This window comes from Lissotriton vulgaris, chromosome 6, assembly GCF_964263255.1.
Source record: "Lissotriton vulgaris chromosome 6, aLisVul1.2, whole genome shotgun sequence".
NCBI classification, from domain to species: Eukaryota; Metazoa; Chordata; class Amphibia; order Caudata; family Salamandridae; genus Lissotriton; species Lissotriton vulgaris.
Window position 1 is genome coordinate 667,660,531 of NC_141694.1, and position 288,358 is coordinate 667,948,888.

The window sequence follows — 288,358 nt, forward strand, 5'->3', positions numbered from 1 at the left end:
TCCGGCTATGCATTCAGAAGAGCAGTAAATAAATCAATTATATTGAAAAGCTGGATGAATGATAAAGAAAAGGGGGGTTTCACAGTAGGCAGTGCCGCAGGTCTCCATGCTGCACTACCCTACGGTAAAAGAACAGGGCAGGAATGCGCCCTATCTATGAGATAAAGCGCATTCCTGTCCTTTTCCCCAGCAGCTGCACATTATGGGCTGTTGTATACCAACGCAGGCACATTTGCACCATGGTGCAACGGTGCCTGCGTTGAGGGAATGATTGTTTTTCTGCAGGAAGGGAAACCTTCCTGCAAAAAAAAATCACAAGAGGCTTTTTCATTTTTGTATGTGAGCTGCCGCATGCACCACACATAGAAAATGGAAAAATGAGGAGAAGTAAAAACAATTCCACTCGTTGTGCCCCCCCTTATGCCTCCCATGGGAAGGCGTTGGTTTTTAGCTCTGCCTCAGATATACGATTTCTTGTAAATCAGGGGCAGTGTCAAAATGCCATTGATGTAGCTGGGAATGCCCCCAGCATTACCCATTGCATGCCCCTTTAAGGCCGTAAGCTGCTTTTAAGGGGACAATATTTACGAGGCAGCATCAAGCCAAAAAAAGTGGCTTAGTGCTCCCTTGTAAATATGGATTAGGCCTCTGCGCCACGAAACGTCACGAAAAGTGATGTTCCGACCGCGCAAGGTGCCCTACCAGTCTCATGGGTGGTTGTTACTAAAATCATAGGATGCCCAAAGAGTCTCATCTCCTGGCGCCACTTACTCAATGAAGATTAAACAGAGATTATTGACATTAGGATTTTTTGATATTCCAGCCTTGGACTTTCTTCCAAAGTGGAGGGACGATGGCCAAAGAGAAGACCATCAATGCCACCTATATCATCAGGCAAGTGAAACCCTGCAGCATGTCATCTGTATGTGCCCTGCTCTGGTCCCACAGTGAAGAAGCATGTTGGAAAAGGAACTTGAATGCACTAGGGCTCACATCCTGTAGATCAGCTTTAATTGATTCATTAGATCCAAGGAATACAGTGCTTAACATTCAATTGGTACAGTTCTTGGACATTTTTAAATCACTAGCCAAGGCAGACCCATAGATTCAGGTGGGGGTCAAGACAGATGACGGTGAAGGCATGTATTAAGAACTTTGAATTTTATTTACACCATGGTGGGTTGCTAGTGATCATGCAACCTTGTTGTTTCATATTCCGTCAGTTTGGGTTCTAGCCCAACACTACCCCGAAATGTTCTTATGATCAAATATTAGCATTTTTCCTTGTGGCACGAATGTGCACACTGGATAGGCCTCCCCAGCTTTACATATCAAATTTTAGCATTTTCCTGCACGTTAGTGTATTTTTGCTCATTTTACAGGTCCCTTCCAGTTCTGTGGTCACTGATTAAATAAGAAAGACGATCTGCACTTTACAAACTATTTGCCCATGCTGGTGACATTAGAACAAGCCAATTGCTCGTTCTGCTTACTGCTTAATTTTGCACATTGAACAGGCCCTATCCATTTTTGTATTAGTGCAGGCTGTTATGGGATACCAGATAAAACTAGAGCTACTTGGTTTGCCTCTAATGTACTTATGATCAAATGTTATCGTTTTTGTACACTTGTATAATTTTGCACACTGCATGGGCCTCAGCCAGTTTTACATGTCAAATATTAGTATTTTTGTGAAATTTTGCAAATTTGTATAGGCCTCTGCCATTCCTGTATTAGTGGCCACTGGCAAAATTAGAAAGAAGATCCGCACGGTTGCACTTTACATACTATTGTGCACATGATGGCAACATTACAACCTGCCAAAATGCTATGCTGCATAAGTTTGCACATTGTTTAGGCTTCTGACATTTCAGTATTAGTGCCAGCAATCAAGGAATGCTAGATGAAACTAGAGACATTTAGCTTGCCCTCTGATCAAATAAGGAAAATGACCCCGCACGGTTGCACTTTACGCACTATCTTCCACATGCTAGCAACATTAGAATTCAGCCAAATTGATTCTGTATGTACTTATTGCATATGATTGATTATCCTTCCTGCAACGGTTAGCTTATGTATTGTGTTTCAAATTGTAATTTTTAATGATTTTTATGGTTTATATTGGCTAATAAACAAATTCTACTACTGAGGTAGTAGAAACAGGTAATTACTATGCAACCTTCAGACTGCAGATCAGGCATATTAACCAGGTGTTCAAGGAATATGTGCTTCTCTCGTTGGCATCCACAGAGCAAAGTAGATGTCTGAATCTCAGGTCCTCTGTAAATGGTACATCCGAAATATCATGTGAGATACATGTGGTGTCTTCAATAAATAAAGTATCAGGAAGACAACAAGTTGATGTAAGCACGATGGATTTATTTTCACCTCATCCACGAACCTCCACAGGCTAACTGACCAACATAGAATCTCAACAGGATTCTTAGTTACATTCCTAGAAGAAAGGCAGGTAACATTCTGCATAGTTAATACAGAGATAAAGCTAGAAGACATACAAGAACCAATATCACACATCTTCCTCTGCAACAAAAATAATAACAGAAAGAAGCAATAAAAAAACCAATAAAATTAAGAAGCAATGATTATGAGTAAAGGTCAACTACACAAATGACTAAAAGAAAATTATAATGACTACAAGAAAATTATAACTGATCACTTATACATAGTCTTTCATATACACTGAAAGTCTGCATACTCTTTGACTTCTCTTCCTGATCACATTTGGAGTATGAGAGAAATTAGAGGTGGAAGGTAAAGCATTATACAATTTGTCTTCAGAAATATCATTCTCACGAATAACAGGCTCATCATTTTTCACTAAGACAACTCGACTTTTGGTCCAAATTCTCCCATCACTAGTTTTAATGGCATTTTTGAAAACTTTGCCCACAGGTCTAACATTGGTATATTTTGACCAAGGTCTAGTTCCAACAGGAGCTCTGATCTTCACAAGATCACCTTCTTTCACCTCAGGAAATTGAGAATGTTTCTTTTCATCAAAATACAACTTCCTATCAACTTGTTTGGCAATTTCTCTTTTTCTCCAGTCTCCTATCCTATTGTCCACAAAACCTTTGTTGAGATTCATCCAACCAGGGTACATAACAGAATTGGGAATTCTACCCTTGAACAGTTCAAAAGGAGATTTTCCAGTTGTTAAATGCGGAGATAAGTGATAAGCATCAATTCTATCCTGTAGAGTTTCTTTCCAACTTAACCCATTAACTCTTGCAAGTTGAATGCTTTCCTTTGAGGTCTTGTTTACTCTCTCAATAGCTCCATTGGTTTGCGGGTGATATATGGAACATCTCTTGTGAACTATACCTCTGCTAGACAGAAAACATTTAAAGTCATTTGAACAGAATTGAGGACCATTACCTGAAAGAATGCTGTTAGGAAAACTCTCCCTTTTAAAAATGTCATCTAAAAACCTAGGGGCATATTATCAAGGGGGTTTATCTCCGCTTTTTTGGCTTTAAAAGCCAAGAAAGCGGAGATAAAATTATCTCTCTATTACCTAGCTGCCGCTAACACCAGTTAGCGACAGCTAGTAGGAGATAGCGACCATCTTGGGCCCCACTTTGCATGTCAGTGATATTTATCACTAATGAGATGCAAAGTGGGCGTGCCAAGATGTTAGCGACTGAAAACAGTCGCTAACATCGCTATCTCCTATTACCAACTTTTGGAGATATTCGCGCTAAGCGGGAATAACTCCAAAAGCTAACACCTGCCCTGAGCAGTTCTTAGCCATGTTATCCAATGGGAGGTGGATAACATGGCTAAGAGCATTAGCTCGCTAATGCATGAATATCGCTGACTTTTCAGCGATATTCATGCTTTGCGACGATTTTTACCGCATTTGCGTTAAACCTTGGTAATACCAAGGTTTATTTGCGGTAAAAATCGCCGCAGCGCTGCGGTAAATTTTTGTCTCTAACCAAGCAATAGCGATAATTATCGCTATTGCTTGGTAATATGCCCCCTAATGACACAACCTGTGGAAATCTCTCTAACAGCACCAACTTCAATCCACCTATAATATAAGTCCAGAACAACAATGAGATATGGAGTATCACTAACTCCATGTTAGGGACCAACTATGCCAACTGCAATTTCATCCCAAGGATGAATGGGAAGATTTCTGCACACCATAGGAGATTGTCTAGTTTTCAAAATGTTATCGCTTGCATTACACTCCACACACTCACAAACCATTCTCTCAAATTCCAGATCCATAGCTGGCCACCAGAATTGTTGTCTTAACAATTCTTTTGTTTTCACAATACCTAAATAGCCACTATGCGCAAAATCAAGCAATCTTTTTCTTACACCCTCAGGTGGAACTAATTTGGTACCTCTGGTCAGCAGACCATCTACAACAGAAAGCTCATCACCAAAAAGAGATCAAGGTTTGCTTAATCTCACTTTCTTCTTCAACATTTGTATCACATTTTTGATCTCACTATCTTTCTCTATTTCACTCTTCCAATCAATCTCACCTACAGCTCCCTGTGTAACTTCACACACATTAATCACTTCATCATCTTGACTCACTTCATCTTCAGTACCTTCATCAACGTTTACAAATCTTTTTGCAATTTAAGAAATCGCAAAATTGCGATTACTTAAATTGTGATTGCATTTAAGGAATCTCAAACTGAGATTCCTTAAATGCAATGCATCAAACTAAAAAAATTAGCGATTTCGCTAATAGCGGGAGCAAATTACCATGAAGTTGACCTTCATGGTAATTTGCAAAAACTTTGAAAAATGCCCTAAAGGGCATTTTTCAAAGTTCCATTTTACAAACACACATGCCCTTGGGTCATGTGTGTGTGCAAGATGTACTTATAGGCAGATTTCAGGGGTGCAACAGGGTGTCCTTTTGACACCCTGGCACCCTTGAAATTGCATTCTCAATTTGCGATTCTCTAATTGAGAATCGCAAATTGAGAATGTCTTCCCATTCATTCCTATGGGCCTCGAGGCCCATAGGAATGAATGAGGAGGTATTCCTTAATTGCGATTCGCAATTTGCAAGTCGCAATTAAGGAATTTTAAGAAATCTCTTTTTTTTTAGCGATTTCTTCACGCATAGTCTTTTGCAATTCCTTATTAGCGAATCTTTATTTTTTGCTAATAAGGAATCGCAAATGGCATTGTTGATGCATGTGGGCCTAAATGCCTGGAGAGAGGAAACATTACTAAGTTCAGCTTTTAAGGACATAAACTCTTCTCTACACTCAACCGACCACTGAAATGTATAATTCTTGATTGTAAGTTTGCTCAAATGATATGTTTTCTTTGCATAATCAGGTATGAATTTACTATAAAATTCAACCATCCCAAGAAATGAGAGAAGCTCATCTTTCTTGAGAGGTTCAGCAATGTTGACTATAATATCAACTAGTTCTTTTTTAGGAAAAACTCCTTGTCCTGCAATCTTGTGACCAAGATAATTTACCTCTTCTACGAAAAATTTACATTTATCTTTTTTTAAAGACAAACCTGACTCTCGTAGACGTTTTAAGACAGCACTAACTCGTACATTATGTTCCTTCATTGTGTTTCCAAAAATTAGTAAATCATCCTGGTAAAATTTGACACCACCCAGACCTTTCAGAACTCTTGACATTATACGCTGAAACACAGAAGCAGCTGAAATGAGGCCAAAAGGCATCCTGCAAAACGTATTTGTACCCATGGGAGTGATAAAGGCTGTCAACTCCTGAGAAGATTCATCCAGTTCAACCTGATGATAGGCTGACGCCAAATCAAGGGTGGTAAAATACTTAGCGCCACCCAAAGTACTGATTATCTCATCGATATTGGGTAAAAGAAACTTATCTACGATTACCTCTTTATTTAAGGAGCGTAAATCAATACACAAGCGTATATTTCCATTTGCCTTCTTAGCCACCACGATGGGGGCCAACCATTCAGTGGCTTCTACAGGTACAATGACCCCCAAGTCAATCAGTTTGTCGATTTCTTTTTGTACATTCTCTTGCTCATTTATTGGAATCCTATTGACTTTAGCTACTACAGAAATAGCACCCTCCTTTAATTTAATATGATGTTTATAACCTTTTAGACAGCCTATACTGTCTCTAAAAACATCTTTGTATTGTTCATCAAACATGGAAGCCAGATCATTAACTTCCTGGACTTCAACCTGTGGGTTAGCATTGGGGTTAAGTCGTACCCCAAGCAAACGTTGATGTGCCCAACCAAGAAGGGCATCTCCATGCTTGGCCAAATATAGTTTCCCTGTAATTAGCTTGCCACCAAGTTTATTAGTAGCCATAAAACATCCCAACATTTTAATAGGAGTGCCACCATACCCCAAAGGAGATACTTCACATTTCACAAGTTTTACTTTATCAAACAAGTGTTGTTTAAAAATGTCTTCACCCAACATAGTTAAATGTGAACAAGAATCAAACTTAAAATGAAGTGAGACTCCCTCCACATCCAACAAATGTGAAGGATGTTCAACTTTTCCTTTGTTGACCTGAAATTTACCTACTTTCACTTCCGGCTGTTTTTTGTTAGTTCTATATTCAGTTCTATTAACTTTACTTTTGCAATATTTAGCAAAATATCCTTTACATCCACAAGTGTTACACACTACCCGTAGAGCAGGACAGAATGAAGAATTAGCCAAGTGACCAAAACGACCACATCTGAAACAGGTTGCCCTACCCCCACTTGGAAATTTTTCATATTACTAGATACAAAATAAAATTTCTTTTTCTCTGTTGGATTTTTCTTTTCCACTTGACATACTACTTCTTCAGTTTTTGTTTCAACAGCAACTACCTTATTCTTTTCACCACTAAGTTCATCTACACACTTCATCATATGTTTGACTTGTTTTGCAATGGTGATAACCTCATCTAAGGGAGGTTAATCTTTTAACCAAAGTTTTTTTCTGATGTTATCATGTGCACACTTCAAAACAAATTGATCTCCTATTCTTTCTTCTAAAGCAGGACCAAACTTGCACGAAGATGCAAGTTTTCTCAAAGCAGAAAGAAAATCTTCCACTGACTCATCTTTTTTCTGTGCTCTCAGACCAAAATGATACCTTTCCATTATAGTAATAAGAAATGGAAGATAGTGATGATCTAACTGAAGAACACATATCTCATATTCATTGAGATTCCTTTGTTCAGCTGCACTCAATTCTGGAAGATGTTCTAAAACTTCTTGACCTTCTCCTCCAAGACAATGTAGAGAATGTTTTCGTTCAGCACTTAGATTAGTACCACAAACCCTAGCATAATTTACAAATATCTTCTTCCATTTTTGCCATTTTACATTCGGTTCACCTGGACTCGTTAAAAAAAATGGTGGTTGAGTTACATTTTGCATATTAACTATTTTCTGTGTTACAAACTAATCTGAACTACACTCCCAAACCTAAAAACTGTAAAACTAGTAATAACTTTATAAACACTTCTTCACCATTACTCAGTAAAAAGATGTGCCAGTCATCAATTTTATGTTGGCAAATGACTCTAAAAATATTGTTAAATGACTTTAACAAAGGCACACAAAATATTGTTAAATAGATGAGCCAGGCATCGATTTTGTGCTGGCAAATGACTTACAAATGTCCAGCTTTTTGTGCTGACAAACAATTCTAAAATTTGTTGTGCACTGTTCCCCACAGAAGATGTACCAATCACAAATTTACCACTGACTGATAACTTAGAAAAAAAATGTTTTTATAACTGGTAATATGAGTGTGCCCGTCACTGTCACTGTGTGATTGCTGGCAAATGTCTTCCGTAAAAATAACTTCTCTGCAAATATTAGCGTAATGTATACATCTCAACACACAAAACAATTTGAGTGTGCTAGTCACTGAGTAATTGCTGGCCAATGTCTTCCGTAAGAGTCGCTTCAAAGTAGATATTTGCACAATGAAGACACTTCGTGAAAACCAGAATCCGAGTAACTTTGCCTGAAGTGTAATAGAAATGTTCCTGGGAATGCAGGTAAATCCACAGACTTAAGACTCACTGCGTCCAAGCTGATCCCTGTTGACACTGAAGGAATCAAGGAAAACCAAAGGGGATGATGGTCGGAGCGTTGACAATACAAACACTCACCCCCAGTCAACTGATCTTGGTTTAATTCATCACCGTTCTTTAACTCACTCTGCCACCCCAGTTCAGACATGGCCATATGCAAATCAGTCCGACCCTGTGCCTCATGGGAACAGTCCAGACCGAACTGCCAAGCCATGTCTTCCCTGGACCGGAATCAAGCTTCCCAGGACCTGTTTCTGGCATTACAGCCGTCTTCAGCCGGGCATGCTTTAATCCAGTGGCAAAGTGAGCAAGGGACTCACGTCTGAGCATACCCTGCCAACTTAGGGCGAACAAAGAAAAACCAAAGGGGATGATGGACGGAGCGTTGACAATACAAACACTCACCCCCAGTCAACTGATCTGGGTTTAATCCATCACCGTTCTTTAGCTCACTCCGCCACCCCAGTGAGTGTTTGTATTGTCAACGCTCCGTCCATCATTCCCTTTGGCTTTTCTTTGACACTGAAGGAATCGTCAGACAGAATAAATAAGCTTGCTCACACAAAGTCCCTCAGGCTAATGGAAATAAATGAAAGGACTCCCAAAGTACCAAGATGGAGTCACGTCGTGACGTGTCCTAAGCTTATTGGACACAGTCCTTGCCTCTTTTTGAAACCAGGACCCAATGACGTAGATGCCTTCCACGCATTGCGTTACTCATGCAAATTCGAGAAAGAAGCGTTCCCAAGGAGACTAACGCAAGACTGTCACCAGTGCGTGATGAGGTGATACACTTGAAACGCTGCTTTGACCCGCAAGGAAGTTCCAAAATGGTTGACAGCCAACACCGTAAACAATGCTTGGAATGCACTGTGAGCTCCCACAGCGCTTGCAATTCCTCCCTCCTTCCTCCTCACCGTGAATTCTTGTCACTTTCTTTTTTTTCTTCTTACTCGGAGGTGTCATTCACTGCCGCTGGAGAAATCGAGAATTTCTCTTTACTTTTCTTTAACTGCCGCAGGGAAGGAATGCTTTAAATTCAATTCAAACGAAGTAAATCTTCATATTTTACTTCAGTGTTGAGGTGAAATCCTCTTCTTATCCCACCCTTGTCGCCATAATAATGTGGTGTCTTCAATAAATAAAGTATCAGGAAAACAACAAGTTGATGTAAGCACGATGAATTTATTTTCACCTCATCCACGAACCGCCACAGGCTAACTGACCAACATAGGATTCTTAGTTAACATTCCTAGAAGAAAGGCAGGTAACATTCTGCATAGTTAATACATAGATAAAGCTAGAAGAAATACAAGAACCAATATCACACATCTTCCTCTGCAACAAAAATAATAACAGAAAGAAGCAATAACAAAACAATAAAATAACGAAGTAATGATTATGAGTAAAGGTCAACTACACAAATGACTAAAAGAAAATTATAATGACTAGAAGAAAATTATAACTGATCACTTATACAAAACGATGGATTTAGGCCCAGATCTCTGTAATGGGGTGAATGTATGACATTGTTCTGCATTCTGTCCATCGACTGTTGTTTTTGCATTTGTCACCCCGTGTGGGACAGGTATGCTCAGACGTGAGTCCCGTGCTCTCCACTAAGTATGGGCGAATTTTGCGGAACCGCGGTCCGCGAATTCGCGCGAAATAGCAAAAAAAGTCAGCGAATTCTTGGATTTTCCTGCAAAATCGTGGATTTTTTTGCGATTTCCATCTACTCAACTGGAGTACTTTCTACTGGCTAATCAGTAAGTGCCACCTCGCTGGGTAACTATATAGTGCTTTTCCTACACTGCAGCTGCGTAAAGGGCCAGAAGATTTGTCTCCACTGACCATGTGTGTCTGTAACTTTGCCACACTGCCAAAGGGTGCCGAAGTCCCTTGAGTGAGCTGTCCATCATAGTTGGGAAAGGGCGGGAAGACGTTTGATACCACTAGTGTGTGGTGCGGGGCTTCAATTCGTGTCAACATGCCTCTTGTGTATAAAGGGTCAGAGAGCAAGCAGGGCAGCAGGTGAGGAGAAAGTAGCCTCCTGGTCACAGGAACTACAAGGGGGTTGCGCTCGAGAAACTCATGGATTCAGAGACCTCCCTCGAGTATTACAGCTAATTTTCGATGGCAGATATGGGTTAAAGCACACTTGCCCAGCCTCGACCGTGCTCACTTATGTTTTGGGTTGATTAAAATGTTACTGAATTTGAGCTTCAACTCGGGCACCTGCTTTATTTATATCTGTAAGTGCTTCCTGTTGTGGTTTAATTTTTGTGACAGGAGCCTCGTGCCAGAATGAATCCTGCCCTGCATAATTATCCACGAAGATGCCACCGTTTTGTGCAATACCTATACTCAACTGGAGTACTTTCTACTGGTCAATCCAGTAAGTGCTACCTCGTTGGGTAAATGATAGTGCTTTTCCTACACTGCAGCTGCGTAGTGCCAGAAGATTTGTCTCCACTGACCATGTGTGCCTGTCACTTTGCCACAGCTCCAAAAGATGCCGCGGTCCCTTGAGTGAGCTGTCCACCATAGTTGGGAAAGGGCGGGAAGACATTTGATACCGCTAGTGTGTGGTGCGGGGCTTCTATGCGTGTCAACATGCCTCTTGTGTATAAAGGGTCAAAGAGCGAGCAGGGCAGCAGGTGAGGAGAAAGTAGCCTCCTGGTCACAGGAACTACACGGGGGTTGCGCTTGAGAAACTCATGGATTCAGAGACCTCCCTCGAGTATTACAGCTAATTTTCGACGGCAAATATGGGTTAAAGCACACTTGCCCAGCCTCGACCGTGCTCACTTATGTTTTGGGCTGATTAAAATGTTACTGAATTTGAGCTTCAACTCAGGCACCTGCTTTATTTATATCTGTAAGTGCTTCCTGTTGAGGTTTAATTTTTGTGACAGGAGCCTCGTGCCAGAATGAATCCTACCCTGCATAGTTATCCACAAAGATGCCATCGTTTTGTGCAATACCTCTACTCAACTGGAGTACTTTCTGCTGGCTAATCCAGTAAGTGCTACCTCGTTGGGTAAATGATAGTGCTTTTCCTGCACTGCAGCTGCATAGGGCCAGAAGATTTGTCTCCACTGACCATGTGTGCCTGTAACTTTTCCACAGTGCCAAAAGGCGCCGAGGTCCCTTGAGGATGTGGGGCTTCTATGCGTGTCAACATGCCTCTTGTGTATTAAGGGTCAGAGAGCGAGCAGGGCAGCAGGTGAGGAGAAAGCAGCCTCCTGGTCACAGGAACAGGGATTGCGCTGGAGAAACTCAGGGATGCAAAGACCTCCCTCGGGTATTACAGCTAATTTTCGATGGCAGATATGGGGTTAAAGCACACCTGCCAAGCCTCAACCGTGCTCACTAATGTTTTGGGCTGATTAAAACGTTACTGAATTTGAGCTTCAACTCGGGCACATGCTTTATTTATATCAGTAAGTGCTTCCTGTTGAGGTTTAATTTTTGTGACAGGAGCCTCGTGCCAGAATGAATCCTGCCCTGCATAGCTATCCACGTAGATGCCACCGTTTTGAAGCAATACCTCTACTCAACTGGTGTACTTTCTACTGGCTAATCCAGTAAGTGCTACCTCGTTGGGTAAATGATAGTGCTTTTCCTACACTGCAGCTGCGTAGGGCCAGAAGATTTGTCTCTACTGACCATCTGTGCCTGTAAATTTGCCACAGCACCAAAAGGCGCCGAGGTCCCTTGAGTGAGCTGTCCATCATAGTTTGGAAAGGGCGGGAAGACATTTGATACCGCTAGTGTGTGGTGCGGGGCTTCTATGTGTGTTCACATGACTCTTGTGTATAAAGGGTCAGAGAGTGAGCAGGGCAGCAGGTGAGAAGAAAGCAGCCTCCTGGTCACAGGAACGGGGATTACGCTGGAGAAACTCAGTGATGCAAAGACCTCCCTCGGGTATTACAGCTAATTTTCGATTACCGATATGGTATTAAAGCACATTTGCCCAGCCTCGACCGTGCTCACTGACGTTTTGGGCTGATTAAAACGTTACTGAATTTGAGCTTCAACTCTGGCACCTGCTTTTTATTTTTATCTGTAAGTGCTTCCTGTTAAGGTTTAATTTTTGGCCCACAGGAAGCACTTACAGAGTTAAGGCAGGTGCCCGAGTTGAAGATAACTTTGTAACCATTTTAGAATGGTGCCAGCAAGCACTCTGGTTACAAAGTTAGCTTCAACTCGAGCACCAGCCTTAACTGTGCTTCCTGTGGGCCAAAAAAAAAATCCGCCGCTCGTGAATTCGCGAATTTTTCGGCAATTTCGCGAGATTCGCAGATCACGAAATTGCTGAAAATTCGCAAATTTCGCGAGCGGAGCAGATTTTGCGCCCATACTTACTCTCCATGCGACTGGGGTCAAGCTATCCTGGCAGATGATGGCTGATAGCCAGAAACCAGTCCTAGGATGCTTGATTCCGGTCCAGGGAAGACATGGCTTGGCAGTTCAGGCTGGACTGTTCCCATGAGGCACAGGGTCAAGGCTGATTTGCATATGGCCATGTCTGAACTGGGGTGGCGTGGTGAGCAAAAAAACAATGGATTTAGGCCCAGATCTCTGTACTGGGGTGAATGTTTGACATTGTTCTGTATTCTGTCCATCAACTGTTGTTTTTGCATTTGTCACCCCGAGTGGGACGGGTTTGCTCAGACATGAGTCCCGTGCTCTCCACACCACTGGAGTCAAGCTATACTGGCTGATGACAGCTGATAGCCAGAAACCGGTCCTAGGATGCTTGATTCCGGTCCAGGGAAGACATGGCTTGGCAGTTCAGGCTGGACTGTTCCCACGAGGAACAGCTTCCTGTTTCTCTTAGGAAATTAGACAATCTGTTGTCCTTTGGAAAGGGTCTGAAGACCTGGCTTTTTGATCTTTAGTCTGTCTGTGTTTCCAGTCTCCTCTACAGATCTATACAGCGCCGGGCACTCTGCCCGAGTAGCCGTGCCCTATATAAAACACCCCTATAACATAACATAACATAACATAACATAACATAACATAACAGGGTCAAGGCTGATTTGCATATGGCCATGTCTGAACTGGGGTGGCTTGGTGAGCAAAAAAAAACGATGGATTTAAGCCCAGATCTCTGTACTGGGGTGAATGTATGAAATTGTTCTGCATTCTGTACATCAACTGTTGTTTTTGCAACATAGAATCTCAACAGGATTCTTAGTTAACATTCCTAGAAGAATGGCAGGTAACATGCATAGTTAATAGATAGATAAAGCTAGAAGAAATACAAGAACCAATATCACAATACACAAGAACCAAACACTTTATTTGAATCCTGTGATACCTACAAACTGTGACAACAGTGACCTTTGTGGATATCTCCGCACTAATATGGAACAATAGGTGCAAAAAGTTCCATTCATCACTGGCCGTTATCCATGGTAATTTCTGGCATACTTAATCTTGGCCAAGCCATGTGCAAAAGCATGGCTAATCATTTTCCGTTTATCAATTACCCCTTACACTGAATATCCTATGATGGCTCATGCAAGTTTGGATGTAGATCATGTGTACAAGGTTATTTAGGTAAATGGGTTCTAAAGTCCATGCATGACAAGGTTTACATATAACAGTTCGAGAACCAGTCCTGGATGGAAAAAGCTATGCTCATGTTTCCTGTTTTTGTGCAGTTACATTGGTCGCTTGTAGGAATGTTCCCGAGCTATATGTTGATAGATGAATGAGTGATGTGGACTGAGTGAGACAGGCCTCTGAATTCTGTTCAGAATTGAGATTCTTGGATCTCCCATAGGGAAAACATTTTTCTTTACTTGATGGAATGTCTCTTCAACTAAGCAAATCAAATCAATTTTAATTTAAATTAGTGTTTATAAGATGAGTACAACATTCTCCCCTACATATTTGTTCTTGTATGCCTTAGCGCTGTATGTTATAGGGAAGTGTATCAGCCTAGCAAGAAGTGGTGCAGATGGAAAATGAAATTGTTTGTTGGTGAGAGTCAACTTCAAGAGTTATTGAATGGGTTGTTCAGGGAGAGACATTGCAAGCAGAATTGTTGGCCAGGATTCAATTGATGAGTTTGTTTATGAGCACAGTGACAGCATGCCCCTAGGCTACTCTGATAAGAGCTAACGTAGAAAAGATAGACATAAGTTGAGGAGCAATATCGAGTAGGATTTGGAATGTGTAGCCTTTGTGTTTAGTTTAATTTTAGTCTTTATATAAATAACTATCCAATGACCCATACATTATTATATTTTAGATCATGAATGATGAAAGTGTATGTAAACTATCCGACTGTAGTACACTCATAAGTGTTTTCATTTCCATATTCTAATGAATAGGTTGTAATATACAGAATTACACCACCAACATAATGTCGTTCTACAGACCTGGGAGTACTGTAATATGACATTATGCAGGTGGTGTTCAAAATATGGTTAATTTACCCACAGCCAAATATTCCAGCTCCAGAGATCATTCCTGTGTCTCTATTGTGTATCTGACACCATTTTCATCCTGTGTTTCTCTGCATGTCACATATGCAATAAGTGATGTCACTGCACCTAGGTGCCAGTGATCATATTGGACTTGTAGATCCGAGGGTGCACATGCAGGCACAATCATCAATTGATATTCTCTGCATTACAGGTGTGCATGGGTTGGAAAAACAGATTTTGCTAATTTGGAGTCCCAATAGGGCAGACAAGGGTGTTATAAGTACAAAATACTTTTGACACTATATGCACAGTGTATGTCTCCATAAATGACATCTTGTGACAGTTGGGCAGGGTGTTTGTAAGTAACACTTGAACGAGTGTCTGCCTCTGAAACAATGCTAGATATCCAAACAGAAGAGAGGGTCATAGTACGTGCTGAGAATCTGTGGCCTTCCTGAAGGTCTTCAACATCCATTTACCTTGCGTTGTCAGCTGTTGGCCTGTCCACACTGGTGTTGTGCTTACAGAAAACAGTTACATCAACAGTAATTCATCATTTATTATGTGAAAACCTGTAGAATTACTCAGGCTGCCACTTATGGATTTTGCTCATGCCTATGGACATGGACTGCTAATCAGATTCAGACAATAAGGGGCCGATTATGATGGCGGACGGACCTGAGTCCGTCCGCCACCATAGAGTAGGAGGGAACCTCCGCATGGCCTGCGGAGTTCCCTCCTGTGCAATTAGGATGTGACCGCCACCCTGGCGGTCACATCCTCTATGTTTACCATTGCGGCGGGTGCGGCTTCAAGCTGCATCCGCCGCAATGGTAAAAATGCATACTTTGCATTTGTATGCAGAAAGCGGCAGGCATCATGCGGTGCCTGCCGATTTCTGCATACAAATGCAGGGGGGTACCATAGATACACCCCATGTGCACCCCACCCCCCTTCACCCAGGGGGCCCGCAAGGGTCCCCCGCAGTGAAGTTACACATGCTTTTCCACGGCGGAAAACCCGCAGCGGAAAAGCATTTTTGACAGCCCATCCTAATATGGCTGACGGTGTCTGAGAGACATCGTCACCATATTAGAGCTTTTCCGCCGCGGTTGTAAGCCAACCGCGGCGGAAAAGCTGCGGACGGAAACCAGGACCCACCAGCCATCCTAATGTGGCGGTGGGTCTTTGGTGGGTCCGCTGCGGTTTTTCTGCATCCTCCGGGCCGGCGGTGGCTTCCGTCGGCCCCGAGGATGCGGAAAAACCGCAATCCTAATCTGCCCCTTAGTTAGGATTTTAGGGGAGGGCAACCTGAATTGGCATAGAGAGTAATAACTAAGGTCAATGAAGGGATGGGGCTGGAGGTAAATGATAGTTGTAAAGCAGGTCCAGCACTTCATAGGAGACCTGTCAAAGGGGCTCCATATGTCAGTATATTTGACTCAGCTCCAAGGGTGCCTCCTGTTCTGCTTACAACAGGTGGGCATGACAGTTTGGGAAGTCAAGGCAAAAGTTCAACCTTCTCGGGGTTAATGTGTGTCTGGGCTTTCTTGGTTTGACTTGGCTCTGGTCTACTACTCAAACAGAGAAAAAGGTGTCATTGGACGTACAATATACCCTTTCTGCTTTTATATGAAAGGCAATACAATTTTGTAGCTCTGTTCATTGTGCCGGGCAGTACCACGGTTCAAAATGTCTTGATTACTGAGCCTTGAGCCCCACTCTATTTAACGTTTATTTGAGTCCCTTGGCGGAAATAGTAACACCTTTTGGAATCCAGATCATCACCTATGTTGATGATACTCAGTTGTTTGTGTCGCTCAATCAATTGGACAATTCATGCTCAGTTTTGGCTTCATGCCTGGGAAAGGTTTCTAGCTGGATGGATACCTCTTGTTTGAAACCCAATGGAGCGAAGACAGAGCTGATGCTCCTGGGTAATCACACAACATTGAGAATAGACTCTTTCTGGCCTAGCTGTTTGGGCCCACCACCTTCCCCAAAAGATCAAATTAAGAGTCTTGGGGTTTGGTTGGATCACAATCTTGATTTTAAGAAGCAAGCACGCAAGGTGGCAGCTTGCTGTTATGGGATTTTAAGAATGCTAACAAAAGATCCTCCCCTTGCTTCCTTTCTCTGCTAGAAGAGTTCTGGTCCAGGTATTGATTTTGTCATGCCTGGATTAGGCAAATGCTCTATACCTGGGAGCCCCACTTACCACCATCAACAAATTGCAGATCGTGCAAAACTACGCGGCACGTCTGTTTACAAATGCTTCCAGATGCAATTCAGCTAAACCTGCACTCACGTCGCTCAATTGGCTACTGATTCAGGAATAATTTCATTATACACAAAGCCTTCTCAGGCAAAGGCCCACCGATCATTAGATCTACCATTTAGCCCTATTGCTCCCTTAGGTCTGTAAGATCAGATAACAAGCAGCTGGCAGCAGTACCAAAAATAAGGAACACACAAAGCGGAGGGCGCCGCTTTGCGTACAATGCTGCTAAATTATGGAATCGCTTACCCCTCTAGATCCACCTTGAACCGAACTATCTGACCTTTCACAAGCAGCTTAAGACTTTTCTGTTTCCTTAACTCCACTGGAACTCGCCCCGCTTTTTAGCGCTGGGATGCCCCCGGGTAGCCATGCTCTCTAGAAATGTCTTTCATTCATTCATTCATTACACTTAATAGGGTGTCTACGATGCTCTTGGATGTCCAGAAAAAGAGCGGGAATCCCTCCCCCACATTGTGTTGCAGGCTTCATCGTCTGAGCTTGCATCTCACCAGCAGTTGTTGCTGCATGGGGGCCTCTCCATGAGCTCTAGGTGATTTTTTCTTTTCTTTGATAATAGAACACCCTCTCCAGGAGTATTGATCTAACATTGATTAAAGATGAGGGCTTGATGTTGCCTGAGAGATTCCTCATCATGAACACCTTCCCGAAATTATCCCCTGGGTCAAGGTATTCAGCTGAAATGTAAGCACAGCTGTTCCTTTTCTTCTAGCTGTGGTACAGCTGAGAGAAATCCAAGAGGACCCACTCTCCAGCAATGGCTGCTTTCTCCAGAATTGAAAGCTGGTACCGCTCTCACTCATTTCCTCAGCCAGTTAGCAGGGTCATTTGTGGACAGAAAAGAAGGACATCTCCAGTTGGAATACTGTCGAGGTGTTATGGCTGGGCAGGCCGGTGGGGTGGGGCCACTTTTGCTTGTGTAACATATTTAAAAGTTCCCTAAGTGCTCGTAGTACACTGCTGGCTTATGCACAATGTTGTCGTCTTTTATTTAGGGCAACCTGGAACATTGTCCTATTGTTTCGTGCTTTGCCCTTTATTCTTGTTTGTAATATTATCTTGGTGTGTTTGTTGTTAATTGGAAGTATTTGTAAAGTTAGATAGTAATCTCGGTCGGATTTACCACCGTTTTGTGCCATAAATACACATTGAGAAACTAAAACAGTTCACGATGAAAGTGCCCAAAGCGGTTTGGAAAACACACAGTAATAGCACACATGCCTAATTAACAATGCGTAATGGGAACCCTTGGATAATTGAGTGCTTCCATCTCTAAATGCATTTGTTTGCTCTTGCATTTCTTAAATTGTAATTGTCTTGCGTCCATTGCCCATTGTGCAATTTATTGCTTGTATCGTTCTAATTAGATAATTAAAAACACTCTCATGCACACATTTTTATTCTGTATTTAAGTGTACTTTTTGATTTCTTTAAGGGGGTTAATTAGTCCTCACCAGAAACTGCAAAGACAGTTCAGTTTACATTTTTAAAATAAAGAATACCATTTAAAAAGATAAACTGCATGTGAGAGGAATAGATGCTTTCCAATTCAAAAATATAATTTATAATACAATTATTCAAGAAAGTCAAATGAAATCTGCATTTCTATGATGATGTCTAACGAAAAACAACAAAGTGTATGTTGCTCATTTTATTCAACATAAAACATGCTTTTTGATCAGTAGAATTTTCTATAATCCCATATTTATTGTGACAAAACTGCTCGTCATACTGTAGCGTTTGTGAAATGAACATTTACAAAGTAATTACAATATAGAGAATTATTCACTAGAATTTTTCTAAACTGTAACCTAAGATGTGTTGTCTTTCTGTCCCTATTTTGTTATTTTAGGCTAGAGTTTTTCTTGTGTAAATTATGCTTGCTGTTGTAAAAAGAAGTCCTGTAGCCATAGAGCAGATTATAGAAAAGGGTTTATTAAGATTACAGGTAAGCTGTTAAGTAAGTAACTAGCACATAGACCCACCAGGAGCAGCCCCTTGCTGTTCAGCCCATGTCTCAACTTCACCAGACACTCAAGCATTCCATTACATCACCAAGTGATCCAGCATTCCATTACACCACATTCCTACTGGCTGAGCATCAAAGACTTTGAAGACTGAGGAGGATGCATTAAGATAAGACACATCTCCACTCTATATTTATAAACAATAAAAGTTACAATTGAAAATATCATAGGACGTATGATGGTAACAGATGAAACAGTCCTATGACATCGGACACAATAAAAATCACAGCACTTAAAAATCCCAATAAAATATAATCCTTCAAATAAAATCCCAAAGATATAATCCTGTTCAGACTCTGAAGGACAAAGGACAACAGTAAAGTGCAACACCATCACTCACCCCATACAACAATATACCCAGAGGCCATACCTGTGAGGACTGAAACTGCACCTGTACCGGCTATGGCTCTAATGGGAATTTTCACCAGAGTGGGTTTCCCCAAAGAAGTGGTTTCGGACAGGAAGACTAACTTCATGTCTGCTTATAGGCAGTCTATGTGGAAGGAGTGTGGATGACTTATAAGATCTCCACCCCCTAGCCGATGGGCTTGTTGGGAGGTTTAACAAGACCTTGAAGGAAATGTTCAAAGCCCTGCCTGAGGCCTTGGGGCATAAGTAGGATGTCCTCTTGCCATGCCCTCTCTTTGCTTACAAAGAGGTGCCACAGAAGGGGTTTGGCTTTAGCCCCTTTGAGCTTCTGTATGGATACCATGTAAGAGGGCTTCTGAGTTAGGTGAAAGAGAGATGGGAGCAAGCTCCCAGAAAAACTTCCCAGTATGCAGCTAGCTACATGTTTGAGTTCAGAAGCCAAATGGCCAAACTTAGAGGCAGCAAGGAAGTAATTAAAAAGATGGTATGACCAAATAGGTACCCTTGTGGAATTACAAACTGGGCAGAAAATATGGGGGATAAAACTTGAGGAGCCCAGGGCCTTACAAGACCACTGGACAGGGCCCTATGAGATAGGTAAAAGAAAGGTGAGGTCACCTACCTGGTGGACATCAAGACCCCCAGGTACCCTCAGAGATTGCTCCATATCAACCGTCTCAAACCACACTTTGAGGGGTCCGAGCTCAACATGCTCTTGGTGATAGATAGAGGGGAGGAAGAGGAGAGTGAACCTCTTCCTGGCCTCTTAGCCTTCAATGAGAAGGTTGGGTCAGTGGAAGGTATGAACCTTTCCCCTACTCTGAATTCTGAACAGAAGACAGACTGCCACCAATGTTGGGGCAGTGCTCCTTTCTTTTTTCCCACATCCCTGGAACAACCTACCTTTGTACCCAGGTTGTGGACATAGGAGACAGCCTCCCTATCTAGAATAAAACTTACAGGCTGCCTGGCATGGTGAGGGCAAGCATCAAGGATGATGTTTCTAAGATGCTAGAGTTGGAGGTGATTGAACTCTCCTGAAGCCCCTGGTCCAGCCCATGTAGTGCTGGTACCAAAAGCTGCCCCACTGGGCACCACACCAGAAATCAGGTTGTGTGTGGATTACAGGTAGCTCAATTCAGTCACCAAGGCTGATGCTTATCCCATCCCCTGGACTGATGAGCTGATTTATAGGTTAGGGGCTGCCCACTTCCTTTGTATCCTTGATCTTACATGGGGATACTGGCAGATTGCCCTAACTAAAAGAGCCAAGGAGAGGTCAGTCTTCTCCACTCTAGAGGGTCACTATCAGTTTAGAGTAATGCCCTTTAGACTCCTCAAGAATGCTCCTGCAAGTTCCAGAGGCTGGTGAACCAGGTTTTGGCAGGGATGGAGGCCTTAAGTGCTGCTCACTTGGATGACATTGCAGTCTTCAATAGCAGCTGGAAGGCCCACCATTTTCCCCTGCAGAAAGTGCTTCAGGCCTTGCAAAAGGCAGATCTAACTTTCAAGGCTAGTAAATGCAAGATAGGGCAGGGGTCTGTGGTGTACTTAGGACACCGGGTGGGCAGGGATAAGGTGCAATCCCTCCAGGCCAAGATAGAGACTATCATGGCCAGGGAACCCCTAAAAACCTAGACTGAGGTGAGAGCCTTCTAAGGCTTGACAGGGTATTATAGGAGATTTGTCAATGGATATGGCATAGTTGTTGCCATGTTGACAGAGCTGACTTCAAAGAAGCAGCCCAGGGATGTGATTTAGACAGAGGCATGCCCAAAAAGCATTTGACTCTCTAAAGCAGGTCATGTGCACAGCCCCTGTGCTCAAGCCCCCTGACTTTTCGAGAGAATTTATTTTTTAGACAGATGCCACATAGCATGGCAAAGGGGCAGTTTTTTCACAACTTAATGAAGAGGGCCTAGACAAACTTGTAGCCTTCATCTCTAGGAGGTTACTTCCCAGGGAACAGAGGTGGGGTGCTATTGAAAGGGAAAAATTTGCCGTTGTCAGGGCACTGACAAAGTTGCCCCCATACCTGTTTGGGACTCACTTCCTGATTCAGACAGAAGACATGACCCCTCAGGTGACTAATGCAAGTGAGGGGTGAGCATCCTAAATTGTTGAGGTGGTCCATCTCCCCACAGGGAATAGATTTTAGGGTGGAACACAGACCTAGGGTATACCACACCAATACTGATTGTCTTTCCAGGTTCTTCTGCCTTACTGACAGGAACTCCCTCGAGGTTGGTAGCTCTCCCCACTTTCAGCTGGGGGGAGGGGGACATGTGTTAGACCTGACAGCCTTAGGGTGGTCTTCCCCCAAACATTTTGCCTGCTTACCTTCCAATTATTGCTGGATTCTTTTTGATGGGCTAAGGACTCTGAGCACTTTACCCCTGCTAACCAGTGCTAAAGTGCCAGTGCTTCCCCTAAACAGGGGTGGAGTCTTTTTGCTGTGTGTTCACTGTGTTAACTGTTTGAAGTGTTGCACAAATAATTTACACATTGCCTCTTAAACTAGGCCTGCCTGCTCTGTGCCAAGCTACCAGGGGGTGCATACAAGTAAGTTAATTTTTGGTGTGCATCTGACTTACCCTGACTATGATTGTGATTCCTGCTTGGACAGGGTGCATAGATCTGCCAACCAGAAGCCCAATTTCTAACAACTACCATTTCAAGAATGGTGTTGTCATTTATTGGGGCCAAATAAGCCATTTCCAAAAATACCGACCACAGGAACCTGCAGTTCTTTCAGATGACAAGGGCCCTAACTCCTAGACAACTACAATGGCTCCTATTTTTTAACGAGTTTGTTTTTGGAATCACGTACCGACCAGGGGCTTCTCAGCTCAAGGCAGATACACTTCATGCCTTAGGATTCGGGTTAACCCTATATTTGCTTGGCGTGAGTCATGCAATAATATACAGGAAGATACTGTGTATGGGCCTTACACAAGTTTGATTAAGTATAGCATGACCGCTTGTCATAAAAACGTGTTCCCTGTTTGCTGTGTATTCCCTTGGTGCAATAATTGCTGTTGGAAAAATTGTACAGATGGTAACACGGAAACGTATTATACAGAGCTAGTTTTTATATAAAAGGTAAAGTTAGACTAATGGTTGACAATGTTGTATTATTCATTTTAGATTTTATGATATAATATGAAATACATGTTATCTTTATAATTGTTGATTTTACTAAATGCTAAGCAATTAATGCTAATTTATTCAATTTCCTGTGTCTGCTATAATTTAGGGGACTATTAGGTAAAGTAAATTTACTGATTCTAAAATACCGAATTTTACTGATTCGGTATTTTAGAATCGGTAAATGCAATGTAGGAAAAAATCTGGTAAAAATTACCGAATTGGTACGATTCAGTATTTACCAAATCAGTATTTACCGGTTCGGTAATTCCCATTCATTCATATGGGCCTGGAGGCCCATAGGAATGAATGTGAAATACCGATTCGGTAAAATAGGGAAACATTCAAGGGTGGCAGGGTGTCACATTGACACCCGGTTGCACCCCTGAATAGTGCTTGTGTGCACATGTGGCACACATACATGCCCGTCTGCCGGGAAACATCCTTAACACCGATGATTTTATAACAACTTACCTGAACAATGAAGCCGGAACCACGACTTTCAAAAACCACGACTTTCCTTAAGCACGACTTCCCTAAACCACAAGTCTCTCCGCTCCCCTCCGCTCCTGTATAACGTCACTCCTCAGAATTAAGGGAACATTAGGGGGGGGGGTCTCCTCCCCCCAAAAAAAAGATAAATAAAAGAAAAGAGCTAATGGTATGCGTTGTCAAAGCATACTAACATACTACATTTAGATCTGTTTTTTGTTTTTTTTACGAGTGATTCACTCAAGAAGTATTGTAATTACAATAGTGCAATCTAATGGCCAAACACGAGATGTTTCATTTCGTGGTTTAGGAAGTCGTGCTAAAAAAGGTAGTGGTTAAGAATATCTCGTAGTTAGGCTTTCGTGGTTAAGGAAGTCGTGGTTTAGGCAGTAGTTGTTTAGACATACAACCCCATCTGCCACATGGCACTGTTGAAAATGCACAGATTTGCATTTTCAAAGGTATTCGTTATTTACCACCAACTAATAGTTGGTGGTAAATAACGAATCCCTAAAGCACATAAGCACTCTTTAAAGTGCTTCCTACATGCCATTTAGCGATTCGGTAAATACCGAATCGGTAAATAATGATTCGGTAAATACCGAATCGGTACATTTACAGAATTTTGGCTTTACCGACTGGTAATGGGCCACCTACATCTGGTCCATAGTTTCCAATAAACTTGGACATGCAATGATTTATTGGCAACCAGGGTACCTATTCTAGCAAAAGGGAGGAAACCCTAAAAAACATATTATTTTTTAGACATTCTAAATAATTGTAAAGCAGAGAATCCCCTGTAAACCAATCCCCTGTCCTTATGATTTGCAGCAAAACAGTCAGGCAAGTGGATGAGGTTTTGTGGAAACTCATTGGATAGAGATTTCTTCATGTCTTCAGTATCATTCCTAAACGATACAGTCCTTTACTTCTGACTGCCTCAAAAAGTCGATATTAGTGAATGTTATCTTGCCTTAGTGGGGTAATATGAACCTTTATGGTTTTGGTATGCCCCTGAATGACTGTACCTGTTTTAGAACCCAGACCTCAGTACCACTTCGGAGATAGCTTTAAACAGAACTGTTTGTACAGCAAAGAATTATACACTTCAAGAACTTTTGTCGCTAGTCATAGATCATGTCATCAGGGATGTTTGCCATCCGATATAGAAAAAATGGTTGAAAAGAATTACACCTGTCTTGGCATGAAAGCAGAATCTTTTTTAAAGTAGAGCCTTTGCTTGCTTCGGAGAAATTAGAATTACGCGATTGTGTCTATGCATTCAAATTTAGTGATAACTGGACCATTAGTTTGCAAACGTCCTCAATTCTATGTTTGAAGACAGTGTGAGGAGCAAAATGTATAAATAATGGCCCAAGACTGGGCGTGCTTGTGGGCTCAAAAGAGCTGAAATATTCTCTTGAGTCCACTGTTTCCTGAAAATGAGCCATTACTGTATAAACATTATCACTTTTCCAAATTGAAAGTAGAGAGCCATTTCTATTTGCAATTGAGTTGCTCTGAGAGGACCTCTCTTTATATAACAATTGCCTTGCTCATTTGGAGATTGATAGAAAGCTATAAGAACTAATATGCTGCTATTTTCAGCAAGCAGATTCCATACCAGTGAAGGAAGGTGGGGCATCCTTCCCCTCCCCCACTGTTTATCGCTTTGGCGTGTCATTTATCATCTGAAACTGGCTATTATTCCTATGCTTGTCCTGGGTGCCCTTGCATTGGTGGATTTAGTAAAAGGTGGTGAGGATAAGGGTATTGTATCTTCCATGCTTGTTATGGGCCTTTTAAGGGCATTATAGACATTTGTTAACGGTAGGCAGCCTAAATATGCTTTTTGCGTGCTCATATTATTTTTGCACATGCAAAGTCGCAATTAGCCACAGGGCTTTACAGAAAAAAGCATTGAGATTTCCAGTGGGCATTATGAATCATAGTGCAAGTGTAGCAAACTCTTACAAGACACAAGCGAATGAAGGTGGACAAAGGGTGTCTCCCTTCCTCATTAACAAGGGGATACAAGAGTTCTTGGGAGCATTTTTGCTATTGCTGAGTATAGAACGGTGAACTATGGTTGAGGACAAGCATCTAACATTCACTAAGCATAACCTGTCCAAATTTAACATTTTAGGCTCTGCTAGACCAGGGTGCAGACTAAGGGTGGTACAAACAGTAGCTTCCTTTGACCACTTCATACATTTCCCACTGTTGCATTCACAATTTCTGGCATTCTGACTCCGATCCTTTAAGGGACCACAGTCACAATGCAGGCACTCTGAGGTTGTGAATGCTGGGATTGAGTTCCATTGGCCTTTTAATACTTCCATCTAAGCATTTTCTCCTTTACAAGGAGATGCCAGTTGATTCCTGCCTCATTAATATTCAGAAAGCGTGTGGAGAACAACTTTTGCAAAATTATCCTATCTGGTTCGAACTTGGTGACAAACCCTCACACCACAAAGGGATATGGATAGGGGTTTTCTTAGCAAATGACTGCCCATCACCTCCATTCAGTATTGCTGGTCTGACTAAGTGTGTCTGTTGACTTGCCATTCTTCTAATACATGACTGTGGGATATTCACAACTCAATTGTGGAATCATATTCAGCTTTGTTTTTGCTTATTGAGATCAAGCTTGCCACATTGTCCCATTGCCTTTTGATTTTACTGCTGAGCGATGTCTGCTCCATTTTACCAATTGAACGCTCAATTGGGCATCATAAAGAGATTGCTGATATCTTTTTATTTGTCCTCTTCTTTTTTATTCTTATCAACTTCAAGGTTTTAAAATGTTTCCTATACCAAGCAACCAGCTTCATTTACATTTAGTGGCTCACCCCTAGGTAAAATTGAATCAATCCTTTGCTGCATCATGCATTGTTTTCCGAAACATGAATCGAAACAGCTACATTTTCAGCTTGCAATTTGAAAGAATTTTTTAACTTACTATCATTACCAAACCAACTAGTAGAGCTACTACTGTCTTCAAACAATTCCCATTTATATGGGAAAAATTCCTAACATTATTAAGAATTATCGCTAGGCAGTCAATACAATGACATAACTACAGTCTTGCATCTTTGCCAAGCAGGGCTTTGACAGTTTGCTGTAGATATGATAGAATCTCGCCAATGTCCCCAAGGAAGATGTAAACTTACAGATCATTTAGAGATCGGCAGTTATGAGACGTCTGTAGATCATTGGATGTCACTTTACCCCAGCTTGCAGCTCCCTTGCCTCACTCAGGTTGGATGTTCTCTTCTATTTCAGAAAGTGGAATCTTAGCAGGCTCTGACACCTGAAATTATACACCAGACACCGATTTCCCCACAGGACTGTCAGTTCAACAGAAACAGAAGGCCCGCTAGCTGTACAGTAGACTTTCTGAATTTTCTCTTTGTGATCTGCATGCCAGTTCTGGTGGCAGGCTGCTGTCTGAGGAATGAGGAACACATCATCTTTCCAATAAATACAATGTCTTGAGTCTCAGTTTTACTGTTTGTTAGCCCTAACAACACCGTCCATGAGAGGTGTTGTAGTATTTGCCGAAACAAGAACTGAAGTGGTAGCTGAAGATGTGCTACAGTACATCAACAGCACTGAGAGGGTTACAAAGATACTATGGTTGAGTTACAATATTTGGTCAAAGCATCAGGTTGCCAATTGATGCCAATAGAATTCAGGTCAAACACAAGGAGATCATAAACATTTAGCAGCACATTTGCACACAAAAATAGCACTTTAAGATGGAAGCTCCTTTTGCTGCCAATGCCATCAGAAGATCACATAGCAACAGAGAAACAAACGTGAGTACAAAGAATCAGAGCAATTTGACACTTATTGAGATCAGAATGTTTCTGGTAAACTGACCATAGATCTTAGTTGGGTCAGGGTTCAAGTACGCACTTGCAACTTTCAAGTCAGAAACGAAAGGTCAAGAAAGATGCTGTGGGATTTCAGTTTGTTATTTAGGAGGACTTTGCTTGTGGTATTGATGGCACTGCACAAAGCAAGTAAACAAGTATAGTTTGCCCACTGTTTCCAGTGCATCAATAACTTTGGCTTTGTTAATTACCATCATTCATTCGAAAAGAAGGTTGTACAATAGGAAATCAGCGGGCAATTCTAGGAAAGTGAATACCTTATTAAAAATTCAGATGTAGTTAATTAATAAATCATCAATATAAATAGATCTTTTGAGGCATGAACAAAGGAAGTAACCATGACCATCAGTAATAAGCGGTTTCTAACATCATTGCCATTCAGGAACTCATCCAGGTCTAGTGGAGCCCAGCCTCAATCTAAGTACGTCTTTTTTTCCTATTTTTTTGAGCAGAGCAGAGCAGAGGTCAGTGCAAGAAATACAAAAAAGTACCTATATAACAAAAATACGTCACCAGGGATTATTATACACATCATCAGATTAAAACCAGAATGAAATCAAGCAGTCACATAATTCATAAGATTCTGTAACAATCATTAATAAACATTCAAGTGTCAAAAAATGGAACCCCCCTCAAAAAAAAATACAGCTAAAACCAAAGAACAAAGAGCATTCTATTATAGTAACTATTAAACCTTTTAGCAGCTTCAATAATTGACACACAAATAGTGCAGAAAACTGAGTTCTCTCCTCCAATTTAGCCTTTGAATTAAAGTGCTCAAGTGCTAAAGTGCTTAAGTGCTCAAATTTTAAAAGGGCAATCGAGCCGTATCATTTTATGCTAAAATGCTGCTTTTTCTGCAAAAAGTATTCATTCTATACCACAGTGTTCTCAGTATATTCTCATATGAAATGCTATGTGGTAGTGGTGGATGCACTAATAGGAAAATATTTCCAGATATTTTTACATTTTCTCGTAGACCCTACTCTTTTAGCATACGCCTCTTCAAATTTTTTCGTCCGTAGCATTTTATTTACCCATTTAAAATAAGATGGTACCTCCTCTGACCTCCAGTTGTGAAAGATTAGAGAACGGGCGACTAAAGTGCAGATTGCAGTGAAAGTTACTTCTGCACAAGGCAAATCCTTTCTCTTTGTTGAGATACCAAACAGGGCTATTTCGGCTTCGGGTTCGATAACTTTGTTTATGCCCCTGCAGATTGAAGAAAAGATCTTACGCCAAAAATCAAACAGCTTTGGGCATGTATAAAAATGTGCAACCAATCACCCCCCTCGTGCAACTGACATCTAAAGCATTTGTTTTCTACTCCCAAAAAGTGAGGTAAGCCAGCCAACTAGATAGGAATGACATTCTTTCAAAATTGGCAGCTGTGAGAGACCTATGACCCACTTCTGAGATCCGCTCCCACTCCTGCCACGAGAAGCAACAGTTGGTTTTCAGGGATATTTTGGCCAGGATTCCGTCGATTAGTGGAGACGCTTCCCTCTTCTTGAGGAATTTGAACCAATTCCCTAATCCTGTTAATTTTACTTTGTATAGGGCAATAGCCAGGGGCATTTCTCCTGCCGGCACATTATATTTATGTATAAAATTTATGATTTGAAAAAATTCCAAAAACCCCGTTTTTAGTTTATTATCGGACCTGGCCAGAACCTCTTGCCAAATAATGAGCCTCCCTGAAACAAAGAAGGACCCCAAATCCCCAAAGCTTGTCTCCAATAATTTTTGAATTTTACTTGAGTGGATTTGAAGACCGAGGCTCTTCACTCCTCTATTCTCAAATAGCGCAAACCAGCCCCCACTTCCTGTTTAAAAAAAGACTGTAATCTATATGTTATATCTCGAATGGTCTTATATCTAGTCTTCTTTGGTAATTTTTCTGTTTTTAAAAATATCGGAACTTGCGAGCCTGCCTTCAGGACCATTTTTTCATAAAAAAACATGTCAAGCTGCCTATTAGGTGCCAATAAGCGAGCTGCAAGATCCATCATTGCGGCCGTGTAGAATGTTCGTATATTTGGTAAAGCTAGGCCCCCTTGTGTAGTTCCCAGCTGTAGTGTACTTAATTTCACCCTTGCTACTTTCTTATTCCAAACAAAGTCCCTGACCATCGAATCAATCTCCCTAAAATATCGCAAATTGATTTTTAGTGGAACATTTAAAAAACAAAAAACCAACAGAGGAAGGATCGACATTTTAATAAGTTCGACCCTGCCAATCAAAGTTAAGGGCAATAAAGTCCATCTTTCCAGTAAAGTTCTAATTTTATTCCGAGTTGTTAGATAGTTCAAGCTATATGGTTGATCTAATTGATTTGAGACATAAATGCCTAGATATCTGATCGGTTCATTCTTCAATGCATGCGATCTTAAATTTGATGTTAAAAAGTTGCAGTCCAAATTCAGTACTAGCACCTTGGTTTTATTCTGGTTAATCTTGTAACCACCAATTCGTTCAAACTGGTTAAACTCTTGGAGAGCATTATCAAAATTCAATTTATCGGGATGAAGGTATAAAATAATATCATCTGCGAATAGTTCAACTTTTGACATTCCTTCTATAGGTGGCTTAATATTAGGGTTACTGCGTATTCTTATTGCCAAAGGCTCAATAAAAAAAGGTAAGCCAGATAGGGGACATCGAACAGCCTTGCCTGGTGCCACGGTTGATATTAATCGCTCCTATCAAGTTGGCGTTGACTACCACTTTTGCCTATCCATCCTGATATATGTTTTTTAACATGCTTATTATCATTACTGGAAACCCACATTTTAATAAACCAATAAACATGCCTCCCAATTCACCAGGTCAAAAGTTTTTTCTGCGTCAACCATTGAAATTGAAGTAGGAATTTTATTAACCGAAACAAAATCTAACGCCTGAATTAAAAACCCGGTGTTTGATGACATAGACCTTCCTGAAACGAAACCTGACTGGTCATGGTGAATTAACACCTGAGCAATTGGTGTGAACCGCTGGGCCCATATTTTCATAAGAATCTTAAAATGGGCATTAAGAAGACTGAACGGTCTATATGAGTTGACATCCTTCTCATTTTTCCCCTTTTTAACAAAACTAACAATAATGGACTCTTTAAAACTCGAAGGAACCGCTCCTCCCAATCGAACAAAAGTAAATAACTTAACCAAAAAAGGGGTCAGTTCTTTAACAAAAATCTTGTAAAATTCGATTGGGAGCCCATCTGAGCCACACGCGTTTGCCCTAGCAATTAATCTCAGTATATCTGAGACTTCCGAAGCTAAAATTTCGCACTCTAATTGTACCGATGACGGACCAGGTAAAATGGGGAGAGTAACTTCATTAAAATACTTATAGATACAATCTGACCCTACCTTATACGTTGTAGAATATAACTTAGAATAATGGTCCAGAAATACCCGAGCTATGTAATTTTTTTCTCTACGAATATTTTACCTTATAGGATTGATGATCTAAATTATAGTGGCTTTCTCCTGTTTGGTTTTAGTTTGCATCTTTCCCACCATTTGGCTCTCCTTGGTACGTTCTAGAGCTGTTTATTTCTTCAATTACAAAAAATTCTTTTAAGGCAGCCTTTGCCCTTGCTAATTGTAATGTCACATCCTCCCTTCCCAAATTACTATTATTCATTGCATTAGACACTTCTGTTGGAGGTTATTGATCTTGTTCCGCCTTTCTTTCCTCTGAGGCACATGAAGCAAAGCATTTACGACAGAGGTGCTCTACACTTGGAGAACCTTCCCAGCTGCAGACACTGTTAAACAGCAATTACATTCCTACACTGAGGATGAAATACCAGATAACTATACTCCACATGAAGAGATAGAGATTCCTCTCACTTACCTAGATCACATAATTTGGTTAAAAGTCGCCCTCCCACACACACAACAGCAAATGTTACACTCAATTCTCTCAGCAATGAGAGAGCTACATGACAAGTCTTAGCCAGCTGCACACCACATCCTAACGTTGATAACTTACCAGGTTCGGAGGTGCCAAGACAATACAAATATGTATTAACGATATATAGATGTCTTACATAGTTCGTTATGTGAGCAATAAAGCTAAACCTTGCGCAGACTGCTCAAGCTGCCCAACCATAATTGACTACCCCGGCATCAGCCCACAAATGCTAAATGCAGGCATGGGAAAATGTCCCATCAGAGGGGAGGAGATTTGTTCTGAGTTGCACAGAAAACAAGCCAGCTTTAAGTGGTGTTACCCCATATGGTCCCGCAGGAAATAAACAGATTATTAACTATTTGCTTGCCAACAGGGATGGCTCCCCCTGTATAAGACCGCACAACTTGGGATACAGTCTTTGATGCAGTATATACCAAACCGCATGGTATCCCTTCCCTGGCTCTTTTACCTGAAGTGCTGAAACAGCTCCTGAATGAGTACAGGCCGCACCTGCCGTGGAGTTGGGGATGAAACTGATGGGCAATTTTGCCACAGTACCTGCTATTATGTTCAGCAAAATAAAGGAGGAAGCAGCAGCATTGGCTGGCAACCCACACATATGGGATTCGACTCCTGCACAGGAGGAGCACGAATGACCTAACATTATTGAGGAAACCTATGCCACACTAGGTAGAAATAATTTAGGAGCCAATCTTGCTAAACCACAATTGAAGAGTAATTTAGACTATGATAACTCCAAGCCAGCACCCGAATCGTCGGATGATAAACAAAAAAATAAAGACAAGACAAAATGGGAGGACTTAACTTATGGTTACAAGACAAGGTAGGTATTCTCAACACTTAGCCACTGAAAAATTATATTATATTTGAAACAGTGTTAATATTAGACAGACCTGACGATTATTAGGATACTGATACACGTTCATATTGTTCCTTTCAGGGGTCAGTCGATAAACATTCGTTGACAGGAGGTGGGCGGTCATTGGGCAAATTTGATGAGCACATGAAACTGAAGAAGGACTCACAATGCTTATTTGACTACATAATCAAAAAAGGAAGATAAACAGAAACCTTCCATGCCTCAATTCAAACAGAAGAAGGTAGCCAGAAATAAGGTCAGGCATGCCTCAGATATTGAGGACTCTGATTCTGAGTGGGGAATGGGCAGGGACAATGCTAGACAGCACATTAGAAGTCCTATTAGTTTACCAGTACCTGATGGATTTTCTGGTGGGAGTAGCTCTCACTGAGTATATCATGGTGGAAACACCTGATACCAGGGTAAGTGTCCCACGTAGTTTATACGAAATTCTCCTCCAATTGGTCATACATAGAAGCATCAATATTCTCTTTGGGAGGACTTAACTTATTAAATTCTTTTGACTGAAAAGTATTGATCACAAAACTTTTGTAATATAGTGCCCAAATGGGGAATGGTAATTCTATCTGCTTTCTACGACCTTGCTTCAGAATCAGTAAAACATTCATACACCATGGAGTGGGAATTATCACAAGCTCCTGATTTATACCGCCACCATGTGGGGTGAGATGATGGTTCCCCTAATCATGAAATTCCATTGAGGACCATCCCACAACCTCAACCACAATACCCAATTAAACATTACGCTAAAAAAAAAGTTAGGGAAATCCTACACTACCATGAATACCAAGGTGTAATAAAAAGTTTCACCTCATATATGAATAATCCTTTGTTTCCCGTAATGAAACCAGACCATTCATATTGTCCAGTACTAGATTACAGACACTTAAACACAGCTAGATGCACATTTGCAGTGCAGAATGCGCACAGTGCCACACTAATGAATAACATTGTACAGAAGATATACAAAACAACATTTTATATTGTGAATGGATTTTTCTGCTAAAACATAGCACCTGGAAGCAGACATCTGACTGCATTTTCAGCGCTTGGCTCTCAAAGGCAGTTCTGTCAATTACCCCAGGGGTAAAAGAATAGTCCAAGGCTGTTTTCAGCCAGAGTAACAGAGCTACTACAAAATGTTGATGACCAGGCATTGTCCTATGTTGATGACATATATCTGACGGATGATGACCTCATGGAACACTTGACAAGAGTAGATCGTATATTTTTAGGACTCACTTTTGTGGCCTACAAAATCAGTTTTTTAAAAATTAAAAAATTGCCCATCTCATTGTCATTTGTCTGGTATATGAGCTGTCAAGTCAAGGCCAAAGTCTTGCAACACCTCCGCTGAACTAAAGGCTTTGATTCTGACAGTACCAGATACTGATACAGGGTTCCCAACACTTATAGTGTGCAATATTTATTGATTGTAAGATTTATATATAGCGCACAAATGCCTGTGGGCGCTTTAGCGGAGGAAAAAGCAAGAGTTCTAGTTGAGGATGATTTAGGGTAATTTGAAAATAGCCAGGTCTTTATTAGCTTTCTGAATCCGAGCAGAGTTGGGCAACTTTTAATGTTTATCGACAGCGAGTTCCATAGTTTCACTGTGCCCAGGACAAAGCTTCTTTCACCCCAGTTGACTTTTCTGAATTTTGGGTCTGAAGGTGTTTGCTCTGTGCTGAAAGTGGGAGTCTTGGTGGATGGTGCCAGATGAGGTGTTGTTTCATAAATGCTTGTCCATTTCCATGTACCGCTTTGTAAGCCAGACATATGGATTTGAAATCTATTCTTTTCTTCATTGAAAGCCAATGGAGTCTTTTCAAGCCTTCTGAGATGAACTGGAATTTGGGGATGTACAGCAAAGTTCTGGTGGCCACGTTTTGTGCGTGCTGAAGCTTGGCCATATGCTGTTTTTGAAGGCCTAGGTATAGGGCATTTCAGTAGACCAGTCTGGCCATGGCTAGAACTGTCACTAGAGTTTTTACTGCTTCAGGGGGGATGAAGATGCGCATTTTGCGGATTGATTTTAAGGTTAGTAATAACAAAGATACAACTTTGTTGACCTGGTGTTGGAGGGACAGTTTGTCATTGAAGATGATGCCCAAATTCCTTACTTTTTGAACTGGGGTAGGGTGAGCTCCCATACTGGGGGGCCACCAGTTCTGTGACCAAAAAGAGGTATCTGATCCCAGTAGGAGGACTTCTGTTTTGGTTCTGTTAAGCTTTAGACAATTCAGCCCCATGCATTGCTTTATGTGGGACATACATCGTTTAAAGCGATCGGCTGTCTCTTCAGGGCAGCTTTGAAATTGACACCACAATTTGGGTGTCATCCACATAAGATATTAGTGTGAAGCCAAATTGCCTGATGATGTTGGCTAAAGGGGTCACATAAAGGTTGAACAGGGTGGGGCTTAACGATGATCCCTGTGGCACCCCACATGGTAGCATAAACTGCTCTGAGCAGGAGTCACTGACCTGAACGTATTGATATCTGTTGTTCAGATAGGATTTAATCAGCTTTAGAGCAGTGTTCTTGACTCTTGCCTCTTGGATCCTTTTGATTAGAATGTTGTGGTTCACGGTGTCAAAAGCCGCCGATAGATCCAACAGGATCAAGGCGCCTTGGCTCCCGTGTCCAGTATTGCCTGGATTTCCTCTGATGCCATAATCAGGCAGTTTCTGTGCCATGCCCTTGTCGGAAACCATACTGGGAGGGATCCAGTAAGTTTGCCAAGGAGATAAAGATCGTTAGTTGGGAGTTGAGAATTTTTTCCAAAACTTATGCTGGGAAAGGAATCCTTCCTATTGGCCTGTAATTACTATTGTGTCTGGGATCTAAATTGGGTTTTTTTCCATAAAGGAAGAATTGACACCATTTTCCATGCATCTGGATAGACGCCTGATGTGATGCTTTCTTTAAAGAGTGTGCTAAGTTGTTGTTTGCTGATTAGATCCGGCGCCATGTGAAATATCTTGGGTGGACAAAGGTCCGAGGAAGCTCCGGATTTTATTGATTTGATTGTCTGCATAATTTGTTCTACACTGGGTGGGGCAAAGGAGTCTCATACATTGATGGGGATGTGGGGTTTATAGTGGGAGTGACTGCCATGCCGTCATCCAGGTCTGTGAGGGATTAAAAAATGGTAAGCACCTTGTCCTTAAAATATCCGGCGAGTTGGTTGCAGAATGCTGCACTAAAGTCCTTTGTTTTTGGTTCTGGGAGTGTAACTATTTTCTTCAGTGTTGTGAATAGTGCTTTGCTGGAGTTGCCTACCTGCTGGATCTTAGCTGAGAAATATTTTCTTTTCTTGTCCATAATCATCTTTTTATAGGTACTCAATGATTGGGAATATATTTTTTATTGGCTATTGTATATTTACTTCTTCAGCGTCTCTCAGCTTTTCTGCAGATCTGTTTCTGTTTGTGCAGGGTGTCACAGAACCAGGGTTCGGATTTCTTTGTGCGCTTGCTGGTAATGTTTTTTTCCGGTGCTAGTGAGTTCACTGCGGATTTGATCCAGTTGGTGAAACTCCCTGTTGCTAGGTTTGCTTCAGGTTTTAGATCTGGTTTGGAGGATGTTAAAGTGCATTGCATATGGTGGGGGCTGATGTTCCTCCAATTATGTCCTTTGATTATCTTATGGGAAATATGCGGGCTGTGAATGTGATGTGTGGTGGTTGCGGCGAACATGATGCCTCTGTGGTCTAGCCATGGTATTGGCAAAACCTAAAGTATTTTAAGGTGGGGGTTGGATGTGAATAATCCATCCAGAGTGTGACCAGCATCATGTGTGGGATGCATAACTTTCTTTTCCAACGAGGTTTTGGACATCATCTCTATTAGCGATACTGTGTTGCAGTCTATTAAATTTTTGAGGTGATAATTAAAATCACCTAATATACAGTAGTCCTCTAAGTCAGTGCTAGATTCTATTATTGGGCTGATGATTACCTCAAATTTACTTTTGCTTTTTGTGCGGGGCGTTCTGTATAGTATTGTGCAATTGAAGGAGTAAATAGCACTTAAGGTGATACGAAAGGAAAGCAGCTCACAGTCAGAGCTGCTTTCTGCCGGGGAACCCTTTACATCCAGAGAATTCTTAGCTATAATCGCTAAACCTCCTCCCCGTTTGACTTGTCTGTCATTTTTTATAATAGTAAATCCTTGAGGTATAGCTAGGGCCAAGTTTGGATCTGAGGTGCTGTTTGCCCAAGTTTCTGTGACGAACGCCATATCCACTTTGTGTGCAGACAGTAGTTCAGCAAAGTCAATGTTATGTTTTATCAGGGAGCGAGTGTTAATGAGCAGTCCTTGGGGCTGGTGTGTGCCCACATGATACAGTTTTATCCTTGGAACAAGCCTTTGTTTTTGTAAACAGAAACTGTGTTGCAGTGAGGGCATGATTTGGGCTCTTTAGAAGGGTCAAGCTGATGGCAGGGGGGTTTTAGATTGGTTTTATTGAGACTCATAAGAGTAATATGTATTACTGTGCCCTGTCCTATAATGAATATCTACACAATTGAAGCCAGAATAGATTCAGAGATTCAAAGGGTTGCACAATAAAGCACAAAATGCTTTGGGAACAGGTGGCAAAGTGGAATGACTGCTTGCCACAGACTCGTGTAATCCTCACATTGAGTCATCAACGTGCTGGAGTTCAGGTTGCAGGTAATTTCATGGCTGGTCAAGCTGCAAAAGCAACAGTTTTCACTGCTGCACTTACTGCACTTACTTGTTCTAGCATGAGAATACACAGTGACATCATGGTAGCCATCAATGCTGCATGCAACAACACCCACCCGCTGAAAAGCTATCCACTCAAGTACTTCTACAAGTTAGATGCACAAAACATACCATATGCTCACATTGCTGAGGTGGGGATACAGTAAAATCAGACACTGATCGCAGATTGGGATTAATACTAGTTGCACAGGAAGGTTCGGTTTCTGCACATGAGGGGGTAGCTGCCACAATTTAATTATTGCAACAACGCTATTGGTGGCCAGGTCTTTATAAACAGACCAAGGACGTTGTCCTTAAATGCAACTTCTGCCAGCAGATGAAGGGTTCCACTGTAGCACGTCCAACCAAGACACATTAATTGTTTTAAAACAAGCCTCTGGCTTGTGTTCATTTGGGCCATTGTGGACCTCTGTCAACAGATGGGGCTTACAAGTACATCTTCGTAACTTGGATTCCTTCCCTTCGATTCCAGTGGGTATGACCACAGAGGTCGACTGATGTCCAAATTTTTATAAAGGATCTGCTAATCTTTATCAGGACTTACGCAGTTGGCACACTATATTCAGACCAGGGTCTGGAGTTTAGCTCTAGGGCTTACAAAGAAGCCATGAGAGGTTGGAGTGTGACCCTGTATTTCTCATCTCCATACCATCCCCAGGGAAAAGGGGTTCTGGAGAGGAACAAAACGTGACTTAAAGCAGTCTTTAACTGTGAGGGTACTAGGTTCAGGTCACAGTTGGGTCAATCAACTATATGGGGTCCAGAGGGCACTCAAATACCATGCTGAGAAAATCCCTGGGTGGTCGGACTCCCTATAAAATCCATTTTGGGGGTAAAGATGTCAAGTCAAGTCAAGTCAAGTCAAAAAGATTTGTATAGCGCGCTACATACCCATAGGGTCTCAAGGCGCTTGCGGAGGGGTGGGGAATTACTTGTCGAATATCCAAGTTTTAAGTTGCTTTCTGAATGCTAGGTGGTTCTGAGTAAGGCGAAGGTGTGTGGGAAGGGAGTTCCAAGTTTTGGCTGCCAGGTAGGAGAAGGATCTGCCTCCCATGGTGGATTTGTTGATGCGAGGTACAGTGGCAAGAGCTTGGTTGGAGGATCGCAGCTGACGGGAGGGGGTGTAGAAGGACAGTCGTGTGTTGAGGCATTCAGGTCCAAGTTCGTAGAGTGCTTTGTGTGCGTGGGTAAGGAGGCGGAAGGTAATCCTCTTATTTACGGGGAGCCAGTGGAGGGTTTTCAGATGACCAGAGATGTGTTCTTTACGCGGGATGTCGAGTATGAGCCTGGCAGAGGCGTTCTGGATGCGTTGGAGTTTTTTCTGGAGTTTTGCGGTGGTACCGGCGTAGAGGGTGTTTCCGTAGTCCAGGCGGCTAGTGACCAGTGCGTGGGTGACCGTTTTACGAGTTTCGGTGGGGATCCAGCTAAATGTTTTTTTGAGCATGCGAAGAATGTTGAAACAAGATGATGAAACGGCGTTGACTTGTCTGGTCATCGAGAGTGAGGAGTCCAGGATGACGCCCAGGTTCCGTGCGTGGTCTGTCGGGATGGGTGCCTTTCCAAGGGCCTCTGGCCACCAAGAGTCATCCCAGGCGGAGGGGGAGGTGCCTAAGATGAGGACTTCTGTTTTGTCGGAGTTCAGTTTCAGACGGCTGAGCTTCATCCACTCGGCTACTTCTTTCATTCCTTCGTGTAAGTTGGGTTTGGCGGTGTTAGGGTCTTTGGTGAGTGAGAGGATCAGTTGAGTGTCGTCAGCGTAGGAGATGATGTTGAGGTTGTGTTGGCGAACGATGTTCGCAAGGGGGCTCATGTATATGTTGAAGAGGGTGGGGCTGAGAGAAGATCCTTGTGGCACGCCACAAATGACTTCAGTGGCCTCTGACTTGAATGGTGGGAGGCAGACTCTCTGGGTTCTTCCGGTGAGGAACAAAGTGATCCATTCCAGTGCTTTTCCTTGGATTCCGATGTTTCTGAGGCGCTGTAGAAGGGTGCTATGACAGACTGTGTCGAAGGCTGCGGAGAGGTCGAGGAGGATGAGGGCGACTTTGTCTCCGTTGTCCAGTAGAGATCGAATGTTGTCAGTTGCAGCGATGAGAGCGGTCTCAGTGCTGTGTTTGGCTCGGAAACCGGACTGTGAGGAGTCGAGGGATTTGTTGGTTTCGAGGAAGGCGGCGAGTTGATTGTTGACAGCTTTCTCGATGACTTTGGCAGGGAATGGAAGGAGTGAGATAGGGCGGTAGTTTTTGAGTTCGGTGGGGTCAGCTATGGGTTTCTTCAGAAGGGCGCTGAGTTCGGCATGTTTCCAGCTTTCCGGGAAGGTTGCGGAGTTGAGGGAGCAGTTGATGACGTCTCGGAGGTGCGGTGCTATAATGGAGTCTGCTTTGTTAAAGATGTGGTAAGGGCATGGGTCTGTGGGGGATCCTGAGTGGATAGAGTTCATCAGACGGATGGTGTCCTCAGTGGAGATAGGCTTCCAGTCGTTGAGGATGTTCAGGGGGGGTGGGGGTCCTGAAGGGGGTTTGGAGGGTTGGTCTTCGGGTCGGTTGTCGAAGCTGTTGTGGATGTCTGCAATTTTGTTGTGGAAGAATGAGGCTAGGGAGTCGCAGAGGGCTTGAGAGGGGGTGATGTCGTTGGAGTTGGCCGGGGGGTTGGTAAATTCCTTGACGATGTTGAATAATTCCTTGCTGTTGTGGGCGTTGTTGTCTAGTCTGTCCTTGAAAGCGGCTTTTTTGGCGGTCCGGATCAGTTGGTGGTGTATGCGGGTGGCGTTTTTGAAGGCGTCCTTGGTGCTGGTGGTTGGGTCTTTTTTCCAGGCCTTCTCAAGGGAGCGGCAGAGTTTCTTGGATTTCTTAAGATCATCGTTGAACCAGGAGGCCTTCTTGCTGCCTAGTTTGATTTGTCGTTTTTTCAGTGGTGCTAGGATGTCGGCGCTGTTGGATAACCATTGGGTGAGGTTGGTGGCCGCTTGGTCTGGGTTTGAAGAGTGGGCTGGGGGTTTAGAAGAAGCAATGAGGAGATCTGGTCGATGGTGATTTTGTTCCAGTTTCTTTGCAGAGTGGGTTGGGGGTGGTTGTTGGAGGTGGGCTTGTTGTAGGTGAAGTGAACGCAGCTGTGGTCAGTCCAAAGGAGAGCTGTGGTGTGGCTGAAGGAGACATGTTTGCTGGAGGTGAAGATAGGGTCGAGTGTGTGACCTGCGATGTGGGTGGAGGTGGTGACAAGTTGTTTAAGTCCGAGGTTGGCGAGGTTGTCCAACAGGGTGGTGGTGTTGCGGTCGTTGTTCTTTTCCAGGTGAAAGTTGAGGTCGCCCAAAAGGATGTAATCCTCGGAGGGGAGCGCGTGTGGAGTAATGAAGTCCGTGATGTCTTCACTAAACTTTGCGCGGGGTCCTGGTGGCCTGTAAAGGAGGGTGCCTCTGAGTGTGGTTTTGGGGTCGATGTGGATCTGGAAGTGAAGGTGTTCAGAGTTGGCGAGATTGACGTCTGAGCTGGTTGAGATGCGGATGGATTTCTTATGGACGATAGCGATACCTCCTCCTGTGTGGCCGGTACGGTCCTTGCGTATGATCTTATAGTCTTCCGGGATGGCAATGGTGATGTCTGGGGCTGAGGTGGCGTTCATCCATGTTTCTGTCAGGAAGGCGACGTCCGGAGAGATGGTGTCTAGTAGATTCCAGAGGTCAATGGCGTGCCTGTGGACCGATCGGGTGTTGAGCAAGATGCATTGTAGGTGGTTGGGGTCGGATGTCTGTTGTGTGATCGTAGATGGGGAGTTGTTGTTGGTGTCGTTGAATTTGCAGGAGTTGCATGAGAAGGGTCCGTGGGTGTGTCCAGGAGCGGCTTGGACGCAGTTGGGGGAACGGCCGGGGTTAAGGGCTAGGAGGGTGGTGGCATCGTAGGTAATGCGGGGAGGGAGGGTAATACGGGGACCAGGGGGTCTGGCGCTGGGCGCGGTCCAGGCGCGGACGGGCGTAGAAGGGCTTACCTTTGGCGCACCTTCGGCGCAACTGGGGCGCGATCGCTGCGCGTGAACGCTGCGCGTTGGGTCATAGGTCATAAATGGGAAGTGGAAAGGGGAGGGGCGAGGGCGTCTCAGCTGGGAGGCGGGGCGGGCTTACGAGGACAACAACAAGAAACAATCAACAAAATGGCAGCGGAGGGGAGGGCAGAGCACAGCGCCGGGGGTAAACTCGCTCTAATGTTAAGTTTAAAATTAATGCAGTGGAAGCGAGGCGAAGCGCTAGAAAACAATAACAATAGCAAGCAGCACGTGGAAGCGAGGCGAAGCGCTACAATGCAATAATAAATGCAGGCAACACACGATAATGCTATTATAAATGCAGGCAACACACAATACCAGGTCTCTTCAGGGAGACTAGGGGAGCGACCTCTCAGCGAGCAGCAGTGAGGGGATCACAGCGCTTCCAGGTACGGGAGCGCAGTATATACTTAGTGGGAGGGCGTCTCAGCTGGGAGGCGGGGCGGGCTTACGAGGACAACAACAAGAAACAATCAACAAAATGGCAGCGGAGGGGAGGGCAGAGCACAGCGCCGGGGGTAAACTCGCTCTAATGTTAAGTTTAAAATTAATGCAGTGGAAGCGAGGCGAAGCGCTAGAAAACAATAACAATAGCAAGCAGCACGTGGAAGCGAGGCGAAGCGCTACAATGCAATAATAAATGCAGGCAACACACGATAATGCTATTATAAATGCAGGCAACACACGATACCAGGTCTCTCCAGGGAGACTAGGGGAGCGACCTCTCAGCGAGCAGCAGTGAGGGTCCCTGACCTCGACAATCTTAGCACAGTGGAAGCCATTTGACATCAATGAATGTTTGGCTGTTTTTCAGACACTGAACAACTTGCGGGACGAACAAATTCCAAGTAAAATCGCCATCACTGTGGAAGTGAAGGTAGTCCCAATGAGGCTTGGATGGATCCCAAAAGATAGGGATCTGGTCAGGGAAACAATTGTGAACAAGAAAAAGTTTGGACCATCTTACAGAGTGCCTATACCTGTCCTGGCTGTTGAAGGGGTGCAGAGACAGAATATTGAATCAAAAATATCGATTTACACAAATATCGAGTTAAAAATAATAAGGGTCCGAAATGTCGACAGACAAAGTCATGTGGTCAAGAATATTGAATTTAGGTAAGTAATATCGATGTTAAAAATATAAAATGTAGTTTGCAAAAATATAGTTGCTAAAAATATTGATTTTTATTAATCATATGTATTTTAGCATATATTTTATATGTATGTGATGTTTGTTTTTTATATAACATATGTTTGTATTTTTAATATATGTGTTACATTTTTTGTAGTTATAAAAAATAAATCTTTGATTTTTGCGTTTTTACTTAAGTATTGGGTTGCAGGTTTATAGGGGAATAGGGTTGGAAGTATTTTAGTTATATAAAATTAATTGATTATCTTTAGTAGTTATTAATATATTTTATTTGAATTTTGCGTTTTTAGTTCTGTAGCGGGTTGTGGGTTTATATGGGAATAGGGTGGGAAATAATTTAATTATATCACATTTATTGAATATTTCTTATTTATTAATAGTTGTTTAATTGAGATGTTATAGTGTTAAATGGGTAAAGTTATTTATTATTAATTAATTAATAATTGATTGTTATTTAATTTTAAATAGTTAATTGGTAATTAATTATGGCAATGGTGTAATTAATTTTAGGTGTGTGTTGTGGCGTTTATAGGTGTAACGGTTGGGAAGTAATTTGTTTTTTAATAGATTAATTCACAATTAGTTGTTAATTCTTTTTAATTAATAAATCAGTAATTAATATGAATCTGATTGCCTTTGTAAAATATCGGTAGAGAAAGATCACTCACGCGTAGATCGCTCTGACTACTAGAGCGCTCCAGCAACTTCCGGACTTATCTCGGGGTCCTGATCACATGACCGCTAGGAGGAGCTTAGCAAAAGCAACCGGCATCAATTCCAGCCGCAGAGCGATAGCAGGCACTCTACACTAGAGGCCGCCAACCGGACACAACACGCTTTTAACCTGTGCAAACTGCTTTTTAAAATTGTTGTTACCACCTTTTTAAAACTAAACACCAGAAATGTTACTTTTGTTGTTGCTTGTTAATGGGGAATTGAATCTGATTGCCTTTGTAAAATATCGGTAGGGAATGATCACTCACCCGTAGATCTCTCTGACTGCTAGAGCGCTCTAGCAACTTCCGGCCTCATCCCGGGGTCCCGATCACGTGACTGCTAGAAGGGGCTTAGCTAAAACAACCAGCATAAATGCCAGCCGCAGCATGGGAGCGCAGCGGACGCACACAGCAGCTGCGCCGGCGTTAAGCCAAAGGCAAGCCAACCTGCGCCCGTCCGCCCACGTCCGGGCCCAGGGCCCAGTCTTTATGCCCAAACACTAAAATACACCTCCCCTGAGACCAGAATGCTTCACTCAGCCTATTTTAAGCCCTGAGCTAAAACCCTGGCACGCCTGCGTCACCTCAAAATAGCTCAGACATGAAACTTGTTCCCTGAGGTCAGGTCGCCTAGCACCCACTATCCCCAGCAAAGGACCCAGGTCAATACACCTGGGCAAAAAGACATATCAATTCTTTACCTCAATACCCGATCACTAGTTAAGCACCAGTTGGTAATTTTTACCCTCCTTGACTCTGAACGACCAGACATTCTCCTACTCACAGAAACGTGGCTCACGTCAGAATCTTCACCCAACATTTTAGCTGCCTTACCCTGCGATTACTATATCTTTCATACTAACCACCAACCTGGCAAAACAGGTGGCGGAGTAGCAGCCATTATCCACAAAAATATGAGTTTCTTAGCCCTCACCCTACTCAACCTCCCCGTCACTGACAACAAAGTGATAAAACTTGAATCTAACCCAGCCCCGCTCATATGCATATCACTGTACAGGCCACCCCAGCATATGCCACTGTTCCCCCACCTGTTAGCCAATCAAATCGCACCCTTAGTCACCAACCACACCAGAATCCTCCTAATAGGGGACTTCAATTACAGGGCAAACGACCCTCAAGGTGGACCACACTCCACCGAACTGACAGAACTATTAAAAAACATGTACGTCACACAACAAATCTACTCAGCCACCCACTCAAAAGGCCACACACTAGATCAACTCTGGACCACTAACTTAGCTACTTCAGTCCCTGCTATCATGCACTGTGTATGGTCTGATCACCAATTGGTAAAATTCTCCTTAAAACACACCCTCACAGGGAAACTGCCCACCTCAAGGGGAAAGATGGCAAGGAAATGGCTCTCTATTGACAACAAGGACTTCACCACTACCCTAATTAGCACAGCTCCCCACCCCGAAACCGATGTCAACCTGCATGAAGTATCTTTCTGGCGCTGGCTGTTAGAGGCCAGTAACTTTCACGCCCCACTCAAACGAATCAGTATCACTTGCCCGCATGAGGCTCAGAGATGGTTCTCCTCTGACTTAAACTCCCCAAAACACTCCCTCCACCAAATGGAAAGGAAGTGGAGACAGGACTACTCTCAAGAAAGTAAAACCACCTACGCCCGAGACTTGAACAATTACAAAAAGGCCATATCCGCTGCTAAGGTGGCATATTTCTCATCACAAATCCTCAACTCTAACAACCAAACTAAAGAATTATTCACAATAGTTGACGAACTGTCCAACCCTGAGAGAGTCCTAAGTAAACCCAAGCTGTCTCTGGCCCTATGCGACTCTTTGAATAATTTTTTCATTGACAAGATCACTGCCATCAAAGCCATCAATCCCCCAGACCCTCGCAAAATATCACCCCGCCGACACCTAGGAACCCCAACTCTCTGGACTCCTTTCCATAGATTGACATAGAGATATTGAAAAAACTACCAGCTAAAGTAAAATCGGGCTCTCCCTTGGACCACTGCCCCCCTCACGTCTTAAAGAGGCCTTTTTGGCCTTCCCCGACCCAGCCCTTGCCCTATTAAACCATTCCCTGTCCCAGGGCTGACTACCCAATTCCTTCAAAGAGGCCATAGTGGTTCCCCTGTTAAAGAAACCAAGCGCTGTCCCCCAGACGCTGCCAAACTACTGCCCCATTTCTTTGCTCCCCTACATGGCGAAGCTGCTTGAAGCCCATGTGGCAACTTGACTGTCCAATTTCTTGGAACAGACGGCTTCCGGACGGCCCACTCCACTGAAACAGTAAACTTAGCAATGCTCGATTCCCTAAGAGGAAATGCTGACACCGGTGCCCACCAGGCCCTGGTACTGCTTGACCTCTCGGCCGCATTTGACACGGTCGACCATAACATAATAATGGACCGCGTCAGCGAGGCAGGGTTCCTGGGCCCGGCCCTTAGCTGGATAAACTCATTCCTACAAAACCGCACCAAGGCAGTCCGTATCGGCCAATTCACTGCACCCAAGTTAATAACTACTTGTGGGGTCCCACAGGGCTCCTCGCTCTCGCCACATCTTTTCAACCTCTATCTACGCCCACAGATAAGATCTTTAAAAGGCAGGAAGGTGACCTTCAATCATCTAAAACTCAATCCCAGCAAAACAGAACTAATCTTGACAGGCATAGGTTGCAATCAGTGGGGCCCACAATATTAGCCGAGCAACTTGGGACCCCCCTTCACCCTCCACCTCAGTTAAAAGCCTAGGGATCACCATAGGTAACGACTTGTCCCTAAAAACACACGTCGGCACAGTGATATCCGCCTGCTTCCTCCAGCTACGTAAAATCAGGAAAATCAGCAGGCTGTAGTCCCAAGCTGCTCTGGTCCAGGTGGTGATAAGGCTGGTCCTGTCTCGGCTGTACTACGCTAACGCTACTCACCTGAGACTCCCACTCAGCTTCACCAAGCGACTTCAGCTGGTACAGAACTAAGTGGTGTGTCTAATACACAAACAGCCCAGATGGCAACACGCCTCCCCCTACTCAAAAAACTGCACTGGCTTCCTGTCCCCCAGCACTGCATCTTTAAAGTCGGCCTCCTAGTGTTCAAGTCCCTAAATGGGCGCAACCCCAAATTCATTAACAATCTTATCTCCCGCTATACCCCCACTCAGAACCTTCATTCAGCCCAACTTCACCTTTTGACGGTATCCACCAAGTGTTTTGCAAGTTCGCGACTCTAGCTCCACGACTGTGGAACTCCATCCCCTGGAAATTAGACTCAGCACCAACCTGCTCAATTTCAGAAAATCCTTTAAAACCTGGTTATTAACACAGACCTATGAATAATCTGTTCCGGACTCTCAGCGCCATGAAACCAACCGGTGTACGCGCGCTCCAAAAAAACACTGATAAGATAAGATGGTGAATTGGTGAATGGGGGGTCATGGGCTGAGGGTCCTGCAGACTAGAGTGCCAGCAGAGGGTGGTGTTGTGCTTGGTCCGGATGTGGAGATGGTGGTGTCCTCCTCCGGGTCAGAGGAACCAGCAACAGCAGATGGGGACAGCAGCAGCATCTACCAGATGGTACTGCACAGTGGGAAGAGCAAGTTCACTAAGGGATAGTCCCCATACATCCAAGAGCTCAAGCTCACTACCAGGGGGCGAGGAAAGGCAGCACCACCCGGTTGCCACTTCCGATCTAATAGTGGTGACAAGATTCTGTATTCCCCAGTTCCCTTGCGAGTAATGGCGGATCAAGCTGCATACCCAAGGGCCTGGGCTCGAACTGGCCCCATGCTCCTGGCACCCACTGCCACCAAAGGCCAATCTGAGCAACTTCAGCCAGTTAGTGGAGTCCCCCACCAGTCATGGGCAGTGTCCTCGGCAATGAGCATCCTCCGCAGTGCAGGGATTGCTCAGGGCACAGTGTGCAGCACCCACTGGTGCTAGGCCTAGGTCCGACATGACCTCAGGCCGCCTCTGCTCCCCTCCCACCATCTCCTCACCTGGACATCGACACTGGTGCTCTCAATCCATCAGGCTCTCTCCATATCTGTAACTCCAGCAGGAGCCTCAGCCAGGTGGGATTTCACAAGCCTGGGTCATAGCCAAGTCCACTGGGGAACATCCAGATGCAGGTGATGCAAATGGGCCCCCTTAGGCGTGAGGTTGTAGTGCTCCCGCCACATAAGTTTGGCGCAGCTCCGGGGCCTCACCCTTTACAGTGTCCAGGCAGCGCCACATCCTCCGGCCTGTGGTGCAGAGAGGTGCGGCCCACGATTGGCAATCTGCTCCGTGCATCCTGGTGTAGTGGTGGCGTGTGTTCTGCAATGCAAACCTCCATGCATTGGTACTCAGGAGTGCCTCTACCAATCACTGCTCCAAGGGACACTAGTCGATCTTCTCTCACAGGTTAGCATCGTGTCTCCATGCAATCTGCTGACTTCACCACCAGGTAAGAGGGATCTCCGATGCCTCAATGTCTACCACCATGGCCCAAAGGTTTGGTCCCAACGTGGCCTGCCTCCACCGTCAGGCTGCAGCAACTCCATAGCACCTCAGCCTCCCTCTTCGGGTCTTGGAAACTGGCCCAGAGAGGCCTCCAGGACCCGGGTACTGAACACACTTCCAGCCTTCGGCTGCCATGGTGTTGCAAGGGAAGAGTTATGAAAAGTGATGCATCACTGGTTTTCCCCAGCGATACCCCTCTTTACATATATGGAGCCCTGAATCTGCATTTTCTCTCCCCCCCAGACCCTGGCTGGTCATCTAGGCAGTCAGGGTGGGGGGGGTTGTTTACATGTACTGAACTTACCCTGGCTTCTCCATTCTGCATTCCATTGTTTTTATTTTATTTTTATCATTGGTGGTGGACCTATAGGCTATTTTGTCTCTAGATGCAGAAAAGTGACATTGGGATGACAAAAATTTGGTTTTTTGCCTCTAATTGGCATTTCAGCACTTGTCTCTTGCAAGCGGCAACAATTTTATCGCCTTGATGCTAGTGTTAGCGTGAGCAGATCTTATCGCCATGTAGCGAAGTATTTTAAATACGTCTCTACCATGGCGATAGTTTTCGAAATTGCCACTAACTAACATTAGCATTAGATAGCGGCAGTTGTTGTAAATTTACCCCAACATGTATTGCACTAGCCAAGATAAAAGATTTGAACATACCTCAAAATCCCACATTGGCACGTTTTGAAAACTGGCAACGATTTAGACACTACAGTGATGATACATTAGATACTGTGCTGCATAGTGGAACATACAACTCACCTAACCTCAATTGAAAGGGATAGTTAGTTTGCCCACTAGACACGAATGGATGTCAGACACACATCCTCAACAATACTGAAGGTTTTAAAACAAGTAGGCTGATAATATGCTATATGTGCAGCCTGATCACCCGGAGTGGTGACAACTTACAGTTTTGAGAAGTTGTGCCTTGTTTGGCTTAAAACCTCGACAATGTCTCTGGTAAAAAAAACACTTATCCTTTTATCTGATGAACTGGAACTCAGGGGATTTTTATTAGGTGTACGGAAACCCCATCAATAGCGCTTCTTGTATGCCCTATACCTCGAAATTAGGAAGGTGTCTCAACAGGAGGCTGCTGAAAGATTGTGAGAAATTGATACGATGATTTAAAACAAGTTCTTGCAGTGGTTGACAATGGTATGAACACCTTATCATCTAGGATATACTCTTTGCAAAACATAGTGGCCCACATGCATCAATATCGGCTTTTGCGATTTCTAAATTGCGATAAATAGCGATTCGCAATTTAGAAATCGCAAAAGCCTATGCATGATTATTTTTTTCATTTTTTATGCAATTCGGTAGAAATCGCTATTTTTACCGAGTCGCATAAAAAATGCGATTTTCAAATTGCGAATTCGCAATTCCCATTCATTCCTATGGGCCAAAAGGCCCATAGGAATGAATGGGAATTGCGAATTCGCAATTTGAAAATCGCAAATCCTGATTGCATTTCAAGGGTGGTGAGGGGGGTTCAAATGAACCCCCCCTGCACCCATGAAATGTTGTTTTCGCATCATGTTGCACACACACATGTCCTAAGGACATGTGTGTCCGTAACATGAATGTTTAAAAAATGCATTTTCTGCGTTATTTACACTTTTTGCAAATTTACAGAGTAGTTCAACTACTCGGTAAATTTATCCCTCTAATTGCGAATTCGCAATTTAAAAAGTATTCATGCATTGCTTTTAAGAAATCGCAAATTTGCGATTTCTTAAAAGCAATCGCAATTTTAGAAATCGCAAAAATGTTGCGATTTCTAAAATTGCTTGATGCATCCAAAAAAGCATTTTTGGAATCGCAAACGGCCGATTTTAAGGAATCGCACCGTTTGCGACTCCAAAAATACTTGATGCATGTGGGCCAGTATCCTCAGCGATAGACATTGTGCACCAGACATGTCCGTGTCCCGAAATGAGCAGTCACAACTTAGGTCTATTATGGTATTGAGCTGGACCTTACAAACACTACATTCTGGCATGTGCCTTGGAAGCATATCAATATCAGAAGTCTGTTTTCCACATACCATCTTACAGAAGAACAGATACTTATGGCACACAATGATGCTAAATAACATTTGTTACATATAGAGAAGCTAAAGAAGCTATCTTTCACCGTTGCTGAAATTGCTACAGTGGATAGGCTAATCCATAGGTATATTACAATGCCAATCTTGAAAATTCATTTTTAGTACTCTCTACAACATAACCAATTTGGCAGATATGAAGCATTAGAAGAAGGGTCTGTACACAAATCTTAGGAACTTCCTTTTAAGTTTAGGTGTCAACATTTGGGAACTGAGGTATTTTTCAGCGGTTCAAACTGCAAGAGTACTTTAAGTTGATCCTTGGTTTGCAAGGACATTTCATTGCACTGGACTTGTAATACTTCTGTGGCGATCCTGTCCTGCTACTTGATACGTTCCCCGGTGGCCCAATGCATCCAACTTTCATATTACTCTCTAATGGGACATACCTAATGTTGAAGGGTCAAGGTTGCTGTGGAATGAAGCTGGTTGCCTATCTGGTGACGGTTTCTTCCATTGTTACCTGTTGTACACAAGAAATGTTTCCACCTGCTGGTACAGTTAGGGAGGTGATGCCTTCAATTAATCTTACCACCATGCATTTTGACACCCTGGGCAAATTGAAATGCTTACTGTTTCAAAAAGATGTGGTCTGCTAAGAAGATATTTAAAATTCAGGTGGCATGGTCCTCTTCAGAAATACTGGCGCTACTCTGAAGTAACTTCCCATGACATTTTTGGGAGCTGGTGCATCGTATTTTTAACATGTCTAATTCAAATGGATTAGCAAATTTTTTCAAAAGTATAAGCTCTGGGTTGGTTGGCACCTTCCAGACAGTTTTTGGAGTCATTCCATCTTTCATTCACTCCATCCTCTAGAGCATCTTCGGAGGCCTTCCGCTGGTCCTCTTCTTGACTGTTGGGACAGTATTTTAAATATTTTAGCTTCGCAATGGATGTCTCATTTCAAGTTCAAATAAACCTGGCGCTACCTCATGTGCTACCGTGCTGTGAGCAAATGGTACATTGCTTTGGCGCACTCTTGCTTTGAGAACTGAATGCGCATTGGTGCTTATCATTTCGGCCTGTGGGGCTTCACTGTCCACTGTCTGCTGTGCACTGTCATAATCACACTGGTGGATCCCATAAAGCCCCATATGTATAGTTGTCCACTGAGTAGTCCATTGCTTCTGGCCACATTTTATGATCCTCCATGGGAAGTTTCAGCCCCTCATGGATTGGATCTTGGCTCTAATTTGGCAAGACCCCGACTGGCTGTTTTTACCCCCTCCGTGGCTGCTTTGGGTATTGAATTGAAACATGCTTGCTCCATAAACATTTCCCAAGGTGTGCCTCTGGGATCATCCTCTGCAGATGCTGGGAACAGCAACGTTTCATCTACCACTCGCAACACATACACATTTTGCTTTGGCCTGTTTTTAACATCCTCAATGAAATTTTAACTTGACCTTTTTACCCTTTTACATTTTTAAAGTTGGCTTTCTTTGTGCTTTGGCCTTCTAAATCACATGATTGCCCTTTAAACAGTTTTGGCTTCGATTTGGAAGTGTGATTTTTAAGATTTTCTTTGCATATGCGATTGCATTTTTTATCAATAGCGTATTTTCCATTTGGACAACTTCTTAGTCGATTTATGTTCTAGGATTGGGTGTCATGTATTTCAGTTACACCTGGAGGGAAACGCTGCCAATATACATATACACCGGTCTATCCCAAAGTTGCCTTCACTTTTACACAATGACTTCTGACACACATTTGCATCAGACACAGTCTGGATTCATTTCATGAAAACTATACTTGCTTACAGAATCAACTTCACAAGAATATCATGATGTTTTGACACCATGTACAAGATTTATATATATATAGTGCAAATATGCGTGTTGTTTTCTTACATATTGTGATATAGCTATCTATAACACACAAACAATGGCAGTCTGATCAAGATCTTGGCCCAAGATAAGGATGCCTTTTTTATAATTAAACATCCATTTCCGGGTGTTGGCTGAGGAGCATTTTACTGTCATTTGTGAGGTCTCTACTTGCTGGTGCTTCGGCCCATCAACTTGCTGATATCAATGTGAGGAGTGTTCAGCTCAGGACTACAACTGGAACCTATATTCTTTCCCTTCAGGTAACAGGGATGGATCATCCATTACAAGTATTCGTGGCAGAACACATACACATGGCCTGGACACTTAGGTTGGGGGACAAATAGTAGGAGAATGCTAGATTTCTATATAGTTTTATATATGCTTGCATATATATTGTTTCAGAATAATAGTGAAACTTTTTATTGTTTTCACTATCCTAGTACTTCTAATAACTTTCATTAGCTTCTGTCTATTGATCATTGCAGAATATAAATTTCATACAAGAGTCTCGTTGGTTCAGTAAATGTGGAAGGATCTCACTGTGTGTTCCCTGAACATTTCTTTGATAAAAAGAGAGCACGAGTGACTTAGCAAAAGGGTTACCACGATTCCTTGGGGATGAGGGATGTCATATTCAGTGGTTGCCAGACCCATTTGCTACCCACCTAGGGTTGTGGTGGCACTGTGAGCTAGCTGGCCTATAGGAAAGCATATCGTGAGGGGGCGCATGGAATCAGTCCGGTACCATCCCAAAGGTTATGCTGTACACCAACACGCAGTTCCTACTGTCGGGTGGAAACTCCATGACAAAAAAGCTCCTTCCCAGCCAGGGCCCTGATCACCAACCTCTGAAAGGTGGAATGGGCATTCTCAAAGCCAAAAAGGAATTACCTTGAACTGGAAGTGGCCCTCTGGGTTTGAGAATGCAGACCTCTTGTTTGCTCTCTCAGTCAGTGCAATGTGCCAACACCCTGATGTGAGAGCAAAGGTACTAAGGAATTTGGGCCGCCCAGCCTGTCCATGGGCTAATCTGCTCAGTGATGGTGTGAGCGTCAGTCTTGGTTACTGAATTGAGTCCCAAAGAAACATAGAACTCACTATGGGGCGGGCAACTAAATCATAAGCGTTGACACCGTCTCCTATTTGGGGGTCCTCTTTGACTACAGGGCACAAGGGCCCCACAAATAAAGGCATAGAGAAATGCTATGCCAAGAGCTACAATAGCAGTTCTTGACTTTACTAAAAAGCTAGGGGCATAATCAGTCCAAGTCATGGTAAACGTTTACAATGCAAAATGTATTGCCATTGCTGGCTATTGCTCGGACTTTTGGGGATACGAGGGGTCAGTAGACCTCCAAATAGTTGCGAGTATATTTTTGAGAAACCTGAATTATTTCACTCAAGCTGTATCATCCTGCATTGTTCATCAGGAATTAGGGGTAGGATACATATCTGGTTTGGTTGCAGTGGCTCCTTTATGGAACTGGATAAGGATATGGACCAGTAGTACTAACCCAGAAAATAGATAAAGATTGCCTATGTTTAGATAGGGCAAATAGTATCCCTTGGCTCTGCTACATTAGGACGTTAGCAAAGAAATTGGGACACCCGGATATGTTTGAATCCCCAAATGGGCTAGTTAAAGCAGATCTGATATGGCCAAAAAACAATATTTGTCCAATGTGAATGCGGAAAGAGAAGCTCGGAGATTCTTAAACCTAGTGTACAGGCCCATATTCTACTAAAAACATCTTCGCAACTACAGCCTTACCCAACTGTAATTACAATTCCCTATCATTGTTTCCTTCTAACAAGGCTTTGATTAAATCTTTTACATCTTTACTTGCAGAACCTCAAGTGGGGCACAAGGTTGATGAATTGGGCCCTTGTGCCTGTAATAATTTTTCAATCCAAGATACACTACATTTTATGATGTTTTGTGACCATTATTGCTCTCTTCGCCGATGTTTTATATTGCCATTACTAAAAGATAAAGGTTTTTTGCAAGTAAGACCAGGACTAGTTTATCTTCAGATGTTAATAAGTCCCTTGGGCTGTTTTAGTATTGCACATTTTTTTGTTTTGGCCGGCAGAAAGAAGAAGAGACGGGATGTTTAATATGTTGGAAAATTATTTTGTATGTGTTTTTTTATTGTTATTGATATGCTGTGTTACTTTAAGAAATGAGATTTTAAGAATTATTTTTTTTAATGATTTTATATCTACTTTTGATATTCTTTGTATGTACTTTTATGGATTTAATAACTGAATAAAAGATCTTGCTGGTTCACAGACATCTGCTATACCCCCACCTCTTTCTAGCAAGAAATGTGATGAACTTGCCCAGTACTTCACTTCCAAAATTGAAAATATCTACCAAGATATAGCAGCCCATGATAATACTAATATCCTTATTACTTCATCTTCGACTATGCATACTGATGCAATTTCTTGTCCGCCTCCCACTATTTCTTGTCTACCTTCGGCCTCATTGACGACTTGGCCTGATCTCTTACCTGCTACTTTATTAGAGATCCTAAACAACATTAAATCGGGTTCCCCCATGGATCCCCTACCAATTTCGATTTTACGTAAGCTTGAGCTCCCTCAACTTAGTTTGATCTGTACCTTACTCAATTCTTCTCTAAACTCAGCCATGGTTCCCAACTGCTGGAAGCATGCAATGGTTACTCCGCTACTGAAGAAACCTACTGCGGATCCCAATGTTGCTTCAAATTTTCGCCCTATTTCTCTGTTGCCTGCTTTTTCTAAAATTCTTGAAAGACATATTCATTTACATTTATCACGCTTTGTCACCACCAATAATCTTCTTCATCCCTCCCAGTCTGGTTTTCGTCAGGGTTTCTCTACTGAAACCACTCTATTGGGAGTGACTGAGAATCTTCGCCTACTATTAGATCGAGGTGAAACGGCTGCACTGATATTGCTGGATCTCAGTGCAGCCTTTGATACTGTCTCGCACAGTATCCTTCTCAGCAATCTTGCCTCCTTTGGCATTTGTGATAAAGCCTTGCACTGGTTCTTGTCTTTTCTCACTGACCGGACTTTTCAGATCTTTTCCAACACGTCTACATCCAACACTTATCTTTCTCCACATGGTGTGCCCCAGGGCTCTATCCTTAGTCCTCTTCTCTTCAATCTTTATGTTGTTCCTCTGGCCCATATTGCACATTACTTTGGTCTTAATCTTTTTACTTATGCTGACGATTCTCAGATTATGTTTTCCCTATCCCAAGCTGATCCCTCCTCTCCTTCATCTTTGCAAACAGGTCTTAGCGAGATCTCCCGTTGGATGAGCCGCAATTTTCTCAAACTAAATAGCGACAAGACGGAGGTGCTTGTCTTTGGTAACAAGCCTGATCTATGGAGTTCAAGACATTGGCCTTCGACCATGGGCTGCTTACCCATTCCTTCTGAGCGAGCGCGAAATCTTGGGGTCATTATCGATAGGGATCTATCGATGAAAGACCAGGCCAATAAAGTTGCAGCCACCTGTTTTACTATTCTAAGATGGCTGAGAAAAATCTTCTGGATTCTGCATTCCGACACCCAGAGATCTGTCGTGACGGCCCTGGTGACCTCTAGATTGGACTACGGGAACGTGCTCTATCTGGGGGCTACCAGGGCGGTCATGCGCCGTCTCAAACTAGTTCAGAATGCCGCTGCACGGCTTCTCTGTGGTTGTCGGAAATACGATCTCATTACTGAACGTCTTAAGGAACTGCATTGGCTCAACCTCGACAATCGAGTAAAATTTAAGGCATTATGCTTTATGCATAAGATTAAAATTGGAGTCGCCCCCTCTTATCTCCAATCTCTTGTTAAACTTTATTTAACTGCACGTTCTCTCCGTTCCTCTTCTCAACACTTGTTCTGTGTTCCTAAGTTCAGGCTTTCCAGAGTGGGTGGTCGCTCTTTTGCCACCTTGGGACCCAAAATCTGGAATTCCCTTCCACGGGACTTACGTATGGAGCACTGTCATTTCCGCTTCCGTAAAGCCGTAAAGACCTGGCTCTTTGCCCAATAATTTCCCCATCGGACTGTATTCTGCTATGACTGTCATTCAGCGCCGGGAAACCCTTACGGGTAGCTGTCGCGCTTTATAAGATTAATAAATAAATAAATAAATAAATAATAAATAAATAAAGTATTTTGACTGACTGAGTCCCTGGTAGTCCACACAGACCATAAATTCTCAGGTGGCTCCCTGTGGGGCAGTCTTGGGTACCAGCACCACTGGGCTGGACCAGAGACTGCTGGAGCGCTCATTCATGTCTATTCCCAGCATCTTGGAGACCTCCTCCTTGATGCTAGCTCTCACTTTATCTAACAACCTCTAAATGTTCTTAACAGGACATCAGATGACACCTCACAATAGTAATACTGTCTCCTGTTTCTCTCAGGGCCTCCAATATGTGCCCATTAATGGTGACCTAGTGCCTATACTTAGAAATATTGAAAGGCATATGGGCTTTTAGTGCCATTGTTCTATCCCCTAAGTATTCTAAGGTAGCCTCTGTTCTTGTCCCCAAACTGGAAAAACCCTCTCCCCAAGCACTACATTTGCCAACTCGGGTGTCTGCCCACCCATGGGGGCTGTGTCTTCTTGGGACATTTGGAGTCTCCCTTGGAGTGCACATACTGTAGCTCTCAGTACGTACACTGGGGGATGAACCTCCCTGTCTGTTTATTAAAGAACCCTTTCTTATTTGGTTCAGATTGGGACTGGTTACTGTTCCCTTGGGAATTATTTTTTGGGGTCTGTAGAGAACTCCATATTTCTAATAAGTTTTCCTCCCCTCTGTTTCTTCAGTTGGGACCCCTGACCACCTTTATGAATAACCCCCTCCCAGATACCATTTTTGGGCACTCTTGTACTGAACCAGTGGTCCACCTCCTTAGCAAGCTCCTTGGGGTCAGTGACCTTACTATCAACTAGATGCTGGCACAGCTCTGTAAAACCGATATTGAAAATGTGGGATTTACAAGAAGAGATTGAGGCAATAAAAATGCACCTATCACTATAGTGGGTTTAAGGATGGAGAGCAGTGATGCACTAGTCTGAAAAATCAGTCACTTATTCATCCTCACAGGAGAACAACTCAGTGAATTGAGTCAGGAAAAATGACTCAGCATCTAAGTCACTTTTCCTGGTTCAGATATTGAACATGTGAATTCTTACTTTCAGATTTAACAACCCAGTAAAATCTTCAACTTTTTTGCCCCACACCCAACCACAGTGCATTGCTGACATAATCAAGAACACCCACCACAGACTGGATCTGAATCTTTTGGATATCCCCAAATCTAATGCTATACTTCTCTGAGGGTGAGCACAAACTTGGTGACAAGCATGGTTTTCATTGCAATCTTCTTCATCTGGTACCCCACCTCCAGCATAAGCAAGGCATCCCTCCCCATTATAGGCATGTGTTTCCAGAGTGACACTCCCATAACTCTCCTGGAACCCTGTGCACCTTAAGGGCCACCTCCAAGGCAGATAATCACCTTTCTATGTCATCCTCTACCACATGGCTGGGCACCATACCTTTAGGTATGTGAACTTTCTTTTACCCCTCAGATACTGCGGATATGCTTCCACCATTTTTGCTGGACTCCACTTGATTGCCTCTTATGTCCAGATCTTTGAGAATTAACTCAAGCTCCATTTTTCATCCTCCATGGCCAATTTCATCTCTTCCAGGGCTCTCTCAGCCTTCTTTTGCTTGGCCTCCATCTTTAGTTTGGTCATCTGCAGCCTAAACTCCCCTCTGCCTTCATGTCCGTCAGCTACTCCGGGGACTGGACTTGTGAAGAAACACTGCCATTCACTCTGACAGGGAGTTCCAATTCAGGAGACGGGTCTGACCCCTTCCCCTGAGTTCTGCATCTCAGGGCTTGCATCCAAGCACTGCTCATCCATATCATCTTCCTCATATCCACCCTCTATTGTTGTCGGCAACTGGTGAATTTCGTCCCAGACCCTCAGAGCTTTCTGAAGCTCCAAAGTCTTGGTGTATTTCTTGGCTGGCAGTCCTTTGTTCTTGCAGAACTGTTTGCGCTCAACCAAGGTGCAGTTATCCTGGTTGGCCAGTTCAAATTCCATTACTGCAGGTATGGTCACAAACAGTCAGGTAGGATTAAAGCGGATATGAAAAAACTAAGAGTTAATCAAGGAGAATTAAAAACAACTGTATGGCACTACACAAACAGGCCTCTAACTAGTATATAAATGTGGCCCTTAGCTCTTAAGATTACACCACCTGAACTGAATTTTTTTTATCAGAGCCATTTACTGGTAATGTTCCATTGCTTATATGTTTTACTTTTTTTACTAATGTCACAAAGAAATTAAATGAATAAATGGATCTGAACTGTCTTTGTTCTTACTGAGGAGAGATGCACTATATTATGCATCTCAAAAACCGAGAAGAGCAGTGCATTTCTGCTACCAGGAAGAGAATAAGACTACAAACCTAGTGTCAGTCTTTCTTGTGGCCAAAAGTATCCTTGGTCGATGTCAGGGCAACACATGTATACAGCCACACTCTGTCCATATGAGCTGAGGGGCCACACCCACTCACCTTTTACCCATCAAGAAGAGTAGTTGTCAGGCTAAACAAAGGTCAGTCTGACAAACACTTTATTTTCAGGTCAGGCAGCCAGGAGCTACACATGCGCTAAATGTGCAAGCTTCTGGCTGTTTGAGATGAACTTTGCTGGGCCGAGTGTGTCACAGCTCCTGTGAGCGTGACCTCCATAGCTCAGCAAAGGTTTTCAAGGCTCTCCCCCTCATGATGACTCAGACCTGGGCACTTCAGATTTAAGCTGTGAAGTGCCCAGTGCTGAGTGTCAATCAGTGACACCTCATCACAGAGTGGGGTGGGGTCAGCAACCCTCACTGACCCCATCTCACTCTGTGATGAGTAATGACTGCTGCCTCCTTTCATTGGCTGAGCCCGGGTCAGCTAAAGAGAGAAAGCAGCAGTCCTAACCCTCCTGGGATCTACGAGGCAGAGCTGCATGTAAGTGTGATTTTTTTCACTTAATGTTTGGTGAGTGTGTATGTGTTAGATCTGGGGGTCTGTGGTTGGCAGAGGTATGTGCCAATGTCCAAATAGGGACCCTTGCTTCTAGTCAGGGTAAGGGGGATACACTCTTTGGATTACCCTGTCTCACTCCCTTGGTAGCTTGGCACAAGCAGACAGGCTTATCAAAGGCAATGTGTAAAGTATTTGTACCAACACTCACAGTAATAAAGTGAAAACACCACAAATGGACTCCACACCAGTTTAAAAAAATAAAGTATTTTTATCTAAACTACACAAGACCAAAAAGACAAAAATCCAACATACACAGTTTAAGAATATGATTTTAAAAATAGATCCAGAACTTGTACCAAAAAAATCCTGGGAGGCATCACGTTTTGCTGAAAGTACCTGTATCTGTAGTAGGAGTTCCAAAAACAGCTACAGCATCGAAAAACAAAGAGGTGCGGAACTCCACAGACCTTGGGGAGGTGAGGCGGCATTAAGCGGTGTTGAGCGGTGTCAAGTCTGGTCTGTAGGGGTAGGGCATCAAGTCCTTGTGCTGGTTCTGATGCGCAGGTGATGGGCAGAAACGATGTGTATATCTTTGGGATCCTATGACGTCGATGAGCGTCGTCGTCTTCAGTGTCGATGTGATGTCGGTGAGCTTCTTGCTTCACCCTCGACAGTTATCGGTGCCACAATAACCAGACGCCGGCCTCCAGCAAAGACCCGGAGTCGATGGGAGGTGATCACGCCCGGCATCGGCAGGCATCGTAGATCGTCGTAGCTGAGTGCAGAGCAGGGCAGGTGCTGAGTCATTGACTTCACAAGCAGCTCCCGGCCTCGGTGCAAGTCATGGCGTCACTGCGGCGGCGGCAACGGCGGCAAAAGTAAAGTTCTTTGGCTTCTTTTCTGTTGGCCAGCTCCCAAACAACCTCCAGAGGCCCCACAACTAGAGCAAGCACTCTGGGCAGGTCGGAACTCACACAGCAGAGTTCTGGGGAAGCTGGGGGTGAAGTCCTTTTGTGCCTGGGACTTCAAAACAGGAGGCCAGCTCTTCTATCATAATCCATCAATCATAACACTTGTATAGCGCACTACACACCCGGAAGGGTCTCAAGGCGCTTGGGGGAAGGGGTCCGCTACTGCTCGAACAGCCAGGTCTTGAGTTGTCTCCTGAAGGCGAGATGGTCCTGGGTCAGCCAAAGGTGGATGGAGAGGGAGTTCCATGTCTTGGCCGCCAGGTAGGAGAAGGATCTGCCTCCGGCGGTGGCTCTTAGGATGCGTGGTATGGCGGCGAGGGCGAGGCTAGTAGACCGTAGCTGGCGGGTGGGTGTGTAGAAGGTCAGGCAGTCGTTGAGGTACTTGGGGCCCAGGTCGTGGAGAGACTTGTGTGCGTGAGTGAGGAGCCTGAATGTGAACCTCTTGTTGACGGGGAGCCAGTGCAGGTCCCTCAGGTGGCCGGAGATGTGGCTGCATCGGGGGATGTCCAGGATGAGTCGGGCGGAGGCGTTCTGGATGCGTTGGAGTCTTTTCTGTAGCTTGGCTGTGGTTCCAGCGTAGAGGGTGTTTCCGTAGTCCAATCGGCTGGTGACGAGGGCCTGGGTGACCGTCATCCTGGTTTCGGTCGGGATCCATCGGAAGATCTTGCGAAGCATGCGTAGGGTGTGAAAGCATGATGAGGAGACGGCGTTGACTTGTCTGGTCATCGAGAGGGAGGAGTCCAGGATGAAGCCCAGGTTGCGTGCATGGTCTGTTGGCTTGGGAGCGGTGCCCAGGGCTGGGGGCCACCAGGAGTCATCCCAGGTGGAGGGCGATGGTCCCAGGATGAGGACTTCTGTCTTGTCTGAGTTCAGTTTCAGGCGGCTGTTCTTCATCCACTCTGCGACGTCTTTCATCCCTTCGTGTAGGCTGGTTCTGGTGGTGTCGGAGTCTCTGGTGAGGGAGAGGATCAGCTGGGTGTCGTCGGCGTAGGAGATGATGTTGAGGTTGTGTTGGCGTGCGATGGCGGCAAGAGTTCTCATGTAGACGTTGAAGAGGGTGGGGTTGAGTGATGATCCTTGCGGAATGCCGCAGATGACTTCGGTGGCCTCGGATCAAAACGGGGGGAGGCGGACTCTCTGTGTTCTTCCGGCGAGGAACGAGATGATCCACTCCAGTGCCTTCTCTTGGCTGCCGATGTTGCTGAGGCATTGAACTAGGGTGCGGTGGCAGACAGTGTCGAACGCTGCGGAGAGGTCCAAGAGGATGAGTGCCGCTGTTTCCCCGTTGTCGAGCAGGGCTCGGATGTCATCGGTGGCTGCGATGAGGGCGGTCTCGGTGCTGTGGTTAGCTCTGAAACCGGACTGCGAGGGGTCGAGGGATCCGTTCGTCTCGAGGAAGGCGGCAAGCTGTCTGTTGACGATCTTCTCGATGACTTTGGCAGGAAAAGGGAGGAGTGAGATGGGGCGGAGGTTTTTGAGGTCGGTGGGGTCCGCTGTTGGTTTCTTCAGTAGGGCGCTGAGCTCGGCATGCTTCCAGCTCTCCGGGAAGGTGGCAGTGTTGAAGGAGATGTTGATGACGTCTCGGAGTTGGGGTGCGATGGTGGAGTCGGCCTTATTGAAGACGTGGTGGGGGCAGGGGTCAGTCGGAGATCCGGAGTGGATGGTGTTCATCGTGCGGGCTGTGTCTTCGGCGGTCACCGTGGTCCAGGTGCGGAGGGTGGCGGTGGGGGGCGTTGGTTCGACGGTTGGGTGCGTGGATGGTGCGCCGAAACTGTTGTGGATGTCGGCAATCTTGCGGTGGAAGAATGAGGCGAGAGAGTCGCAGAGATCTTGTGAGGTAGTGATGTCGTTGTTGCCGGTGCTGGGGTTGGAGAACTCCTTGACGATGGTGAAGAGTTCCTTGCTGTCGTGGGCATTGTTGTCCAGTCGTTCCTTCAGTGATTTCTTCTTGGTGGTGCGGATGAGCTGGTGGTGCTTGCGGGTGGCGTGTTTGAGGGCGGTCATGTTGTCAGTGGTCTGGTCGAGGAGCCAGGCTTTCTCGAGGGTGCGGCAGGTCTTCTTGGAGTCCTTGAGTTCGTCGGTGAACCAGGAGGCCTTCTTGCTTCTGGGTCTGGTGGGAGGGTTCTTCAGTGGTGCGAGGTCATCGGCGCAGGCGGTCAGCCACTGCGTGAAGTTGCGGGCTGCTTCGTTGGGGTCCATTGTGCTGGCGGGTGGGTTCTGGCTGAGGGAGGTGGTGAGCTGGTCGGCGGTGATCTTGCTCCAGCTTCTGTGAGGAACCTGTTGCGGGTGGTGGTGGGTTGTGGTTCTTCTGAAGCTGAAGTGGACGCAGCTGTGGTCGGTCCAGTGGAGTCCGGTGGAGTGGCTGAAGGTGATGTGCTTGCTGGATGAGAAGACGGGATCAAGCGTGTGGCCGGCGTAGTGGGTGGGGGTGTTTACCAGTTGCTTGAGTCCGAGGTTGGCGAGGTTGTCCAGCAGGGCGGCGGTGTTGCGGTCCTTGTTGTTCTCCAAGTGGAAGTTGAGGTCCCCTAGGAGGATGTAGTCGGCGGAGGGGAGGGCTTGTGGGCTGATGAAGTCCGTGATGTCTTTGCTGAATTGTGTGCGTGGTCCCGGGGGTCTGTAGATGAGGGTGCCTCTGAGGGTCGTCTTTGGGTCAGTGTGAATCTGGAAGTGGAGGTGCTCGGCGGCGGCGAAGGTGTCGTTGGAGTCGGTCGTGATGCGGATGGTGTTCTTGTGGACGATGGCGATGCCTCCTCCGGTCTGGTTGATGCGGTCGCTCCTGATGATCTTGTACCTGTCCGGGATAGCGATGGCGATGTCGGGGGCTGAGGAGGCGTTCATCCAGGTTTCCGTGAGGAAGGGGACATCTGGGGATGTGGTGTCGAGCAGGTTCCAGAGTTCCACAGCGTGTCTGTGAGCGGAGCGGGTGTTGAGCAGGATGCACTTGAGGTTGCTGCTGGTGCTTGGCTTGGCGGGTGCGGTGCAGGTTCAGAGGCAGGTGAACTTGCAGGTTCTGCAGGTGAAGGGCCTGTGAATGCGTTTCGGGGCGGCCCGGCAGCAGGCGGGGTTCCGGCCGGCATTGAGTGCGTTGAGGGCGGTGGCGTCGTAGGTCTGTCGGGTCGTCTTGCATCGGTGGGGGCCAGGGGTCCTGGCACTGGGCACGGTCCAGGCGCGGACGGGCGCAGACGGGCTTGCCTTTGGCGCACTTTCGGCGCACAATCGGCACGCCCGCTGCGCGTGCGTGTGGGCACCATAAGTCAGGAGCCGGGAGGGAGGAGCAGCTGGGTGGCGGGATCGGGGCGGCGAATGGGCAGGAGGGGGGCGGGGCCGCCGGGAGTCAGCGGCGGGAAAATAGCGGTTCTGCAGCAGCTGGGGCGTTCCAGGCAGCAGCGAGGCAGGAGTGGCAAGCAGCAAAAAGAGCGAGGCAGGAGTCGGCAGCGGTGAGTGGGGGCGACCTCACCTGGAAGAAGGCTCAGCGGTCGCTCAGGCCCTTGGAGATCTCTTCAAGCAGGGGACACAGCAACAGCAAAGTCCTCCCCCTCTTCTTGGCAGAATAGCAACAGCAGGTCAGCATTACAAACACACAGCAGGTCAGTCCTTCCTCTTCAGTCTTCCAAATTTTCTCCTTGGCAGAGGTTCCTTCTTGATTCCAGGATGATCCAAAGTTCAGTGGTTTAGGGTCCTGTAGTTATACCCCAAAAAGTTGTAATCCCTTTGTGCAGGAGGGCTCTGAGCCTGGTACAAACCAGTCATGGGTGTCTCCTGCCAGTGAATACCTCCTTCCTTTGAGAAAGAGGGGCAGGGTCATCATCCGCTCAGCAGGAGGTAGAGCCTGCATTGTGGAAGGCAGGCGCAGCCCTATTCAGGCCCAAGGGCTATCCCCTCCCACCACTCAAGATGCAGATGGAGCTTTCATCCTAGTGCTGACTCACCCAGCCTCCTGGAGCCACCCCAACCTTTGTCACTCACAAACCAGACAGTCACTTCCCAAACAGGCAGAGACACACAGAAAGGTCAGACAAGAAAACAGCCACTTTCTAAAAGTGCTGTTTTCAAACACAGGATTTAAAAAACGCCCTTCCTAAAAGTTGGGTTATTAAATTCTGAGTTCAGGGATATCAGACTTTAATTTTCTATCTTTCTCCTATGGGAAGATATGCAGGTAAACATTATACACAGCATTCCCCATTCTAGCCTATGGACATGATAGCCTTTCAATAGTGAAAAATGAAATTAGCAGTATTTCACTATCCGAGCATGTCACCCACACTAGTACATGCTCTACCGTTCACATGCACTGCACCCTGCCCAGGAGGTACCTTGGGCCTTCCATAGGTGTGTCCAATGTGTACAGAAAGGGAAGAGTTAGGCCTCACCAGTGGGGATACTGGTCAGGTCAGCATGGCAGTTTGCAACTGCACACAGGCACTGCGGTGGCCGGTCTGAGACACCATTTTAGGGCTGCTCATGTGGGTGGTACAATAAGTGCTGCAGGCCCACTAAGAGCATTTGAATCACCAGCCCTGGCACACTCAGTGCATTTTACTAGGGACCTACTGATGAAACAAATCTGCCAATCATGGATAACCAATCACAACAGCAATTTATACGGAGAGTATATAAACTTTAGCACTCATTAGCAGTGGTAAAGTGTCCAGAGTCCTATTGCCAACAACCACAGGTCCGGAAAAACAAGGGAGGAAGAAGCGAAAAGTTTGGGGATAACCTGCAAAAAGGGCCATTTCCCAACACAACCCCCTTCCAGCCTAAAGCCAGGGTAGATCAAACGATACCTTGATAGGATTCCATGCTTAGGGCGATAGAACACAGAAACTGGCCAAAACAGCAGGGGACTATTCCTGTTCTACGCTTCCCTTAACCCAGTTGGATCCCTCTATCCTTACTCTCAGGGCCCACTAGGCTAAACCACGGGGACCCTTCTCCTCACCTGGGGACCCCATCTGTGCAGCACCTAACCTTACTTCACTCACAGATGTGTCCACACTGGTAGACAGTACCCACCTGGCCAACACAACGATGTGGGCCAGTCCACCCCCAGGGTGTGACTCCTGTCCCCCTCTCAGGGGCAACCCTGTCCACCAGGACAACCAGCCACAGTGGCCACTGACAACGGTCAGTGATGAGAGCCAAGCCTTATGCCTGTCAGGCCTCTCTAACCTCTGTGGCATCAGAAAGTGGGGGGCAATAGCCCCAGGTGCCTGGCACCTTTCCTCCACTCTCCCATCTGCCAAGTCAGGTAGGGCATCCTGACACTGGCACTCCAGCCCAGGGTCTGTACCCTCAGGCTGACCAGAGGTCACGGGCGAGGCTCTCCTTCCCCTACCCCTTCTTCTGGGGTCCTGCCCTCTCCTCCCAGGTGAGTCCCCTCAGAACACAACTCGCCCACCAGTTCAGGACCTCTCTCCAGCAACTGGTCTCCCAACCTAGGGTCTAAACCCTCAGGTTGCACCGGGTCAGAAGCGAGGACTCCCTCCCTCTGCACCCCCTTCCAGAGTGCTGCACCCTCCCACTTGGAGTGGTACCCCTGGAAGCCAAACTGGCCAGGACACTGCTTACAGTTATCCTTCCCTCCAGGTCAGGCAGATCCTGAACATGGTCTCCCAACCCAGGGACTAAACCCTGCAGTTGAACACTTGCCTAGCATGCCAGGACTTCTGGGGAGTCACACAGTATCCTCCTGAGGATAACACATGTCTCATGTGTTGTGTGACAGCCTGCCAGGTGCAGCTCTCCCAATCTCTGTCCATCTGACAGTGTGCGGCCATCCCCCAGGCCAGGAGTGGTGTCACCATGGTTACTCCTTTGAGGCTCAGGCCTTCTGGCTGGCCCCTGACCCACTGGTTCTCCCTCTGGAGAACGCATTCCCTCTCACCCATCACACTGGACTTCTGGACCCTCCTACATGGAGTGGCACTACCAGATACCTGAACCAATGGAGCTCCATTTACAGATGCTCCAGGTTCTCCTGACACTAGGAGATCCCCTCAAATGGCCTACTAGCACCGTCTAGGCCCCCAACCTGGTGTTCCCTTAAGAAACCATCCAGGCCCTGAGACTGGGTTTCAGGCACCTTGGGACACACAATCCCACACTTATTCCTTCCCCACTGAGACAGGACGTGAGCCCCTACACCCCTCCCACTACACTGGAAACTAGCTGGGCTACACTGAATCTCTTCCACCACACAGGACCAAAAGATATCTGAGCCACTCCTTTTGGGATCACTCCCCAATACCTCTTCAGACTTTCTGGAATCCACCAAGAGGTCTGCCTCCAACACAAGCTCCCAGGAATTAGAGAAATCACGCTGCACCGGGTGTTGACATAGCTCTGGAAAACTGGGACTTAAAATATGCTCTCCAACACATGAATCACACAGCCCCCACAGTTGTTAACCAAGCTACTCTTTGCCTCACCCTCCAGTGCCTCACACAAGTACCCCATACCACTCTCCTGAGATTGGCAAGACAGTGTCTGACTGTCTCTGTCACTCAACCCACACTCTTCTGGGCGGTCTCCCCTTCACACACCAAGGTTTCTACCATGGGGAAACCCCTCTTTCCGTACCTCTCATCTAGAGTCAGTAGAGTGTCCCTCCCTTCACTAGGAATATCGTCCCCTGTGTCAGTCCCCCAATCTACTTCAGGGACACTGCACACCAGTGGAACTACCTCATAAACTTGAATCCCCTGGTGTTTGTCAACCCCCTCCCTCAAGTCAGGTGCCACATCTCTGGGTGTTTGTACCTTTCTCTCAGCACTAGACACTACAATCTTGCTGCCACCATCTGAGCCAGACTCTACCTCCAACTCAGCAAAGCTCACTTCCTGAGCTAAACATTTCTCTTCTTGCTGGGCTGAGACACTCATGGCCTCAAGCCTTTTGAGCTCCAAATCAAGGTCAATTTCAATTCTTCCAAGGCATACATCTTTTTGCTCTCCTCTGTCTTGTTCTGGATTTCTATTTCCATCAGCTTCATCTCAAGCCTCATGACTTCTAACTTATGATCTCTAACCCTTTGGTTTTCCTCCAACTCCTCTGGGGAAAAATGTCTAACGGAATGGTTGCTTCCAGCCCTGGAGGCTGCTCTGGACACAGGCAGATCCTGTGACCTGAAACCATCCCCTTGTTCATCCTCATCCACATCTGCACCATCTGTCTCCCCAGCCTCTTTTGCCTCCCACCAGACCCTTAAAGCCTTCTGTAGATCCTCCTTCATGGAGCTTCTCTTCATGGGACATCCAAAGCTCCTGCAGAACTGCTTGAGTTGACCTACTTTGTAATCACTTAACGTTTCAATATAAAACTCCAGTCCCGCAACCTCACTTGCACGTTTACCATTCTGAGACATGATGCGTGGATACTTTCAGGGTTACTCAAAAATAGAACCAAAAACAAGACACAGTAGGTGGTTGCGTAGTGGTCTGCACTAAGATAGTGATGTACACCAATTACTGTGGGTCAAATACAAATACAAGTTAAAATCCTCACCGCTGACCACCAATGTTAGATCTGGGGGTCTCTAGTTTACAGAGGTAGGTACCAATGTCCAAATAGGGACCCTTGCTTCTAGTCGGGGTAAGGGGGATACACTCTTTGGATAACCCCTGCTCACAACCTTGGTAGCTTGGCACGAGCAGACAGGCTTATCAAAGGCAATGTGTAAAGTATTTGTACCAACACTCACAGTAAAACAGTGAAACACCACAAATGGACTCCACACCAGTTAGAAAAATAAAGTATTTTTATCTAAACTACACAAGACCAAAATGACAAAATTCCAACATACACGTTTTAATAATATGATGTTATAAAGAGTTCCAGAACTTGTACCAAAATAATGCACAGAGGAGTCACGTTTTGCCCAAAGTACTTGTAACTGTAGTAACAGTTCCAAAAGCAGCTGCAGCATCAAAAAACAAAGAGGTGCGGTACTCCTGAGGGCATCGAGTCCGGTCTGTAGGGAGGGGGCATCGAGTCTTTGTGCTGGTTCCGATTCGCAGGTGATGCCTAGGTACGATGTGTAGATCTTCGGGATGCGACGGCGCCGATGAGCGGCGTCGTCTTCGGTGTCAATGCTACGTCGGTGAGCTTCTTCTTTCACCCTCGGTGGTTATCGGCGCAGCGATAACCAGAGGCCGGCCTCCAAGAAAGACCCAGCGTCGAAGCGAGATACTGACGTCAGTCACGGCCGATCACGGCCGGCGTTGGCGGGCATCGTAGGTGTCGGAGCTGCAGAGCAGGGCAAGCGCTGAGTCATTGACTTCACGAGCGGCTCCTGTGCAGGTCGCGGCGTCACCGCGGCGGCGTCCACGCGTTGAAAATAAAGTTATTTTGCTTAATTTCTTTTGGTCAGCTCCCAAACAACCTCCAGAGACCCCACAACTGGATCAAGCACTCTAGGCAGGTCAAAACTCACACAACCGAGTTCTGGGGGAAGCTGGGGGTGAAGTTATTTTATGCCTGGGACTTCAAAACAGGAGGCCAGCTTTTCTCAGGTCCTTGGATATCTCTTCAAGCAGGGAAAACAGCAACAGCAAAGTCCTTCCTCTCTCCTTGGCAGAATAGCAACTGCAGGTCAGCCTATAAACACACAGCAGGTCAGTACTTCCTCTTCAGTCTTCTAGCTTTTCTCCTTGGCAGAGGTTCCTTCTTGATTCCAGGATAATCTTAAGTTCAGGCATTTGGGGTTCTGTAGTTATACCCCAAAATGTATATGATCCATTTGTGCAGGAGGGCTCTGAGCCTGGTCCAAACCAGTTCTGGGTGTTTCCTGCCAGTGGACACCTCCTTCCTTTGAGAGAGAGGGGCAGGGTCGTCAGGCGCCCAGCAGGAGGTGAATCCAGCATTGTGGAAGGCAGGCACAGCCCTATTCAGGCCCAAGTGCTAACCCCTCCCACTACTCAAGGTGCATACGGAGCTTTTCAGCCTAGTGCTGACTCATCCAGCCTCCTGGAGCCACCCCAGCCCCTGTCACTCACAAACCAGACAGTTAATTCACAAACAGGCAGATGCACACAGAAAGGTCAGACAAGAAAACAGCCACTTTCTAAAAGTGCTGTTTTCAAACACAGGATTTAAAAAACGTCCTTCCTAAAAGATGGGTTATTAAATTCTGAGTTCAGGGATACCATACTTCAACTTTCTATCTTGCTCCTATGGGAAGATATGCAGGTAACCATTATACACAGCATTCCCCATTCTAGCCTATGGGCAAGATAGCCTTTCAATAGTGAAAATCGAAATTGGCAGTATTTAACTGTCAGAGCATGTCACCCACACTAGTACATGCTCTACCTTTCACATGCACTGCACCCTGCCCAGGGTGGTACCTTTGGCTTTCCATAGGGGTGTCCAATGTGTACAGAAAGGGAAGGGTTAGGCCTGGCCAGTGGGTATACTGTCAGGTCAGCATGGCAGTTAGCAACTGCACACAAGCCCTGCAGTGGCAGGCCTGAGACACCATTTTAGGGCTATTCATGTGGGTGGCACAATCAGTGTTAAAGGCCCACTAGTAGCATTCGAATCACCAGCCCTGGCACACTCAGTGCACTTTACTAGGGACCTACTGATGAAGCAAATCTGCCAATCATGGATAACCAATCATAATAGCAATTTATACAGCGAGCATATGTCCTTTAGCACTGATCAGCAGTGGTAAAGTGCCCAGAGTCCTATTACCAACAACCACAGGTCAGGAAAAACAAGGGAAGAAGAGGAAAAAAGTTTGGGGATAACCCTGCAAAAAGGGCCATTTCCAACAGTATGTATGAATATTTTGTTGTGTGTGCTGTGAATGTATGTGTGTACGCACATATGTGAATGCATATATGAGAGTGAGTGTGTATGTGTTCTTGTATGTCCCGTCCTCCCTCCTATCTAAAATGACCATCCACCATTGCATTTATAGATCGTTTAACAGCTTGAAACAGCTCTTTGTATCAAAACACCAACTGTGTGCTACCAGCTTTGTCATTATAGGGTGATTCCTCTCCCTTTGCCAGTCCTTTGACAAAGACTATTTAGAAGGACTAGAAGTCGTTCAGAAAAATAATTGGTGCCCAACAGGGATAGCGTGGCCAACTCTGCAGCATTATTTTATTTATGTGAATGATCTACCAATTTAACGCTTTCATGCCGCCCTTAAAAGCCTTGCACATGAGCCTGAGTGGTGGCTAAGCTCATCAATATAAAAAACAGTTAAAACTAGCCAGATTTTCAGAATGACAATCAAACATGTAAATAAACACAGTCAGAATTCATAAGACACAGAATGGCCTCGTACATAAGCATTGTCAATATTCAAAACTTGAATTAGTTTTACTGTTTGGGACCTCAACAACACCATCCCAGTCGAGATATGTTGTAGGACTGGCCACATCAAGAGGTTTAGTTTTTGCTGAAGATATGCTACAGTGGGTCAAACAGCAATGAGAGGGTTACAACAATATACTGTGGTAGGAATACAGAATGACATCATTGTAGCATCAATGATTACTGGAACTAGAAAAGTACTGTGCAGCAGTTTAGCATTTGCTAGTATTTGCTACTTAAAACCTAAATCAGCTCGACCGTGATACCCACTTACAACAAAACTACACTTCAGCAGTGCCTTTATGACTAAACTGATGAAAAGAAGATCTGATTTTATTATGATTGATTCCTACAGCAAACCCGAGATTGCACTAACTGTCAATGATCTTTCATTTTCATGTGTCTAAGAATTTTATGCCTAGCTCTCACTGGGGCAATTTTTGTTTCTGTTTTTTTTCTCTATCAGCCTGATTCATGAAAGACCCGTTTTGCGAGTCTCTAATAGCGATTCATAAGGAATCGCTATTACAGGCTCGCAAAACAGGATTCATGTAGGAATAGCCAAAAAAAATGCGATTCCTACTTATTCCTTATTTGCGATTAGCAAATTGCTGATCGCAAATAAGGAATAACTCCCCATTCATTCCTATGGGCCAAAAGGCCCATAGGAATGAATGGGGAGTATTCCTTATTTGCGATTAGCAATTAGCTAATCGCAAATAAGATAGCGATTTAAAGGGTGCCAGGGGTGTCCAGAGGACACCCTGTAGCACCCCTTAAATGCTAATATAAACAGGGGTTGCGCACACACATGTCCAAAGGACATGTGTGTGTGCAACATGCAACTCAGAAAAATGCTTTTAAAAGCATTTTTTGAGTTTTCGCTATTTACCACGAGGTTTGACCTCGCGGTAAATAGCGGCCCGAAATTGCGATTTCGCAATTTGAAAATGGATGATGAATTGCATTTAGGGAATCTCAAATAGAGATTCCTTAAATGTAATTCATCGCAAATTTGCGATATCGCTATTACCGATTTTTGCATTTGGGATGATGAATCCCAAATGCAAAAATCGCACTCGCAAAGGGCCAGATTCTCAGAATCTGGCCCTTTGCGAGCGCTATTGAGCTTGATGAATCAGGCTGTATGTGCCCTTTACTACATTCAGGAGGCAATTTTTGCTCACTTCCTCACTTTCTAAGTTTAACCCTATAGTAGTTATTTGACATTACTGATGCTACTAGGCTTGCTCAAGCTTATACATTAATTCAGTTAATTGATAAAAAATTTCATAATATTTATTTTATGTGGTTTTTCGGGGAAAATTCACAGTAAAGGAAATAAGCTACCAACTTTAAGGTTCCACATTTCATCCCTTTCCCTGCCGCAGGTCACCTCGCCAGGTGTTTGTACTAGGGATAATCAGCCTGATTCATCAAGGTGAGTATTTGCTATTCCTTAATAGCGATTATTAAGGAATCGCTATTAAGGAATAGCAAAATGCTATTCACCAAGAAATCGCTAAATAAATTGCGATTTCTAATTATTCCTTAATTGCGATTAGCAAATTGCTAATCGCAATTAAGGAATATCTCCCCATTCATTCCTATGGGCCCAAAGGCCCATAGGAATGAATGGGAAGACATTTCAATGTGCGAATCGCAATTAGCGATTCGCATATTGAAATTGCGATTTCAAGGGTGCAGGGGTGTCCAAAGGACACCCTGTAGCACCCCTGAAATGTATGCTACATTGGTGTTGCGCACACGCATGTCCCAAGGACATGTGTGTGTGTGTGTAACATGAAACTTAGAAAAATGCATTTAAATGCATTTTTCTAAGTTTCCGCTATTTACCACGAGGTTTATAGCGGGAATTTTTGCGAATTCGCAATTTAAACATGTTTCAAGAATAGCATTTAAGGAATCTCTAATAGAGATTCCTTAAATGCTATTCCTCGCAAATATGCGAATTCTTAAATAGCGATTTTTGCATTTGGGATGATGAATCCCAAATGCAAAAATACCGCTCGCAAAGGGCCAGATTCTCAGAATCTGGCCCTTTGCGACCGGATGTAACAATGATGAATCAGGCTGAATATGTTTAGGTAAACCATCTGGAAGGCTTACAGGAGGATGCCACAACCAGATGCGAGATGTGGCTGTGCACCCAATCAAAGTGATTAGTGCAACAAAACAGGAATAAATGCATTCATCCCTTGACGAAATCCTTTTTTTCATTTTTTGTAGCTTACAGCCTGATTCATCAACGGGCCGTTTTGCGAGCCCCTAATAGCGAATCATAGCGATTCGCTATTAAGGACTCGCAAAACGGTAATCATGTAGTAATCGCATAATAAAATGCGATTCCTACTGATTCCTTATTTGCGATTAGCAAATTGCTAATCGCAAATAAGGAATAACTCGCCATTCATTCCTATGGGCCAAAAGGCCCATAGGAATGAATGGGGAGTATTCCTTATTTGCGATTAGCAATTAGCTAATCGCAAATAAGATTGCGATTTGAAGGGTGCCAGGGGTGTCCACAGGACACCCTGTAGCACCCCTCAAATGAAATTTCACACAGGTGTTGCACACACACATGTCCAAAGGACATGTGTGTGTGTAACATGCAACTCAGAAAAATGCATTTAAATGCATTTTTCTGAGTTTTCGCAATTTACCGCGAGGTCTGACCCCGCGGTAAATTGCGGCAAGAAATTGCGAATTCGCAAATTTAAATTGGATGTTGAATTGCATTTAAGGAATCTCTAATAGAGATTCCTTAAATGTAATTCCTCGCACATTTGCGACATCGCAATTAGCGATTTTTGCATTTGGGATGCTGAATCCCAAATGCAAAAATCGCTCTCGCTCTCAGAATCCGGCCCCTTGCGAGCGCAATTTAGGTTCATGAGAGTTTGATATCCATAACTATAAGCCTTTTGAAATCATTAAAGTTAAAAGGTAGATATCACAGGGATCTAAGCAAAGCTGCAATAGAGTGAAAATGTATTAATTGGAAAGCCAACACTGTGTGTACTTTTCTCCTTTAATTTTTTCTGTACAGGGTTCATGCATTTCGTCAATTTCCAAACTTCCGCGTTTATAATGCAGGTTCTGTATAGCAGTTATGCCACAGTGCCCACAGAGACACCTTCTCCAGCTCACAACCTTTTAACGTGCCTTGGCGGGAAAGAGCGTGTGGCTTTTCCCACTGGTTTGCGACTCTCAAGGCTCGTTCAGCCATGGCATAAAATGAAGTGAAAGAACCCAGTCAAATGATTAAATAGACATTTCCTCTTTCACACACCACCAGTTTGTTTACTTGAAAGCTCGTGTTTGCTTGGTTAGGCTTCTTGGCCGTTAGAGGGTTTCCCACTTTTATCTTTTATCGTCTGTGAACTCCGTTTGGTCTAACTTTATTTTTTGCTTTCCTATAAATAATATAGCAAATGGCCGCAGGGATGTTGTGCAAAATGCAGATAGAAGCAAAATGTTCTCGGAAGGCGGGTAAAGTAGAGAGAGACGTTATTGACTCAGTTGATAGGATTTTGGATTAATGTGGAGAGCTTTCATCATTGAAAGGGCTGCTTCCTGCAAGTGACTTTAGAGAGATTCAAGTATCCCGTCCTATCAGGCCGAATACAAACATTCATTCTAATACAGAATAATGCTCTTGCACTTTCTCTGCAAGCTATAGCCCTGTGTCAAAAACAGAGAAATAATTCTGTTGTTTAAATAAAAATGTCGAGAGGGAAAGTGCAGGAAGTTAATATTTTAGGATAAACATTGTAGTTAGTGACTATCCACCATAACTGTTCAATTCACTCAACCATACCTAGTCTTGACTTTGTTTTCTCTTCTCATTTCTTTAATTTGATCAAAATGTTGATCAATTTACTGTCCTTGGTTGTATAAACGAAATCAGTTATGTTGCCAGATTTGATCCAAATAGTCCTATGTAGCTGAAAGGCATGTGTTGATTTGCTGTCTAGTCCAGGTTTGTTTTTTCAGACAGAAGGTACAAAAAATTGTAACAAATTCTATTTTCGCATCTTTGAAAAAATGCTTATCTTTTCTGTCAGGTCTGCAAATCCATTCCTCAAGGGAAATTCTCCGGAGCTGAATTCCGTATGTTTTTCTAGAAAGTTTTCCTCACCTCTAGTTTGAATTTAGGTATTGCATGAACACCTGATTAAATAATGACTGCATTACATTGCCTGTTGAGAACATATGTTAAGTACTGCAAAGTCAATGTAGTATTTATGTTTATATATTTTTGTACACAGCACACGACTTTGCCCCACATAATAGAACTGAGATCCAGCTACTCTGTAGGGTTGCATAACACAAACCCTTTCTATACCTACTTACTTTTGTTCGAGTAAGATTACTATGCAAAAAGATCCCTGCAATCATTCATATTGGTATGGTCAATTCAATTCAATGTTAGCTTTATCCGATTTCAGTATAAAAATCATAAAACACCAGTACATTTCATCAAAATTACATATGATAAAATAAAATCAAATCGATAAAATAAATCAGCTAAACATTGTAGAGCGAGATAATGAGTCAAAATGATCAGACGTGGAGATGATACGGCCACTTGATACAAGACCACTCCTGCCCATCAGGTGGTTGCTCTGTGGTTTTTGACATTTCGACTAGACATATAATGATCTAGGGTAGAAGTCACTTATGCTCCAGATAGATATAGGACCATCTCCTATTTGTGGCTGCCAAGATTGGAGAAAAGGAACGACGTATTTAGTCCTGAATTTGACAAGTACCAAATCGCCCGCTAAATCCTTACGCAGAGGTCCTAGCCAGCCCACCCTTCTGACACTTAGTATGGTGCCATCGATGTTGGGTGGGAGAGGTCTATTTTTGGTTAGCCAAAACACAACCTTGTTTCTTAGGTCCATATGACTTTCGTGTTTCCCCCTTAAAAGTTCTGGTACTCCCGAGAGGACGCACACAATAGGAGCGGCCTCTGGAGGCAAATGTAGATGATTGGTTTTGAGTAACATATTGTTATGATTAACCGCTGTTCCCTTATTTAATGTCGATTGTTTGTTTAGCCCTACTCTAGGGTGAGAGCTCCGTACAGTTGTGGCAGGAGGATTAAAAATGTTCAAATGTGGAGTTACTAATTGGTTACGAATGGTCTTGCTTTGTGTGAAGGTTTCAAGCATTTCTATGGAGGCTGGGCGCTGTGATTGAGTGGGTACTGCCATAGTTTTTACAAGTAATGAATTGGCCTTAATAGCTTCCTCAAACACCCGTGAGCCTGTCCCCTAGACTAGCCATTTTATCCATCAACGGGGATATTATAGTCTTAATCATGTTCTCGATCTAGGCAATTAAAGAAGCATGGATAGGTGCATTCGATATGGCAATGCTGGGAATGTTGGGCGGTACGGGGTAAGGATTTAGTTTTTGATGCTTGGCCTGACTCCCCAATTGTTTGACCCCATCTCTCTTCCTTTTAGCGATAGTGAGCTGAGGGGTCAATGCAGATTGCGAGTTTTCTTTTGGTCGTGTTAAAAGGGGGGCATCCTGTATGCTATGAGTTGATTGAGGTTGACTACTAGACCGAGGACTAGCCATTGCTATGGCGCAGATAGGGGAACTAATTTGCACATTGTCCGATTCCACAGGAGCGTACATGGATTTACACATTTTGTTTAGTTCCTCCAGTAGTGATATCTCTGGAGTTACATCGGCAGTCTGTGAAGGAGAGCACATAGTGGGAGAACTATCCAGGGCTGGGGATCACTCTATTCTCTCTAATTCTCTGACAATGGGGAGTGTTACCCTCTTTAAATAATGGTCCATCGTCCCCCTGAACAGGTCACTCTGGGCGGAGATATTTCTGACACCCCCCTTTCAGGTCATATCATCAGCCATCTTCTAAAGAAACCAGTTCAACAGTTCCACTATGATGGCGAATGGGAAGGACCTATTAGTAAGCGGGGGATAGATAAAGGGTAGCAGTACCTTTCATACTTTTTCTTCTTCTCCTCGATCAGAACCAAGGGGAATGGCCCCGTTGCAGCCTCCTCTGGCCTCTGATGGCCGCAGATGGCCCCGCCCTTGTCCCGGGCTTGACCCGCGCGCAATCCCGCGACGCGGAGGGAGCCTCCTCGATTTCAGCGCCTCAGGGCGCGCAGATACCGGAAGTATGCCGCTCGGCCTGCTGGGAGCTGTAGTTCACCTCCCCGGCGGCTGTGCAGGTGGGTGGCTACGGTGGTGAGAGGAACAAACAGCATTAGGGCCCCAGCTGCGGCTTGTAGAAGGTGAGTCTCTCCGCCTTTCACCCGCACCCCTGTGTCAGGCGCTATGGTCCCCCACTCCTCACTGGGAGCCTCCTCGCTTTCAGCGCCTCCGGGCGCGCAGATACCGGAAGTATGCCGCTCGGCCTGCTGGGAGCTGTAGTTCACCTCCCCGGCGGCCGTGCAGGTGGGTGGCTACGGCAGCGGGAGGAACAAACAGCGTGTGGGCCCCAGTTGCGGCGTGTAGAAGGTGAGTCTCTCCGCCTCTCACCCGCACCCCTGTGTCAGCGGTATGGTCAATAAAGCAGGAGCCTCGTGTGTCCCACGGTACCCTGGTCTCGAAGCATGGAGTTTGCAAAATCACAGGATTTGTAACCTCAAAGCAATGTGTCATAATTTACTAAATGCAAATTGCAAGTCAAGAGTCATAGCCCCCTTTTTTGGGGGGGAGCCAGTCTCAACAATCATCTTGTATCTCCACTTCAGACTGTTGGTCTTTGCTCATATAGTAAGTCTTTTCCCAAAGCACAGCTGCGTAAATCCTGGCATCTACTAGTTGATCATATGACAGTCCTTGGTTCCTTTTCTAGACTTTTTTCGGTGTAGGAGAATTAGACAGTGGAATTTTGAGGCAAATTTTGTACTCCACTCTTTGCAAGATGATTTCAATTTGGGCTTGTTCACCTCTTTGCTAGGGCCTTATTGGAGCCTTGTGGGGGCATACAAACAGATGTACTATACCGCCAGAATTTCTTTTAGTTTTTATTTCACGAAGGCTTCCATGTTCCTGACTCCTGCTAGTCATCTAATATTAGTACTCTCTCCCCCACATGCATCAATCTAGGATTTTGCATTTCTTAAATAGCGAAAATTAAGGAATCGCTATTTAGGAAATGCAAAATGCTATGCATCAAGAAATCCTAAAAGTTTTTAGGATTTCTTAATTTTCAGAAATTGCGATTCCTAAATTGCGAAGTGCAATTAAGGAATGGCATTACATTGATTCCTATGGGCCTAGAGGCCCATAGGAATCGATGTAGTCAATTGGAAGGCAGTAGCAAATTGCGAGTGGCACTTAGAAAATTTCATGGGTGCAGGGGGGGTCCAAAGGACCCCCCCTGCACCCCTGAAATGCATTTGAAAGTGCATGTTTCACACACACATGTCCTAAGGACATGTGTGTCTGTAACTGGACAGTTTAAAAAATGCATTTTTAAGCATTTTTAAACAATTTCGCAAATTACCACGAGGTTGAACCTCGTGGTAACTTGCACTTCCAATTTGAATAATCGCAATTTTTTTTTAAATGATGCATAGCTTTTAAGGAATCGCAAATTTGCAATTCCTTAAAAGCAATCGCATTTTTGGAATTCGGTAAAAATACCGAATTACTCAAAAATGCTTGATGCATCCCAAACACATATTTAGGAAGTGCAAACGGCCGAATTTACTGATTCGCACCGTTTGCACTTCCTAAATAGGTTGATGCATGTGCCCCTCTGTCCTAAGTTAATATTAATACTATCTGACTTTCAAGTCATATACTTGAGTCTTTCGAAACTATTTGCTTCATGGAGCTTACTTTTTTTAGTAGCAGCTATGTCAGCAATGCAGCATTGGAAGTTAGACGTTTTGCAGACACAATTTATCTACAAAGAAGGTACTGCATTAGAGATATTATTTTATTAGTGCTTAGATTGAAGTACATGAGATGGATGGGTCGATGTTTGTTTATATTACATTACTAAGATTGCCCATTTCAGGTGCTTGCTATAGTTTTTAGATCTTTGTTAGAAGCTTTGGCCAAATGTGCAACAAAGTGCCCTTGTTATTTTTGGAATATATCAGCCTGCACCATTGATCCAAGGTACTGTTGTATCAGACTCAAATTTTCCTAGATTTTGTTTACTGTATTGTATTGTATTTGAGCTCTCCTTTTGTCTTAAATATTTTGGATTAGGTCCTGTCTCTTAACGTTATTCTTTGCTACACTCAAAAGATCTTTCATGCTAAGATTTTATTGGGACTGTGTTACTTCATTATAGTATTATGTGTGCAGTAAAGTTTATTTCCCTGTTGTGCGAATATGGGCAAAAAGGAAGCTCAGGTTGGAGTCTCTGGGAAGACTCATAATAAAAACCAGTCTGGTAACAATGTTATGGACAGGATTGACACTCTGTTATTTGAATGTCAAAAAATTGTAAACCCCCCACCTTCCCCCATATCTAATGTACCAAATGGACCATCTCCGAATCCGCTTGAGAAACACCCTATAACCCCTCCAAAAAAGAAAACTACAAAGCCAATTCCACAAATGTTTAACAAATCTTTCCAGAACACCCGTTCTGGCACGTGCAATATTGAAGGTAGTAGTAGCGTAAGCTGCAACGAGAAACCACCACTCAGTATCTCCTTGATCAGCCTCTGAATTTTCAGGCGGTGGGACAGTTGGAGTGCTGTAACAGATACACCGTCCTAGATATCAAAGAAAACCTAGCGGAAGGGGAAAGTGCAACAATATTGAATGTTGCTAATGGAGAAGTTATATCTTTTCTCCCAAGTTTAAGAAGCACAATTGAGGGCCTCGAGGGGGAGGAAGCGTCTTTGAGAAAGATGGTGGAGGATTTAGAGAACAGAATGTCAGAAGTAGATGTGGGACCAAGTATAGCAGATCAAGCAAAGGTGACCGAGGACAGATGTGAGGGAGCTTCTCACACAAATGGCTGTCAGGCAGTTCATTTACTCTGCTCAGTGATGCCTACCCAGTAACCTCCTATTCAGGACACCCATCTCCTGCATTCTTTGAGGGGCCCTGGTTTGGTAAATGATGTGCCCTTTGCTTCACGAAGTGCTTTACTGGGCAGGAAGAGGGACTGAAAGAAGAGAAGTAACACTAGATGAGGGAGGTTTACAAGTTAATAGAACTGTCCAACCCCATTTTAGGGGGTGGTTGCAAAAGGCTGCTACCTCAAAAATTGTGCTGCAAGTGAAGAAGCTGCAGTTTTTCTTATGCAAGTCCAGAAATTAACTCCAGTAGCAAGGGAGGATCATAAATAAAGGTAGGTAGTGGTTTAGGAACACCTGACAATGTTACTCTATTATAAGGGATACCATTATTCAAACAGAAAGAATATCTAACCTCGGGAAGACTCATGATAGTTGAAAGTATGTTTTGCTCATGGAAACCTAGTAGATGACCCAATGGCCATAGACTCCCGCACTATCCCTGTTGACAATACAAACATCGTGATGGAATATCGCATAACCCTGGAGGAGACTCCCACAAATGGAAGGGATATTAGTAAGAGGGGGAAGAACAAGGCCAGCTGAGCCGTTGAATCTCAGGATTGACTCCAGGAAGAAAGAGTAGGTAGAGCTGAGGGGGACATATTAATAGCTGAGATCATTTTCTGTAATCCCCCATTTCTTAGACCCCCTGCCTTTCCTCATGTCCTAGGGGTTTTAGGGGAGATTGTAAGGGATGAATTGTTTGTATAACCAGTCACCCACGGCATTGGTGTTGGGGATTTAAAGGGGGTATGTTATAGCCAGAATGACTCAGGAGATATGGGGAGTCTGATCCAGCACTGCCACCCTAAACCAAATACTGCTTCAGCAAATCAGTCTCAGATGAAAACCTTGGTTCGGAATATAGAAGGGATCTCGAGGATGTTATTAGAGGAAGAATGGGGCACATTTATTAACTCACATGATGTGTGTCTTTTTCAAGAAACATGGAGTCTCCCACACATGTGTAGGAGCGGGTTTACTTCCTATTGCCAAAACGCTACAAAGAAAGGGAAAGCAAAACCCTCTGGGGGCGTACAGATTTGGGAAAAAATGTCTTTACAATGTAAAATCAAAGTTGTCCCTGTAGTCTCCCCGTGTATTTTGACAGTCAAGCTCGCCTTTCAAACCGGGATGAAAACTAGAGTGTACAATGTGTGCAATCGAGTAGGTTCAGGCAAGGAGGATATAAGTACTATTGCTGCCCTTTGAATATGCTCTTATTCAGAACAAGGGCAGTAATCCACTATTGGTGGCAGGGAATTTTAATTATACATTTGCACCCTTTGCAGCTACTGCTTTAGATTTTATCTTAGAATGGGACAGAAACGGAATATCCCTCAGCTAGAGCTCCCTGTTGCTAGGTGGACAGAAACAACTGTCCAGGTGTTGACTTTAACTCGGCAATATGACCTGAGGTCTGCAAATGGAAGGACCAACTGTGACCGAAAAGGCCAATCGACCTATAACAGACTAGGTCATGCATGTTATACTGACTACTGTTTAGCGGATTGCAGACACTGACTAGCTGACCACAACACTCTAAGTTTAACTCCAGGCAACTCCACAGCCCCATAAGTATCTCATGTGGGTTTTAGGTACTTGGGAATATTGTCCCAAACCAACAACATTATTGGATAGGCTAGGACTGGGCGGAAAAAAATCCTGTGGGTCTTCAAATTTTAAGGAGTAGATTAAGAAAGGAGGTGGCGTTTTGTTCTCCTTCCACAAGAAGCCAGAATAGAGGATATTAATTTTATACATGATGCATTGTATTTTTTGAGCAGGGAAACGTTGGGACAAGGCAAACAGGTCGGGAGAAACACAAAAGAAGCAGCAGCTTGGTATAACCAAGATTGCGGGATGGTGAAGGAGATGCTTTTATCAGCAGCCAAGTCCAGTTCACGGCAGGATTTAGTGAAATGTAAAGCTATGTATAGATTGTCATTGGACACTGCCAAAAGGCAATGGGATTGTTCGTTATGGTCCACTCTTCACAAAGCCTTGGTCAGAAAAGATAATAAGTTCTTCCGGAAGAAAGCAGCCATATGCCTAAATGGCCCAAAGTACCAGTTCTAATGTATGCAGACAATGCTGTTTTTCTGGCTAGGATTCCGGTGGGCCTCCTCCGTTTAATGAATACTTTCGGCAATTTTATAGCTGCATGGAAACTGGTGGTTAACAAGAACAAAAGCTATAGAATGATTTGAGGAGTCAAGCAAAAGAAATGTCGAACATGTTTATGGATAATACCATGGTAGCTACAGTTGACACTGTTTGCTATTTGGGAATTTACTTTGCTGGAAATGGCTCATGGTCACACAAAATTAACAATGTCAGGGGTAAGATGAGTAGGAGTGCCCACGGAATATTAAGGGTCTCAGCCGAGCTGGACACCCGAACTATACAAGACATGCTTGCAATTTATATGGCAAGGGTATCAGCTACCGTAACATGCAGGGCGGGGGTATGAGGCCATTAGAAGATTAAGGTTCTTCAGACTGAGGAAAATAGTTTCCTCAAACGTTTGTTATGTCTCCCTACCTCCGCCTCTACAGAGGTGGCACATAGTGAGAATGACCTGTAGTACCTAGCAGATATAATTGCACTTTGCCCTTTGTTGCTCTGGTGAGCTATCTGGACCGGAGAAGAAACTTGTTTTACTAAGTCAATTATTGAAGACTGTCTCTGGATAAAGCACTGTGCATCCCGTGGCTAAGTTATATCAATTCCACCAATATTGAGCTGAATAAGATGCCAATTCAGCCTAATCCTCGGTCGATAATAACACTCTCTAAACAGTATTTCAAAGATAATTTCATTTTTCATAAAAGGGAAGCCAGAGTGAGAAGAGAGGGGGCGGAACCAACTGTCGCACTTTATTTCTCACTTGCACTGAAGGAGGGCTATTATTCAACTTATGTTTCAAAATGTAATGCACCAATTTGTACTAATGAGATTTAGATTAGGGATTGTCCACCATTTATTTGCCTTTCCCCTTATGAAAATGTTCCCATTACATATGATTCCCTATCCTTGTGAAGGGCAGGGCAAACAAAACACTATGGGCCTCATTTATGAAAAGTGGCGCATTGCTGCGTGAAAACAGCGATGCGTCACTTTTCACTGCGCACTCCTTACGACATTCCTGATGCGTCATATTTAATGTATGAAGCATCATGTCGCAAGGAGTTACAGATACGTCAGTATTTCTGATGAATCTGTAAGCGCAAAAGTGACGCATTGCTGGAGTGTGTCACAAAAGTTACGCAACTCCAGCAATGCGCCCTTTCACATGGGGAAAGCCCCATGTGAAAGGGCTTGCGTCAGTCTTACGCCTGCTGTGAGGCAGGCGCAAGATTTTGACGCAACAGCGTCCTAAAAGTGACGCAATGAAATCTCATAGATTTCACTGCGTCACTATTACGAGGCTTTTTGCGGGGGAACGCCCCCTCTGCATTCATTATACCTGACGCAGGTATAATGTGGCGCAGGGGTTTAAAAAGTGACGCATCTACCTAGATGCGTCACTTTTTAAATATGGCGCAACGAGGCTAATTTTTTACACCGCTGGTGCGTCACAAAAAGTGACGCACCAGTGGCGCAAAACTGACGCAAGGCCTTCATAAATAAGGCCCTATGCACTTTGGCCCACATGCATCAAAGCAAAAATAGGTCGCAAATGGGCAGATTCTCAGAATCTGCCCCTTTGCGACTGGTATTTTTGCATTTGGGATGCAGCATTCCAAATACATAAATCAGAATTTAAGTAATCTCTAAATTGCGATTACTTAAATTGCCATTGCATTTAAGGAACTGCAAATTGAGATTCCTTAAATGCAATGCATTAAAGTAAAAAAACTAGCGATTTCGCTAATAAGGGGCGCAAATTATCATGAAGTTGAACTTCATGGTAATTTGCAAAAACTTTGAAAAATGCACTAATGTGCATTTTTCAAAGTTCCATTTTACACACACACTGTGCAAGATGTACTCATATGCAGATTTCAGGGGTGCAACAGGGTGTCATTTTGAAACCCTGGCACCCTTGAAATTGAATTCTCAATTTGCGATTCTCTAATTGAGAATCGCAAATTGAGAATGTCTTCCAATTAATTCCTATGGGCCTCTAGGCCCATAGGAATGGATGGGGAGGTATTCCTTAATTGCGACTCACAATTTGCGAGTCGCAATTAAAGAATGTTTAGAAATCACTATTTTTTAAGCGATTTCTACATGCATAACCTTTTGCTATTCCTTATTAGCGAATCCTTCTTTTTTGCTAATAAGAAATTGCAAATGGCATCGTTGATGCATGTGCTAGTTTGTGCTGTTTTGTGTTTTTTTATTCTAATTTTAGGTGTCATTACTTAAAACCTCTTTTGCTTCCACAAGATATCAGATCGCATATTGGTGCTCTGAAATATCTGCTTGAGGTGAATGGCTCTAGGGTTTGCCTGAACTTTCCACTTTTTATCTCAAAAGCAATTAACATACGTAAATGTATCATTCTTTGATGCTGTAGCGAACCCTATGAAGACTGAATGGAAGCCTTCTAATAATTTTAAACATGTACCTCCTGTAGGGACACTTATGATTAAAATCAACCGTCATTGATGTTGGTTTTATTTCTCAAATTGAATCATTTGTGATTGTTTTATTGTGACTGCTTTCATGGTTATTTTTTAACACACCAACTACAGTTGTTTTCATTGAATTGAGTGGGTGCATAATTTTAGTGTATTGTACTCATGTGATCAAGGTGAGGAAGATTGTAACTGTAGCCCTTTGGAAAAGGATTAATCCACTAGGTCGGATGCCCTAATATTTTCCACCAAAGACACCCTTGCAGCAATTTATATGTCTATTCTAGCTAGAGCCCTTGGTCCGGACAGGATTCTGAGCGATCTCTACATGGAAGACCCAGAAGTTAGGGGTGTCTGTATTAACATCTTGTCTAATGCCATTCTCGTAGGTATGGAGATTCCCGCTTCATGGAAGTTGGCAGAGATCATACCTAGCCTATCTAGAGAACGTGCCCAACTCCGTTATGAGGGGACGGAAATATCGATCTACCCTGATTTCACCATGGCAGTGCAGGAACAAAGGAGGAAATTCCTTCAAGTAAAAAAAAAGTACAACAACTCACTCTACCCTACGCCATGCTCTTTCCGGCCCGACTGACAATTACACACCAAGGGAAACAGCATTTTTTTACCAATCCACATGTCCAAGATTTCATTAAGACTCTGCCCAAGCAACCTGCAAGTCAATCCTCCCCTACACACCAACCAGGCAAAAATGGCGGTGCATCTGACATTGAATACCTCAATGCGAAGCCGCTCATGCCGAGCAGGATACGAACCAGATGATGATTCGGACATGCAGCTCATATAAAAAACTGACAAACTTAAAGCAAACTACAAACTACCATGGCAATCACAAAGAAACACTGCGCACAAGACAAAAACATTCTGCCAGCACTGTCAATTCCCAGGCCATACACGCCCCCCTGCGGCTGCCATCACAATCCATGTATCACTCTCTGCTTTCATGCCAGCAACATTACTTGTTGAACTGGGCGGTAGGGTGGATTTCCAAGATGCTGCACATGCCCAACATTGTTGCACTGGCAGGCCTCAACCAGATAGAAACCAGAAGTAGACATTAAGATGAGATGGACATCTACAATATTGCCCGAGCACCCTCACTATGCGAGGAGACTCTGGTCGCCCTCTAGTATTCCACCCGACAGGTGAACCCTAAGCGCCGTATTTGCAGTTATGTTGAGGTCATCTTCCTCAGTTGGGAACTTGGCACTAAGGAAGAAATGGGGAGGGGGGGGAGGGAATGGGCCCCAGCAGGATTGGTCTGCTGATGTGGGAGGTGGAGGGGGAACCCTGAATAGTTTGTTGACAAACACAGGGAGTTATGTTATGCCACTCACCAATTGTTTCTTTGATTGTGATTATGTCTGCACCACAGCACCTGCCTACACAATGCCCACATCCCGATAAATACATACTACACTGCCATCATGAACGACCACCCTGGACCCCCTGCATATAATTTCCTAGATTGGAATGTAAGAGGCCTGGGGGACGCCTGCAAAAGATGTCACATTCTCTCCTATCTGGCTCGCAACAACATTCATTGTGTGATGTTTCAAGAAACGCATTTTAGCCCCCACGCTACCACCACCTTTCATCCTGATCAGCAAACTATGCAGGTTTTTCTTCCTATTCCTCATACTTCCAATGCTTCTCCGCTGTAGGTTGGGGAGCAGAGACGGCCTCTCCTCCCCAAGGCCGAGCCGACCACCACAGCCCAGCAGCGGAGGCACTCCAACGGCCGCAGGGAGCAGAGATCAGAGGCACAGCTCACTCACTGCCATCAACAGTAACTCCTTCTACCATATCCATGTCTGGCGGCCCGGCGCATCCCCAAGGCCTCCCTTCTTCAGGCCGCAACAGCGCGCCGCAGGACCACAGCAAACGGCAGCAGTTGCAGTCGCTGTAATGCGGCACTTTGGCCTCCCAGCAGCTCCGGTTCGGGATGGATCGCAGCAATACAAGGTACGCTACCAGGGCAGCGATTCCCTTAGTGTCGGAAGCAAGGGCCCCCCTCCGGCAGCACTAGGTCTTCTCAGTGGAGGCTCCAGGAGGGCTCCACCACCATTCTGTGCTGTCCGCTGTCAGGAAAAGCAAGTCGGGTATCGCGGTTTTCAGACTAAGATGTTTGCAGCAAAGTACTGAACCGGTTGCTCCGGAGTGGCAGCTTTCAACCAGGGTTGTTTGAGAGGCTATAGCATAAGAGATGACCAAGATATTTTGCGGATGGGCACCCAAGCAGCAAGTGCCTCATGCAACTGAGGGCATCTTGCTTGGCGCCCTCTAGCGCCCCTTGTAGGTAAAAATCCTTGGTTGAGATCCCTTAGGGCACTTTTAAGGAAACTGGGGGTAGAAATATATTGGATGGACCCAGAGAAGATGGCGCTGCGTTCGAGAGCCAGGATTAAAGACATCTACTGGGAATTAATTCTAGTATTTATAGATTTTAAACCTTATTCCCAATATGAATCTACTATTGATGAGATAGTACCAGTCATGGTGCGGAAATTGTTTCAACAATTCCGATATAAGACCCTTCCGACCAGGGCTTTTACAGTAGATGGCAATCCCAAGCATTACTCGGGGATCAGTGCCCAGCATGCAAAAGAGGATCTGAATCTCTTACTCATTTATAATTTTTCTGTCCTTTTAACAAAAATCTAAGATCTAAGTGGAATGTCCCCTTAAGTAGGTGCATTGGTTATAGACACTATCTTGAGGTGCTTCGAATCCTTAGTACTGACACTAGAAGAGTTGCGGTGTTTGGCCTAGCAAAAGTTTTGTTGTTTCTATGGATTAGGCACAAGAAGTCTATCGAGTGATCTTGTTAATGGACTAGGAACTGCATCTTGACATTTCGCACCAGTTTACACTCCTAGATGTATGTATTGAGTGTGCCCTTTCTCTTGTCTAATATTGTGTGATGGCTTTTTGATCATTTTATTTCTTGAGATGTATGTATGTAGGTGCTGGGTTTTTAGTTTTAATATTTATGTAAGGATTAACTAGAATTGCTAATATCCTTCAAAATTAAGTCCTTGTTAAATAGGCCTCTTGTAATAGTCTTTGCCCTTTGTTGCTCTGGTGAGCTATCTGGACCGGAGAAGAAACTTGTTTTACTAAGTCAATTATTGAAGACTGTCTGTCTCTGGATAAAGCACTGTGCATCCTGTGGCTAAGTTATATCAATTCCACCAATATTGAGCTGAATAAGATGCCAATTCAGCCTAATCCTCGGTCGATAATAACACTCTCTAAACAGTATTTCAAAGATAATTTCATTTTTCATAAAAGGGAAGCCAGAGTGAGAAGAGAGGGGGCGGAACCAACTGTTGCACTTTATTTCTCACTTGCACTGAAGGAGGGCTATTATTCAACTTATGTTTCAAAATGTAATGCACCAATTTGTACTAACGAGATTTAGATTAGGGATTGTCCACCATTTATTTGCCTTTCCCCTTATGAAAATGTTCCCATTACATATGATTCCCTATCCTTGTGAAGGGCAGGGCAAACAAAACACTATGGGCCTCATTTATGAAAAGTGGCGCATCGCTGCGTGAAAACAGCGATGCGTCACTTTTCACTGCGCACTCCTTACGACATTCCTGATGCGTCATATTTAATGTATGACGCATCATGTCGCAAGGAGTTACAGATACGTCAGTATTTCTGATGAATCTGTAAGCGCAAAAGTGACGCATTGCTGGAGTGTGTCACAAAAGTGACGCAACTCCAGCAATGCGCCCTTTCACATGGGGAAAGCCCCATGTGAAAGGGCTTGCGTCAGTCTTACGCCTGCTGTTAGGCAGGCGCAAGATTTTGACGCAACAGCGTCCTAAAAGTGACGCAGTGAAATCTCATAGATTTCACTGCGTCACTATTACGAGGCTTTTTGCGGGGGAACGCCCCCTCTGCATACATTATACCTGACGCAGGTATAATGTGGCGCAGGGGTTTAAAAAGTGACGCATCTACCTAGATGCGTCACTTTTTAAATATGGCGCAACGAGGCTCATTTTGTACACCGCTGGTGCGTCACAAAAAGTTACGCACCGGTGGCGCAAAACTGACGCAAGGCCTTCATAAATAAGGCCCTATGCACTTTGGCCCACATGCATTAAAGCAAAAATAGGTCGCAAATGGGCAGATTCTCAGAATCTGCCCCTTTGCGACTGGTATTTTTGCATTTGGGATGCAGCATTCCAAATACATAAATCAGAATTCAAGTAATCTCTAAATTGCGATTACTTAAATTGCCATTGCATTTAAGGAACTGCAAATTGAGATTCCTTAAATGCAATGCATTAAAGTAAAAAAACTAGCGATTTCGCTAATAAGGGGCGCAAATTATCATGAAGTTGAACTTCATGGTAATTTGCAAAAACTTTGAAAAATGCACTAATGTGCATTTTTCAAAGTTCCATTTTACACACACACTGTGCAAGATGTACTCATATGCAGATTTCAGGGGTGCAACAGGGTGTCATTTTGAAACCCTGGCACCCGTGAAATTGAATTCTCAATTTGCGATTCTCTAATTGAGAATCGCAAATTGAGAATGTCTTCCAATTAATTCCTATGGGCCTCTAGGCCCATAGGAATGGATGGGGAGGTATTCCTTAATTGCGACTCACAATTTGCGAGTCGCAATTAAAGAATGTTTAGAAATCACTATTTTTTAAGCGATTTCTACATGCATAACCTTTTGCTATTCCTTATTAGCGAATCCTTCTTTTTTGCTAATAAGAAATTGCAAATGGCATCGTTGATGCATGTGCTAGTTTTTGCTGTTTTGTGTTTTTTTATTCTAATTTTAAGTGTCATTACTTAAAACCTCTTTTGCTTCCACAAGATATCAGATCGCAAATTGGTGCTCTGAAATATCTGCTTGAGGTGAATGGCTCTAGGGTTTGCCTGAACTTTCCACTTTTTATCTCAAAAGCAATTAACATACGTAAATGTATCATTCTTTGATGCTGTAGCGAACCCTATGAAGACTGAATGGAAGCCTTCTAATAATTTTAAACATGTACCTCCTGTAGGGACACTGATGATTAAAATCAACCGTCATTGATGTTGGTTTTATTTCTCAAATTGAATCTTTTGTGATTGTTTTATTGTGACTGCTTTCATGGTTATTTTTTAACACACCAACTACAGTTGTTTTCATTGAATTGAGTGGGTGCATAATTTTAGTGTATTGTACTCATGTGATCAAGGTGAGGAAGATTGTAACTGTAGCCCTTTGGAAAAGGATTAATCCACTAGGTCGGATGCCCTAATATTTTCCACCAAAGACACCCTTGCAGCAATTTATATGTCTATTCTAGCTAGAGCCCTTGGTCCGGACAGGATTCTGAGCGATCTCTACATGGAAGACCCAGAAGTTAGGGGTGTCTGTATTAACATCTTGTCTAATGCCATTCTCGTAGGTATGGAGATTCCCGCTTCATGGAAGTTGGCAGAGATCATACCTAGCCTATCTAGAGAACGTGCCAAACTCCGTTATGAGGGGACGGAAATATCGATCTACCCTGATTTCACCATAGCAGTGCAGGAACAAAGGAGGAAATTCCTTCAAGTAAAAAAAAAGTACAACAACTCAATCTACCCTACGCCATGCTCTTTCCGGCCCGACTGACAATTACACACCAAGGGAAACAGCATGTTTTTACCAATCCACAACATGTCCAAGATTTCATTAAGACTCTGCCCAAGCAACCTGCAAGTCAATCCTCCCCTACACACCAACCAGGCAAAAATGGCGGTGCATCTGACATTGAATAACTCAATGCGAAGCCGCTCATGCCGAGCAGGATACAAACCAGATGATGATTCGGAAATGCAGCTCATATAAAAAACTGACAAACTTAAAGCAAACTACAAACTACCATGGCAATCACGAAGAAACACTGCGCACAAGACAAAAACATTCTGCCAGCACTGTCAATTCCCAGGCCATACACGCCCCCCTGCGGCTGCCATCACAATCCATGTATCACTCTCTGCTTTCATGCCAGCAACATTACTTGTTGAACTGGGCCGTAGGGTGGATTTCCGAGATGCTGCACATGCCCAACATTGTTGCACTGGCAGGCCTCAACCAGATAGAAACCAGAAGTAGACATTAAGATGAGATGGACATCTACAATATTGCCCGAGCACCCTCACTATGCGAGGAGACTCTGGTCGCCCTCTAGTATTCCACCCGACAGGTGAACCCTAAGCGCCGTATTTGCAGTTATGTTGAGGTCATCTTCCTCAGTTGGGAACTTGGCACTAAGGAAGAAATGGGGAGGGGGGGAGGGAATGGGCCCCAGCAGGATTGGTCTGCTGATGTGGGAGGTGGAGGGGGAACCCTGAATAGTTTGTTGACAAACACAGGGAGTTATGTTATGCCACTCACCGATTGTTTCTTTGATTGTGATTATGTCTGCACCACAGCACCTGCCTACACAATGCCCACATCCCGATAAATACATACTACACTGCCATCATGAACGACCACCCTGGACCCCCTGCATATAATTTCCTAGCTTGGAATGTAAGAGGCCTGGGGGACCCCTGCAAAAGATGTCACATTCTCTCCTATCTGGCTCGCAACAACATTCATTGTGTGATGTTTCAAGAAAAGCATTTTAGCCCCCACGCTACCACCACCTTTCATCCTGATCAGCAAACTATGCACGTTTTTCTTCCTATTCCTCATACTTCCAATGCTTCTCCGCTGTAGGTTGGGGAGCAGAGACGGCCTCTCCTCCCCAAGGCCGAGCCGACCACCACAGTCCAGCAGCGGAGGCACTCCAACGGCCGCAGGGAGCAGAGATCAGAGGCACAGCTCACTCACTGCCATCAACAGTAACTCCTTCTACCATATCCATGTCTGGCGGCCCGGTGCATCCCCAAGGCCTCCCTTCTTCAGGCCGCAACAGCGCGCCGCAGGACCACAGCAAACGGCAGCAGTTGCAGTCGCTGTAATGCGGCACTTTGGCCTCCCGGCAGCTCCGGTTCGGGATGGATCGCAGCAATGCAAGGTACGCTACCAGGGCAGCGATTCCCTTAGTGTCGGAAGCAAGGGCCCCCCTCCGGCAGCACTAGGTCTTCTCAGTGGAGGCTCCAGGAGGGCTCCACCACCATTCTGTGCTGTCCGCTGTCAGGAAAAGCAAGTCGGGTATCGCGGTTTTCAGACTAAGATGTTTGCAGCAAAGTACTGAACCGGTTGCTCCGGAGTGGCAGCTTTCAACCAGGGTTGTTTGAGAGGCTATAGCATAAGAGATGACCAAGATATTTTGCGGATGGGCACCCAAGCAGCAAGTGCCTCATGCAACTGAGGGCATCTTGCTTGGCGCCCTCTAGCGCCCCTTGTTGGTAAAAATCCTTGGTTGAGATCCCTTAGGGCACTTTTAAGGAAACTGGGGGTAGAAATATATTGGATGGACCCAGAGAAGATGGCGCTGCGTTCGAGAGCCAGGATTAAAGACATCTACTGGGAATTAATTCTAGTATTTATAGATTTTAAACCTTATTCCCAATATGAATCTACTATTGATGAGATAGTACCAGTCATGGTGCGGAAATTGTTTCAACAATTCCGATATAAGACCCTTCCGACCAGGGCTTTTACAGTAGATGGCAATCCCAAGCATTACTCGGGGATCAGTGCCCAGCATGCAAAATAGGACCTGAATCTCTTACTCATTTATAATTTTTCTGTCCTTTTAACAAAAATCTAAGATCTAAGTGGAATGTCCCCTTAAGTAGGTGCATTGGTTATAGACACTATCTTGAGGTGCTTCGAATCCTTAGTACTGACACTAGAAGAGTTGCAGTGTTTGGCCTAGCAAAAGTTTTGTTGTTTCTATGGATTAGGCACAAGAAGTCTATCGAGTGATCTTGTTAATGGACTAGGAACTGCATCTTGACCTTTCGCACCAGTTTACACTCCTAGATGTATGTATTCAGTGTGCCCTTTCTCTTGTCTAATATTGTGTGATGGTTTTTTGATCATTTTATTTCTTGAGATGTATGTATGTAGGTGCTGGGTTTTTAGTTTTAATATTTATGTAAGGATTAACTAGAATTGCTAATATCCTTCAAAATTAAGTCCTTGTTAAATAGGCCTCTTGTAATAGTTTTTTCTTTTTAAGCAACTATTGTTGTGTCATTTTTTTACTTATTCTTAACCTTTTTTAACTATAACTGTTATATTCATATTAATATGGTGATGTGTCCTTTATAAGATGTAAGTGATTGAAATAAAGATGATGATGATAAACTCTGTGAGATTCCATGGAATTCCACCAATGGGTGGAAAATATGCTTGACACACTTCTCGTCATATAATTTAGTGCCAGTAGTGTGAGCAGTGATGCAAAAAGCCAGTGTGAGTGGCACCATTTGGTGTGCAAGAGAATGCATCCATTCAAGTTAATTTTGCTGCCTCTCAAGTAAAGAATCTACTCGAATGTCAGCAAAACTACTCATGAGGCAGCTTCTGACCGGAACCGCTCATGACTGCCCACACCAATCTTGCTGGGGATGCCAAATCTTGCCTTTTTGGAGCCTTGCAGGACAAAATTCCACCATGTGGCATTAGCAGAATTTGGCAGAAACTCCTTGTTACAAGAGTAACTCAGTGTAGCCAAATTCCACGAATTCCGTGGGTGGAATGAAACATTCTGCCCATGCCTAGTTGCTTCATATAGTTTGTTTTCTAACTGCATGTTCCATGGGACTCGTCATGGGAAACATAAATTAATTTGACAACCAATTGCAGCATTGCTAATGTAAGAAAGAGTGTAAATATTTGGATTGGATGGGTGACTACCTGTAATGGCCGGATTCTCGGACCAGATAGAATCAGTTCATCAGAGCACAACCAATCCAGCCGGAACGTAATCACCTCCCTCCTTAGGACCAATTTACAACAGGTATCTATGTCTCCTACCCAAGGATGGGGAATTAGCAATGTACATGCCTAGGTTTTCTACAATATCACACGCATACCAACTAGTCTCGCGGCAACTCAGGCCCAGACTGTTCTACCCTGGGACAGTTCTGATCATATACCATTACACACTGGCCGCAACCAGTGCTCACTCAAGCCACAATCTTGTGGGTATAAATACCAGTATCCTCCCTGGTACCCTCTTTTATCTACGTACAAGCCACAATCTTGTGGGTATATACACCAGTATCCCCCCTGGTGCTCACTTACTTACATTACAAGCCACAATCCTGTGGGTATAACGCCGCATCCCAACGACGATCACTTTCCTATGAATACCTTCAGCTCTCTCTCTCTATATTGGGAAGTTTCTCTCACTATTCACTAGAGGTACAATACTACGATATTATGAATCACACCATGATAGCCAAATTAGATGATGTGCAACTTATCCTCCAGTTCAAGGGCTCCTCTCTCCCTAATTATTCAGTTACTACTTACCTGATCAGGGGTAGCGTCTGTTCAAACAGTAGCACCTGACTAGAAGAACAGGTTACCTTTTCATATAAGAATAAGAGGCACATGCTGGTTCACTAAGAACTGGGGTACTTTATTTATCAGAACAACAATATCAATATAACACTGTCCTATAACATATAACCTGCAAAGGAAAATGAAAGGTTAGAATGTGCACGCTAATAAGAAAGGGGTCGACGTCACCTTATTAATATGAAGTCTGGACTCAGCAGTCATCTGGGTTCCCTTCTCGTCTGTGCCTTGGCTCGTCTTTAAGGTCACACCTCTGCAGTCACGGATACACGTCTGCACCGCTATGCTCTGTCTCCTTCGCCTCCCTCCAAGTCACTGGAACCTCCCTCTCATCAGCTGCTTTCTCTCTGGCTGTTCTGCACTACTCCTCTCTCCTCTCAATCGCGGACCATCTTCACTTCTCGGCTTCGATCTTATAACTCAGTTTCAGCCACTCTGGTATTCGTTCCCTTAACTAACTGCTTCACTCTGAATGCTCTGATCTAAAGGTCAAAGCTCACCAGCTGCTCCAGCTAAATTAACTTCAATCTTTCTAAGAGAGTATCAGCTTCTCGGTCTTTCTCGGACTTCAAAAATGGCGACTGCCTGCCCTGGAATAATTAATGGCATTGATGCTAACGGCTAGCTGCCGCCTACAGACTGACTGACTCACTGCCTCATACTTTCACTAATATAGAAGCTTGTTCCTTCATGGAAAGTTACGGCCAGTAACCTGCCGCCCACCAAATTATTGTACCTCCCCGTACCAAGGACACTTTCCCAGCCGGCCGGCCTGATGTTGTGTCTTCGGAATGGAGAAAAAAACTGTCTTTCGATAAGGGCCAGCCTGAGCCGGTTCTCTCCAAGCGAACAACACCTTGTAACTAAAACATTACATTTGTCCTAGAAGCATCTCAAGCTGCCGGGGCAGAAAGAAAGATGGAGTCTCTCCCGTTTGAGGCCTACAAGGCCCGAAATAAGAATAACTCCATAGAAGGTATACTAATACTCTTACAAAAGGACGGATTATCACTAATACTAATGAATCTATCCCCTAACATAAGTTTATAAGCCCTGATCTAAGGAAAAGGGTACGGAATTATATCAACACGCCTTGTGAATAGGCTCTATTTACGGTTCTAATCCTTCCACTAGAATGATAGTAGACTGAAGTCACCTCCAATCACCTTCCCTCAAGGAAGGGCCGAAAAAGTCGGTCAGAACACTACCACAAGGAGTAACAATAATGTAAACCTGAGCTCAACCTGCTGGCTGCTGTGGCATAGAGCAAGTAGGCTTAACTTAGCAGGAAGTGTGTAAAGTATTTAGCAGTAACATAACAGTTAACAAGTCAAAACACAACACACCTAAAATCTCAATACTAGTTTAGAAAAAAGAGAGAAAAATGTAATGAGTAAAATCACACCAAAATGGTAAAAACCCAAAAAGGAGAAACAGATAAATTATTTTTAAAGATTTATGGCAAAAGGCACTGAGAAAAAAGTAATGCACCAATCATTAGTCACTGTTTGTTGTTGGCTGGGACCTAGGAGAGAATTCAGCTGACTGCATTAAGTGTGGGTCAGATACACCAAGTGGGTTCATCCCAGTCAAATATTTTACATTCTAGTGCCCAGATGCATCAAGCATTTTTGGAGTCGCAAACGGTGCGATTCCTTAAAATCGGCCGTTTGCGATTCCAAAAATGCTTTTTGATATGCATCATTAGTTTTTGTAGAAAATCGCTCATTTTGAGATTTTCTTAAATGCGATTGCATTTAAGGAATCGCAATTTTGCGATTCCTTAAATGCAATGCATCATTTTAAAAAAAATTGCGAATTTAAAAATTGCAAGTGCAAATTACCACGAGTTTGAACCTCGTGGTAATTTGCTAAATTGTTTAAAAATGCACAAAAATGCATTTTTTAAACTGTTAAGATACAGACACACATGTCCTTAGGACATGTGTGTATGTAACTTATAGCTTATTATAGCTTATAGCTAAAAGTACATTTCATGGGTGCATGGGGGGGTCATTTTGACCCCCCTCTCCACCCTTGAAATGCTTTGTTGAATTGCGATTTTGAAATTGCAATTCCTATTCATTCCTATGGGCATTTCAGCCCATAGGAATGAATGGGAATTGCGAATTCGCAATTTCAAAATCGCATTTTTTATGCGATTCGGTAAAAATTGCGATTTTTACCGAATTGCAAAAAAAATGCGAAAACAATGATGCATACCATTTTGCGAATCCTAATTTGCGATTCAGTAATTTTCGCAAATTAGGAGACGCAAAAAAGTAGTTTGATGCATCTGGGCATAAGTCTTTGAAATTGAAGTCATAATCCTCCAGTGGTGCCAGAATGCACACTGAATCCATTGAAGTCCTCTCGAAGGCAGAAAGATGCTTTTCAAGGTCCAGCTGAACCTGATGGGGTGGATGCAAAAGCACAGAGCAGGAGAAATTCAAAAGTCATGGCTGCCGAATTCCTTGTGCTGGGAGGATACTTTGAATGCCTTCGCCTGGTCAAGATTTCTACCTTCAGATTTAGCCTTTTTTATGGAGCTCAAAATCCTCCAGTGGGACATACCTGAAGGTATTTCCAAGCAAAGCTGATTGCAAATTGGACATTTTTGCTGTGAGGTCCCACTGACATTCTGGTCGTTTTGGAAATCCGTGCTTTTCAGAGTGTCTAGAGCAGTTGCTCTTGGCCACTTCTAAGGCTCCTACGATCTAAGGGACAGAACTTATGGGTCAGGACTAACTCCAGCAGAGACCACCAGCAGGGTCCAGTCCTGTTTCATTTGCTATAGGTCCGCTGGGCACTTCAAGAAAGGTCCTCTTGCAGCTTGATGTGTTCCACCAGCCGCACAGGAGATCAGCCAGCTGACCTCTGGGGTCCACATCTGAGCTCTAGATACACGTGGGAGCAGGTCCAGCCCCTCAGGTCCCCATACAGGTCTCAAATAGCAGATCCAGTCCTCTTCTGTTCTTCCAAGGAGTGTGTTTTGATGAGATGTGGGTGAGATGCCAGTTTTTTAGGTTTCATTAGCCACTGAGTGGGAGGAAACCCTGGACTCACCCTAACCAACGATAAAAAAAGTGTCCAGTGGCAACCCTTCTCCCTGTTGCAGCACATCCTGTTGGCCTTACTGCTTACTGCAAACTATTCCAAAGTGCACTACCCTCAGGGGAAATTAAAATGTCTAACGTTTTCTGCTCCTGAAGGGAGTTTGTGTACCAGCCAAGGGTATGCTTTGGGAAATAAATAGTCCCCTCCTCCTAAGCTACACTAAACTGGCTCTGAAACCAGGTCCCTTCTTACTGGACATTTTCCAATCTGTCTACGAGGGCTTCTGCAATAAAACTGTTCTCTTCCCCAGGACTCCCTTTGCACTTATATATGAATGGGCAGGTCTCACCTAGGTCCCTGTTCAAACTAATAAAGCTCCAGGCCCCACCCCAGCTGAACTTCTTGAGCTGATATCTGTCACACATCTCACACTCAGGTCTTAACGTTAAAAGGCCTCAGCAATTTTTTTATGCTATAGGAGAAGTTTTTAAACTTAAATAAGTGGAATCACTGACAGGGCAATCTGTGAGCAGGTTTATGCTAATTAGCCGACTGGAGGCTCAGGGAGGTAAAATGCAACCAGTTTAAAGTCACTTTTCATAAATATTCTTCGCTAATTAATTTGATTTTTCATAGCTATTAACAATAGTGGGTTAGTCACCTCTGAGGTTTATCCCAATCTAAAGTAATCAGATATATAATTTTATTCTGAGCTTCAGTTTTTCTCATAGGACAGTTACACTCCTACATACCTAGCTTTGGGGATAGTCACCCAAGGTAGATGCCAACATTATATTCTTTCATGCACCAATTAAATAATAGGCACCCTACCTTTTGGGCTGCAGATCACAAGGGTGTCTTATTTAATATTGAAATAGGGTTATTTGATTTCAGTTTGACAGGCTTTCCTGCAGGTTAAAAAGCTTCAGGAGTCAGGCTTCACAGGTAGGCTTGAAACCCGGTTTTCTTTGTCACGCTAGTGGATGGTACCATAAATGCCTCAATCTGCAGGTGACATGCAACTTTCAATGCCACTGGTGTATTTTCCTGCACCATACACTATGGCCTTACTGAAAAGTTAAATGTGTGAATTGGGGATTAGTCAATTTGACCATGCTTTAAGGGTCAGAGCACATACAATGGGGCCTGGACAGCTGTGCCCAGGTGTTCAGAGTTTAAAACAGCAATGCTAGTCAGATACAATATAATGGTGACCACACACAAAGAGGCACTGCCTCACAGCTGCACAAGGCCTAACACTATCAATAAAATATTACACAAGAAAAAGAAAAGTGGCGTAACACAAAATTACGTAGACCCGCAAAGATCCAAATGGAAAAATCAAAACCACCTGCATGTAACTGCCCTCCAGACACCAGCACTGTCTGACATCAACTCACAGATTTGAAAAACCTGTGGTCCAAACGCTCCCCTTAATTTTTGGGGTCCGGCTACATGCAAAGAATGTAGCAGCCATGTTTTGCTATTGAAAATAACATGCAAAGGAACAAAGCATTTCCAATAATGCAAATACCCCGACAATCTATGCAACCAGCCTTATATATTTTCAGGTGGTTAGTGGTAGAACTTCATCCCAATAATTTTTTTATAAAGTTGCAGAAATGTAATGCTTGCATACATTTTATTTTATATTCCTGCGCATATGAGTACAATTCATACCACCTGGTTAAATCCAAACACTCTGGACTTTTTTCTAGCGTACAATACTTTTTTCTTTCCTGAAACCTTTCAGAGGAAAACGCTTCCATTGTTTACTGCAGTACAGAGAACAGAAATGGAGCGTGTGTCTTTGTTCTGTGTCCTTGATACAAGATATATTGTGAAAACCCCATTACTATTTATTTACCATACTTTACTACATGTGACACAAATGACAGCAGCTACTTAGAATAATTCTGGAAAACAATATTCTGCGCCGCGCGTTAAACATGTGCAAATGTCCTTCCCTGCTCATTCCATGTGACAGTGCGATAGGCAGCTTTACTGATAAAGCATAAAATATATGAAATTGAAAACTTGGAGGTGCCAGAAATATTTGATGAACTGCAATATCTACCCCCAAAGTAGTTGTTGTTATTTTCTTTTGAGTCAGAGAGAGAAAGTTTAATCGCAGCACTCAGAAATGCAGCTAATACCAGGGCTGTCCCTGTGGGCGTAAGGAAAAATGCAATGGCTTGAAAATAGAAGATGCTATCTTGACAATCACTAGAACAGCATCATGGCGCAAGGTGACCCCTTTTCAATCTCCCTATCTGAGCACTGTTCTTTCAACGGAGAGGGAATTTCAATGATTTCTGTCTCGACTGTAAATATGTGTAATGTTATATAACATGAATATATATTTAATTGTATGAAACAAATCCTGGTAACCTCACAGAAGTGTCCCGATAACATATTTCTGGCCCCTGCTGCTATATACCCTCTTGCTGACACATTCATTTTTTTTGTCATCTGTCATCAGCCAGACACAAATAGACAATATCTTTCTATTTAAAGCGACTTATAATTCAGGTGCATAGTTTTTCAAATAAAAAAAAGAAATGAATACAAGAAATACTTTCCCTAGGTGTTAATTGAGGGTACAAAATATAAAAATAGAGAATTTTTTATTTTTTATTTTATTTATTAGCTCCACAGCAGCAAAATTACACATATAAAGCAAAACAAAGAAAACATACAACAACTAATGATAACCTCTTCAGGAGTCAAAATAATCACGAAATGCCCCCCAAATACTTAAGCCAATCTGATGTTTTTAACCCCCTTCACAGCAAATAAACTCCATTCCAACTTATATAAAATATACATTTTATCCCACCATAGCTCAAATGCGGGAGGCTCTCTTTGAAGCCATTCTGAAGCAATATATAACCGAGCAACTGATATGGCAAAAAATATCAAATGTCAATGCTTATACAGTGGGCTTGAATGAGTGTTAGCAAACTCCATCCCTAATAACATAATTGTAGAAGTAATTCTCATCAGAATCATAAATATAGATAAAAATTTCTCTATATCCAATATAAATCTGAATATTTTTCTGCAACTGTAAAAAACATGCAGGCTGTCTGCATTCTCTTCCCCACATCAGAAACATCTTCCATCGAACTCAGCCCCCCATTTGAGCGGGGGTATAGTGCAAATCAAATGTAGTTTTAAAAACCTTTGCCTTCCAATTGGCCAACATCAATACTTCCCTGGAGTTAACTATAACCTTCTCAATATTTGACCATTTTGCATTCTGCTTGTCAAGATCGTCCACTTTATATGACAATAATAACTGATATACCACCCCTATTTTTTCCTGACGTCAAACCATTTCAATCAGAGGTTTGGGAACTAAAGCAACTTTTATCCTTAACAAAAAATCCCTGATCTGAAGGAATTTAAAAAACTGAGATCTAGGCAACTCAAAGTATCTAGCCAGCTCTTCAAAAGGCTTAAGCACACCCCCGGAGGAACATAAATACCCTAATTGTATGACTCCTTTATTTCTCCAACTATATACAATATTATCCGCAAAAATGGACGGTAAAACATTTACAGAATTCAGAGGTGTTTTTTAATTCTTTTCCATACTTTAAAAGCACTGTCTAATACTTTAAACCGTGTGCGTTTGTAGTAGCTCCCATCACCTTCTCTAAACAAACAATGTCTAGAAATGGGACCCAAAAGTATTTCAAAGATCGTCCGAGCCTCAGCTATACTCCTAGCACCCTCGCTGGTTAATAATAGTAGAAAAGTAAAGTCAGGTATAGCTATCCCTCCTCTAACTACTGGTAACGTCATAAGCTGCATTATTCGTCTAGGTTTACCGGGGGGCCCATAACAACTTTCCACATATCGATTGGAGGTTTTGTAACTGGGTATTGACCGATCTAAATATAAAACTTTAGGGAGAATATTAATTTTAATAATATTGCTATGTCTACTTAACGTAAAATGCAAACGTCCCCATTTGTCTAATGATTCCCTGATGCTATGCGGTAAAGAATACCAGTTCACCGCAATAACCTCATGCATTGATTCCCTTATTTTTATGCCCAGACACAGCACCTCTTTTACAACTCTGGCATCTAACCAAACAATGCTATCTGAACACAAAATTTGTGTTTTAGCCACATTTTATTTGTAGCCAGATATTTGGCCAAAGGCTGTTGTTAATCAATGAATCTCTATCAATGCTAAGGAGGGGTACGAAGAGGTTACAGCAATATCGTCTGCATATGCAAAAGCAGAAAATTGATAACCAAATACAGAAAAGGGTTTAATACGGGGTTATTACCTAACTGTTCAACAAAAGGATTAATATAAAGGGCAAACAAAAGGGGAGAACAAGGACAACCTTGCCTTGTACCACGAGTGATGCATACAGCCTCAGATAACAAACCCATGGCCGAGATTTTAGCAGTCGGTGTCTTATAAAGAGCCTGTAGAGCAGTCATGAATTTACTGCCAAATCCAATTTGATACATCAATTTCCATAAGTACTCCCATTCCACACGATCAAATGCTTTCTCCGCGACTAATAAAATCAAACCCAAATCCCGCTTTTCAACACATGCAATATCAAATAATGTTATTACTTTATTCACATGAGAAACAGTTCCTCGTGAGGATATAAAACCATGTTGATTTGGAGGTACTAATAAACTAATAACTTTGGATAACCGATTTGCAAAAATCTTGGAATATATCTTGCTGTCGGAATTTAATAATGATATAGGGCGGTATGAGCCCACCAGATACGGTTCTTTGCCCTTTTTGCAAAAAACTACAATGGTGGCTCCTGCCCAACATTTGGCGGATGTCCCCCTTGTGCGGCCTGAAAAACACTTAGGGCCCCATTAGGATGTCAGGCGGATCGCCACCACCATGCGGGCGGTGGCGATCCGCCCGACATCCTTCCCCGCCCGCCATCCATTTCCCTCCCTGCCACCCATTTCCCCCCGCCCTTTTACTAGGGCGGGGGGACCGCTGCAGACAGAAAGGGTTTCATATGGTGAAGGTGTCTGGGAGACACCGCATCCATATTAGGATGTGGGTGGGAACATGCTTCAGCAAATGTCTTGTGGGGGCCCGTTGTGGGCCCCCAGGGTCTCTGGGGGTGGGGGGTGCCCATGGGGGTACCTATGGTACCCCCCTGCACTTCACTGTACAACGTGGCAGGCAACGCACAGTGCCTGCCACGTTGTGCATTGAAGTGCGCAATAAGCATTTTTGGCATTGCGGCGGGCGGTTCTTTCTGCACCGCCCGCCCCAATGTTAAAAATGCTGGATGCACCCACCAGTGTGGCGGGCGCATCCTAATGGCCCCCACAAGACCGCCACCCTTATACCGGGTGATCTTGTTTTATGTCGGGATGGCAGGCGAACAAAGTCCACCCGCCATCCTAATGGGGCCCTTAGCATCTCTTCTTTTATTTGGTGAAGAAAAAGCTTGTATACCTCTGCAGGCATTTTGTCTGGCTCAGCAGCTTTTCCTAAAGCTAAACTCTTCGCTGCACTTTCTAATTCTGCCATGGTAATAGGAGTATCCAATTGCTTCAATTTCATGGAATCAAGATGTGATCCTTCCTGCCGCAAAGGACTTTCACTCCCCTCTATTACTCCCTGTTGTGTATATAACTCAGAGTAAAATTGATGAAAAATAGACAATACCTGCTGTGGATCTTGGCACAAATTGCCATTCTGTTCCTTCAACCTTTGAATAGATCGTGCAGACTCCTTCATGCGCAACCGTAGTGCCAACCGTTTGCCAATGGTCTCCCCATATTCGTGATTTTGCTGTTTAAATATTAGATATCTTCTAGCATTCTCCAAGTTCCAAAAGCCCATAATATTAGACCGATGCTTAGCTACAATATCTTCTAATTCAGGGATATTGTGCTTATGCAAAGCGATACCTAAAGTTCAGGCACCCTCTGACTATCTCAAGGCTTCACAATAAAGAAGTAGATCAGACGTAAGTTTCTTTTGTTGAAATAATCCAAAATTAAAAACTTCACCCCTGAAACAATCCTTAAATGTATCCCATATAACAGTAATATGAGCCAAATGTCTATTATTTACAAAGAAATCCTTCATCCAGCACCTCAGGTAATCTTTAAATTCATCATTTAGACAAAGTTTCTGGTCAAAAGTAAAAGAATTAAGTCTAGTCTGCCGACTAAGGGGTCAATTATGATATCGCCCGATATCATAACCAGATTTCCCCCCGCCATATTAGGATGGCGGGGGGACCACGGCGGACGGAAAGACCGTCCGACGCTTTTCCGCCCCGGTTGCCTTGCGGCCTGGGCGGAAAAGGAATAGTATGGTAGCGGTGTCTAATAGACACCGCCAGCCATATTATGATGTCTGGTTTACAGTGCCTTTCCGTGGCGGCGATGCCGCCACGGAAAGGCATGCGGTCTTCACTCTGGGGGCACCCTGCGGGCCCCCAGAGTGAAGTACAGGGGTGGGGTGCACATGGGGGGTACCTGTGTACCCCCCTTCATTGTCATTTACAAAGCGGCAGGCACCGCATGATAGAAACAAGCACTGGCAAAGCCAATAGGTCTTGCCAATCCGAGAGCTATTAGTGTTGACAATTTAAATGCATTTGTGTATGGCTCTAGGGCTATTTTTATCGAGATACACAAATGCATTAACATTGCCAACGCCTATTGCTCTCAGATTGTCGAGACCTATTGGCTTTTTCAATGCTTGTTAGAGAGTGTGATGTCACCACATGTCCTATTTGATAAGCCTGCGCGCCAAAGTGATGTCAATTAATTTATAGGTGCACTACTGTACACAGACCCCACACCACTTTGCATTTTTTTCACAAAGTATTTGGAACATGCTCATGTAATGTGTAGACTACAATAATGCAAAGCAACTATCTGCATGAAAAAATGAAACTTCACACACAAAAAAACACAAGAAACGATGCAAAAGAGACCGTCCTAAATACATCATATGAACTTGTCGTTCCAAAAACCACTGACTTGTCTAACATTTTGAATTCCATCATGCTCAAGCCTAATTTCCTAGCTTCATAAAGTGGATGAAACTTGAATCCAGTTATTCTTCGCTTATGCACGAGCCAGTGTGAGTCTCCTCACATGCAGCCTGCAGAGCGGGAATGCATAACAGTGTGTAAACCCCTGCACTGCTAGTGTGTTTAAGATTAGGCTGGGCGAGTGCTCAACCATTCATTGCTTTACCTAATCATGGTGCACGCACTGGGTTTACTATCAGCATGATTCATCATGCAGAATTGCGCTCGCAAAGGGCCAGAATCTGAGAATCTGGCCCTTTGCGAGTGCGAATTTTGCATTTGGGATTCATCATCCCAAATGCAAAAATCGCTATTTAGAAACTCGCAAATTTGCGAGGAATAGAATTTAAGAAATCTCTATTAGAGATTCCTTAAATGCTATTCTTGAAACATTTTAAAATTGCGAATTTGCAAATTTCGGCCGCTATCTACCGCGAGGTCAAACCTCGTGGTAAATAGGGAAAACTTAAAAAATGCTTTTAAAAGCATTTTTCTAAGTTGCATGTTACACACACACATGTCCTTAGGACATGTGTGTGCGCAACAGCAGTTGAAATGTGCATTTAAGGGGTGCTACAGGGTGTCCTTTGGACACCCCTGGCACCCTTCAAATCGCTATCTTATTTGCGATTAGCAATTTGCTAATCGCAAATAAGGAATCTGTAGGAAACGCATTTAATTTTGCGATTCTTACATGAATCCCGTTTTGCGAGTCTGTAATAGCGATTCCTTATGAATCGCTATTTCAGACTCGCAAAGCGGGTCTTTCATGAATCTGGCCGTATATCCGTTGCAGGCAATTCCCTCCCCCGCAGATGTGAAATGTGTCTTTATCTATCAGTTTGCAATCAAACACTGCCAGTGATCAAGAGAAATAGTACTGTGACACTTTATGGGTTCTCAAGAGGGAAAGGGAAGGCAAGGAGAGAAGAGAGTAGGAGAGAAAGAGAGGAAGAGTGAAGTGGGCGGGTGGGGAGACAATGAAGGGGCAAGTAGACAGAAAAAAGAGATAAGACAGAGGGAAAAATACAAGCATGATTTGGTTTAAGCTAATCACACAATGAAGGAAAGTGCAGCACCTTACTCCATCTGCGCAATAAGACCATTAACTAATATTTAGGTAGCAAACAGTGAGTGTTGGGATGGAAGGCAGTGGCCAGGGATGAATAATTCAGGATTGCCGCTGCTTTCAGTGCCTCTGTGGGTAGGATGTACAACACCAAACAAGAAAGAAGACCCACAACAAAGCCCTACAATGGCCGCTGTGTATGGTTAAAAGAAGTTGGGCAATGATCTCGAAGAGGGCTAAAGACTGGAAGCAGCATGACGTATGCATGCCCTTGACAAATGGGGAACAGGCAAAATGGAGCAACAACAGTTCTAACAAACGGAAAGCCTATGGGCTGGCTGAGGCCCACAACAGTAGATACAGCATGTCTTGGTTCGAGACAGCACATGCGAGCCATCTAGAACAGAGACCTAAAAACTAATATTAACCAACATATAGTTATAATGAACTTAACACTACATAGCACTGTTTCTGAAAACCATAATGTTGTACATGAATAGAGCTATGCTTTAAACTTCTGCATGGTCAGTATTTCAGACCAAAATGTTAGAGTAATATAATTTCATTAAAGATTATTATTTTATTAAATGCGAGGAAAAAATAAAATGGCAATATATGCTGCCACAGAGCCTGCTGGAAAAATATCCATTGCAGTATTTAGTTAAATAAAATATCTGCTGTAATTTCTCAATCCAAAATCAACTAAATTGAAGATAACATGCCTTTCATGTCTTTAGCCCAAATATCATAGTTTGCTTAGCTGTAAAGGATGAACACTATCCTGTTTTTAATAATTCCAAATAGCAATATTATTATTATTATTATTATTATTATTATTGTTTTTCTTCTTCTCCTGCATAATAATAATAATAATGATAATAATAACATTATTATTATTATTATTATTATTATTATTATTATTATTATTATTATTATTATTATTATTATTGATGATGATAATAATAATAATAATAATAATAACAATAATGATAATAATAATAATAATAATAATAATAATAATAATAATAATAATAATAATAATAATAATACGTATTGTTAATGTTATCATTATTGTTATTAATATTGTTAAAACTAATACCAACCATAATCATAATCATAATAGTAATCATAATAATCATAATAATCATAATAATAATAATAATAATGATAATAATAATAATAATAATAGTAATATAATTCTCCAACAAAGTGAGCACCCTAACAAACTTAAAATACGCATCCTGGTCTCAACATAAGTCTAAGAAAAACTATCCTCAACCTCTGATAGCTATGGCACAAACAACTAGCAATGAAGTTCATGCAGTTTCAACTATTTTAACCTAAAGAAAACATCAAAATACCATTCCCAAAGCAAGATAGGAAAATGTTATGAGTAAAAAGATAACAAAATCATTCAAATATAATAAAGAGAACTAAAGATATGACGTTTTAAACTTTAGGTTAAAAGTGCCTAGAAAAAGTAAAGCTCTATACACATACACAAAATAGGTCATACCAGTCGCATTTATTTCTAAGGACTATGTCTCTGAAATTAAAGTCAGAATACTACTGTTGGGCATGGTGCAAGGCTGAACACTTGAGGCTGGATGCATAGTCATCAAGGCAATGCAGAAGCTGTTGGTTTTAGCCCCTAAAGGTTAAAAAGTTGGATGTCATACCCAACAAAGTGGTTCCCTTACTTGAATGGATTTTGCCTCCTGCCCCAGTCCAAGGCTTAACCTTTAAACAGTTTTAATTCTCAAAATGGTCCAACATTGAAAGACAGAAAGTCTTCTTCATCCCTTGTGAAAATTGATTGTAGTTGTTCCTGGCGCCCCAAGTCCTAATGCCAGGCATCTAGGCAACATATATATCTCCAGCCTGGGCTCCTGCAATGTCCAGTCCTCTGTGGTGAGCTGAGTTGCGTTGGAGTGAGGAGTCTTTCTGCTGAATTACCCGGGAGCAGGCACACATGAGGTTAGATTTTAGAATGCACTAATCTTGTGCTCAGATTCCAACAGAAGCGATGACATTTTTCATTCACTCTCTCTTCATCACCCCCAAAAACCACATGCACAGAAACATGAGGACAGGTGGTATAGAAGGGGAAAGTGGAATGGGATGAAATAGAAAACAGAAATGCTAGACTCTGCTACCCTGACTAGTTACTTGTGCTGCACACTGATATCAGCAGGACTTTTTGTGTATTTAAAGAAATATTGTTAGTAACTTACATTACAGTTCAGTACCTAACTGTAATCTTGAGTGGATATCTCCTAGTAATTTCTCTGAGTATCCTATTTTCTATACTTTGATGAGAAACATATAGTTTCTTTAACTACACATAGAAGCGGTTAGCAATTTGTTTATATGTCCACAAACACTTTTGTCGTTGGGTGGAATAATTATGTAAAGTTTCATCAGTATGTTATCTCTATAGAAAATAAGTGTATTATTTCTTCTTAACTCTTGTGTCAATGCAAGGCCATTTCCACATACTAATATTTGGAAATGTATTCTGAACAACTTATGTGAACGTATTAGAATTCAAATACCTCACACTTTGACAGTTAAACATAGCATGTCTTTAATTAAGAATACTTTCTGCTCAGTCACAAGATAAACCTCAATTGCAATGTGATAAACGTATATTCATGAGTGGAAGTTATATTAGGGTTTACATAGCTAAAAGAGTGTTTATACCAAACATCTCAACATTCAGAAATACACATCTGTCACATTTCTGACAAGACCATTGCAGAATTGTTCTTTGCAGAGGTAATCTTAGATTTGTGCAGCAACGTCCTGGTTGTGTTAAAATTGTATCACAATTGTCTAGAAAAGATGCAGTGGCCCACAAGAAAACTTATGTCCAGATATCCAAGATGTGTGCCATATCTACAAACAAAGTGAGAGTTCACTGTCTGCCACTTAATGTAGTTCATTGTAGGGGTGCATTTTCTGTACAATAAAACCCACAGCCGATACATTGTCAACAATCTGCAGGAACACCTACACTTTCCTTCTCTAAAATGAAATTAGTGTGAGTGGGTTTGTAATATTGCTCCCATGTGCTTGCCAAGTCTTAAGCAGTAACAATACTCTTACTTCCCTACTAAGCACCAGGCCAATGTAGAGCAGTGATAGTCCCTGGGAGGCAGGCAGAAGTGAAGCATTAAAAGTATTCTTTTTACAGCAAGGCCTTCTTCTTCAGATGTAGTCTTTCTAGATCCAGACATGAGCTGAGAAGGTGGTGGTGAGTTGACGATCTTACACTGTGTACTAGCCAGTGATTAAGGAATCCATAGACTTTAACCAATCCTCTCTATGTCACACCCTATGCCTACCTTTTTTGCAGCATCATCTGTTCGCTTTACTATACAAATTCAAAGAAACCTTATATTCCGGTAAGCATCACCACCTCCAGCTGTGTCCATACTGGTTCCTCCTCCTACTGTGCTTGGTTCTAGTGGTTTAGGAGGCCTGTGGAAATAAATAGGGCATTTAGGATCAGCTTGTCAAAATAAGAAGCGTTGAGGTTGTCCTGTGCCAGCTTTTGTGTACCCCTCCCAGTTTGCTAATATTTACTAAGTGGCCAGTTGTTGACAACGCCCCTCTCTTCCTGAGCCCAGAAGCTAGTAACCTCTGCGAGCGAGGTTGTTATCTTCATATAGGAATCTGTGTTCATCTCCTAGGGGTGAGATGTGTGGCTAAAGTGGTTGTAAGTCATTTTTGGCTCAAGGATCACAAAGTACAATTTTACAATATTACTTTTGCAGTAAAGTTATTAAACATCTGATTTCACCATTACGCCAATTTTAAAATAACATTACATTTTGAAAACTAAATGGAAAATAACTTTGAGCTATTTCTCTTGCATTTTTTCAAGTGGAAGGGTCAAACAAACATTGTAATCACACTCAGGCCTGTCTTATAGAAAAGGTATCTGAACCTTCATAGTTGAAATATCTTTTTCACCTCAGTCACTGTGAGGACACATTTTATATCTAGGTTACTGCTTTTTGTTATATATATTAGACACCCTGCCAGGTGGGCTGAAAAGTACACATTTGGGATGACTTAATCTATAAAACTGGTTTTCTCAAAAGTTCTTTTCTCCTCCAAGTGTCACCGCAGTGCATTCAAACTGTAGTGATACTAGAGTGCAGTGGAAAATTAAATAGACACACAGATGGATACTAACAGACTAATGGGCGCACGACAATATCATATCAGGGTGTGAAAATTAAATAGGCCAGTTGTGTGAAAAAGGTTTATCTATACCATTTCGGGACCAGAGCACATGCACACTGGCACTGAATACTAGTGTCACGGAGCACGGAGGCTTAATACTAGCCAAAACAGTGTCCAGAAAAGGGTGAAAAACATGAGTTACCATGCAGAAAAGGCAGATTGCCTCCAAGTTGCTCCATTATTATTACAATATTATTATTTTATTTTTCATTAATAACAATAATAATAATAATTACTGTTATCAAGTTTGGCGGTGTCTGTGGTACTTTCTTTACTGAACTAAGAGGATTGAAAACTGAGCTTATCTAATTGGCTTTAGAAGTCATGGCCTGCACATTATTGCAGATGTCAGCAATGGGCATTTCACTCGCTGAGGCATCCCACCAACATTTAATGTATTTACCTTTTAGAAAAGCTTTCTATTATATAAGGATGCTTTTTAACTAACCACTTTTTCGTATGTGTGTCCATTAAGCATGACTGTCATAAATTATTGTACCATGTCACATTACTAAGTGCAAAAGATAGATTTGTTACCATAAACCTTAGACCAGATACACATAATAAAGATATGTAAATAGGAGGGGACGTGGCAGAACTGCCCGTAAGATGGCCACTGTTGATTAAGTTTCCCGGAGTCTTGGAGAACCATGACAGACTCCCGCCGAAGTTATCCCTTCACTTGTAGCAGCAGTGAGTTGTAGGGCATAGGAACATGCAGGGAGAGAGTATTTCCATTTAAAGTCTGCGTTACAGTCTATTTATTGAGTTTTTCTGCTCTGCTCCCTCACATTAGGCCTTGACGGCCACCATTTTAGGATTTACTCTGTTTGCGCAGCACCTATAAAGATTGCTCTTGTCTGAAGTTTACTAAGGGCATTTTTGTCCACATCACTTCTCCAAATGACAAATTTAATGTGGGTCCCTGCTCAGGTGGCATAAGGTTTCCCTCTGATTTGTCATCTCCACAGGGTATATTGAGAGAGGAAGTGACAGGCATTCTCATAATCATTTGTTTTTAATTTTCATGTTACTTATAGCATTTTATTTGTTCTTTTGAATATTTGTCCACTTAGAATTCCTTTGAATGTTTGAGCATCATACTAGAGACCATTATTTCCTTTGGGTCACTAATACTCCATACTCATGCCTTTGGGTTCAGACACTGCTGCTTCTTCCACATCAAGACCTGCAACATCACTTATGACCATGCCTATTCACCGCAAAGATTCTAATAACAACAGTATCAAGAGGCAAGAAAAGGATCCTACATCTCTGATGAAGACATACTTATCTTTAACACTAGAGGACTTCATAGAGGAAATAAGGCATTTAAAACATTTGTGCTTCAGAGAGCTGGTCAGGCCTGGAGTCCTGGTTGAGCGAGTTAGAACAACAAAGTAGTGACATCCAAGATATGACAACTAAGGTTGAAAGGATGTCCAAGGAAATTTCTCTTCTCAAGCATTATACTAAAGACTAGGCCTGGGCGATAAATTCCGTTCCGCTCGCAAAATTTGGGTAATTTTGCGTTCCGTGGAGAACGCAGAATTGCCAAAAATTACACGATCCGTGGCTTCGCAGAATTTTTTGCTTGTTCGCGCTTTCAAAATGCGTGTTTGTGAGATATTTCTCCCCGAGCATGCAAACAGCATTCGCGAACAGGAAAAAACATTGCGAACGGGTGGAACAAGCAATTCCGCGTGTTTGCAGAACTTTTGCGTGCTCGCGGAGATTTCTTACTGTTTTGTGGAGCTTTGTTTAGCGCAACTACGCAAATTCGGCCCATCCCTACTAAAAACTTGGGTAATCGTAATAGATGCAAAAATCTATGCATCTATGGAATACTTGAGGGCGCAGAGGGTTCTGAAATTATTTCTTTCTCAAGTTACATATTGCAATCATTGTTGGCCTCAAGTATGCAGTCAATCTAGATCTTCAAAGAGCACATTGTGTTGGCCCTAAAGCTTCACTAACATCTTCATCGGATTGACCAAGAGGAATTATAGCTCTCTTTCTCCAGTACTCTGATTTGATGAAGGCTTTTTAGGCAGCTAAACAAAGAAAAGTAATGCTGTGGTCTGGCCAGAAGGCCTTTTTTTAACAGAATGTCACTAGAGCGACAGCTACTTGATGAAAATAATTTCTTTCATTCCATCCTTCCCTTTGGTCCATCAATGCTCGATATGGCCTGGTGAATCCTTGCGTGTTTAGGGTAACTTACAAAGAGAAAAACTGGTCTTTTGAATCCCTGGAGGACTAAAGAAAATCATTTATCTTAATAAAAGGAGAAGAAATGGACATTGGGAAAACCTGATTCAATGTTTCTGGTGTTTGTTCTACCTGTTTAAGGCAATAGCTTTTCTATGATGTTTCTATATCTACATTTCTCCAATGTTTCTTGTTTTTACAGGAGTTTTCTGCCTCATAACTGAATCCCGTCCTACATGTTTCTTATATTCCATGTACCCTACCCCTAACTCAGTGTCTGCACTTTGTTTCCTTAATGTTGTTAGGTGCTCCTTGTTTCCTAAGACCTAGATGGACAAAGCATTTTTGCAGTTGCAAATGACCTGATTTGCGAATGAAAAAATACTTTTTCCCCATACATGAAACCCAACTTGCGATTTGTTACAACATTAGCAAATCGCAATCTGTATTTGTGCCCTAATACCTATTTGGTACTTGGAAGGGTTGTGTTTAGGGTGCTCCTTTCAAATAATTGGCACCGTCACCGCACTGCGATTCCGGAAAATGTAGGTATCGAATGTGACTAAGTTGACCTCAATTTCTCGCCGCAGAAAAGTACTTTAAATTTCGTTTTTGCTTTTTTGTTTTTCCCTGTTTTCCTTTACAGACGTATATAACATTAATTGTACCAGGCAAAAACTTAATAAGTCCTGATGATGATCCCATTATAATTTGAGCCAGGGATCGAAACGCCGTCGACTTTGTTTAGTAAACATACAGCTAAATCTGTGAATACTACTGCATGTATGGATTACTCTGGGGAGTACTGCCAATTCTAATGTAAAGCAGTACCCAGTTTTGCTCACCACTTCTTGCCTGATGTAAACTTTCTTTCTTCTTTATTCTCTTCCTCCCACCTTCCAGTACGGTACAGGCTTATGCCCTACTTCACATGTATATGGTTACTGTGAAACTGTAATTCATAATTCCTATTATATCAAATGAATAAATTCCTTGCCCGGCTGGGTACAGGATACGACTATATAGCTTCCCATGGTGGTCTATATACACCTGTTCTTTGAAAATTCTAAGCTTAGGACCTTTTGTTTTTGAAAATACTTGATACCCATGGTCCAAAGCTACCTATTGGGTCCCCCTTGTTTTTGTTAGGACGTGTGCGCAATCGCTGGATTGCAAGGGTTTCTATAAACCTCGTGACACGAGAATGGCCACCCTAGTGCCATAGTACACTTATTCTCAGCTCCCTCCTTTGTAACTCTATCACCCTTTCACCACTTAAGAGATGTCAACCCATGTTCCACTCTATACTGCAGATTACATAAAGCATCTATGCTCTAAGCCTTCTTTATTATCTGAGACCCCGGATGTCCCAACAATGCCCAACAGTTCCCTACCTGAGCAACTCGAAAAGTTAAGAAAGAAACATGTTTGTTTACAATTAATGGTGTTAATGCTGACAGACTACTTAAAAGCAGAGGTTATTCCCCTTGGTCTCCAGGTCCGTAACATTCCAGGCATCTTCACGGATAATCCCAAATATACCTCCAACTTCAGCTACATTGGCACCACGTGCTCAAGGCACTGGCTTGCTCTAGGCATTGATATAGCCTCAGAAACATTCGAATCTTTGGAAAAAGAAATAGCGGAGGTACTCAAACAAATCAACGACTCTGACCCCACTGCTGAATGCAAAAAACTACTTGATCAAGTAGAAAAGACCGTGGCTGATTTCCGCAGAATCGAACAAAAGAAAAAATCAAATAAAGTCAAGAAAGACATTAAAGCATACAGCATCGAAAACACCTACCCTTATCTGCAAAAATACTTTTATACTAACAAACCACACTTTAACCCCAATAGCAGACCTTGGGGCAAATACAACAAGAGACAAAACCTTGTAGGTTTTTCTGACACCTCTGGAGATTCTTCAGACAGTTCGGATCCAGGAGAGGGTGGTGGTAACCCCAGACGTGGTGGTGGGGCCCAGTCTAATTTTTTATCCAGGGGCCAACCGAACACACCACAACGAGGGCGTGTGAAGAAACCACAAAGATGGTTCAATGCACCTGGCGAACGAAAATCACGCAACAACTTCTACCAATGGTAGAAGACGTAGCCAATATCAATTCACCTTCTGAAATAATTCCCATTTTTAATTTATCTCAGCATATACTGCAGGGCCCTGAACTTGAACTCCTGAAGAAAGGACTTTCATTTGTCCCAACCATCCGAACTAACTTCATGGATCTACAGGCAGAATTACAAAAAAATTTCAGATTGATTCGCCTAAAAGCCTTTTTTCAGTTACATCCCTCACCGGCCAGTAGCTTCAATACCCCTTTCCGCCCACCCTCCACCTTTTCACCTACTGCGAGTATGGTCCCCTCAGAAATTGCAACCTTTGAAAAACTTGTCATAAAGGATTTGGTTGGACTAGAAAAGAAAAAACGTTATATTCCATACAATATCTCACGCTCTGAGAAAGATGCGATCAGCACTCTAAAAGATAACTCTTCCATCATCATCAAAAGTGCCGACAAAGGCGGTGGGATTGTCATTTAAGATATTGACGCATATAAAACAGAAATCCTCCGCCAACTTGGGAATACTGATCACTGTCAGCGTCTACCCAGGAATCCTACCAAAGAGATTCAAGCAACCATAATGGAGCTTACAACACATGCACGAAATGAAGGATTTCTGAGTAAAAAAGAACATTGTTTTCTCAATGTGAAAAGCCCGCGCCTTCCGGTGATATACACCTTACCGAAAGTCCATTAAAAACCTTGACAAACCCCCGGGCAGACCAATTGTTTCTGCCTGTGGTTCGATTTTGGAACCCCTTGGAGCCTATGTGGACTTCTTTATTAAAGAGTTCGTGCCCACCACAGCCTGCTATGTAAGAGACAGCATGGCAATGATAAATTTGATTGAGCACTACCCCTTTGATCCTGGCATTAACACACTGTGCACCATGGATGTAGAGTCGCTCTACACGAACATCCCACAGACAGCGGCTCTACTAGTGATTCAAAGGGTTCTAGACACAAGACCTCGCCCACATAGGGTTCCTACCTTTTTCATCCTCCAACTGCTTGAACTGTGCCTTTCCAGGAACTTTTTTAGCTTTGATGGTACATACTATCAACAAATAAAGGGCACATCCATGGGGGCAATTTTTGCTCCCAACCTGGCAATACTGTTCATGGATGCACTAGAAACCGGTGTCATCCTAGCAGACAGTAACCCATTCTTCACAGGAATTTCCCTGTGGCGTCGTTATATTGACGACATTTTTCTAGTCTGGAACCTTGACATCACCTCATTGAACCTGTTTCTCCACTGGCTTAACAACAATTGTGCGAACCTAACCTTCACCTTGGCCCACAATAAAACCCAAATAGATTTCCTTGACCTAACAATTTACAGTCATGAAGGCGAGCTACTAACACGCCTCTACAGAAAACCTACAGAGCGGAATACTCTGTTAAGCTACAGTAGCAACCACCCCAGAGCCCTAAAAGACTCTTTACCCTATTCCCAATTTCTCAGGATAAGGCGCAATTGCTCGAACAAAGTAGACTACTTCAAGGAAGCCAATGTGTTATCAGATAAACTCAAAGCACGCGGCTATCCCAGAAGATTAGTCAGAGCAGCATCCAAAAGAGCTTGGTACTGTCCACGCGATGTTCTCGTAACACCTAAAACGCGGGACAGTAAGGAAAGAATAGCTTGTGTGACCACATTCTGCCCAATATCCAACAGGATTCAGAAATCTATCCTTAGACATTGGCCCACCATAAATGCAGGCCCCATCAACCTAGAGAGACCCATCTTTGCATTCCGGAAAAACAAGAACTTGAAAGACCATTTGGTCAGGGCATCCCTACCAGTCCCCACTCCGCGTACCACTATAGATTCCAACTGGGGACTTCCACCACTATCTGGGCATGTGAAATGTGGCCACTGCAATGTTTCTGAATTTACAATGGAGGCACGCAACATCGTTCATAATGGCATCAATTTCGAAATGAAATCAGTCACGAATTGCAACACTTGTAATGTAATTTATGCTATACTATGCCCGTGCCAGAAAATGTATGTTGGCCAAACCAGCCAGAAAGCAAAGACACGCATCTGCCAGCACCGGAGCAGAATCAGATGCAAGACGCCTAATGCACCGCTGGTGGAACACTACACAGAGTTGAATCATACAGCTGATGATATGCAATGGACAATCCTCAAAGTCATCAAGCTTCCGCAAAGAGGAGGAAATCTCGCCCAACTCTTTAACAGAGAAGAACTCAAGTCCATAATCCAGTTCAACACTATCCGGACTGGACTAAACAAAATTGAGGACTGGACTAATCTACTGTAGCTGGTACATTGATCAAACAATTCTGCTGCCTAAACATGAGTGACCGTAAATACTGTTCCATTAAAAGCCATATTAGTATCAAGGATAAGAGAACATGACAGAGCATAAGGTGTCTGAATGTAATCTGATATTCCATCAAAATGGTTTTTTAACACAAATGTTGCACTTTATTCACTGCCGACCCCGAGCACTTCCGTATACAGACAGGCCACAGTGCACCTTAATAAGCTCACTTTATTTCCCATCTCACACCGGCCAGCCCCATACCCCACTCCAAGATGTCTGCCACATCACCCCATGTCATGTGACTTCTATCACCTGACCGGATGTATTTGAGCGGCTGTATCACGCCCATTACCGTGGAAGCAACACAACCGACTGGAACTAGTGGATCGTCACCACGTCCAAGTATCTCAATAGCGGTAAGGAGTTAACTAGACAGACTCATACCTGAGCCTAGAACTACTTTGGAATTAGAGCGCAAACTAATAATCTCGCTCTTTTCTTTATGCAGCGGATCGTGTATTCTCACCGACCGCAGTACCGCACAGTCTCTTCGCTAACGGTAAGAAGCCCTTAATCCCCATAGATCAGGGCCCTCTTCCCCGTATGAGCGTAGATCTGATTCTGCTCTCCTCTTTTTATAGCGGATCGAATTAATTATCGACCGCGTCAACCCCACCAGACAGGACCACCATTTGGGACCTGCCACGATACTTAAAATCGAGCCTCAATCGGTAAGTCATTGCTACAGAGGTTTCCGGCTCTCCTTAAGCCTCCTGGATAACTAACGCTTATTCTCCTATTTAGTGACTCAGAACCTTATCACCGGTCATCCTTCCTTAAGCATTCCACGTGCAACATAGGAGATTCCCTGCACAGTGGGTACGACATTATTTTACCCACCCTTGACATAAGTCACTCCATAGTCGTCTCCACACCAGTCCTCGGGTACCAAGCCAACCCCCCCCCGGTTAACTACACAGGCTTCCACCTGGAGGAGTTAGTCTTTCACAAATCGTTCCCATCACCTCACCAATTCCTTCCCAAATCAGCTAAATCAATCCGCTTTCACAAAAGGTTTTTTCCATTAAGCACGGATCACGCACAATGGCACAACCTTGTAAAAATGGAACACTGGTTGGCACCGTCACCGCACTGCCATTCCGGAAAATGTAGGTATCGAATGTGACTAAGTTGACCTCAATTTCTCGCCGCAGAAAAGTAATTTAAATTTCGTTTTTGCTTTTTTGTTTTTCCCTGTTTTCCTTTACAGGCGTATATAACATTAATTGTACCAGGCAAAAACTTAATAAGTCCTGATGATGATCCCATTATAATTTGAGCCAGGGATCGAAACACCATCGACTTTGTTTAGTAAACATACAGCTAAATCTGTGAATACTACTGCATGTATGGATCACTCTGGGGAGTACTGCCAATTCTAATGTAAAGCAGTACCCAGTTTTGCTCACCACTTCTTGCCTGATGTAAACTTTCTTTCTTCTTTATTCTCTTCCTCCCACCTTCCAGTACGGTACAGGCTTGTGCCCTACTTCACATGTATATGGTTACTGTGAAACTGTAATTCATAATTCCTATTATATCAAATGAATAAATTACTTGCCCGGCTGGGTACAGGATAAGACTATATAGCTTCCCATTGTGGTCTATATACACCTGTTCTTTGAAAATTCTAAGCTTAGGACCTTTTGTTTTTGAAAATACCTTTCAAATACAAAATCACATGTACATACTATTGTTTTGCACCAGAAATGCTTTACCATCAACTCAAAGTTAGTGAAAACCCATTCGCAAATGGGAAGGGGTCCCTTTGAGACCCCTTCCCCTTCTATGATTAAAAATATATAATATTTAAGAGAAAACAGTGGTGCCACAGGACACTGCCTGCTTTTAAAAATACAAATCCACCCATTTCCAACGCACCCTGCGCAGTCCTTACAATCTCATGGAAACTGATAGATCCTTTGTGTCCCTGGGATCTCATAGAGAGCAGGCCAGCCAAACGGTTAATGGAGAGTACTTAAGGACCCGGGCAACGACAGTTGGCACTAGCTGCAGGCCAGCAACATTCAGGCAAAAAAACACCAGGTGATAGTCCCATTCCTGGAGCATGACAAGCTCCAGGCCACCACAAGTCTGTGGATAATCCAGTTGCAGTCCCTCCTCCCCTAATGATTCCTTTTGTCAATGTCCCAGCATTGAACCAGCATAGTATGGTTCGAAATCCAAAGCGCCTATAACATCTGAGGCCAGAGCCCCATAAGTGATACCCATAATGGCCTATGAGGATGCAATCAGCTCAAGAGTCCACCTTTGAAATACACTGGCCCTCTCTAAAATCTGTCCTGTTTACCATCCTACCCCAGGAGGTTCGATCACTATCTTTAGCTGGGCCAAGCCCCTTGAAATGCAGGTGCCAATTCCACCACCACATAACCCACCCTAGAAAGGCAACTCAGAGTCAGAGGTCTGCAGTTTCCCTTGAACCAATAGCTTATGGCCTTCTATCAGGAATGCACATATGTAGCTGTCATCCCAGCACCAGATGTAAAATTGAGACAGACCACCAGGCACACATAGCCATGAGCATCAAAATACCCACTTTACCAAAGTGACATTTTCACACATTAATCCACTTGCACTACCGGAGAGTATTCGCCATTACTAACTCATTGATACCAGACACTATTCTGGTAATGCAATGCCTGTAGGGAATCCTGCTCAATAGCTTTTCTCTACATTTTCCCATGCTAATCCAATGCAAGAAGCATGCCCTTTGGTACGGAACACACAATCCTGTGCTTTTCACAACCCTTGGTTGTAATGCACACAAGCACATTTCCAACATATTCCCAACACCGCATCCTGTCACCAGGGAGAACTTTGACATAGCAAGAGACATGTAAAACCTTGGCACATAGTTTTTTAAGTGCCAAACCAACCGGTTCTGTAGGCCTACAGAGGTGCATTTGAGTTACATGCTCTGGGTATATGTCTTACCCTCAGACAAAGGACTTGCAGATAACTTGAATCAGCTAATCTTAAATACACCCCCCCCCCCCCCCCCACCAGTATGGATATGACAAGCACAGCACTTTGGCACTGAATGGCAGTGTCAAATGCCCTCAAAGTTCTAAGGCTAGCACCTAAATTAGCAAAAAAAAAAGGTTAAAAAAAATAGTTGAGAAAATGCACTCTAGAAAGGGCCATGTCCAACAAGTGACAAAAGTATGTTAGCAAATTTCATCTCTTTGAAGATATGTAATTTAACCTTAGAGCAAATGTGCAATGTTTTGTTAAGAAAGGTTTTTGGGTGTCCCTTAATTAGCATTGATCTTTCACTGCATTTCAACAAACAAGTTTTCAACAAAAAATGTGTAATCATACATCTCACTGTTGTTGCAACATGTATACGAGATCACTGACCGAAATCTTATAAAGTCACTGGAACTCTACCTCTTGGGGTGGCTGACACGTACAAAGGGTGACAAGTACTTGTGTAAATTTGTTGATCTACCACTAATATTGTTAAAGCAGCAGGAGTGGCTCCTCCGCTATGGCAGAGGACCATCGGTGCACTGATTTTCAGCAGTGCAAGGTAGATGAAACATTAAATGATAATAACTTAGAGTTATTATCATTTTAGGTTTCCTTCCCGTTTGCGAGCAGGTGGGTGGGCAGGGCTGCTCTGATCACAGAGCAGGGCAAGGGAGGAGTGGTTTGCCCACTCCAAAGTGCACAATGACTGTTTGGTCAGCCCTCTCGGGACACACAAACCACTCATGCACACTTTCCCCGTTCTTCATGCACTCTGCATTGCAGCCTGCATGGAGTACAACCCCAGGCCCCCAGTGCCTGTTTGATCGTCGAACCAGGACGTTCAAAACCAATCACAATGCTGAATTGCAGAATTGTGATTGGTCAGGGGAGCATGGGTGCTCACCAATCACAACGTTACAACAAGAGTTGTGATTGGCCAAGGGAGCCTGGCTGTACTTTCCGTCCCTGTCAGATGAGAGAAGAGCCAGGACCGGCCACAGCAAGGTAAGTGGCTATTTTATTTTATATATTTTTTATTAATTTGCCACTGTCCCTCCCTTTCTGCGCACCCGCCCCCCACCCGAGAACCATCCAAGAGGGATGACGTCTGCCATGAAAGATATGATGGAACGTATTACATGTGTCCGAGAAGTCGTGAATGGATTGGAGTAAGGTGCTACGCATAGCCACGTAATATAGGAGGGAGGCTCCAGTAGCCATTCATTTACTGCAGCACTCAGGCCATTCATATGTGGTATGAAACCTGCATGTGTTCCCTTACAGTATTCCTGTCCAAATTGACTTGATCTTAGAGACAATGTAGCACGCCGTTCTTCTTGTAAAATTTCACAATATGTCTTTTAATGGTTACGCTGTTAGCCTAACCCACTCCCTTATTTGCTGATAATTGTTTTCTCTTTATTGTTCTTTTCGCTTTGCTTTCTGTATTTTTTAGTGCCTTTGGTTCCAATGAACGTGTCACATGGGCAGTGATACATATTCTTTTACAATGTTACCACATTAAGGCTTCATTATTGTGATACTAAATGGAAACCTTTTCCAAATCGCCATGACTGTAATGTTGCCACAGAATATCGTTTTGAAAATCAATGACATCTATTTAAAAAGTCATAGATTTCATTGTAGGTTTTGAGATTTAACTAAACAAACAGGGTCCGATTCACACAACATTTTCGGCTCAAGGCGAGCACATGGTTAGGAAGTAATAGAAATTCACATAGTATCTTACTTGTTTCCTTTTGAAAATTGTTTTCAATGAAAAGCTTTACTTCCCTCATAATCACAGTGAAAATGTGTTCAAGTTCTGAACCGCTTATACCTGGGTTGTTCAGAGTAGTAAAAGTAAAATTTCAAGGAATGAACTACAGAATGCTGTTACTTATTTTAACCATTATGTTAGTATTGCCACATGTATTTATTGTATTTATTTACCTATGGTTTTTCTGTAGCAAAGCCTATGCACAAGGGGGTATCAGAGACAGAGTGGCAGTCGCCACTGTTTAGTTTTTAAAGGAAGAGGGTTTGTTTTGCTAATAACTCTGGTGCCGTTTGATGAATCTCCACAAAACCCTGCAAAAAATAGTTGCTCTACCTCATCTCCTTCTGTCAAGGGGGTGCAGAGCAAATGGGGTCCCCAAATACAATTTCCCCCATGCAATTCCTATAGGGAATTTTAACAGTGCTACAGCAAAAACAGCTGAATGGAATTCAATCAGGATTTGTACATCGCAGCTGCTTCACCCATGAGGGTCTTGAGGCACTGTGGAGTCCTGCTGCGGGATCAAGCTGCCTGTTCCTATTGGTTGAACATCCAGGTTTTGAGGTTGTTCCTTACTGTTGGAGTGACGGTGGTGCTCTGAAGTACAGGGGAGAGTGTTCCAGGTCTTAGCCACTAAGTGAGAGAAGGAGAGGCCTCTACTGTTTGCCTGGCAGATTTGCTGGATAGCTGATAGGGAGAGGGAACTGGAGCAGAGATCCCTGGTAGGTTGGTAGAAATTCACTTATTTGTTGAGGGAACCTTCATTGTGTAGTGCCTTCTAAGCCTGGGTGAGCAGCTTGAACAGCCATCTCTTTGTGACTGGGAGCCAATGGAGTTTCCTGAGGTGAGAAGTGATGTGTATCTGTCTGGGGAGGTCAACGATGAGTCTGGCTGCTGTGTTCTGGATGGTCTGGAGATTCCTCATGAGTTAGGTGATGACTCCTTCATAGAGGAAGTTGCACTAGTGTAGTCTGCTAGTGATGTCTGGTGTTAAGCAGGAGTCACCTGAAGACCTTCCATAGCATTTGCAAGGTGAGGAAGCAAAGAGAGGAGTCGATAATGACCTGCTTCTTCATGAATTGCTGGCTGTCGAGGATGATGCCCAAGGTTGAGAGTATGTTCGGTGGGTTTGGACATAGGGCCCGGCTCAGATGGCCACCATTCTTTGTTCAATAGGGTGTCTTTGCTTTTTCCGAAGATGATAACTTCTGTCTTGTCTTGAATCACACTAAATATGGCAGAACGCTAGGTCCTTATCCAGTAAGCATGCTTTTCAGTAGTTGATGTAAATCTGTTTAGTAGTTTTTGAGAAATGATAAATACATTGAAGGCTGTCCTTGTATTAGAAAAGTCAAGGGTTCTGATTAACCGACATAGCTTTTTGGAGCAATCGCTCTGACCGGTCATAACATTGACAGACATATCAGCAGTAAAAGACTCAGCAACTTGGCCCCCTATCCTGAATATGTTTATTAAAAAGGATATAAGGGAGCAAGGTAGTGATGCCCTGGCCCCCGAGTCCATGTAAGGGCAAGGAGGGGGACCCAGCGGGACATACATCCAGAAAACCTGTAGGACACTTGTACAATGATTGTAGGATGTCATCAGGTATTTCATCAGTTAGGTCATTTGAGATTTTGAGATTTGAGGTGTCATTTAATAGGTTTTTGAAATTTGTGATGTCATTTAAAGTATTACAAGGGATGCATAACAGGGACGCGAGTTATAGTTAATTCATTAAACTATAACTGGAGAATTCCAAAGTTTTTCACATTTTTTTTCATATCTGTTGCAAATGATCATCATTTGTATGGTATTGCCCAGATATTTTCATTCTTAAGCAGAACTCATATTTTTTGGCATAGGATTCTGACTCCCTTTTAAACATGGTAACATTGGCATTCATCTAATTGGCACATGTAATTTACTTATAAGACCCTACTATGTGGTACTACATGTAACTAGGGCCTTTACGTTTAATGCTACAAGTAGGCTGCATCTCTCTTCGTGTCACCCACTAAAGTAGCACTGGAAAAAACATTTCTTAGCAGTGAAAACCCTCCAAAGCAGTTTTACAATGTATCATGGTTGACTTACCCATGGAAAAACACAGGGTTACATTTCAACAATTTATAATGCTTAACCTCAGTTTGAGAGTAGCTAGAAACATGATTCAATGAATCATTGGTATAGTAATTTAAAATCTAACTCAATGGTAGAGTCGAGTTTTATGCTACTATTTTGGAAATAACACTACTAAACAGTTGACATTTTCCTACCTAAGCCAAAAGTGTGCTTCTGTCAGTGGTCCAGTGTCACCTGACAGCTCCACAGGAGTGTTATGTTTCTTGCTCCCAGACAGTGTGTAATACATATTTAGTCAATTATACATAATAATCACAAAGGATAAAGCATGAAAAACAGATAAATAAATTTAAAACATTACAAAATACAGGCCACCATATTAACCTCAGTTCACACATTCTGAAAGCAGTTAGAAAACAGTTTAAAGGAAAAACAGGGCAGCTTATATATTTATATATTTATATATCAAGGCATTGCAAATTTAAAACTCAAAATGTTATTCCAATACAGAGCACCTTTTAAATAAGGAGAGACTGCCAGCATCAAGCATGATCAATTAATAGCTGTAGGTGTAAAAATGCAGGCCTGACCTGGCGAAACCCCTGGATTTTAACCACTTGGCTGCTAGGCGTTTTCCCGTCCTGCGCTGAGTTTTATTGTTTTCCTTTATTTCATGACGAGCTGGCCTTGTCATCCGCGCACGGCAGGTAAGCGCCATGACGAGGCCAGCTCGTCATTAGCCTCGAAGGGGTTAAAAGTGGTGTAAAATACCTTTTGCGTTAAAATTCATAAAATCTGCAAAATAAAAACAAATGTGTCAAGGTTTGAAGGGAATAACCATCACAGGGGCAAACTAAAAGTGAATGTGTCTCAAACTGACATGGTGGAAAATATCCAAAATCCAATCCCAGTTCTTTGTGGATAAAAAAAATCACTATTTATACCCAGGCCCAATTGTTTTCTACAGGATCAGTCTTCTTCCAGCTGCATAACCTTGCAGTTACGATACCCTCAAATTGAAGCACATTATGTGAATATAAGGAGGCATTTCATTCTGTAGATTTGCAATCAGGGTAAAATGGGTATACTACCTATTAAAAAAGAGGATCTAAACAGGCACTACAAGCTCGTCTAAATCTAGAACTACGGTTTGAAATACAAGTAAGCCAACTGTTCTGATAATTAGAAGACACTTTTCCAGATATGGGAAGGTAGCCACCCTAGTGATTGTTTGCCCCTTTATGGCTATAGGTCTAGTTTTTGAAAACTTCCTCCCACAAACCATGTATTGGGTCTTGGAAATGGCTGTATCCAGATCCATGTCATCCATAAAGTTGACAAAAAGATCAACTAATTCCTTAAGACCATTTGCCATTATCGCCATCAACACTGCATCATCAGCGTAGAGCAGGGAGGGCACATTCACTGACTTTACCCTAGGCAGGTCTTTCCCGTTGGCAATCAAACAGGTGTTCAGGCTATTTATATATATATCAAAAAATATAATTGGCGCCAACACATAGAACTGCCTTACCCCTTGAACAAGGCTAAGGGCCACATGCATCAATGTAAGGATTTGCGATTCCTTATTTGCAAAAATTAGGGAATCGCAAATAAGGAATCGCAAAACGGGATGCATCAATTTATTCGCATAATTTTTGCGATTTGGTAAAAATCACAATTTTTGCCGAATCGCAAATATTATGCAAATTCTAATTTGCGATTTCGCAATTCCCATTGATTCCTATGGGACAAAAGGCCCATAGGAATCAATGGGAAGGCATTGACATTTTGCGAATTTCAATTAGCGATTCGCAATATGTTAATGCATTCCATGGGTGCAGGGGGGTCCAAAGGACCCCCCCCTCCACCCCTGAAATGTATTTTAAAGTGCATGTTTCACACACACATGTCCTAAGGACATGTGTGTCTGTAACATGACAGTGTTTAAAATGCTAATTTGAGCATTTTAATAGTTTTTCGCAAATTACCACGAGGTTCACCCTCGTGGTAATTTGCACCCCCTAATTGCAAATTCGCAATTTTAAAAGCAATCATGCATTGCTTTTAAGGAATCGCAAATTTGCGATTCCTTAAAAGCAATCGCATTTTTGGAATTCGCTAAAAATAGCGATTTTCCCAAAAATGTTTGATGCATCCCAAAAACCTATTTAGGAATCGCAAACGGCCGAATTTACCGATTCGCACCGTTTGCACTTCCTAAATAGGTTGATGCATGTGCCCCTAAAATCTTGAGTACACTCACCATCCAAACCATATCTGACACAGGCATTCACATTGTGTGTAAGACTCTAAGAAATAGTACCTTTGGGAAGGTAGCCCTAATACAACCAAAGTATCCCAAAGCTTTGACCCAGTCAAAAGCGCTGCTGAGGTCCATAAATGCAAAAAAAATTGACCCTTGTTTTGCCACTACTTATTTACCAAAAGTGTAAGAATCAGACATTATTCTGTCATGCCCTTCCCTTCCCAGACAGTGTACAAAGTGCCTTGGCAGTGGGGAAGGGTATTCTGGTGAGCAGGATGGCCTGGGGCCTGTACCCAGCCTCTGCCTGTGCTTCAAAGGGTAGCCTGAGGGAGGTACCCATCTGTTTCCTGACTTTAAAGCAGGCCTACCCTATCACTGGCAGATGCAGCTTACACCTGGTCCAGACTGTCCTTTGCCTCTAAAGTTAAGCGGGTATCAGTGACACAGTGGGATATGATCTGACTAGAGCAGGTTTAGGTGGTGTCTAAAGGCTTGCTCTCCACCAATAGGCTGGCACTGTGCATAGAAATGGATCCTACAGATCTCCTCTGTGAACACTCCGGGAATTTTGTGAATCAGAAGAAGGACTTCCCTGCTGTCTGAAGTTCCTGAAGGATGATTGAACCGGCTTTCCTTGAATAAAGACCAAAGAGGTGACTCTAAAGTCAGCTGGCTGACCTTCTGCTTGAGCTACAGAGATACAACAATCTTTCAGGGGGCTCTCTCACTGCAACTCCAGTGGATCATTTACAAATGGAATTGTCCTGGACCCTGCTGCTGACCTCTGCTAGAGTGAGTCCTAATTCCCAAGTGGTGTCCTTCAGGTCCTGGACACTTGGCTGGTATTAGAGTATACTCCTCCTGCACATACTGCAAATGTGTTGCCAGCCTTTCCTCCAGACAACTGCTGGGAGACCGGAACTGCCAATGAGGCGAAGCTGTCGCCATCACCTTTGAATTGCCAGTTGGAATAAACTTGCTGGAATAAACTTGCTGGTTTGTCCCGCTGAAAGACATATGACTTGCATAAATGTTTCTTTATTTCAAACCTAGAAGCTCCGGCTTGACAGACGCCAAGCAGCAACCTGTTGAGTTGAGGCATTATTAGACACAATCTTTGGACCTTGTCTGCTGTAAGCTTTCATGCCTTCATTGATGACCACCCGGGGACCCCGCTATTCAGCATCCTACTGTTGTGAGCCCTGCTTCAGATTCAGCTTATATCTTGCCTCACCAACAACTTGTGAACAACTACTTTTGCTCTAGAAAAGTTTAAAAGTTTGCAGATCAGATGGTAAACCTCAACTGGGGCTAACATGGTCCCCATATCTGACCCCCACTCCATCGTGGCTGGTATGAGCTTTGGACTATAACCTAGTATAGCATGACCAGATAAATGTGGTTAGAGCTTTGTGCTTTTTGGTGCAATTTTCACTGAAATTGAAGATAAATCATGTCTCTGGCTCCGTTTATTGGATTTTTGTAATTTTGGTGTCATTTAATTAATTAAAATGTACTTTAGGTTTTAATTTTGTTTTGGATTTTCCTCACATTGCCTTTACGCTTTATTAGTGTTTGAGTACTGAATTAATAATTCACACATTGCTTCTAATTTAAGACTGACTGTGTTCTAAGCTACCACAGGGTTAGGCACAGCTGTATTTAGTGATATTTGTTGTTCACCATGACAAAGATTCTCATTATTATTGGAGGTGGGTTCCCCCTCCCACAACTAATGCTCACATGCCCATCAAAGCCCAGAGAAGGCTGGGCAGGGCAACCCCCTTGGTTGGTGATTAAAAAATCAGAAGGTGTAATTTTATGATTTTAAGTTTCTTCACTTATTATTTCACCCATGTGGTTTTTGCGCCCTATCATCTCCCTGGTTGTGAATTGTTTTTTTTAGATGTGGAAAAATTAACTCACAGGTGCATTTGCCATCTCTGCCCCCATGTCAAAAGTACCTCCATTGAAAAAATGCTAGAAAGAGCAGTGGTAGTTAGCATTGAACTTGCTCTGACCGAAAGACTTTCTTTGAGCTTAAGCGGCCCCTCAGTTCATTTAAGCAGCAACATTTTACCAGGCTCAACACAAACCTATTTGCCTGCTGCTGCAGCTGCTATGCCCACCCAGCGTACTTTGGAAGCTCGGACTGCAAGCCTCCTCTCACCGCTGTCGTTTATTTCCAAAAAATACATAGGATCTGCGTGTTTAGACAACATAAACTAAGGGATTAGTGTCTAGAATGATTCTGGACACCCCCAAAGGATATGTTAGCTTATAGACCAGCTAGTTCACAGTGCCACCATAAGCCCCCTAACCTTACCAAGAAGCTAAAAGTTTCTTGCAACTATCAAACATAGCAACCCTTGATATTTCAGGGATTGTGGAAATAGTACAGCACCTTTCGCTCAGTCATTCGTGCTCACTTAGTCTCAGAGAGATACACAGAATAAACAATGGGGATGTATTCATTGAACCAGTGTTGTTCTACGACAATCATTAGACAGAAGCAAATGTATAGGATTACAAGAACCCACAGAGTAAAAAGAAAGAAGGTAAAATTCTACCATGGTGCAAAAACAGTGCATATATGCAGGCATATAAACATTACAGTAATCAAGTGTACTCCTATGATGCTGACCCTACCTAAGTGTACCTAGCATGTATGTGGGTGTAAAGAATCCCCTAGGTAAGAGCCAACACCAATACCTGATGGGAGAGAATGAAGGACTCCGTCTTGTTCTCGAGTTGGACACCCCGCAAGGGATGTCAGACATTCTTGCTGGAGCTTCTGCATGCCAGGACCTCAGCATCTTGTGTCAGCTTGGAAGCTTCGCCTCTGTCTATATAGTGTAGAAATGGTTCTTTTATACTGTAATGATAGCCTCGGGGTTCCTAACACAACCAATATGCTGTGAGTACGATTGTGTAAATGAGTCTAAATCAATACCGGCAATTCTGCAAATTAGTTCTTTCACCCAAGGATGAAGATGACCATGACTTTTATACAGCGTATGTTAATCCTGTTATGTGCGTCATCTGCAGGGGACTTTTCTAAGAATCTTCATGCATTATAAATTAGCTTGTTTCAAGGAAACCGATCGACATTCATGAAGCACATAACTGGGTAAAAGGTCAGTACTACAACCGTTATGCAGAGCAAGGTAAGACATATGTAGCTGAAATGTTGTGTAGCTACTTATGCGTATATTGGGGTACATAACACCGCCTAGTAAAAGGAATAAGATGGGGCACATAACAAAACCAAAGAAGAGACTTGCCAGGCAATGTCCTTTGACTGTGCTCCCAATCCTCTGATCAATCCAACTATAGTCCTAAGTGCCTTAATTTCAACGTCTTTCTGTCCAGAGCGGGTCATTGATAACTGCTGTGCTAAAGTCAAATTACTACTGCAAACTGAACTTTTGCCTGTAATTGAACATTTAGAAACTATAGAGTCAAAGATTGCCATTATTTTGCGGCAGTCAAGGCAGTTGTTTCATTCTAATTCACCTTCATTTCCCACTACGGTAGTACATTCTTATGCACACTAAGCTTTACATATCCTGCGTAACCAGATTTTTCCTCAAAATTCCAGGAACCCCTCAACAAACTCAGACCATGTTTGCCTCACTCCTTTGGCTCCTGGACATACAGACGTATAGGATTCTATAAACAACCTTTGCATGCCAGCAGCCAAGAGGAGAAAATCATTTAGATTCCATGAAAACCTCTCAGGCAGACCACAACAGGGGCCAGGCAGCCCAGCGTCCCAGCTGTGTCATTATTGATCTTCTTCCTGCAGTTGACCTCTTGGTTGTGGTCCTTATTGGTGTACCCTCACTTTTTCATAATCAGGGAGAATCATACAGGGAGCTTTGTAACACAGTACTACACTGGTTGGTGAGTAATAGAGGCTTCTCTTTTTTTGATACTGGAGTCATCTTGTTCTGTGGCAACAAATGATGGACGGAATGCTGAATGAATCAAACATTCACCCCGAGTCAAGAGTTCTGGGTTAAATCCACTGTCCTGTTGCTCTCTACTCCACCCCACTTTGAACCCACCCATATGCAAATCAATCTTGACCCTGCTCATCATGGGAACTGTAGTGTAGTTCCTATTTTCCCAATAGGCTCTGCGCATTGGAATAACATAAACAGCAGTGTAGATGTAGAACTGAGGTCATGTAGGTCTCTACTGACTATGTTAAACTTAATTTAGGTTTGCCAGCTAGCTCAGAGGTCACTAGAAACTTTCTTGAATGAACAGGGAGGAGTGAACTTCCCTGATTAGACAAGAAGGGATTCCGTTTCTGACAACCGCATAAACATGACAACTTTGCTCCCTCAGAATAAAGAGGCAGCTATTTCACTCAGTCAATCGTGCATGCTTAGTTTCACCAGAGTGCAGAGAAATAGAGAGATGGGCGTTTTCAATAAAAAGGTGTTATTTTATTGAGCAGTCTTCTTTCTTATGCAAGAGAAATTAATTGCCATAATTGCAATACTCATCATAAAGTAAAGTGCGTACAGTAAAAGTAGTATTATGAAATAATACTGTAAAAGCATTGATATGGTTTCTTAGCCATATGATACTTTAAAACGGATAAAATATATACATACATAAAAAGATTGACTAACAAACTTAACTGGTGCTTCTAAGATACGCCTACCCCGGTGTACCTGACCTAAGCCTAATACGTGGGAAGGAGTAAGTAAGTTGCAATTTTTAAGTTAAGTTAGGTTTTTTGCCAAGTATAGGAATCAAGAATTCTCTCTAAGGTTTTAATCAGTTCCGTACCTTGGTTCTAGAATGAAGGAGGTCTTGTATCTCGCGTTTCAGGACTCGATCTCCCAGCAACCCGCGAGGGCAACTTGGGAACCCTGGAGCTGGATTTTATCGGCGTGAGAAAAGGCAGCTTCTCCAGCGCGTCAAAAGAGGAGGGGCGGTTTCCTTCGGCTCTCGCATCAGCTGGGCTCCGGATAAGTAGATAACCGCTCTGCTCCACACCACTGTGTGTTTGCTTAAGGCAACGTTGGTATATTTATACCAGAAAGGTGCCGGGTTTGACGTAAGATTGGACGTAAGATGTCACTAAGAACTAACAGTTCTTTCTGGACTCCAGGAGCTCTTGTGCAAATCAAAACAAAAGCAGGGGGAATTCCCGGGCTGCTGGAGGCTTGGTTTGTTTAAAGAACGCGTTGTGCTTTCTAGGAGTGTATGGGAGTAGCCTTGCCGTGCTTTGGACTGCATGGGCTATTTACTAAATATGGATATGATTCTTATGCCTTTATAAGGATACTATTTATTATAACCACACAAGGGCATGAATCGGGAATATCGAATTAGGGTCCTAGATAGAAATACAACAGAACAGTCCAGTCTGAACTGCCAATCTGGATCCACCATGGACCAGAAACAAGCATGCTGGGACTGGTTTTGCGGTAGCACCACTCATCAACCAGGTCAGCTTGAATCCAGTGAGACAGTGAGCCAGGGACCAATATCTGGGCATACCCATCCCACATAGGGTGAAAAGTGCTGCAGCAACAATTGATGGACGGAATCCTGAAAGAATCAAACGTTCACCACCAGTCAAGAGATCTGGGTCAAATACATTGTTCTTATGCTCAGTATGCTACCTCAGTTTGAACCCAGCCAATGCAAGCCGGTCTTCCCCTCGCTCATTATGGGAGCAGTCCAGACTGAACTACCAAGCTGGGTCCTCCCTGAACCAGAAACAAGCATCCTGGGAACAGTTTCGGGATAACACCCCTGATCAGCCTGCCTAGCTTGATTCCAGTGGGACAGTGAGCAAGGGGCACAAGTCTGGGCATACCCATCCCACAGAGGGAAAAAAGTGTTGTGGCAACAAATGATGGACGGAATGCTGAATGAATCAAACATTCACCCCTAGTCAAGAGATCTGGGTTGAATTCATGGTTCTTTTGCTCCCCACGCCATCCCTGTTTGAACCCAGCCATATGCAAATCAGTCTTGACCCAACTCCTCATGGGACCAGTCGAGTTCGAGCCACCAAGCGTGGTTCTTCATGGACAGACCAAGCATATTGGGACGGGTTTTGGGATAACACCCCTCATCAGCCAGGCTAGCTTGATTCCAGTGGCACAGGGAGCAAGGAGCCCACATCTGGGCATACCCATTCATTTAGGGCAAAAAGTGCTGTGGCCACAAATGATGGACGGAATGCTGAATGAATCAAACATTCCCCACGTCAAGAGATCTGGGGTAAACCAATTGTTCTTTTGCGCACAACACCACCCCAATTTGAACACAGCCGTATGCAAATCAATCTTGTCCCTGCTCCTCATGGGAACAGACAACCTAAACTGCCAGGCAAGGTCCTCCCTGGAGCAGAAACAGGCATCCTGGGACCGGTTTCGAGGTTGCACCCTTCATCAGACTGGCTAGCTTGAATACAGGGGCACAATGAGCAAGGGATCCATGTCTGGCTATTCCCATCATACTTATGGTGAAAATTGCTGCACCAACAAATGATGGACAGAATGCTGAATGAACCACACATTCACACCAAGACAAGAGATCTGGGTTACATCCATTGTTCTGTTGCTCATAATGCCACCCCAGTTTGAACCTAGTTATATGCAGACCAGTCTTTACCTTTCACCTCATGGGAACAGTGTACCCGGAATTGACAAGCCAGCTCCTCACTGGACCAGAAACAAGTATCCCTGGACCGGTTTCAGGATAACACCCCTCTTCAGCCAGGCTAGCTTGAAATCCGTGGCACAGTGAGCAAGGGACCCACATCTGGGCATACACATCCCACTAAGGGTAAAAAGTGCTGCAGCAACAAATGATGGACGGAATGCTGAATGAATCAAACATTCACCCCCAGTCAAGAGATCTGGGTTAAATCCATGGTTCTTTTGCTCACTATTCCAATCCAGTTTTAACACACTCATATGCAAATCAGTCTTGACCCTGCCCCCAATGGAAACAGTTCAATATGAACTGCCAAGCCGGGTCCTCCATGGACCAGAAACAAGCATGCTGGGACCGGTTTTGAGATAACACCCCTCATCAGCCAGGCTAGCTTGAATCCAGTGGCACAGAGGGCAAGGGACCCATGTCTGGGCATACCATCCCACTTGGGACGAAAAGTGCTGCAGCAACAAATGACGGATGGAATGCTGAATGAATCAAACTTTCACCACCAGTTCAGGAGTCTGGGCTGGGTCACCCCCTTGGTTTGTGATTCAAAAAACAGAATGTGTAGTTTTCATTATTTTAAGCTTCTTCAATTATGATTTTGCTCACTTAGTTTTTGAGCCCTATCGTCTCCCTGGATGTGAATTCATTTTTGAGAGGTGGAAAAATAAACTCACAGGGGCATTTGCCATCTCCACCCCCCAGTCCAAAGTATCTCCATTGACAAAATGCTTGAAAGAGCAGCGGATGTTATCAGCACAGAAATTGCTCTGACCGAAACACTTTCTATAAGCTTAGGCTGCCTCTCAGTTCATTTAAGTAGCAACATCTCCCCAGGCTCAGCACAAACCCCTATGCCTGTTATTGTAGCTGGTATGCCCGCCTAAGCCTTCTCTCACCACCTAATAAAGGTGAATAAAAGGGGGCCCATAACAAACCAGAGATGAGTCTTGCCAGGCAATGTCCTTTGACTGTGCTCCTAATCCTCAGATCATTCTAACTCTAGCCTTAAGTGCCTCAAATCCAACTTCTTTCTGTCCAGAGCGCTTCATTGATGACTGCTGTACAAAATTCAAATCACTCCTGCAAAGTGAACTTTCACCTGTAATTTAACTTTCAAAAACTATGGTGTCAAAGATTGCCATTCTTTTGCATCAGGCAAAGCAGTTGCTTTATACTGATTCGTCTTCATTTTCCACTACTGCAGTCAATACTTATGCACCCAAAGCTTTACATATCCTCCATAACTAGGCTTTGGATCGAGATTCCAGGACCTCCTCACCAAACCCGGACCATGTTTGCCTCGCTCCTTTGGACCCTGGGTCACACAGACTTGGACAATCATACAGGCAACTGTTTCATGCCAGCAGCCTGGAGGAGAAAATCATTAAGACGCCATCACAATCTGTCAAGGTAGACCGCAGCACAAGCCGGCCTGCCCCGAGTCCCAACTGTCGCATTAATCTTCTTCCAGTAGGCAACCTCTATGTTGTGATCGTCAATGATGTATCCCCACTTTGTCACAATCAGCGAGAGTCAGACGGGGAGCTTCATAAATAAAGTCCTACACTGGTTAATGCGTGATAGAGGCTTTTCATTTTATAATGCTGGAGTCATTTTGTTGACCTGAAGGGTTGTTGAATCCTAGGGACATTCATGGTGAACCTAGATTTCCTACTCAATCACTTCAGAGCACTAATGTAATCACTGTGCCCGAACCATGGGGCATAATATCAAAGACCGGTGTAAAAATTATCACCGGTTTATCAGCAGGAAACTGCCGATAAAACGTCGATAATGGGCTTCATAATACGCCCTTGTTAATTCCCGTAGAAGCCCATGTTAACATCAGAACGTGGGTTACTATGGGAATTAACAAGGGCGTATTATCAAGCCCATTATCGCTGTTTTATCTGCAGTTTCCTGCTGACAAAACGGTGATAATTTTAACACCAGTCCTTGATAATATACCCCATATTCTACTAACTGCGCGACGTAGAATAACTCAGGGGCATATTATCAAGCCTGGGCGATAAAATTATCGCTGCTTTCTCGGCAGGAAACTGCCGATAAAGTGGCGATAATGGGCTTGATAATGTGCTCTATGGAATTCCAATCGAAGCTCATGTTAGATGTCCTTCACATTTAACATGAGCTTCGATTGGAATTCCATAGAGCATATTATGAAGCCCATTATCGCCACTTTATCAGCAGTTTCCTGCCGATAAAGCTGCGATAATTTTATCGCCCAGGCTTGATAATATGCCCCATAATGTCTCTAGTGACTTCAGCACCGTCTTTGACCGAACTGACTTCAGACATACGCCCACCTAGTTCTGTGGAGAGGTTTTCTTTATCAGTTGGCAGTTATTTGGAAGCCCTACCTGATTGCTCTTAAGTAAATTGACTTTTTGACTCTCCTAAAGTGTCATCTTCCATTGACATGTTCAACCAGGAAAAAGTAGTCCTTTAGATGTAATTACCGATTGTGCCTTTTCCCTTTTGAGCCGGAATACTGTGGGTCTTAAGGCTAAGATAAGCAATCCTGCCTGGAATGCTTTTATTGATAAATATGGTTTAAAAGCGCTCCAAGAAATTCCTGCAACCATGTCCCGTTCTCAGGTTGGTTTCACTTGATATTACTGCCCTGCAAATTCCCTTCCATCAAGGCAGGGCCAAGTGAACCTCTCCATTTGGGCGTGTTTGGATCTCAGTGTTGATGCATTGGCCCTTCTTACAAAGAGCTCTGCTTGTCAACCCCTTTTTATCAGAGTTCCTTTCATTTATATTTGATACATTTTTATAATAATATATTTTTTAATCCTGTGTGTACTAATTTTTTTGTTATTTGCTTTTTTAACTCAATTCAAACCCCAGGTGCAGAGAAGCTTTCCCAGCCAAATGATGCACTTTGTGGGGATCTTACTGCTAAATGTGTGATGTGTTCTGGTGAGAAGGGAGAACTGCAATATGCTGATAGCATGGATTTTTGCATAATGGAGAAAAGGAGGTAGGACAGCACATTGCAGCAGCTAACTTAGTCGACTTGGTTCAGCTATTCACAGTGGGAGGCTGCACCTTGCCACCTTTTAGAAGGAATAGTTAGGCTTCAGTTATAAATTACATATTTGTCAAAAAAAGTTCATATATTTGTTTCTATGGGTACCGCCCTTCAAGCTGAGTTGAGGGATCATAAGGCTTTAGCCATAGTGAGGCACTTTCCTTTGCGTGGGGCTAAAAAGTCATATAAGCCTCTTCCATCTTTTCAGCCCTTTATGGATGGTCTAATACTTTCCTGGCCAATGAAGAAACCCTCCGCTCCGTCTTGCAGTAACATATTTATGAACTGTTTGGATGATGAGCGTGGCGATGTTCTCCTAGCTCATTACGAAGCATTAGGTTCTTGCATTAAAAAGAGTCTGCTTAAACCCATGGAAAACGGACAGGAGGGCCCTATGTGATTTGATAAGTAATGTTTTCTAGGTAATCATCTATTAGGAAAGGCCTTGTCAGCTACAAAGAGAGACTCATCCAAGATTGGCATAGCAGCAAGCAATACAAATACACCTTACATTCCAGGAGGGAGGAATTGAACTAACAAGAACTCCTAGACACTGCCGTACTTTCTAAGATCAGTAAATCGTTCTGGGATTTGGTCAATAAAATCAGACAGCAAAATCGTACTGTGAATAATACATTTCACATCCCAGTATGGGTTAGACACTTTAAAGTTGTTTACCAATCAGTAGAAGCAAAAAATTAATAGAGTTACTCTCGCTTAAATTACAAAATTCTAAAAATTTTCAATCAGTTTAATGGAAGTGGAGGTGGCAATAAGACACACCCCAGCTGGTAAAGCCACAAAGCCGAATGGGGTCCGTATAGATCTCATTAAGTGCAATTTTGCTATATGGGGCCCTTTGCTAATACATTTATTTAACAGCTCTTTATGCGACAGGATTCATAGCTTATGGGCGCTGTTAACCATAGTCTATATCTTCAAAAACGGGGATCATATGTCCCGTAAATGTAAGCCGTCAATCTTGCTTGTTAATATAGGTAAATACCATGCCAATGTATGTCATGATATATGTATGCATAACAACAAACTCACATTACTGTTTTCAAATACACCCAATATGACCTCCCCATCCCCGAGGCCCAAATATGTGGTCAGGCAGAACCTGCGATAGGCCTGAAGCAACTGATTTACAGACCGCATGTGGGGTGATGTGTAGCCTACAGACAAATGCCTAAGAGGAAAACTCGAGCTAGATCCAACATACAGGCAGCGACAACACAACGGTACAAGGAGATGGGCCCCAATAAAAACACATTTGGGTGCACGTTCCCAAAACATCATAAAGTTAGATTTCACATGAAGTTAGGCACACACAGCCAATCAGAACAGAGCATGCACACTACATGAAGTGATCAGACGCTCCCCGTGCTGGACATCTTGACACGTACCCAGTAGCCAGCATTGTGTCACACAAGGTTAAGACCCAACTGCTCACCATACCAGGTGTTTAGATTTATGTCTCTGTGACTAGGCCCGGATTTCTTTCTCTAAAAGAATGTACACATTGATTTATGACACTTTGTGAGATGTATATAATGACAGGCAAAACCAATATACTTTGAGACAGTCTTCAGACCCCAACCCAGGTACTGTTCTCCCAGGCCACATAGTTTAATTACACCAACTATTCCAGCCAGGACATATTGGTTCTTCGAGCCTGACTGCTGTTGAAGGTAAGGTACCCCGCCCATATGGATTTCCATCTGAGTAACAAGGATGGTGAGCAGATGTCGCAATTGATTGAAAGTTCTGCTGAATCCGCAGGGCGGAGGTCCGACCTGAAGACACCGTTGGTGGGTAAGAGACTACTTCTGATTAGGCCTGGGTGGTAAATTCCGTTCCGCTTGAGGAATTTGGGTAATTTCGTGTTCCGCGGAGAACGCGAAATCACCCAAAATGCTGCGTTCCGCGATTTCGCGAATTTTTTTGCGTGTTCGTGTTCTCAAATGCATGTTTGTGAGATATTCCCCCAGCACGCAAACAGCGATTGCGAACAGTAAAAAAGCATTACAAACAAGCAATTCTGCATGTTCGCAGAATTTCTGCATGTTCACAGAGATTTTTTACAGTTTCGCAGAGATTTGTGTAACGCGATCACACAAATTCCACACACCCCTACTTCTGATCCTCAGTCCCAGCAGTGGAATATGACAAACTAGGAAGAAGCACAAACATTAAACCTGACCACACTGCAACTAACAGAAATTAAAAATATTACTTATTTTATGTGCCCAAGCTGAGTAGTTGCAAGGCGGCGGTGGAGGAAATCCCGCAAAGGCCTTTTTTCGACAGTCAGCACGCTAGGAAAGGTGAAGGTTGGTTGTCGCTTGATCCCTGGGTGTTATACAGGGGTGGGGCCTTACTGCTTGGACCGCTGGGTGTAATATAGAGCCAGTACCTCAATCTTATTTTTAGTCTAAAGGGGTTTTCTCACTATTAGCAGTTTGTTAAACACTGGTGGTGTCTAAAAGGAGTGAGAGGTGTTATCCGCTTGGACTGCTGGTCATGACACAGATGATACGCTAAGTGCCTGGGTGTGAAACAGGGTGCAATTCGGATGTTAGGGAAAATTTAGACCTTGGAGATTAAGGTGTGGCTTGTGCTTGGCCAAGGAGGGCCTATAATCGACGAGTTATTCCTTCTAAGCTGCATACATTGTTGCTATATTTCTCCCAGAGCCGATATTGACAGATTTTCTGGTTTACTTAGTATTGTGTACCACACAGAGCCTCCCTTCATTATCAGGCAGCATCCGCTAGGAGCAGGCTTAGGGTTTTTTGACAGTCATCGTTTTTTCTTTTATTTCCATTGTGGTTTTTCAATTGATGCATTTTTTGACGTTGTGGTGCTGATAAATTATTGCAACTTTTTCTTATGTTGAATGTTATATCTGGTTAACGATTCTATGTGCATATGAAGAAGTTGCCATTTTTTTCGCATTAGCTATTCCACTGCCAGAAAATAATTCATAATGTTTCAAAGTTACCATTGCACTTTCTTACAGGTTGTTGCCATTTATATGTGTTGTTTTGTGTATTTGTATGCATTGTTGTCGAAAGCTGAATTCATAGCAAAGTAGTTATGGCTGAGATAATCCTGTGCACATATTTTCCCACGGTCAGAGTAGAATTTTGGATTTAAACAATAAAAAACTTGAGAAGTTTAAAGTGTGCTTCTCCCTTAAAGAAAGTTCCCAACCCATCAAGGAGTCGTCGTTTAACAACATGCAATATTGATTCCCCACTAATGATAAAAAGCTAGATATATTTTGCCATGCGTGGCATGTACACACTAAGACACACATTTTCCAATGGCCAGAGGGAGGAACCTTTGACACCAACATAATAGAGCACATGAGAACACACATTCAGATCAAGAATGTAGGACTGAAGAAGGCTAAGAGAGAGGCCCTGTGAGAGCTGTGGGTCATGTTCGGGGTGAACCAAACCTACAGTCCTCTCCCAGAACCTGCAAGTAAGGCATATGCACCACCCTCACCCTACACAGGCACGGAAGTGCTCTCCTTGATGCCTGCCATTCAAGCCAGTCCTACACTGGGTTATACCAATCGCTGTTCGAGGGGGCCAAGGTAATCCACTAGATCCAGGGCTGCAAGGTTGCCAGATCAGCAAATCCAGGTGATTCCAACCTTATACCAGTCCAGTGATAGAATTCCTGAAATTTGACCCCATCCATCTTCCACAGCCCATTGAGTCCCAGTTGTGCAGAAAACACACACTTCTACCCATATGGGCAAGCACATATGGGCGACAGGGAATCCCATAGCAGGTTTGAACAAAAATACGACTAGCGGTAGTGAGGAAGAGGACTCCATTCCCCCAGGATCTGGCAGTGAGTGTGAAGGTGCAGGTCTTATCCCACAAACCAAAGGAAGAAATAGGAAACCTACAATAGAACCTAAATGAACACCCAAAGACACACACATACTACGCCCCGCTTTGGGCTGTCCTGAGGAGGACTCTGTGTTCACAATAGTGGTAAACGATTCAAATTCTTGAGAGATATGGTGCAATGAGGTTGTGCCTACAAGAGGAGTCACCCCCTATTTAATAACGCTGCAACATACAAGGGTCTCAGGATCACCTTAACGGAACCCCTTAACCTGGGATAGTGTGAGAGAACAGTTGTTGTATTTTCCCTTCTCCCCAACTAATATCTAAGAACAAGACCTGATGACCTAGTTGGAAATATCCATCTAGCTTGTTGAGAACAGGACTAAAGCCTGCTTCTTCCCTGGAGCTCCCTCCCTAGAGCACCAACAACCAAGACACTTCGACACCACATGGATGCCATCCATGGTGGCCCCAGCCAGCCTGACCTCTTTCGCGGGGGCTGTCCTGGAATATAATGGAATTTCTTCAAGCTATGCAAACTGGCTCAGAGGTGGGCATGTCGTGCATACCACCTCTCAATAAATCCCCCCAAAAGAAAAAGAATGTTGACAGCAAGAACAGTGTGCAAGGAGAAGGAGATACAGGACTATGACATGCACATGCCTACTGGGTCCTCCAAGGCTGGGTGGGGAGCCAGCCCAAGGTGCATAGGGGCAACAAGGGTGGCAGAAAGATTGTGCATACCCTCGGGATTAGCAAGCTCAGGCTTCTGTCAATACTCTGGCACCTCCCAGAGTGACAAAGTGGTGAAGACAAGGTTGTCTGAAACTATGCGGTACGTTCTCTATGCCTGCAACCCCTTACCTGTTGCTGAATGTCCTGCCCAACAGAGTGACTATTGTTGGGAACTCGGCACTCCCTGCAAATTGAACACATCCCCAGGGGGGTTTCCCCACTGGACACATGGGGAGAGTCCTGGAGCCAGTAGAGAGCAGGCCACCACATGTACCTCCCATGCAGCAATGCACTTGGAAGGGCCAATAATCAGGAGCATGCCCAGGGAAATTCCATCAAGCTAAGCTCACATAAACTGAGTAACCAGTCTTGAAGAAAACTCCACCATGGAACCCCAAAGGATTCCAGCCCATTATGGTGGCGGAGGGCAGGGAGGCTGGTGACAGCCAGACCCTAGAGAATGTTTCAACTGCTTCAGAGTGGAACACAGGGCTGATCGATGCCACCTAAAGGAGTATAATGATCAAAGATCGAGAAGCCTGGGCCAGTCCCCACAAAATCACCATGTGCAAAACCAAGCCCAGATCAAACCCGAATGCACCACACATTCAGCCACACGTAAATCAGTCAGCAACCACACTACCACAACAGGGGTCAAGTGATTGGCTAAACAAATGGCAGCAGCAGATAGAAAGCCCAGCCCAGCGAGGACCGGGTCCACAGCAACTGCAGGGAGGGTTGACTCTCTGGGGAGGCAATGCTTCTGCACAATTGCAAAATACATATGCGCAGTATGTCCGAACCTCTAATATGGCACATCCACTTCATACCCACTTCAGAAAACTTATCATACCAATAAAGATTAGTGACACATCATTAGAAGAAAACTCAAGCGTTTACTTGTGTTAGAGAAGAACACAGCACTGCTGTACATTCTGGGAACTAGGAATCTGCGCTACAGTCTGCCATTTGGGTCCCTGCAGAGGCACAGGCCCCACTCTGCTTTGGTTCACCAGGGCGAGGTTGACTAGCCACGCCCCAGGGAGGGCAGTCTGATGAGTAGGGTAGGGTGGCCCCCGAAAGGTGCACAAAAGCAAACACCCAGGGTCCCTCATCCAAGTCCAATTGGAACAGGTTCCTATCACTAGATCAAAAGGCCTCCATTAGGCCCCCAGCTAGTAGAGGCCCCCTTTTTGCTAAAAAATGAGGTGATGTTCCAGCGATGGAAGCAGGATTTCCACACATTTGGGATAATGATGTGCCCATAAAAACTCCATAGTCCACACACAGACAAGCAGCACATTGGCACCAAGTCAGTAGGGAAAATTAACCAGAACAGCCAGCAGTCCCAGCTCATTACTCGTATCATGACACATCACAACCATGAACCTGACTCCCATCGTAAGCAAAATACTCTGCCACCTCCTCTCCCAAAGGCTTCTAAACTTCCCAAGTATCCTCATAGGATCATGTCCCCCCAAATCAGCGAGCATAGCATGCTGCTGGGTAGAAGGCCCTGGTCCTAGTCTGGGGCGCAAACTTGAAACATCCTGGATCCAAGGGAGAGGGGGGTACCGGGAGGGAAATGGGCTTCGGTAGATGACCATCGCAGCCCTCATGCAAGGTGCACAGACATGGTCACCACGGCACCCAACACATCAAAACAGATCACACAGGGCCTCACAATTATCGTCAAAGGAATAAAAAGGCCTCCTCCCAGTCATTGCTGCATCAGAGTCAAACAGGCAGCAAAGCAGCTCTCCAACCCCGTCCAGTAAGCCGCAATGGAGACAACATTACATGAGAATCTAGCGAGGCGCCCAATGACCTGCAAATAGAAGCTCAAAAGTAGTCTAAAACAAAGTTTCCTAAAATTGGCATAGTCAAAACATCTAACTCCATTAGTGAATACCTCATTACACGTCACATGTCGGAACGGGAGAAGCATACATGTGTCCACGGAACATGTTGCAATTGCCCGTAACCCCTAAACTGCAACGGCCCCCTTCCTCTCATGATGCGCCATGCCCACCTAGGTTAAGAGGTACCATCCACATTGATAAAGCACCCACACACATTACGAAAGGTTAGAGGACCAACAACATCCATGAAAATGATACTTAAACAAAGGAATCACTTAAACTCCCATGAAGATTACCCCATTAAAATTCTCCCATTTGTCATGGCAAAGGGAGAGGACCAAAAGACCCACAAAATAAAACTCAGGCATTCTATGACTAAACACTCACTGTTCCCTAAATACCCTCCCCAACTGGGACCACCTTCCAGTATGCCACTAAAAAGTTCTGCAAAATGAACGTACAGTATATGCCCCTAAAAGGAAAGGCACCGGAATTTCTAGAGACTGAATGATGATATATGTTTTTCTAAGCTAACCTACAACTCGCAGCTCTTATCGGCAAGGTCTGAAATCCAGCCACCTTTACAGTGGCCTGCCACCTCTGCAGCTGCAACTTCCAAAACCTCGACAAGGCCAAGTGTTCAAGCCAAAGACCACAGATATTTCTTCAACAAACTATTTTCGCAAAGACACCACAGACACCAGAAGACTGCAGATGTCTATTTTTGAAACCATCCCAAGACCTTGCACCATTGTGTACCACCTGTTTAGCGTGGGTGTGGCCACATCCATCCATAGCCAGAAACCTACCTAGTCATATGGAGCCTATCTCAACATTTCAACAGGAGTAGCGTAGGGACCTTTCCTACCTCACTTACAAGTCCACTTAACCAAATGCTAGTATCCCACAAGCACTACAAAGATCACTCTTACACAACACATGGTATGAGTGCATGACTGCTGTGGGCACCAACATATCAGACAGGTTGTGCTATGTCTGCTCGCTGATACCACATGCTGTAGATGCAAACAGGTTTTTTTTATCCCAAGATCTTGCCCCTGAAAAAGTAAAATATTTAATCCACATGTACCTGTGTAGGATTAAGGCCGAAATTCAACCAAATAAAGTAGAAACTTATTGAGTAGTAGCAAACATCACTTCATTTGCCAACCCCACAGCACTGTACCATTACACCAAGCCTATCGATATTCAAACTGAGCTAGACAGGATGTGCAGGTGGAGCACTATAAAGGAGGGCACTGTTTAGCCTCGAGATTTTCCCAAAAAAAGGTTCTTGGAGGTAGCAAAACCACTGCACCAGTGCACAAACACATCTCTACCCGCATCTATCTGTTGTCCCAGCTTGGCCCTTAGCATATCTTGGGCAGTTTCCTTTCATAATAAATGGACCCCAGACTTGGCGTTCCAGTGCAGGGCCATTCACCTTGATGATACAAGGGGAAATGAGTCTCATAGGGAAGGGTTGAATACCAGCATAGATACTCCATGTCAGAAAATCTGGAAATGCTGAAATTGATAGTTACACTTGGCTAGAGGGGAAGGGGCAACCCTAATTGTACTGAATCAATCTTGCTTGGTACAAATGAGATTTATGGAGCAAACTACACATACCAGACATGCAATCGGGTAAATATATAAATGGAAATATACTGGCAATGTGGGGTATTTGCCTACTCTCAGCTCGTCTCCGGAAGGCGGGCCTATGAGCCCTCATAACCATACACAACTGGAGATGACCTGTCCGCTTTTTCCAACATCAGCTACAGAAAAAAACAAATCTATTGAATCAGGCTTGAGGAAAAAGAACTGCTGATTATTTTGGCTGGGCTCAGTACAAGGACAATCTGGAAGAATTCTTACAGTTTTCTTACACTCAAGTGAATGTGGGAGGGTCCATACCCTTCTTCACAATGCAAACAAAGGCAAATGCCCACTGGTTGCAGACAACTAGGTAGGAAATGCTGAGGATGATCAGCAACACCGAGATCAGCTTAAAGGAAGAACTAAGAGCCATCCGACTCATAGTGATGCAACATTGGTATGTTTTGGACTTGATGACCGTGATGGAGGGTGGGCTGTGTGCCAAGATTGGTGTGTCCTGCTGTACCTTCATCCCTGGTAAGTACCTAGACAACGGGATGCTAGCTCTTGCCATCCAAGCACTGAGTCATCTACAAGCTGACATGAAGAAGGAGGCAGGTGCCCCTGAGCAGGGCTTGTCAATATATTGGTTTTCCTGGCTATCCTGGAGGGTGACCAGACTGTGCATGTCATTGTTTCCCATTGTCATGTTTGTGCTATTTTGTGTTGTTTCCTAATAGTGGGGTGTGCCTGCTGTAAAAACGCAGTCCTCAAATTAGGTAGAATGCAAGTAACTAGTGAAGTAGTAATAGACACAACAGAAACACACTGAAACGCAAATAATGTGACTGTCATGAACAAAGCTGCCAAGGTTTGAGATTGTTATGTGTGATGTTTTCATAATTTCAGTATAATTATAAGTGACTTGTCAATGACTATGAGTGACACTATCTCTGTCGCCACTGACCAGAGTCACCCGACCTTCACCGGCGCGGCCCAAACATAGCTGCCAAGTTTTTAGTATGCACAAGTAATATTTCTATGCTTTCAAGTCACCTATGAGTGATAGTCACATCTCAATAATGACACCTTCAGTGGTACTTTATAAGGAGCAGTGGATTAAGAAAATATATGATACAAAATGAAAATCTGGTTTTAGTAAATGCAGTGTAGTACCTGCATTAAATACCCCACTCACACCTGACATGGGGTACTATGTGATTTTTGAAGTTGCCCTGCGCCCATTCCTACCGTACCATACCTTGCTGTAATATTTTTAATAGTATTAAATAAAATGCAGCTGGTAATCTATTCCAAATTACAGCTGTTTTATCTCAGTGTCGGCCTGCATATACCCTTTGATCTGCAAGTTAGAAATTAATTTTGTTGTAAAGAAATGTTACACTTGTTTGTTATTGTAGTGTTGCAATTGATACAAATTGCCCAAATTAATCACCACAGTTTTCCGATCCCTGAAGTACTTACTTGGATTTCACCAGCTGTACCTTTAACACCGCTCCCTATCAAATTGTTGCTGGTGTGTGTCTGGCTGCAATCTCACCCTGGCCTGGGCTGTCTCCCAGGTACAGTGCAGGCAACCTTCTTTTTTCTGGGATGGGAGATGCAGTAGCTTCGACTGGAGTTGTTGACACCCCGGGCTTATCAAGGTCGCACTTTCAGACTTGAGCTGTCTGCCGACCGAAAAAGGCCCGGGATTATGAGAATGGACAAACACTGCCCTTGTTCTCAAAACCACGGTAATTCGGGGGCAGGAGCTGCAAAGGTGACGTTTTTGACAATATGTGGCCAGCCTGGCGTGGGGGCTTAGGAGGGCATTGGCACAGCAGGCTGCAAACCAACACACTGCACCATGACCCTCCATACACTAATGTAAGGGCTTGGACAGCACATTAAGCACCACGTCTGCTGATGGTCGGAGCTGCAAAGATAGACAAAGCTTCCACCCGCCATTCTGTTTACCTGGAGGCAATCTGTGAAGTGCATGACGTTGCTTGCCATCAAAGGGGCACCCCTTTAGTGGCCAGCAACGTCACACACGTCGCAAAACAATTGCAGGCAAGGCGCAGCCCCATGACTCACCCATGATGGCCAGAGTAGACTCTGACAGAGATAGGCGGGCAGGGCACGGCTAATCTGTAAAGCCCTGGCCTCACTGTGTATATTTCAACTATGGTAAACGCTCAGTTTCAGCTCCAAATATTCAGCTCCTACATTAATTGGTTATCTAAAGAATTAAATAATTATATTTACTCAGTATTACAGTTTTCTCACAGTTGGGCAGCAGGCTCATGACGGCGAGTGAATAACCTGCCACCAGCGCCCGGTGTCAGGTGAACCTCAGAGGGTGCAGGCCGCCCAGGGGATCCGTTATGCCACCGCAACTTCATGCTGCAAGCAGCTTAGCAGCATGCTCAGCTGCACTACCAAAATCCCACGCACAAAGCTGCTGAGCAGCCCAGCCATTTACTGCATTCAAAATGCTGCCCTCTCATGCCATCCTATTAGATTGAGTCTCACAATAGGCAGGCTCTGACAATGAGTCCTCTCCTGGCGTCCTGACGTCATGCCTCGGAATACTACAGGACTGAGCAGACGAACCAGCCCCCAAGCCTGCCGGAGAAGCACACATCATGCTACCCTTGCAGATTTCGTTATCAGTGGATTATAGGTGCCCTGGCTTCACTGCTGAGAGGCGCCATAACACATGACAATGCATTTCAGTGCGGTGATGCAGACCACCACACTGAAATGCGTTAGTCTAACGCCTGATGCGTGATATTTGGCAGGACTGCAAAAAGTATGGGGTAAATGATGTAGTTGAAAATTCAACTAGAAGGGGGAATTTTAGTATTGATAAATACGATGTCAATGTCTGTGATGATTTATGCACACGTAACAACAAACTCACATCACTGTTGTCGAATCCACACAATATGACCTCCCAAACAAACCCTAATCAGAAATATGCGGTCATGCAGGCCCTGCAACCTTGGCCTGAAGCAACTGATTGACAAGTCACAGATGGGGTAACACGTAGCCCGTGGACAAACAGGCGAGCAAGAAAAACCCAGATCGATCACACAATAGGCAGCAACATCACAACTGTCCAAGGATATTGGCATGAATAAAAACACATCGTAAGCAGGTACGTTCCTTAAACACTAAAAAGTTAGATGTCACATAAAGTTAGGAACACTCAGCCAATAAGAACACAGCATGCACCCTACACACAGTGATCAGGCACTCCCCGTACTGGACATTTGGACAAGCACTCACTAGCCAGCATTGTGTCCTTGTAAGGTTGAGACCCATCTGTGCTCCATACCAGGTGGTCAGATGTATGACTTTGTGACTGGGCCTGGATTTCTTTCTCTAAAAGACAATACAAACTGTTTTCTGGCACTACGTGTAATGTATATTATAAAGGCCAAAACCAATGTACTTTGAGACTATCTTCAGACCATGAATCTGTCACTGTTCACCTGGTTGCATCGTTTCACCAAACAACTGTTCCTGTTTTGCCTAACGCCTCTTGTCTTTTATTTCTTCAGGGTAAATTTACATTTGAGCAACACACTTATCAATGGCACAGTTAAGATCGTTGGAAGGATAATTTTTTAATCACTTGAGGATCTGGTTAGAATAAACTATATATTGTGTCCATATCAGTATGGTTTTAGAGAGAGGCTGGGTACAGTGGAGCAATTTCTAAACTTACATCTGATCATTAGAAAGTATACTATCACCAAAAGTGCCCTCTGTACCTTGCCTGTATAGATCTTTCCGTCGCTTTTGACTGTGTCAATCATACTAAGCTGTAGCTGATGTTGTTAGCTATAGGGGTGGACAAGCCTTTAGTGAACTTTTTGTTCACCCTGCATGAAAATCTTGCAGCCAAGGTCTGAGTAAGCCCAATGGGTGTGTCGGCTGACTCCTTCCGTCAAAACGGAGGAGTGCTCCAGGGTCATGTCCTCCTGGATAATCTGCTGTTTATTATATTTGTTAACAGCTTGAGGTTTTTCTTTGCCACTGCCTCACATGTTCTGAAGATAAGGAATACGTCTGTACCTTACTACTTTATGCAGATGATGCAGTCCTTATGGCAAGGACCCAAAGAACACAGTGAACAGCTTTTGCTATTTGGGAGTTGTATTTGACACCCCCAGGTTCATGACAGCTGCAGATTAGAAACTTGTGTCTAAGACTTAGCATGTGGGGATGAGTTCAAGTCAAATCTTTCGCAAACTGTGTGAAAGGGAACTCTAACCCCACCAATGAACATATATAAATCCCACTTTCTGCAGTGGAGCTCAATTTTCGGGGTACTCCGATGTCCTTGCTTAGAGACTAAGAAAAAACAGATATGGTTTACAATACTTCCTAGAGCTGGTGTATTTGGTGACCCTTTTGATATGATCTGGACTAGTAAGGAGTGCCGTTTGAATGAGGATTTTATATGGGATTGTTTAATCTTTAGAATGGATAGTCTAGCCTTTGGTTACATTTTGTCCAAAGCACTTTAAACACTCTAGACCTATCCAACGTTTTTGATTTACCATACACTTTGGTTAAAAGCGACTAACAGGTGGTCAAGAGTTGGTTCCAGGAATTTACTAAATTACAGATGTTTGATGTGGAACATAGCAAAAGCTAAGTTCGGGATTATATCAGGTTCTTAGCCATGGGAGAGTCATCTAGGTATTTAACCTTGAATTTGTCCCAGTGGAAAAGATTGCTTCTCTTTCATTTTAGAGCTGGAACAGTCTGGGACGCCTGTGTTTCTAGAAGGAGCAGACCGCCTTCGGTAATAGTGCTTAGATTTGCCCCTGCAATGGGTGGTCTACCCATTCATTGACTCATTTTATGTTCTTTTGTAAATTTTATAGATTATTTTTCTTCTCTTTCCAAAACCTATTTTTAAATTATTGCTGTTTTCAGAAGTAATGTCATTTGTTTTATTATTTACAGATGTTAGAGGGAGCATTTTGGGGGCCAGGGGACTAGAGGTCCCCTTTGCCAAATGTTTTAGGGAGCAATTTAGGGAACATGGGGCACCTTAACTTGAGGTGGGGTGTGCAGGATCGCTCACACTAAAATGAAGGAAACAGATATGTGAGTTATGGAAACTAAGCCAAAAGGTTTAGCAGATTTATTTAGAAGGTGCAACTTCAAGAATAAGGCACTTAGAATACAATATATAAAATATAATGACCTCACATTCACAGAGAGTCACTCAGATCAGAAGGCCTTTTTAAATAGAACCATTTAAACCATTAAAGAAAGAGACGCTGGAATGCAATATAACATGTGCAGATTAAAAACTTCAAAGACACATCTATAAATGCACTATGAAAAACGTATTTTAAATCAAGGTAATTGTTCTCAGAATGCAAAACACATTTGATCTAAAATGCTGAGAATAATTTGACATTTGAGCCTTGCAAGTGTAATATACCCATTAAATTCTCAATATGAAAACACCAATTTGGAGACAAAATAGCATACATAGCATATAGAGCAAATATATTGGCAAGTTAAATTGTATCTTAAAAACAAAAAACAAGAGCTCTTGGGGAGCACCCACACCCGCCTGCCATCTACCAACAGACAGGTGGGGTAGTCAGACGAGAAGTCTGGTAGGTGTCTTTTTATACTCTCTAATACAGTGAGAAGTGCCTACAGCAACGTCATCTCACACCAGTCCTACCTATGTCACTTACACCACGGTTCGCACATTTATCAGAAGTGTCGTGTCTATCCTACAAAAATGCAGAACATAGACTAGGGGAAAGGGTATATTGTCAGGCCAAGCGCTCATCGTAAATTGCATAGGGCCAGCAGAAAATATGTAATGTAAGGAATAAAATATATAGCAATGACTTGGTTGCCATATCCATCACCCTGTTCTGACTATCTTGCAGTGGGAACTTTTTTATTCTCATGTTCAGACCCAGGATGTGGTGTGCTATATGTCGACACGATAGAGAGAGAGAGACAGTGAACTTTGAGACAGTGAATTTTGCAAATGGGTAAGATGGGGCTATCCAGTTTGGAGCTGAAGTGCCTCACAGAGAGAAGATGGGTGAGATTTTGAGTCAGACAGGCTTAGAGCCTGCTGTACAGGAAAATGGCTGAACTTTGGTCAATTTAACAAAGGACCTACAGAAAGACAGCAGGGCCTATGTAGGGGCTCATACTGGCTGAGTGACAAGGATGGCCCAGGGCATTTGGAATATAGTAAAACCGGACCCTCAGGCCAATTTAACAAAGCCTACAAATTAGGCAGGCTGGGCCTATGTAAGGGGTTCATACTTCAGGTGTGGGAAAAACGGACCCTATGATAAAAATAGGCCCTGCCTCACAGCTTTTAGTCAATTCTGATGTTTGCTTACAACTAGGGTGCATATGTACAAGCCACTATGACCACCATTGTGGTGGCGATAGGGGCTTAGAATTATTTACAAGGCAGTGTAAAGCCACTTACCATGGCATAGCACTGCCTTGTAAATAAGGCCCCCTTTAACCCTATGGATAGCGTGAAAGAGGTGGGCAGTGGGTGCTGCAGTGGGCATTCCACCACAACACTCATTGATTTTGCTGCCCCATATGTACAAGCCGGTACAAAAGGGGGTGGTGATGGACGGAGCATCTGAACCAATCAAACACTCACACCCAGTCAACAGTTCTGGTTTTAATCCATCCCCGTTCTTTAGCCCACTCTGCCACCCCAGTTCAGACATGGCCATATGCAAATCAGTCTGACCCTGTGCCTCATGGGAACAGTCCAGCCTGAACTGCAAAGCCATGACTTCCCTGGACCGGAAACAAGCTTCCTAGGACCGGGTTCTGGCATTTCAGCCGTCTTCAGCCAGGCTTGCTTGAATCCAGTGGCAAAGTGAGCAAGGGACTCACGTCTAAGCATACCCTGCCAACTTACGGTGAACAAAGCAGTACAAAAGGGGGTGGTGATGGACGGAGCATCTGAACCAATCAAACACTCAGACCCAGTCAACAGATCTGGGTTTAATCCATTACCGTTCTTTAGCCCACTCTGCCACCCCAGTTCAGACATGTCCATATGCAAATCGGTCTGACCCTATGCCTCATGGGAACAGTCCAGCCCGAACTACCAAGCCATGCCTTCCCTGGACCGGAAACACGCTTCCTATTACCGGTTTCTGGCATTTCAGCCGTCTTCAACCAGGCTTGCTTGAATCCAGTGGCAAAGTGAGCAAGGGACTCACGTTTGAGCATACCCTGCCAAATTATGGCGAACAAAGTGGTACAAAAGGGGGTGGTGATGGACGGAGCATCTGAACCAATCAAACAATCACACCCAGTCAACAAATCTGGGTTTAATCCATCACCGTTCTTTAGCCCACTCTGCCACCCCAGTTCAGACATGGCCATATGCAAATCAGTCTGACCCTGTGCCTCAGATGAACAGTCCAGCCCGAACTGCCAAGCCATGCCTTCCCTGGACCGGAAACAAGCTTCCTAGGATCGGTTTCTGGTATTTCAGCCGTCTTCAGCCAGGATTGCTTGAATCCAGTGTCAAAGTGAGCAAGGGACTCACGTCTGAGCATACCCTGCCAACTTATGGCGAACTAAGCGGTAGAAAAGGGGGTGGTGATGGACGGAGCATCTGAACCAATCAAACACTCACACCCAATCAACAGATCAGGATTTAATCCATCACCGTTCTTTAGCACACTCTGCCACCCCAGTTCAGACATGGCCATATGAAAATCAGTCTGACCCTGTGCCTCATGGGAACAGTCCAGCACGAACTGCCAAGCCATGCCTTCCCTGGACCGGAAACAAGCTTCCTAGGACCGGTTTCTGGCATTTCGGCCGTCATCAGCCAGGCTTGCTTGAATCCAGTGGCAGAGTGAGCAAGGGACTCACGTTTGAGCATACCCTGCCAACTTATGGCGAAAAAAGAGGTACAAAAGGGGGTGGTGATAGACTGAGCATCTGAACAAATCAAACAATCACACCCAGTCAACAAATCTGGGTTTAATCCATCACCGTTCTTTAGCACACTCTGCCACCCCAGTTCAGACATGGCCATATGCAAATCAGTCTGACCCTGAGCCTCATGGGAACAGTCCAGTCCAAACTTCCAAGCCATGCCTTCCCTGGACCGGAAACAAGCTTCCTAGGACCTGTTTCTGGCATTTCAGCGTCTTCAGCCAGACTTGCTGGAATCCAGTGGCAGAGTGAGCAAGGGACTCACGTCTGAGCATACACTTCCAACTTATGGCGAACAAACCCTAACAAGGGGGTGGTTATGGACGGAGCATCTGAACCAATCACACCCAGTCAACAGATCTGGGTTTAATCCATCACCGTTCTATAGCCCACTCTGCCAACCCAGTTCAGACATGGCCTTATAAAAATCAGTTTTACCCTGTGCCTCATAGGAACAGTCCAACCCGAACTGCAAAGCCATGCCTTCCCTGGACCGGAAACAAGCTTCCTAGGACCGGTTTGTGGCATTTCAGCCGTCTTCAGCCAGGCTTGCTTGAATCCAGTGGCAGAGTGAGCAAGGCAATCACGGCTGAGCATACCCTGCCAACTTATGGCGAACAAAGCGGTACAAAAGGGTGTGGTGATGGACGGAGCATCTGAACGAATCAAACACTCACAACCAGTCAACAGATCTGGGTTTAATCCATCACCGTTCTTTAGCCCACTCTGCCACCCCAGTTCAGACATGGCCAGATGCAAATCAGTCTGACCCTGTGCCTCATGGGAACAGTCCAGCCCGAACTGCCAAGCGATGCCTTCCCTGGACCGGAAACAAGCTTCCTAGGACCTGTTTCTGGCATTTCAGCCGTCTTCAGCCAAGCTTGCTTGAATCCAGTGGCATAGTGAGCAAGGGACTCACGTCTGAGCATACACTGCCAACTTATGGCGAACAAACCCTAACAAGGGGGTGGTGATGGACGGAGCATCTGAACCAATCAAACACTCACACCCAGTCAACAGATCTGGGTTTAATCCATCACCATTCTTTAGCCCACTCTGCCACCCATGTTCAGACATGGCCATATGCAAATCAGTCTGACCCTGAGCCTCATGGGAACAGTCCAGTCCAAACTTCCAAGCCATGCCTTCCCTGGACCGGAAACAAGCTTCCTAGGACCTGTTTCTGGCATTTCAGCCGTCTTCAGCCAGACTTGCTGGAATCCAGTGGCAGAGTGAGCAAGGGACTCACGTCTGAGCATACCCTGCCAACTTATGGCGAACAAACCCTAACAAGGGGGTGGTTATGGACGGAGCATCTGAACTAATCAAACACTCACACCCAGTCAACAGATCTGGATTTAATCCATCACAGTTCTTTAGCCCACTCTGCCATCCCAGTTCAGATATGGCCAGATGCAAATCAGTCTGACCCTGTGCCTCATGGGAACAGTCCAGCCCGAACTGCCAAGCCATGCCTTCCCTGGACCGGAAACAAGCTTCCTAGGACCGGTTTCTGGCATTACAGCCGTCTTCAGCCAGGCTTGCTTGAATCCAGTGGCAAAGTGAGCAAGGGATTCACGTCTGAGCATACCCTGCCAACTTATGGCGAACAAAGCGGTAGAAAAGGGGGTGGTGATGGACGGAGCATCTGAACCAATCAAACACTCACACCCAATCAACAGATCTGGGTTTAATCCATCACCGTTCTTTAGCACACTCTGCCACCCCAGTTCAGACATGGCCATATGAAAATCAGTCTGGCCCTGTGCCTCATGGGAACAGTCCAGCACGAACTGCCAAGCCATGCCTTCCCTGGACCGGAAACAAGCTTCCTAGGACCGGTTTCTGGCATTTCAGCCGTCATCAGCCAGGCTTGCTTGAATCCAGTGGCAGAGTGAGCAAGGGACTCACGTTTGAGCATACCCTGCCAACTTATGGCGAAAAAAGCGGTACAAAAGGTGGTGGTGATGGACTGAGCATCTGAACCAATCAAACAATCACACCCAGTCAACAAATCTGGGTTTAATCCATCACCGTTCTTTAGCACACTCTGCCATCCCAGTTCAGACATGGCCATATGCAAATCAGTCTGACCCTGAGCCTCATGGGAACAGTCCAGTCCAAACTTCCAAGCCATGCCTTCCCTGGACCGGAAACAAGCTTCCTAGGACCTGTTTCTGGCATTTCAGCCGTCTTCAGCCAGACTTGCTGGAATGCAGTGGCAGAGTGAGCAAGTGACTCACGTCTGAGCATACCCTGCCAACTTATGGCGAACAAACCCTAACAAGGGGGTGGTTATGGATGGAGCATCTGAACCAATCAAACAATCACACCCAGTCAACAGATCTTGGTTTAATCCATCACCGTTCTTTAGCCCACTCTGCCAACCCAGTTCAGACATGGCCTTATAAAAGTCAGTTTTACCCTGTGCCTCATAGGAACAGTCCAGCCCGAACTGCCAAGCCATGCCTTCCCTGGACCGGAAACAAGCTTCCTAGGACCGGTTTGTGGCATTTCAGCCGTCTTCAGCCATACTTGCTTGAATCCAGTGGCAGAGTGAGCAAGGCAATCACGGCTGAGCATACCCTGCCAACTTATGGCGAACAAACCCTAACAAGGGGGTGGTGATGGACGGAGCATCTGAACCAATCAAACACTCACACCCAGTCAACAGATCTGGGTTTAACCCATCACCATTCTTTAGCCCACTCTGCCACCCCAGGTCAGACATGGCCATATGCAAATCAGTCAGACCCTGTGCCTCATGGGAACAGTCCAGACTGAACTGCCTAGCCATGCATTCCCTGGACCGGAAACAAGCTTCCTAGGACCGGTTATTGGCATTACGGCCTCTACAGCCAGGCTTGCTTGAATCCAGTGGCAAAGTGAGCAAGGGAATCACGCCTGAGCATACCCTGCCAACTTATGGCGAGCAAAACGGTATAAAAGGGGGTGGTGACAGACGGAGCATATGAACTAGTCAAACACTCACACCCAGTCAACAGATCTGGATTTAATCCATCACAGTTCTTTAGCCCACTCTGCCACCCCAGTTCAGACATGGCCAGATGCAAATCAGTCTGACCCTGTGCCTCATGGGAACAGTCCAGCCCGAACTGACAAGCCATGCCTTCCCTGGACCGGAAACAAGCTTCCTAGGACCGGTTTCTGGCATTACAGCGGTCTTCAGCCAGGCTTGCTTGAATCCAGTGGCAAAGTGAGCAAGGGATTCACGTCTGAGCATACCCTGCCAACTTATGGCGAACAAAGCGGTACAAAAGGGGGTGGCTATGGATGGAGCATATGAACCAATCAAACACTCACACCCAGTCAACAGATCTGGGTTTAATCCATCACCGTTCTTTATCCCACTCTGCCACCCCAGTTTAGACATGGCCAGATGCAAATCAGTCTGACCCTGTGCCTCATGGGAATAGTCCAGCCCGAACTGCCAAGCCATACCTTCCCTGGACCAGAAACAAGCTTCCTATGACCAGTTTCTGGCATTACAGCCGTCTTCAGCCAGGCTTGCTTGAATCCATTGGCAAAGTGAGCAAGAGAATCACGTCTGAGCATACCCTGCCAACTTATGGAGAGCAAAGCGGTACAAAAGGGGGTGGTGATGGACGGAGCATCTGAACCAATAAAACTCTCACACCCAGTCAAAAGATCTGGGTTTAATGCATCACCATTCTTTAGCCCACTCTGCCACCCCAGTTCAGACATGGCCAGATGCAAATCAGTCTGACCCTGTGCCTCATGGGAACAGTCCAGCCCGAACTGCCAAGCCATGCCTTCCCTGGACCAGAAACAAGCTTCCTAGGACCGGTTCCTGGCATTACAGCCGTCTTCAGCCAGGCTTGCTTGAATCCAGTGGCAAAGTGAGCAAGGGACTCACGTCTGAGCATACCCTGTCAACTTATGGCGAACAAAGCAGTACAAAAGGGGTGTCAAAGCCCAGCTCACCTGAGTTTCTGTTCAGTTCTGATGGAAGTTGAAGACAGTCCGACCCCACCCTGAAACTGCTTGTTCCAGCACACTAGTTTTAAAACAGTGCACTAAGAACCAGAAGCTCAAGGGAAGGGGGGAAGTGGATAAAATAAAAAAAATAGACAACACCGTTCTTGCGTTTCCACTGTAGAAGAGCTGCTAAAATCTGAGGCCGTCTCTGATTTCTATAGAAACTGGTGCCTAATGAAACATAATTAAAGAACAGATAAGTGCAACCTATCCCTAAATGTGTTCCTGACTAAACCTTAATCTTATTAGAAATTCTCTTCTAACAGTACCTCTTGAATCCTGGTCTCAAGCTTCCAGGTTTGGAATGTGTTACTGTTCTGGGGTGTGCTTTCTATTACTGCAAAACTTCTGTAAAATCAAACGAATATCATTATCAGAATTACCAACGTCTAACATTCACCTTAATATAACTAAAGCCTAAATTCTTAATAGCAAACTCACTTTTCACACATTTTCATACTTTTTATAAAACAAATACTGTACTTTTACCTCAAAATACAGCAGGTAATTTGTGCAAGTCCTTGATTTACTGTTTGCCTTGCTGTCAATGGTTTCCTCTGTTCGATTCTTAAAAAGTTCCATGCAAAACAATGTTTATTTCACAAAGTTCCACAAAGTATTCTTGTAACAAAGGGTTTGAACCACAAAGTTCGTGGGAGATATCTTGTTCCAAATTGTCTTTACATGAATCCAGAAATCGCCGATAAAGTTCTTTCAGGTAATACAAGGTTTTGCACTTACTTGTTGCTGAAAAGGGATAATGATCAGTCTAATCTTCACCTCTTTCTCTTTTGCAGGTCGATTGCAGTGGACGGAAGAGGGGCTGAGGCAAGAAGTAGCCGGAAACCAGAAGGAAGAGCCAGAAGATGCGCCCGTTGAAGTCAATGAAGGTCTGGAGAGAGCAGGAGTGCCAGCACCGAAGGATCTGTTCTCAGGTAAGTGGGAGGTAGACGAGCACAAGCACTGGGTAAGGCTCAGGGGCTGCCTTTTATAGACAGGGCTGGGTGTGGTTCGAAGAGCTGGGTGTGGTTCGAAGAACTGGGTGTGGTTCTCACAAGCAGGTGTGCAGAGCTTCAGTTATTATGCTAATGAGTTGAAGTAACACATGGCCTAGGGAGGAGTGTTCTAAATAAGCCTTGGTAAAGTCAAGGTCCAATGTTTTCTAAATAAGCCTTGGTAAAAGCAAGGTCCAGTGTGCAAACAAGACAGCAATGTCCAAACTTGTGAATACATTGAGCATCGTGCACAGAAGTCTTAGGGAGGGGCTGAGATAACAAGAAAGGCTTTCAGTAGTATGTTTAAAGAGAGCTATTACAGAGACCACTAGTGCAATGAGAGGGGACATGCTCTTTGCTGTGACAAACCCTAACATGGGGGTGGGTATTGATGGAGCATCTGAACCAATCAAACACTCACACCCAGTCAACAGATCTGGGTTTAATCCATCACCATTCTTTAGCCCACTCTGCCACCCCAGTTCAGACATCATATGCAAATCAGTCTGACCCTGTGCCTCATGCCCAAATACAGCAACATTTCTTTTTGTGGGGGAATAGAAAAAGAGTGCTTCAGATGAAAGCATCTGGATTTCCCCCTACAAACGGTATCAACATAGGGGTTGTAGTGCTAATATCAACATCTTCCCAGCTTTCTGGAAAGGCAGACGTTTGTAGAAAATCTACATTTTCTACACAGTTTTGACATTTTACTGGGACTTAGCCTATTTATTCCATTTTTTGTACTGAGTAGAAATGGGTATAAATCCGATAATGGATCCTGGAACGTATATATTTCTGAAAAGTAGACGACGTTTTGAATGCAGCAAGGAGTCATTTGTGTAGATCCTTCAAGGTTTTCTTATAGAAAGTAACAGTTGAAATGATAAAATGTTGAAATTGAGCTAAAAAAACAACCCTTTATACCTACATTATCACCTGCACCTTATTCTAAATATGCTAGATCTGTTTTGTGGAGAAATCAAAATTATCTATCAAAAAACAACATGGTTTTAAAAGAGAGGCATCTGCGGTTTTGTTCCCAGGATCGGCGGCCAGCTAGGGAAACCTAACAACCCAGATATTTATGAAAACTAGAACGCAGGGTGGTAGGAAATTTGTGCCGGCATGGTCATTTTGTGATCGGTTTTTTTTGATGCCTCTACAATACGTTTTGGGCCCTTCCCTATCGTGGGCCCTTCACCACCCATACAAGTAAGGTACCATTTTAATTGGGTGTCCTGGAGGAACGTTGGGTGATAGGAAATTTGTGGTGTCCCAGGAATCTCACAACTTTCCCACACAGAAATATGAGGAACATTTTATTTTGCTTAGCAAAATTTGAGGTTTGCAGGGGATTTAGGGTTAGAAAGCCTTGAGGGATCCATGCAAGCCACAACTCCCTGGACTCCTCCGGGTGTGTAGTTTTCAGAACTGTCTGAGTTTGATAGGTTTTCTAGATGTCCCCCGAGTCCAGGAGCAGGAATGCAGATAACCCCTTAGAAAACTAGGTTGTTTTGGGATCGACCTTTTTTGATGCCTCTACAATATGCTTTGGGTCTTTTCCTGTTGTGGGCCCTTGGGCCACCCACACAAGGGAGTAAGCATTTTTATTGGTAGACCTGGAGGAACGCTGGTTGGTAGGAAATTTGTGTGGGCTCAGTGACCCCACAACTTTCCCACACAGAAATGTGAGGACAACATTTTTTTTTACCAACATTTGAGGTTTTCAAGGGAATCATGGTAAAAAATACTTAGCAGGGTTCACACAAGCCACACCTCCTTGGACTCCCCTGGATGTCTAGTTTTCAAAAATGTCTGGGTTTGGTAGGTTTCCTGAGATGGCCCCCAATCCCGGGGCAAAAAATGCAGGTGTCCTTCTTGCAAAAACACGTTGCTTTTAGATAGAAAGGGGGCACCTGCATGTTTTCGTCCTGGACTTGGCAGCCATCTAGGGAAACCTACCCAACCCAGACATTTATTAAAACTAGACACCTGGCGGAGTCCAGGGATATGTGGCTTGTGTTGATCTGCCAATGTTTTCTTACCCAGAATCCCTGAAAAACCTTGTTTAGCTAAAAAGTCACAATTTCCTCACATTTCGATGTGGGAAGGTTGAGAGATCACCGTACTGGCGCAAATTTCCCACCACCTAGCATTCCCCTCAGTCTCCCGGTAAAAAGGATACATCACTTGTGTGGGTGGGCAGAGCAGAGTCAGCCTAAAAATGTATTTAAAAAACCTTCTCGTTTGGACCCACTTTGCTTCCCCTGAGTTTTTTATTTTATTTGGTTCTAGGTTCTCTGTTTTGGGCACCTACACAAGTGTGGTATTTTTTTTTAATAAAAAGACCAAGAGGAACACTAGGTGGTGGAAAATGTGTGTCGGTGTGGTGATTCCACAACATTACCACTCAGAAAGGTGAGGAAAGTTAGACTTTTTAGCTAAATTGGAGGTTTTCAGGGGATTCTGGGTAATAAAACACTGGCAGATCCATCCATGCCGTTCCGCCAAGCAAGCACCATCTACGCACATGGCCAGCCAAGTAATATCCACGTACACCACCAGCCAAGCGACAGTCCATGCACACTGCTAGAGAAGCGCCATCCATGAACACCACCAGCCAAGTGCTATCCTTGCACAGCGCCAGCCAAGCGCCATCCATGCACACTACTAGCCAAGCGCCAACTACGCATGCTGCCAGCCAAGTGCCATCCATGCACACTGCCATCCAAGTTCCATCCTTGCAGGCTGCTATCCAAGAGACAGTCCACACACACTGCCAACCAAGCTCTAGCCCACACATACACTTCCAGCTAAGCTAAGCTAAGCTCAAGTCAACACATCCCACCAGCAAAATGTAAGTTCACACATGGCCAACCAAACACTATTATACATAGGCAGTCAGTAGAACCCCAGTTCACACACACACAGAAACATTTGATAGTATCTAGTGGTTTTCTGCCCACCTGGTGGCAGATGAGCCTTAAAATATCCTTGGTCTGCCCTGAAGGCGGGCCAGAAATGGCCAAAGTGTGCACAAAAAAAGGGGGAGTGACCCTTGCCTAAGGGGTCACTCCCTGACATGCCCATAAACATATCCCTGGTGCATAGTGGGCATTCTGCCCCCGGTGGGCAGATTGGGGGCTTTTTCCGCCACCTGCACCCCCAGGGGGGTAGAAAGACTACAGCTATTTTGGGGGGCATTAGCATGCCCATTCTGGGCAGCCCCCACACCTAACATACAAACAAAAAGTCCCTGCTGCCTAGTGGGCTTTCAGTCCTCTGAAGGATGCAGATCGGGAGCTATTACCCCCATCTTCCCCCCAGGGGGCAGAAAAACTGGGTCTATGTCTTGGTGGGGGCATTTCAATGCCCATTCAGGGCAGCCTCATCCCCTAAATGTACATACAAATTGCCACTGCATGCTCCCCAGGTGAGGCAGAAAGATTGATTTTGCCCAAAATAATATAGGGGGAGCAAAGGCCCTTGCCCAAGGGACAACTTGGCCCTCCCTGGCGTCTATTGGTGGATCCCTGCTTGTTGATCATCATCCTACGGTGATCCCCAAGCTGGGATCCACTAGGGAACGGTCCATTGGAAAGGGGAGATTCTCCTTTTTCTAACAATTCTTTTCCTTGTGTTTTGGTGCTCAGGGCTGAGATAGCCCCTCAAGCACCGAAGCAGTGAAACTGAAACAAGCTGATTGGCTCATTTCAGTTTCACCAATGTAATGACGTCAATGTGCCATACGCACGATTGTCATTACATTGAAAAAAAATACCTCCGGAGATTGGGGAAGTTGGGGAGTTTGCAGTGTTGTGCCGAGAACATAACCATTACGTCCTTGGCCCTGACCGGCCTTTCACATCGCTAGTGCTTAATTTGTAAAATATTAAGTGAAGGTACCTTAATTTTTTAGGAGGCCACGCCCACTTTTCCCACCCTGCCCACTTCATCCCATGGCTCCACCCACATCCACAAGCCCCAACACATCAGAGCCACCAAGACCTGGCTCTTCATATAGACACCTATGGGATCTCACACCTACACACCTGTCCAAGTACCTAGATACCCTCTTGGGTCATTAGTGTGCAATACAAATCAATATGACATAATATAATATGACATATAGAAAGCCTATGACAATAACTTAAAAGGGAACTCAAATTAGAGAACGTGTGTACATCTCAAAATACAGATTTAGGAAAGTCATTTGATGACTTGAAGCATCTTTGCAAACCAGAGTGTGATTGTACTGTGCTCTTTAAAAGGAAGGAAGGGATGAAGAAACATATAAGGAAGGGATATAATAAAGAAGGTAGCAACAAATGCAGGCAGGAAGAGGAATACTGTGAGGAAATAAATAAGTAATGGATGAAAGAAGAAGGAAATAAGAAAATAATGTGAAAGGAAGAAATGTAGGGATAGAGGGAGAAAGGAAGTGAATGACGTGTGATGGATGAATAGAAAGGAGGAAGTGTTGAGGATAAGAAAGGAAGAAAATAAAGAAGGAATGAAAGAAGTAGCAGAAAATAGAAAGTAAGGAACAAAGGGAGGAAGAAGTAAGAAATGCAGCAAGGGAGGAAGGATGAGGAATGAATGAGGGTGTAAGGAAGCAAGAAAGGAAAGAGGAAATGAGGCATAGCTGGAGGTGCGGAGGAAAAGAAAAAGGAAAGGAAAAAGATAGGATGAAGGAAAGAACGGAAGTCAGGGAAATGGACACTGGTATGAAAGGCACTGGGTCAAGGAGGGACCCTGGGAATAATGATGGTGTAAAATTACGAAGAAATGAAAAAACAAACGGTTAAAATACATTTCGGAATCCTTATCACACCATGCATGTTTGTAAAGCACATACTCACCAGAGGGGACCTTATCAACAAATTAAAAATGTTATCTAGCTCAATGGCACTAGTTATATTGACCTCAGGAGGATGAAAAACCGAGTAGCCACACCAAGATTTCAATTTATTACCCTGAGATCAAACACAGATTCCTGGAGTGGATAGAATAGCCCACTGATGAACCAGACCCATCAAAGCATTTCTTGAAATAAAAGGTAAACAAAATGAACAGGAAGTGTCTAGATTTGTTTTATAACTAAATCTGTGGAATATGGCTAAAAGCCTTGGGCATGGGCATGGAGAATTAAGCATTGTATGAAATCTGGAGGAAGAAACTTATATCAAGAGAGTTGGGGCCCGACACAAACGCAGATAAAACAACCGTCTGTATTGACACCTCTTTTCTTTGAGAAATACAGATGAAATTAGGAAAAGCCAGCCTGCTGTGTAGTGACAACCCCACTATGGCATCTAACAAGTGGAGAACCTATCAGTCGCATTACAATGCTGCAAAGGTCACCAGTGCAAGTATGCTAAATGTGCCTCTATCAGTTGCCCTTTCACCCCAGGTCCAGGTGCCACTGCAGACATTGCATATTTCTGTCACTGGCACTCTCTCAGAGTCAGTATTCGACAGGAGCATATTAAAACTCTATATATTTATGAATTCAATGCATAACCCACAAAAGCATACCTTTTAAATGTGTGCCCATTGCAGGTATTGGGGCATTGTACACCTCTCAGGTGAATATGACGCACACCTTGGGAAGGGAAGAGACAACCTTGAGCAATGTTTAAAGGGTAGTTTTACGTTTTTACTGCAAGCTCCTCTGCTGCCTACTTTATATTTTGCATGCTGTAGAAAATGAGCATTTGTCAGAGCAATCTATACAGGAGACAGCTAGGATAATGATTCTAGAATTTCTGTACATATAGTCATCATTTTGAAGCAAAAAAACGCCCACCTGTTCACTTTAATTGATTTTAAGAAAAAGCATAACATTGAATATTCTGAAGGCAGCCAACATGTGTTTGCAAGCTAAAGGTGCTAATCTGTTAAATATGCTCAACAGTCTCAAAGGAATTTCACACTATTTAGAGATCATCAGTTTAGGGGTGTTGGCGTGCTGTGAATGAAGTAAAGTTCAGTGTTTGGCTACTATTAGTTGTCCTCCATGCTATGGTGAGTGCCCCTCACAATTAAAAAGTCTGGGAGTCCCTACCTGAGCCCCTCACACAAAGGTAGTCATGGAACTGATGCACAGCAGAATGGGAGGCGATAACAGTCCCTATCAGAGTCATCATAGAGTTTGAGGTTAAGATTGCTCACAGTCTCTATGAAAGGCCTGCAGACCAGGACGGTATGAAAGTCAGTATCAGATTTCACAGACAGAAAAGTATCACAGTCACAGTCTGCACCTTAGAGACTATAGAGGAGTCCCACCCAGAAAGAGAGCTCTGCAGATTAGGAATAGGGTACCACCGTCCATATAAAGAGCAACACACGCCACCACCCATATCAATAACACCACACTCCAGGAGGTATCTCAGTCTGTATGCACACAGTTGAACACAAGCAGAGAGTCATGCCCTCAGCAGCAGGGACCGGGCTGCCCCTTATTTGCAGATTGAACTAGTGAGAGTCACCAGAACAGGCTAAACATTTCAAGTCCTTGAAGGAGCTTGCTGAAGACCTCGCCGATAAGGTTTCCACTAGAGATGTGGAGTGCAGCAATAATAGCCCTCACAATCCTCACTCCCCTACCTCTTCAGTGGCCCTTAAGCCCCTCTCATGACTGTTTCTCATGTAAAAGTTAACATGATACCCCAGCATGATTGTCTGGAAATCTAAAGCTCACCCCCTCCCCCTTAATGACCAAGGCACTTCCCTATGTGCAGGATCATAAAGGTTTTTCCTCCAAAACTATGTTAAATTGTTTTTAAAACCTTGAACATTTTGGATACTGATCTAAAGACGGCAACGTTTTTTTAAAGCAACTAGTGATGAACACGTCCGCTAATTATAGGTCTACAAAATCCAACTTTTAACTTGAAAATTCTCTCCAAAAACGGTTTCCTACATGGAACACTTCCAAAAACGAAGTACATCACAGTTGGGAAGGTCATCAAACTTTGTGAACTATGATAATTGCAACGTGCTAAACTTTGAGTGTGAAGTCTGCGTAACTTTCCCACCCATGACTCGATCACGAAGAGCATTAGACTCTCTATGGAGGAGCCAGTGAGATGTACAATCTGTGCTGAGAGCATAAACATCTTTTAGCAAACCAATGAGTTGTTTTGTTTCTTGCATTGTCTTGTTCATCAGGTAGAGTAACTTACTAGAGGTAATACTTGCTTTTAAAATGTATAACTGCTTTGTTAATACTAACACTTCGTTGAGTGTGTGCGTGCAAGCAAAGGGGGAAGAATCAGGCTGGGATTGAAAATAACTGTCCCACCAGACCATAAAACAGACCCACAAAAAGCCAAATAATTAACCCATGTACTGACTTGTCACACTAGCCCATTGCCACGACCTGATTGACCAATAGGGAGTTTGCAATGGTACAATACGGTGAAATGAGGAGGAGAAATCACTGCAATTAAGGTGTTGAAGTGAAGAATGGGCTTAGATGTTATGGATCTTTGTAGGCTGGAGTGCCATTTTTATAATCATGAAAGCAGCTTTATTCTCTCTAATTGAGTGTAAGTTGTTTATCAAAAATTGGATTGTCCACTTCGAAATGCTCCTTCTTTTCTGTCACCAAATGCTGGCACATGATGTCGAGTTCACATTTGTTTTTCTTTAATCCTGAGCCCTTCCTCTCTCTGCCTTTAAAAGGCAAGCATTCCCGCTCTCTCTTTTAGCAGTCTCTTCAGGAAGCTCACCATAATTTCGAGCTACCTCCTTCTGTGGTCTCATCTTCACTGTTCTAACAGGAAAATACCATTCATACACTACAATGGGATCTCCCGCCAGAAAACACAGCCTCACCCTACAAAAATGTTCAAAATCAGTTGAATTCAACCAGGGCACAGATAGGCTGCCAATGGCTGAAATGCAAGCATAGACAATGGGCCCAACTCCCTCTAGTTAGGTAGGAAAGAAACAGTTTTGGATGAATTTAGCCCCCCACCAACTCTCCCCACCACTGCATGTGTCTAGCTGAGGACTGGGACATTAATGGGCTCAGCCTCCAAAAGCACTGAGACCCCTCAGATGCCCAGACGGTTGAGAGGTTTGCACTGTTGAATACGTAGCTCAGCCTTCAAGTTTTCAATTTGCAAATGACTGACAATTCCATGTTATTACTAGGTTTATGTGTGCCACGTCTATGCATTAAGAGTGACATTCTGTATCAAGTGCCACCTTTTTGCGGGCTGAATACAAAAGCAAATTGACAAAGTGCCCCTTTTAGTAGAGTAAATTCAAATGGCCTTACAATTCTCTAATATTGATAACATATTTGACTGAATCTAAAGTGGTCTTGGCTAACAATCAAAGACTGGCAGGGAGGGAAGTTGCACAAGACACTAGCAGTTGGCAGCTCACCACTTCCAAAACCACTCCTCACACTCAGTTAAGCACAGCAATCATTCGCAGCCTGCACTGCAGGAAGGGGAAACTCCAGTGATGACTTCCTGTGCAGTTAAAGTAGCAGCATTATGGTACGGCTAGGTTGGTAAGCTAATATGTGCTAACTTTAGCCAGTACAAGGCTTTAAAGAACTACCATAGCACATTGTGTTTTGGGACTTCCAGTTTCACTTTATAACATTGCAAGAATGTGTCCTGAAACAAGACTAACTGAACATACCACTCGAGATAAAATACATATTTTTTTAAAGGTAAAAGCCAGTAGCAAACGAGGAAGAACTGCAGCCGTGGGCCCCACACTATAAAACATTATTTAGCATAATGAGCCATTTCAGTGCTTTGTAGACAAATATAACACTGAACACTGATACACAGCTGATGTGAGAAAAACAAAACCACCTGGACCTGCTAAAAGCCTTGAGTGGCACGTTCAGATAGTCTTATTTTTCTGCCATCAGCTATTTAACAGTGATCAGTGTTATATTTGTCTACAAAGCATTGCAATGGTTCATTATGCTAAATAACGTTTTATAGAGTGGGGCCCATGGCTGCAGTTCTTCCTCCACTGCTTCTAGCTATTAACTTTAAAAAAAGATTTATTTTGCTACAAAAGTTTAAAGCCAGCAGCAGTGGAGGAAGAGATGCATCCCTGGACTCCACACTATAAAACGTAATGTAGCATATTGAACCATTTCAATGCTTTCTACACAAATATGGCACTAGTACACACCGTTACTACTATTAGCATCATGTTACAAAGTCAAAGACATTACTTACCGGGACAGCCTTTTTAATTTTAATTAATCTGTGAGGAAGGCCTGCTGCATGACATACTGATAAACCCGGGCCGGGAAAGGCGCAGCCGGACCCGATGAGGGTGCAGGGCAAACACCACCCGGAGGCGGGAACCTCCCCCCACACACAAAAGCCTGTGAAAAAAAGGGGCAGCATGGAGTGGTCGACCCAAGGTAGGCGCCCCCTCCCCGATCGAGGGCAAGACGGCAGGTAGCTGGGGGGTGTAAATAGGGGCACTGGACCCAGAGTCAGTCACAACCCCCCCTGCAGTGAACACAGAATCCCACACACCCATAACATAACGAAGCGGGCGTCGCAGCCCCAAGTCAGAGGTGAGGCGGAACAAACCCAGGAAAGATACACAAAAGAGACAAAAATTACTAGAGGTAGATGGGAGGCTCACACAGTGTCCTTGGGATGCCTCACGGCAGAGGCACTGAGGAAGCGAATGATGCTGCACAGCCAAAGGCAGAGTAGATGGTGCTCCCATAGGCCCCTTGGGATGCCTCACGGCAGTGGTACTGAGGGAGCTAAATGGCAGGCCACAGCCACATGCAGAGTAGATGAAATGCTCACACAGGGTCCTTGGGATGCCGCACGGCAGGGCTCCTGACGAGCAGGCAAGGGGCCAAGGTCTACACTCTAGTCTCTATTCTACAAGCAATGTTGGTAATATTTGGCTGCGTTCGGCTCACTAAGTTCAGAGTGGGGCCCCAGTCTCCCCGGTGAAGAGCTGATATTGCACGTGACTCTGTGTACATAAAATATTTCAGATTGGATTCAGTGGCCCAGCCACCTGCCTTATTGTGAGCTACACATTACCAACAGAAAGTGACACTTCCTAGGTCCCTTCTTTGTCATAGGTCACCGTCACACATCACACCCCATTTTGCAATGGTTTATTTGTAGTGCACTGAACTAGTGCACTACCAATGAACAATTGCAAAATATATTATTAGCCTGGCACTAAATCAAGTTGTCAATGGAGTAATTAGACTCAAGGGCGGGGGGGAGGAGGACTCACCCCTGGGAGGGCTTTGCTTCTGTCATCGGCTGATGATTAGCTCTACAGCTGCGCAGTATCCTGGGCGGGCCAGGGTCGAAAACACTGCTTATTTGTCTGTCTTGGATCACACACTTTATTCGCCTAGGAGGGACGGGCCAGGCTAATAATATATTTTGCAATTGTTCATTGGTAGCGCACTAGTTCAGTGCACTACAAATAAACCATTGCAAAATGGGGTGTGATGTGTGACGGTGATCTACGACAAAGAAGGGACCTAGGAAGTGTCACTTTCTGTTGGTAATGTGTAGCTCACAATAAGGCAGGTGGCTGGGCCACTGAATCCAATCTGAAATATTTTATGTACACACAGTCACGTGCAATATCAGCTCTTCACCGGGGAGACTTGGGCCCCACTCTGAACTTAGAGAGCCGAACGCAGCCAAATATTACCAACATTGCTTGTAGAATAGAGACTAGAGTGTAGACCCAGCCCTAAGAAATGAGTCGAGTTCTGATGTCTTTTCTTTACTGCCGGCAACTAGGTACGCCTCAAGTTGCCGATTACAGAAATTAGACACAGGCAAATATAAAGGGATTAAAGAATCTCATGCATTATAGAACTATCACTACTATTTTATTTATTTAAGCAATTTGTAGAGCGCGCAAATACCCTAGGGTGTCTCGGCGCTGCAAACAGTGTAGAGGGTAGAGCCAGATGAAAGGTGCCTATTGATTAAAAAGCCAGGTCTTGATTAGTTTCCTGAATGCGAACAGGGTTGGGCATGATTTAATATGCTGGGGAAGGGTGTTCCAGAGTTTAGCAGTGGCGACTGTGAATCTTTTGTTGCCTCAGGTGGCTTTCTTTGTGCGGAGGATGTGCAGGAGTTTGGCAGTTGATGAGCGGAGGGTTCTGTTAGGGGTGTATCCACACAAAGCTTAAGTACGGTCCGGTGCTATGAATGGCCTTAAAGGCAATGCACAGGGCCTTAAACATAATACGGCTTATTATAGTAAGCCAGTGAAGGTTTTGAACTGCTGATGAGATTGGACGATACTTGGGGGTGTCTGTTATCAGTCTAGCTGCTGAATTCTGCACCATCTGAAGTCAGTTGGTGACCTTTTTCTGGGCGTTAATTAAAAGGCCATTACAATAGTCGATTTTAGACATTACTAGTGTGTTAATGAGGGTTTTGCCAGCGTGTGATGGAAGGAAGGGTAATAGTTTTTTAATCATCCTTAGGGTGTAAAAGGATGAGGAGACAATAGCATTAGCATGTGAGGTAAAAGTTAATTTATCGTCAAATAAAACACCTAGGTTTCTGACTTTTGAAGCCGGGGGAGGTGGTGGACCCAGTTCGGTGGACCACCAGATGGAGGACCAGATAGGGTGGAGCTTGCCAAATATCAACACCTTGGTTTTATCGGAGTTTGATTTCAGGCAATTTTTGGCCATCCAGGTGCTGATTGCAATCATACCAGTTTGGAATCTTGCAGCAATTGCTCCTCCATCGTTATGAATTGCTAACACCGATTGTGTGTCATCGGCGTAGGAAGTAATACCCATCCCGTGGGATTCGATGACCTTGGCCAGGTCAGACACTTTTATGTTAAAGAGTGTCGGACTCAAGGATGAGCCTTGTGGCACACCACACCAGAGGGTGACGGGGTGGACTTTTAATTGCCAAAATTTACTAGTTGTATGCGGTTCATGAGAAATGAGGTCAGTAGTTTTTGGCCTTATGTTGGATGCCGATGTTCGAGACTGGTTCGATCAGAGTTGAATGATCGACCATGCCAAAGGTTGCTGACAGATCCAGTAATACAAGCACTGCCGTACCACCTTGATCTAGGATGGTACTAATTTGATCTGCTGCTTTAATGAGAGCAGTTTCAGCGCCATGGCATTTCCTAAAAACCAAATTGAGTCTCGTCCAGGAGGTTGTTGTCTTCGATATAGTGGGCCAGTTGCATGTTCATAAGTTTCTCAAATATTATTAGCAGGGAAAGGCAGGCTTGTGATGGGTCTATAATTTTTTTGTGTTTAAAGGGTCAAAGTGCTGTTTTTTCAGTAGTGGCTTAATAAAGGCGTTTTTCCATGTAGCGGGGTAGTGGCCAGTATTAAACATAGCATTACAGATGTCTGTCAGGTTTGGGGCCAGAGTGTCAAGGGTAAGATTCAAGACTGATGATGGGCATGGGTCGGTGTGGGAGCCAGACTTGATGGTACGGATGAGGTCCTCGATCTGTTTTGTGATACTTGGCTAAATATTGAAAAGGCAGGGGTGTTTTTTTTATTATCAGGAGAGACTATGGAGTGTTCAGGTTTAGATTCGGTGGTAAAGTTAACATATATGTTGTTGACTTTTTCTAAGAAGGATTTTGCCAAGTTGTAGCAGAATTCTTGGGTGGGAGCCATGGGGCTGTTTATTGCAGAATAGTTTAGTGACCACTTGAAAGAGCTGTTTAGTGGAATTTTGAGCTGATTCAATCTGATTGAGATAGTATTTGCTTTTTTCCTGAATGATGAGGTGCTTATATCTGGACATTGCTTCCTTGTAACGGGTTTTGTCCAAGGTATTGTAGTTTTTGCGCCAGTATCTGTCTAAATTCCTGCAGTGTTGTTTTTCAAGCCTCAGAGTCTCTGAGAACCAGGGGGCTGAAGGAGTGTTTCTATTTTTCGAGATATTTTTCAATGGTACTGGGGGGTTGAAGGCGTTGTTGAGCCATTTGGAGCAATTTGCTGAGGCGATCAGAGGGTCTCCGGTGGGGGTCATGATTGGTTGATTCCCGGTGTGTTTTCAGGTGTTGCTGGTCCAGTTGGCCCCAAACTTTGAATGCTGTTGGAGGGGCTGTGATATTGTGACGGTGGCAGGTAGTTTTTGCCCGGATATTGAACATGACTGCACGGTGGTCAGATCATGTGAGAGGTAAGGTTTCTATTTGTGATATTTGGGTATTGTTGGTGAAGAGCCCGTCAAGGGAATGACCAGCTGAGTGGGTAGGGTCATTCACCAACTGGTGTAAATTTACTGCCTCCAATTCTGTGATGAGAGTTAAGGTGTCCTTGTTGTCTAGAGTTTCTAGGTGAAGGTTGACATCACCCAGGAAGGTAAAGTCTGGTTCTCCTGCTAGAGGTTCCATAAAAGTATTTAAGGCAGAGCGGAAGTCAGTTTGAGGGCCTGGGGGGGGATACAAAAGAGTTCCTTTAAAGGATTGTGAGTGATGAAGCGTTATAGTGAACGTGATAGCTTCACAGGTTGTAGTCGGGATAGTTTCTGACCTTACTATGTATATCCAGAAAAGTATTTAAGGCAGAGGGGAAGTCAGTTTGAGGGCCTAGGGGGAGATAAAAAAGAGTTCCTTTAAAGGATTGTGAGTGATGAAGCGTTATAGTGAACGTGATAGCTTCACAGGTTGTAGTCGGGATAGTTTCTGACCTTACTATGTATATATCTCGGTAAATGATTGCTAGTCCTCCTCCTTTCCTTGTAGTTCTGTCCTGTCTAAGAATGCAATACCCTTCAGGAGGGGCAGTGCAAAAGTCAGGGCCAGCTGATGGGTCTCCCCAGGTGTCTGTTAAAAATAGAATGTCTAGTTTTTGGTCTAGTATGAAATCCGCTATCTCGTATTTATGTTTGGGGAGTGAGCGTGAGTTTATAAGGGCAAGCTGAAAATGATTGTGGTTCTTGAGCGTTGATTGGGCCATTCAATCTCCAAATTTGGTGTAAATGTTGAGCTTAAAAGTACAATTAGTTCAGCTAATAGGTGTGTTGCTAGGTAATGAGCTAGGATGAAAGCGAGGGCACGAGTTGCTTTTAGTGGCAATGAGGATGTTTTTTAGCTGGGAGCTAGACTACGTTATCAAGGCATTAGGTGTGGCTGGTATGAGGGAGCCAAGGGTGGTGGCTCTAGGCCTGGTCCAGGCACGGACGGGCGCAGACGGGCTCGCCTTAGGCGGGCCTTTGGAGCGCCTGCGACTGCCCACTGCGCACGTCCACTGCGCGTTAAGGGGAGCATGCAAATGTATACCGCCTAAAGAGAACTAGACTGCAAACCTCAAATGTACGTGAGGCCCTGGGAATGCTCCACTTCCGATCTACGCCGTGGTTTCCCTCCACTCAAAAGGAAGAATCTGTGGTGGACCGGGGAAAGGCGGTAGGCGACCGGCAATAAATATACGAAGTGCTCAGGTAGGAATACGTACCTATTTGAATTAGTAAAAACAGTGACGTTTTAAAAGCAGTGAAGTTAAAAGCAATGCGCAGTTCACAGGCAACTTAACAGATTTAGACAAAGTAAGCAAGTAGGCAGAAGTTGTTAGAAGCTCTTTGCCAGGCGCTTCGTTCCTCAGACTCCAGCACAGTGACTCGCCCTCTAGCGAGTACTAGAATTAGTAATGTAACTGAAACTCCACCAGTTAGCTTTAAGAAGTTTGGTTAGTTGTAATTTTCCTCTATTTTGATGGGTATAAACAACTGCGGAAAGATCTTTGACATGGGTATGCATTTCTGAAGAAGAAATAGAGCTGCAGAACGGGATGGGGGGGGCTCAGAATCTGATGACAGAGAATCTGAACCCTCAAGCAGTTTGTTTTGATCCTGATGGTGCATTTTCCTCATGCATCACTAAGTGGCAGCTTTGAGCTAGACTAAAGCAACTGTAATATGCTTACTAACATATTGAGCAAACAAGAAAATACCACCATGAAAGACGTAACAACATGCAATGAAATTAACGATCGGACTGTACTTGAACCTTCTAATTCCTTGCTGGAAACTACTTTTGATGCAGACAACTTTGGATGTCAAGATTAATACTCTGGTATGTTCTCCAAAAGAAAAATCTATTGAAAATATACTCTAACAACATATTAAAACAAAAGCTTTGTGGGTGAGGAAATTGTTAAAAAAATATAGCTGAAACAAGAATGGAGTCTATCTTAATCTTAGGGCGTCAATCAATCAATCAGGAGTTTGTTAAAGCGCGACTACTCACCCGTAAGGGTCTCAAGGCGCTAGGGGTGGGGGGTGTGGGGGGGTGCAGGTTCCATTCCATCAAGGAGGGGGTCTGTCGAAGAGCCAGGTTTTGAGGTTTCTTGCGAAGATGGGGAGCGATGTTGTCTGTCTGAGGTGGAGCGGAAGGGCGTTCCATGCTTCGGCCGCGAGGAAGGAGAAGGAGCGGCCTCCCAATCTGGTCTTTCTGGTGCGGGGGACCACGGCGTAGGAAAGCTGGGCTGATCGTAGGGTCCTTTGGGGTGCGTGGAATTTGAGTCGGCTATTCAGGTATGCTGGTCCGGTGCCGTGGATGGCCTTGTGTGCGTGGGTGAGCATCTTAAAGGAGATTCTCGCCTTGACGGGGAGCCAGTGAAGTGTGCGCAGGTGCTGGGAGATGTGGCAGTGTTTTGGCAGGTTGAGGACCAGTCTTGCGGCGGCGTTCTGGATGTTCTGTAGCTTGCAGATGAGGTTTTTGTTTATTCCGGCGTAGAGTGCGTTGCCGTAGTCGAGTCTGCTGGTGACCAGGGCGTGAGTGACTGTCTTTCGGTGTTCGAGGGGGATCCATTTGAAGGTCTTACGAAGGAGGCGGAGGGTGTGGAAGCAGGAAGATGAGACAGAGTTGATCTGGCGGTCCATTTTAAGCTCGGAGTCCAGGATGATTCCCAGTTTGCGTGCGTGGTCTGTGGGGGTTGGCAGGTTTCCGAGGGCGGTGGGCCACCAGGTGTCGGGGTTTGGGCCCATGATGAGTACTTCTGTTTTGTTGGTGTTTAGTTGTAGGCAGCTGTTTTTCATTCATTTGGCGACGGCTTCCATGCCTTCTCGAAAGTTGCGTCTGGCGGTGTTGGGCTCGTTGGATAGGGAGAGGATGAGCTGGGTGTCGTCTGCATATGACACGATGTTGAGTCCGTAGGTTCTGACGATGGGGGCAAGTGGAGCCATGTAGACGTTGAAGAGCGTCGGGCTGAGGAGGAGCCCTGGGGGACTTCGCAGGTGGTAGGTGTGAGGTCCAAGAGGAAAGGGGGGAGTCTGACCTGCTGCGTCCTGCCGGAGAGGAAGGAGCAGATCCATCCGAGGGCCTTGTCCTGGATTCCTGCATCATAGAGTCTGCGTATTAGGGTGCGGTGGGAGACTGTGTCGAACGCCACTGATAGGTCGAGGAGGATGAGGGCTACTGTTTCTCCTTTGTCCAGTAAGGTGCGGATGTCGTCTGTTGCGGCGAGGAGGGCGGTTTCCGTACTGTGGTTTTTTCTGAAGCCGAATTGGGAGGAGTCGAGGATGTTGTGTTCTTCAATGAATGTGGCGAGTTGGCTGTTGATGGCTTTCTCGATGACTTTCGCTGGGAACAGGAGCAGGGAGATGGGTCTGTAGTTTTTGAGGTCGGTGGGGTCCGCTGAGGGTTTCTTTAGGAGAGGGTTGACCTCGGCGTGTTTCCAGTCGTCGGGGAACGAGGCGGTCGCCAGGGAGCGGTTGATGGTTTGGCGGAGCATGGGTGCGATGGGGTTGGCGGCTCTGTTGAAGATGTGGTGGGGGCAGCGGTCCGTGGGGGCCCCTGAGGGCGTAATGAGCGCATATCTCGTATGCCACATAGAAATGCTATCTTAAGGCACTCATGTAGGCAGAAGAAGCATAATGCTATTTGAAGCAGATTAGCATCCAGTAAACAGCTCTTAACAACAACCACTGAGGAGGCGAAGCCTAGTGACAATAAGGATGAAAATGAAGAAAACTAATTACTGCTTCCAATTCTAAAAAAAAACAAATTCGGTCAAACACAAATTTAATTCCCGACGCTCCGTCCTTTGAATAAAACTGATGAAATGGACCAAAAATGTTAGGCCTACAATGCTCTTAATACTCCCAGAAAGCAAAGAAAAAAAATACAAAAACAACCCTGGATAAATGCCTAGCAAATCATCCTGAAGATAAGGGTGTGTTGCGTTATCATTAAAGAGAGCAGAAAGAAGTGTAGCTAGCTTGGTAGATCTATAGATTCTTAATTTTCCTAGGGTAATAATCCAGATTTTCCCTCAGCTACTGTCGTTTCTCTATGCATTTGGGTATAATGACCCAGACAGAGTTCACCAGCTGATTTGCAACCGCTTAACCCCTGTGTACACTCATTTCTTTTTAGTTTTACTTCCATCCCCACATTGCTGAAATTGCTCTCTTGAGACACGGACGGAAATCATTCGATTTGTTGTTGGTAATGTTGGGAGTGAATATAAACAAATTAATTGCGATGCTCCTACCATCAGGGACGCAGTATTAGCAGCAGAGGAAGAGTTAAGTTTTGTGAGAGCGGGGATGTCAAACAAATAAAATATTAGTAATAATAATAACAGTTATTTTGCACAGGAGAAGTGAACTGATTTGAAGCCAGTGAAAACACAACGTGCATTCCACACTTTGGAAGCACAGGCAAGTATTCATGCCACAGTCCATCACGATGTTCCGATATAAAATATTAAAATACTGCTCAAAAGTTCCCTACCTTCTTTATTAAAGCTGTTAGGAAGGAGCATTGGAAATTGCAAACTTGAAAGTATTTCGCCTATATACGAGAACATAACCAATAACTCGCCTGATATCATGGGCACCCTTAGGACTCAATCAGAAGAGGATATTGACGAATGTGAGGATTGAAAGTGGGAGGAGACCACAGGGGTTTTTCGGGAGGTGGCAATTAATGTGGGGATTTACTTTATTTAATTACGTATCCTACACCGTTCATATTGCTCTAGACTGGCCATTCAGGCCATGGTTCACTGCCCTACAGATCTCTCTGCCTTCAAGATTGCGGTTAGAGGGGTACGTTCTTTCAAATCCTGGGGTCCTGCCCCCTGATACGGTCACACTGGTTGGGCTACAGAAAATCACATGGGGAGGTCGTAGGGGTGGAGATACCGCACTCAGCTAAACTATGCCTGCTGCACATATGGGGGGATGACTCACAGCTGACTTATGTCAAAATATGGCTCTCCTTGGGTCTCGCAGTGGCAAAACTGAATAAATAAAGCACACTTGTGGGGTGCAAGAGAGGCTCCAACTGTGGCGGGATCGGAACAAGACATAGACTGGTTTATGTTGAATGGAAAAACTATCTATTTGGGCAGGGGGTGCCCACAAAAATGGAACAAAATCTGGTCGGGTAGCGCTCCTACAGAGGGATAGAAGAGGAGTTCATTGAGGGCCCAGGTGGGCATAACGTGGGTTCTCCCTAACAATGAGGAATGTGTTCTCTCCTATTTGTCACTGTATCATATTTTGATTCGGAACTGCTGTATAAGTGTTAAGTTGTTGGATTTCCCCCCAGAAGAGACACATAACAATGATATACAATCAGCAAGTTGCTGTAGCTTAAAAAAACGCAATTGAAAGAATTAGATTAAAAAAAAGAATCTTTTAAAATAGGTGAAAGCAGCAATAAATAATATTTTAAATGTGCAGCTTTAAATAGCTTTATTTTTGGGCAATTACATTGAAGCAAATATGCTCATTTGGTATGGAAATGACACCAATATAGAACTAGAGGACACATTTAAGTGTGATTTATTCTGCATGAGTAAACCTCCTTATGATATAGAAGCTCCTTGTAAGAGAGAAACAGTAATATTGAGAGACTGGCTGGCTTTACACACAAAGTTATAGATCAGCAAAACTCTCATTTGTTACAGGTAGTTCATCATGCCCAATTGATAATTTCATGATTGATATTAGGACTTTTAAACAATTGCAAGCATTTAAGGTATTACTGTGGGATGGCAATGATCCCCGTCTTGTAATGCTTGCTGACCAATCCGACAACACCTGTATCCAATTCGGGGGTTGGTGCTATGCTTTACAAATCAGCTTTTATTAATTCAACAAATAAGCAGGAGACTGTTGTGTATGTGACAATGCCGTATTACTTACCGGTAATCTTCAGTTCTCCTATTCCCATTTTCCTCGTCCCATTCATACCGAGTGGAGATAACCATCTCCCAGACAGAAAAAAGAACAGAGGAATGCTGGGGCCCTAACCCTACCCCCTCCCACTGGGATTACATAAACCTTATTTACCCATCATTCTGCCTGAACATACCAAGGGACCAACATGAAGGCCGACCGTCCGGGAAGGAGGAGGGGCGTTATGAATGGGACGAGGACAACGTGACCAGGAGATATGAAGATTACCAGTAAGTAATAGGACATTACCCACAGTTCCCTCCTATCCTCGTCCCATTCAGAACATGTGGACAACACCAAAGACAGAAAACCGGCCTTCCGAATCCCCAAGAACACACAAGATACCACGACAAGGAGCAGCCCAAGCAAAGCAAAAAGGGGAGTAACAGAGTAAAACACAACCGGGAGCACACAGCCCACAATGCCCCCAACCAAACAACAGAGCAGTATTCCCCGGAACAAGCAGGAGACGAACAAGGGGACCAAATAAGCCAACCAACGGCACCGACGGAGGACAGCCAACCACCCCTGGAATATCCTTAAACCAACAACTGAGGAGGAGCCCCCGCCAAGGATGCCTCGAGACAGTCCAAAACAGAAGGACAGCGAGTAGGCCGCACAAGGTAAAAAAAAACAAGGCAACCAGACACGCCAGGAAATCATGGCCACATCAATAGGGACACAAGCAAGGAACACAGGAACCCGCACCCTGGAAACAGAAGCTACAAGTATCCCCCAAGGAGGAATCACTCCACACGGAAAAATAGAGCCAGCAGGGCACACAGGTCCCACCAACCACGACCACAAAAAACGGCAAGCGGAAAGGAGACAACCAAGCAGGCAAGAAAAGCAAAAACCAACCAAGTCAACCTGGAAAGGAGGCAAACCACAGAAACCCCACGCCCACGAGAAAGGCCAAGGAGAACCAGAACCCCCTTCTCATCCCACAGGCCACAAAAAGCCTGGAAGAACCTCCACCAGAGCAGAAGGCAGCCAGTCCCAGCACCCCAAGACCGCCGCCTAAACTAGCATCAGCACAGTCCAAAGCGCAATGATTGAGGGGAAGCAAGGAAAGGCCCAATACGCCTGCCACAATCAGGAAACAAAGAATGGCGGAACCAACAACAGGGCTAACCTCAACACTACCTAGGAACCCAACAGCAGGCTCTACCAGAAAACGGAGGGGAGGGCCAGCCAACAGGATCAAGGCACACACCCAGAGGAGCAAAGCAGGCAAGGGCCAATCCAACCAAACCAGGAAGGGAGGAACCAACAACCAGGAGACAGGTCTAACCGAAAGAGCACGACCATGAGAGAGCCCAGAGGAACCACAGAAAGACCGGCCGGGGCAGGAGTATTCAGCCCCAACCACCAGCTGCATCACAGAATAACTGACCGGGAGAAAGAGCCAGGGCATGGGGATAGGTCAACAGGCTAGGACAGAGGCACCCACCAGAACATAGGGGACACTGTGACACAAACCAAAATCCCAACCAACAAAGACTCAGGCAGAGGGAAGCAGGACTGACAAGTACATGGCCCCTGCTACCAGAAGAGCCAGGCAACCAGAAACCCAGGCACCACCTGGATACGAAATGGTCAGGGGAGTACCAGAAGCCATAACCCCAGGAAGCACAACCCCCAACGAAGAACAAGGTCAACAACTACACTCCGTCAAGGAAACCTAGGGGTGGGTACCAGCAGACCTGCAGTCACACCAGGGCACAGAAACCAAGAGAGGGGAGAGGCCATTTACCCGTAAGGCCTCAGAGACCAAGGGGACCCAACGACCAAACGGGCCCAAAAGGAAGACTATGGCCCAAACAACAAGAACCCAGGCCTGAAGAGCAGTAGCCACTGACATAACATCCCACAGCCCAACCCAGAAGATGACCCCAGCAATGACATTAAGCCACCCACACGCCGCTCCCACTGACCATGATGGAGCGACACAGGAACAACCCCAAACCACACTGGGCAGAAAGAAAGGCTATGGAACCAGCTTCAAACAGGCACGAAGGGAACACAGCAGCAGGAAGAAAGGGCAAGAGCCAAGCAGTCTGCAAAGGCACGCCTATTCCACTGCCCAGCCCTCACCAGGGGAACGCAGGCGCCAAGAAGAGGCCAGAAGAAGGGGCAAGGAGGATGACCAGGACCCTCGCTACAAAGGCAAAATATTGCCGACCAACAAGGGCCCAAAAGGAACACCCCCAAAGAAGGTGCAAAGCACCAGAGAAAGGGATCCAGACAATGGCCACAGGCTGACCCCAAACGTGACCCATCAAGCCCCACAACAGGCAGCCATCAACAAGGATACCTGTTAGAAATGGGATCTTTGGTTAGCTAAGGCTTGCGCCAAAGCCAGGCAGAGACCACCACTCCAGTCAGTGCAAGAGAGTTACACGCCAAAGATAACCCCTGCTCACCCCCTTGGTAGCTTGGCATGAGCAATCAGGCTTATCCCGGAGGCGATGTGTAAAGCAGTCAGTCATTAAGTCTTTATTGCGATTCTTCATTATAAAAGACAATGTGTAACAAGTTAATACAAATTCCATACAAGATAAAATTCATCATATTCAAAATTCTAAAACCTATTTCTAAATTCCATCATTAAATAAATACATATAAATGTACATTTTAAAACCATACTAAAAAGAATTAAATATGTAAACAAGCAATAGATTTAATACATATCTAGATATAAGGAATAGGGTGTGGACTCTCCTATCATGTAAAAATTTCCAACACCAGCCTCTACTTCAAATAGCCGCTGCCTAAATCATTCATGGCTGCTAGACCCCCCCCTTTTTTATTCCAAAGAACCCATGCCCAGCTCAAAAACTTTGCTACTCCAATTACAACTACATTTGAAGTATCGGTTTTCAATATTCTAATTGCGACCATTGCTGATCTTGTTCCCCTAACTGAACATACAGGTTGTAGCCAAATGCGCCTTGGTTGGTGGTACACAGGGCAGGCAAATAAGAAATGATCGATGATTTCAATGGGATTTAGGCAGAATGCACATTTGTCATTTCCAGAAGAGTTCCATCTACTAGATGGCCATCGTAGGGGCAAGGTGCCTACTCTGGCATTTGTACACGCACACAGCAACAACATCCTAGGCACACCACAAAAGGAACTCCACACAAGGTTATATCAAAATAGCCTTTGTATTCTGATAACACATTAGAATAGTAAACACATGATATACATTGTGCCACCTGGCACTAGGTCATATTTACAAGGGATTTTATACACCTGACAGGACCCACTGGACCAATGTCAGAACCATCACTAAGCAAACTTAGTAAAAATAAGACATATCATAAACGTACAACCAGTAATCACTGGTAACCACTGTACTCAACATCAGCCTGTAACATAAACCACTTTTTGCACAGTTTCACATTAGGTGCAAATTAAATTCTAAGCCAACCTCACCAGCATAAGCACATTATGCAATCCTCTCATAAGTCTAAACACATTAGACCCTAACCTCCTAAGCATACCTCACATTAGGGGTAAAACTCACAGTAGGAAATGACCTCACCAGCATAATCACATTACACACATAATCTCATCCCCAAATGCATTTAGAGGCATGAATCACAGTAAAGCATCATGTTTCCTTATGTCCCATAACTCACTGACCCCATGGCCAACTGGCCTCCTCAAAGGAGCTCAAAAGCCCTGTGTCCAGAATGTCTGGGATGCTGCCTAGCAGCTGCATCCAATTGCGCCATTGCGCTAGGGCCAAGTAGTATATCTCATTCTTATCACATAATGCCCCCAAAGAAATGTGGCCTAAACGTTGCAGCTGCCCACTACTTACTGGGCAGCTGTGAATCCAATGAAGCCACTTCTGTCCCACTCAGGGACTCTCTCTCAATTGTGCCCACTTCATGGCACTTTTCTGAAAGGGGAAGCCCAGCACCTCTGTGTCCTCTGGCCCTCCACTTGGCTCTCAGGACATGTCACCCTCGTTGGGGGCGGCCCGCTCTCTTTTGAGACCGCCCAGGCACCGACAATGAGCCTCGATCTGCCCCCAAGACTCTGGGGCCCACAGGGGCTCTCTCTCGTAACACAAAGAAACTGCTCCCCCAACATTGGAGCGACCCACAACGGTGGACCACTCGGAACATTGCCACTCACCGGGAAAGGCAATCTCAGACTCCGCCCGATCGCACTGCAGTTGCCCGCGTGACTCCCTCTTCCCTACGGGAGCCCCGCCAGGAGTATCTCTTGGTCACCGTTTGCTCCGGCCGCATCTCTTCACCCGGGTTCTCTCGGGTCCCAGGACTTCATTGTGGAGCCCGCGAGGCCCCAGCTGCACTGCTCTTCCGCCTCTGCCTTGGCCCTCTCCTAGGGCTTAGGACTCCTCCAACGCTTCGCCTGGTCCCCTCTCTCTTGGGACCGGGACTTCGATTGGGAGCCAGCGAGGCTCTGGACGTGCTTGAGGCACCGGCCCCTGCCAACTCTCTTCTACCTAGTCGTGCTTGGCAGCGGCCCGGTGACTCCTCTTCTCTGGGAAAATGCGGGGTGTGCACCCACCGGTCCAAGGAATACAAATCGCTGCAAGACTGGGTAGGCTCCTGCTAATCGGTAACAAAAGGAATGGTGGGCACCCACTTCTCTCTCCCTTCGTTAGGGGGAATCCCCATGCTGGGATTCCTCTGGAATGATTGCAGCTCAGTGCTGCAGAGCCCTCGTGCTCCTTTCCTCCAAAATCCAGCGCTCTCCAGGCAAAAGGTCCTGTACTTGAAAGAATCAGTCCTCAGTGAAGAAGGGGCAATTCAGGGCCCAGGAATGCAAGACCTTCTGGCAGCCTCTTCCTGGTCCCCAGCAGCTGCACGCCCCACTGGATCAGGACCCAATACAGAACTTTTTCATGGGGTCAAAGCCCCTATATTTATGTCTCATTTCCCTTTGTGTCACAGCACAGGGCTTGGGGATACCAGTCAGAACTGGTTTAGGGGGGATTTGAGCACTTTGTTTTCGAAGCTCCTCTTCCCCTTTGTCAGGTAGGGGCTCAGTGATCAGTCACATCACAGGGGGCGGAGCCAGCATTGTACAGCCTGGGCACAGTCCTAATCAGAGTCAGGGGATTTCTCCTGTCACTACTCCCAGCCCAGGTGTCCCATTCACCCTAGCTGACTCACCCTGCCCCTCCTGAAGCCACTCACACCTCCCAGCTCCTGTCACTCACAAGCCAGAAACGCAATTCTCATCAGGCAGGCAGACACATAGCACACAGAAATGGCAACTTCTAAAAGTGGCATTACTCCACCAGTCACCATAAATTTGCGCACACCATTGCTCAGCATTTAGCCTCACAAGTTCATACATACTAAACTCGACCCTGTACTCCTCTCATACCCGGAATTACCATGGACACGCTTATTTCCCATGCATTCCTATGGGAGTGCAGGCCAATCTCGCCACACGCACTCCGAGAGCGCACGTTCTTTACAATAGGCCACAGTGCCCAGAGGATTAAAACCACTATCACCATGTCAGAGCTTGAGGCAAAAAGTTCAGGGGTGAACCTGCCAAAAAGGGCCAAGTCCAACAATATCCAGGATAGAGTAGGCACTGCCAACCCAACCCACACAGGCCCTCATAGGGCGAACAAGTCACAACGAGGCCAAGACAAACAGAGGCAAAAGTATGACCCCACCACTAGGAGTGGTGGAAAATGTCAGAAGACACACCAGCGCCCATACCACCAAAGGGCAAAAACGAAAAGGGGGAGCAGGCCGAAATTGGACCCAAGCAGACACCAGAACTCCAAAGGACCAAAACCAAATGGCCGGACCGGGTCCCATGCGGAAAGAGACAGGACCTAACCTACACCACAGGGACCAAAGACGGACACCACACACGAGGCACCACTGACAGGGAGCTCACAACGGAGGCCAAGGATCACAGGAAAACCAAACTCAAAAGAACAAGGGCCAAGCGGCACACAGAAGAAGAAGGGGGAAGAAAGCCGCCACCCCCACACCACCAGAGGCCGACAGATACCAGACAGCACAACCCTCTAAGACCGGCACCAACATCAAGCCCACATGAGCGGCAAACCAGAGCACCTGGCGAACACCAAAAAAGGGCCCAATGGGAATCAAGCAAACCAGGGGCACCCTGAGCACATCCCCCAAACCGCCCACCACTCAATGGCAGCAGCAAAGCATGCCAGCATAGAGACAAAAGACGGGAGCGAAACCCGGAAAGCACACAGAGGCAGACAAACTCGCCGCAGGAACACCAAAGACCCCATAACAAACAGTGGAGGCACCCAAACAGGAATGAAAGAGAGAAGACAAAACTGCAACTTGGCAACACCCCAGGGAAGTCATATGCAGCCCCACATCGCCTGCCCCCACCACCCCGCCCAGACATGCCCAAAAAACCAAGCGCAGGGCAAAAGGCAAACCACCATATAGGCCTTCAGGCATTCCCAGGGTCACCACCAGCACTTCCCCCAGGCCACCCTACACCCAAGGACCGCCATGACCAGAGAGAGGGGCCACAGGTGCAGGGAAAAACAGGGAGCCAACGGTTGCAGGATCATGGCAAGCCTGAGAGAAAGAAAAACCCCTGGCCCCCACAGAGGGAAGGCCCCGCAAGCAGCAGGGAGGCCAGGACACCAATGGCCCGACCTCTCAGGCAAATGTGTACTGCACCTAGTAATGCCAGGCAGTCACCCATCCAGGCACCAACCAGGTTCAACCCTTTTCAATGCCAGAGAGTACGAGACCAGGTGCATTCAGGGTGAAATAGCCGTAGCACCAGACCCCAGAAAGTCCAATGAATAAAGGGAGGAATACCACCATGCTGCACACACCTCGGGGCAGTCAGAGCACACACACAACACTGGCAACCCCAATCAGCCAGCCCAGGCTAACAACACAACCCCAGAGCAGGGCAATGCTCCAAAGTGCATCCAAGTATACAGAACCGGTAAAGAAATTGACAATTAAAATGAGAACGGAGTCTGGTGACATCAAAGACGCAATAAAACCGATCTGTGATACTATTCCACCGGGCAGACAGATGTCACATTCCACCATGTGCCCCCACCAGCCACGCCAGGCACCCTTAACGCTCCAGCGCAGGGCAAAAAGCCATAATCATGAAAAAGAAACACCAACAGCACCTGGAATTTCCACGGGGACTACCCAAATCCGACCCAGCTCAACTGCTGAGACGAGACAAGATGAGGCACTTGCAGCATGAAAGGTCATAGGTTCCAGACACTTGAGGCAGGCCGCAATCCCGGGGTACCACAAAGTCAGCCCGAGCCACCACCCATCTTCCAGCGCGTCCTCCCGCCTGGCCTGGCCCACAGGCAGGCTAGGAGGCACCCGAGGAGATCCGTCAGAGACAGCTCGGCTGTCAGACGGGGAATTCAGGAGACCGCCACTCCCATCCAGCAGGCGGAGCATCCAGCACAAACCTTGTCACATTCTGTGTGCAGACAGAAAAAAGAACAGGGGAAATGCTGGGTAAATACGGGTTATGTACTCCTAGTGGGAGGCGGTGGGGTTAGGGTCACAACATTTCTCTGTTATTTTTTCTGTCTGGGAGATGGTTATCTCCACTTGTTAGAATGGGGCGACAACAGGAGGGACATGGGATAATGAATTATATATCTATAAGGCAAAAATACGATTTGTGGGCTAGCCAGTGTAGAACTGAAATATAGTCATGGAAGAGCTCTCCCAGCATGTCAGTCTGAATCTGAGAGCTGAATTATATATATTTTTGGAGGGAGCAAAGTGGTATCTTTCAGCTCCAGATCCCTAACAAAAGTTAATTCTTTATTTGATTCTAATTCTAGAGAGAATCTCACTGTACTTAAAAAATACAGAATGCATGAGCTCTTAATTGATAGAGATAACAAGGAATTGTTGGAATTTCAAAGTTAGGCTTCGAAGTATTGAGCTGTTATAAGTAAAAAAAAAAAGCTGAAGTGAACACTTGACGGTTGATGAAGGAAACCGTTAAGTCCAAAGTTATGAAAGCTTTTTGGGTAATGGTGTCAACTGGGAAGAAAAGTCAGCAGGCTAAACAGAATATGTGTAAACCTTAAATTGAGCAGAGAAGGTTCACTGATTATCGACTTCCTGTTGGGTCTTGAGGTGCAACTGAAACTGTTGTACCTTCATGTTATGTTAATAGCGTTCCCCCTTACCTTGTAGCTGCTCAGCCAGTGTGAGTGTTCTGGGTGGAATGTAAACATGAGTGGAAAGCTTGGGTGCCTGGTGTGAGTGAGACAGTTGGGAAAATGGGCTGAGAAGCTAGCAGTCTGCTCATGGTGGGGCTGCTATCCCTGTTACTATGGATGTTAAAAACTAAATACATTTCCTAAAGACATTTCTTGGCTACGCCTGCTGTGCCACTTCTATGCATGGAACCAGCTTATTACACAATGTCTGTATCAATTATGTATATTTTCTTAATAAATTGAATCTTTTAATTTGGAAGTGAATTCAACTATATCAGTTCTAGTCGAGTGTCGGGGCCTGATTGTTTACTAAATAATCATTACATCAGATATATGAATATAGGTGCAAACATACTTTTATTTAGAGGTATAATGCACACAGGCATTATACCCCCGGCTTGTCACGGGTCAGTAATTAGGCCAATTTTCAAGAGAGGTGATAGAAGAAATGCAGACTCACATCAACTTATATACCTAATTGATTTTTAAACAAAACGTTTTAGCTGGACGATAGTGCAAGAATTAGAAGAATGGATAAGTTAGCATGCAATTATCAAGATACAACAAGTGGGGTTCAGGCAAGTGTAATCCACTTTTCTCTTTGAGCATTGTAGCGAGAAAATTCATTGTAGATGGCAATTGATATGCATTTTTTTGTGGACGTCCATGTTGCTTTTGATACAGTTGATCACCCGTATTTATGGAATTAAATAAGATGGCTTTGATAACTCCAAATGTCTTCTGGCCTTTGTGCAAGTGTTGGGTACAGACACATGGACAAAGAGCAAATTGTGTGAAAGAGGTCACCATGCAGACAAAATGAATATCTTTAATAGGCTGAAACAGGGCTATTTCCTAACCCCGCTTTTACTTGCCTTGTATTGCTCAGAACCTCTTTTTGCCCCTTGCAGCAGCACAGTGTTTTCCTCTCAAAGTGAGAAAACGACACACCAATGTTTTTCTACATGCCAGTGATTTCGATATGATAGGTCCTGCACCAGTGCAGCGCCAAATTAATACCCTGAAACCACATTGAGATTTGAAAACATTCTCCTCAGATGCAACTGAAACGATGTTTTTTAGCACCTAGCGCACTGAGTGACCTGTGTTGTGGACCGCAAGGGAGCCTCAAGGCCCCAGAGGTCCCTGCCAGCTCCCTGCCTCCAGCGGAATCTGGCAATATTTTGACAGAAAGGGGACTGTTGAAAGGCAGCACCCTGCCTGTTAAAGCAATGTTTTCATCTGTTTCTCTGCATGCATATTTGTGTGCAGAGATACAGATGAAAACTCTGCTTTCTGCAAACCTGAGCTGTTTGATGCCTCCAGCTTGCAGTAAGTGGAGATATATTTGCTTTTGCTCGGTGGGAGCAGGCACTTCTTGCCAAGCAAAAGCTATGTCCCAGGGGTGAGCACCCCAGAACATAGCAGAAGCCAGCCCTGGGGGTTGGCAGTACCTGGCCATCTTTGGCTCCATAAGGGAAAAGTGGGGTCCCCTTCCAACGTACAAGTTAGGCCCGGGAGGTGGTGGTCCCAGGAGCTAAGGTTCTGTGACAGATCCCCTCCATTAATGTATTTCAGCCCTGGATGGCCGGACCCCGGAGGATGGGGTCCCTGGGGCCAAAATCAGCCCAGGGTGGATGGGCCACAAGGCCTCCCTCTCCTATTACAGGTAGGCCAAACCCTGGGGATGGGGTCCCCATAGCTGAAATCAGCCCAGAGAAGGGGGCTGCACTGCCCCTCTCCCCAATTCCAAAAAGGCCTGCCCCCGGGGCCCCCATTCCCTAATAAAGCAAAATAAATTTCTTTTAAAAGCCAGCAGGGCAAGTCAAGGAGACCCGCCCCGTTTCACCTTCACTGTGCAAACGCCCCTCATGGTGCACTACCAGTTAGGAGATAACGTCCACCTTGGCTCCTAAGGGTCCTTGGGGGCCAATTACCCTTCCTTCCCTCAGTAAGTCACGCACCCAGCAGATCAATCAATCAATCAATCAAGGCATTTGTATAGCGCGCTACTCACCCGGAGGGTCTCAAGGCGCTTGGGGGGGGGGGGGGGGGGGGTCCGCTACTGCTCGTATAGCCAGGTCTTGAGTTGTTTCCTGAAGGAGAGGTGGTCTTGGGTCAGGCGGAGGTGGATGGGGAGGGAGTTCCACATCTTGGCAGCCAGGTAGGAGAAGGATCTTCCTCCCGTAGTGGCTCTTCGGATGCGGGGAACGGTGGCGAGGGCGTGGCTGGTCGATCGTAGCTGGCGGGTAGGGGTGTAGAAGGTCAGGCGGTCGTTGAGGTATCTGGGGTCTTGGTTGTGGAGAGCTTTGTGTGCTTGGGTGAGGAGTCGGAACGTGATTCTCTTGCTGATGGGGAGCCAGTGCAGGTCTCTCAGGTGTCCCGAAATGTGGCTGTGTCAGGGGATGTCCAGGAGGAGGTTGTGCGTAGGTGTTCTGGATGCGTTGGAATCTTTTCTGGAGTTTGGCTGTGGTTCCAGCGTAGAGGGTGTTTCTGTAGTCCAGTCGGCTGGTGACGACTGCCTGGGTGACCGTCTTCCTGGTTTCGGTGGGGATCCACCGGAAGATCTTCCGTAGCATGCGGAGGATGTTGAAGCATGACGAGGAGACGGCGTTGACTTGTCTGGTCATCGAGAGGGAGGAGTCCAGGTGAAGCCCAGGTTGCGTGCGTGGTCCGTTGGTTTGGGTGCGCTGCCCAGGGCAGGGGGCCACCAGGAGTCATCCCAGGTGGAGGGTGATGATCCTAGGATGAGGACTTCCGTCTTATCTGAGTTCAGTTTCAGGCGGCTGTTCATCATCCACTCGGCTACGTCTTTCATCCCTTCGTGTAGGTTGGTTTTGGCGGCGGTGGGGTCGTTGGTGAGGGAGAGGATCAGCTGGGTGTCGTCGGCATAGGAGATGATGTTTGTAATGTATGTATGTATGTGTCTTGTAAAGCGCACTGCTGCCCTGAGGCGTCATGGCGCTGTAGACTGCTGGGGAACCCGTCCTGGCTATCCCTGTGAGATGGTCCCTACTGGGTATCTCCAAAGTGAAACCAGGCATCCCCTGTGAATGTTGGGGGCCGTTGTAGAGATGAGGCAAGCTAATGCCCAGAGTTGCCAAGTGTGATCCCTGGTTAGAGTAGGCACCGAGATGAGAATTATCGAGTCCGCTGACCCTGGTCCACGACCCTGCCGAGTCGGGAATTGAACCCTGGTCCTGGGCCGTTCTCTGCTTCCGGGTCTGCCCCTCTAACCAGTGAGCCACACCACTCCACAAGGTTGAGGTTGTGTTGGCGTGCGATGGCCGCGAGGGGGCTCATGTAGTTGTTGAACAGCGTGGGGCTGAGCGATGATCCTTGTAGTACGCCGCAGATGACTTCGGTGGCCTCTGGTCTGAACGGGGGAGGTGGACTCTCTGGGTTCTTCCGGCGAGGAACGAGATGATCCACTCCAGTGCCTTCTCTTGGATTCCGATGTTGTTGAGGCGTTGTACTAGGGTGCGGTGGCAGACAGTATCGAACGCTGCGGAGAGGTCCAGGAGGATGAGTGCCGCTGTTTCCCTGTTGTTGAGCAGGGATCGGATGTCGTCGGTGGCTGCGATGAGGGCGGTCTCGGTGCTGTGGTTGGCTCTGAAACCGGACTGCGAGTGGTCGAGGGATCCATTCGTCTCGAGGAAGGTGGTCAGCTGTCTGTTGACGGTCTTCTCGATGACTTTGGCAGGGAAAGGAAGGAGCGAGATGGGGCGGTAGTTCTTGAGGTCGGTGGGGTCCACTGAAGGTTTCTTCAGTACGGCGCAGAGTTCGGCGTGCTTCCAGCTCTCTGGGAAGGTGGCGGTGTCGAAGGAGGCGTTGATGATGTCCCAGAGATGGGGTCCGATGATGGAGTCGGCCTTGTTGAAGACGTGGTGAGGGCAGAGGTCTGTTGGTAATCCGGAGTGGATGGAGTTCATTGTGCGGATGGTGTCTTCGGTGTTGATCGGGGTCCAGGCACGGAGGGTGGTGGTGGGGGACGTTGGTGCAGTCGTATGGTGCATCAGCTGTATGCTGAAGCTGTTGTGTATATCTGTGATCTTGCTGTGGAAGAACGAGGCGAGCGAGTTGCAGAGGTCTTGCGATGGGGTGATGTCATTGTTTCCGGTGCTGGGGTTTGAGAGCTCTTTGACGATGTTGAAGAGTTCCTTGCTGTTGTGGGCATTGTTGTCCAGTCGTTCCTTGAATGCAGTTTTCTTGGTGGTGTGGATCAGCTGGTGGTGTTTTTGGGTGGCGTGCTTGAGGGTGGTCATGTTGTCTGTTGTCGAGTCTCTGCGCCAGGCTTTCTCGAGGGCTCGACAGTTCTTCTTGGAGCTCTTGAGTTTGTCGGTGAACCAGGATGCTTTCTTGTTGCCGGGTCTGACGGGGGGGGGGTCTTCAGTAGAGCGAGGTCGTCTGCGCAGTTGGTGATCCACTTTGTGAGGTTGTTGGCGGCTTGGTTGGGGTTCGCTGAGCTGGTGGGGGGGTTCTGGCTCAGGGATGTGGCGAGCTGGTCGGTGGTGATCTTGTTCCAGCTTTTGCGGGGAACCTGTTGCGGGTGGTGGTGGAGCGTGGTCCTTCTGAAGCTCAAGTGGACGCAGCTGTGGTCTGTCCAGTGGAGTCCGGTGGTGTGGCTGAAGGAGATGTCCTTGCTGGAGGAGAAGACTGAGTCAAGCGTGTGGCCGGCGTAGTGGGTGTGGGTGGTCACCAGTTGTTTGAGTCCGAGGTTGGCGAGGTTGTCCAGCAGGGTGGTGGTGTTGCTGTCGTTGTTGTTCTCTAGGTGGAAATTGAGGTCCTCTAGGAGAATGTAGTCAGCGGAGGGGAGGGCGTGCGGGCTGATGAAGTCGGCGATGTCTTCACTGAATTGTGTACGTGGTCCCGGGGGTCTGTAGATGAGGGTGCCTCTGAGGGTGGTCTTGGGGTCGGTGTGTATCTGGAAGTGCAGGTGTTCGGCGGCTGTGAGGGTGTCGTCGGAGTTGGTCGTGATGCGGATGGTGTTCTTGTGAACAATGTCGATGCCTCCTCCTATCTGGTTGACTCGGTCCCTCCGGGTGATCTTGTATCCGTCCGGGATGGCGATGGCGATGTCGGGCGTTGAGGGGGCGTTCATCCATGTTTCCGTGAGGAAGGCGACGTCTGGAGATGTGGAGTCGAGGAGGTTCCAGAGTTCGACGGCGTGTCTGTGGACGGAGCAGGTGTTGAGCAGGATGCACTTCAGGTGGTTGCTGCTGGGAGTCGGCTTGGCGGGTGTGGTGCAGGTCCGGATGCAGGAGACCTTGCAGGATTGGCAGGTGAAGGATCCGTGGGTGCGTCCTGGGGTGGCTTGGTGGCAGCCGTGGGTCCGGCCGGAGTTGAGTGCGTTGAGGGTGGCTGCGTCGTAGGTCCGGCGGGTGGGTTGGCATCTTCGGGGGCCAGGGGTTCTGGCGCTGGGCGCGGTCCAGGCGCGGACGGGCACAGACGGGCTTACCTTTGGAGCGCCTACGGCACAGCATCGGCGCGCCCGCGGCGCGTCAACACTGTGCGTACGCATGCACTCTGCCATAAATGGAGAGTGGGGGGGCGGGGTGAGGGAGTAGCAGCTGGGAGGCGGGAGCGGGGTGACGAGTGGGGGGGGCGAGCGGTGATGCTGGAGGGAGCATGGCCGGGGCCCCCGGGGAGCAGCGGCAGGGAGCGGGGTGGGAAACAATCAACAGTAGAACAGTGCTAGGTTAAATGCTAGGAAACGCCGAATAAAACAATTGCGAGTGCAAAACAAAGGAGCAGGCAGAGAGGACAGCGGAAGAAAACAAAGTAAATGTGGGCAAACGGTGACAAAACAATTTACAGAGGATGAAGCAGGCACATAGGGCAGGCAGGGTCAGGGGCCCAACCCAACAGGGCAGAACTCTTCGAGGCGGCAGGAGGAGGCCGGGCACACTTGGGGTGGTCCACGCGGCGGGAGGAGCGACCGGGTCTGACCAGGTCAGGTCAGATTACTGAGAGGTCATCGGAGGCCACGCTCCCTTTCCCCGCCACTCTCCAAACACGCATCCTGGTGCTCTGCCAGTTGGGGGATGTAGTCCCCTTTGATGCTAAGGGTCCTTGGGGCCAAGAACCCCTCATGTTGCCTCCAGTAAATCTCACGCTGTGGGATTGCTGAGAGCTAGTCAGAGGCACACACCCTTTATTGACCACTCTGCAAATGCACCTCCTGGTGAACAACTGGTTGGGAATGGAAGCCTCCTTGGCTGCTGAGGGTCATTGGAGGCCAACTACCCCTCCTGTTACCTCAAGTAAGTCCCACAGAGTGGGTGTGCTGTGAGGTGGTAGGAGGTGCGCCCCCTTTTTCCACCACTATGCACACACGCCTCCTGGAGCACTACTGGTTAGGGGATGAGGTCTCCTTAGATGTTGAGGGTCTTTGGGGCCAAGAACCACTCCTGTTACCTCTAGTAAGTCCCTCACAGCACTGGTTGGAGACCCCACCCCATTTGTCCACCACTCTGCAAGCACGACTACCAGTTGAAAAACATAGATATTCACTGAAAAAAAACAAGGTTACAGGGACGTTATAGTCAGGAAATAGAATTTTAAAAACACCTTAGTATTTCAATGAAATAAACAAAGGTTAAAGGGGCTTTGTACTTAGGTTCATATTTCGTTCCTACAAAACCACAGAAATTCAGCAGATTCACCCACATCAAGTTTCCCAAACAATGGGAATTAAACAATATCAAAGCAAAATTATATGGGTTTGGGCGAATCCCACATGTCATTGGAGCAATTGATTGCACACATATTGCTTTGATTACACCATAGGCCAATGAGCAAATATATCAGAAACATGAGAACTTCCACTCAATCAATGTACAGGCGGTGTGTTTGGCAGATAAGGGTATTTCCCACATCTGTACCAGATTTCTCAGATCAGCCCATGGCTCGCACATTCTAAGGACGAAAGTTATACACCGTTTGATGACTCAACTACTGCCAGAATGGGCCTAGCTTTTTGGTAAATAAGCCTTTAAATGCTGTTTGTTGTGAGTGGTTTTGTGTCTTATAAGTGAAGGTTTCCTTGAACATTGTACTCATGTGTATCTTCCATTTAGGGGACACAGAATACCCTAACCAGCTATCGTTACTGACACCATTGTAGGATCCAGTGACACCAGGAGAACTCCGCTTCAATGAGGCCTATGGGAGGACAAGGCGGATAGTGGAGCGGACTTTTGGCCTCCTGAAGGCAATATTATGTTGTCTTGACAAAACTGGAGGTGCCCTACAATATTCTCCTGGAAAGGTGTGCCAGATCACCGTTGCCTCCTGCATGCTCCACAACCTGGCAATTAGGAAGGAAATCCCCCTGATTAAAGATGAAGGAGACCAGCAAGTGCCACTGGTTGAGGACCCATTACTGGGTAATGAAGATAGTGGTGAGGAGGTAGGAGTTGACATGCAAGAAAACTTTATCAGTGACTTCTTTCCATGATTGTAAGTATGCACTGAGATGTCTTTCCTATTCCTCTGTGATTGTTGTTGTGTAGCTGTGGGGACTATGTGTATGTACGCATCACAGGGTAGAATGGAATAAATCCATTTGTTCTCTTTGGGAGGACATGTTAATATCCATTTAATACACAATCCCTTCGTGCTAGCAAAATCAGGATAAAGAACAAAGCCTTGTGTTTCTTTGTTAATATTAAATCACCCCCCCCCCCCCTAGGAAGGATCCCAAAAATTACAGATTTTGGGGATAATTTTATTTCTGACCCCATAAAATCAGATATGATCTTACCTACTTTGATCCAAAATTAATGTATTACTGGATAGCTCCAAAACATATGGACCTCATTTGCATTATCTTCTCCGCATTTAGGACATCTCTTGATCTCCCAATTTCCCATCTTTAAGATTCTCCACAGGGTTCAATATGCTTTGTGGGCTATAAAAAGGTGATTCTTTTTAAATGGTGCAGCATTTATACAAGACCAAATAAGTGACATTGATACTTGCCCAATAGATTCGAGATCTTCATCTGGCAGGTCTTCTACCAAATTTCCATAAATGAGGCCTGCTCCTCTTCTCCATTTTGTACCAATAGCCAGTACCAATCCGCCACCTCCTTTCCCGTTTTGCTTGTGGAGCAAATCTTTACTCCCACAGAGAACGAATGGATTTATTCCATTCAGAGGACGGCACGACTAGACCAAGCATGTAATTACACAAAAAAGACCAAATATTGGGAAATCTGGGATAATTGGATGGAGAAAGGGTCTTGACACACATTTTCAGGAATTGGGTTTTAAATATTTTATTCTATTTCAATTGGTATTTGTTTCTGTAATCACAATGTAGACCCTGGTGTTGCTGAAGTCCTATGATTAATAATATGCTTCAGATATGGTCCTGGGGGCTAGTCTGAAAAAGGCCACTCACTGGTAAGTGAGAATATATGGGCCGCCTTCCGTCTCAAGATTATGGTTTTGAAATCCTAAAGAAGTGTCGAAGGTGCGGCTCTGGAGATACATAGTATCCTTTCTCCCTCATGGGGGGTTATCAGACCGGTAATCAAAAATGTCATCCTTCAGACACGGGAAGGGGTCAGATAAGAACCATGTATCTTGTTTTGATTATGGAACCATATTATCTTTAAATGAGGACAAAAAAAAATCACAGTGTAGAATAAATGTGCCAATGTTTATGCAGGACAGATTTGGAATATGCTCCAAGTTACATGCAACCTGTCTCATTTAGGCCTAACTATTCTTAACAGTGACATTGTTCTAGTTGAAGATTAAGTTTGCTTTTACTTGTGAGACATGATTTGCTTATCTCATTTTATTTAGTTGTTTCAGTTCACTCTGCCATGTCATAAACTGAGGGGAGTTTCTGAGTTTTGTCATCAACAGGCATATGATGCTGTGTTTGAACTCAACCTGGACATGGAATGAACTTTTGAATGTCTCCCTTAGACTTTGAGGCTACATAACTGTTATGATACCTGCTTGCAATTGTAGGAATTGGAGTTTCTACAGCACCAATGGATTTTCATTCCATTGTGTGTACTGTGTTTTGTAAAAAATGTACCATCCTGTGCTCAAAAACAATCTGGTTGTGGGGATGAACCATGGTATTTTCCATTCATATCACCTAGACGAGCAAGGTTAGAAAAAATGATGTCGCTTTGTGTCCTCATTGTATGTCACAGTACAAGTGCCACACCACTGACATATGCTTGTAACCTATCCAAAGATGCATCCCAACTTCTTGTAATGGTACCTGTTTGCACTGGCCAGTAGTGCAGTCCTGTGTGCATTTCCTTTGTCTACCGATTGTATATGTATTTATGGTGTTTGTGTTCTACTGCCAGGTGTTCACAGCTAATAAAATGTGTGCTTCAAATTGAAAATTGCATTGTCTTAAGTACCTTATCCCCAAAAAAATGTCTAGGTGTGTGAACTCGACAAACTAGTTATGTGGCATAGATTGCTGAGTGGGATGTCAACTTGTGATGATTGCCGACAGACCTTCAATGCCATCAGCACCCCCATGGCCACCATCCCAGCACCAAATGCCAACACATCTGGAACCCTGAGGTGCATCCTCCTGAATGTGCGCTCCATGCAAAGATTCGCTGTTGAGAGCTGGGACCTCCTCAACACCCTCTCACCAGACATCGCCTTCTTTACAGAAACCTGGACCAACGCCTCATCCACCTCCAACATCGCCACCGCCATCCCCGACGGTTACATGATCTAGAGAAAAGACTGCCCCAACAGCCCAGGAGGCTTACTCTCCATCGCACACGAGAGTTCCTTCCGACTCTCCACCACCACAACCGACTTCCTCTCTACCACTGAACACCTTCACTTCCACATCCAGACCAGCCCCAGAATCACTCTGCATGGCACCCTCACCTACAGACCCCCCAGACCACAGCCCCGTTCTCCACGGCGATCGCTGACCTCATCCCACACCACGCCATCGCCTCCATGGACTACATACTCATCGGAGACCTGAACTTCCACCTCGACATCCCAAGCGACCCCAACTCTACCACTCTCCTGGACAACCTAGCCAATCTCGGCCTGAAACATCTCATCACCACGCCCACTCACAAGGCAGGACAAACTCTTGGTTCCATCTTTGCAGGAGGTAACTGCATCCACTTCAGTCACAACATGCAACCCCACTGGAGGGATCACCACTGCGTACACTTCAACATTGACAAACCCACGGCCCCCAAACAGGCATCGTGCCTTCCTCAAAGGAACTGAAGCAGCTCATCTTCAACTGCAACGCCCCCCCTCGACCAAGGCCAACCTCGCAGCCAAACAACTCCACAGATGGATTTCCAACTGAGCAGATGAGCTCAGACCCCTACGCAACTCCGACAGACAGTGCCCAGGAAAGCCACCTGGTTCACCACTTAACTCCAAGAATCTGGAAGCATCTGCAGACATATCAAGAAGAACTGGAGAAAGAGCAAAACACCAGAAGACCGCACCACCTACCAGAACGCCATGAGGGAATACGACCAACGAATCAGATCCACCAAAAGGACCTTCATCTAAAACAAGATCCTCGCCAACTCCACCAAATAACTCTTCAGTGTCATCCAGAAATTCACCAAGCCCCCCAGCAAAACCACGGACAACAGCACCTTCCACAGAATCACTGACAGAATATCGAAGGTCAGAATATCGACCTACAGAAATATTGCAGCAAAGAATATCGAAGTCAAAATTATTGACATCTTATCTACATTATGGTAAGTACAAAAATATCGGAAAAAAATATAGATATAAAAAATATCATTGTTAAAAATATAATTTTTTTAAAGTAAAAAACAAAAAGTTAAATAAAGCAAATAATACATATAATTAAAATAAACATAGTCAAAAATATGTTAAATGTTTAAAAATTATCAGAAATAGATATATAATGTGAAAATACATTAGACATATACATATAATATATAATAAATATACCTACTTTTTAATGTTGTAATAATTATTTTAATACCTTATACATTGTTAAAACATTCTTATGAATTATAAATACATCTACACACATAAAACAATAATATAAAAAATCTATATAAATATATGTAACACATTTTAAAAAAAAAGTATTTTTTTATCTTTTAAAATTAATTATATACTACATTAGCTAAAATAATGCAAAAATATTGGATAGAGGAGGGAATAAAATTACTACTCCAACACCAAACACTGCAACAGTAGGGAAAATGTTGGATAGCGTAGGGGTTAAAATTACTATTCCCACACCAGGAAGTGCAACAGTAGGGAAAGTGTTGGATAGCTGGGGTGGGGTAAAAATGACAATTCCCACCACAGTGAGTGCAACAGTAGGGACACTGTTGGATAGTGTGGGGGTAACAATTACTATTCCCACTCCAGTGAGTGCAAAAGTAGGGAACGTGTTGGATAGCATAGCGGTTAAAATTACTTTTCCCACTCCAGTGAGTACCACAGTAGGGAAAGTGTGGGATAGCGTAGGGGTAGAAATTGCCATTCCCACTCAAGTGAGTGCAACATTAGGGAAAGTGTTAGATAGTTTAGGGGTAAAAATTACTAATCCCACACCAGTGAGTGCAACTCTAGGAAAAGAGTTGGATAGCGTAGGGGTAAAAAATATTATTCCACTCCAGTGAGTGCAACAGTAGGGAAAGTGTTGGATAGCCTAGGGGTAAAAATTACTATTCCCACTCCAGTGAGTGCAACAGTAGGGAAAGTGTTGGATAGCATAGGGGTAAAAATTACTATTCCCACTCCAGTGTGTGCAACAGAAGGGAAATGTAGGATAGTGTAGGGGTTAATTAACATACTTATCAATTAAATAATCTTTTAAAAATGAATAACATTAATAATTAATTAACAAAAACATTATTAATACATAACAATAACATTAAATTAATATTTACTTAAATAACATTAAATTATTACCCACACTATTCCCCTATAAACCCACAACCTGCCACACATAAAAAATCACATAATTAATGTAATATCAATTAATCGATTAAAAAAAATAATTACAAATGAATTAACAATACATTTAACAATACCAATTAATACAAATGTATAATGCATTAATTATAATTAATATAATTATAAATTAACCAATTAATAAAACTCAATATTGAATTAATACTTACTTAACAATAAATTATTAATCAATAACAATATTTTAAAAACATATGAATTAATTATTATAAATAAATTACTACCCACCCTATTCCCCTATAAACCCACAAACCCGCTCTGATACTAAAACGCAAAATGTACTTTAAAAAACAATTCTAATTTGTAAACATTTTATAAATATATTTAAAAATAATTAAAATACATTAAAAAATGTTAAACATACATACTAAATTACATAACACTAAATAAAATCGATATTATTGACAAAAATATTTTTGCTAATGATATTACTTACTTCGATATTAAAAAAAACAATATTACTTACCTTAAGGTCGATATTCTTCACTTCTATATTCTGTCTCTACGATATTAAAAACTCAAAATTAAGGTAGGTCAATATTAAAAAATCGATATTTTGACTGCGCACCCTCCCAGGACCTCTGCAACAAGCTCGGATCCTACTTCCATCTGAAAATCACGGGCCTCTACGACCACTTCAACAACCAGACACCTGACAGCAACGCCAGCCAGTCTACTGTCTCCTCCTGGACACCCAGTCACCACGAAGACACCATTTCAAACATGAAGGGCATCCACTCGGGGGCCCCAGTGAACCCCTGCCACGGCACATCTATCACAGAGCCGCCATCGCTCCAGAACTACGACCCATCATCAACACCACCTTCAAGACCAGCACCTTCCCCAATGACTGGAAAAGCGCAGAAGTCAGATCCCTACTCAAGACCTTAAGAACTACTGACCCATCTCCCTCCTCCCTTTTGTGGCCAAAGTCACAGAGAAGAACGTCAATGTCCAACTAATTCATCAAAGAAAATTCCATCCTCGCCCCCACTCAGTCCGCCTTCCATAGAAACCACAGCACTGAGATCGCCGTACTCGACACCACAGATGACATCTGCACCCTCCTCGACCAAGGACACACTGCGGCCGGATCCTACTCGACCTCTCTCCTGCGTTCAATACCATCTCCCATTGCACACTCACCACCAGACTCCACGACGCTGGCATACAGGGAACCCCCCCTCAACTGGATCCGTTCCTTCCTCACCAGCAGAACCCAAAGAATCAGACTACCTCCCTTCCTCTCTGAACCCACGGAAATCAACTGCGGAGTACCCCAAGGATCGTCGCTCTTCCCCACACTCTGCAACTCCTACATGAGCCCCCTCGCCGCCATCGTCAAACACCATGGACTCAGCATAGTATCCTACGCCGACAACACCCAGCTCATCCTCTCTCTCACTAACCTCAGCATCGTACTCGACTCCTCCTTCTCCATGACGCGACAGGTCCACGCATCATCTCCAGCTGTTTCAACACCCTCTGCACCCTCTGAAAGACCTTCAAATGGATCACTCTAAATCAAGAAAAACGGTCACCTCCGCACGATAACCAGCAGATTGAACTATGGAAACACCCTCTACACTGAGATAAACAAGTCAATGCTCCACAAACTTCAGAACCATACAAAACACTGCAGCCAGACTCGTCCTCGTCATCCCTCAACACAAACACATCACCCAACACCTGCTCAACCTCCACTGGCTCCCCGTTAAGAAGAGAGTTACTTTCAAGATACTCACCCATGCCTATAAATGCCTCCACAACACCGGACTCCAATACCTCAACAAGAGAATAACCTTCCACGTACCCAAGAGAACTCGCCAATCTGCCGAACTCGCCCATGCCGAAGCCCCACGAATCCGCAAAGTCAGAACAGGTGGAAGAGCCTTCTCCCACATCGCAGCCAGTATCTGGAACAAGCTCTCGATCAGCATCTGATGAGCCCCCTCCCAGAACATCTTCAGTGAGACACTCAAGACCTGGCTCTTCGATTGAACGGAGTTGCTTAACTGCCCCCCCCCAGCACCTAGAGACCCTCACAGGTAAGTAGCTCCCTTATAATTCCACTGATTGACTGATTCATTCATTCTTCTAACAAATGACTATCTGTGAAAAGCTACCATGGACTAAAGTTTGTAAGATACACTGAATCTGTATGACTATCTTGTAGTGCCATGATTGATTGACTCTGAGGCACTTGAGGTACAATTTGCATGTACTTGTTGACCTAGGTTGTTTTCTCTTTTATCAAAGTGCTCACATGGTACTCACAACAAATTGAGGGGCATATTATCAAGGACAGGCAATACATTATCGCTGCTTTTATCGGCAGGAAACTGCCGATAAAGCGGCGATAATGGTCTTGATAATATGCTCTATGAATTCCAATCGAAGCCCAGGTTAGATGTGAACAGATTTAACATGGGCTTCGATTGGAATTCAGCGTCCATCCCTGTGGCTTGTGCAGATGTCAAGGGCACAGATGGAGACGTCATACGGGGAGGGGCACTTGTATGTGCAAAGGCCTGGCGGAGGGTTGAACTGATCCCCTCAGTACCCCAGTGATCCTGTCCATTTGCTTATTGAATCACTCAAGCCTTCGGTCTTGTGACGCCTGCAGTTGTTCAATGTTCCATAGGTGTTCTGAAGCCTGGCCCATTGTTCCCTTGTACCACTCATAGCCATCACTTACCCGGGAGAGGTTGGCTTGGGCATCAATGGCATCAACTGTTTGGCGACGGGTATCTAGCCATTGCCTGCTGTACATCCCAAAGTACATTTCTGAATGGGATGGGACATTCTGCCAGCGGTTGCCACTGTGTAGTGGCCAAGAAATGCAGTACTGCCATCACCTTGACTTTGGGTGTCAGTGATGTAGGATAGTAGCGATGTGGATACAATGAAGGTGCCAAGTGCTGGCAAACATCATTTATTGTGGCCTTAGTGAGATGGACTTTTCTGTTCAGGTCTCTCTCTGTCATGGTTTGTAGGTCAGGAAAAGGGCTGTAGATGGGGGACTCTCTTATGGCTCCTCTGCAATATTTACGTGTGGAGAATAAACACAGTAGGTGTTAGATTACATTGTGCCCTGCAACATGTACTTAGACAAACAACAAAGACCAAGGGAACCCACATGACAGTCCATAGCAGTGCAAACCAGATTTCACAAAACAAAACATATACTAACCATACCACACCATACATGATGTTTCTCAAATGTATAGTTACACAGGAAGGAAAGTACACTAGACTCATATCACTTGTGGCAGTTGTTTTGTGATGCAAAATCAAGCAGTACATAGTACAAATCTCACAAGCAAATAACACATGACTTAGCAAATTTTGTCATAAACACAGTAGGATCAAGTTATGTATGTTATCATGTACACCACATACATCTTGAAATTCACTCACCACTTCATGCACACTTTACATGGTGTACACTGTCATGCTGTCTTGTCTGCATTACACATTCAATGACATACACAACCCATTGACACTGTACATCTTGCTCAATATGCAGATTTCACTTAACACATGAACACATTGACCACTTACAATGTCCCATGTACTCTCAATGACTCTGTAGGCTGATTGGATATGGAATGTATTGGCCCTCTGTGAAGGTAGCATACTGTACATCGGACACATACATACACAGACACATCAGACACATGCTCTGATCTTTTATTCTTTAGCTTTGGCTGGGGTTAGAATGTTTTTGATTGATGTTTATGTCTGAGTATATATGTATCATTGGAGTGTTGAATGAGTGCGGGGTCTGAATGTGGGACCTGATTTAGATTTATAATTATATATCTGATGTTTTTCACATTTATGTCATCAACTCTGTATGTACCTCTTCTTGATCTATTAAACCCCTTGGGCGCGGCCGCGAATCTGTGCCTGTGGGGCGCTTTTCATAAGTGGGCGGGTTCATGACGGCCCCCAGCCGTCATCAGCACCCACCCACCGCAGTGCATGACGGACGGGGGCCGTCATCAGCATAGAAGGGGTTAATGGATGTCTATCATGAAAATAAATATAAAGAAATCTTGTAAAAATGTTTCCGTGATGTCATGATGACCAATCGTATCTTCTTAGCCCAGTGATGTTATATATTTAGTGACCCCCTCTGGCATTAGTTTATCATATATAGGCAAGTTGATCTCTGTTGCAGTAATCTGGTTGTTTTCCCCTATCCTTCCTGACTATCATTTGCTTCTAGGGGCCCCCTTCTTAGTGGGTATATTGTCATTTCAGGCCATGTGTATATCATGTTAGAAAATGTGTAATTGACACAGTGTAATCATTGTCAATTTAGCATGCTAGTTAGGTTAGGTGTATGTCCAGGGCCAAAATGCTACTGTTCCCTTCGCGCAGAAGACATAGATGTGCTGAGGTCTATCCTTATGAGTTTTTTAATCACATGTGTTGTTCTCCCATCCACAGTGCAGTGAGAGGTGTTCCATGGTCACTTAGTGCAAGGTCAGGTTGTAATGTGGAGTCAACAGGAAATACAAAATTGTCATGATATATTTTAAGATCACACATTTGACAACAAGTGCAGTGTGTAGAATTCTAGTCTGCCTACTTGGTTATCTTTTACCCAAACTATTCCTGATCTACTTTACAAAGTACATGGATATGTACCTCTTGCATTTGTACCTAGTGTCCGATACCATGTCATCCTCACAGGTCAATACTCAGCAGAAGGTATTCCTGGGAAGAACCATCAGCTGGAAGGTGTGTTTTGTTGCAGTGCTCACTGCCGCAAATGGCGGCAGGACCTGAGAGGCTGGGCAAAGATCGCCAAAATACAGCTGGGACTGGCACCTCCAGACAGAGGAATGCATGCCGCACCCTGACCACCCTTGTGCGTTGCAACCTGGCAGTGTCCTATCCCAACCTAGATGGGTAGATCAGAGCCAGACAGCATCAAGGAGGGGGTGAGTATGTGCCTTGATGAGCTTTGTACAATACCATGCATGTACCCATTTGCAGACAATGTCATGACTTTTAGGTTTTGGAATAATTGAGACCCATGTAATGTGTAACATGTAGCATATGTAACACAAATTGTTGTTGCATGGCTAGGTCCCTTGAATCAGGGCCATGTAATAAAAACCGAGGCTGGGTACCAATAGTGCAATTCAGTAGTGTAATAGGCATATGACAACACAATGTGCAATAAAGAAACCTTTTATCTATGTCTGTGCTGCTGAACATCACAAAATACCATTGTTTGCCATGATCTCTGTATTGAGTCAACAAAACATTTGTGTTATTTGATGCATGTGAACTTGACTGTGACATACCATGCAATACAACCAGATAGTAGTCACTGTGTAATTGCAGGCCTTAGTAAGTGGACATTGATCGGTGTTAAACACTTTACAAACAGCACTAGAGCTCTGTTGTCCAATGTAGCAGATGTCAATAGTCAGACCTATGTGGACTGATGTCACATGTCAGACTGGACCTTACCATAAGTGAGTAACAAAATACATCCTATATAAATTGAAACTGATTCCATGGTTTGGACTATGTGTGGTTTCCAACAAATGTCTGTGAGTGCCTAACAGAGTAGTTGTTAGATAGAGAGTGTGGGTAAGTCCATGGAAGTGTAAGTTACACATTACCTTTGGTATTGATAATTGTTAGAAGGGCTATGATTCTTTGTGTGCAAGTGAAACAATGATTTAGCACTGTTATGCAGATATCTGCAAATGTGGCTTTGATCCAGCAGTTCACCAACAAAAGATACTCCACTACCACATATGCACCTGGGCCCATAAAACACACAGTGATTAAACCGCTCGGTGGGGTTCAAGTTATATATAATTTCACAAACTGCTTAGAATTAGTTTATTCAATACCCCTGTTCAATTTCCGACTAACCCTCCACAGATCAACAGGTTCTTTACTCTGGTCGATGGACCATTAGTTGAAACTAGTTAATGGCGATAATTAACATAAACTAACTTTCTTCACTTTAAATAAATCACCAGAGACTCAAGAAGTTTTCAAATCTTTATCTAAAATTATAGTTGCATGTGAACAATCTCAATACAGTGCAGTCATCATCATTCATAGGAAAGAAAATTCAATTAAGAAACATAATGCTTTTATCTCTGAATCACGCAATAATTGATGCCGGAAAGGGAGAAGACAGAGAGAAAAGATTCAAAAACATCAGCAAATTACAGAAAAATCATATTTGCCAAGGATGGTGTGCAGGACCAATCCCCTGGACAAAGAGCTGGTGGGGTCCCCTGAGATAGATTTCAGTAGACAAAGACTTCAAGACAGGAATCAGGAAAGTACAGTTACCATTTCTAACAGACTGACGGTTGCACTGCACCCCTCTCTGACACTCTCTTCCGCCTCGAGATTCTTCAGCGATCTTCAAATCTAACCCAAGTAAATTAGGATGGAAATTTCTGCTTCAGGTTCTGCAATCAGTTCTTCATCAGCATCTTACAGCATCAGCTCCTCTCCTCGGCATTCAGCTCCGTGCTCTCAGCTCCATCGGCTCTGACTAACTAACTAAAGCTATCTTAATTATACCATTAGTTCTGCATGTTCCACCCATTAATGTTTCAATATCGGGAAAATACAAAAATTGATTGGGGGGCATAGGGGGTCTTCATCACACCATGCTTACATGTCTCAAAATTCAGTCAAACCATTGTTTGCAAACCCAACACCTTACCTTTTGTTCATAAATGTTATTCCCATATACTATATGTGTTAGAACTGGGATTTCTGGTTGGCTAAGGCTTGCGCCAAAGCCAGGCAGAAACCACCACTCTAGTCAGCGCAAGGGAGTGACACGCCAAAGATAACCCCTGTTCACCCCCTTGGTAGCTTGGTACGAGCAGACAAGCTTATCCCGGAGGCAATGTGTAAAGCATTTGCGCACGCACACAGCAACAAAATGCCAGGCACACTACAAAAGGAACTACACACAAGGTTATATAAAAATTACTTTTTTATTCTTAAAACACATCAGATAGTAAACAAACAACATACATTGTGCCAACTGGCAAGGGCAATATTCACAAGGGATTATTTACACTGGACAGGGCCACGTGGGCCACTGTCAGGATCAACACTTAGCGAAAATTGCACTTATAGAACATAGAATAATTGTAGCCCAAACTAACAATGGTAGAACACAACCAGTAACCACTGGTAAAAGGTAGATACACACTATGCAATACTAATCACCATAGGCATAGATCACGCAGGGACACATAGCCTCACTAGTATAAACTATACTATGCAAAACAACCTCCTAAGCATGAAAACACAATGAGAGGTATCACAGGCACAAAGGCATTGCACATTACGCATAGCTCACATTAGGCCTAACCAGTATAAATACAGTAGGCAATCTCCCCACTAGTCTAAACACATTAGACCCTACCTCCTAAGTATAACTCACATTTAGGGGCGTAATCACAGTGAAGAACAATCTCACTAACACAAACCTCCATAGATAAAACCATCTCTAGAGGAATCAACACCGGGTGTGTAAAACATACTAGTTGCATTACATTTCCTAGCACCACATTTAAAGCACATATCCATCACATTAGGGCCTTGCGCCCTATACCTCTACCAGTCCCCCCGGCCAACTGGCCATCATGAAGGGGCTTAAATGCCCTGTGTCCAGAATGTCAGGGCGCGCTGCCAATGCGGCGCCAGTCAGGGGTGCTCCATCTGCGCAAACCTAAACGTTGCAGCTGCCCACTACTTGCTGGGCAGCCGAGAACAAGAACAGGGCCTATACGCTGCAACTGGCACTAAGTGCTGCGCAGCTGGGTAGGCCAAAGCAAGGGCGAAGGAGTGCGACTCACTCCTGATTCCAAGAGAACATGTCCCTCGAAAGAAAAAACCTAAACGGTGCAGCTGCCCACTACTTACTGGGCAGCTGTGAATCAAAACTGCAGCATGGGCTCTCACTAGCCCTCAGGAACAAAGACTGCGCCAAAACGTCGGAACCCTCTTGGCTCTATAAATTTGCCCCAGGGAGCCACCTAGGCTCTGAAATCAACTGGGGCCTTGTTGGGGCGGAATGGCGCTCAGAAACATGAGGAGACTAGGCAGAACTTACCCTCAAACTGTTGGACAGGATACGGACCCCTATGGCACACCAGCCAGCTCCAGCCAATCACAAGTCAGACAGTCAATTCACATTCACTGCACTGACATGCCAACTTCTAGAAGTGGCACTTCCACACTAGACACAATAAATCTGCGCACATCATTGCACAGCAGTTAATCTCACAAGTTCGCACATACCAAACTCAACCCTGCACTCCCCACACATCAGGAACTACCATGGTCACACATATTCCCCATGCATTCCTATAGGAGGGCAGGCCACTCTCACCACACATACACAGAGAGTGCACGCACTTTACACTGTACCACATTGAAAAAGTGGGCAGAGGCCTAAAATCACCAACACCAGGTTAAAGAAACAGGCTCAGCAAATGCAAAAGGTTTCGGGGTGAACCAGCCAAAAGGGTCAAATCCAACAATATGTATCCATATGCCAACATTAAAATGTTACAATTAATAGAACATTGCACTGTTAACTCTGCACCATCCGTTCCAGGTTGTATCACTTGTTCTTGTCTTTCTATCAACTGCTGTGTCATTGGTCTTCATGAATTCCCTCAGTGGGAATGCGCAGACTTTGCGTCATTCAGCTCATTCAGTTATGCGAGAGGCCCAAATACGCACTAATGAGAAAAGTCAAAAGACAGATGTTAATTTCTCAAAATAAGTGGTTGCACTGTATGCCACCCACCTCTACTCTATCCCATTTTATTTATTAGACTTATCCCTGCGTTAGCATTAGTAAAATAGCTTGCTTTAATTTCAGATAAGCAGGTGTCATGCTTGCGAGTCTTCAAGCCGCCATGTTAATAGCTTCTGCCCATGCACTAGAATTTCCCTCCAAGCATTACCTCATCATACTACGTGGATGTAGTTGATGCATGCGCAAAAGAGATTTTCTGTTTAAAGCGGTGTTAGTCCTTTTTCAATGGTATCTGCGTTAGTACATCCATATGCAAGCTTCGCTAACCTAAAGGTGTTCATGTAAATGTGTATTAGTTTCCACACTACTGTACTAATAACTTGTGAGTGAGTTAAACAAGCGGGTTGCTCCGAGCAAGTCTCTTCTCTCCGAAATCTTGCTCCATCAATCCCCTGTCTGATGGCATTTTTGAGCCATCACAAAATTACCCATCCCAACCAGATGCCAACATCAACAATTCTCAATGTATCCCTCTTCCTTTTATATTTTCATCTTTTCCTTCTTTTCCTTCTAATTATTTCATTCTTTTATATATTTTACCTTTCATTTCTTCTTGCTGAATTTCCTTATATTCACTCTTTCTTTTCGTTCCTTTTCCATCATGTATTCTCATTTTTCCTTTACCCTTGCAACACTTGCATGTGATCATTATCATTAATACTATTGTCACTATTACAACTACTGGTATTATTATTTGACCTAGGAAACTCTTTCCAAAGTCAGAAGAACAATTCCCTATTGCAGTAATACTCTTAGTTAGTCTTTCCCATACACCGTCAGCCTCCAGCTGGGTTAAGTCTTCATGAATTCTTAGAATATTCTTAATATATCCTTTAATTTCCTTACTTTTATCAGGTATGTAAGTACAACAATGTTAAGTTTTCAACATTCAACAGACTCCTCCTTCTTTTGCCAATAAAATATCAAAAGCAAGATAATTTTGTAAATCCACTGATCTCATTGCAACCATTTGTATATTAATCATCACGAATCCTCCATCAGTATCAGTCGAAAGACGATCAACTACTGTCGACAATTTACGGATTTTGTGCGAAATCAGAACGACTCCAAATGAGGGTATCAGTTCACCAAATATATCACACACTATTTCAGAAAAACTAGCCCTTTTAATTTGTGTTAGTCCATTAGATACTTCATTGATTCCATTGTTTCTGTCCATGTGATAAATCTTTTTGGAAACACTATCCCAAAGTAACAGCTTCCGTACCAACTGACAGGTAATCTATAATACGCATTATTTCCACATAGATAATAGATGCCTGGACATACAGGATCAGTTCCACCTTTTATTCCCCATCCCCCTATGATTAGGAAGTTGTGTACATATTCACTGGAACGGTTGTATGATGTTACAACACGATCAAAATGATCGCGTACATCACAACGCATCTTTTACAACGCAAGTCGTTACCACAACTTGCGCTATAGGGTGCTGGACTTAGGAATAGTAAGATTTACTATTCCAACTCCAGCCTACGTAGAGTAGGGAAGGTGTAAATCTACTATTCCTTAGTCTAGAGCGCCCTCCAGCGCAAGCCGTGGTAATGACTTGCGTTGTAATAGACTCGTCGTAATGGCACTGCAGTGTTTTGACCGCGTTGTCAAGGATGTTCCCCCACTGGAACCAATGAAATTGTTATTATACTCTGTCCTTAACCTATGGAGACAAAATGTCCCCTTCTTCACAAAGTCTAGGGACATCGCACCAAGAGCCTTGCTCTTTGCATAAATTCCCTCTATCCCAACCCAGAAAGGTACATGGGATTTCTGTTCAGTAGCTTTCTTTGCTAAATCCTGTCTCCTTTCTTGAACTAAATTAAGAAACTCCTTTTCTGCTTCACGTAATATTCATGTTAGATTATTCTTCTGTGCCTGTACTATATATATTGGGCTCATTGTTAAAAAGAATTCTCCCATGAACTGTGCATCCTTACTACTAAATACTTTATTCATATTCTTTCGAATAGGTAATTCTGAAAATATTATATCACATCTATTTTAGAATAGAAATACTACAACTTTCCGATTACATAAAATAAACTTGCTAATACACTACATGATACACCATATGTTAAAGGAATATGGTGATAAGTTACCCCTTCTGATACTGATGTAGGTAATTTCATACAGAAGTAACAGTCACTAATCTCCATTGTATTTACATACTGAAACAACAACTTAGTAAACACATTTAAAGAAGAATCATTTTTAGATCCATCATGAAGATACATAGCTTCATCTACTTGTCCTAGTTCTGTTTTAGTACTTTCTGTATTGGTATCTATTATCTCATTAGTGACTGTGGTGTTTTTATTATCAGCTACCATTAATAAACTGTTAAAAATAACCATGTAAAAATTACTAATGAAATACTACATAAACAAGCTCTAAAACATTTTCGTTTACAACCTCGTTTTGGTTGTTCAGTGACTCTAACTTCTGCCATTTTCTTTTCTTAATCAATTTAAAGGAAGAATATGATCTTTATTTTAAAGTGGCATTAATTTGCTTTCATCAATCTGATCGACAGAGGCTCTCTCTGATTCTTCACGTAAATCTAAATTTTCAAACTCTTCAAGTATGATGTAGGTCCACTCAGGAGCCTTATATTTTCTGTTCCAGATATTTAATCTTGGGCTTCTTCGTGTGGATTTTGCTAATGACTTCTTTGATTCAGTTTGACTTGAAACTTCATTTGCTTGCTCTGGGTTCTTCCTTGTTTTTCTTAAATAATATTTTAGACTTTTAACTCCACCTGGCCAATTGTCACATTTTCTAACTCTTTTGACTTGAACTGCACTTTCACCTTCTCCGTCATTCTCCAAGGTTTTTTATTTTCACTTTGTCAAGGCACTATTTGCTCTTGTTCTTTCTCACTTTCTGTTTGTACTTGTTCATATACATCTAACTGGTTCTGATCAGATCTTTCTGTAGTTTAATCTTGTTCTGCCTGAACCTGTTCTTCTACCTCTATCTAACCCTGTTCGGGTCTTATTTCAATTTGCTCTTCTTTTGCATGAAATTGTTCTTCTTTGTCTTCCTGTCCCTGCTCAGGATTATCAATAGCTTTGTTTATTTCTGCTTGAGTATTATGTTCTTCTTTCCCTGTATTTTCATTTACTTTTTAGTCTCGCTAGATGATTTCTTCTTCTTGTGTTGATAGCAACTTCAGGCATTTTAATCACAGTCGTCTTGACTTGTACTGGGTTGCTCTTCATCTATTTGTCTGTCAGAATCTATCTCTCTAGGTTCTTCACCCTCACCACCTTCAGCTTCTGACATATCACCTTGTTCAATCAGTGATTGCCCTTGCTGTTCAGGGACTTGGTACTCTTCTGGTTTGAATCACATGAATCCAATTGGGTAAACCTGCACACTTCACTGCTGTTGTAGTGACCAGTATGACCTGTCGTGATTTAGTCCACCTGGGTGCTAGACACAATTTTCTGGCATGCTCCTTCACTAACACCCAATCTCCAGGATTCAAATCCTGCACTTGACTTGGCTGCCTTGCAACCGGGTCTTCTCCAACCTGATGAGAGACAGAACACTCCAGATAAGCCAATCCTTTGCAATAGTCCAATATCAGATCATCAGTTAAATTTATCAATTTATTTCTAGGAATGAATGCTTGTCTCATTGCACTTCCCATCAGGATTTTGTGTGGACTCAATCCTGGTTTTCTGTCAGGGATGCTACTAAGATCCATCAGTACAAGTGGTAATGCATCTGGCCATTTCAACATTGTTGATGCACCCACCTTCCCTAATCTTGATTTAATTGTGTCATTAAGCTGTTCAACTACTCCAGAAGCCTCCGGACGATAAGCACAGTGCAGTTTTTGTTCAATGTTAAATGCAGCACAAATTAATCTGATTGTCTTATTATTAAAATTAGGTCCTCTATCTGATTCCAAAGTCACTGGAAAACTGAATGTCGGTATCAATTTCCTCAGCAATAATTCTGCAACTGTCAAACTGTCATTTCGTCCAGTGGGGTATGCCTCCCCCTATCTTGAGAACAAACACACTATGACCAAGACATATTTCAGTCCATGGCATGGTGGTTACTCAATAACATTAAATTGTAACCTAGTGAAGGGTCCTTCTTAATTTCCAATTTTACCCCAACTAACCACTGTCTTCCTTCCTGGGTATTGCTGCTGACAGAGGAAGCCTCGATGGCAAAGGCTCTCTGCGACTTTTCTAAACTTCGGATTATACCAATTTCCTCAGAAAAGTCTAATCATTGAATCCCTGCCTATATGTGTTGCTCCATGGTTTACTCTTACCATGTGGGAGAGCAGGCAGTCTGGCATGACTGGTCTGACATTTAAGTACACCCACACTACATTGTCTCTCCTTTTTGTACAACCTGACCTTATCCAGATTTCTTTCTCTCTCTCTTCAGCTTCTTCCTGCAATTTTCTAACCTCATACCATGTTTTTAATGCTGAGAAAAACATCAATTGGAGCTGGTTTCAACATTTTCCATGCTCTTATTAATTGCTGATTTGTTTCTTGCACAATATTGAGCAATTTGGTTGGCATATCTATTGCCCACCATCACATAGTCATTTCCTGACTGGTATGCGGCACATTGGACCACTGCTATTTCTTTCATCATTTTGCACCTTATCACTGTCACATTCTCTGCTCCCAAAATCACTCATTCGACTAGGAGTGAGGTGTTGCGTTCGAGTTCTTGTTAAAAGAATCCCAACTGAGTGTGGCACATAAACCTTAACTGGATGTCCCATCACAATCAATTCAGTTTGCTCCAGATTCATGCAAGTAGCAGCTACTGCTTTTAAGCAGCCGGGTAAAGCTTAAGCCATGGGATCCAAAGTGGCAGATAAATACGCCACTGGACATAGGCTTATTCCATGTCTCAGTCAAAACTGAAAGTGCGCAACTCTCTCTTTCACAACAGAATAATGAAAATTCCTTTGTATAATCTGGCATTCCCAAGGCTGGCACCTCACACAGACAATTTCGCAACTTTACAAATGCTTCCAAACATTCATCATCCCAATCAATCAGATCTTTTGTTCTTTTCCGATTCAGTTGTATCAATGGTTTTAATTTTTTTTTTTTTTTTTTACTCCTCATCTCACCGTGTCAAGTCTTTGTGGAACTTTTACTGCCGTACTCTCTACCTGTGGACCACTTGGCTGACCACACTTCACTTGGGTCGCCTGACCTCCTCCCCTTTAGTACCGGGGACATGGTGTAATCATTGGAGCGACTGGATCATGCTTAGGTTCCTTCCCCACCTCTTTGGAGGGTACCAGATGTTAGACGGCTTATCCCCTGCCCTCTCGTATTCCAGCCGAGCCATGATAAATGATGCTTTTAACCAGTCCTCACTTCTCGGGGGGAGGTGATCTTTACATCTCCTACATATTTCCCTCCTTGCCAGTAGGATCAAGTAGAGTAAAAGCCCTTTTTCCTGCCATGCAGCTGTCTGATAAAATAGACCAACGTCCCCAAATATAACCAGAGAAGGGTAAATTTTAACCCTGATGCTAAAACGTCCCGACAGTGCCAGTCCCACCTCCTTCGAGTATGATTCCAGTTCTTTACATTCAAAAAACATATGAATGTCATCTGCCATACATTCCTGACATCTTGGGCATTTTGGTGGTGGTACGGGGCAAATTTCCCGATTTTATAGTCGGCATAGTAGAGCCTATTGACCACAAAAAAAGATTATTTTTCAGACAGGCAGGCTTTATGTGTTTATATAATATCTTCAAAGATGGTTCAAGCATGCCCTCTGCCTGCGGTGCCATGGAGGAATCGTTCCAAACCCCCTCTGCTGGGGGTATCCCAGAGTCTTCACCCTTTAATAGATGTTGGTACCATACCGAGATTTCTTTTGTTATGGGATTGGGGGATTGGCTGAGCCTTTCTAAGTCCTCATTAGTTTTCATCTCCCCCGTTCCACTGTATGCCAGGACACCAATTGAAGATATTTAAACTTTGATAAGTCTGTGCCTACCTTCACCCTCAAGTACTCCCATGAGTGTATCCCTTCCTCATCCATTAACTCTTTCCGTTTTGTGATCCCAGCTCTTTTAATAGGTATTGCCAGGGCATCTTTCAGGCAGTCCCGGGGACCGGGTGAATCCCAAACTGGAGCTAAATCTGAGTAGTTCCCAATCCCACTGCTTACCCTTACCCTGTACCATATCTCTAAGGCAGTTGTTAATATCTTCAAACAAACTCGCTTGAAGAATCTCAGAGATCCAAATTTATACATAAATGCGTCATTTCCCCCTTCTACTCTTACCATCTCTCCCAGCAATTTGCCCCAGGATGAGTCATCCGGCTTAGTAAGTAGCATGCATAAGCTCTTAAACTGAAAAGCCACTACATATAAGCTAATATCAGGGAGAGCTAACCCACCTTTTAACAATCTTCATCTAAGTTTCCTCCAGGTCAGGCGCACCCCTTTGTCGCCCCACACAAAACTACCAATTTTGCTCTGTATCTTTTTTATGTCTTTCATGGGGAATGCTAGCGGTATTGTAGAAAACATGTATAAAAGCTTGGGGAGAATAACCATTTTTACGAAATTCAGTTTCCCATAGATGGACAATGGGAGGTTCTTCCATCCGCTAAACAAATTGTCTATTTCCCTAGTTGTTCTGTCCAAATTTATCTTTGCGATCCGATCCAATTCCCTTACAATACATATTCCCAGATATCTCAATTCCAGACTCTCTGTGCCAGACCATTGATCCACCTTCTGACACATGACCTCAGTCTTGGATCTGTTCACCTCATATCCTGATAATACCCCGAACTCTGCTGTCAATTCCTCAATCTGAGGAATAACTGTACCAGGGTCTCTCGTGTATAAAATCAGGATATCCGCGTAAAGGGCCAGCTTAGAGCTATACTGGCCTGACTGGAATGGAGTTATTAAGGAATCAAGCCTGATTGCCTGAGCCAGGTATTCAATATATAAATTGAACAGCAATGGAGAGATGGGGCACCCCTGTCTGGTTCCTTGCTGAATATTAAAGGCTGGTGTTAGTGTGCCATTTATGAGAATCCTTGCAGATGCACCTTTATAACAGTTCTTTAGATTATAAATAAATACTAGCCCAAACCCCATTATTTCCAGTACTTCCCACAGGTATTTCCAGCAGACTTTATCGAATGCCTTGGCCGCATCCAAAGCTACCACGTCCAAGGGATCCAATTTTCCCACAGCTAGATCTATATTCCCTAGCAGAAGGCGTGTTTGATCTTCACTATGCCTACCAGTCACAAAGCCCTCCTGATCTTCATGTATTAATTTAGGTGTTAGTTTAGCCAATCTCCCTGCCAATATGCCCACAAAGATGTTATAGTCTGCATTTAGCAGGGAGATTGGTCTATATGAGTCCGCTCTTTGGGGGTCCTTCCGGACTTCAAAATCAAAACAATAATAGCTTCTTTCCATGAGTTGGGGACACTACCCGTAGGTGAATATACAGAATTAAAAATGATTTCCAAGACAGGGCATAATTCATCCATTAAGTGTTTATATACTTCGCTAGGAAGAGCATCTGTGCCACAGCTTTATTATTTTTTAATTTCTTTATCTGTGCTGCTATCTCTTCTATAGTGATGGGCGCATCCAAACTATTTCTACCCTCTTCGGATAGTTTTGGTAGATTTTTACTGTCCAACCATGTGCGTGAGGCTTCAGTGGACGGATTTACACCCTCTCTATACTGATCTGAAAATAGGGAGAGTAGACAGCATTGCATGTCCTCTAATTTCCTCGAAATTTCACCTTTGTTATTGATTATTAGCTCTTTAATATCATTCCTAACCCGGTCGGTTCTGGATTTCCAAGCTAATAACGCTCCTGCCTTTTCTCCGTATTCGAAATTGTCTATCCTACTTGCATCCCACTGCGCTTTACACTTTGCATCTGAATTCCAGATCAAGATCCTGTTCAATCTGGAGAAGCCGTTCCTGATCTGTACTATGTGTATTAATCCTTTCCTGCTCCAGCTGATCAATTCTATTCTCAATCTCCTTCAATACCCCTGCCTCCGTTCTGTTCTTAGCACAAATAATAGCATCTAGCTTCCCCCTAAGCCCTGCCTTATAGGCATCCCAGATGTAGTCCAGAGTTGTAGACCCCATATTAAATAAAAAGAAATCTGAAGTGAAGGCCCGGATAGAATGTATTATCTCTGCGTTGGAGAGCATAGCCCTCTTTAGCGTCCATCTGGACTGCGTCTGCGATTGACTTTTCAAGTACACCAACTGTATAGGAGCATGGTCGGACAAGAGGCTGGGCTTCACCACTATCTTCTTGATATCAATGCTAGATTGTCTATCTACGAAAACATAATCAATCCTGGAGGCATGTTTGGACTTCTTGCTGTAAAATGTATACTCCAGGTGCGTACCCTGATTAGCTCTCCATACATCCTCCAGGTCTAAATCATGCATCATGTTTCGCAGTGCACACCGTATCTTTGGTGCCCCTATATAGTTGCTCACATTGGACCTGTCCTTAATGGGATCTAAGAATACATTAAAATCCCCTCCCAGAATATAAGGTGGTGTCTCCAACATCAATATAGATTGTAATTTCATGAGATAGGAGGGATCGTCCACATTAGGGCCATAGAAGGAAGCACATACTATATCAATATTATTCAATATCATTTTCGCTACTATCCATCTACCAGAGGAATCTCTTTGAACCCCCCTAAACGTGCCGGAAATACCATGTTTAACTAATATGGCCACTCCTCTGTTGTGTGCCGTCTGCTGAGATACCTCAAAATCTTTTATCCATTTGGTCTTAGAGAAAACAGAGCGACTCTCCACTAAACTAAGGTGTGTCTCCTGTAATAGGCAGATATGTGCACTTGACAACTCCAGATACTTAAGAATAAGCATCTGCCTACGAGGGCACCGCATTCCATTGACATTCCAAGCCATAAAAATGGTCTGTTTGCTACCCGAACTTTGTTCCCCCATCATTCTTTCTATTTCCTAACAAGCATAATTTCCTAACTCTGGTGAGATGAGTATTTTTTTGGATTTTTTCCCTATGCTCCCCCCCTAAGTGCTCCCCCTGTAACCCCACCCCTCGCCAACCCCCCTGTGCCCTACCCCCCCTATGAGGAACCATCCCTTCCAATAGGTTAAGCCTATCTGGCTGGGCTCCCTTGTCTGGATGCAACTATATTTCCATTGTATTCAGTATATGTGCTATCCTGAAATAACCATCTCTATATCGCGGCAGGGGAAGGGTAAAAAAACAAAAAAACAAAAAGAAGAGCTAGGCTAAGCAAAACAGCGCTTCTATTCATTGCCTTTTGATCCCTGTTCTTTCCTGATCTTCAAAATTAGACTATCTGCTTCTTCCCCTGATTTTACCACATGGATGTGGTTGTTCCACATCACCCTTAAATGTGTAGGAAACTTTAATTGTGCCCTTGCCCCCAAGCCGTTCAGCTCATCCAGCCTTCTCCCGAGCTCCCACTGTCTGGTAGCCGTCACATTAGAAATATCAGACCTTATTCGAAAGCTGAAGGGGTTCGAACTGTTGAAAACAATTGATTTTTCTTTCAAGGCAGACGAGAGAATCTGCTCTTTCACAGTGTAAGTCAGAAAATTTACCAACATTTTCAGTGTTTTTTTCCTTGCAGGATTCCTTTGAAAGGGGTCTCGATAAACCCTCTGAATTTCCCGTGTTAGGTCCACTGTCTCGTCCCCTTTCAAAACAGTTCCCTTCATCAATGATATCAGAAACCCCATCAGATCGGTCCCTTCCAAAGTTTCAGGCGCATTGAGTATTTTTAAGTTGTTCCGCCGAGAATGGTTCTCTAACCTTTCAATGTCATCTTTTAGTTCTTGGTTTTGTGCACTTAACTTCGCAACTACTTCATCCGTGGCATGCACAGAATCCCTTATTGACGGTAGTTGCTTTTCCAATGCTTCTGTCCTTAAAGTGACATCGTCCAGTCTCTTTGCTAGATCTACACACGAGGCCTGGATAGCTGCCTGGTTCGCCTCAGATTTTAAGAAACGACTAGCAAGGTCAGCTTGATTATTTTCAGAAACGGTAAACCTGTTCGTTATTTCCTCTTTCATTGTCAGGAGAATATCTGTCAACGTTGAAGTGGTTACATCGGAGTTGGTAATGCCTGGTTTACTGGTACTGGTACTGGTATGTGCTGGAATTCCCTGCATCTCGGGCTTCCCGAGAGGTGGATGGCATGGTTGGGGGATATCCCCCTCTTCAGAGTTACTGTCTGTCAGTGCTGAGTACTTGTTTGATAGACTCAAAGTGTCTACATTTGTTTCCTCGCTCCCCATATATGCCATGACTGCCATACCTGCCTTGACAACCTCATCATTCAAGGAATCTTTCATGATGGCTTTTGCGGGTTTTCCCTTAGTTTCCAGATTTCTCCCCAAGTGGGGAAGGACTCTTTTGATCCACTGTGCCCTGCTTATTGGCACTTTTTTGAGGCGTCTGTGATTTTAAGGGCTTTGACAATTTGGATAGTGTCTGAGAAGTGCTGGTAGCCATTACCTTATAGTAGGTTTTCAATGAAGGAGTGACCTTTGTGTATAATGGCACACCCTTCTTAGTTTTTACCTTCCTTTTTGTTATATTTGCTCCAGCCTCCTCTAAGTCTAAGGCTTTGTCAGGGCTACAAGCTTTACCCCTGCCTCGCTTACTACTGAATCTAACCGAGGAAATAGGTGGGGATATTCGCATGGGATACCCAGAACTCTCTTGTAGGGGGACCTGTGTCAGTCTAGCCCTCGGAGCATACCTGCTCACTTTTGCACCTTGAGTTTGAGCCAGAGCAGCAGCTTCAGTCTGCTCCACTGTGTCATCCACTTTTTCTAATCAGTTGTATCAATGGTTTTGCCAGTAGGGAGAATCTTTTGATCCACTGCCTGCAATATCCATCCATCCACTCCCAGAAACATTCTCATCTCCTTTTGCATCTGAGGTACTTGCATCTGTTTGATTATTTGTATTCTTTCAGGGGTCACTTTTCTAACTCCTCTTTCTATTTTATGCCCTAAATACTTAACTTGTTGTTGACAAAACTGCAATTTCTCTGGAGACACCTTGTGTCCTCCTTCGGCCAAATGGTATAGTAATGCAATTGTGTCAGTGACACAATCTTCTTGTGTCTTTGATGCCACCAATAGGTCAGCAATATACTGAACCAAAACAGATTTTCTGGGCATTACTAATGACTCAAGACACTTTTTCAAGATTTGATAAAAAAATCAAGGGACTCTCTGTGTACCCTTGAGGAAGTCGGCACCATACCATCACACTATCTCAAAACCGAAAAGCAAATAAATACTGGCTGTCTGGATGTAAAGGTGTAGAAAATAATGCTTGACACAAATCAATTACTGTATACCAACTGGCATTCCATGATATCTGAGAAAGGATCACTACTGGATTTGGTACTATTGGACAACAAGGCACTACAATCTTGTTAATCTTTCGCAAATCCTGCACTATTCTGTATTTGCCACTAGGCTTTTTAAGTCCCATAATTGGCAAATTACAAGGACTCCCTACTATTTCTTTCAACATTTCTTGCTCAATCATTTTTTCAATCACTGGAGCAATTCCTGCTTTCATTTCAGGACTAATTTTATACGGCTTTGTGTTCAGATAATCTACACCTTCTTGCACCACTATTTTCACTGGATCAACATTTTTTATTAACCCTATCTCTTTTCCTGAAAAATCCCACACCTTTGGATTTATTGCAGTTTTCAATTCTTCTGGCAATTCATTTTCAGTCATTAATGAAAACATCTCATCTACTTCTGTCCCTTGCGTGGCTATTAACATATTGTAAACAATGTCCTCATCAGGTGTTTTGAAAGCAACACCATCAGGAGTACAATAGATTGTGCTGTTCTTCTTGCACAATAGGTCTCTACCTATCAAATTCACTGGACTCAAATCACACACCACAAACCAATGAATTTCTTTGAAATTTCCAATATGCACTTCCATTGGTCTTGTAATTGGGGTTCTAATCTGTTTGTTTGATAATCCTACTATTATTATTATTATTTACTTTATTTATAGAGCGCACTGTCACCTTGCAGGCATCCTGGCGCTAACTGACTCACGGGCAGACAGGTGTCAGACAGGGCAGAACTACACAATATGTCACTTAAGAAACAACCAGGTTTTAATCTTTCTCCTAAATGGGAGAAGTTCCGTGGTTTGCCTTATCTCAAATGGAAGCAGATTCCATAATTTAGCAGCGGCCACCTCGGAGGATCTGCCCCCTGCTCTGACCTTCTTAAACCTAGGTATTTTCACCAGCCTGGCCCCTGAAGACCGGAGAGGCCTGGCCGGTGTGTACCAGGTACATTTTGATTGCAGGGAAGCAGAACCAATTCCGTGAAGGGCCCTAAACACCAGACAAAGTGCTTTGAATTGTATCCTCTGACACAGAGGTAGCCAGTGCAGCTTCGGAAGGGCAGCCTGCCCATGTGCTCTTCTAGGAAGCCCCAGAGCCAGCCTAGTAGCTGCTGATTGCATCCTTTGAAGCCTATCCAACAGAAACTCAGGGGAGCCCAGCAGAAGGGCGTTGCAATAATCCAATCTGCTGAGGATTGTACATCTTGCCACTTGAGCACGTGCCTGGAATGGTAAAAGTGGCAGAACTTTCCTCAGAGATTGAAGGATAGCAAAGCAACAGGCGGTCGTTTTTTTTTACATGAGTCTCCATACTGAGCTTTTGATCAAGCATGACCCCTAAATTACGGACTGAAACCACAGGCCGTACATTAGTCACTGTTTCAGGAGGCCAAAAGTTTTCTGGAAACTGGCAGGAGATCTTATTCCCAGCACTAAGAAGCACCTCCGTCTTATCAGCATTAAACTGAAGAGAGTTGTCCTTTAGCCACCGTGACGTATCCCGCAGACAGTTGTGGAAAACTTCCACAGATGTTGAGTCCTCGCCCTCAAAGGAGAGGATCATCTGCGTATCGCCAGCATAGTTCACAGTCTTGATGTTATAGGTTTTAATAAGCGAGATCAAAGGTTTTAGATAAAGATTAAAAAGTATGGGACTAATTGCTGAGCCCTGAGGGACTCCGTGAGGCACCGGATTGAACACCGATTGAAAAGGGGGCAGAGACACCGCCTGCTGCCTATCCTGCAAAAAAGATCGAAACCACGCCAGGGCACCCCCTCTCACCCCAGCCTCAAATAGACGGTTTAGCAAAATCTTATGATTAACAGTATCAAAGGCGGCATACATGTCTAACAGGATCAGAAAAGCTGTCTGTCCCCTGTCTTCACGCCTCTGAAGCTCTTCCACGGCGGTCACCAGAGCCGTTTCGGTCCTGTGAGCTGGCCAGAAAACAAATTGATCATTCTCTAGTAGATGATGCTGTTCCAGATGTTTATAGAGGGTTGCACTGACCAGGCGCTCAACCACCTTAGCTGGAAAAGGCAGCAGGGAAATGGGCCTGTACATTTTGGAACAGTCCGGGTCTAGAGAGGGCTTTTTCAGCAAGGGGGAAATCACCGCCCGTTTCCACTGAGCTGGAACAATACCAGTAACGAGGGATTGGTTGCAAATTAGGCAGAGTATGGGAAATATTTCCTCCTCATACTCCTTCCAGATTTTGCAAGGCACAGGGTCCAGAGGAGACCCGGAAGAGATCCCCTTAGCCAAACCACGAAATACATCTTCCGTAAGGAGTGGGAATTCAAGTAGTGGTTACCCCACCGCCCAGGCTGATTCGTCATCCCTGTTTACCGTTGCCCCAAATTCGATGTCATTAGGGTGGCAGGTGTCAGGGGGAGCCTCCAAATCCCCAATACTTTGCTCAATTTTTTCCTTAAAGAATTTGGCCAAGTTCTCACAGAGTTCTTGAGACGGGACAATGGCATTCTTAGAGCATTCAGGGCTGGTCAGACTATTTAATATGTTAAAGATACTCCTGGAGCTATTAGCAGCCGTGCAAATCACGGAGGAGTAATAGTCCGCCTTGGATTTCTTAATCAAACTTTTATATTCCAAAACTTTGCTTTTCCATAGCATCCTTGATGCTACCCCATAATCCCGCCTCCATCTTCTCTCTGCCTGTTTACAACCCTGCTTCAAATTTTTCAGCGTATCGTTGAACCATGGGGCAGAGACATTCCCTTTACATCGACATGTTTTTAAGGAAGCATGAGCATCCAACACCGCCGTGATCCCCGAACACAGTGAGGTATAATTCTCCTCAACTTGCTTATCCAAGCCAAAGGACTTACTCACATTGAATACCCCAACCGAGGGTTTCAAACGAGCAACCGCCTTCCAGTCTCTGCACCGAAATTCCTTAATAGCAGGTGGAGCCCTAATGTGAGCACCCTTAGAGTTTACGAAGAATTTGACGAGAAAATGGTCTGACCAATCCATAGGCAAGGTTTCCCCCATGGCCAACATATCGGGGGCCGCAAACACCAGATCTAGGAGATTCCCCGCCTTGTGAGTGGCTCAAGTGACTTGCTGAGAAAAGCCAAAGCTTTCTCAAGATTGAAGTAAATTAAGAAGACCCAAATCAAGGAAGCCATTGCGCCAAAGATTAAAATCCCCTAGAATGACCAACTTATGGTGGGACGCGGCAATATTAGTCAGGGTGGCTAAAAGCGCTTGTTGTAAAATGCTGAAAGCCCCTGGCGGTCTATAACATAACACACCAGTGCAAACAATCCCAGAGCAAGTCCGGATAGATAAACCCTGCAGCTCCGTTCCCACCACGGGGTCCAGATCAATAATGTCAATTTTACAAGTTGCTTTATAAATAACTCCTACACCCCACCCCTTCCAATAGGCCTGGGAAGATGTAAAAATTTAAACCCAGGAGGGCAAGCACAGCCGGGATCGACCAGACAGTCAGCATGAGTCCACGTTTCTGTCATAAACAGAACGTCCAACTAATGTGTCTCAATCATCAGCCGGATCTCTACGCTATGAGTTGGCAAGGGCCTAACATTCAAAAGCTCACATCTCAAAAGATTGTGAGCAAGAAAATCTGCTCGTGGCTGAGCCGTATGCAGTAGTCTGAGTATTGCCTTGTCTGCATGAAGCTTACCAATCTGTAAGAGCGTCTCTCTCGAATAAGGGGGGCTGGGAAGTTGTGGGCTAATGTCTTGGGGGCCAAAACAGGCAGCATAACTGGCGCTGGGTGCTTCCTTGGCGCAGACGGGCGCAGACGGGCTTGCCTTTGGCGCGCTGCCGGCGGGCCCGCTGCGCTCGCCCACTTTGCGTTCGCTCCAGTGTTGTTTTTATGGAGCCCAGAGCATGCAGCGCCGACCACTAGACTGTGGCCCAACTACCCCCAAGATGGCGGGTCCTCTCGCACAGACGGACCCGACCAGGGGAGACACCAGAAGCCTTGAGCGACCGCTCCAGTCCTGCACAGGGTAAAAGTGTGCAAATAAGCAGTTTGTAGCAGCATGTGGCACAAATACAATTTTAAAAACACAATCTGATTCGTTTCAGCCTCGCTCGTTTTTTAAAAATAATTAGTAGAATAAAATCAAGTAGCCTCTAAAATGACCGACAGTGCTGGCAGACCCCTTCCAAACACGTCGAGTGCCTTCTGAGCCAGGTAGGGTCTGCACGCTCGCTCCAGCAATCTTTTTATGGAGCCCAGAGTGTGCAGCGCCGACCACTACACCGTGGCCCAACTACCCCCAAGATGGCGGGTCAGCTCGCACGGACGGACCCGACCAGGGGAGACACCAGAAGCCTCGAGCAACCGTTCGAGTCCTGCACAGGGTAAGAGTGTGCAAATAAGCAGTTTGTAGGAGCATGTGACACAAATACAATTTTAAAAACACAATCTGATTTGTTTCAGCCTCGCTCGTTTAAAATAAATAATTAGTAGAATAAAATCAAGTAGCCTCTAAAATAACCGACAGTGCTGGCAGACCCCTTCCAAACACGTCGAGTGCCTTCTGAGCCAGGTATACAACTTGTATAGTCTCTCCCGCGAGAAGTAGGTTTGGGATGTCTGATGTTTCACTGTAGACCTGGTGGCATCAGTGTCCAATAGAAAAGTGATGTCTCCACCTTCAACTTTCCCATTAATAAAGGGACCTGTCTGATCTGAGGAAATATAAAATTCTATGGTCAAGTTGTGTTCCCTAGCGCGTACCCCACCGACTCCATGTACCAGCTTAAAGTGCATGTAACTTCCCTCCTGTGCCAGCTATGAAGACGCAAATACATTTGCGTCCAACGTTAACTTGTCCTCTTTCAGACCCACCCTGAATAGGTTAAATAGTCCGTTCCTAAGTATGCTATGCCAACGTCTTTTTGTAGTGTACTTTACATGTTTTTCCTGCTCTGGCAAAGTAGGCCCTGAATTTCTGCCATCGAGCCTCTTTTTCTGGCTTCTGACTATGACAGCCTCAGCCCAGGCTGCCTCTGTACCCGTGAACTCTGACTTACTTCCAGCGCGGCCCCTCGCGCTCAGCTCAGCCTGCTTTCTGCCAAGACTGACTATAACCTTCGAGTTATCTGTTCCGCTCCTCGAAATTGCATTCCTGCCTACCAGCTTCAGTAAACATCCTCCCCAGCTGCAGAGCCAAAGGGCCGACCCGTCTCAGTACAAGTAATTCATAGCTTCTGTTACCATGCTTCCATGGAAGGCCCCGTGCCCCCTACGCTTCTCATGCAGACACTTAGGCGCTTATACACGCATCCACAGCTAGCATAGAATAGCTTCTGCCCTAGAGACCTTTCCGCCCAGATAAGATGGTTCCTAAACATCAGATATCAGATATGATAGAAGTACAAGTTGATCTGACATGCCAGACTTCTGTCTCTTTCCGTCAGTGTAAATGTCAAGTCCCCTGCACCCCTCCAATCACACGTCATGCAGCTGCGCGCGCATTCAAGCTTCCGATCAGTGACGTTTCTAGCACACACCTCCAGTTCACGCCTCTTGATTACGTACTAGTACCACGTGTATACTGTTATCTTGTCTTCTCTCAACTGTTACGCCTCCTGCACTGTTGCTTATGATGTGAATTAAGTATATAAGCTATGTATTGTCAATAAAATGTAGCGCTCTATCCCTTCTGACACCCCTGTGGTGGTCAGAATCCGATATCCTGGTCATGACCATTCCTTTTTGAGGAATAAAACCCTTAGAAACTCTAACACCACGGACTCTGTTTTTTTCTTTCCGATCTGAGTTATTATTGATTAAGTACTTACCTGCATAGAAATTAAGAGAGTAAATTAATTATTTACGTCATTTTGGCGCCCGAGTAGGGACCCCTCCCCCACCTCACGCGCCGGTTGGCGCATTGCAAGCTCTGTCCCCTGCCATCAGTTAGATGGAACCAACGCGTACCGGCAGGATTTCCTGCATCTCCCTCTGACCCACGGAGGTGACGAAGACTGCGATCAGTGCCCAGACGAGGCGGTGAGGAGTGCGGAGGATCCCGACCAGAGCCTAGCCGAAAGAAGCAAGGTCCGAGGTGTCAAGAGGCCCACCAGTTTTCCGAAGTTTTCCGAAGTTTCCCGAAGTCGAGCCGAGTCGAGTCCAGTCCAGTCGAGTTTTCCGAGGCCTTCTGTTTCCGTGCTTCCCGGTGAGTACCATTGCTGGGACGTATCTAGACGGGTTTGGGTACACAAGTCCGGTCTGCACTGTTTTTAGGCAGTGTATCTGTACTGTTTAGCAGTATACCTAGTATTCTGAATTTCTGCACTGTTACACCAGTGTATCTGTACTGTTTAGCAGTACATCCAGTATAGAGGGTAGTCATCTATGTCTCAAATGTTTTTGTGTGAATAATGTCGTGGTATGAATGTGACCGTTTAATGTGCATTGTTGTGTTTCTTGTATAAACTAGCTGTATTCAGTATTAAGTAGTAAGGATTGAGTATTCAGTAATAAGTAAACAAGATGCCGTTTTTCAACAAGTTAAAGCAGATAGGAACTAGGAAAGGGATACTGGAGGAAGAAATTCCTATCCCCCCTAGGGACACTCCAGGTAACTTCATGTATCATAAACATGGCATAGATGCCATATTGTATCTAGACTTATGGGCCGATTATACCAAGCATCTAGACGAAAGACACAGATGGCCTGTTACCGGAACATGGGATGCCGAGTGCATCATGAAGATAGAAGAAGTATTATGGAAAAAGAAAGCTAGACAATCACAGAAAGACGCCATAGAATTTTGGCGTAAGGAATCACATAAGCGTGCTGAGAAAGCACTCCGTAGAGAGGACAGACTTAAAGAATCAGAAAAGGCCCAAGAAAACGAGTTGGTTATTGAAGGGATCCGAGTAAAAACAGAACAAATAGACCGTGCCCGAAACAATCTCGTAAATGGTATGTATCTCGCGGCCGAGGGTACACCTGAGGCCCTATCAGAAATACCGAAAAACTTACCACCACCATTAGTTCCAACTAAAGTAATGCATAAGACTACTAAAGACATATTCCTAAATTCTTATCTAGAGGATGTAGCACCAGCTTACACCAATTTGCCTGTTCGTGCCTTGCCTAATGATAGGGACGGGGGTGGCACCCCGCCCCCGGATCATGTCCCGCCAGTACCGCGACAGACCTCCCCCGCTCCGCCAGCTCCGCCACTTCCCATACCCAAAACTGACCTACCGAAACAACATCTACCTGATCCTACCAAACGACAAATTCAAGTTCAGATACAGACTCCACAGGAAGATAATGCCCAAGCGTCCGCCTCAGGAGGTGCGACCGCGGGTCTTCGGACCCCGCCATTAACACACAGATTCAATCTCAGGGATATGCAGAGTCCTCTCACGTTCAGGTCACCCCGCCTTGACGCATTAAAGGAAAACATTTCAGGTTGCAGATATGATCCAGTACCCGGAAAAAACGATCTAATGATATTGGCATCACTACGGTTAAGATCTGCTACTGATATCTTGCTATGTTATGTAGGGATGAAGGACCGTCTAGATAGAATATATGAGTTTGTTCAGACAGGGAAAGACCCTGACAGTATCAAGGATGCCATGGAGAAACAAAAAGTTGACATTCAAGCACAAATACTACGATTTCTCATAAATTGCCTAATAAGAGAACGAGACAGGCCTGGAACAGATCAAAGTGAACTAGATGCACTAAACAAGTGGGGTCAAAATATAGCCGATGGAAAACATGACAAGGGGACTTGCATAGCCAGTATGTATAAGAAAATTAGAAAAGCAGTGATAACGGTACACCAGAAAGGGAAAGACAAAGCTTCCTCCGAGGAGGAAGAAGAACTTGAAGAACGAGAACGAGCTACAGATACTATAGCATATGTAGGTAAGGGAACTTACCTTAGGAAGGGCATCCGTCCGGAAAACAAGAGAGTTTGTCTCTCTGCTTTAACAAATCCGAATTCTTCTGAACATCAGTTCCAGGAGACTGATAAAAGACTACGAGAAAGAATGGGGTACCATGTACTCAATTCGATGGATGAACAAGAACTAGCCCGGTCAGCCATCTTATGGGCCGAAAATCCGGACATATATAATGATGATACCTTAGCACAGACGTTTCTAAACCTTTCCCCAGATGAACAGAAATTAGCAGGTGTATACATGATTCAGCACCTCCTCACGAAATGCAGAAATAAACATTCCGATCCAGGTCCCTTACACGAAACATTAGAAGCACTACTCATGGACAGATGGAGAGGTTTCAGTACCAAGTTAATACAAATAATTCTAGAACAACGACATAAACATATCACTTTCATAAGCTCTGAATATGTTCCGGCCCCGCCTCCAGAAAGGAAAATGTACCACATGCAATGCGGGAGTGGCATTGAAAGCCAGAACCCCTTACGAGAAGTACACCCAGTTATGGGTGCGGATCATGCCCTGAAACGTGTATATGTGCACACGCCACTGACTAAGTTAGAACTGTTAGAAATGAAGAAACTAGTTCCGTGTCATGATAAAGACCCTGCAGGTTTTCACAGAAAGTTTAAAGACATGTTGTTAATGGGGGATTACACATATGATGATATCATGAAAATGTTGAAGGTGCTGTTGCCCACGGGCATTTACGAGAAATTAAAGGAAAAAGAATGGGAGGTGGGGGACACAAAGATTGCATGGGCAGAAATAGAAGACGAAGAAAGCAAACGGGTCCCAGGGGTAGGCCTTGGGGACAAGACTAAAGCATTACCCGGATTAATAGTACAGGTTTTGCCAAGATTATTGACAACTAGAAAGGAAGATTGGGACGCCATCTCGTCCTGTAAACAGAAACATGATGAAGATACTAGTGACTTCTATTCAAGATTCGAGAAATGTTTTATTATAAATAGTGGCCTACAACCGAGCAGCGAATCATATCCACACCTTTTTGTATCAAAACTAGTCGAGAACTCCTTACCATTAGTTAAAAATAGAGTGTACAAAGTTGAAAGTACTTGGCAGGCAAATACGCCATCCCAGATGTTACAAATGTTACAATATCATCAGAACAGAATTAGAGAAGAACAAGATCAGGAACAGAAACGTATGAAAGACACCAAGATGAAAATGTTAGTAGCTCAGACGGTCCCAGCCGACGGTCAGAGAAAAGGTGGGACCCAGACAAGTCACACTACAGCTTCCGTTAAAGGGACATGTAATTACTGTAAACAGCCAGGTCATTACGTACATGAATGCCCAGTCCTGAAACATAACATAGCAACAGGTAAAACTAAAGAAAGACCGCATCCGCCTAGACAAGACCAGGTTCAGCAACAGACCTCGCAGAATACACAGCCTACGCATGCTCCATCTCATACAGCACAGACAGTAACAGGACCACAGCCCATTGCCGCGACTCAGCAAGTTTCGCAACAGATGTACCAGTATGCCCAATCTGCATATCCAGATTACCCCCGATATACATGAAACAGCCTAGAGAGGGAAGGTGGTTTGCCTCTTATTGAGATTCCTGTAGATCAAGAAGGTCCTTATGTACACAGTCACGTATTGGGAAAAGACAGAAAGTTTTTAATTGACACAGGGGCAAGTCGCACTACAATCAGTCATAATGAAGTCCCAGGGGCACCCCTCTCAGGCTCACAGAATGTTTCCCTTGGATTTTCAGGTCAGCCTATTGTAAATGAAGTATCGGAACCAGTACCTTTGGCTGTGGGTCCATTATCACGAGTTACAGATTTGCTACTTACGAACTCATGCCCAGAAAATCTGTTAGGAATTAAAACTCTGAAGGCTCTAGGAGCTATAATATGCTGTTCCCCGGAGGGAGTTAGACTCTTTCTACGGGATTTCAAGGGTCATTATGTTTTACGAGAATTTGATGTCAGATTGAAAAATGTACCAGATCACCTATGGGCAAAAGGCCCAGCTGACGTAGGTTGTATGCATATCACTCCATACCGTGTTTCACTCAAGCCAGGAGTTGTTCTACCCAGAATCAGACAATACAAGTTACCACCCGATGCTGTAGTGGCTTTACTGAAAATCATTGAAGAGCTTATTGCCCAGGGAGTGGTCGTAGAGACCGACTCCAATATCTGTAATTCACCTATCATCCCAATTCTTAAACGTACTGACCCCAATGCACCGCCAGTATATCGGCTGGTGATTGATCTTCGAGAATTGAACAAATGCATTGTACCACAGTACCCTGTGGTCCCCGATATCTCTTCCCTATTGACTGCTATTGATTCAGAAGCAACGTTCTTTACTGTAATTGATCTCAAGAACGCTTTCTTCAGTGTACCTATTGATCCGGAGAGCCAATATCTCTTCGGATTCAGTTTAAATGGACGAAGTTTCAAATTTTCCCGCGCACCTCAAGGATTCACAGAAAGCCCCAGCATCTATAGTCAAGCACTGAAAAGACAACTAGATTGTATTCAAATGCCAGTTAACACCGCTTTACTGCAATACGTCGATGATCTACTGATCACCGCACGAAGTGAGCCCGAATGTGAACAAGCATCACTGACAGTTTTACATTTCCTGGCAGACAAGGGACACAAGGTGTCTCCTTCGAAGCTGCAATTCTGTGTTCAGCAAGTTGTATACTTGGGTCACTTGCTGTCCAAAGTGGGGAGACAGCTCACTCCCGATCGCATTCAGTTAATTGTAAACATGCCACGACCCCAGACACAAAAGGAAGTGCGGGCCTTCATAGGCCTCACCTCGTACTGCAGACAATGGATTCCTCAATATGCATTTCTAGCTAAACCACTCATCCAGTTAACGACGCAGGAGGCAGCAACTTCGACTGCCCTCCCTTGGACTCAGGAACATACACAAGCCTTTGAGGAATTAAAGAAAGCATTATGCCAAGCACCAGTTTTAGCGACACCATGTTACAGCAAACCGTTTACACTTTTTGTTACAGAACGTGATGGTACAGCATTGTCTGTCCTCACTCAAGATCAAGCAGGTTCACATAAGCCTTGCGCTTATTTTTCAAGTACATTGGACTCAGTAGCCCAGGCACTCCCTGCGTGCTTGAAGTCAGTAGCAGCAACAGCATTAGCAATAAGACAGAGCGATTCAATTGTTTTAGGCCATCAGTTAACAGTACAAGTTCCACACTCTGTAGAGGTTCTTTTAAACAGAACTCAGACTCAACACTTGACCATAGCACGACTGACAGGTTACGAATTGACACTATTCCAGCCACACATAGAAATCAGACGCTGCAGCATCCTGAACCCAGCAACACTGTTACCTACAATTATGACAGATCCAGCTCCGCATGATTGCATAGAGATCATTAATGCAGTAACAAAGCCCCGACGAGATTTAACAGATGTTCCATTGACAAATCCAGACCTGACACTTTATGTGGATGGTTCATGTATGAGAACAAGTACAGGAGAGTTAGTGGCCGCATATGCCGTGACCACTGAAACTGAAGTTAAAGAAACACATCGTATTGATACACTGTCTGCTCAAGCGGCAGAGCTCATCGCTCTGACCCGAGCCTGTATTCTAGCCAAGAACAGAAATGTCAACATATACACTGATTCCCGTTATGCGTTCGGAGTTGTACACGACTTCGGCATGCTATGGCAAGAACGAGGTTTTCTGACCTCTCACGGTACCAAGATCCAACATGGCCCCCTCATTCAAGCACTGTTAGAAGCAATACATCTGCCTTCAGGCATATCCGTCATGAAGTGTAAAGCACATACTAAAGTCACAGATTCTGTTTCCCAGGGTAACGACCTGGCAGACCAGACAGCAAAACGTACAGCATTGACTAACACTCAGACAATTGATACGACAAAGACTATAGGACCGACAAATTGTATGACAGTCAGGGATCCCGCACTAGATGTTATTGATATTCAGACACACGCTACCACAGGAGAAATAAAGAAATGGATTGAACTAGGAGGGATCCAGACAGATCAAGGTTGGATGACGAAGGGAAAATCTACATGGTTTCTCCCTGACTCTATGGTTCAAGTCATGATAAATACAGCACATAGCCCAGCACACCTAGGAGAGAAAGCGATGTTAGACAGTTTACAAAATCTTTGGAACAATAAACACTTACGAGCAGCAGCGAAACAGAAAGTGCGTACTTGCATGATCTGTTGTCAGTTCAATCCAGGTAAAAGCGTCCCTGTAGAGCAAGGTGGATTTCATCCTCCCGATCACCCTTTTGAAGTCCTCCAGATGGATTATATCCAGATGGACCGTTGTCGAGGATTTAAATATGTTCTCGTAGTTGTCTGTGCTCTGTCCCGCTGGACCGAAGCATACCCAGTCCCAGATTACACTGCTCCGACCACTGCCAAGCAGCTGGTTCGTGAATTCTTCCCACGATACGGCTTGCCTCGTGTCGTGTACTCAGATAACGGTCAGCCATTCTCATCTGCATTAATGAAAGAAGTTTCTTTATTATTGGGATACCAGTGGAAATTCCATTGTGTCCGACATCCCGAAGCCGCAGGCCTTGTAGAAAGACATAACCAGACACTAAAGATCCGCCTTGCCAAAATATGTCAGGAGAAAGGGGTCGACTGGATAGTCGCCCTGCCAGTGGCACTATTCTACATGAGAATGGTTGCCCATTCGAGATCAGGGCTATCCCCGTACGAGGTGGTCTTTGGCAGACCACCGAATATGTGGGGGACGCCCATTCCGAAAAAGATTACTGATGTTGATTGTAACATGTTGACAGATTACCTTGCCTCCTTGATGTCTGCACTCCAATCATGTCGTTCACAGGTTGCCGCAGCCTTCCCTGACAACACTGATGTAAAGCCGCATGACGTCCGTCCTGGGGACCTCGTCCTAGTGCGCAACTTTGATAGAAAGAGTCCGTTGGAGCCCCGCTGGAAATCACCGAAGACCGTCCTTCTCACCACGAGGACCGCCGTGAAGATCGAAGGGAGAAAGGGGTGGGTTCATACGAGTCATGTGAAAAAATTCTTTGGACTGAAACCTGATCGAGACTCGTCCACCCCCACCAAAGACTGTGTTGAGCCAAAAGACTTTACAGAATCTGAACGAGAAAAAACTCCCCAAGAGGAGTATCGCATGAAACTCCGATCTAGCAAGTCAGACAGTTTAATTGTTTAAGTCCTCCCCTAGGTGAATCGGTTAAATAGTTTCTGACATGTATCCCCTAGATCGAGATAGAGAGAGAGAGAGGCGAATTAAGAAACATGTATACTGTAAATCACTCCGTAGTCACTGTATAGTGACACTATTAATCATGTTTATTCTGAGTATTTTAATTATTGTTGCTAGCATCCTTTTACCTATCTACTACCCTATTTTCAAGCGTGAACAATCTGTTTACAATGTCTCTGCTGAACACACTTTTAGCAAGTTACCTCCACATGAACTCTCCTACAGACTTGCGCTGCGCAACAACACATTCATTAGTATGCTACATCATTCCCACCAAACTAATAATGCTACAGACTGCTGGATATGTGGCCGACTCCCTCCCTATCAGAATTACAAGGGAGCTCTGCCCCTCTTTCCGTACCCGTTCACTCACAATGGCTCCTGCGGTGCATGGTTTAAAATAATTAATTCCTTAGATCCTGATATTGCTGTTTTCGACGGGGGCTGGGTTTGGGGAAACCTGAACTTGGTCCTGCTCGACGTTTGTTACCCAGATAAGGAGGGACTCCCCACTAGAATAGGAACTGATCTAGAAAATGAAGTGTATGGATTAGGTAACTATACAATTAACTTTATGATTCTTACTGTTGAATCGGAAGACGCACCTGTTATACCCACTATGTCAGTATTGCCAGTTACTGGCGAATTATGTATCAGGAAGAAAGGTTCAGTACACTTAGGTCATAGTAAATGCACTACTGTGGTCGAATTCAGCGATCATGGAAAATCGTCCTTTAAAGCTATTAGTCATTCTTACTTTGTTTGTGGTCATACCGCATACATACGTCTACCTCCAGATTGGGATGGTACCTGTTACATTGCATTCATTCTGCCACCTGTTTTCCTAGCTCCCTCTGATTACCATAGAAATACCAATCTAGTAAAGAATAGACCCAGAAGAGATATTCCACTTGTCGACTACACAGAAACGGCATGGGAACAGTACACCGATTTTAATAAAGGATTCTTTTTCTTTTTAGGACCTGTTCAGAATAGTAAATTAATACGTAGATTAACTAGAACGCTTGAAGCAGTAGTGAATGAAACTGCCTCCGCCTTAGGTAACTTAACAGAAGAGCAGTCCGCCATGCGGGTTGTTGTCCTTCAGAACCGTCTTGTTATTGACGTCATCTTGGCAGATAGAGGCGGAGCTTGTAAGGTCATCGGGTCAAGTTGCTGTGTTTTCATACCACAAAACGCACCATCTGTATATCAAGCTATTACACGTCTCCATAAAATTGCAAATCAGATACATCAGAATCCAGGCACCTGGACTTGGTCCGGTTGGTTCTGGACAACGTTAACAGCTTGGGGATGGAAGATCCTATCCTTCCTAGGCATTGGCCTAGTCCTAGTATTCAGTTGCTGCCTGTGCCTGCAGTGTGGGCCAGCGATTTGTGGACTGTGTGCCACCTCTTGTATTGAACATTCCAGTTTTTTATCAAAACGTAAAAGAAAGAAAGAAGAACAAATGATGTTACAAGAACAAACTGATCAATTCATGAGGATCGATATATCATGAAGGGTCCGTAGGGAACAAGGAGGGAATGAGGAAATATAAAATTCTATGGTCAAGTTGTGTTCCCTAGCGCGTACCCCACCGACTCCATGTACCAGCTTAAAGTGCATGTAACTTCCCTCCTGTGCCAGCTATGAAGACGCAAATACATTTGCGTCCAACGTTAACTTGTCCTCTTTCAGACCCACCCTGAATAGGTTAAATAGTCCGTTCCTAAGTATGCTATGCCAACGTCTTTTTGTAGTGTACTTTACATGTTTTTCCTGCTCTGGCAAAGTAGGCCCTGAATTTCTGCCATCGAGCCTCTTTTTCTGGCTTCTGACTATGACAGCCTCAGCCCAGGCTGCCTCTGTACCCGTGAACTCTGACTTACTTCCAGCGCGGCCCCTCGCGCTCAGCTCAGCCTGCTTTCTGCCAAGACTGACTATAACCTTCGAGTTATCTGTTCCGCTCCTCGAAATTGCATTCCTGCCTACCAGCTTCAGTAAACATCCTCCCCAGCTGCAGAGCCAAAGGGCCGACCCGTCTCAGTACAAGTAATTCATAGCTTCTGTTACCATGCTTCCATGGAAGGCCCCGTGCCCCCTACGCTTCTCATGCAGACACTTAGGCGCTTATACACGCATCCACAGCTAGCATAGAATAGCTTCTGCCCTAGAGACCTTTCCGCCCAGATAAGATGGTTCCTAAACATCAGATATCAGATATGATAGAAGTACAAGTTGATCTGACATGCCAGACTTCTGTCTCTTTCCGTCAGTGTAAATGTCAAGTCCCCTGCACCCCTCCAATCACACGTCATGCAGCTGCGCGCGCATTCAAGCTTCCGATCAGTGACGTTTCTAGCACACACCTCCAGTTCACGCCTCTTGATTACGTACTAGTACCACGTGTATACTGTTATCTTGTCTTCTCTCAACTGTTACGCCTCCTGCACTGTTGCTTATGATGTGAATTAAGTATATAAGCTATGTATTGTCAATAAAATGTAGCGCTCTATCCCTTCTGACACCCCTGTGGTGGTCAGAATCCGATATCCTGGTCATGACCATTCCTTTTTGAGGAATAAAACCCTTAGAAACTCTAACACCACGGACTCTGGTTTTTTCTTTCCGATCTGAGTTATTATTGATTAAGTACTTACCTGCATAGAAATTAAGAGAGTAAATTAATTATTTACGTCAGATCTACCGGCAAGGATGCACCAAGCACACACTCCTCTTCCTCCCCCTCAGGATCCGTCATTGCACATAGTCTGTATCATCTTCATCATTCTGTAAAATGTATTGTCTAACCACAGGGTTTTTCTTACCAATTTCTCTTTGAAATCAGGTGTTTGCACTGTATTTGTGAAAGTTCACATGGTTGAGCATAGTAGCTTGTGGTGCCTGATACTGTGGAATAACTATCTGTTGCTGTTGTTGCTGGTTCACAACCATTTCAATCTGCATCTGCAGATTTAAATTTTGATTCGCCCCATTATTATTCTGAAAATTCCTACACTCGTTCTTCCAATGTCCATACTTTCTGTACACATGACAAGGACATTTGTTCCTTGCTTCCTCTGTACTCATTTGTGCTCTTCCTTTACTATGATTCAACGCTTGTTCACTCTGACTCTGCTCTTCGATCTGATTTTCCGTTTGAGCCACTAAATTAGTTTCAGTAATCACTTAGTGATACTTCTTCATCATCTCCTCTGACGAGCTCCTGTTTTGGGATCTCTTGCATACTCTTCATTCGGCCAATCAATTGTAATCTTACACTCCGTCCATAAATCAGCAGGAACCACAATGTCAAATAAGCCTTCCATATCTTTCAACAATACCTTTGAAACCTTAACAAACCTTTCCACTTGTTTGTACCCTTCAACAGTTTTCTCTCTCAACCTGGGGAAATCATTTATAAAAGACAATATTTCCTGTCTGCTCCATGGAACATGAACATATCCACTGCCAGGTTACTCCCTCATTGGACAAACCATTTCAATCTTTTATGACTCCCTTAATGGAAATGCAGACAAAGCTTATTTACCTTGTGCTTCTTCTTTCTTTCTTATCCATCTAGTACTCCATTTATCAATGTCTCCCCATTCTCTCAAAATGTTCATCAATTCTTTTATCTGCAGTCTTTTACCAGAAGTATTTATACTTTCTAAATCCTTTTCAGTAAACTCCACTCAATATAGTTTCTGCAACATCTTTGATCTCTCTATGTCTGTTTATTCAATCTCTCTGTGCTTACATTACCAGCTATCATTTCTTCTAAATCTACTTTCAATCTGCTAATATCTAAAACTTTTAGTTGTGAATGTCGTTTTTCTATACCCTGTGCCCATCTCTCTAAATCCTGAGGAGTAACCATCGTTGAGCCTCCCGCTCCATATGGCTTGTAGATACTCTTTCTTTCGCCTTTTCAGGTTTAACTTACTTTGGGTTCTCAGTTAAGGGTTCCATAATTGGAAGATTCATTAATGAAATAACCAAAACACTCTCAATAACCTGAACATCTGACATCACCATTTCTTTTCTAAAATTACCTAAGGGTACTGTTACAGTTGTCATTTTGGACTATTCTTTTTATCTCCATACAATGGAATCATGGGACCAATTGTCACTGGTACTGTCAAGGCTTCAGTATTCAAATTCAACTGACTTTTTTTCTCTATTAACTCTTCTCTAGTTTTGTTCAAAGCTTCTCTCTCACTATCTTGTAACACCCTAGTATTTGATGTATCATGAAGAATCTGTGGAAACAATTGTGTTCCCAAAACTGGAGCACTCAGGCGACCATACTAGGTACCTCTTGTTATGGCGGAGGGTTTTTAATTCAAATTTCCTCCAATAACTCATCATCTGATTCTCCATACCCAGACACATTCATGTGTTTTGTTTTCTTCTTACACTTGCCTCCAGACTGCTCTTCAGCCATTAGCACTGCATAGAAACCTTCTGATACAATAACTTTTTGCCATTGCTTCATCTGATCCTCAAGTGACTCATATTGATATCTAAGTAAAAATCCTCTAAATCTCTTACCACTTCTGCATTTCTCTCATTCAAATGCCTCAGTTTCCCCTTCTTTCAAAGCCTCATACTGAGTTAACCTAGGTATTGGTTCTAAATCATTCATTATGACTCTCAAATTCTGAAGAATTCTCCCATTAAACATACCATGCTCTAGGAAAGCTAGAACACCATCACCTTTTGTATACTCTATCCAATTCTCCAACCGTAGACAAGTATGATATCCTCTTTCCATCATAAATGAGGCAGGCGTTGTTGGTGGTAGGATAAGAATTCCCTCTCTAGACAACAGAGGCGTATCTTTCTTAAACAAATTCTTAATTTTCTTTATTTACAACATCTTCCTCTTTTTTCCATACATTCTAGACCAGGGATATCTGAAAGAGCCTTCCTTAAACCCTCAAGCTCTGTTGCCTACGCCTCGTGGTTTCTCAGGGTGACTCACACCAAAAATCAAATCAGAATTCAATATACAATTTCTTTTTAACCACATTGCTGCTTGCAAGTTTCCCCTCCTGTGCTGGACAGCAATAAAAACGGGTGTGGTCATGACGAGCTCAGCTCGTCATGAGCACAGGAGCTCTGTACTGCATGACGAGCTGAGCTTGTCATGAGCATGGAAGGGGTTAACCAATCCTAATCGAAACTAGTGCAACCTTTGTGTGACATCAGTATTGCTCCTCACTACTGACCCTCCCTTTACAATCTGCTTCCTTCTCACGCCCGCTGTTTCGACCAATCCCAGCGTGGCTCTCTCTGTCGTCAGTATAACTCCTGTGACTGACCCTCCCTTCACAAGGTAATACAAAAACGTATTTATTTAACTTTTCCTAATAAAAATTCACTGGTAACAACATAAGAACTGCACTACTCTGTCTGCTCCACTAGGTAAAGACTAGATTCAACTTGTTCTGAAGTAAATAAGTACTTCTTTTCACTGTGAGTAACACCACTGTTTACCCTTCATTCAAGCTCGGGGAGTTTCCGTTTCTACTTCAGCGATACCCCTTTTGGGAAATAAGGCTTAGGTCCCTCTGGTAACACCCTCTGCTATCATTTGCACTCTACCTTTACACAATATAGTCCCTAATGTAACACTGCCAGCACTCCGTAGCTTCTCAGTATTATGACAACAAACAAGTAACCTTCTGCTGTATGGCTTCTGTCACCACCCGCTATTCAAATTCCATTCCCGGGATGCCCAGGTATCCACTGTACATGTACTTCTAGACAACATAAAACAAGACGTTAACTGTTTTGTAAACATAAATCAATAACTAATAATCAATACTTATCACCAAACTACTCAATAATAACCATAGCTCAGCTACCAGAAAACTGATCCAGCAGTTCACCAACAACAGATACTCCACTACCTCATACTCACCTGGGCCCATAAAACACACAGTGGTTAAACCGCTGGGTGGGGTTCAAGTTTTATATAATTTCACAAACTGCTTAGAGTTAGTTTATTCAATACCTCTGTTCAATTTTCAACTAACCCTTCGCAGATCAAAAAGGTCTTTCCTCTGGTCGATGGACCATTAGTTGAAACTAGTTGATGGTGATAATTAACATAAACTAACTTTCTATACTCTAAATAAATCACCACAGACTCAAGAAGTTTCCAAATCTTTATCTAAAATTATAGTTGCATGTGAACAATCTCAATACAGTGCAGTCACCATCATTCATAGGAGAGAAAATTAATTTAAAAAACACAATGCATTTTTCTTTGACTCAAGCAATAATTGATGCCGGAAAGGGATAAGACAGAGACAAAAAGATTCTAAAACATCAGCAAATAACAGAAAAATTATATTTCCCTGGGATGGTGTGGAAGACCAATCCCCTGGCCAAAGGGCTGGTGGGGGTCCCTGAGATAGACTTCAGGAGACAAAGACTTCAGGACAGGAATCGGGACAGTTTCTTACTGTCTCTAAGATACCGACGGTTGCGCCGCACCCTTCTCTGACACTCACTTCCTCCTTGAGATTCTTCCGCGATCTTCAAATCTAACCCAAATAAATTAGGGTGGAAATTTCTGCTTCAGGTTTTGCAATCAGTTCTTCATCGGCATCTCACAGCATCAGCTTCTTTCTTCAGCATTCAGCTCCATCAGCTCTGACTAACTAACTAAAGCTATCTTAATTATACCTTTCGTTCTGCATGTTCCACCCATTATTGTTTCAATATTGTGAAAACAAGAAATGTGATTGGTCCTGCATAGGGGGGTCTTCATCACACCATGCTTACATTTCCCACAATTCAATCAAACCATTGTTCACAACCCCTTACTTTTTATTCGTAAATTGTGTTCCCAAATACTGTGTGTATCCATATGGCAACATCAAAACATTACATTGAATAGAACATTTCACTGTTGAACTCTGCACCATTTGTTCCCCTAGCTGTAGCACTCATTCTTGGCTCTCTTTCAACTGCTGTGTCATTGACCTTCATGACTTCCCTCAGTCGGCATGTGCAGACTCCACGTCATTCAGCTCATTCAGTTATGCGAGAAAGGTCCAACTACGCACTAATGATAAAAGTCAAAAAACAGATGTTAATTTCTCAAAGTAAGTGTTAGCACTGTATACCACCCACCTCTACTCTATCCAATTTTATTTATTAGACTCATCCCCGCGTTAGCATTAGTAAAATACCTTGATTTAATTGAAAAATAAGCAGGTGTCATGCATGCGAGTCCTCAAGCTGCCATGTTAATAGATTCTGCCCATGCGCTAGAATTTCCCTCCAAGCATTACCTCGTCATACTACTTAGATGTAGTTGGTGCATGTGCAAAACAGATTTCCCATTTAAAGTGGTATTAGTCCTTCTTCAATGTTATCTGCACTAGTACATCCATAAGCAAGCTTCACTAAAAGTGTTCATGTAAATGCGTATTAGTTTCAACAAAACTGTATTAATAACTTGTTAGTGAGTTAAACAAGCGGATTGCTCCAAGCAAGGCTCTTCTCTCCGAAACCTTGCCCCGTCAGCTTCACCGACATCTTAGAAGGACAGCTATATTTAGGTGAAGAACCCAACGCCATATAAACTTGACAATATATGACTGAGGATATTTCTCAGGGAGGGATATACTGGCTTGTCCTTTTGAGATGTGGACATCAGCAGAATGCCCTCAATAAGTAATAGTGTTGTTAAAAGGTATCAATGCTCTGGTGGTATAGTAAGCTTATTGTCCCTGAAGTAATATTAAGTCATTCTCACTGGCAGTGTGATAAGCTGTGTTTACATAGAAAACTGTTGTGTTACAATCTGCATAATATACAAGATTATTGCACTGCTCAGACATGACACAATATTTGTAGAATTACATTTTTGACTTGCTAGGCCCACATTCAGTGTGTGACTTCTATATGTATTACACATGTGACACTTTGAACTGCTTCATCTGCTGATAGACAGATGTTCAACAGTAAAGTGAGTCATATGAAATAGCCTATTCCATGGCTCAAACGTCTTGATGCCGACTCATCAAACTATGTTTACTGAAGCAGGGGACCTGCTGTTCCACAAGCTCTGGATTGGGAGAGTTCACTATATGCTGTATTGTGTATGTTAAAGCTGAAGTGTTCTTCAATTTCTCAGTAGAAGGTCTATTCTCCCTTGGATCACATGAGGTAAAGTTGGTATACTATGAGGCCTAAGGAGTGAGAGACTATATGTCAGCTTGTACATAGATGTGGTTAAGATGTTTAGACGGATTAACATGATGTTGTATCGAAGTATGTTCTTGACACCATTATGTGAGAGTGTGCACAAGTCTTCTAGCTGTCGCTAATGTGCTTTTGACTATGTATGACCTAATGTTGTCATCCAAGTAGAAATATTATGTTAGTCAATGTGGGTAGACTTGTTATTACACCTATGTACCATGTATATCTCAACTAATTTATTTTCTAATCTTTTTTTCAGCATCAGACCAAGGCTGCAAGGGAGACACTGCTACAACTGTTGGGGAAGCAGCTAGCCACAGGGATTCTCATGCTGCTAGTAAACAAGAGGTAACCAGTGGCAAAAAGGATGATGGAAGAGCCAATGAGAGCTGACAAGCATCCTAGAAATGTTGCCAACATCTGACTCCAATTCCAGTGAACCCTCCCAGTTGGTGGTGAATCCCCCTGAACCGGCATCCATTACATCTGAGGCTACCACCCCCTACCCATCTCTACCTTCACAGCTGCTCCCCAGCCCCCTGTCTGTGGCTGTTCCCCTAAGAGGGGAAGAGTCTCCTTTGCGCCATGCACCTCACACCCTGCCTCTGTCTCCCCTGCTGCCCTAAGTGTGGTGGACATTGTTTTCCTGAGGCAGATTTCTATGGGTCAGACAGCAGTGCTAAATGCCCTCCAGGTCCTTACCAATTAGCAGACCCAGGTGCTATCTTTCCTGGAGTGCATTCACTCTGACATGTCATCCCTACAGAGATCCATTCAGGCTCTAGCCTCCACACCTACAGCAGTGATATCCCAAATGCAGCTTTCCACCCTCCTCCAACCTCTACCCCATCCACAGTCCCTATTCTCATGCCTGCTCAAAGCACACATAACCCTGATCACACATCCACCTCAACATCCACACGTAGCACACAAACACACAGACAAAAAGCAAAAGACAGGCACACACACACTCTGCATGCACAAGCCACCTTGACATCCAAAGCTACTGACTTGCAGACACAACACTATCACACACAGACAGAGCCTCAACAGACTCCACACCAGCACCCACAGACATGATGCATACATCACTACATTCTGCCTCCACAATCCCAACCCTTGCCTTTCCTCATACCCAATTGGCCCAGAGACTCCAAATCATTGTCCTTGACCTCTTCCCTTACCAAACTCACCAACCACCTCCCAAACATGAAGTTAAGACCCCTTTGCCCTTGCAATACCCTTTGACATCCACCCCCAAAACAACTAGCCAGCCCCATACTGAGACCCACAAGCAACAGCAGGAAAGCAGAAAGAGGTACGATCCCCCTTCTGCCATCGGCCCACCCCCTCCTCAACCCAGATCTTCTTCCCCATCTTACCCCTTTACCCTCCAAGGGGAAGAAGGTAAAAGTCAAATATCCCCCGTCCTATTCTCTTTATCACACTTCAGGGCTATAAAATCCCAAAATGGTAAAGCCTAGCCCTTTCCCCTACATCCTGCCCTCCCACTAACCCAGCTGACCCTCCCAATCCCGAGCCTAGCCCGCCCAATGGCCAACCCAGCCACCCCCCTAGTTTTTGTTTGGTACCTGGCATGCCCCCTAGATGCCCCTTCCAGTGGAGGTATCCTGCAGCAGCATTCCTGAAGGCAAGTTTGGGTTGGCAACACTTTGTTGGTCCACAACATGGACATTTAGACTGTCCATTGACCTTTGTTTTAATACTTGAATTCTGGAGGCTGAAAAAAAGCTATTTTTATTTTGTTTTTGGTATTCCTGTGTCCAAACCTATCTCTTGCTGTTAACTGTCATTCATGGCAAATTTAATATGTGGGAGTACAGTTCTGTTAGTATAACAATGATAGCATATGGTTCTTAGAGTAGGTTTGTCTATTAGGATGTTGTGTGGGTTTGCATACCTACATTGGTGGGCGTCAATGTCCAAATGAGGTTTATGTCAGAGTATGGGATGAAGGGCCAACACTTGTATTGGACATTGTATGCAATCATAGTTTAATTAGATTCCTAAGTCTATTGTGTAAGTGTGTCAATGGACAAAACTCAATGAGATGTATCCTGCATATGTATTTGACATGTACAAAATGAATCGTCTTGCCAATACACTTGTAGGCGTTGTGAATCTACAGACATGATAGTTAGCTTAGTTACACATGTACACAAAGCAATGTGTAATCTGCTAAATGTGACTTAATAGATATAGGCCAATTGATGATCCTACAGTAGATCTTTTTAAGTACTTTCAATGACAAATGTGCTACATGTGGATGCCACTTTGTGCCAATAGCCATTAGCCCAGTTGAGACTGATTCTCAATGTCCAGTCCACATGGAGAGTGTGAGGTAGGTACAAATCAGACTATGTCATGGCCATGTTGTATATATATATTTTTTGATAAAAGAGAAAAAAAGAAAAAAGAGATTAACAATACAAATTATATTTTTCCAATAGCTTGCTTGATACATTGTCTTATTAGAAGTATTAACACATAGAACTTCTCACTATATTCTACACTGCACCCAGTGTTTTTGTCCGTTTTCTAAACTGGCCATGTTGTCTTCCAGGCCTCCCCTTAAATTTGAGATCCAGTGTATGCAGGGTGTCTATGCACTGTGGCCTCCTGTGTAGTGGAATTTGGACAGTTGTAATGCCATTCTCGTTAATTGCCCCTTTCACGTGAATAGTGTGTGTGGGTCCATGACAATACTTAGTAAGTTTGCCTGTGTTTCTGTACTTACTTATTCACTACTGATGTACATGTTAGTTACAGGAGGAACTGGCTTTTGGGTGTGACAGGAGTTGATAGCTAGTTATAATATGTTATGATTGTTGAGTTGGGCACTATGTTGCGGAATCATGTACATCAGCTTCAGGGCTAACGATAGAGTATGGGAGTCCGTGCATGTCCATTATTAGTAAACTGAACACAGACCACATCATCCTGACATGATGTGCCTTTATATTCTCTCTTGAACTTCCACCCAGAGACTAGTGCACCATACTTCACCATGGTTAACTGCTTGATAGGTGATATATGTGCTATCAGAGGGACATGTTGGTTGTTAGGGTGGGTGAGGGGAGGGTTGTCACTGAGTTTTTGTGTGTCAAGCAATGTTGAGTGTGTGTATATGTCCAGGTATGATGTGTCACATGCAAACATTAAAAAAATGTAAAGGGAGCTACCCTTTCTGAAAAGGATTGGGTCAACAATCTTATAAAAACAGAGTGTCAGATCTGGCGTTGGTTCTCTTCGGGGCTGTGTTGATTGTCCTATTCCCTCCCCCACACGACTCTCCTAGAGTCTGAAACAAGTAATACAGACTACCAAGATCGTCCCGTGAAGGCGGGAAAGGAAGGGGACAGCGGGGAGGGAGATCTGAAACGACAAGGACAATGAGTTAGAAAACAGCCCCCTTCAACCCCACAAAGGAATATCTTACAATCCTTTCCATTATCATGAATACATAAGAAACTATGTTACTTCCTCATTTCAAACACCTACCACTCGTATACAGTGTTCTTCTTTAGGCTAGCTCTATTCCCATGATCAAGAACCCGTTCAGCGTCTTCCCTGTATAGTCAAAATACAAAGGGCATAATAATGATGAAACGAAAGAAGGAATCACAAATGATAATACGACAGTATAGGTTGAATTCACCCTTGTCTCTGTTTCCTGCCAGAGGATTGAGTTCTCTCCTTTTGGGGAAGGATTCCAATTCTTGGCACCCTCGTGTTTAACAAAACACGAAATCTCCTTCCACACCAATAGATTGAATAGCCAGTTCTATTCACAGTATCTATATCAAGAACGTGCAAGAAGGTAGTGGAACAGAAAGCAATACTCTGGCTCGAATTGAACTTACACCAAAACCTATCCCCGCAATGAGAACGCGGAACAGCGTCTCGTCCAACGGGAATAGGAGCAAAAAACCTTGTTAACTCACAAAGTCAAAATCACAGTTCTTTGTTAGTGCACACGTCTGTAATGCACTTAAGCTTCGTTTCCAAAGTCTTTCACCCGACCAGCACGGGGTGAGAACAAACAAAAACAGCTTTGTATAAAGTTTCTCCATACGGAGCTTACCGCTACCTCTCCTCACCGGTTCGTCAAGGCAATACTTATCGGCACTGCGAGTGAGTGCCAACAGTGTTTATTTCCGGGATGGTGCGTGACCGACGTCTTGAAATGTGACGTTGGTTCCCAGCCTTCTGGGAACTGGAGTTAGTTCCGTGTAGTCGCCATTTCTCACGCATTAGGCGGATGGCGTCTATACACGATGGAAACCTGACAGTACATCCCCCTTCACAAGGGACGCCGCCCAGCAGCGGGCTTCCCGGGAAACAGCCGATGGAACTTCGCAACCAACCGAGGTGCATGAACCAAACGCGCTGGTTCCCATGAGTTTTCCTCCTGGCCATAGCCTTTCCAGGAAATCAGGTATTGCAGATGTCCCCTCACCCATCTTGAATCAAGAACCCCCCAAACCTCATATTCACGGTCCTGCTGATTCCAGATCGGCGATGGAGCCCGTCGTACGGGATAAAAAGAGGGCTTCAATAAGGATACATGCAAGACAGGATGGATCTGCAGATGGGCAGGCAATCTCAACTTAACCGACACGGGAGTCACGTGTTTCTGTACCCGAAACGGCCCAATGAACCTAGGATTGAACACATTGCGTTTCCTGAACTTGATGTTCGTGTAGACAACCACACCTGGTCTCCCTTCTTGTACACAGGGCAAGGCCGACGATGTTTATCCGCCTGCAGCTTGTACGTTCTCTTAGCCTGGACAAGATTCCTGCGCGTCTCCGAGAGTATTCGGCGTATGCGCAGCAATCTGGCCCTGACGTCTGGCAGCTTGACATTATCGTTCGGGAGCAACAAGGGACTGACTCAAGGATGGTGACCATACGTACAAAAAAAAGGAGAATGAAGCGTGGAGGAATGTTGCGAGCTGTTATATGCCACCTCAGCCACCCACAACCAATCCACCCACGCGCCAGTATTAGTCTGGACATAACATCACAGATACTGCTTCAGGGTCTGATTAAGTCGTTCAGCCTGACCATCAGTCTGGGGATGAAAGCTGGTAGACAAGGAAGGGGACACCTGTAAAGCAGAACACCATGTCTTCCAGAATCGGGCAGTGAATTGAGCCCCCCTGTCCGACACTATCACTCTGGGTAGACCATGTATCCTGACAACATTCTCCAAAAGGAGATGTGCCAAATGACCAGCCGTAGGGACTTGATTGCATGCTATAAAATGCCCCATCTTGGTCAGATAGTCCACCACCACCAGTATAGCTGTCTTTCCCTGATCCCGACAATGGAGTCGACTGAAAACCTCTCCCATGGTGTTTCGGGGGTAGGCAAGGATCTAACAGTCCCTGTGGTCATTGATGGTCGGACTTCATTTGGGCGCAGGTCGTGCACTTCTTTCCCCATTGCATTAAGTCACACCTTATCGAAGGCCACCAGAACTGCCTCAAGGCTTTTTCAAGGGTTTTCACTGATCCCATATGACCGGCACAAGGCGCTTCATGACTCAACCTAAATACAGTTTGTTACAGAGTCCTTGTAGGAACAAGTACTTGAGATCCCCTCATAGGCACTCCGTGTCTCAACCTCCACTCCAGATGATGCTGAAGCCACGTTCTCCACACACAGGTTTGGATTCCTTTACGTATATCTTGCAGAAAATCCCCCGTCTGAGTCACACCCACAACTTTGGCGGGATCAATGATGGACCTGCTAGGTGTTACAGCATGCATTGCTGAATTCTCTTGTCTCGTCAAGGCATCCGCCTTTTTATTCTCACTGCCAGGTCTAAACGTGACGATGAAATGATATTCCTCGAAGAATAACATCCAGCGCAGTTGTCTTGGCGTAAGATGACGGACCGCACGTAAGAACTGAAGGTTCCTGTAGTCCGGATAAACCGTCACCCTATGAGTAGCACCCAGCAGCCAGTGTCTCCATTCCACAAACGCATCACGTATGGCCAGCAATTCTTTTTCCGCGATGGTATAATTCGTCTCAGCGAGACTGAGTTTCCTCGACATGAATGCGATGGGGTGTAACACTCTGGTGGCTTCCTCCCTTTGTGACAATACAGCTCCTACTGCAACTTCAGAGGCATCAGCCTCCACCACAAATGGTAGGTCAGGATTGGCATGGGTCAAAACAGGCACCGTGGAGTAAGCTTTCTTCAACCCGTCAAACGCTCTTTGTGCTTTCGAATCCCAAACAAACAGAACGTTTTTTCTTGTAAGACGGGTCAAAGGTGTTACCAGAGGTGAAAATCCACTAATGAATCGCCGGTAAAAATTGGTGAATCCCAATAGACACTGAATGTCTTTTACTGTGTTTGGACGAGGGCACTCCAGTATCGCCTTTACTTTTCTCTCAGCCATGACTTGACCCGTGGGAGTGAGCATTACCCCTAAGAACTCCACCATAGTCACATGAAATTCACATTTCGTAATTTTACAATACAACCGGTGCTGTTGCAAGGCTTGAAGTACTTGGCTCACTTGTGTTACATGTTCTTCGGTGGTGTTGGAATATACCAAGATATCGTCTATATATACGACAACAAAATGGTCAAGGTATTTCCTCAGAACTTCATTGAGAAAGAACTGGAAGGCGGCCGGGGCGTTACATAGCCCGAAGGGCATTACCAGATATTCAAAGAGCCCGTACCGTGTCTTGAAGGCCGTCTTCCATTCATCTCCTTGTCGTATACGCACAAGATGATATGCACCACGCAAATCAAGCTTTGTATATATGTTGGCGGAACGTACTTGTTCTAACAACACCGGAATCAATGGCAGCGGGTACTGATTTTTAATCTTGATGGTATTCAAGGCTCGATAGTCAATATAGAACCTCTTTTCTCCATTAGCCTTAGGTATGAAAAACAACGGCGAGGCTGCAGGCGATCTTGACGGCCGTATATACCCTATGGCCAGGTATTTATCCAAGTATTCCCGTAAGTATTTGTTTTCTGGCACAGTTAGTGCATAGATACGCCCATTCTGTACCACCGATCCTGGGAGAAGGTCTATTCGGCAGTCGTAGGCTCGGTGCGGTGGAAGCTCTGTGGCCTGATCATCACTGAATACGTCTTCAAATGCAGCATAACAGTATGGCAAGGTTACCTCTTTTTCAGCTGCAGTGGCAATTCCCTGGATTGAAGCCAAGGCCTTTGAGGGGGCCTCTAACTCGAGCACACAATGTGACTGACAATACTCAGAAGCGAACCGTATCGTCTTGGTGGACAAGTGTATGGTTGGTTCATGTTTTTGTAACCAGGGAAGCCCCAGGATAACGCCATATTGGGGTGCCTGAATTATATTAAAGGACAACTGTTCATGATGGTGTCCCCTATAGATGAGGTCGTATTCAGGGGTATGAAACTTAATAGGACCGGCTATTAATTCACTGCTGTCCACAGCGTACACCATTTCTGGTTGTTGTTTCTCAAGTAGCCTTACCCCCAATCTTTTTGCTTCTGTAAAATCCCAAAAACATCCTGTTGCACCAGAATCCACCATGGCATTAACATTCTTTACTTCAGAACCAATAACCAATGACATGGCCAAGAACAAATGATTACTCTTCTGGTCCCTGCCAGGTAATACTGAAGGGATAACTTTCCGGCTTGATAGGTCCCCTTCATTCGCCTTCAAGCACTGGAGTTTTCCGACTTCTTCTCACTACTTCCTGCTACGGTTTGTCCTGCTCTGCTTTTTCCTGGCTTAGGCTTCACCGGACAGACCCTCAAATAGTGCCCTTTTTTCCCGCAGTATAAACAAAGACCGAACTTTCTACGGTGTTCCTTTTCCTGTAGCATCAAAGCAGCACGCACAGCTCCAATTTCCATAGTTTCTGAGGAGGTACCGGACTTCTCTACTTGTCCCCCTTTATCATAGGAAAAAACAGGTTGTTCTTTTTTCTTAGTGTTGCCTTTTCTTTCGCGCATTCTGTGATCTAACTGCAAGGTCAGTTCAATCAGTGCCGAGCAAGAACGAGGTTGTGGATCTATATGGGCCAACACGTCCTTCATCTCATCATTTAGTCCTTGATAAAACAAGGCAGATTGCTTGATTTCAGGCCAATCCGTTTCTGCTACCAGACAACGAAAGCTGTTCAAGTAGGTTACCAAGTCGGAAGTGCCTTGCTTCAAGACTAGCAGCTCCCTGTCTGCGGTGAATGTTTCAGCTCTGCGATCAAAGGTTTTTTTCAAATTCTGCTCTGAACTCGTCCCAATCGTAGAGCAGGGGATTGTCTCGCCGAACCACAGGGACTGCCCATTGTGCAGCCTCCCCCCTATGTAGGAAGCAAGAAAAGCAACCATAGCCTGGTTGGTGGCGAACATCTTGGGTTTGCACATAAAGTGTAAAAGCACTTGTGTCATAAACACCTGCACCTTTTTGTTGTCCCCATAAACGCGCTCTGGAGGCGCTAAAGGAATCTGCGTAGGCATTTCTACCACTACCAAAGTGGAGGGAGCAGGGCTAGACCCAGCATCAAATGGGTTCCCCTGCATTCGGTCCAGTCTGGCCCTCAACTGTGCCGTTTCGGTTCTAGAGGCTGCCACCTCCCTGTTGGAGGCCGCTAGCTCCGTCTGCACCAAAACCAATGATGCCAATACGTCATCTATAGTGGCCATGATATCATCAACACAGCCAAGAAGAGAAGAACAATCGTGGGCCGATAATTCTGTCAGGTCTGGCGTTGGTTCTCTCCGGGGCTGTGTTGATTGTCCTATACCCTCCCCCACACGACTCTCCTAGAGTCTGAAACAAGTAATACAGACTACCAAGATCGTCCCATGAAGGCGGGAAAGGAAGGGGACAGCGGGGAGGGAGATCTGAAACAACAAGGACAATGAGTTAGAAAACACCCCCCTTCAACCCCACAAAGGAATATCCAACAATCCTTTCTATTATCCACAACCTTGTTCTATGCCCCTACCTGTGAAGGAAATATAAGGATCTTTGTATTTGGGGAGGAATGATGAGGGCCGTGATTGGGAAAGGAAGCCAACTGCAACAACAAGCACATAGGAACACTATGAACATCTGAATACATAAGAAACTATGTTACTTCCTCATTTCAAACTACCTACCACTCATATACAGTGTTCTTCTTTAGGCTAGCTCTATTCCCATGATCAAGAACCCGTTTAGCGTCTCCCCTGTATAGTCAAAATACAAAGTGCATAATAATGATGAAACGAAAGAAGGAATCACAAATGATAATACGATAGTATAGGTTGAATTCACCCTTGTCTCTGTTTCCTGCCAGAGGATTGAGTTCTCTCCTTTTGGGGAAGGATTTCGATTCTTGGCACCCTCGTGTTTAACAAAACACGAAATCTCCTTCCACACCCATAGATTGAATAGCCAGTTCTATTCACAGTATCTATATCAAGAACGTGCAAGAAGGTAGTGGAACAGAAAGCAATACTCTAGCTCGAATTGAATTTACACCAAAACCTATCCCCGCAATGAGAACGCGGAACAGCGTCTCGTCCAACGGGAATAGGAGCAAAAAACCTTGTTAACTCACAAAGTCAAAATCACAGTTCTTTGTTAGTGCACACGTCGGTAATGCACTTAAGCTTAGTTTCCAAAGTCTTTCACCCGACCCAGCACGGGGTGAGAACAAACAGAAACAGCTTTGGATAAAGTTTCTCCATACGGAGTTTACCACTACCTCTCCTAACCGGTTCGTCAAGGCAATAATTATTGGCACCGCGAGTGAGTGCCGACAGTGTTTATTTTCGGGAGGGTGCGTGACCGACGTCTTGAAACGTGACGTCGATTCCCAGCCTTCTGGGAACTAGAGTTTGTTCCGTGTGGTCGCCATTTCTCCTGCATTAGGCGGACGGCGTCTATACACGGTGGAAGCCTGACACAGAGCTCCTTCTCCTGAGTTTGGTAAATCGTAGGTGGTGTTAGAATCCCCAAGGGGACATTTACATCAATGGGAGGGATTGCAATAATGCACGGGTTACCAAATTTACAACTAAGTATATGTCGGGCCCAAGAGTATCATGAAAACATTGTATACACAAAAATTTTAAAGTTTCATTCATTTATTTGATAAGTTTAAAAATAATAATAACACATTTTACATAAAAACCATATGCACATTCGTTTTTGCTGGTAGTTAGCTGTTTTAAAAAAAACCTTCAATATTTAAAAAATGCTGTTTTGGCATTATTTACACAAATCTACAGAACATCATATTTATTAATCAATAAATTGTCTTAGGAACAAACTGTCGACGCGGCGTTTCGGTGCCTCTTATAGTCTTGCACCTTCTTCAGGACTTGTTCACTGTTTAATCATATCTATAAAAACATATCACAATACATTTCATTAGGTCCCATCATTTTAGTCTAACAATTGCACTTTGATTTCTAAACATTTTAACTCATATCCTAATATTTGGTAACCCCAACAGTTTACAATCCAGGATCTATTTTCCTCCTTATTCTGTATTACTAAGTTCCCACATCTTAGTATTACTGAGAGGAAATGTCTGACCGGCTTGATATTTCTCGCTGGTATTTAGTGTCTTTGTTTTATTTTTTAGAAACAAATGGGCTGTTTATAGAATTAACATAAGGGACCAACCAATTTTAGTTCATTCTTTAATGTTAAGTCCCACCCATGGGTATTTCTCAACTTACCCAGGTTGGTTCTTCCCTGGTTCTGTTTTATCAATCTTTGTGAGCACATTTTCATCCACTCATTTATTATTTTGAGGAAAATTCCGTTTCTTTCCACTTCTTTGTTCTAGAAAAAAATGTACCTTGTTCTAGATTACCCTATTTATGATGCATTTTTCTTTAATTTGGTGTACAGTAATACATATTTTTACCTTATATGTCAATTTTGTTGGTACTTCACTAGGGTTAGGTTTCCTTTTTTTATATTTCTTTTCTAGGGTTGTTCAGTTTCATTTATCCTCCACCCAAGTTAAATAAAAGTGGACAAATTTCCATCCTAAACGGCCATAGTCATATTTTAATAGGAAACATTTTACTGAGAAATTGCCTTTTAACTCATTTCTAAGGTTAACCTCTCATATCCAGCAATCCTACATCACTGGTTGTTTTAACCACATCGCTGCTGTGGTTATTTTTCCCCTGTGCTGAAAATAGCTATTCTCCTATATTCATGAGGAGCTCAGCTCGTCATCAGCACAGCTCAACTGTGCCTCATGACGAGCTGAGCTCGTCATGAGCATGGAAGGGGTTAAAATTGAGATTAAGAAGGTTTACCGGTCCTATTTTCATGTTTTCTTGAATATTTGGGGGGGACGCCTCTGGGAGCTACCTGTCGCTATTCCTCTCACCACTTTATCTAGAGAAAAATTCATGTTTTAGACTATATGGATCTTAATTTACTTCCTGGAGTCCTTGCTGTTTGTCATAAAGATCTTACCTTTCTGGTAGAGGGAACTGCTTTGCACTTGATTCCTTCCTTCTATTCTTTCAGTGTGAAATCAATGATCTCTTTGTTGGAGCTTTTTTTTTAAATTAGCTGTCAACTCTAAAAAACAGATAAGGTCTATATTTACTTCTTAAGACAATATTATATATGCCTACTACCTAGCCAGGTTTAAGTTTTAGAAAACCCCCCCTCTCTCTTGCTTACTTGTTAGCGGTAGCTGAACTGCGAAGCGTCCTCCTCCTTCCCGAATTGTTTGTAGATGATTTGCTATTTCACTCTGCCTGGTTTAAATACTATCCCTAATTGGTTGATTGCTCACACCCAAATTTCTTCGTCATGATCAAGTGGTGTGTTTTCAGAAGTTTGATGTCCTCAACACAGTCGCCATTTTGTAATTTTGTACTTATACTTTATACTATAGAATCACCCTTTAATTATTTATTGGGCTGAAATTCTATCCTATTTTGTTTTTTGTTGATATTTATTTTCCATTAGGGCTCTACTGTGTGATAACGATAATATGTGTAATACGTCCTTTGGATATTATCTGTTGTTAATATTATCGCAGAGCTCTCACAGAGTCAATTTCTATTAGTTTGGATTGTTCTCGTGTGGGTAATACGATTTATGCTCAATTTATTTTCCATTGTCGGGCTTTTGGCTTCGTTGATCTTTTAGTATGCCTTTGCTACTATTATTTCAGGTCCCGATCGGTGAAGACCGAACCTTCCACGCTGCCGCCATTTTGAATTGGGGAACTGTACGTCTTAAACCAAATTGTAGTTTTACACTCTTTGCACACTCTACAGTCTTGTTGTTATCCGATTTATTCACATCTTACCATGATCCATAAGCTCTTTTCTTTGTTGGCTATTTTTTAGTTTAAAAGAACACTCAGTAATTTTTTACCCGATTGTTCTTGTTTAGCGGCTGCCATTTTGGATTAGGAAAATATCGAGTTTTTACATTAATGCATTTCCCCTAGTTTCACACCCTTATTTGTTTGTAGTTTGTTATTAACCATACTCTTTTAATATGCACACCTATTTATTAACTCCTTGATGTTTTAAAATACCCTTTGATCACATTTTGATTTGTGATCGTTTTTAATCTTTATTAATTGGATGTCCTAATATTATCATATTTCGACCCTTCCTTGTCATGTTCTATATTGTTCCTCATGTTTATACTTGTAGGTCTTATTATTGGATGTTGCAATCGGCGTTTGCCAAACTTGTTGTGCGGCCGCCATCATGAGTTGGGCATTTGTTATATTATTGTGTCTAGAGTTTTGCTATACTCAAAGGGCATCTGCTATTGTCTAACTCATACTGTCATTGGTCCTATAAGATTCCCTTAGTTATATTACAACAAAACCTAGTACTCAGAATTGTTCCCTTTTAATTTCAAATTGATGGTAAAGGGGAATTTTTCTTGTAATTTGCAAATACTTGAAAGTTGTTGAAAATTCTATTTAATTTTTTTTTTTAATAGTTGAAATATCATGCACCTTCTTCTTACTGTTAGGTTGTCTGTTTCATTCATGTATTATACTAGGAACTAATTCCCTTCTTTATTCATAATTACATCTAAATATACTACCCAAGTTAAATCCTGTTATCTTCACAACCAGTTCGTGGAGAGTTCTTATATTAAAGAATTCTCTCCCACTCTTCTTTATTATTCAGTCCTGTTTTGTAAGTGCTGAACCTGGACATGTAGTATTGTTCCCTTTCTTTACGTTTTTTGGTCAAATCTCCTCCCCTTCAATTCAGACTTGCAACTTCTAAAATGCACCATTTCAGGTCTTCCACTTGATGGCCTTTTTCGATCCAATGTGTCACCAAGGGTGCTGTTGTCTCCTTCGTGCGGATATCTGTCTTGTGCTCATTTATCCTAACTCTTATTTCTCCTTGTGTTTCCCCTATGTATGCCTTATCACATGGGCATTTTATCATATAAATGACATTTTGAGTTCTGCAGTTAAAAAGGGCTTTGTGTGTATGTGTTATGCTTCCATAGTTTATATTGGAGCCTGGTATTATTAGAGGACAGTTTCTACAGTTTCCACAGGCAAAATTGCCTGTTGGTGTTGAACCATCTATAGTCCTGATCAGGTTCCTTTTGTTTTCATTTGGATAAGTTTGGACCAAACAGTTTCTGACTGTTCTGTTCCTTCTAGAAGCAAAAATAGGTTTGGGCATAGGGACTTCACCAGGTTTGTTGATTAATTTCCAATTACTATTAATACAATTTTTTAGTTTATTAGATATACTGGAGAAATTGGTCACAAATACAATCGGTTTTGCTTGATTTTCCTGTCTGATTTTTGGTTCAAATAGGCCCTCCCTATTATAGTACTTGGCCCATTTGTAAGCTTTTTTTAACATGCAATAATCATCCCGGTTATTATAAGAAAAACTATAACTCTAAAACCTATAGAAAATGGAGTATCATCAAGAGGTGCTACAGTCATATTTGTGATAGAGACACATGAATTTCGGCAGACAGAGGTATTCTATTCCTGGATAAACTTTCCAGCAGCACACGCTGTAACACATGAGTTTCACTACTACAAAATAGCTGAATCTCCAGCAGAATACTCTCCTTTCGAGGAAGTTGAAATTCCACTAACATACCAAGAGCACCTGCTCTTGTTTAATGGCGCCCTAAAACATCAAAATCACATTACCAGGCTCGGTCCACTATGTAGACCAGGAGCCACATGGCCAGTTCTAGCCAGCTACCCACTACATCCGGACATTGAAGCAATGTCAGACGGAGAACTTTTAGTTCAGCTAAAACAACTAATTAAAAATCATAGACAATTGGTCCAATATGTCATGCGGACTTCAACAGTTCAAACTGCAATTAAAATTCCTCAAAACACCCCTCAATAGGGGAACACAAAAAGATTACACCACAGAATATACAATCATGTCTTGGTAAAACACCCGCAAAACGGGAACAAATTCCATTCTGGTTAGCTCAAAAAATCACTCAGATAGAGGCAGTGTTTCCTGATACTACCCCTCACGAAAAACACAGAATTCTGACTATCTGTCTTCCAATGGGGATCGCACCACATGTGGAGGACTGTGACACTTGGGGCACAGTCTTTGCCTCTATCTAAACAAAAACACATGGTGTTCCGTCTATGGCGGTTATACCAGATGTACTAAGACAGATTCAAAATGAATACGGTCCAGAACCTGCTTTAACTCTGGGTATGAAATTACTGAAAGACTTTAAGCAGGTCTCATCTATATTATTAGCCAACATAAAAGGTGAGGCAGCATGTGTGGCAATCCAAATCCGCCAAAAATTGAAGGACACTTTTTGAGCTTGCTAAAATAATTGAAAAATCCTATGAAGAATTAGGCAGAGATAGTTTGGGTGGTAAACCAGTAAAACCCCAACTAATTGAAAATCCTGAAAAACTTTTATTAAAAATAATCTCAATTTTCAAAAGAAGAAGTGGGAGGGTAACAAACAAACCACTCCCAGAGAAAAAAAAATTCAGTCCAGAGGAAAGAGGAAGGTCTCCCGAACGGAGAAATAGATCTCCAGAAGGGGGGGGGGGGGCAAGTCTCCCCAAAGGGAGCCCTCTGAAAAAAGATACAACCTTAGAAATAGGGACAATTTGAGAAAAGACAGATATCAAGATATTGATACATGTCCCTCTCGATATTTTCAGACTTCATCAAAGAAATTGGAAAGAATAGGACGGTCAGAACATAAAGAAGAGCACGTCAAGTCCAAAGACAAGGAACCTGCTCATCAAAGTAAAAAATTACAATTTCCCAGAAAGAAGGTAGCCAGTATTAAAATAAAACATGCCGAGAATCCTGAGGACACAACTGAAAAACGGAGAGTGGGCCCAGACAATGCGCAGCAGAAGTGAGCATAGCTCGCAAGTTCCTGATGAATCTTCTTGAGACAGTGGACACGAATGAATACATTCAAGTGGAAACTGCAGACACCCGAGTGAGCGTGCCCCATAAACTATATGAAATAACATTGCGTAAAGAGGGCGATAAAACTAGGAAAATAAAAGGTCTCTTTTGGGAGAATCTATCTAAAGGCTATGATATCCTTCTAGCAGAGAAAGACTGGCCACCAGAGTTTGTCAGGGAGTGCCCACATGGCTAAGAAATGATTATGCCTGCCTTCTCAAAACACATTCCAATTCATAAAAATACACACTTGCTAGAACATGGGCAATGGCCCAAGCCCCTGCATTATATAAAAATCATGTAGGGTGGGATGAGGATTCTCCTCACCATAAAATCCAGTTAAAACATCAACCTACTGCACAGAGGCAGTATCCTGTTAAGCAAGAAGCTAAAAAACAAGTACAAGAAATTTTAGGCCAACTTGAATATCAGGGGGTGATTGAAACATGCACCTCACAAATGAACAATCCTTTGTTTCCTGTCTCCAAGCCAGATGATTCATATCATCTAGTTTTGGACTACAGACATCTAAACTCCTGCTGTAAAACTTTTGCAGTACAAAACTCACACATTGCAGCACTAATGAATAACATTGTGTGCAAAAAATATAAAAAACGACATTAGATATTTCAAATGGTTTCTTCTGTCAAAACATTGCACCTGAAAGCAGATATTTGACCGCTTTCTCCAGCATGGGTACCCAAAAACAATTTTGTCATCTCCCACAGGGATTCAAGAACAGCCCAGGATTATTTTCAGCCAGGGTAACAGAGTTACTACAAATGTATGATGATGAGGCATTATCCTATGTCGATGACATATATCTTATTGACGATGACCTGGAGACTCACTTGAAAAGAGTGAACACCATAATACATGGGTTCGCAGCTGAAGGGTACAAATTTAACTTTAAATATCACGAATTGCTCATCTAACTGTCCTATTTTTAGGATATGAATTATCAAGTGAAGGCAAAAGCCTAGCAGATAACTTCTTAGAGAAGTGTGCAGTACTCCAAGCTCTAAAAACGCTGAAGAACTTACAATCAATACTAGGTTTCCTGAATTTCGGAAGAACATACATCCTAAATTATGCAAAGAGGGTTAAACCTCTCTACGTACTAATAAAACCTGATTTTAAACCAATTAATTGGACTCAAAAACACACAGAAATTTTAAGATCATTACAGACAGATATGTTAACTAAAACAAAACTGCAAACACGAGCAAATGAAAGCAACCTTGTAATCCGAGTCATCCCAGGAAGATGCGGATTCACATACCTGACCTCTAATGAGGGAGAAACGGTACCAATAGCTTACAAATCACATTTGTACACATAAGCGGAAATGAAATTCAGTTCAACGTAAAAAATTCTAACTGCGATTCAAACTGCTGTAGCAAAAGAAAGAGCCCTAGCCCAAGGAAAAAGGATATATGTTTTAACAGCAGTATCAGCCCTTGAGGCGGTAACAATACCAGGCAATCCTAATGCTAAAGCGCTAGATCCAAAATGGATAAAATTGGAAACTTCTCTTGCAACAAAAGACGTGACACACGCATTTGATCCGAAAATGAAAAAACGAAAATATCCGGAATATGAAAATGAATGTCCTCTGCCGATCGAAATTCTGCCTCTCTAACAGTACACCTGTGTAATCTACATGGAAAGATTTGCACAACACTACGTTGTGGAAAAACAGATTTACAATGCAGCGTGCGCGACTGTTAAAGGTCGCTGGCGCCTAGGTATATTCAGACCTATGGTCACTAAAACTGAATCTCTCAGAAACTGCACACACATGAAGGGGGTGAATAGAGTAGACCACACAAGCAAAACACAAAAACATGAACATAAATATCCCAAGCAGGCAAATCGCTCTGTTTGGAAAAACTGCCCTCACTCACATACCGAAGTACGTGACATGCTTCATCATTGGGCCAGCTTACAATACGCCCTGGTGTACCCACTCAGGACGGAGCATAAGGGAGGGGGAAAAATAATAAATTCCACTTAACAAGACATATGAACAGAAAAATTAAACACAGGACAACACATAACATAAATTGCGGTGAAAGCCATGCAGATACCCAGTGACCAAAACTGTAAGTGCGACCAAAAGTGCAGTTCAAGGGAAGTGCTTAAAACTGATTAGGGGTGCCAACCAAACAAGTATATTTATTCAACTTTCCTTGGTACCCCTATCAGGATTAAAAAGTAAGAAAGGGATAGGAAATGCGTTAAGGAGAAAATTTAGGAATCTCAAGGCTTCCCTCCTACCACTGCTAAAGTCAACATGTTTCGACCGTTAACTATGTGCCTCTAAGGGTCAATTCGGTCTTCTTCAGGACTGTCGCAATCAGTGCCACTCTGGGTCCTCCTGTAATTCGGACGATGGATCCCAAGGGATGGGCAGGTCCACTGGATCCGTACCCTTCCTACGTTATGTGTGGAGACTGGTCCCTGTGGTGCGGGACTTCATTCACTGTAGAAACACAAAGGGTGATAATAGAGACCCTCACTTAATCCTCTACTCTCTTCCTCCCCATCTACAATTGTCTAGCCCCCTCAAATTAAGCTTATGTCAAATGAGTACTGGTTAGGCAAACTACTCAAGTGTCTGCTCATAGTCAGCTGCCTATTCTTGGGACATGCCCTCCTGTTTATTTGCAGCATTCCGCACTATTTGTAGGTTGCCTCTAGGTTTTTCAACCTCTATACACCGTATGCATCCACGCATCAACAGGGTCCCCCTCTCTCTAGAGTCACGAAGGTCCCCCACACATACACACACCACACACACCCCAGTAACTCGCAAAAAAGAATTTAAAAGCCTGGCAGAGTTCACGTGTACGTTTTACTCCCGTAATGTTTACTCACCGAGTTTATGTGGTCCATAAACCAGAACTGGTGTCCGGCAGGGAGATGGCCAGAGAACACAACATGTGCAATAGATAATGGGGGTGGGTGAGTTGCCTTTAGTTCACCCGTCTTCCGAGGTACACCGAAGGTCTAAAACGCCCTCCAAGTGACAAGCGCTTCAGTGCCATCCTCGGGTACCATCTTATAACACCAGCCCCTATGGTCACCCCTTGTGCCCCCTCCTTACTGTTCCGTAGGCGCACCGTCTCCCGTTAGCCTGTACCCCGGAACACCGCGCAGCTGTTGAGAGTGGTGTCAGGGAAAATTCTTAAAGCCATTTCCTGAGGTCCGCGTCCCACGTGATCACGCCGCCAGCGTGATGACGCAGCATGCTCAATCCATGCCAGGTGCTCGAGATCATGGGAAATGTAGTAAAAAGGGGCGGATCGACTAACTTTGTCGGTTCTAGCCACCTATGTCTCCTTCTTAACAAACCGGACTCAGATCAACGTAATTAACGGGAGTCACAGTATGTTAAAGAAAAAGAAAAAGAAAAAGAAAAAAGAAAGTCCCAAGGGGTGACAATGGCATGTGCCGTGAGAGCTGTTCAGTATATTCTGCTAGGGGCTCGATTCACTGGGTCATGTCGGCAATCTCCCCGAGGCCCGTGTATCTACCACTCTCATCCCCGGGACCCCAACTCGATTCCCAAGTCTGGACATATTCTCCTCCTACTGGATGATAGAATATGGCCATCCTGCTACCGTATGGGTTAACAATAAAGGCTGTAGCCCCCTATAGAATGTGTAACTGGAGAATACATCAATTGGTAATTAATGAGTGAATTGACAGAACTAGAAGGGATAGGGACTCTAGATGTAATTGGTATCATCTTGTTCTAAGCATAGGAATCCCTGATACTACTGCTATGACCAGGTAGGAACGTGTTGATGTTCATAATTGTAAGTCTCTATTACCTCTTTAATGACTGCCATGGGATATCATTGTTGAGTCCCACCACATGGCTCCTAAGGCAATACACCCATCTTTGCTCCCGTCGGAGCAGGAGCCTCTGATCCTCTGCCTGATGTCTACCCAACTGGACCCTTTCTATCACGGTCCATTTTAGTTAATCTATACCATGGCCAGACTCCTGAAAATGCGCTGTGAGTTTTGTGTTGGTTTTGCCACACCTTATCGTACTGGAGGTACAGTCCGCCTTCGAACTCAAAGAAGTTTTTTGTTAGGGCTATCTCTGCCAGGTGTAAAATGAAGACCTGAGGTGTTACATAAGGCCAATCGCCTTCAAACAATACATTTTTTAGGACCCTGAGCGTTTCCAGCTGTGGAATGTTCATATAGAGGGCCTCTATGTCGAGCCCTATCAGAAACTCTTCTTCCGGTTTGAAAGGCATGTCCTTTATCAAGTCCAAAATATCCAGGGTGTCTCTCAAATAAGTGGGTAATTTCTGAACCATAGGCTTCAGATAGAAGTCGCAAAACTTCGAGAGGGGTTCCAGCAGGGACCCCATCCCGGAGACAATAGGTCTACCGAGAGGGGGTCGCACTGCTTTGTAGATCTTTGGTAGGGCATAGAAATACGGAGTCCTTGGTTGTTTGTTAACAAGGAACTCCGCTTCCTGTTGCGTGATCCAATCGTTGGTCTGTGCCTCTTCCACCATAGTAGTGATTTCTCTGGTGATCTGCTCCGTCGGGTCTTTCCTCAATCTCAGGTAGGTTCTGGAGTCGGCTAGTAGGCGGAGACATTCCCCACAATAGGTCTCAACGTCCATAATAACTGTCGCCCCGCCCTTGTCCGCGGGCTTCAGGATGATTGCTGGATTAGATCCCAGTTCCTCCAGGGCTTCTTTCTCCCGATTAGAGAGATTGGAAAAGTGTCCTGCTTTGATTGAATTCGACGTCTCCAAATCATGGATCACGGCCTCCTCGAATGCCGCGATCTGGGGGGGGGGGGGGACAGCCAACTGAGGTGTAAAAGTCGACATTGGGCAAAATAGCGTGTCACCTTTACTTCCTTCCTGAACTGTACAGCTCAGCGAGCTGAAATAAGATCTTTAAAGATGACGCTTGAAAATGCTGATCGCGAATTCCCGACACTAATAGTGTGCGATTCGCATTACTGCGTCAGATCTTACAATAATTCCATGCAGACCTGGATAAAAAATGGTTATAAAGATGGGACAGGTGCCACAATAAAGCATAAAAAACTTTGGGAACAAGTAGTTCTTTTGCAAAGAGAACTACAAAAGACTCACGTGGTACATACGCAGAGTCTTCAACGTGATGGCGTTCACGTTGCAGGGAATTCATCGGCTGACAAAGCCACAGCGGCAGCTGATCAATTGGCTTCCGTAGCCACAAAAAAGCATATGAAAAAACAAATAGATGGCGAAACGCTGTTTGCAGTAAAAGCTTCAATGGAAGGCAATTATGCGGCCTTACCTCTAAAATATCCACTCAGAATACATACATAATTGATGCGAACTCCGTTCCGTTTGCTCAAGTCCCTGGAGTGGGGGATATAGTCATTCCAAACACGAACCGGAGAGTCTTCTTGATACAAGAAGCACACATGGGATTGGGTCTGAGGCACCAAGAGATCCTGAAATCTCTGATAGAATTACAATCACTATACTGGTGGCTGGGGATGAGCGTAGAAATTTATAAATTTGCAATGAATTGTCAGGACTGCAACAGAGATCGCAGTTGTGAACCGGACCAGACACCAGCCCAGACACCACTATTAGACAGCATCAGGCTATCTATGCGCAGACATCCAGACGGAAAAATGCGGTCCCATAAATATTAAGACAAGATTAATTTAGATGAGACACCCAGCGCTCGGCTGACGCCAGGACTGTTATAAAAGATTTGCGAGTCTTTATCGGCACATACGCAATTGGCATGCTACTTTCTGACCAGGGTCCTGCGTTTAGCTCTCGGGCTTACAAGGAGGCCATGGCCAGCATGGGCATTGCATTGCGGTATTCTAGTCCATTCCATCCAGAGGGAAATGCGGTAGTGGAGAGAAAAAACCGGGACATAAAGCAATCCATAACAGCGAGGGTATTAGGTTCGGGTGATTGGTGGGTCAAACATCTAATAAAAGTCCAAAGTAGTCTTAATAATATGCCTAGAAATTCTCTAGGAGGTATCAGTACGTATGAACTTTTATTTGGTACCAGAATGATCATTCAGGACTTGGAATGTCAGACTTTAGTGGTGCAACAAAAAGCCTTTGATATCAAAGATCGTTTGGCTGTTTTACAGAACTTAAATGAAACAAGAAAAAGTCTGAGTAACGAAAAGCTAAAGCCAACTACCACTGAAGAAAAACCACCTGTCCCAGCAAGACCTGTCTGGATTCCAAAGATTGGGGATCTGGTCAGAGAAAAGATCGTGGTGAAGAAGGAATTTGGGCCTTTTTACAGAAAAGCAGTACCTGTCTTAGCTGTCAGCGGAACAAGATCAGTTGTACTACCGCACCTTGCTGGAAAAAAGGAGAACCGAGTTGTATCATTCGACCTGGTGAAACCACAATCATGTGGCCGATAATAAGAAGTAGGCCTAGTGGACTCCCGAGAAATAGCAAAAGACCAAATCTTGCTACAATCCAAGAGATTCAAACTGAGAGACTAATCACATTTGATAAACCTACGGTGATTAAAAAAGGACTATGCAACAAAGCCATGGAACTTGTGCCTCTTGAACCCAAATTGCAACAATTCATCAAGAAACACCAGTCTACAATGATGTTGCCTCGGACTATACAAATGTAACAAAAGAAAATGCAAAGACCAATGGAAATCCGGAAGCAATCCCACCAATTGAAAGAACTGCATCTGGCTACTTCATTAACTTTGATGACTTTTCCGATGATCCAAGTGAACATGGAGACAAGTCAGCAACAAAAACATTCAAAGAAGAAATCACAGAACTCTTTCAACAACTCAGAGAAACATATCTAACTTCACAATGGATTAAAATATGGATTGTGTTAGGCATACTTTTCCTCCTTCTATGGCTCATCTTGGTTTTAAGTTTGGGTAGATTTATTGATGGAAAATATAGTACAATGGACACAGCAAGTCAGAACATCAACTTGGTCCTGAAACCGCACAGATCATCACACATCGAAAAAAGAGAACTGTCATCAGTGAACATCACAGCCATCCCTATACCTGGTGGTATAGCATGGGACAAAACTGACTATGAAATTTATGGCCCGGTTGAGCTCTTGAAATATCCACACCAATTTAAGATTTCTTTAAGTGACTTTGTATCACTTAGTATTTTCTCTGATGATAGGGACTTTGAAAATATTAATAATATGATGTCAGATTTAAAATTTCAGCAAAATTAACACCACATGATTATTTACAGGGATTGTTAAATTGTGAGGAAATTTACTGTTTCAACCACTTTGGGCATCATTATCTGCATAAATCTGCAAATCCTAGAAATATTTTCAGCTATAATCAATGGGAACATTGTCCAACCCCACCAAAAGGCAGCTCAAAAACATTTTATGAGAAATTCCCATACTTCTTGAAGTTTAAGATCACTGATCCTGAAACATTCTTTTTCAAAATGTTAAATAAGACAGGAGTGAAAAGCATGTTGACAAATACTAAACTGATTTATTCTGAAACATTTTATGAAAAAATGTCAACATTTGGTTTTGAATTTTGGAAAAACAACATTGAGACAAAAATCATCTGGGGTACAAAAGATTGGCAGGTACACAGTTTTGAAGCAGTGTTCAGAGCCTGCATGATCCCAGAACAAACAATGTTCCTGAATGACACAATTCAGCAAGCAACCTGTCTTGGTTTAGCCAAGATAAAGATTTAAACAACCGGTCTATACCAAAGCCAATGCCTGATAGAAACACCACTACAGATGAAGGGTTAGACGTGGCCTATATTTTAAAACAAAACAGAACACTTCCTGATTGGAACAAATGGTTGATCTGGACCACAGACACTAATAACTGTCATGATAGATTCCTGAACAAAATACAGGGGTTCAAACAGAACAGGCCAGACCCAAGATATTCCCAAAGACAACATCCAGGGATAGTTACAACATACCGTGTAGGAAAACTATGCCTCGACTTGCTACAGACATCCACACTTCCGAAAATTAAGCAACACTTGACTTTACTTAAAGACGGTGCTGACTTGCGAGATTTCATACTGGGACCTCGCAAACAGCATCAAAAACGTTTCATATACGCCGGTATATACGCAACTTACAATGAAGATTGGAAATTAAATCAAATTGAAACTGCTCAAAAAATCCGAGAAATTGATTGTATTCATTTGGAAAAAACACTTTCTGTAGTGGACAATGTGTTAACGACTCTGTCCTCCAGAATATATTCACTGGACAGCATTGTATCATCTGCTATTGATATAATAGAACAGGATATGATAATGTTCCAACATGGTCAGTCCCAATTGCGTTTTATTGTACAGCTAGGCTGGACGTTACAAAACTTCTGTTCAGGTCACGTGCCATGGCGTCTAATCAACATAACGCCATTATTTTCTATCTTTAACCTTACTGATAGACAAATCTCGTTGGCACAAAAAGGAGCAGACTATACGGTACTAAGCATTGAAAAACTTGAGAAATTACCGTTGACAATGTCAGAAAGACCTGTCATTGAATGGATAATACATGACACCATTACAATCCCGATAACAACTTTTCATTTTCAATAATGCAAAGAGTATATACCAGCAGGCCTGTATGAAAGGTTGGGTAAAGGATACATCAAATCAACCTGGAATTTACCCTATACACAAAGATGTTGGAGTGGGGGAAAGAAAGAGGTATTTCTTAGTGGTAATAATAATTAAGTATGGACGGAAAATCCGTTCCGCTCGCGGATTTTGCGAATTTTCGGTAAATTCGCAATCCGCGAGATTCGCAAATTTCCCGCAAAATCCACGAGCGGAACGGATTGGGTCAAAAGTTCAAGCTGACTTTTTGTAACTATTTTAGAATGGCGCCGGTAAGCTGCCAGAGCCTCTAAAATAGTTACAAAAGTCAGCTTCAACAGGAAGCACTAATAAAGGAAAGCAGGTGCTAGAGTTGAATTTAAAATTCAGTTACACAATCAATAATCACCCCAAACTTGGGGTGATTAATGACTGTGTAACTTAATTTGACCTTCAACTCGAGCACCGGCTATACTTTATCTATCAGTGCTTCCTGTTGAAGCTGACTTATGGCTGAGGGCAGAAGGGCACAAAGTGGGACTGAGGGCATGAGTTAGGCAGAGGGCAGAAGGGCACAGAAACCAGTGGGGCAGAGGGCAAAAGGGCACAAACAAGAGTGGGCAAGAGGGCAGAAAGGCAAGAAAACAAGTGGTACAGAGGGCAGAAGGGCATAAAAAATGAGAGGGTGGCAGTGACGAACCAGGCAAAAAAAAAAAACGGGAACATGCAAAGCGCCCCACGAACACGCAAAGTTCCCCGCGAACACGCAAAAATATAAAATTCGCAAATTCGCACGAATTTGCAAATACTTAGTAATAATTATTAAACATCACTGAGCTGCACACTCCTATGCGAAGGTATAAACTTGCATGGATCTTGCAAAGGTTCATCAAACAACCTTTCATGCCATCTGCACAGCACCCCAGCTACACAGATAGAGCCCTTTTCAGACATCTTTCCAAAGGTAGCTACGTTTTATTAGGTGACCACAGCTGTTGGGGCATGATGCCAGGAAAACCCTATCTCGTGAGTGTTACTTCCAGGGTCATTTGTTGCATGCAAGTATTGTTTCCAAATAGCAATCCAGACATGGAGGCGGCATTATGGCCTTCTGTGAATATCTCTTCTATTCGAATTGATACTTTAAGCAGAATGAAGTCTATTCTTTTACAGACAACGGTGCCTTTAACCTCGTCCAAAGAGACGTATGACCTGTAAGCTGCAAGGACAGCGGCAGAGATACATACCCTATTATTGATAAACTGCCCCGTGCAATTCGTAGAAATGTTAAGCCAAATTTTAAACATGTCAGATACCATGGCATCGCACATGTATTTAAGACAATATTTTCAGGACTGTTAACACCTTTTGAAACGGTTCTGGGCATCTTCCCGAATTTTGTGCACTCTCTTTTTGGTAGCCTGCCTCTCATTTTGGGACTTGTAGCAGGAATTTTATTTTTGTTCCTTCTGCTCCGATATGGCAAGCCAAGTCACAGACAAAACTCAGGCTACGATGGAAGAAACAATCCTAGCAATACGATACCGAGACCGGATCACTAAGGTCCTCGGATTTGCCCGGCTAAGAGATCTGAATACTACCTGGTTTCTTTCATTCAGACCGATCTGGCAAAATTGCATCTTACCTGTGCTTCGATGTCAGCTATGCGGAGAAGAATGCGTGTTGGACGTCTGTCTTACAGCACCATCAACAGTACCAATGGATATTGATGCTTTGCTTTGTCCGATAACGACTCATGCACTGTGTTGTCCCCAGTGGCTACCAATTCTGATGACGGCATTCGTTGATCTAAACACCGATGATGGCAATGCATTGCATATATGCACTATTTTTGATTTTTTTATGATCTAGCTGAGGTAATGTTCTCTCCTAACAACGAGAATAACAATTAAAATAGCGAGCACACAACGTTCCCTGAACTCTGAATTCGGCCTTCAGTTTTTATAAACAACACTGCTGAAAACACTTGGAACTATTTTTTCCCCTGAAAGAAAAAATATTTTTCGTAACTTCCAAAATATTTACTTTTTTTTGGCACAAGGTACTCTGCTTAAAGAAGAACTATTCTTAGAGAACAGAGCTTCTATTCCTAGAGACTCTAGAGACAATATTTTGAATAAGCCTCTAGCACATGTACAATCTTGTATAAATATGTGATGAAATGGTCTCGACCTTCTCTTCTGTATTAAGAGCCATTTCATAAATGTAATTTTCGCAATTCATTCAGCTGATATTTAAATTTGCATTATCTGAATGATACCACTGCTTGAAAGTGTACAGTATAATACTCATTTTCGTGTATCTATGCCATTTCAAATGCATTTGATGTATTTTGAGGGGACTGTAAAACACATGCATACCTTTATGTTTATATATCGATTAGTATTTAGTAATGATGGACATTATATGTGGAGTGGGTGTTGTGATGGTATCTAAAACTCTAATTAAATAATCCCGATGTATGCCCTGATGTGGTTATAAAAAATCATACCCTTATAAAGGCATAAGAATCAAATCCATATTTATTAATAGCCAATGCAAACCAAATACGGCAAGGCTACTTCCTTAGACTCCTAGAAAGTACAACGAGTTCTTTCAACAAACCAAACCTCAAGCAACCTGGGAATTCCCCATGCTTTTGTTTTGATTTGTCCTAGAACTTCTGCGAGCACTGAAAGAACGGCCAGTTCTTAGTGACATCTTTTATTGACGTCTTATGTCCAACCTTACGTCAAACACAGCACCTTTCAGGTATAAATATACAAGCGTTTGCCTTAAGCAACACACGGTGGTTTGGAGCAGAGCGACTATCTACTTATCCGAAGCCCAGCTGATGCGAGTGCCGAAGGAAACAGTCCCTCCCATTTGACGCACTGAGAAAGACGCTGTCTTTTTCTCCTGCCGAGAAAATCCAGCTCCAGTGTTTCCAGTCACCCTTGCGGGTTACTGGGAGATCGAGTCCTGAGAGCGAGATACAAGACCTCCTTCATTCGAAAACCAAGGTACGGAGCTGATTAGATCCTTAGAGAATTCTTGAGTCAGATTCTTGGCAAAAACTAACTTAACTTAAACTGCAGCTCATTTACTCCTTCCCACGTACTAGGCTTAGGTTAGGTACATCGGGGTAGACGTATTTTAGAAGCCCCAGTTGAGTATGTTTAGTCAAACTTTTATCCTTGTATGTAACTGTATATATTTTATACTTTTTAAGTATCATATGGCTCAGAAACCATATCAATGCTTTTACAGTATTATTTCATAATACTCCTTTTACTGTACGCACTTTACTTTATGACAAGTATTGCAATTGTAGCAATTCATTTCTCTTGCATGAGAAAGAAGACTGCTCAATAATTAAACACATTTTATTGAAAACGCCTGTCTCTCTATTTCTCTGCACTCTGGTGAAACTAAGTATGCACGATTGACTGAGTGATATAGCTATCTATTGTTTTCACACAACTCTGGAGATATACTCCTTATTCTGGGGGAGCAAAGTTGTCATGTTTATGCGGTTGTCAGAAGCTGAATCCCTTCTTGTCTAATCAGGGAAGTTCACTCCTCCCTGTTCATTCGAGAAAGTTTCTAGTGACCTCTGAGCTAGCTGGCAAACCTAAATTAAGTTTAACATATTCAATAGAGACCTAGTCGACCTCAGTCCTACGTCTAAACTATCGTTTATGTTATTCCAATGCGCAGAGCCTATTGGGAAAATAGGAACTACACTACAAGCCAGCACCACTTACTCCCTCATTACTCACCAGGAGAAGATTTCCCTTCAAGTTCTCATTCTCTGCAGCACATCGCATAATTTCCTCCTGGATAGGTCATGCTCATGCCGCAAAGAGCACTCCCTTACTTTGGTCCTTAACATTTCCAAGTGCAGGGTTGGCGATAAAAGTAATCCTAGGGCAGAGGCGTGCACCTGGATCTGTGAGAATGGGCTTTTACAACCTGCCTCTTGCAGCATTTCTGCCGGTCCGACGATGGGCTCATATCAGCAGAAGCCAGATCCCCAAGTGGCCTATGCTGCTGGCATTGCAGAAAAAGCACCAAGGGCAGAAAGTCAGCCTCTGCTGTGAATGCAGACGTTCACAGTTTAATTCAAAACAATGCGCATCTTGTTATTGTTTCTTTATTCAGAAATAACTAAGCGAGCCAGCGAACCTACCACATGCTCAGACCTAAGCCGCCGATCCAGTCGCTACAAACCACCTGCGTGGATGTATGCGCCTGCGACAAAGCTGATGAAAATTTACAACTGCCTAGATTATATACTTGCTCTGTCAAAATTGTAACATTTGAATACTGTGCAAAAAAAACCTAGAGAACTTCACCAAATTTCCAAAGGAGCACAGTGCAACCCAGCATAACACTAACTACCACACTTCCTCGCAAGAACACATTACGTTACTCTCTTCCTCATCAGAAGTTAATATTAATTTGCAGAGAGAGACACATGTGTCATCTGCTGTATCCTTTAATCTTAAAGTGTAAAATTCCAATGAAAAATTCCAGCTTCAGTTTGCAAGCTGGCTGCAGGCCAGATAAGTGTACTCTGAAAGAAGACATCAAGCTATCCGTCATTAGATAGAGGAGCCGTCAGCCACGTATCCACCTGCAGACAAAGGACAAATGAAAAAATGTGTTGTGCCAAATAATTTTTATTATTCTTTTCCTCCCACTATTTGAAAACAATTTAATGGGCCACGTTTCAAAGTGTGTGCTTCTACAATATAAAAAGGCATATATGTATTGAATACAATGCTGCTTTAGTACACTGTGCATTGTTAAATATGCTAATTATAATATAGCCAGCTTAAAATATAATGAATATCAATTAGTAAAAGAAAAAAACACACTCTACAATATTAGTTGTTGCTAGATCCTCAAAATAATGAAAGGGCAGTGATCCAAACTTCGACATATTGATCAAACAGCTGAGTGACTCGAGTGCAGAGATTTTTCATCAGCTTTATTCTGGAATATATAGGAAAACAAGGTAAGCCTATATTGCACAATTTATTGCAAATCATAGGAAAAAGGATCTACAGGTGAATTTTTATTACAGATTAGCCAGTCCTTTATGAAGATTTTTCACTTAAACTCTCACTTTTTGTGTAAATCAGCAGGGCTAGAAAGGGTGCAAAAATGTTAGGCTTACAAGTAACTGGTACGCATCCTCAACGCACTGGTGAACTCTGCCTTGTCGGCGGCTGGTTAATTCTTTTGCGGAACTCCTCAGGGGTGGAGTGAAAAGTGGAAGGGATGGGTTTGTATGTGGTTGTGGTTTTTGTGACTTTAGGAGGATCGGGGTCAGATTTCAAAGGGGTAAAGGCTAAGCAAATAAGACATCATCATGGGGAAAATAGGTAGGATGTTCGGGATGGAGTTCGGTGTAGGAGGAAGAGAGAATACAAGTGTGAGCTGTGCCTGCTGTTTGCACTGTGTGCTGTGTTGGTGTCTATTGTGTGGGTGACTCTGAGCATTTGCGTTTTGTGCCTTTGTGGGCTGAGGATGTACTGAGTGTTGTGGAGGGGTCTGTGTGTGTTGATACGTGGTATGTGGGTATGGTTGTGTCTGTGGAGGGCTTTGTGTGTGTTGCTGTTTTGTCAGTTGGTATGGTTGTGTATATGGAGCGCTCTGTGTGTGTTACTGTGTGTATGCAGGTATGCTGAGGGTGTGGGTAGTGAGGAGGTGAGAGTCTGATGTTGGCATGTATTTTGTGAGTTTTTGGGATGTTTTGTCTTTGTGTGTGTGTGCGCTTGGGATAGACATGGGAATAGGGAATTTGTATGAGAAGAGGAGGTTTGGTGTAAAGTTGGGATGGATGGAGGGCGGCCATGAGGTAGGCCTGGGCGGTAAATTCCGCTCTGCTCGTGAAATTTGTAGTATTTGGGAAATTACGCGTTCTGTGGAGAATGCGAAATTACCCAAAATTCTGCATTCCGTGACTTTGCGAAATTTTTGCTTGTTAGCGTTCTCAAAATGCGTGTTCGCAAGATATTCCCCCCCGAGCACACAAACAGCGATTGCAAACAGTAAAAAAGCCTCGCGAACAAGCAATTCCGTGTGTTCGCAGAATTTCTGCTTGTTCGCAGAGTTTTTGATCGTTTCGCAGAGATTTGAGTAACGCGATTGCGCAAATTCCTTCCACCCCTACCATGAGGGTGAGGGCCAGGGCCTGAACAGATCACTGTAGGCCAGACACTGCAGTGAGAATTCCTTCTAGGCTGGCCACCATCTGGGTCAGCTGGCTGCCTTTCCCCTGGATGGCATTCTGACCCACAAAGATGGTTCTCAGGAGGTCAATAGCCTCCTCACTCAGAGCAACAGGGCGAAAAGGGGCAGGAGCTGAGGTGCCTGGAAAGAAGGAGATTGCTCCCCTTTTAGGTGAGAAGGTATGGCCAAATTATTGTGGGACATCAGGGAGGGTGGCGATAGAACAAGGGGTGGCTGACAAAGATGGAGTTAGTAATGATCGTGTGGAGTCCACCGCCACTCATGAGTGTCCACCGGAGGATGACTTTGTAGAGAAGAGCACAAGCTGCTGTCTTTCATGACACTCCTCACACCCTCCTTGTCACTGGGTCCTGCTGCGTCTGAGGTCTCATGTCCGTAACTGCTGTGACCAGCTGGTCCCCAATGATGTTGGCCCCTTCCCCTTCGCCTACCCTGGATGTATCTGAAATGGCATGTAACATGGGTTTATTGCAACTGCATTTCCACACCTGAACATCACAAATCCATAGTAAACATTGATGAAGCGCAAATATTGCACCAATCTCATGACTCACCCTACAGGCTTCAAATTTAGAATAAGCACATACAAGCTTGCTAACTAACCTGCAAATAGGTGGTTTCTCTCATGCCGTAACCCAAGTCGGGCTGAGATGCATTGATGGAGATTTCTACACTCCATTCTCATGTCCATAATGGGCTAGTTGATCACATTGCGTACTTGTTGTATACCATTTTAAAATGATGTAAGCAAATAGGAATGATACAAGTTTGAGAATTATACAATTCTCACACAAGGCCTAGAGTTGAAAACATCTACCTATTACTCACAACACATCATGATGTGCTGGAGATCAGGTTCAACACCAATGTACCACCATTTAGTGTTGTACTAGACATCATGTAACATGCAAATGCCCATTGCACACTGATGGCACTTTGCACTCCAATTTACTTCATATATCCACTAACTGAAAAGTCAAATTAAAAGCTGAAAACATGTACGTTAGCTGTGTTTCACATTTATCATTTAAGGTTACCTGAAAAGTTCAAGGTCCTAACATTTGGGTGATAGATACTCAGAATTCCACAGCACAAGACTCCATATAGCCATATGAAAATCCTCAATCCTGCTTGGTACAGGTAACAATGCTAGTCAGAGATTGTATATCCAAAAGTCAAGACGCCTGTGAAGGTTTTGGGTGTCCCTGAATATCTATGCCTTGAGGTTGTATGATCTCTAAAGTCCCAATAGGCAGAAACATCACACCACTCTTTGCTTTTGTATAATCAGATTGCCTTGTAAGGATGAGTGTAGGCACTTACATATGATCCCTACAGTTCTACATCTTACTCCCTTATACATGTCACTATCAGTGAATGAGTGGTTTGAAACACTATTGCAGATGAACCATCAACTGGCTAATGCATACTGGCCAACATGTAGGCACTAATGCTGATGGTGCCAGTGATTTTTGCACTCTCATTTAACTGTATGACCAGTACTTCCCAATGGGAACTGTTGTACAGTCACCTCATATACAGTGCCCTCTATGTCATGTCACATGTAATATGGCCACCATGACATGAGAGAGTGCAGTGAGGGAACATCACTGTTCTCACAAGGAAGACAAGTTGCCTTTGTGGTAAAATTGTCACCCAGATTTACTAAGATAATTAGATGATTACTCACTTTACTCAGCCAGGTGTCTATTCAAAAGGAGAACATTGAATATGGACAGAAGTCAGCTGTGTTCCAGGTCACAAAAACAATAGGTACAGCACAGCAGCATGCACCTACCACCAGACCTACACTACCAATGACTCATCTTGTGAGTGGCACAGGGGCTACCACCAATATGGTTGGTGAAATGCCTGTCTGTGATGCTCAAAGTCGGCAACATAACATGTATTCCTGTGGTCAAGACTCACTCCAATGTAGCTGCTGTTCGATTCTCAACTGCCCATCAAATTCTGGGTAGGCCACCAACAGTAAACAGGTGATCAGGGGGGTCAGGGTCCAGTGCTCGCTCCTTCCACATTGGAAGGGAAGTGGAGGTCCCAGCTGGACCTGCACGATCTTCCGGGTCCAGCGCTGCAGGTCCTCCCACCACTTTCTGCAGTGGATGCTACACTGGTTGAAGACCTAAAGGTTCAGCACTTTCTGAGAGATGGCTCTCCAAATGACCTTTTTTCGATGGGAGTTGACCTGTATGGATGAAATAGATATACAAACTGATTGTAACTGGAAGTATGATGATAACTGTAGGGTTAATACACATTTTGTTGAGATCTAGCACAAGCATTCATCCAGAGTGAACATAATACATGTATCCATGTCACATTTTAAGCACAACTAAAACATGGATGCACGCCTTTGTGGTCATCTGATTACTAACCTCAACCCTGGTCATGACCTACACTGACTGAGACCGCCCGCTAACATCATGTAGGCTAGACCCATACTACATGGAATGCGATGTTGGGTTCCATGACACACAGCACACCATTTGGAACTTCTAAGGGGTAAGCTACCTGTGCGTGACTGTCCAGACACCTTTACTGCTTGGCCCATTGCATTTATGCATATGGTCCATAGAGGTGAGTACCATAGCATACACAATATCCTAAGCCAAAGGTCACAATGAAATGGCTGGTGTGTGTGTGTCTGACGAATGTGTGTACATGTGGACAACTTACTGGGATATCATAGTACGTCAGAATATGTTTGTGTGGTATATACTGCCAGCACAGGACACACATTTTGCCATATGTGGCAGTGTAACAGAGATGACATTCAACATAACATTGTATGTGTTGTGTGATAGGACATATTTTACCCAAGCAAATGATTCACATACCAACATCTATTCTAAATTAACCCACTATCTAGACTGTTCATTTCTCAGATGTGCAATAGGCCTGTACGGTGGCAGCACCACTACTGAAAAAGTGGCAAAAGTGGCAAAAGGCCTGTATGAGTGAGGGGATTGTCACTAGTTACAGACATACATTGACAATATGGGTCAATGAAAAGAAGTATCAGCCCAGGGAGTCAACTCAGTCACCATTTCCCATATTAACCATGTTACAGATATCAGGGCTACTAGTGGGACAGATAACTCTTTCTGGGAACATCCATAAATCAGCAGGTCTACAAGCTCGTTACTCTGTGCATCACTTGTCCTGCCATATTAATTTGGGCCCAGGCTGGGCCATGGCCCAGACTGTTCACAACTCATTGTCAGGCCTTTTCCTCTGCAGTCATTACCCACTGATCCCTCCCAGATCTGACAAGGACCCTTGAGGAGGCTCCCTGTGTGTCATTCTTCTGACTAGGATTCTTCAAGTCCCCCACCGTTTTGATTACAGTGGGTTTGAGGTGAGCCACAGTGCAACTTGTTAAGTGCACCCATTCTATCTGTCACCTAGATATTAATTAATGGTATCTCCTTACCGATTTTGTAGGCTGCTCTTCCTTCTGTCCTGATGAAAACCCCTTTCCAAGGAATTATTGGCCCTTCCACCTTCTTTGGGGCCGGCCTTTCTCAAACATCGACCTGTACTTAAACTCTATTCACATGCAGATAATGGTAGTTCATATACTGTATCTTGTAATTGTGGATTATATTATATAATACATAATGTATTGTTATACAGGTTTAATTCCCAATTTTTCAAAATATTTGAATTAATTGCACTTTTACCCTTATCCCCATCTTTACACGAGCACTCCATTGAGCACTTTTAACTTTCAATTGTCTAGGAGCAACTGCCCAATACATATTTTTGAATATGTGTTTGTCTTGGAAGCTAATGATTTTTCAATTTTAACTAATTCAGCTTGGGCCAATTCTTTTTTTTGTAACTTACCTGATCCAGGTCCAGCGGTTTCCCAATTGTTGTGTAGTGGTTTGTCTGAGCAGGTGCCCAACTGCGAGGGATTTTCAATTGGTTTAACTTCCTCAAGTAATTTATTTACCTAACAAAACCATGTCAGAAAATCAGACAGTAGCATACACAGAAGAATATATTAATGGCTCAATACAAGGACAAACAGGGACAGGTTTCTTGACTCCAACGTCTTGCACTATTGACTTTACCATCAATGTCAGGTCAATGGGATGGAAAGACTGGAAAAGAAGCTCACACTAACAAGACTCCATGGACATTTGTTAACCAAAATATTTGCAGGCTAATATTATTCCAGTTGGATTACAAGTTGGAAATGAACTAGAAATTTGTGTGGACAATCCTAAATTCAAAGAGAACTTTAGTTTTGTTGCAAACAATTCTTCTCACCACTGGATGGTTCTGGGGGTTGAGACAGCCTCAGAACAGGCAGACAAGCTGATGAAAGAAATTTCCGGCCTAAAACATGAGATCACTGAGGATACGGCATTGACCAATACAAGGGAGGCCCTTAAGTGCTTAGAAAAAACAATACATGATTTTGATTTCAATACACAGACACGTAAATTAGACAAACTTGCAAAAGATATCAGGTTTTATGATAAAAACAACCATGTACCCTTATTTACAAGAAGATCTTTATAAACAAGACGCACAGGGTTGCTTCTTTACAAGATGTAGGGGAGGCTTCCGAGACTTCAGGATATTCACCACTTTTTCGGATCCTTCGGGTGCAAGCAGTACAGGCAGCAACACTGAACTACCAGGCACCAGCTCTGGCAACTACATCCAGGAGTACAGGTATCAGGCACAACCCCAGTGCCAAATCTTTTTTAGGGAACACCCAATGGAGCCTACCCAGGGGTAAAGGCAACTAATGGAATAAGGGCCAACAAAGAGGAAATGGCTGGGTTGAGGCTAGAAACAGGGGGCAAAAACAGGTCCGTTTCCAACAAGAGAGTCTTGGAGACATACAGACTAGGAGGCAACATTACCAATGGTAAGAACTGATAAAATCATTCCAATCATGAAATTGTCCAACTATGAGTTGTCCAGCAATGAACAACATATACTCAGTAAAGGACTGTCTTTTGTCCTAACCACTCTGAAAACTTCTTTAACCTGAAAAGGGAACTTCACCAATTGTTTCGGAAAATACCATTATGCTACTACTTTAACAGAGTACCCTCACATTCAGCCCCCTCTAACACAAGGTTAAGGTGTCCTTCTACTTTTACACCCCCAACACACTCAATGTCTCATAAAATATTGGCATAATAAAACTCAGTTTTAAGGGATGTTATGAATTTATGTTTCTGGAAACAATATGTCAGTTACAACATGTTGAAGGCTGAAAGCAAAACACTGAAATCTTCATAAGAAAATAAAAACATTGTCATCAAATGAGCCAATAAGGGTGGTGCGATTATTATTCAGAACACCGCAGAATTTAAAGTGGAAATTGATACCCAGCTGATGGTTGGAGTCAGTTACACCAAGTTTAGATCGTATCTTGCGAAAGAGAGAAGCAAACTCATTAAGAGAAATACAGACACTAGTCTCAATCAGGGTTATCTGTCAGATTTGGAATATGATTTTCTCAATAAAAGCAGCCCCATTTGTGGACGATTTACACTCTCCCTAAGGTTCACAAAAATCTTGATCACCCACGGGTCGCCCCATAACATCTGGATGTGGAGCAATACTGGAACCCCTATGCAAACACGTGGATATTTTCCTCAAACCCTGCGCAGAGTCCACCAGAGCATATTTAAGAGCTACTATGGAAACTATTAGATTGGTTGACAAATTAGCCTTTAACCTGATGCAACAACTATTGATATTGATGGACATTGTATTCTTATATACCAGCATACCAAAGAGGCCAGCTCTTGGAGTAATTAGGACGATTCTTAACAACAGATCTCAATCTGTTCAAGTTCCCACAGATTACATTTTGAAATGACTTGAAGTAGCCATGATGACATTTTTTTCTTTTTTTCAGGGAGATTATTTCCTTCAAACAACAGGTGTTGCTATGGGCACAAGTTTTGCCCCGAAAGTTGCAATACTGTACATTAATAACTTTGAGAACAGTTTCATTTTCAACAAAGTTAATCCCTGCCAGAATCACATAACCCTTTGAAAACGGCACAAAGATGATGACCTTCTTATCTGGACAGGATGAGATTGAACTCAAAGCATTCCATTTATGGCTGAATGACAGGTCTCAAGATTAATTTTACAATCCAATATGGCCTCTCTGTGATTGATTTCCTTGAGATTTCTATCAAGGTAGAGCAAGACCAGCTCTACACCCCCTTATTTAGGAAAAGCACAGATAGAAACATGCTCCTACCCTACAGTAGTCACATCCCAGAGGTCTTAGAGATAATTTACCCTGCGGGCAATTGCTCAGATTACGTAGAAACTGCTTCCGGAAGATGGACTATTTCATGAAATTGGAAGATCTTCAACTCAGACTATTGGAAAGAGGTTATCCCAAGAGTTTACTAAAGAAGGCATGCAAGAGGACCTGGTTTTACCCCAGAGAAACCCTACTAGAACCCAAACCAAGCACTGGTGACGATATGGACAGAATGATTTGTGTCGCCACTTACTGCACATGCAGTGACGACATCAGACATATTGTCAACTATTACTGGAGATTGATTTCCGATGAGCTGGTGATGAATGAACCACAGATGCACTCTTCTAAGAAGGGTAAAAGCATCAGGGATCATGTAATTTGTTAGTGTTTGAGAACCCTGACACAGCCCTCGATTTACTCTATGTGGAAACTACCTCAAATTGTGGGACATTACAAATGTGGTTGCTGCAAAGCTTTTAAACTAACGATAGAGACCAAACATTTCAGTAACAAGGAACATATCCTTGAACTCAAGAGTCATACCAACTGTAATAGCGTAGACGTAATTTATGTTATTCTTTGCCCATGAAGATTACTTTATATTGTGCAGACACGTCAGAAAGTGAAAACATGCATACTGCAACACTGTCGTCGTTGTGAGATTTAATGTTCCAGGGGCACCATTAGTTGAACATTAAATAGGTAGTCCTAAAAATGGTGACACTGGGCCCAAGAGGTGGGAATATAGCAGCCATTCTCAATTTGTGTGAGTGGAAGTGGATGCATATTTTAAATACTGTCAATCATGGGTTGAATGAACAGGAGGAGATTATAAGGCAGATACCTTTTCTCACCACAGGTTGAATATTCCATTGTCCGATTTTGAGTTACAACCTGTGGTTTTAATTAACATGGCCTTACATATAGTATACCACTTCATTTACAGCAACTCCACTACAGTGGGATTTGACTATACAGTGAGTGAATCAACTATTTGTTAAGATTAGCTTTACACCCTACTGCCCCGATCATATTGTATTGCGCAGCGTTATTCACTTATGATGTATAGAACTGTTTCTGTTGCATTTAATATATTGTAATATGCAATTGATGTGAACTGTCATGATTTCATTTGTTGTGATTGAATTCCGCACAAAGTTCATCGAATTTTGCGAACAATCCATGATGACCTCAATTACATTTTTATGTATTTCATTTTCTCTCACTGCAATGTAACGCATTCATTTTATGTATCATAATGCCCGAACCAGCAACTTTCCTGTGATCATGTAAATGTGTGTATTTTTGTGGTCGAATTGGTTTCTTGTGATTATATATCATATGCATTTTTTTCAGCGCATGCAAGGTGACCTTTCTGTGTCTGTTTTTAGACGCTGTCTCCGGAAGACTCACAGAGATGCGAGACGCTTCCGCAGTGATTTCATGACAAGAGGTAACTGTAGGAAGGTGGATATCTGACTATGGTTACCCCCAAACTTTTTGCCTGGTGTTTAGCTGGTTTTTGACTTAGTTGGCCTGGGATCCTGCTATTCAGGGCCCCAGGCTGATTGCTCTCTCCTTAAAATGGACTCCATGTACCTTAGGTGCATAACACAATTGGAATTGGTTCACCTTATAGGCCCCTGTAACAGTGTACCATAGGTACCGAGGGCATAGGTGTAGCCAAGGCCAGCCAGGGGCTGCAGCATGTATTATGCCACCCCTGGCCTGGCCTCCATATTTGACACAACTGGCTGATCACTCAGCTGGGGTAAGTTGGTGTAATCACATCTTACTTAGGTACAGTATGTCTGTGCCTAACCCTAAACTGGACACATATGTTCCTATCAGCCACTCCTATGGAAGGCCTCATCAATCCTGGAGGCAGAGTGCTTGGAAATATGTGAGATGGTGCTCTAGCATGAGCTGAGCCTGTCTGCAGCTGTCGGGAACCACTCCCTAAGCTGTTCCGGGATATTGCCATACCATATACTCTTAAGTGCATTATAATCCTCGCGGTTAAATGCTATCTTTGGTTTGGCTTTATCAAAACATGTCGAGTAAGGTGTCATACGAATTGGAATACTATCCCCTCGCCAGTTCTGGCGACGGGGATAGCATTCCACCCTTCTAGAGGGACACGACATGTGTGTAGCCTTAACCCTGGTTAAAGTTAAACAGAGCCTCAGCATCACAAAATGGATGCTGCCACCACAGACACATGTCTGACCTCCTGCTGCTGGGAGTCCTTCCAGCGAGGAGGGCCTGGACAAAGGGTTTCCTGCCTGGGGAGGTGCGAGCACCACCCCAGACAGAGTTTTGTGTATTGGGTAGGACAGGGCTGAATAGATTGAGACATGCCTGGGGCACACAAGGTGTCCCTGTGCATAAGCCAGCCCAAACCGGTTCTGGGGCTTTCCAGCCCCAGTCCTGGCGAGGAGCTGGACAAAGGAGAGGGGGTGTAACCACCCCCCTTCCTGGTCCCACCCATAGGGGAGGGACCTAGCAGGAGATCCACCCCTCAGATGGGAATAAGAGAGGGAGCAGTGCCATTGCACAGCAGATCATCCCGAAATCAACTTAAAACTAAGAAGAAGACTGGACTTCGACATTCTGCTGCACAGAAGACTGAAGAAGAATCTCCCTTGTGGCCAAGGAGTGACCACCCTGTGAACACAGGTACCAACCAGCAACTCGACGTCTGCTTTGCCGCCGCCTCCCGCCGGAGACCGAGCCCAGAGCCCGACAAGAACCAGACTCCCAGACCTCTCAGAGCCCGATCCACAGTCCCTGCGAAGAAGGGACCCGTGGAGGCACTGAGTGACGTGGGACCGGACCTCTTGAAAGACACTCGACAAGCTGACTGCGCAGCTTCTGAGGCATCCTCGACGTTGTGCTTTGGGGATTGAGAACCCCCACCACCGAGCAGCCCTTGCACCGAAGATCAGCCCTCCAGCATCTCCACGATCTGCGTGGGGCCCTTTTGCATTGTGCCACTCGACGCGCCATCCCGGCCACTAGCCACGCGGCCAGCGGCCATCTTGGCGACGAACCCGAAGATTTAAACAGCAGGTCTGGTTGCTCCAGACCTACCCAAGCTCCTGTGAAAAGGAGCACTCGCTCTGACCTTGCTGGTCCGAGTGAACAGCATCTTTCAACTTCTGCGTGGCTTGCATTTGCCAAGGCCTGTTTGCTCCGATCAGGTCGCCGACACCGCCAACAGCGAGAAGCCTACGTGGGACAGCTCGTGACCGACTCCTGGACGTCCTCGACCCCGGGTATCCACGTGGCTGCAGAAAGAAGCTACCCGACAACGCCTGTTTGCACCCGACATCGCCTGGTTCCAATCTGGTTCCACGGTAGTCACTGGCTAGTGACTTTGAACACTGTCCCCTCTGCTTTCAGGTCTTCAACTCTTCTGATCCACCCTTGGATCCACCGGAACTCTTCTCATCGAGCCGCCTGCAGCATCTTCAGCTCCAAGCACCATCGACCAGCGTGACGAAACCCGACACATCTTCGACCCTGTGCACCCGCTTCCTGTGGGTGAGGTAACTCAGCTCCGCCGGTGCTCCTGCACTGGTACACATCCCAAGGGCCTGTGTTTTAAGTTTCAGCTCCGTAGGTCACTCGGAAGGTTCCTAACTTTCTAACTTTGTACTTTTTAAGCACCATAGACTTTGCATTGGAAAGTGCGTGCACTTTGAACACTGCACCCGAGTCCCGTGGGCCTCTCCCGACTTAATCATTGCTAGTCTCGAATAGCTCCAGCGATTCCCAAGGCCCTAGGCCTCTTCACTTTCCTCCTGGTATCTCTTATACCACTTTCTTAGTATATGGTTTAGGTGGCCCCTAGGGCTCATCCATATTGTGCAACTTTTGTGTATTTTAAACTGTCTTGTGATTTAACGCTTGTGCTTCTGTGCTCATAAAGAGTCCAGGGGATTTTAATAGTTAATAAATCAATATATATTTTCAATATATATCTGTGTGGTGTCCCTTTCATTTGGTATTCAAGGGGGTTGTGTATGGTATAACAGCTGGCTTCACATGCCTTTCAGAGTTTAGCCTAAGACTGCTTTGTCCACGTTACCACTAGGATAACTGGTCTACAAGGTTGAATTACAACCATCATCATAAGGGTTGCTTGGCATGGTACAAAGTGATCACTAAGAATTAGTGAGCATTATATACCAGGCCAACTTCTCACATTGGTGAGCAGCGGATTGGGATCTGAGCTTGCTGTTGTTTTACCATTGCAATCTTTGAGATTATCATTTGAAAGATCATACAGGTACCTGCTAGGTACATATAAAACAAGACTAGTATACATAAGTTCTACTGAACTTAGTTGTTGTAGAGCAAAGGGAGTAGCACACCCTAGCTACAACTACTAGATAGGTTTAGTAGGTAAACACCAGTGTAGGTAGATTGCAACACATCCACCCACACTAGAGCAATGTCGGGAACAGAGGGGTCCAGTGGACTTACTCCTGTTGAGAGTGACCCTCCAAGGGCACCATCCCAATTTGCTATTTTTCCCTTTAAGGAATTAAGACAGCTTTGTGTCTTAAGGGGTCTGAAGACAGGGCCTTCCCCTACTACAGACCACCTAAGAGAGCTCTTGGATCAGTCTGAGGCTCTAAAGACCTCTAAAGCAAACCCCACAGGGGATGCTGAAGGAGGCCATCCTTCAGAGGATGACACTGTAGACACCCCTGCCCCTATCATCCTGGTAGATGAGGAAGCCTCCACCACTGGAGCTCCTCAAGTAGATGTAGAGGAAGAAGAAGAGGAGGAGGAGGTGGAAAGCAGTGAGTCAGATGATGACAGAAATAGTCAGGTGCTGGTCAGTAGACTGAACCAGGCTAACTTAAGTCAACTTGGGAATGAATCAGGTAACAACCCATTCAGACCCCCAGGTGGACTTAACCAGGGCCATAGGAGGAGGAGGCATCACTCAGGTGAATCCAATACCTCCCATGTCTCTAGAGGCTCTCATGGTCACTCCAGAAAGGAGATGACTAGCCCTCAGAGAGGGGAACATGAGGCCAAGATGAGAGAGGCTGAGCTTAGGATCCAGAGGCAAGAGTTAGAGGTTGCCCTGGCCAAGGAGAAACTTGCTAGAGCAAGACAGCCTAGAGAGAGTGGATTAGGATCCACTGGTGGCAGCAATATCCAGACGGATAAAGACAGGTCCTTTGATACAAGAAACCTGAGTAAGATTGTGCCCCCCTACAAAGCTGGGGATGATATCCACAAATGGATGACTGCACTTGAGAGAGCCTGCATGGTACAGCAGATCCCTCAGGAGCAGTGGGCAGCAATCTTGTGGCTCTCCTTTGAAGGTAGAGGCAGAGACAGACTCCTCACAGTTAGTGATGAGGATTCTAGAAACTACATGGTCCTGAAGAGTGCTCTGATTGATGGGTTAGGCTTAACCACTGAACAGTACAGGTTAATGTTCAGAGACACCCAGAAGACACAGACTCAGGACTGGTCTGAATTTGTTGAGTGTGCCACTAAGGCTCTGGAGGGCTGGTTGCTGGGAAGTAAGGTTACTGACTATACAGGATTGTATAATTTAATTATGAGAGAGCAAATCTTAACTAATTGTCAAAATCAGCTTCTACATCAGCACCTGGTTGACTCTGATCTGACCTCCCCACAAGAATTGGGTAGGAGGGCAGACAAATGGGTCAGAACCAGGATCAGGCCTAAGAACCAGGGTGGTGACCAAAAGAAAGAGACTACCAAGCCTCAAGAGAAGGGTGGGGATAAAAGTAAGGAAAAGACTTCCCCAGGGCCCCAAAACTCCAAGAATGGGGGTGGGTCCCAAGACACTTCTACATCCCAGAAAAAGCCTTATTGTCATACCTGTAAACAGGTGGGGCATTACAAAACAGATAGCTGTTGTCCCAAGAATGGCAATAAGGAGAATATACCTCCAGGTAAGGCTCCAACACCTCCTGTCACTGTTAGCAGTGGTCCCGCAGGTGGTGGGAGCACCCCCAAGAATTTGGGTGGGTTTACTTTTGGAGGACAGGTGGACTCTGGCCTATCCAGGTCCCCTAACTCAGATACTCTTGTCTATGAGACTGGCATGGGGTTTGCCAATTTCACAGCTTGCCCAAACACTTTGAGCAAGTATAGACAGGAGCCCCTCATCAATGGCTTGAAAGTTGAGGCCTTTAGAGACACAGGGGCTAGCATCACCATGGTGGCTGAATGTCTAGTCCCCTCAAGGCAACTTTTACCTGATGCCAAATATCAGGTGACAAACATTGATGGCATAGAATCCAATCATCCCATGGCAGTAGTCAATCTTAGCTGGGGAGGTGTCACTGGCCCAAAGAGAGTGGCAGTGTCAGCAAACTTGCCTGTAGATTGCCTACTGGGTAATGATTTGGAAATCTCAGCCTGGGCTGAGGTTGAACAGCAAACCCATTCTAGAATGGTAAATCTCCATGGAAAGGTTAGTGGGGCTGTAATGGCTACAGCCCCAATTCAAGATGTCCTTCCTGAAAAGGTTGGGAGGGCTGAGCAAACCTCAGCCCCATCTTTAGATAACTTCCCTCCTGAAGAGAGTAGCAGGGCTGTACTGATAACAGCCCATACCCAAACTGAGTCTCCTCCTGAAAAGGTTGGTGGGGCTGTGATGGCCACAGCCCAAACTCAAACTGATACATGGGTAGTGAAGCCTGAAATGATGGATCACTCCACCCAAACAGAGAGCATTGAGGAGGAAGAGAAATCTCCCTCCCACCAGACTTTAGGAAAGGATCAGCCTCCTCAGGGAACTGATCTTACCCCTGATGAAGGAACTGTCCCAGAGGTTGTTAGGCCTGGCCTAACAGAGCCTCTGATGGCAGTGGACCCTTCTCAGGTGGGACCCAGTCTGGAGCAGGTAACCTGCCCCTCTCTACCTTGCCTTACTCAGCCCAGGGCTGCAGAGGACAAGAAGGACAGTGAGACCCAAAGGGCCCCCTGTCAAATAAAGCACCCCCATCAGCAGATTAGGGGCACCGAAACTAGTAGCCTTAGTGAGGTGCAAGCTTTAAAAACTCCTGAGGGATCCCCCTTAAAAGTAGTTAGGGACCTCCCCCAGATGGATATTGTTGGGAACAGCCAAACCTGGGACCCTAAGGGCCCAAACCTGACCTGTCCCTCCAGTAAGCCAAACAGAGGGACCCAGCCTCCAGCTTTAGGTAGCCAGAGGTTGACCCTGAGAGCACAGTGCAACTCAGTCAGAGAAAGAAAGGCACACATGGTGGAGAGTGATTGGAGGAAGCTGAGCCCTACAGAGGAAACTCACTTCAGTACTCCATCTCAACACCTGCCTTTGACTTTGCAAAGACACACCACAGGTAGAGATTCCCTATGGTGGAGACCCTCCGATACCCTTAGGGTGAGGGATTGCTTAGTGGACCATGAGACAGGGGGTTACCAAGCCAGAGCTGGTACTTCCTTATATGGCCACTTAGGCAATATAGGCTTACCTGGTCAAGGATAGCCTTATCTCCTTTCGTTTGGGGGGGGGGTTATGTAGGAAGGTGGATATCTGACTATGGTTACCCCCAAACTTTTTGCCTGGTGTTTAGCTGGTTTTTGACTTAGTTGGCCTGGGATCCTGCTATTCAGGGCCCCAGGCTGATTGCTCTCTCCTTAAAATGGACTCCATGTACCTTAGGTGCATAACACAATTGGAATTGGTTCACCTTATAGGCCCCTGTAACAGTGTACCATAGGTACCGAGGGCATAGGTGTAGCCAAGGCCAGCCAGGGGCTGCAGCATGTATTATGCCACCCCTGGCCTGGCCTCCATATTTGACACAACTGGCTGATCACTCAGCTGGGGTAAGTTGGTGTAATCACCTCTTACTTAGGTACAGTATGTCTGTGCCTAACCCTAAACTGGACACATATGTTCCTATCAGCCACTCCTATGGAAGGCCTCATCAATCCTGGAGGCAGAGTGCTTGGAAATATGTGAGATGGTGCTCTAGCATGAGCTGAGCCTGTCTGCAGCTGTCGGGAACCACTCCCTAAGCTGTTCCGGGATATTGCCATACCATATACTCTTAAGTGCATTATAATCCTCGCGGTTAAATGCTATCTTTGGTTTGGCTTTATCAAAACATGTCGAGTAAGGTGTCATACGAATTGGAATACTATCCCCTCGCCAGTTCTGGCGACGGGGATAGCATTCCACCCTTCTAGAGGGACACGACATGTGTGTAGCCTTAACCCTGGTTAAAGTTAAACAGAGCCTCAGCATCACAAAATGGATGCTGCCACCACAGACACATGTCTGACCTCCTGCTGCTGGGAGTCCTTCCAGCGAGGAGGGCCTGGACAAAGGGTTTCCTGCCTGGGGAGGTGCGAGCACCACCCCAGACAGGGTTTTGTGTATTGGGTAGGACAGGGCTGAATAGATTGAGACATGCCTGGGGCACACAAGGTGTCCCTGTGCATAAGCCAGCCCAAACCGGTTCTGGGGCTTTCCAGCCCCAGTCCTGGCGAGGAGCTGGACAAAGGAGAGGGGGTGTAACCACCCCCCTTCCTGGTCCCACCCATAGGGGAGGGACCTAGCAGGAGATCCACCCCTCAGATGGGAATAAGAGAGGGAGCAGTGCCATTGCACAGCAGATCATCCCGAAATCAACTTAAAACTAAGAAGAAGACTGGACTTCGACATTCTGCTGCACAGAAGACTGAAGAAGAATCTCTCTTGTGGCCAAGGAGTGACCACCCTGTGAACACAGGTACCAACCAGCAACTCGACGTCTGCTTTGCCGCCGCCTCCCGCCGGAGACCGAGCCCAGAGCCTGACAAGAACCAGACTCCCAGACCTCTCAGAGCCCGATCCACAGTCCCTGCGAAGAAGGGACCCGTGGAGGCACCGAGTGACGTGGGACCGGACCTCTTGAAAGACACTCGACAAGCTGACTGCGCAGCTTCTGAGGCATCCTCGACGTTGTGCTTTAGGGATTGAGAACCCCCACCACCGAGCAGCCCTTGCACCGAAGATCAGCCCTCCAGCATCTCCACGATCTGCGTGGGGCCCTTTTGCATTGTGCCACTCGACGCGCCATCCCGGCCACTAGCCACGCGGCCAGCGGCCATCTTGGCGACGAACCCGAAGATTTAAACAGCAGGTCTGGTTGCTCCAGACCTACCCAAGCTCCTGTGAAAAGGAGCACTCGCTCTGACCTTGCTGGTCCGAGTGAACAGCATCTTTCAACTTCTGCGTGGCTTGCATTTGCCAAGGCCTGTTTGCTCCGATCAGGTCGCCGACACCGCCAACAGCGAGAAGCCTACGTGGGACAGCTCGTGACCGACTCCTGGACGTCCTCGACCCCGGGTATCCACGTGGCTGCAGAAAGAAGCTACCCGACAACGCCTGTTTGCACCCAACATCGCCTGGTTCCAATCTGGTTCCACGGTAGTCACTGGCTAGTGACTTTGAACACTGTCCCCTCTGCTTTCAGGTCTTCAACTCTTCTGATCCACCCTTGGATCCACCGGAACTCTTCTCATCGAGCCGCCTGCAGCATCTTCAGCTCCAAGCACCATCGACCAGCGTGACGAAACCCGACACATCTTCGACCCTGTGTACCCGCTTCTTGTGGGTGAGGTAACTCAGCTCCGCCGGTGCTCCTGCACTGGTACACATCCCAAGGGCCTGTGTTTTAAGTTTCATCTCCGTAGGTCACTCGGAAGGTTCCTAACTTTCTAACTTTGTACTTTTTAAGCACCATAGACTTTGCATTGGAAAGTGCGTGCACTTTGAACACTGCACCCGAGTCCCGTGGGCCTCTCCCGACTTAATCATTGCTAGTCTCGAATAGCTCCAGCGATTCCCAAGGCCCTAGGCCTCTTCACTTTCCTCCTGGTATCTCTTATACCACTTTCTTAGTATATGGTTTAGGTGGCCCCTAGGGCTCATCCATATTGTGCAACTTTTGTGTATTTTAAACTGTCTTGTGATTTAACGCTTGTGCTTCTGTGCTCATAAAGAGTCCAGGGGATTTTAATAGTTAATAAATCAATATATATTTTCAATATATATCTGTGTGGTGTCCCTTTCATTTGGTATTCAAGGGGGTTGTGTATGGTATAACAGCTGGCTTCACATGCCTTTCAGAGTTTAGCCTAAGACTGCTTTGTCCACGTTACCACTAGGATAACTGGTCTACAAGGTTGAATTACAACCATCATCATAAGGGTTGCTTGGCATGGTACAAAGTGATCACTAAGAATTAGTGAGCATTATATACCAGGCCAACTTCTCACAGTAACCTTCCTGACCGTAGCCTTGTTCGATCTTATACTCATTTAAGTTTGAATAGATATCAATTCTGGTATTTTACAAACCAAATAATTGACTGGTCCTTTGTCCTATTTTTAGAAATCTGATCAGTTTGATTTTGTCTCCACGAATACTGCCATTCATGTCATTGTACTTAATGAACAAAGAAATGTTTTGAAAACCTGGGCTTCATGTACTTTGTAGCCACTTGGGTGAGACAGAGAATTTCACATGCTTCCAGTCCACATCTCGTTACAATTATCCCTTGGTGTTGATGTGCAACTTTAATTTAATTCTAGCACAACAACTTCCTCCTGGATCTGACGAGGGCCCCTGGGGAGGCTCCCCATTTGTCATTCTCCTGACTAGGAGCTTACAGGCCCAACTCTCCAAGTCACCCACCCTTTTTTATTACAGTGGGTTTGAGGTGAGCGGCAGTGCAAATTTTTAAGTGTACCCATTCTGTCTGATGCCTAGATATTAATCAATGGTATCTCCTTACCGATTTTGTAGGTTGCTCCTCTTTCTGTCCTGATGAAGACCCCCTTCTAAGGAATCACTGGCCCGCCCACTACCCCATGTGGTCGAAACATCGACTTTTCTCAGACACAGATCTGTACCTAAATTCTACCCAGATGGATATAATGGAAATTCATATGGTGTATCTTGTAATTGTGGATTATATTATATAACACAATATATATTGTTAAACAGGTTTCTCAATTTGTGTAAATATTGTAATTAATTGCACTTTTATCCTCATCCTCATCTTTTCACGAGCACTCCATTGAGCACTTGTTTTTTTTCACTTGTCTCGGAGCAACTGTCCTATTTAATTATGTTATACAAACTGATTGTGTTATAACCAATACAATATAATTTGTGGAATTGAACCTAATTTTTTGAATATGTGTTTGTCTTGGGTGCTAATGATTTTTTTAATATTAATTAATTCTGCTTTTAGGAACTCTCTTTTTTAACATACCTCACCTAGGTCTGGGGGATTGCTGGGTTTCTCGATTGTTGTGTAATGGCATGGTTGAGGTTACTCATCAGATAACCACAAAAGTGTGCATCCGTGCTTTAGATGTGCTTAGCATGTTACATGGACACATGCATTGTGTTGACTCTTTAGGGATGCTCCTGTTAGAACCCTACAGTTATCATCATACTTCCAGTTATAATCTGTTTCTACATGTATTGCAACCATACAGATCATTGCCTATCAGAAGAAAGTTATTTGAAGAGCTATTGACCGCAAAGTGTCAACCCTTGGGTCTTCAACCGATGTAGCATTCACTGCAGAAAGAGGTGTAAGGGTGTGGAGGTCCAGCTGGGGAAGTATTCTCAATGTAGAAAGGGTGCGCTGGACCCTGACTCCCTGATGGCCTGCATACTGGGGATGGCTTACCCGTAGCTTGATTGGCAGTTGAAGGACAAACCGCAGATATTTGGTGGTGAGTCCTGACCAGAGTCATACTTGTTACATTGCCTACTTCAATGGTACAGACAGGCATTTCACCAACCATATTGGTGGTGGCCCATGTGCCACACACAAGATGAGTCATTGTTAGTGTCGGTTTGGTAGTAGGTGCATGCTACTGTGCTGTGCATATTGTCTTTCTGACCAGGAACACAGCAGAGTTCGGTCCATAGCCAATGTTCTCCTTTTGAGCTGACACCTGACTGAGTGAAGTGAGTAATCATCTCATGTTCTTAGTAAATCTGGGTGACAATTGTTCCACACAGTCAACTTGTCTTCCTTGTGTAAAATGTAATGTTCCCGCACTGCTCTCTCTCATGTGATGGTGGCCCTATTACATGTGACATGACATAGAGAGTACTGTATATATAGTGACTGCACAAAAGTTCCCATTGGTAAGTACTGGCCATACAGTAAAATGAGAGTGCAAACAGCACTGGTGCCATCAGCATTAGTGCCTTCATGTTGGCCAGTGTGTATTAGCCAGTTGATGGTTTATCTGCAATGGTGTTTCAAAACATTCACTGACTGGTGACATGCATAAGGGAGTGAGATGTAGGACTGCAGGGATCATATGTAATTGCCTACACTCATCCTTACAAGGCAATCTCAGAATACAAAAGCAAAGAGTGGTCTGATGCGCTTTCTCATTGGGATGCTATTGATCCCACATCCTCATAAATATTCAGGGACACCCAAGCCTTTAAATGTGTCCTGGCTTATGGATATACAATCTCTGACTGGGGTTATCACCTGTACCAAGCAGGATTGGAGATGTTAAAATGGCTATATGGAGTACTGTGCTGTGTGAATTATGAGTATCTATCTTCCAAATGTTAGGACCTCAATGTTTTCAGGGAACTTTATATGCTAAATTTGAAACATATCTAAGCTAAATGTGTCTAGCTTTCATTTGACTTTTCAGGTAGTGGACATATGATGTAAATTGGCGTGCAAACTGTCATCAGTGTGCAATGAACATTTGCATGTGACATGATGTCTGTCACAACACTAATTGGTGGTACATTGGTGTTGAACTTGACCTTCAGCACAACATAATGTGTTATGAGTAATAGGTAGATTTATTCAATCTGGGCCTTGTGTGAACATTGCGTAATTCTAAAACTTGTATCCATCCTATTTTTAACAATGGTATTCTACAAGTGCCAAAGTATGCAAGGTGATCAACTATCCTAGTATGAACATCAGAAAGGAGTGCAGACAACTCCATCAATGCATTTGGGCTATCTGAGGTTATGACATGAGTGGAACCAACTGTTTGCAGGTTATGTAGCATACACATAAATGCATGTGCTCAGGCTACATTTGCTGCTATAGAGTAAATCATGAGGTTAGTGTGATATGTGCGCTTCATCAATGTTTTGTGTGGATTTGTGATGCTCAGGTGTGGAAATACAGTTGCAATAAACCCATGTAATATGTAATTTCAGATACATCCAGGGCATGTGAAGGAGAAGGGTCCAAGGTTGTTGGGAACACAGCTGGTCACAGCAATTCTGGATGTGATACGTCAGATGCGGAGGGACCTAGTGACCAGGAGTGTGTGAGGAGTGCCACGGAGGACAGCAGCTCAAGCTCTTCATCTTTATCCTCCTGTGCACACTCCTGAGGGGTGGCGGACCCTATAGGACCGTTACCACCTCCATTCTTATCCACCACCCCAAGTTCCATTGCCACCTTCCCTGTTGTCCCCCAAGTTGGCCGTTCCCATTCCTCTAAGAGGAGAGCAATCTCCTTTGCTCCAGACACCTCAGCTCCTTCTTCTGCCCATTTTAGCCCCACTGCCCTGAGTGAGGAGGCTATTGACCTCCTGAGGACCATCTCCTCAGGTCAGAATTCAGCCCTTAATGCCATCCAGTTGTAACACAAACAGTTGACCCAGATGGTGGCCTACCTGGAAGGTATTCACACTGCAATGTCTGGCATACAGAGAAGTTTTCAGATTCTGGCCTCCCCACTCGCGGCAGCCCTCCAACCATCCCAACCTTCTACCCCACCTCCTGCCACTTCCCCATCCAACTTGATTATTACCATTCCTATCCTAAGAACAGGCACACCTAAGATAACACACACTTCAACAAACACAACCACCACACACAAACACAAACATCCGAAAAACTCAGACATACATGCACCCAGCAGACACTGACCCCCCTCACTACCCCCTCCAAACTTAGCATACTCATAGACAACACAGCAACATACACAGAGTCCTCTACAGATACAACTATACCCACAGACCACACAGCAATGCACACTGAGGCCACACAGACAGAACCATAGCCACAGACATCAAAGCAACACACAAAGCCCTCCACAGACACAACTATACCCACAGACAACACAGCAACACACACAGAGAACTCCACAGACAAGACCATACCTACAGACAATACAAGAACACACACAGAGCCATCCACAGGCACAACCATACCCGCAAACAACACACCAACACACAAAGAGCCCTCCAAAAACACAACCATACTCGCAGAAAACACAGTAACACACAAAAAGCCCTCCACAGACACAACCATATGTGCAGACAACACAGCAACACACACAGACTGCTCCACAACACATAGCACCTTCACAGCATACACAGGCACAAAATGCAAACTTTCACTGTCACCCACACAACAGACACCAACACAACACAAAGTGCAGACAGCAGATACAGCACACTTCCACTACTGCTTCCCCTTAACCCAAACCTCTTCCGGAACATCCTACCCATTTTCCAGTGATGATTTCTTGTTTGCCCTACCCCATACCCCTGTGAAACATGACCCGCACCCTCCCAAAGTCACAAAAAGCTCTCCCACACCCAAGCGCATCCCTTCCACTTTCCACTCCATCCCTGAGAAACAGCATCTCTAGCCCCCCAATGTATATAACCCAAATATTTTCTAGGTTACTTCTTTAGTTGGAATAGGTTGCAAACGGAGAGCGGTAATATATGCTCAGTTTCATTAGTCATGCTGTCTGTATTTCATGCATTAACTTGAATACATTCTGCATTCAATGTATGAACTTTAGACACAACCAATGCAAAAAACAGGAGTTTGGCTCTGTGCAGAGCCAACACGGCTCTTCATTATATGGTTACAGGTCATAACGATGGAAACTGCTCAAAGAAAAAATTATGGTTTCAGCACTTAATTTAACCCAGTGTGTTTGGCAACAGCACTTGGGGTCTGATTATGAGTTCACCGGGAGGACTACTAGCCCGTCGCAGCAGCTGTTGGGAACATGCCGCCAAGCCGGTGGCATCCTGACTGCCACATTACATCACCAAGGGAATGGCGGTGTGTCAGCGGTGCAGCCACAATGGAGAGAGTCTGAAGCTAATGCTGGCCCCACTGCTGTGCTTTCTGCAAGTCGGGCGCACTGTTTACATGCAACATGCACAGAAGAATGTGCTTTCCTTCAGGGCTTGGCTGAGAATCAGAGGCAGCGTGTATTTGTTTTGTCTTGATTTGTTTTCTCAGGACCACGGAATTCACTTATAACAAGGGATATGTGGCTCACTATTCGCATGATTCTCACTGGTGTTCTCGTGGCTGTGGTCACAGTGGGAGGCCGCGCCCGTTGCAGGTGAGATGCGGTGCATGGTGTGAGGTGTCCTGCGGCGGTATGAGGGGACGCGCCCTCAGGCACAGAGGGCCGGTGATGGTCAGCAGTGAACAAAACAGGGGACCGTAAATACAGGTGGGGGCTAAGCTCCTTCGTGTGGGGGGATGGTACGGTCCTGACAAGCCTGCGGAGCTATGTTCACTTAAAACAGGAGAGAGGGGTCCCGTGGTTCTGCCGATCCTCATTGGTTTTTCAGTGATAATAGCGGTGGCTATCACGAAAGTAGGGGGCTGCGTCCGTGACAGGCGAGATGCGGCTCTTGGCGTGGGGCGAGGCGTCCCGCGATGTTATGTGGGGGATATGCCCTCATTCTCGGAGTAGCGTTGATGGTCAGCAGTTCACAAAATTAATGACGCTGCACAGGTGGGGCCAAGCCGGTATTTGTGTGTGTGTGTGTGGTGATGTCCTCGCAGCCCATGGGGCCTTGGTACACTAAACAACGCCTTCCTTTTTTATGTGTTTATTGTGGCGCTAACATGCCGCCTTTCAACCGTTTCCCGGGCAGACCACCATCTCGGCATTTGCATCTATTCTCAACTTACATTCCCAGCGAACCCTGCCTCATGAATAGTAATAGAGGCAAGACGATAGTAAATACTTACTACTAAGATGTTTGCTCTGTGCAACAGGCAAAGCAGTAAGGTGCTAGCAGTTGGGCTTTACAATACTGGTGGCCAGGATGGAAAAGGCTATTCTAGGTGTTATAGAGAGCCTGGAGTGCTGGCACTGCAGGAGCAACGTGTCCGGGGTCAGCCTTTACCAGTCGCGCAAGACATGCATACTGTAATGCAGGGCGGCACTCACCAGGGAATGGCTGCTTTGTGGCGCTT